Source organism: Taudactylus pleione, unplaced genomic scaffold, assembly GCF_031769625.1.
Source record: "Taudactylus pleione unplaced genomic scaffold, aTauple2 ptg000206l, whole genome shotgun sequence".
In the NCBI taxonomy this organism is placed as follows: domain Eukaryota; kingdom Metazoa; phylum Chordata; class Amphibia; order Anura; family Myobatrachidae; genus Taudactylus; species Taudactylus pleione.
This window is the reverse complement of record NW_028284608.1, coordinates 4,028,086-4,316,443: the sequence shown is the minus strand read 5'-3', so window position 1 is coordinate 4,316,443 and position 288,358 is coordinate 4,028,086. Positions and strand designations below refer to the sequence as shown.

Below are 288,358 nucleotides of genomic sequence, written 5' to 3'. Positions count from 1 at the left end.
TACTCTATGTATGACGCATATAATGGGTTACTGTGATTGCTGGTCCTGTATATGCTGGAATTATGCCACACAATATACTTTGTATGACGCATATTAAAGCTGGTTAAATGCTAATTCTACCCTCTTCATGGACTGGCTACACTCACTCTAAAATCAGGCCTTTGGAAACCCCCCTCTAGAATTCCTGCGTTTGCCACTGGAGAGAGTTAGGCCTATTTCACACTTGCCGGTTTTGCCTGGCCAGCAAAAGACGAGGCAGAAGCCGGCTGTTTTTTTTCCAGGCACTCAGTGCCTTTCACATGCAGCGGCTTTGAGACGTTTTTAATGGTTTATTTTTTCTGGGCATGCACAGCAGCAGGAAAAGCCTGCCGGTGAGTGTGAAAGGAAACATGGCTTCTGCTCAGTGGATATTCCCGGCTATAACACGGCGACCGTGCCGCGCCTGAGCCGTCTGGAGGAGCCACCTTCTTCCATGATTAATTCAATTTAACACCCCGCAAAAAACTTTGCCAGCCCGGCCAAAATCAGCTAGTGTGAAATAGCCCTTAGGGTCAGAATTAAATATCGTTTGTGCACAGCCTCCATTGTCCATATGAAATGTAGTGAAAAAGTTGACATTAGCATTTGGGTTTAGGATTAGAAGATAGTCAGATGTCAACATTGTGGCAGTGTTGACATGCTACAAGTAGACTGTGCATGTCGACATGATGAATATGGGTATGTCAAACATGTACTCTGTCGACATACAGTATATGTTGACATTATGCAGTCGGCTGTATGTCGGCATTCTAAACACCAACATAACGTATGTATCCCCCAACTGTGTCCCTATGTATGATGCTAAAACCTCATTCTCAAATATATGTTGCTATTATATTAGACAACTGCAAAAAAAGCAGCTTTTTCCCTAAATAAATGTATCAATACCCAGTCTCCAGCTTTCTGCAATCCTCCCTTATACACAGATCATTATACCAGAGTAACAAAGTCACAACAATCCCTTCCCAGGGGGTGAGATCACTGCTCCTATTGTCCTGTAGTATTCCCTGTATCTCTCTCATCCCTGAGCCAGCAGCAGCACCAGGGGATGGATCCCAGTCCCTGTCAGCCTATGGGAGCTCAGCTCTCATACACTGCGGCGCTACAGGCAGATGAGACCCGCCCGGGCATTGGCTGGGAGTGGGAAGCTGCGCTGGATGGATGCAGCAGGCAATGTTTTGCAGAGTCCCCCGTTATCTCCCCCTCTGGTCCCGGTGCACCGGATTCACCTGCCGCAAGGTACGTGCCCTGCATTGGCCGCCGTAGCATTGCTCCTATGTAACCATGTCACCCTGGGCATCCTCGGTGCAGCCCGCCTGCAGGTGGGCCCTCCCAATGCATCATCGGGTTATTGCAAGCCGGGATCTGTGCTGGCTGCAGCCATTGCATATAGCAGGCTAATGCGAGAGTCGTGATGTTGGGGGTACCGGGTGGTGACACTACTGGAGGGTGATATGATTGCAGGGGGGCAGATGGCTGAGACTGGGGGCTTCTGTGCAAAGAGGCCGGTGACTGGTGCTGATGCAGAGGGCTGTGTGTTATGTTTTTATAGTGAGGCAAGGAGATTATGCATGTATGTATGTGTGCTATACTATCTATCTATCTGTCTATCTATCTATGTCATATTTTATTATCTATCTATCAATCTATCTTATATCTATCCAATCATCCCTTTAATTTGGGACACATGAATTACACAGATTCTGTGGTTGGCGTGTGTGTGTATGTATATATATATATATATATATATATATATATATATATATATATAGCTTTACCTTTATTTAGAACATATGTTTTAGATAGACAGATAAGAGGATATATATATATATATATATATATATATATATATATAGATATAGATATTCATGTCTATCTATATATATATATCTGCTGTATATGTATTTCCATCTAAATGTGTGTGTAATTTGTATAAATATATACTTATATATATATGTCTTGATATTGTGTATATGTTGTGAATATATATATTCACACACATATACATATATATTTGTACATTTAAAATAAATTATATATATATATATATATATATATATATATATCCAAATAGTGTCCACACTGGGGTGTCACGCAATATGAGGATATGGAGACAGCAGCTACAGGGGTAGATGTACTAAGCCTTGGAGAGTGATAAGGTGACTGGTACTTTAATCTCTCTTCAATCAGCTCCTAGCTGTCATTTTTCAAACACAGCCTGTAACATGACAGTTAGGAGCTGATTGGCTGGTACTTTATCTTTCTCCACTTTATCACTCTCCAAGGATTAGTACATCTCCCCCCAGGTCCACAAAATATATCAAATAGCACGGGTCCACTCGCCAGTAATAGCAACAGAAAAAGTTGTCCCTATTGATGCATATAAGCTGTCATAAGACATCAACGTTTTGGTCCCCATTTGTTTTTACATCTATCTATCTATCTATCTATCTATCTATCTATCTATCTATCTATCTATCTATCTATCTATCTATCTATCTATCTATCTATCCATCTCCACAAATAACAGGAGCATTAGATATTTTACGAATTTTGCTGAAGATAAAACTGACGTGGGTTTGTTTTTGAAAAAAATAAAGTAAAAAATAATAATAAAAATAAAATAAATAAATATATATATATATATATATATATATATATATATACTGTAGTTTTGTTGCAGATTGCATAGAGATTATGCATGGTTTTAATTTTGATTTTGTGTGTGTGTATTTGGTTCTTGTAGGCTCTTCGAGATTTGGATTCGTCTTGGTCTCCACTTAGTATTGTTGGATACTGCTGCTATCTTCATGGACTTGCGTTGGAGAGCGCCTTCTGTCAGGCTAAACCAGCGCGATAGGGCACCTGGAGCATTTGAGTATTAAAAATGAATTTATCAGACAGAATGACGGATTTTGCAGATCAGACCCGATATGATTATGTGAACAGCACTTCCGTGTCTCACGTAGGCAATGGGACGTTTCGGGACATTCAGCAGATTATCCACACAGCCACACTGGTCACCTGCACGTTCCTCCTAATTATTATCTTTTGCCTGGGATCGTATGGGAATTTGGTGGTGTTTTTGTCCTTTTTTGATCCAGCTTTTAGGAAATTTAGGACGAACTTTGACTTTATGATCTTGAACCTGTCCTTCTGTGACCTCTTTATTTGTTGCATCTCTGCCCCCATGTTTGCTTTTGTCTTATTTTTTGACACCGGCAGTAATGTCCCCGACGCGTTTTGCTTCACATTTCATCTCACTAGCTCCGGATTTATTATTATGTCCTTAAAAACTGTAGCCGTGATCGCACTTCACCGGCTGCGGATGGTGCTCGGACAACAGCCCAATCGGACAGCTTCTTTCCCATGCACGTTAATGCTGACGGTTCTCCTGTGGACCACAAGCTTTACCCTTGCCACATTAGCCACGTTAAGGACACGGAAGTCTCGGATATGCCTTCCTATGTACAGCTTAATCAGCGGAGAGGGAAAAATCATCCTGTACTTGTATGTCATCGATTTCACCTTTTGCGTTGCTGTGGTGTCCGCTTCTTACATCATGATCGCTCAGGCATTGCGAAAAAACGCCCAGGTGAGAAAATGTCCGATCATTACAGTTGACACAACGAGGCCGCAACCTTTCATCGCCCCCGGAGTGGACGGTGTGCAGTGTGCTGTACCTGCTTTGTACAGGAACCAGAATTACAATAAGCTTCAGCACGTTCAGACGCATGCCTACACCAAAAAACTTAGCCAAATGCCGGTACCGGCCAGCAGGCTACAGCTCGTGTCCGCAGTCAACCTGTCCACTGCGAAAGATTCCAAAGCTGTAGTAACCTGTGTCGTTATTGTATTATCCGTCCTAATATGCTGTCTCCCACTAGGGATCTCTTTGGTCCAAGACGTCTTAACCAACAGCAGCAGTTTTATCCTGTACCAGTTTGAGCTTTGCGGGTTTACGCTGATCTTTTTAAAGTCTGGATTGAATCCATTTATCTACTCCCGTAACAGCGCCGGTCTGAGGAGGAGAGTGTTGTGGTGCATCCAGTACGTGGCCCTTGGATTTCTATGCTGCAAACAAAAAACCAGACTGCGCGCTATGGGGAAAGGTAGTCTGGAAGCCAACAGGAACAAGTCCTCTCACCATGAAACCAATTCCGCATATATGTTATCGCCGAAACCGCAGAAAAAGTTTGTGGACCAAGCCTGTGGCCCAAGCCATTCGAAAGACAGTGTCCTCAGCCCAAAAGGCTCTGGCGGACACCAGCATTATGCCCAGAGTAGTTCCACCCCAATTAATACCCGCATTGAACCCTACTATAGTATCTATAACAGCAGCCCCTCGCAGGAAATCAGCACACCCAATAGCCTACAACCCGTTAACTCCACGTTCGGCTTTGCCAAATCGTACATTGCCATGCATTACCATACCACTAATGACTTAATGCAGGAATGTGAGACCACCTCTGCCAAGCAAATACCCATGCCATCTGTCTGACAGCGAGACTGTAACATGTACCCTGTAAGCATTTCAAACGTATTATTAAACTTGCCATAAAGTTATAGGTTTACAATAGACAGTTCCACAAGCATTTGGACTCATGTACTAAAAAGAAAAAAAAAATATTTTTCATATAACTTTATTAAACAGTGTAACACTGCACATTACTGCACTGTTTTTTTTTGTACTTATATTTTCAACTGCTATTGTAACTTATTTTTTTGTCTTGTATACAGCATATACTGTAAATCTAATTACTATTATAAACTGGGAATTTTCTGTATTAATCAGGATTACATTAGTAGCATTATTCCAGATCCATTGTGATTCAGTTGGACAAGTACAGTATAAGGTGAAACTATATTCGAGGGGAAACTATTTTCAGTGTTTGATAGTTAAACTGGTTTAATAACCCGATTTTTATATGATGAAAATGTATTTTTGTATTGGCTGTGAAAAATGTGTTTAATTGTGAGCAAACATTTGGGAGAAACTGATTTGGTATAACGGTGAAGTATCCTGATTTTTTTATACAGTATGACATATTTGTAGAATGTAGTCATTTATTCTAAATAAAATTGCATCATTTTATTTTGCTCATGATTAAACAGATGAATGTTTAGATTTTTGGCATACATTTAGCGTTTACCAAACTCGGCCCTCAAAGCCCCCTGCAATCCAGGTTTTATGGATATCCATGATTGTGATGGTTTAATCCAGTGGCTCTCAAACTTGGTCCTCAGGACTCCACGCAGGTCACGTTTTCCAGGTTACCCAGCAGGTGCACAAGTGTATTAATTACTCACTGACACATTGTAAAAGATCCACAGATGGAACTAATTATTTCACTTGTGATTCTGTGAGGCGATCTGGAAAACATGCACTGTTTGGGGTCCTGAGGACCAAGTTTGAGAACCTGTGGTTTAATCAACAGGACTGAAGTAGTAATTAAGGGGTCTATTCATAGAACAGTGAAAAGTGCTATTTAGCTGAAAACGCGGCTTTTCACTGCTTTCGGCGATTCATAGAGGGGGTTACCGTGGAGAAGTGTATTCTTTCCCCAGCGACATCCCCGTTTCGTGTATGAATCGTATCACCATACTTTTGTATGGTGAGTGCAATTCATAAAGGAACAGAAAGCTCAGCTTTCCGTTCCTCTGCTGTGGTACAGATTCGCCATCTGAGGATAGCGTAATCTGTACCGCAAGCCGAACAGAGCAGGCAAGCTGCATATTTCCCTGCTGTCTGCCTGGCACCCAATGATGGCTCCGCCCCTTATCCCAGAGTCCATTGCAGCAGGTCTGACCTGACCTGCTGCTCTCGGACGCCAGCTCATGCGCAGTAAGACTACAGGCATATCGGGCTCCCGATATGTCTGTATTCTCACTGCGTCCAGGGATCGCGGAGGGGCCGGACAGCGCCCGAAGATGCTGGACAGGTAAGTGTACATGAATGGCTACTAAAGATCAATGTGGTGCGATATATAGTGATGCGATATATAGGGATATGCTAAAGATCGATGTGATGCGATATATAGTGATGCGATATTTAGGGATATACTAAAGATCGATGTGATGCGTTATATAGGGATATACTAAAGATCGATGTGATGCGATATCAAGTGATGCGATGTGTAGGGATATACTAAAGATCGATGTGATGCGATATGTAGTGATGCGATATATAGTGATTTTTATTGTGAGCCACTTCATGTTGTTTATGAACAGACCTGTAAGTCACCTGTGCTCAAGAATAGATATCCATAAAACCTTGACTGTTTTGGGGAATTTGAGTATCAAGTCTGGGAAACACTGCTGTAGATCATAGGAGACAGCTAAGAGGGTGCAATGGGTTCCCTAGCACCCCCAATGTTTGTGCTACTGCAACCACTAGCCATACAGTATATGTATATATATATATATATATATATATATATATATACACACACACACACACACACACACACAAACACACACAGCGTTTTTCAGTCATTTGAGAATGAGTAAACAGGGTACCCCAATAATGTTTTAAACATTGGCTCCTCTGATGGTGTCAGGCCCTCTGTGCTATGGGGAAAGCATTGCCAGAGAAGAATGTACTGATTCCTCCCAGACAGGCTCCATGCACTTCCCCACATCTAATTGTCCTGCGCTGAGCAGACGCAGGCCCGGTGTGTGCGGGTGCGCAGTAAAGTGACAGCAAAAAATCAGATGAAAAAACATTTTCTTATCGCTGCACTATGCGGTAATATGAGATCATAAATTCCCATGCTAAACACTGATATATGATACATAGGCCCCTCAGTGTTGCAGCTAATGAGGAATAAGGTTCATGTAAGAAATTTAGTGCAGGAATAAAGCAAAAAAAGTATAATCATTAGAAATAAACGTTTTATAGCTGGGGTTTGACCTACATGATAAAATAAAGATAGATATAGATGGATATATGAAATAAACTCTTCTTAACTCCAACCTAGGTCATCAATGCCATGACATGCGGAGTGCATGGATGTCTCACGGAGTAGATGTAATCCCAGACTCACGTTTTTTTTTTTTAATACTACAATCTCTATACAAAATAATAATAATTGTTGTGTCTATTTTTTATATAGATCATTCTTGTCACCTGTGAGAACAAACTTCATTTGTTCTAGTTATCATTGTTTTTTTCTCCAAACTGGCTGCTAATAATGATTTGAAGTTTGCTGCCATGTGATTACCATGTCTACCACAGTCACATGATAAATGGGGTTGGGTACGCTATTCACGGCAGTGGAATCCCGACGGAAATCCCGACGCTTGCAGGTAAGTATTCTTACTCTTCCCCTAACCCACCACTCCTGAAACCTAACCCTCCCCCTAGTGCCTACCCCAACCCTAATCGCATCCTTCGGGATTCTGGAGCTGGGATTGTGACTGCTGTTGGGATACCGGTGTCCGAGATTCTGCCCGTCGGCATTGTATGTGCCGGGATGGTGACTACATCCCAATAAATGCTGTAGTGAGACTCTTGGAACTTCCAAAACATTTTAGGAACATACTAAACACATGTAAATATTGAACTAAGGCAGCAAATTACTAGAGATTAGCAGATACTGACCAATTTCGTGGAACATAATAGTTGTTAGAGAATACTTTCTTACAACAAATTACTGACCAAATTCATGTACATACTAGATATTTGCCAATGCTGAAAAAGAAATCGAACATACTGACCAAACATACTAGAAATTAGTAGGCATTGACTGAATTTGGGAACATACTGAACTGAGGCGTATTGAGGAGGGTGCCCGTATGCTTTCCCTGTCCGGGGGCTCCCTCCTCTCTCCCCGGCGGCTGGCCGCACGCTGACCGCAGCAGTAAACTCTGGACACTAGTCTGTGCCCAGAGTCTACTGGTACATGCGCAGATCACCAGGAAAATGGTGCAGCCACCATTTTCCAGACGATTTCCCTACTGCACAGGAAAATAGCTGCGGTGGCCATTTTCCAGGTGTTTTGTTCAGTGCTACAGCCGACACGGGACTTCGGAGGGGTAAGAATTAAAAAATATGGGTGTGCAGTGTGGGCCCCCCCTGGACCGCACACCCTGCACCCATTATAAATACGCCCCTGATACTGAACAAATGTAGGAATGACTCGGAGTGATAAAGTGGAGAGTGATAAACCACCAGCCACTCAGCTCCCAACTGTCATGTTACAGGCTGTGTTTGAAAAATGACAGTTGGGAGCTGATTGGCTGGTGGTTTATCACTCTCCAGTTTATCACTTTTCAGAGCTTAGTACATCTGTCACTAAGGAGGAGATACATCCAGCCTTGGAGAGAGAGAAAAGCTGCACAAAGCAACCAATCATCTTCTACCTGTCACTGCATAGACTGGACTGTGCTAGATAAATCACAGTAGCCTCTCTCCAAGGCTTGATACATCTCTCTCTAAGGGGCCTATTCATCTACACTAAATAACGGTTTTAAGGACATTTTCCTTAATTACCGTTATTTTAGTATTCATTAACACAGGAGATATTACTGATATCTCTTGGTTAAGACCGCCTGCGTTCATTTCCACACTCCCCATACAGTACATTAGTATGGGGATGTAGAAATTAGGTAGCGTACAGCGGGCAGGGCTGTAGCTAGGGTAGTGCGGCCGGTGCGATTGCACAGGGCACCACAGGTCAGGGGGCGCTGTTTGGGCCTGTCAAATTTCTGTATATTATCATTCTCACTAGTAGTTTCCTCTTTTTTCATCCCCAGCATCTCCTGGCCTCCCCTATCTCTTCCCTGGCCCTTCCCCATAAGGCCATTCCCATATTTTGGGTGTATTATGTCCCTTTGAAAAATGAGGGGGGCGTCAATGCTCTTTCTGGCACAGGGCACCAAAAAGTCTAGTTACGGCTCTGACAGCGGGTTACACTTACCTGTTGTCAGCTGGGCTCCGGTTCACTCCGTCACTACTGGGCCAACCCAGCATCTACCAAGGCAGCGGCTACTGCAAGGGGTAGAAACTGAGGAAGCAGAGCCAGCTAAGGAACAATAGGAATGAAAGCTCTCACCTCTGATCTGTTGCGGACGTCACCTGTCTTGATTGCTAGTGCAGCAATGAACTGGGCCTTGACCTTTGCCCAGGCCGGCAACACCTCCTCAGCTGGGGAGTCTTCAGACATGCACTGACTGAGGGCCTTGGCCTCACAAGCTGCACATAGAGGATCTTGCTCCCTGATGTATCTAAGGAGCTTGGAAGAGTATTTTGAGCTAGTATAATGGACACGTTGTGCGATCCCCTGCTTGGTTCTCTTGTATATCCGAGCTATGTATGAGATAAATATCAAAGGATCCTAACACACAGGAAATGTGTTTTACATAGGAGATTGTATAATACAGAAACATCAGTAATACAATCCCTGAGGATGCAGCCTGCCTAAGAGCAGACTATGGGCCCGATTCAGCAAGGATCGCAATTTTACTTATACGCACGCAATGCAGTTGCTAATATCAGCGGTGATATGCAAATGTTTGCATTCGCAAAGCGATCTCAGCCTAACATAAAGACGCCCACTTCCCTTTACTCATATCCGTATACTTTGATAACATATCGATACAATCGGTAATATCGAGTAACATCGGACCCATACGCACAGTTAAGTCAGGTCAGACCTCAATCAGGAACTGCTAACTTCAGCGCACGCTATGAGGCCTCATGCTACATATGGTATTACAATGGCTAATTTATGCACGCCCCAGCAACGCCATCCCAATGCACTGGCACGCCTGCATTCGCCCGACCACTCCCCACTTCACCCCCCACAAACGCCACTTCCTGTCAATCACACTGCCATGGGTCTGCGTACACACTGCAATCTCATTCCCAATCACAGTGGCTAGTTCGCGCACTGCGATGCATACGCATGCGCAGATCACGAAAATCGAAGACGTGCGTCTTAGCACTTGCGATCCTTGCCTAACCAGGCCCTATGACCAGATTGTCAGCAACAACTTAGAACAAATCCCCCTGACTACAAATAATACTAATTCGCTTCCCCTGTAAGTAAAAAACTGAGATAAACCAAATATCCCTGTTGATAAAAATTGTAGGGATAGCTAACCCTGAAGCTTATAAAACTTCCCAAGCACTCTGGACGCTGTCCCAGATTCTAGTTGGCATGTGACGTCACTGCCCGGGAATATGTAGGATTATTCTGATATCAGGGACCTCCCCAGCCCACAGGGAAATGTGCCCAGGATGGCGGCTGTTATACAATTGGTGCCAAATGGAAAATAGGAGAACCGGCAGCCAGCAGAAATTCTGCACCCTCCGTAACTGCCCCCTGTCAGAACTGGAGCTTCTGTCTGCTGATCTCCATGCTATGCCTCCCGGCCGCCCAGCTTCATCCTATATCATGGTATACCTGTACCTCTGCTTCATCCTATATCATGGTATATCTGTACCTCTGCTTCATCCTATATCATGGTATACCTGTACCTCTGCTCCATCCTATATCATGGTATACGTGTACCTCTGCTCCATCCTATATCATGGTATACGTGTACCTCTGCTTCATCCTATATCATGGTATACGTGTACCTCTGCTTCATCCTATATCACGGTATATCTGTACCTCTGCTCCATCCTATATCATGGTATACCTGTACCTCTGCTCCATCCTGTATACGTGTACCTCTGCCCCATCCTACTGTATATCATGGAATACGTGTACCTCTGCTCCATTCTATATCATGGTATACGTGTACCTCTGCTCCATCCTATATCATGGTATACCTGTACCTCTGCTCCATCCTATATCATGGTAAACCTGTACCTCTGCTCCATCCTATATCATGGTATACCTGTACCTCTGCTCCATCCTATATCATGGTATACCTATATCTCTGCTCCATCCTATATCATGGTATACCTGTACCTCTGCTTCATCGTATATCATGGTATACCTGTACCTCTGCTCCATCCTATATCATGGTATACCTATATCTCTGCTCCATCCTATATCATGGTATACCTATATCTCTGCTCCATCCTATATCATGGTATACCTGTACCTCTGCTCCATCCTATATCATGGTATACGTGTACCTCTGCTCCATCCTATATCATGGTATACGTGTACCTCTGCTTCATCCTATATCACGGTATATCTGTACCTCTGCTCCATCCTATATCATGGCATACCTGTACCTCTGCTTCATCCTATATCACGGTATATCTGTACCTCTGCTCCATCCTATATCATGGCATACCTGTACCTCTGCTCCATCCTGTATACGTGTACCTCTGCTCCATCCTATATCATGGTATACGTGTACCTCTGCTTCATCCTATATCACGGTATATCTGTACCTCTGCTCCATCCTATATCATGGCATACCTGTACCTCTGCTCCATCCTATATCATGGTATACCTGTACCTCTGCTTCATCCTATATCATGGTATACCTGTACCTCTGTTCCATCCTATATCATGGTATACGTGTACCTCTGCTCCATCCTATATCATGGTATACGTGTACCTCTGCTCCATCCTATATCACGGTATACGTGTACCTCTGCTCCATCCTATATCACGGTATACGTGTACCTCTGCTCCATCCTATATCACGGTATACCTGTACCTCTGCTCCATCCTATATCACGGTATACGTGTACCTCTGCTCCATCCTATATCACGGTATACGTGTACCTCTGCTCCATCCTATATCACGGTATACGTGTACCTCTGCTTCATCCTATATCACGGTATACGTGTACCGCTGCTTCATCCTATATCACGGTATATCTGTACCTCTGCTCCATCCTATATCATGGCATACCTGTACCTCTGCTCCATCCTGTATACGTGTACTTCTGCTCCATCCTATATCATGGTATACGTGTACCTCTGCTTCATCCTATATCAAGGTATATCTGTACCTCTGCTCCATCCTATATCATGGCATACCTGTACCTCTGCTCCATCGTATATCATGGTATACCTGTACCTCTGCTTCATCCTATATCATGGTATACCTGTACCTCTGCTCCATCCTATATCATGGTATACGTGTACCTCTGCTCCATCCTATATCATGGTATACGTGTACCTCTGCTCCATCCTATACCATGGTATACGTGTACCTCTGCTCCATCCTATATCATGGTATACCTGTACCTCTGCTCCATCCTATATCATGGTATACCTGTACCTCTGCTCCATCCTATATCATGGTATACGTGTACCTCTGCTCCATCCTATATCATGGTATACGTGTACCTCTGCCCCATCCTACTGTATATCATGGAATACGTGTACCTCTGCTCCATCCTATATCATGGTATACCTGTACCTCTGCTCCATCCTATATCATGGTATACCTGTACCTCTGCTTCATCCTATATCATGGTATACCTGTACCTCTGCTCCATCCTATATCATGGTATACCTATATCTCTGCTCCATCCTATATCATGGTATACCTATATCTCTGCTCCATCCTATATCATGGTATACCTGTACCTCTGCTTCATCCTATATCATGGTATACCTGTACCTCTGCTCCATCCTATATCATGGTATACCTGTACCTCTGCTCCATCCTATATCATGGTATACCTGTACCTCTGCTTCATCCTATATCATGGTATATGTGTACCTCTGCCCCATCCTACTGTATATCATGGTATACATGTACCTCTGCTCCATCCTATATCATGGTATACCTGTACCTCTGCTTCATCCTATATTATGGTATATCTGTACCTCTGCTCCATCCTATATTATAGTATACGTGTACCTCTGCTCCATCCTATATCATGGTATAACTGTACCTCTGCTCCATCCTATATCATGGTGTACCTGTACCTCTGCTCCATCCTATATCATGGTATACCTGTACCTCTGCTTCATCCTATATCATGGTATACGTGTATCTCTGCTCCAACCTATAGCATGGTATACGTGTACCTCTGCTTCATTCTATATCATGGTATACGTGTACCTCTGCTCCATCCTATATCATGGCATACGTGTACCTCTGCTCCATCCTATATCATGGTATACCTGTACCTCTGCTTCATCCTATATCATGGTATACCTGTACATCTGCCCCATCCTATATCATGGTATACGTGTACCTCTGCCTCATCCTATATCATGGTATACCTGTACCTCTGCCCCATCCTATATCATGGTATACCTGTACCTCTGCTCCATCCTATATCATGGTATACCTGTACCTCTGCTCCATCTTATATTATGGTATACCTGTACCTCTGCTCCATCCTATATCATGGCATACCTGTACCTCTGCTCCATCCTATAGCATGGCATACCTGTACCTCTGCTCCATCCTATAGCATGGCATACCTGTACCTCTGCTCCATCCTATATCATGGCATACCTGTACCTCTGCTCCATCCTATATCATGGTATACCTGTACCTCTGCTCCATCCTATATCATGGTATACCTGTACCTCTGCTCCATCCTATATCATGGTATACGTGTACCTCTGCTCCATCCTATATCATGGTATACGTGTACCTCTGCTCCATCCTATATCATGGTATACGTGTACCTCTGCTCCATCCTATATCATGGTATACCTGTACCTCTGCTTCATCCTATATCATGGTATACCTGTACCTCTGCCCCATCCTATATCATGGTATACGTGTACCTCTGCCTCATCCTATATCATGGTATACCTGTACCTCTGCTCCATCCTATATCATGGTATATCTGTACCTCTGCTCCATCCTATATCATGGTATACCTGTACCTCTGCTCCATCCTATATCATGGTATACCTGTACCTCTGCTCCATCCTATATCATGGTATATCTGTACCTCTGCTCCATCATATATCATGGTATACCTGTACCTCTGCTCCATCCTATATCATGGCATACCTGTACCTCTGCTCCATCCTGTATCATGGTATACAGACAGCTGTGGTCTATCTTAGCAGACTGGATCACTAGCGCTCAGAGCCTACTCTGGGAGTGGAGTTTTGCTGCCCTTCCGGGACACTATTGCTATAAATACATGGGTCACATCAAACTTCTGTATTGTGCTGGAACTTGTCTACTGCTTTCATTACTGAATTTTGGAACCATACTAGAAAGGGTGTCATTCACTTTCTGCTTCTTTCTCATCACACTTTGACACAGTGATAGGTAATGATTACATTACGTAACAATTTCTACTGCAGGGTCCATATGGTATCCACAGGATACCTTGGGGTATAGGCGATGGCGGCAGACATCCAGGCACCACAGAGTTAAAATTTCAGCCTCCCAGGATGCACTGGGGACCCTCTCCTATACCCCGCCCCCGAGCCTCAGGCCACTCAGTTTTCGTCGGTGCCTGGCCGGACCAGTCACACCGTACAGAGGGGGTCTTTTCAAGGCCCCTGAAGATTTCTTCGCAGCTGTGGCTGCACAACTAGAGTGCTCCAGCATAGGACAGTCAGTATTGACGTCCATGCTGTCACTCCTACACCCCACCGGTACCAGAACGCCGGTACCGATCCGGGGATGCTGGTTGGTAGCTGGGGTCACAGCTAGCGGTGACCCCGGCTACCGGGACTGTGGCCAGACGCACGGGGGACAAGGTAAGCGGCGGGGTCCCGCGGTGGGCACCCGCCGGTAACACAGTCCTTTTTGGTCCCCAGGCAGGGGGCTCCCTGGGGACCGGCTGCGCGTGGGGCCAGGAACTGATCCTACCAGGCTCTGGTCTGTGTAGTTGATCGCAGTGCTTGTAATGCAGGATGTTATCTGTGCATTGTATGTGACTTAAATGCTAGCGCTGTTTGCCTGTACTTTGATTTCTGACTGTCAGCCTTTTTCCTATCCCTGTTCTTCTGCTACAGCCCTTGCAGTGCGGTGTTGCAGGGTGTGTATTACCTCACAGTAAACGTGTTTTTTCTGTGTGGGAGGTCACATACGCTCCATTCACACTCCTCATGTCTGAAAGTGAATGAGGATATCCTCTTCCAGCTATAATGTACTGATATCATGTGCAGTTAGCGGGGGGATATGTACACGCTGAGGGTTTATGGAGGGCATGTTGTATTATATATCACGCCCCATTTCTGTCACTGTGCCTGCACTGTGCCTGCCCCATAGGGGTTATCGCAGCGAGTGGTGGTCTCATCACATGCAGGGGTCCCTGGACAGTTGATGGTACCCCAGTGTATCCTGTTTTTCGCCACCCTAGGTCTTGCAGGAGCCTGTGTGGGTGAATGTATTGTCCAAATGGTATAGCACCTGATGGACGTTTTACAGGGGGAGTCACCATTTCGGCCTTCTAAACGGCCTTTCGGGTCTCAGACGGGTAAGGACATGACGTCTGATGACGGTGACATTATTGACTTTTTCAGACACGAGCCCCTTAGTGCAAAGGAGGCGTAGTCTGGGTCTAAAGTCTATATACCTGGCCTTATACGGGCAGTCCGTGCGGCTTTGGTTATTACATATCCCCCGTGGCTAAATCCAATTATGCCTTCTTTAAGAAAAAGGGTGTTGCCACTGTAATTCCTTTATCTGGTCAGGTGGATCATTTAGAGGAGGCGTGGAAAATCCAGGTAAGCGGTTCCAGCCTCAAAAAAGGTTGACCTTTTGCATACCCCTTGCGGATAATTATTTTTCCGAATGGGAGTTACCTTTACGGGTAGATTCTCATGTTACACGCCTAGTGAGGAGTGCTACGTTGCTCATGCCCTCCAGGTCCTCCTTGAAGGAGGTTACACATTGCAAGGTGCAAATATATCTAAAATCCAAATTATTCCCTTGCAGGAGGGGCTTCCAGGCCGGCTATGGCCGTGTGCTGGGGGGCCAGAGCCATGGAGCGCTGGGTAGGTAATTGGATCTCTGCACACTGACTCTCCAGCAGAGCAGGTGGATAGTGGCAAATTCTCAGAGACTTAGCCACGTTCATAATGAGACAGTCTTACATATAGCCTACTCCTTTCCAGAATCTCCTCGGCAGCAGTAGCGGCTCAGCAGCAGTAGTGGCTCGCCGCTCCCTGTGGTTGCGCTCTTGGAAAGCGGACGCAGATTCCATTTGGAATGCTTTGCCTTTTATGGGATAGGTCCTGTTTGGCCCTCATCTGGACACAATTGTGGCCCCGCAGGCAGCAGCTACGTCTGCGTGTCTGCCATCGGCTACAGTCCCATCGGGGTCTGGGGCTTCGTCTTTTCGGCCCTGTGAGGCCAGGGTAAGTCTAAAATATAGCTTTCCAAGACAGTCAGTAGCCAGGAAATCTGCTCAACCATACGAACAGGCTTGGAGTACAAGACGTCCTACTCCCAAGTTGGACTATAAGCCTTCAGCCTCGCGGGACGGGCCTCCTCTCGGGGGACCCCAGAGTTGGAGGCCGGCTTCTCCAGTTCGCCCAGTGCTGGTGTCTGACCTCCATGGCCACTGGGGTAAGAGAAGTATTTTCTTGATGGTATGTCCTCTCCTCCCGGTAACCGCCTCCCAGACGGTTTTTCGTTACAGGTCTTCTGTCAATTCAAGACAAGGCCCTGTAATTTTTAAGGGTGTTACACTCTATGCTCCAGGCAGGAGTTATAGTACCTGTTCCGTTGCCCCAAAGGGGAACGAGGTTTTACTCCATCTCTTTCTGGTACAGAAACCCCAGGGTCTTACCTGGACATCCTCAACCTCGAATCCTTCAACAAATTCTTAAGGGTTCCTCGGTTCAGGAGGGGGACCCTGCATTCCATCATTCAATGGAGCCGGGGAATTTTGTGGTGTCGTTGGATATATTCAGGGTGACTACCTGAATGTCCCTATTTTCTTAGACCACCAGTGTTTTTCCTCAGGTTTGCAGTGGTCGATATGCATTTCCAGTTTTACCAGGGTTATGACAGCCCACCTGCGGATGCAGGGGGTCCACTTGTTACCCAATCCAAGCGACCTCCTGGTGTTACCAGAGTCTCCAGAGATACTTCAGTGCCATCTGCAACGGACAATATCTGTGTTGCTACGTTAGGGCTGACTGATACACTGGAAATGGTCCTCTCTGATTCTTCACAGAGGATGCTCCATATCCCAACATCTGAGGATCTTTGTGATTGAGGAAAAGATCTCTGCATTACAGGCAAAGGTACGCAGTTGCCTGCAGAGTCGCCGAGTGTCTATTCACTCGGCAATGTGGTTCCTGGGTTCCAGGGTGTCGCTGTTCGACATAGTGGAGAGTACCCAGTGTCACTTTGAACCTCTAGAAAAATTGATCCTCTCCGGATGGAATGGGTTGCCCCATTGGATAAAGTCAATAGTGCTTTCCCCGGAGGTTTGTCTCTCTCTGGCCTGGTGGCTGCGGAAAGCTCACCTAAACAAGGGGCACCCCCTTTGGGATTGCGTACAGGGTACTTCTGATGACGGACGCCAGTATCCGTGGCTGGGAAGCAGTGACGGGTCCACACTTGTTCCAGGGCAGGTGGACTCCAGTAGTTTTTGCGCTTCCCATAAACATCTGAGAACTCGGAGCAGTATTCAAGGTTCTCCAGCATACAGGACAGGTCCTCCACGGAAATACCGTGCTGGTACAGTCTGACAACGCCATCATGATGGCTTATGTACACCACCTAGGAGGTTCCCGAAGTCGGGCGACACTAACAGTGGTGTCCCGAATTCTGGCTTGGTTGGAAGGCTATATCCCTGCCGTCATCGGCAGTGTTCATTCAGTAATCCTCAGATGGAAAGCAGGCTTTTCCAGCCGTCAGGACGTGCTTTCGGGGAAATGTCCTCTTCATCGGGAGGTGTTCAATCTTCTGGTGAACAAGTGGAGCCTTTCAGAGATGAGACTCTTATGGTAGATGTATGTTGGTCCAGTGGACCTTCCAAGTTGTGTACCTCGTCCCTCCTTTATCCCTTCTTCCTCCAATAATAGCAAGAAGGAGACGCGCTCCTGCTGATAGCTCGTGCGTGGATCAGACGGCACTATTACTCAGATCTTTGGAGTGTTTCAGTTACCACTCCGAAGCTGTTACCTCTATGACCGGACCTGTTGTCTCAGGATCCTGGCTGATACCCAGACCTGGGTTGTCTGTCCTTGACGGTGTGGCGGTGGAGACTGCCCTCTTAAGGTCTAGGAGCTTTTCCAGCTCTATAGTTAACAGGGCCTATGTCCATGCTAAGAGCTCGGAAGATTTTATCTGCAATAATTTACCATCAGGTATGGCATACTTTCTTTCAGTTGTGTCGCCCTACAGGCTATGCTCCTTGGGTATTCCGGATATCCAGAGTGTTGGCTTTCCTACAGGTGGTCTTAGATACCGGTCGTCGCCTTGCTTACCTGAAGGTGCAGGTTTCTGCCCTGTTGGTTTCATCGTAGGATTGCTACTCTTCATGATGTCTGCACCTTTGTGCAGAGTGTACATTATATTCAGCATCCCTTTGTTCCACCTGTGGCTCCTTGGGATTTGGCTGTGGTCTTTAGGGCTTTCTGAGGACCGCCATTTGATCCACTGGGCTCAGTGGATTTCAAATGGCTTATGGCTAGGAATGTATTCCTTCTGGCCATTGATTTGGCCGGTAGGATCTCAGAATGGGGGGCTGTGTCATGTAGACCTCCCTTTTTCTCATCTTTCCTAGGAACTGGGCAGTGCTTCGCACTTGCCCTGCTTTTTTACCTACGGTGGTGTCTAGTTTCCACATCAATGAGGAAATTATAGTACCTGCCTTTACTTCCCCAGTCCTTTCTGCTGGTGAGGCCTCTTTGGATGTGGTACGGGCTCTAAGAATTTACGTTGACCGTACCAGTCCGTTTAGGAAATCAGACTCTCGGTTTTGTCCTTTCTGGTTTCCATAAAAAGGGTCGGCAGTGCGCTAGCTTTGGCAGGATGGATTCACAAGTTTTCCTGTTCCATCCTCTATTAAAGCTCTTCCACTAGGTCTGTGGGTCCTTCGTGGGCAGTTCGACGTGGCGGTTCAGCGGTTATTGGCAGCCACGTGGTCATCTGTCCATATTTTTGTAAGGTATTATGTTTTTGATACCTTCGCCTCTCAGGATGCTTCCTTCAGGCGGCGGATTCTCCTTACAGCACAGGAGTGTCCCCACCCTTAAAGGATACTGCTTTGGGACATCCCCAAGGTATCCTGTGGATACCCTATGGACCCTGCAGTAGAAAATATGAGATATGGTAAGAACTTACCCTTGTTATCTCTATTTCTACGAAGTCCATAGGGTTCCACAGGACTCCCGCCCTGTCGCACCTGTACTGCAGATTGGCTTTGATCTGGTCACCGGTTTCTCCGTCTCCTTCTGGTGAGAATGTGATTCTTGTGTGTTCCAGACTGTCTTCTCTCTCTTTTTTGCTCCTGCTCCGGCCTATGGCTTGTTACGAAACTGAGTGGCTGAGGCTCGGGGGCGGGGTATAGGAGAGGGACCCCAGTGCATCCTGGGAGGCTGAAATTTTAACTCTGTGGTGCCTAGATGTCTGCCGCCATCGCCTATACCCCAAGGTATCCTGTGGAACCCTATGGACTTCGTAGAAATAGAGATAACAAGGGTAATTTCTTACCATATCTCATATTTTTTCTATTCTTTTTTCATATGTCCTTGTGTTTGAAGTGTTATTTCCTAATTGTCTATGCCCCAAGTGTATAGAAAATGTCAATTATTCCCCACACACAATGGTTTGTGACCTGGTCAGAGATATTTTGAAATGTGCTTATTCTCCAGGACATTTCTGATACATCAGTACGGTTGCAACACGGGGTCTGCAGAACAGTCCATCTCTGCAGGGCCGGTGCAAGGTTTCCCGGCACCCTAGGCCTGTGTCACTGTCAGCCTCCTGCCCCCCAGACTCCTGTGTCACTGTCAGCCGCCTGCCCCCCAGACTCCTGTGTCACTGTCAGCCTCCTGCCCCCCAGACTCCTGTGTCACTGTCAGCCGCCTGCCCCCCAGACTCCTGTGTCACTGTCAGCCGCCTGCCCCCCAGACTCCTGTGTCACTGTCAGCCGCCTGCCCCCCAGACTCCTGTGTCACTGTCAGCCGCCTGCCCCCCAGACTCCTGTATCACTGTCAGCTGCCTTCCCCCGAGACTCCTGTGTCACTGTCAGCTGCCTGCCCCCCAGACTCCTGTGTCACTGTCAGCCCCCCAGACTCCTGTGTCACTGTCAGCCCCCCAGACTCCTGTGTCACTGTCAGCTGCCTGCCCCCCAGACTCCTGTGTCACTGTCAGCCTGCCTGCCCCCCAGACTCCTGTGTCACTGACAGCTGCCTGCCCCCCAGACTCCTGTGTCACTGTCAGCCCCCCAGACTCCTGTGTTACTGTCAGCTGCCTGCCCCCAGACTCCTGTGTCACTGTCAGCTGCCTGCCCCCCAGACTCCTGTGTCACTGTCAGCTGCCTGCCCCCCAGACTCCTGTGTCACTGTCAGCTGCCTGCCCCCCAGACTCCTGTGTCACTGTCAGCCCCCAGACTCCTGTGTCACTGTCAGCTGCCCGCCCCCCAGACTCCTGTGTCACTGTCAGCTGCCCGCCCCCCAGACTCCTGTGTCACTGTCAGCTGCCCGCCCCCCAGACTCCTGTGTCACTGTCAGCTGCCCGCCCCCCAGACTCCTGTGTCACTGTCAGCTGCCCGCCCCCCAGACTCCTGTGTCACTGTCAGCTGCCTTCCCCAGACTCCTGTGTCACTGTCATCTGCCTTCCCCGGACTCCTGTGTCACTGTCATCTGCCTTCCCCGGACTCCTGTGTCACTGTCATCTGCCTTCCCCGGACTCCTGTGTCACTGTCATCTGCCCGCCCCCCAGACTCCTGTGTCACTGTCATCTGCCCGCCCCCCAGACTCCTGTGTCACTGTCAGCTGCCCGCCCCCCAGACTCCTGTGTCACTGTCAGCTGCCCGCCCCCAGACTCCTGTGTCACTGTCAGCTGCCCGCCCCCCAGACTCCTGTATCACTGTCAGCTGCCCGCCCCCCAGACTCCTGTGTCACTGTCAGCTGCCCACCCCCCAGACTCCTGTGTCACTGTCAGCTGCCTTCCCCGGACTCCTGTGTCACTGTCATCTGCCTGCCCCCAGACTCCTGTGTCACTGTCATCTGCCTGCCCCCCAGACTCCTGTGTCACTGTCAGCTGCCTGCCCCCCAGACTCCTGTGTCACTGTCAGCTGCCTGCCCCCAGACTCCTGTGTCACTGTCAGCTGCCTGCCCCCCAGACTCCTGTGTCACTGTCAGCTGCCTTCCCCCCAGACTCCTGTGTCACTGTCAGCTGCCTTCCCCCCAGACTCCTGTGTTACTGTCAGCTGCCTGCCCCCCAGACTCCTGTATCACTGTCAGCTGCCTTCCCCCCAGACTCCTGTGTTACTGTCAGCTGCCCGCCCCCCAGACTCCTGTGTCACTGTCAGCTGCCTTCCCCGGACTCCTGTGTCACTGTCATCTGCCTGCCCCCCAGACTCCTGTGTCACTGTCATCTGCCTGCCCCCCAGACTTCTGTGTCACTGTCAGCTGCCTGCTCCCCGGATTCCTGTGTCTTTGTCAGCTGCCTGCCCCCCAGACTCCTGTGTCACTGTCAGCTGCCTGCCCCCATACTCCTGTGTCACTGTCATCTGCCTGCCCCCCAGACTTCTGTGTCACTGTCAGCTGCCTGCCCCCCAGACTTCTGTGTCACTGTCAGCTGCCTGCCCCTCAGACTTCTGTGTTACTGTCAGCTAGCCAATTGGAGCTGTCAGTTAATAACTGGATGTAACTTTTAGAACTTTCTAGTAATATGAGGTCTATTTACAAAGCCTTGGATGGAGATAAAGTGAACTGAGATAAAGTACCAGCCAATCAGCTCCTAACTACCATATCACAGGCTGTGTTTGAAAAATTACAATTAGGTGCTGGTTGGCTGGTAGTTTATCTCCTTCCACTTTATTTCCATCCAAGACTTTGTAAATATACCCCTATAAACTACTCTGAAACAGTAGCTCTAGATAAGGATACAGCAGCCTTCAAGCTGTCTGAAGGAAAGGTCAAAGCCTGTGATTTTGTGGGACTACAGATTAAGATGATCTTGCAGTGCAAGGAATTCCCAAAGATGCTCGCTCAGAATGAGGAAGCTGCTTGGACCAGCTTTATCTCAGTGATTAAGGGCTTCACAAAGCCGAAAACTCTGTGGAGTTGGTTGGGACTTTGGTGAAGAACTTTGGCATAGTGGGGTGCAGGATTTCCTTCAAAGTCCATATTCTTGATGCTCATCTTTCAGGGAGAACGTGGGAGCGTACTGGCAGGAGCAAGGCGAGCGCTTCCATCAGGATATACTGGAGTTGGAACGCCGCTACCAAGGACAGTATAAAGATTACATGATGGGAGACTACATTTATGGGCTGATTTGTGAAAGTGATGTACTGTATAATCATAAATCTGGAAAAGCTACTCACTTCTAATTCTATTGTGATCATGTTTGTACAACTTTATATGTTCATTTTCATACATACGTTGATTTTTTATCTCACATTGTGTAAAATAAACTGCAAATTTGCCCTTTTCTCCTCTGGAATAGGTACCTTTCAAAATATAAAGTGTCCTGGTCACAAAAGCAAAGTTTGAGGGGAATAAATACCTTTTTTACGTACTTTTGAGACGTAAGCAATTAAGAAACAGCACTTACTACCCAAGGACAAAACATTTGTTACATAGTATTATTTTTCTAATTGTATTCTATTGTTACATTTATCTTAACACAACTGTGCTTACATTTCTGATGTGTTCAATTTCCCACTGGTAATATAAAGCAGTCTGTCATATAACTGCACGGACAGGGCACTGAGACATCACTAGGGGCTCTATTATTAACATTATTTTGACTAAAATAAAGTGAAAAAGGGTGTTTTCACACCCTTTTCACATTATTTTAGTATCACCTATAGTTATTACAGGGCAATTGGAGTAGAATTCGTAAAATTCTACTTCAACCCCTAAGTATCACTTATTTTTAGTGAAGCAGATCGCATTTCCCATAATTGTAATGGGAAATGTGATCCAACCAGAGTTACTAAAAATAAAATGTGAAAAAATATTGGGGAAAGCCCTGTGGTAATAACGCCACCTGGAGGTGGCGTTATCCAGGGTCTCCCCCGGTTACCGGACTCCTGCCCTGCTCTAACGGGGAGAGCAGAGCCGGGAGTTGGTCCCAGTAATCAGCTGTGTGGTCTAAACAGACCGCAAGCTGATTACTGTAAAAAAAATAGTAAAAAAAAAAAATTTGCTTACCTGACTCCAGGGACCGGTGATCGGGCCCCCGGTGATGACTCCCCTCCGGTCAGCTGGTCTCCCATAGTGCACTGCTGCCCGGTCATCAGGTGATCGGGCCCCAGTGCAGTATGGGAGATCACCTGACCGGAGGAATGGAGAACATCACCGGAGGCCCAGAACATGCAGGTAAGTGTAAGTAAGGGAGAGGGGGGTCGCGGGGGGAGGAAGGGGGGGTCGCGCGGGGGTCCGTGATCGTGGGGGCAGGGCTTAGTGCCGGGGGGGGTTTGGGGGGGGTAGCAGAGGCGACCGGTCTGTGCATGCGCGGGCACTTAATCACGGTATTTTTTGTGTAACTACCGTGATAAGGCTCCGAAGGGGATTTGCAGGGACAGAGGTTTATCGCAAGCTCTGTCCCTGTGATATTGCCTGAATTCGCAATGCGAATTCACTCGGTAATATCACACTACAATCTGCATTCAATATGCGGATTGTAGTAAATAGAGCCCTAGGAGATGACACAGGTCACAGTTGGTCATTAAACTGTGGATTTATTTTTCAAGTCATTATTCTCACTGGCACCAGATATTTAACATACATAAAAAAGAAAATAATATAGTCTGTACATAAATACCACCATCTTCCTACTGACTGCACTGTTGTAAAAGTCAAACTACATACTGACTAATGCTGGGCATACACTGCCAGATAAAAAGTCTGTCAGACCGACAGACATTTTATCCGGCAGCCTGCCAGCCGCAGATATCGCCGGCATACACTGTGAGAGAAATCTCACAGTGTATAGCCCGACATCCGCGCTCTGCCCCCGGGGAGGAGACATTTCCCTGTTCCTTCCGTAGGAAGGAACACAGGAAATGTCTGTCTGTCGGCTGCGCTGGGCATACACTGCCCGATGCGGCCGACAGTTTCCCGGGTAAATATCGCATCGGACGGGCATGCTGGACAATCCAGCATGCCCGACCGAGCAATATTTAACCCTCGGTCGCCCGCACACACGCTACAATTATTGTAGCGATCCGCCGATATCGGGCGGATCGTCCCGATAATTGCAGCGTGTACGGCCAGCATAAGGAACATGAAGCCGCAGTCCATGTCAAAACCATGTACAGTGCACAGATGGTACAGGGCAACAAGGACAAAGCCCTATAGATTTTTTTTTCTGGGGCACCCTAAAATACAGCTCCATCCTCTGGGGTCCCCAGTCTACTCTCAGAAAAAGCCTTTCTTCTGAACAGGCGCAGCTTTGGTGAAGCCATAGTCTGGACTGAGTAACCCTGAGTAACTACGCTGCCTAGACAGCAGAGTCGTGGCACAGGCAGCTGTAAGTCATACTTGCCGACTATCTAGCTGCCCCTTCCGGGAGGGAGCGGCCAGATCGGCATGACTGGGGAACGTGCCCAGCAAACGGGGGCGGAGCCACGCAATCATGTCATTTTGGCCCTGCCCCCGCTACACACTGCCGATATTACAGGCAGTGTGAAGCAGGGGGCGGGGCCAACATGACGCGATTCCACGTGAATCGCGTCACCGCCGTCCCCCGCTGCGGGGGCTTTACATGTAATTGCGAGGGGATAGGAGTGGTCGCCGGCAGCCAGGAGGATTGCCTGCCTTTCCGGGAGGACGGGGGCGGCACCCGATTTTCGGGAGGCTCCCGACCAAATCGGGAGGGTAGGCAAGTATGCTGTAATTATGGTAGGGTTCCTGCCTGTAGAGTCCAAAGGATGCTACAGGCAGCAGTGCCGCAGTGATACTGGCTGCAGGGTGCCAATCCAGGCACCGTGCAGCCAGAGCAGGGGCCCGTGGGGTGGCAATGGTGCTCTGTGTGGCTGCTCTGGTCGCACAGCCCAGTAGGACAGTGACACTGCATCTGAGAACACACTGACTTTGGCACACCCAGATATCGGGGGACAACGTGCCCCCATTTTCTGCAACATTCCCTGTTGCTGCCCCAAAATGCCTGTTGCCTGTCAATCAGGCTGCAGCTAACAGGGTACATTCTCACAGCGGCTCTGGCGCATGTGCAGTCCCGAAAACATCGGTCAGTTGTGACTGCATCCGGGGCTGAATCAGCCTTGTCCATCTTTTCCAAGCCTCCCCCATTTTGGAAAGTGGTGTGTCTAGTACACTGATAGCCAATCAGCGGCAGTAGATGAATATGCTGAACTTGTGGGAAGCAGTGACCTGTCCACTTGTGTGAATGATTGTTAGTGAGGACTGAGCTGTACCCCTGTGTAATGATGGGAGGAGGGAAATGGAGGAAAGTACTGTTGTACTAAGTGGCATAATAGGGACTCCATCTCCTACCTCACTCACGTTTTGAATTTGTTCCACAGGTCCTCGGGATCATACAAGTGCTGAGTCCTGCTATGCAGTCTGGATTTATTCTCTTTGGTTTTTCTGTAGGTTCCGGTTTGGTGATTTTCTTAATTCTATGGGGTATGTTTACTAAAGTGCTGGTTTTTAGAAGTGGAGATGTTGCCCATAGCAACCGATCAGATTCTACTTAACATTTAACTAGCACCTTCTAGAAGATAATAGCTAGAATCTGGTTGCCATGGACAACGTCTCCACTTCTAAACACCTGTAATTTAGTAAATATACCCATATGTGAGTAGTGTTCACCACCTTGTTATGTTTTATTCATGTTTTTTTTTAAATATGTTATTATGTTAGATCTTCCCTGTCATAAGAACGTTGTCCAGAGAAGGCCATTCCGTGATTGCTTGGTTACAGGGAGTGGTCAAAAGAACTACTGCCATCATAGTGAATGATCAGATCGTTCCCCGAGAGATCAGATCTTCTCAGAAGGGAAGATGCCACTCGGGACAGGCTGCCCTTCTCAATACATCAGAGTACTAAGCTCTTCTTGGCCATTCCGGGACAATAAGGATCACATGTACCCTTTCCATCATGACCTTCTTGAGAACACCAAGGAGCATTGGAAGTGTGAGTAGGGGAAGACATACATTAACAGAGCCCAGCACTATGCAAATGGTCTACAAATTGGGAAGAGGCTTCTCCAGAGACAAAGAAGCTAATCACATCGAACAAGTCCTATTACATACTGATGGCAGTAACAACCAAACACAATTGCATCAAAATCATTAACTGTGGCGAAACTTGGCAAATCTTGTATGACCACACAGAGAGAAGAGAAAATGCAGGTGCACACTCCTAATACTAAACACTGACAATCAGAACAATCATTATAAACTCTGCATTATTACAGAGCAAATTTGAGGTGCTTTGCATAATTATGGCCAAAACTATGGGCCCACTCATCACGTCCAGGTGACCTCATCATCAGGTGGGTCCCTAACACTAAGGTTCAAGTCCAGGGCAAGTGACCCCCCAGGCCAGTAAAGCCAACCCGCCCCAAGGCATCACACTAGTGAGAGGTTTAAATGTTAAAAGGTGTTAAATTAGTAAGAAGCAGCAGCTATGTGTTGAGATTGTTACATTGGTGAGAGGTAATTAAAGTGTAATTAAAAAACAAACAAAAAGGTGTTACATTTGGTTAAAAAAATACATTTTGGTGATATATTAAATGTTACGATGTGATGCCCCAAAGCAGCCAGGTCACACCAATTTGGCATAAAATCAGGGATTAGCTGACCGCACTGATTAAAATAGCACAGAGCGCCTGCTCCATAGAAGTGAATGGGACGCTACAGGGGACAGATCAAAGTCGAGCACCTGCTCGGTTTAAAGAAGGACGTCAGCTGGAGAGAGCAGACTGGCACAGTCAGGACCAGTAAGTGAAGCCAGAACTCCGGCAGTGTGTGACATATAGTTCTGAAAATACAGATTGTTTTCTTGGATGATGTTTAAGACAAATTTGTATTGATAATTTGATGTCTATTAGTTTCTGAAGAATTCCAGAGATTCTTGAAAAATGACATAAATCACCTAACCACCTGTGGATTAGCTGAAAGATTTGTTAAGACATTCAAAAAGATCATCAAGGCCAAGAGTATAAAGCACATTTTTCTACAACACAAAATTAGCTTTTTTTTTTTTTAATCAAAAGGTTAAACATGGTTCTATAGGGCAAACACCAATAATTATGTTTCTGAGGAGAAACATGAGTTTGGACTGCTGGAAACCAACTTTACATAAAGAATTCCTTCACAAGCAATTCATAATATACCAAGCACCAGATATTGGTCAGAAAGTTTTCCAAAAATGACAAATGGGAACCAGGAAACCTTGTTTCAAAGATCTGGGCCCCCATTTATTAATGATCGCTATTGCAATGCGATCTGGGCATGACATTACCACCCCCGATCACATTGCAATATGCGATCATAACGCCCGGATGTATCATCCGGCACACGTGTTCCGAAAGGAGCTCGTCCCTGTGATGTGTCCAGAGAGCACCCGGGGCTGCTGCACATGCACAGCTGGCATAGACGGGGAAGGTTCTGCCAGCTAATCATGCGCAGTGTAGACCATAGGTTACAGCAGCTAACGCCATCTTCAGATGCGGGGGCCAATATCCTGCACCGCATTCCGGATGTTGGTAAATCTGGCAGCATCGCATCCCCCCATAGAAAACTTTGGGGGATGCCGCTGCCTGCGAGAATGGAAGGATCACAGCAGGGGTCGGAGATATCTGCTTCAGTCCCTCTGTAATACATCCTTAATATTAAGGAAACAATGTTTGAGGTAAACCCCAGAAAATACCCGTTTTTTCCTCAAATATTCCATGAAAAAATTGCCCCCTGGTCCCTTAATGTAAACGGTCAATGTTGGAAGAGGCTTATAGCATCGTCATGTAGACCAAGGATCATACCTTCAAGGATCGCAGTGTGATTGACAGGAATGCACCATTTGGGGGAGAAAACGGAGAAATGGTCGGCAAAACACAGGCGGGTCGGTGAAGTTTTGGGGGTGAGTCACAGCAGGCGTCTGCGATCCTCTACATACATGAGATGGCTCCAGCGTCTCAGTCCAGGTGCCCATGCTGCATGACCATAGGGTTACTCACATGGTCGGTTATCGGAGAGAGGTCACGGGTAGAATCTAACCCATATGTGAGCAGTTAGGGTTAGCCACCATGAGGGGGGGTGGCACTAGAAGGGATGGCATCTATCCCGACAGTTAGGGACCAGGAGGGTTAGGGTGAAGATTAGGGCTGGAAAAAATAAAAATGCTTCGACCATTTTTTTTGTGTCAACCTTTTGTACAAGTCAACCTTCTTACATGTCAACATTTAGTGTGTGTCGACCTATTAACTGTCTAACATCTGGTGCCTATCTAGACACTGATGACCTTTTTACTGTCTATCTGTTAATCCACACCCCCTGGAGAACTGGTAAGAACGTTCCTTTCTGACATCGATACTACCCTTTTTTTTTCCCCCCAACTGTCTGGTTGCATGCAACAGTGACATAATATAACTTGCAAATTGTTACATGAAATATACTTTTCAAAGGAACAGATCTGCCTAACTATTACAAAGATTCTATTTTGATACTTTGTTACAGTGGTCTGTTAAGCCGGAGTATCTTGACACAGTTAAATATTCTTTTTAGACCAAGGTCGAGAGTTATAAAGTGTTTTGTCAATTTTCCTGTATTACTGCAGTTGATTTTATATATACTTATATTTATTTTTATTCAATTATAATTATTTTACTGAAGGTTCTGTGATCCATTAAGCCAGAGTATCCTGACACAGTTATATTTTCTTTTTAGACCAAGGTCGAGAGTTGTAAAGTTTTTTGTCAATTTTCCTGTATTACTGCAATTGATCTTATATTTATTTTTATAAAAGGTTTTATAATTATTTTACTGAAGGTTCTGTGATCCATTTAGTCATTTGCTACTTTAGGGCTGAATATTATTTAGTGCCGTCTCCTATCCCTTTTCCCTCACTTACAAACTCCACAGAAGTTTTTTCTCAGACAGCTGCTTAAATTTACAGCCCTCTCTTTCCGTGGTAAGCGGGCTTGTTCATTTGATTTATTAGCGCCTTACTCCTTTACCTGTTGATCGATTATCGGAGAACCTGCGTATGGGCTGCGAATGTATTTGCAGTTGCCATGCTTTTTGCGATCGCTCCAGTGGGCGTCTCAGTACCGTTAGAGGAGGGTGCTATTTAACATGCAATCACACCTTCACAGCATATGAAATTGCAGCTGCAATTGCAACACCGTACATTTCTGGATCAGGCCCTAAGTCCTTAATGTACAAGGGAGGGAGGTCACAAGCTCAAGAGTCAAATCAGTCATGGGGAGCTCAGGTGTTGAATCAATTTTAGAGCCAAATGTGATGTTAGTTGTACAGTCTCAGGTTGCTTCTACAGCGATGTTTATTCAGAAGGATGTAACATTGGAGACGAGTCGTTGCACTAGTCCAGTGGTTCTCAAACTTGGTCCTTAGAAACCCACACAGGTCACATATTCCAGGTCACCCAGCAGGTGCACAGGTGTAGTCATTACTCACTGACACATTTTTAAAGATCCACAGGTGGAGCTAGTTATTTCGCTTGTGATTATGTGAGGAGACCTGGAAAACATGCAGTTTGGGGTCCTGAGGACAGAGTTTGAGAACCTTTGCACTAGTCCATCAAGAATGGGTCTTCAACTGTGTTTCAGAGTCTACTAAAGGAAGGGACTGTGTCCCAGTTTCACAATCATTCTAAAAGGCAACTGAGACCTCCTCAGACTCAATTTATAGTCTGAATTATTGGAGGTAGTCATTAGAGGTGGGTTTTACTTACTTCTGTAATTGGTTTTGTATTAAACTTGTCTGATTTTAGAAGAGTGCATTAGATGCATTCTTTTTCTCTCCTTTTGTGAGAACTAGGAGGAATATATTGAGGCTTATACCTCTTTTCCACCAAAAACCCAGGTCCGACCTGGGTTTTTGGACATGGTTCCAACCCTGGTCAGACCCATTTACACTGCACCTTTGATCTGGGTTACTCCCATTTCAGCCCTGTTCACACTGAACTCAGGTCTGCCCTGCTAAACCTGTGAGGTCATAAAAAGCGGGAGGTGAATGCTCCACAACCACCAATCAGCTCATTTTAGGCATGATCCAGGTCAGATAACCCGGGTTGCACCGTTTACACTGCACCATTACCTGGGTCCAACCCTGGTAGCTACCTGGGTTGGATTGCAGGGTCACTTTACCCAGGTTATTTTTCAGGGACCCTTTTACACTGAGCTGCGACCCGGGTAGACCCAGCAAAAACCCAGGTTTTTGCTCTGGTGTAAAAGGGGTATATGTGAACATCCCAGTGAGATCCTGGCGGAAACATTGTATAATATTGATATGGCAAGTAAGCACAAAATCCATTTACCAACTTCATACATCAAGAAAGTGTCCTCATAATTGCTTTGGAATATTTGTGATGGGTTCAATTTAATTTTAATTTTATTCTACAAGTATCCATTTTTTGAAATGTAATAAAAAGTAGGTGATCACCAGACTTTTCTCATTAATAACTGAGTGAAAAGGACAGAAAAAGGGAGAAAGCTTCACTTGGTTAGATATTTTGTTTGTTTTACGTGTGAACAGTCAGTGTATGCCACAGGGATTTACAACTCCTCTATTAAATCAAGTTTTGGGTATACATAGTGATCACTAGGTGGCCTAATGCAACACTAATTGTATCCCTCCAATTTGTTTATAGACATTGGGGGAGATGCAAGAAGAGGATGTAAGTTCCAACTGCACTGTAACCAACGCTATTTGACACTTACATTGAACCTCATTATTTATGAAATCAGAGAACAGAGAAAACTCACTTTACTCTATGGTATTCTTCACACAACTATTTGCAATCAGAGGTTATTAAAAACCAGTAAGCGCACTTTTGTGGCTCATCAATTCACACATTGGCAGGATTACCTGCTGGTATATGTGCTAACCTGCGGCGACTGGACGGCCTTTGTGGGGGTCTCAGGCTGCACATGAGATCTCGCGATGTTTGCGAGGTGTGGCGCATGCGCAGTGGGGCTGGCCAGGCGGAAAGAAACAGCGCATCTGCACTAGGCTGATGGGCTCTGGGTCTCGCATGGATCGCTGGAAGGGGAAGTTTTCTCGCCCCTACTCCTGTGGCTGAAATGTTAATACATATTATTGCTTCCTGCTTCGCCTCGAGAAGGGGAGTTCATGTGCCCAAGTGCATTTTGTTTGTTTTATGTGTATATGCTGAAAAGTAGCCAGACACTCATTAGTGTGTAATTTCTCATACAAAGTGGTCTATGTACTAAGCTTTGGAGAGAGATAAAGAGGAGAGAAAGTATCAATCAGCTCCTGTAATTTTTCAAACAGCCTGTAAAGTGACAGTTGGGAGCTGATTGGTTGGTCCTTTAGCTCTTCACTTTCTCTCGCTCTCTCCAAGGCTTAGTACAAAGACCGCGAAGTCTGTAAAATGACAAGTTAGAAGCGGATTGGCTGGTACTTTATCTCTCCAAAGTTTGATACATCTCCCCCTCAGGCACTGAGCACAGGTTTAGTAGGTCTTGGGTGGATAATAGGGCATTGGGCGCTCGGTGCAGTAATCATGGAGATTGTGCCGACACCAGGAAGCGGCCTCAGAAGGCAGAGGTGATACTACCTTTTCCTTCAACTTTCAGCAACCGTATTAACTCAGTGAATGCAATATGAGGGCTTCAATGGCCATAAGGACCTGTAAGTAGCCTTTTTAAACCAACCTATAGAGATAATTAACCACTTACTTGGCGTGTCCACATGGGACGTGACCGCAGTCAGCTGAGCTTTTGCAGACAGGACTGCATCCCATATGACTGTTTGCTGCTGCGTCCCCTGGCATTTTCACAGGAGATGCTCCTTGGCAGTGATGTAGCGACTTCTGGCCGCAGACATCACTGCCAAATTTGTGACCCAGAATAAAGGTAAAGTTAAAATCTGCTGCAAAGAGCTATCACTGATCTCTGCAGTATGAGGGATCAGCATTGAGACTGTCAGTTCTCCCTGTGACGTGCTCTGCTGTACTCTGCAGTATGAGGGATCAGCATTGAGACTGTTAGTCCTCCCTGTGACCCGCTCTGCTGTACTCTGCAGTATGAGGGATCAGCATTGAGACTGTCAGTCCTCCCTGTGACCCGCTCTGCTGTACTCTGCATGAGTGGTGAAGGAGGTAAGTGAACTGAGGGGTGAAAGGTGGAGAGTCAGTTGTAAAACAGGGTGGAGGGTAATGCCCTGAGGGGTTTACAGCCACTGGGCAGTATTTTATTTACTGAGGGAGTTTGTGGTTACCTGGTGGGGGAGATTAATTTTCAATGGGGACCAATGAATATGGGTGGGGGGTTTGCCTCTGGGGAATCAGTTACCACAGGGGGTGGTTGGAGTAATGCCACAGAGATCAATTGCCACTGGGGGTGTGGGGTTCATTATTACAATGGGGACCTATGGACACATGGTGGGAGGGATATTTTGACATAATTAAATAAAAAAAAAAAAAAATTTGAAGTAAAAAACAAACAAAAAAAAACAAACAACAATTCGGAGATTTAGGGCCATATTCAATTTGAGGCGAAAAATCCGAGGTGGGACTTTTCGCCATCATCGCCGTTTTAGAAGGGGATAAAGTATTGGGCGCATGCCCGCTTATCCCCGTATTCAATTAGGATCCGGCGAAAACGGGACCCGGCGGAAAGGTAAGTTTTGAAAAGTCCTGTCAATTTTTGGGAAATCCTCCTGTACCCCCCTAAAGATGGTCTGACATGTGGGATCACTATGGGTACCACCGATTTGGTCTTCTGAAGGTAATTGGGGTTTTTAAATAGCCGCGGCAGGTGTATAAATGCGCCTGTGAAGAAGTGATGAAGAATAGCACTTAGCTTTATTTTTTTGCAAAAAAATAACGAGTCCCATCAAATCTGGGGTACATGAAAATGGGTGCAAGCATATTTTGAAGTCCCTAAATTGATTTTTGAAAATTCTTAAAAAAGAAATTCACCTGACGCTACCAGCCGCATTCTAGAAAACACCTGCCGGGATTGATTTCGCTAGTTTAGAAGTTTCTCCCCCAATATTTATTTTTATTTGTCCCCAAAATGAAAATACCTTTTTTTGGGGTGTCCTAAGGAACTTTTTAAAATGTTTTTGATACAGATTACTTTAAGGGGACATTACAAAAGCTGCAGGCTATGTTTTTTTTTGTATCTGCACCCTAAAACCCCAATTTAGCACTTTTCTTCACCACCTAAACAGTGTTAAAAAAAATGGGGATAAGTTTTCACCAAAGATTTTTCGCACCTGCAAAAAGTCTTTGTAATTGAATATGGGGATAAGTGGAACAGGCGAAAATTACGTAATCCGCGATGGTAAACCATCAATGTGTGAATTACATGTGGATGTAAAGAATAAGTTTCATAAGAATACAAAAAAAAAAGGAAAGACTGTTGTATTTAAAATCTGTATTATCCAATATATACACACATATGCACAAAATGTCATTTCTCCTTTGTACATCTGCTGACTAATTACAGGTCCCAGCAAAAACATTCAAGTCCATTTTGCATTTCAGGTAGGAATTGAGAGGAGTCCGTTTTCATCAGCTGTATCCAGGATCTTACATATTACTGGAGATTCCACCTAATGAGAGTAAGAAACCTGAGTCAACGTTTATTCATTTTGCATTACCAACAACAAGCAAAATGTATGGGTTTTGCCTATAAAACAGCCCTCACATTGTACAGGCTGGCCCTTCCGCCTGATGGACAAAAGGCCGTATGTGCGTATGTTGTACAGATGTTACAGCCATGACAATGAGATGGTTACTGTATGTAAATGGTATACCGTCACCTAGATAGACCTAAAAGGTAATTCCCAGAACACAGTGATTATGGAGCACTATTCCCCACAATATCCAGAACACGCCAAGTCATACCATATATACAATGGACTAGATTTGTAAGCCCTTATGAGCAGGCCCCTCCCTACCTTGTGTGGGCTCCTACTGGTCTACCTTGAATGTCCTGGTGACATGTTTTATGTACACTTGGGCCAATAGGCCCGCAGCCTGCCAGGTGTAAGCAGTGGGCACATTCCTGTGATGCAGACTTGAGATATGAAGCAGAAATCTGCCATGCTTTCATTCTGGAGAGGCCACAAACCACCACCACAGAGAGGAATTGAAGCACAGGGAAAACATAGGCATGCTTTAGTTGGCATGGGACACTAGTGGGCACTATAATAATGCTTTTATATTAGGCACAAGTAGAAGATATTTGGCATATAACTCTGGGCATGTTTACCATTATGATTGGTGTAGGATTGTGGTAGTTTTGTTAGCTATACTGAGCACAGGCAATATACAGTAGGTATGGGTGGTTATACTGAGCACAGGCAATATACAGTAGGTATGGGTGGTTATACTGACCACAGGGAGTATACAGTGGGCATGAGTGTTATAGTGACCACAGGGTGTATACAGTGGGCATGGGTGGTTATACCGAGCGCAGGCAATATACAGTGGGCATGGGTGGTTATACTGAGCACAGGCAGTATACAGTGGGCATGATGCTTTAATGCTGGGCACATGGCTGTGTATGATGTACATATAGGACTGTAACTGACATAAAAGTTCTAGTTGTGATCCTGAGACTTGATATGATGGTATGAGGACACCATGTTGTGGCCATTGGACTGGTGGGCAAGAGGTGAAGTACAGGACTGGCCATAGTGGGTAGGAGTTATTTATTCTTGGCACATGGCGTGTGTGCTGGGCATGACTTATTAATCCATGTATGACCAGCATTTTATAAATTATTCTATACAACCTATAAAGAGAGAGTTCTGATCATCAACCTGAGACGGAAACTGTATTGTAGTACTGACAATATCTGACCGAAATAGAGTAAGATATTTATTTCTTACACACACGCAGGCACACGAGTTTGCACTGCCAGGGTAGCATATGAGTCAGTCAGAGAAAACAGTAGTGCACGTGCCAGGTTAGTGCTAGTAAAAAACAGTAGTGCACGTGCCAGGTTAGTGCTAGTATAAAACAGTAGTGCACGTGCCAGGTTAGTGCTAGTATAAAACAGTAGTGCACGTGCCAGGTTAGTGCTAGTATAAAACAGTAGTGCACGTGCCAGGTTAGTGCTAGTATAAAACAGTAGTGCACGTGCCAGGTTAGTGCTAGTATAAAACAGTAGTGCACGTGCCAGGTTAGTGCTAGTATAAAACAGTAGTGCACGTGCCAGGTTAGTGCTAGTATAAAACAGTAGTGCACGTGCCAGGTTAGTGCTAGTATAAAACAGTAGTGCACGTGCCAGGTTAGTGCTAGTATAAAACAGTAGTGCACGTGCCAGGTTAGTGCTAGTATAAAACAGTAGTGCACGTGCCAGGTTAGTGCTAGTATAAAACAGTAGTGCACGTGCCAGGTTAGTGCTAGTATAAAACAGTAGTGCACGTGCCAGGTTAGTGCTAGTATAAAACAGTAGTATATGCCATTGGTTTACGCCCGCATAATGTGACAGCGTTCGTAGCGAACGCTAAAAAGTTACAATATCTAATTTGCATATCGTAACAAGGTACTGTATCATACATGTGTTGCAACAGTCTTATTAATAAATACTGAAGTCACATTTGCCACGTAAAATACAACTAAATATAAATGCAAAAAATAAAAGTACTAAATAAGTTCAAATAGTTAAAAACGGGATGTAGTGAATTTACCTCCGCACGGGATGGCGGCGGTCGAAATCCCAGCGCCGGAATCCCAATCCGCAGGCAGAACACCGGCGCGGGAATCCCGACATCAGTCGAGATGCCCGACGCCGGAATCCCGACAGCCAGCATCCTGAACGTAAGTATAGCAGGCCGGGTTAGCTATTAGCCGCGGGAGGGCTGGTGAGGTAGGGTTACATTTAACCATCACGTGGGGTGGGGGGGGTTATGGTTAGACACCACCTGGGGTGGGTGGGTTGGGTTTAGGCACTAACCAGGAGGGTTAAGGGTGTGAAGAGGAGGGTTGTATACTCACCTAGCCCCAGTTGGGATCCTGAGCATCGGGATGCCGCTGTCTGTGTTTTGATGGCCAGTCTCCCATACCCAACCCGTTAAAAAAACATGTTTTAAAAATCATAATGGGAATCTTTCCTGCCATGGACCAAATACAAATCAATTAAATCCAGGGAATGTACCACGGCAGCACCAATGCATTTAAATAGTATCAGTGGGAGCGGCCAAGACCCACAGCCAATCAGAAACAGCTGCGGGCATATTTTGTATGCATATGCAAATTGGCTCTGGTCGGCTGAGCCACATTAGCGTGTACACGCCCTCACTGTACTCTGCCTACGTGTGCATGTCCCCTCCATACTGTATGATCACAGGGGCGTAGCACTAAAAGCGGCTGAATCTGGATGCAGGAGACATGGTAAGAATTTGTTTTTGTGAATAGTATGAAATTCTTATTTTTACATCCAACTTTACATTATACTGTATAACGATTACTTCTCTTTTGCGTTATTAGCTGGGCTCTTACTCTTGTACGGTGGTTCTCATCTACAGTCCTCAAGTACCCCCAACAGGTCAGGTTTTTAGGATTTCTTTAATCATGCACATGTCGACAAAATATAGCACACCCAGTAGGGGGTCCCACCTGCTTCCACAGACAGACACGGTGTCTCGTGCACTCAACTTGCCGCTCAGTCCTGATTCTGTTTAATTCATCATAATCCCAAAAAATGACTGCAGCCAAAAGTCTTGCTAGCTCCCCTTAAGGATTTAGCTGCGGCATGTATCTTATACACAGTAATTCAACTAAAAACATGGGATCCTTGCAAATACAACTAGATTTGATTTACTGTCACGCAAGTCATAATGTCACAGATTAACTTCTTGCTTGATTGCTGAAAGTAAAAAAAATAAATCAATAAATAACATACAATATACTTACTCCGAGAATGTACTGGCAAGTTTGTGGCTCCAGCATATATACAGTTACAGCGTGCGGGGATTCGGACTCTTTGCACCTGACAGAGCACAGATCACACAGACACTTAGTTGCACATTTCCACACAAGCCGCAGAAAATTCAGTGCTGCAGGCACAGAGAATACTCACTTTAATTTCACAATGACCTGTCTGGGCTTATTTGTGAAATCGCAGAGATCTCCCCCGCCGTAGAAATGTGACACCATCCTGAAAGAAAGTTTGGTGGAAATTGTTATCTCTCACATGTGTCAGATACAACATGTGAGGATGAGTCCTGATCTACCTAACTGTGGAGGACAATGAAACTGACGCTTTGTGCTCTAGCAGGGCGTGGCGGGGCGGTGGGGAGGGGGGTATATCCTAAAGGGTGAATCTCATGTTCCTAATGTTGTCTTCCTCACAGTAATGAAGGAATCATCATAGTTGTCCCCACAATAACAAAATAACCTTTCCAGGCTACTCATTTCCCTCTAGCATCGTACTCCATGCTGCTCAGAGCTGTGCCCAGCAGGACAGCGAGAGTTCTGTACTTAAAAAAAAGAAACAGTTGTTTGAAACCGCCAGCTGTTAACAGCACTCAAGCCCTACAGTCTGTAAAGTGACAGGAGCTGATTGGTTGGTACTTTATCTCTCTCCGAGGCTTAGTACATAGTACTGAATCCCAGGATTTGGCAATGTCCAATGTGCCTTTCACCAATCCGCCAGACTCTTTTAAGCCCCAGCCCCATTCTGTATTTGCAGGTATCCAAGTCAACAGGGGGAGGGGCACTGACAACCTTTGTACCAAGTAGGTCTAGTTATCTGGAGATGTTAATGAGACCATTGGAGGCTTCAGGGGAACACACGAGATGCTCCAAAGGCAAATCAGAGGCTAGTAAGAGACAAGTATTAATGCTGCCTGGGGTGCTCCACCCAATGATTGATTTTACATGTAAGTGGAGTTCTTCGTTCTAGTTGTTGCACTACCAGCTACCAATTTTTTGTTTATTTAGGATTAGTCAGTCACAGCAAAGTAGTTCGCAGTTGGACTGGCCCCGGCCTCTCAGATGGACATTCTGAGACACCGTAGGGTTGCTCAGTCCACTGGTGCGACCAATATTCCCGATGTCGCATCTTTTGTACATATGTAGCGGATCTGAGGTGCTGGCGATGGGCGCCTCCATACACAAGAGAGTGGCTGAGTCATTAGCATATTTTCACAATTCCGAAAACACAGTTGCAAAGGTAACTGCATCCACCGCTGATTCAGGTCCCGGGGTACAACCATATAACTACCAAATTCTGACTTTACCTCAAGACGCTATTAGGTTCTTGGAGCTAAAATGAAAAAATATAAAATTTTGGCTCCTTGTAATTTTGGTAAATTGCTCAGGATTTAGCGGATGATAATGTGGGAGGATTTCGTATCCAGGTGGCTCCTAAAGCAAAGATGTGGTACATCCCTGGAATTTACTATTGTAGGTTATTTATTCATTATAAATAAATAGGTAACGTTATTTAGTGCAGGCTAGTAAAGTAGAAGTAAAGCTCTGCACATAATGTCAGTACTGTTAGACAGTGTTGTCTATCTCAGGTATGGGGGGCGGCTGAGGTTGGAGGTTACATAGGTCATTAGTGCAGACACTGCCCTGATGGCACAGACAGGAGAGGAAACACTTCTCCCGAGTGACCTAGTGATTAGTCTCCCATGGGCATAGTCATAGTCACCTGATTTGGATGTTATGAGCGCTGCACTTTCCTAGGCCTGGGTACAGACGACGATTACACTCTGCTGTGTGACACAACCCCAAGATAATAAAATGAGCGCTGTCGGCGAGTAAGATACAAAGTCACATAATAGGACGCTGACCATTACGCGACAATGACTTGCCTCACAGTTTGTACGCCGTCGTCCGGTGGATGGTACAACCTCGCCGCGTTTTTCTTAGCCCACTCCAAGTGCTGTTCTGGTTTCCAAACACCCACAACAAGGGTGGTTCTACCAGTGTCTTTATCCTATACATAAACAGTGAGTGTCAACCCAAAGAGATAGAGACAATGAAAACCCAACTCAGCAATTGAAGGACTCGGTACAGAAGTGTCCACATACATTTAGCCTCCTTGAGCGTTATACAGCCCTTCTAGTCACATCATGCCGTTGTGCGTCTCTGTAGCGCGGAGCGTCTTTTTGTGCGATTGTCCCTTAAAACAAGTCTTATTCGCAGCATGCCTATGTTGTGTGCAGATGTATCAGCATGCGAATTGAAACGTCACAGCCACTTACACTGTAATGTAGCATTTCTCATTCAGCCGCACACAGAATATAGGCATGCCGCATATCATTTTACTGCTCGTATGTTCAATGTCATAAAAAGACGCTAGGCGCTAGAGTCACGTGTTATGTGTAACGTACCTTGTGGCACACGGAAGATAGATGTATGTGGACACATTGGCATAAGGTCAGTAACAGGAAATCATGCAGCTCCTATCTACATATTATACAGAAGACAGAAGGTATTGACACTGATCTAAACGCAACCAAGTATGTTTTCTGGATTCAAATCTACCTTTCATCCAGTCATTATTGTACAGGTGACTATACTATGGGGTATATGCAATAGTCTGTAAGTTGCAGGCAACCGAAAGATTTTGATGATTCAGCTGCTATATTTAAAGTGGCATTTGTTAAAAAAAAAGGCAAAACCAACCTTGATAAAAAGTGCCGCTTTAACCAGAACAGCTAAATCACAGAAATCTCATGGCAGCCTGCAGCTCGCAGGCTATAACCCGTATATGTAAGGGATTTGCACCTTTAAAAACACATACACACACGTCTGCAGATGTGTTCTTAATAAACCAATTAACACCAGGAAAGCATGCATTATTGTACAATAATCTGAAAATACACATATACAAGTCTCTCCACACAATCAAAACGGTCACCTAACATTTGACTGAAGGGCTCCATCTAGTGGTAGTAAGGAAACCATGCACTTACCTCATGATATTGATGGACGTATTTTCCATAGCAAAATTCATACTTCCACCAGCCAACACCCTGCAATAGAGAGATATTTTTTATATAGGTCTAATTAGCAGTATACCGTTAAATTGGAGTCAATGTTATTATCCACACACTATAGGATCATATGTGCGTATATATGAGAGAGAAAGAGAAATTTATATGAGGAATAGGCACTGTGCTGCATTTTATATGGAGGTGTCTCTTTTTGATACATAAATCTTTTCCGCATGAACTGTGGATGTGCTGGCTCTGTTCTCCACACACACACACACTTCTTGTAGCATATGCTATTACCTGGAGGCTATTCATGGGTTCACCGTTTGATACATAGCACTCATACTGCCAACAAACGATATAGATCGTGACGTGCGTCGGCTCGTGTGTACCCCAGATATGTTGGTGAACGACATCATTCACTTATAGTGATGACTGCGCAGCCCGGCAGACGCAATATATCTCTCAGATATATATCGCGCGCATCTTCTGGTGTGTACGGGTGACCCACCAACTGACCTGTTACATTGGCCTCAGGAACCACAGGCATCACAACTGAGCGGGCAAATTAAATGCCCACCCAATTGTGATGTCTGGTCAGACATAATGAGCGGCAGATTGGCATATGTGTATGCTTACCATATTGGTCGCTCGGTGTGTGTGACGGTCGGCCGGCGGGTTGCTCAGGTGTGTACCCAGCATTATACTTTATGGCTACAAATACGATACGCAATGCATCTGCCCTTATTTGTCTAGCTGGAATGATTGGAGTAATTGTATCCACATGCGGTATACCATATATAGGTGTCTCCATATACCCATTTGTACACCTTTCTGCACTGACATTGGACTTTTGCACCACACAATGGCTGCTTCTCTTTAAGCCGTCAGCCTGTAAGTCTGTTTTTCCCTAATGAGCTTGTTTTGAATCAAGAACCTATTGGAGAGAAGCCCTGATGTATTTCTGACAGACGTTTGATAGTCATATGACTAATGACATGACTGCCCAGCAAATAAGTGATATATCAGTGTAGCCAGGCCACATGTGTATTACATGTGCGATAATACACAGCATCTGTCCTGATAGAACACATGTAGCACGCCATATTCTTTAAAACACCCTGACATTCTATACACTACAGCAAGATCTTACTTCACCCATGAGCTGGACCCTGTAATGGCTCATGTCATACGATACATCGAATAATTTCTCACCCCATGAAAACAGTATGACCCTGTGAGGAACTCTTTGATCAGCTGCTCATCCGTCAGCTTGGAAATGTGCGTGGTGCCCACAGTTACTTGCTGCTGAGATCCCACTGTCACCGGCTTGTGGATGGTGGAGAACTTGTCCTTCATAGACTGGCGCTCTTCCTGGAATTATAGGTTTCAGCAAAATCACGCTACATAGGTGCAGTAAGAGAACACAGGCCAGTATTTATAGCACTTACATAGAAACACAATTACGTTTCATTTTATTTTCTGTTGTTAATACACCTTTATGTATTGGGCACAACTGTCCAAACAGAATATCATATAACTGCCTTGGTTGGGGTGGTTTGGCCTTCCGGAGGTGCTTCACAACACAAAAAGCACAAGCCACAACACAAAAAGCACAAGCCACAATACAAAAAGTACAAGCGACAACACAAAAAGAAAACAAATAATCAAAATGTATTACGGTAGTTTTCGGCCATCAGATTTTAATTTACTTGCTTTCCCGGGCTCTTCTGCAACTTTCAATATGGGAAGTTGAGAATAGGCTCTAGTCCTGGTGCTACATACTTAAAAGTCCAATCAGAATGTTAATATAATATGACCCGAGTCTTTTGAAAACAGTCTACCAGTTAATCTATACTTACAATAAAGTTGTAATGTTTGTGTCTGCACATAGACATTTTTTTGGAGAGAAATGTACTCCTTGGGACTGTGCATGGACTATGGAGACAATTTTATTTTTTCTGAATTTTTGTTTGTCAGGTCTGTTTGTTTCGGCATCACGCAAAACTACGGGATTAGTTTGGATTGCGTTTTCAATATTGTATAGCTTAGTCACCTAGAAAGAAACTGAGGTATGTATTATCTCATTGTGACATCAGGGAAAGGAGCAATAAGGGAAAACCAGACGCTGGACATTCGGCGCCTGCAGTGTGCAGACTCAAGCCAAAAATGACTAGATGTATTTAAATATAATTTTTGAACTATGGAGAATTTGAGATTGTATATATTGTGGATATATATAGATCCACAATATATACACATATTGCACACACCACAGCGCAAAGTCAGTGTTCTACAGAGGAACCTAATTGAGGCACAGATTCTAACGGGAACAGACGCAGGTGGGTCTGTGTTCACATCACATATACCCCATATCCAACAATTTTCCTTTTCAAATGAAGCGCCTGCAGTTTCCGGTCAGCGTCTGCTTCGCTATGACCAACAACTAGTCGCAGGGACAAGCGCTCAGGGCTGCAGGCGTGGATCTCAGGTCCACCTGCTTCTCCCATGGGCAGCTTTATGTGGCTTGCTCACGAGTTAGTAGCCCCAAGCATCTTTTTGTGTTAATCCTCGAAGGGAAAACTGCAAATATTGTTTACTAAGATATTTGTGATCAATGTCTACAATATAAAATATACATCACAATATCAGATGCCAGTACTGTCTTTGTAAAATTAGTTCCGCAGAGGAGTAACAGACATCAACGTGAGCGAAGCTGCGGGCAAAGGCTAGTCCTTCAATGTCCATTTTGTTACATTAATCTCCTTGTTTTATATTGTTGCCATCATCACGTACATTTTTTTACAACATCTGGTAGGAGGTGAAGCCGACTATTGCATGTTTATTTTATCGGCCTCTGTTGGTGCCATTTTTCCATTCCCTCTTTATTCTGTTGGAACACAGCAGACTGTTGAAGACGAGGAGGAGATAGCTAAACACACATTGCAAATTGACCTAATATTTATTCTAAGTTGAATACAAAACGGGAGGGCCGATGGGTGTGCGAATTCACTCCTCTATGGTGACTGGATGATGGGGGAACGTTACCTCTGTGTGCATGTAACGCCTGGGTTTAATCAATTCAAATTCCCCATATACTACATTATAATGCTGTGTTTTCTATTGTTTCTTTATTCTCTGTGGAGGAGAACACAGAACATGAAACAAGAAGACTAATGCAACAAGAACGACGTATGGAAGGATTTACTGAAAACTGCCATAGTATATAACATTTGGTTGGACTATGATTATGTGGTGCCAGGAAAAGATAATTGTGTATTGTTGAGGCGTGGCAACACCTTGGAGGTAAAGGTACAGTCCTGGCAGCCTATTGGCACATTTTTGGAGGTATTTCCTTTCTGCATTGTTTAGTCTTGCATTCTCCAACAAATTTGCCTCCCTACCTCTGGAACTCTCTCCCTCTCCCTATCAGACTCTCCGCAAACTTCAAACAGGCTCTCAAGATCCATTTCTTTATCAAAGCCTTCCAGCTCTCATCCTAACCCACTGCTCGCCCACTGTCTCTCCCCTCTGTGTCATCCATGTCTGTCTGCCACTCCCCTTTAGAGGGTAAGCACTCACAAGCAGGGCCCTCTTCCCTAATGTGCTTTTCCTTCCCTTGCTTATACCAGTCTCCTCCCCACTGTCAACAGCACCAAACCTTTAGGTTGAGCCGCCCTGCTGCTTATTTGGGTATTAGGACTGTTGATGCAGCAATGGTTATGATAAGCCATGTTCATGGCCTGCAATGTTCTGTACTGCAAGTCACTTTTTCTTGTTCTGCTCATGCTGTGTCTGTACTTTGTAAGGCGCTGCGGACCCCTTGTGGCGCCATAGAAATAAAGCGTAATAATAACTGACTAACCAGAGTAATCTTACTTTCTATCATGTTTCTGTATGACGCGAAGCTGCTATCTGGACACAACCCCATATACAATGCAGGGAGATGTGCTGCGTTTCTCTCCAACAACAAATAAATATATTACATGTGTGTCTGGTGATATGAATAAGCCACTAAAAAGCACAGGACACTGGAAAGAAAAACCCATTGTATCTGTAATAAAACGTGCAGGAGGAAATGAAGCCGCTAATAAAATCAGAGTTGCCTGTAGGTGTAGAACCCGTCAGCACACTGATGGGGCCGGCTGAGCAGTACTTCAAACACAAGTGACAGTTTTATCTGTCCCTCCCCATCATGATTTAATGCCAGCGAGAGAGCGGGTACAATAGGTCGCTGCGTTGCCCTCCAATCACAGAGCTGCGTCCTGTCACACAACAGATATGCTGACAGCGTTACCTCTTTGTTTGGCTTAAATGGCGTCTGAATCATTTCTTTCTGCTTTTCCAGTTTCTCAAGACTTTGTGGCCTTAGAGGAGACCCCGGCATCGACTGGCAAAATATGTCATTTATAGGAGAGGTTTTAAACCTGTGTGAAAGAGGCATTAGATGACATTGTGCAATCTGACATATATGGTTGTAAAATCTGCTTTACTGTAAGGCCATGCTTCCCACCACTTACATGTTAAAATAATGGATGAAAAATACAAATTGGTATTAACAGACGGGAGTTTTCAAGGTAGAGACATACAATATAGGTAACATATCTTACTAGGTTTCCTGTAGGTTCTGAGTATCCTGACAGCCAGGCTAGGTATCATCACACTAAGGAGTATACCAATTACATTGCACCGATCTCTGGAGGTCATGCAGACCCGCTCGCTAAGATGTACACTCTCGCTGCTGCCGATGGTATGCATTGTGCGCATCGCAGTGCGCATACCTTTGTGAAAGTTCACAATGCGCTTGCTCGCTGTGCATAGACAGCCCAGCAGAATGAGTGACAGGGGAAGCAGTTTGTAGGTGGTAACAGGGGCTGGCCATTACAAATGGGGGAGTGGAGGTGCAAACAAAGGCGTGCCTGAGCATCTCAACGGCGTGTTAGAGGTGTGCATAATTATAAGACAGCATCATAGTACACGTCACCTGGCTTGTTTTTACACTGAAGTGCTCGCAGTGTTTGCGGCAGGGTATGGTTAACCTCAAGCACTGTGATCGCATCCGATGTACCGATGGTTGCATACACTTCCTGGACATGACGTGCACAAGTGGGTGTCTTAAGACAGGCTGGTGGGTGTCTGCATACACTATGTGATCGCTCTCTAAGAAATACTGGGTGTGCTAATGCATTGCTGTGCAACAGCACTGCCTAGGCAATTTGCATACACATCGTGCGAGCGATAGCATCTAGCGAGCGACTCTGAATCAGGCCCTGTGTGCACCGACACAAACAATGAGGTTTTCCATAGTGTGCGCTCACAGGTGCGAATTTACGCATCGCTGCGTATCTCTGGGAGGGGGTTATACGGAACTTGTCCGGATTGTTCTCTGTGAAATTGTGCGGTGCCAATGTGATCGCACAGAACTGCCCTGACTCGTGGGCCTGTCATAGGAGTATCATGAGCGTGTATTAAAAGCTAAGTGCGACGGAGTCATCCGTTTCCGACGGATCTCTTACGCCTTGCGTGGGGCTGATGCAATAATAATAACGGTTGCAGCAGCTGGTGTAAAATCAGTGGGTGGCAGAGCTTGCAGACACGTGAGGACCTCAACATAAGCCCTACGCAGTGACATGTGTGGTGGCTGGGCAGGCACTGGCTAAGATTTACAGATACATGTATGAACCAGAGGGTTCTTGTGGGCATTATACAAAGGTGCAGCATATAGTGCTGGAAATTTGGTGAGCTTTGCGGAAAAGGTAGACAGAGGAGGCAGTGCCTCACCTGCTATACACCTTTTACTCCAGGGTTTTGACTATAAAAATGATTCGAATAATACAAAAATTATATTTATAATATTTTCTTTAAATTTCTTATAATTTTTATAGTAAAAACTGTGGCGTATACCCAAGTATGACAGGGAAGGCTCTGCCTCACCTCACCACACATCATTGGCCCTATAGAACCTCGCATTAGCACAAGGCAGTAAATCTGGCTCCTGCGGCTGCTTCCCAGCGTGTTGGAGCTGAAAATTTAAAGCGGCAATTGCATCCAGTGTCTCGGCATATTTTAAAGTGAATGTTAGTGGCGCTTTAAATTTTCAGCTCAAACCCGCCACTTCGTAAATCCAGCCCTAGATGTGTTCTGAGAAAGAAACATCAGAATATGACCAGGTGATAATTAACAGCACTTTGGGCCCGATTCAGACCCGGACGCTTGATGCTGGAATGTAGTGTACAACAAGTTTGGCCAGTAAAACATATAAAAAATGATTAAACACAAACCATGTAGTGAAAACAGACTCACATCTAGTAAAACTCACCTGTATTTTGGATGACTACATAGCAGGGGTGTCAGTATAATAACTTCATATTCACACGTGATAATTTCAGCTACAGACAGGATCTCATGCTTGGCCTCGGGGTGGCATATATACATCACGGTGCTGGACCGGGGCTCATTCTGTTTCAAGCTGCACGGTGTTCCATTGCCCATTTCAACTGGATAGTATGGAGTCATCTGTCCTTCAATGTTTTTGGTGGGGATCTGGAAGCATAAAAAACATATATTTAGTGGGGATGATTTAAACTGTAACTTTCAGAAAGAAGAACTTGGCACTTTCTACATCCAACACTGGATGCTGCACAAGTAATCGGTCAGAATAACCCTGTAGCACAGGGATGGGGAACCTTCTGCCCGGGGCCTTATAAGGTCCTCGGAGTCATATGGTTTGGCCCTCGGAGCTTTTTCCTGCTAGTCTCATCTGGCTAGCAGGGTGTCTAGAATGGCACCTTGCAGCCAGAATCTATGCAGCAGTGCCACCTGGAGCATCCTTAGGACGATTCAGATGGTCACACCGCTGCCCTTAGAGCTACACGGAGCAATCTCAGGATACCCTGGGCATTGCTGTAATTACTGGCGATTGTGGCCCCGCCGCCTTGTGACATCACACGGAGGGGCGTGGCCTGCACCGGGCCCGCAAATAATGTTATCTATATCAAAATGGCCCTCGGCAAAAAAAAAAAAAATAGGTTCCCCACCCCTGCTGTAGAACAATGAGCAATCCTCTGCTCAAGTTCCAGGAACATAGACGATCCAGGCGTATATCGCTGGTGCCTCCGAGCACAGAGGGTGACTCATAGAACATTATTATATTGCATCACCGCACCTTTATACGTGCTGTAAAAAACAGAATGTGCTGGGAAGTATATCTGCTGTCATGCTGGAGTTATGACCAGCTCCCTCCCTTATGGGGAGATATAACAAACATTCTACAAGAGGACAAGTGACAACCACATTCTAACTATCATTTAGCTAGCACAGTCTATAAAATGATAGATCTAATCGGATTGGTTGCTATGGCCAACATCACCACTAGCCCTCTTTAGCAGTTAGCTCAATCTCCCACTTTGAGCACCAGCAGCTCTAAATGAGAAATTCAGATCATTGTTTTGGAGGCACTAGAAAGAAAGAGCATGCCCCCTAGTGGTAATGCTTTATTCCATTAAGCCAGTGGTGTTGAGCTCGGACCATCCAGCTGCAGTGGAACTACACATCCCAGCATGCATTGCCAGAGTTTTGCTCTTAGGGCATGCTAAAACTGTAGCAGGGCATGCTGGGATATGTAGTCCCGCAGCAGCTGGATGGCCACGAGTTTGACACCCCCTTGTTAAGCTAACACCACGTTATAGTGGGCCTGTTGCAGACACTGGGAGTAGCTAGGGGGGAAATCTTCTAAAGAGTGAAAGTGTGGACAAATGGAAAAATGACCCATAGCAACCAATCAGCTTCTTGCTAGCATTTATCAAGCACATTTTATAGGTTAAATCGGTAGAATCTGATTGAAGGTTTAATATATCTCCCCAATGTGCCTTAAAGTGGTCATCATGTATTGGTCAACAAATACATACTTAATATGAATACTAGTTTAACCGACAACATGGATGCCTCATGTAACATTTTCCTGTTTAAGCCATGAAATCCTGAATGAGCTGAACCTGAACCTCATTTCCAAAGGCTAGAAGCATAAAATGTCAATACAGAGAATAGGTGTAATTTCTTACATTTTCATGGCTTCCCAATTTCTCTCCTCCTTCCTGTTTCTCACCTGCTGGAGACAATTAGGAAAACTTGTTATAGGCAGCACAAGTTATTCAGTACAGTGCAATTTATTTACATGCACAGTGATATTTTTTAGTTTAAGGTGGAAATGCCCCACTGTGTACTATTGCCTTGTTACCCGCAGTGCTACTCAATGCACCAGAGTGCATGCATGGCTTTAGCAAGAAATAAGTCTCGGTCATGGAAAAACACATAAAATGTGGACCTTTAATGAAATCCCCACCGGACTAAGCATGTTTTCTGTTACTAGATCTCACAGCGCACAAACCTGCATCAGACGAGCTCTTTTTCATCATGTTTCCCAGATAATACTCTTGAAGGTTTGTTTGCTTAGAGATAAAACAAAAACATAGAACGTTCGAATTTTACCAAGTGACTTTGTATTTCCATCTGTGTTCTACAGTCAATTCAAATGTCCCTCTGTAACGTCGCAACCTAACAGTTTCCGGGACACACATTTTACCACTTCCAACGCTGACTGCTGTGCTATTTCCCAACAGAACTGAAAGCCAGTAATAGTGATGCAGCCGGGGGTGTAATATTTGGCCACAATACTTTCGACAATGCTGTACGTTAAATACGCCTTCCCTAAATCTTTATTCAGATCATTCTAGAAACGTTCAGATTGTGGGGACAGGACCGCATTGTGGAACAACAGAAATCATTTGCAATACGGCAATTCGGAAATTAATTCAGGTGTATGTCAGAAAGGGCCCTTCATATTCGGCCAAACTTCAAACTGACTTTTGGATTCAGAACATCCCTATAAAAGCTACTTACTGTCACCTAATCCATGGGTTACTCTCTCTGCAGTATATACTGCACGTTGGCAGGGGTTGGGTACAGGGTGCTGGCACTCGGAATCCCGGCGGTCAGAATCCAGACGCCGGCATCCCAATAGGATTAGGATACAGACACCTGTGGTCAGTATTCTAACCCTCCCCCTCTCCCCACCCCTCCCACTGCCTAAACCTAACCTCCCCCCAATGTGCCTAAAACTAACCTCCCACCTTCCCCCCAGAACCCTAATCTAACCCTCCTCCTAACCACAGTACTTACTGTCGGGAATCTACTTCGGCATTCTAAGCGCCGGCATTCAAACTGTCGGTATTATGACCACATCCCATTGGCAGGTCTCCCTCATTCACCAGTCTGACAAGCTGATTGAGATATATTCCCCATCTCACTCCCTTTCTGCTATACAGTATTGCTCTTCTCATTTAAATATAGTTTAATCTGCCATATGGGTTCTCATTGTTGAAAAGGGGTGAATAATTATGAGGGATAACTCAAGCAAATATCTTTACAAATGACTGGGATTAAACATGAACCTTACTGCAAAGCAAAAGAACAGTGAATTGTCCTCTTACTGTATATTAGTATTATTCGGTCTCTCCAGAACTCTCTACTAATCCGGAGATGTGTGAAGAAGGAACAGCTAACGTGGACCTACCTGTCCGGCTTCTTTCTCTTCATGATACTGCCGAATGTGCTTTCCATGACACACCTCATATGTCCAATACGACTCTATCTAAAATGGATATTTATTAAGGCATAATGAGTCTGAACGGCTATAACATTTTGTTTGACTTTGCACATACACCTAGAACTGGCAATGAGGAACCTCATCACAAACATGGCGACTATGCAGGAAACAAATGCTATGGACACTTCCTCACATCACTGACTCTTTAATGATGGAGGCACACTTAAGCGACCCAATGGCCAACAGGTCGTCCCCGCAGACCAAGCGACCGATTTGGTACGCATACACCATTACCACTCGGCTGCTTGACATATCTGGACAGACAACCCCACTGGACGGGCATTTAAAATTGCCCGCTCAGTTGTGATGTTATGAGGGGGGGGGGGGGGGGGCCCTGGCCACAAAACACTTTGCTATATCTGGTTACAGAATTAAGGCGGCATATGCCACCTCATATTGCATAATGAATTACTTATGCAAACTAGTGAATTAAATAAACCTCAGCAGCACAGCACATAACTGATTATCTAAGATTTAAGGGGGGGAGGGGGATTCAATTAGCAGCGTTACTTTATTGCCGGCTAATTAGTTCCTCTTGCTAATTCCATTAGCCCTGAAGACTCTGAATTTATCAGGGGGCGTGACTACGTCCCCCTTAGACAATGCAAAAAAAAAACAGATAACGTCCGTGCTGAGGGGGGGTCTCTGTGAGCCCCTCAGCCATGGGTGGTTGCAGGGGGGGGGGCCACGAACAGTGTGATCGCACCCCCACAGAGGAGAGTAGACTGCTGCTACTGCTCAACGCCAGCAGCCTCCCTCGTCCCACTTCAGCGCACAAAAAATTATCGTGGGTAACTGAATTCCCCCCTTAGTCTGAGACAATAAAGTCACATGGTTTATGGAAACATTATACAATGGCATACTGCAGTTAAATGCTAAAAAGGTAAATCAATAAAATGGTGTAAAGACATGAAAAAACCTAATAGGCAACCTAGAAGGAGAATGAATAATGCACCATAAGGGATGTTATCTCGTTACTTACACATTCAAATGGGCGTTTAAAAAATTCTCTCTCTCTTAAGGGCCCCATACATCAGGTGGCTGTTTCACCGATCCCCCAATCGGACCGGAACCGCCAGTCAGAAATGTCGACGGCGGTCATCGATCGCCTATCCGTCAGGGAATCTGTGAAATTCTTCGTGTTAAAAACCCCCAATTTGCTGATCACAATCATATTTTGATCATGATCGGCAAATCAGGGAAATCTAACATGTTGGATTTTACCGATGCCCATTCCCTGGCATCTGGGGATCGTGAATTGGTCTAATATATTGTATATGTATGGGGACCTTTAACTGGGCCACACACCTGATTAGCAGAGTCTTTTACACAGAATAATAAAACCTGCACCTGTACTCAGTCAGTGTTTTCAGCTCATTACTGCAAAGGTACCAATGTATGTACTTTACAGGATGGTTATATGGAAATGCTGCTACTCCTAGGAATCAGAATCAACTTTATTGGCCAAGTATACAAACATATACAAGGAATTTGACTCCGGTAATTACTGGCCAAGTACTCACTTAACACATAAACCATACATTCACAATATACAAAACCATGATTAATATACACAATAAAACCTTTTTAAATAGAACAATTTGCACAATGACGACCTGATATTTATAGTTAGTGAATTTAACAGCAAAATCGCTTGCGGAAAAAAAACATGAGATGTCTAGTGGTCTTGGTAAGACATGATCCATATCGCCTGCCCGACGGGAGCAGTTGAAACAGATCATGACCCCGGATGAGCTTAATCCGCCACAATATTACCAGACCGCTTCCTAACCCTAGACAAGTATAACTCCTGGATAGAAGGAAGTTTAGCTCCAATTATGGTATTGCAATGTCAGGTATTCTACCATTGCAAATACTTCCACATGTAAAGACCTAAATGGAAACAAAAAAAACAAGTACCCTATAGGAACAGCTGGTCTGCTTAAAGAGGGGCTCCAACAGTTCTGCTGGGGTTGGTCCTTTATATTCTCGCTCTTCGTCCTTTTGAAATAAAAAGAAGAAGTTTTACATTCACTTTCATGCATCATCACAGTAAGAATTTGTAATAAGTAATTATAATGTCTAACGGTTTTATCTGATGCTAGAAGCCTGTTGTACGTTGATATACGCCAACGTCTGTGTACACAGCTGCTGCTCCAAAATATGCAAATGTTGCAACCGCAAGGGGATGTATCAAGGCGCCTACCTGCGGCTTCGCAAAGCCAAGTGACTGCGTGCAGAGAAACAGCACTGGTCGCAGATCATCCGATAATTGGACTCCTGCGTAGCCATATGGTCGCGCAGAATGGCCGCATGTACTGAGGCGCCGGACCAGTGTTCTCTGTGTCCCGCCATGAAAACCGTTGCGACACGACTGCGTTTTTGCCGCCACTCCTCCATTGCCTCCTGCAAACAGAGCCCAACTGTCGATCGCCCTGCGTGAAAATAGTCGCTGCAAGCAACTCCGGCAATGGACTTTAAGGTATGCTCCTTTTTATACACAGTGATGCCAGCTGACACTGCTCTACACTCACCGAGCACACGCTCAAAGGGTCATTTAGGTTTGCACCCTTAAGCTGCATACACACCTAAAGATTTTCTGTCCAACCATCCAACTAGTTGACTGTTTGGAATGAAAATCTGGTAAGGTATGGGAGTAACTGATGATGGTTGTACCCAACCTAATGAGCGACAGGAACCGTACGTGGCAACAGCGGGTGAATCTCCTGGAGGATCCCCAGAAACTGCGGGCTCGACATCTCTGTAAAAGTTTTTTCTTTTTATAACCACATGATGGATAACACTATAAATTGCAGAAACTTTTGAAAAACAACATCTTTGACAAAGTAACAGCTAATTAGCGGTTTACCACGATTTAAGAGACTGTGAATTGTTTTTTATATTAAAATACGCCTCCTTCAAGCCACAAAGAGAATTATATTGTGTTGCTAAATCACTATCAGGCTGCTAAAAATAAATAAATCACCTAAGTGCAGCAATTGAATAAACTTACATGGGGTTGTTAACAATAACAAATATTGTGCTGCTTAAATCCTCTACATCAGACTAAACAGCGGAGGATAAGACTGTATCAGTTTATGTCCAAGGACAAAAAATATCAATTGCTACAAAACGACTTTCACAGTTGGATACTAAGTAAAATTTGCCTGCATATTTGTTATATGTATCAATCTGCGGTAAGCCTAAAATAGGCAATACTGGCATTGATTCAAGATAGGAGCTATTTGATTATGTGCATGATTTTAGGATAAATAAGGTGTTATATTAATGTGGATCTCATACAGTCCTATATATAAGTATTTTTTATGTGGTGTGTATATATTTTTACTGAGATTTATGTCAATAATTGGATTATAAATACTGCTGGCCAGCACTAGGTGTGTGTTCATTGAAAATTTATATAGACCATTTTTTGTGTGTACTTTTAGGAAGAGATTAATAAATATATACTAAGTATTGCTGTCTTCAGTGCTCTCTTTTCTTTATATATATATTTAGTCACATGTGAAAGTTAGGAGATTGTGAGTAGATCTCCCTTTTAGGGAGCTGCAGGTTCAGCAATCATTTTCTTCCTGATTTAAATAGTGTTTCAAATAAGACTTGCACCAGGTACACTTTGCTTCTTGTGTTTTGCAACTACGGCAACGGACTTTAAAGGTATGCGCCGTGCGACTCAGACGCATGCACAGATTGGAGATTATCGCTCAGCTGCGTAAACATCGGAATAGCGTACATCTCCGAATGAGGCCCTTCATTAGCAGTTGTTCAACAGAGGGAACAGTTAGGCCAATGTTTCACCCATTTCCACAGCCTACTGTAGGTCCTATTCATAGGTAGGGTATACAATTAGCAGCGGGGTTAAAAATCCCTGTGGCGCAGGGAATGGCTATTCAATTAAAAAGCCTTTATCACGCGTCCAATAATCGGGACTCGCGCAGAACATACCGATTCCTCGTAAAGAGAGGAGACTATGGCATTTTTCCCTGCGAGAGCCCGATCTGGTGTTTTTTCCGCGGCCTTTACCTCCATAAGCTGCAAGGTTCAGGCCAACTACGGGGACTCAAGCGCGGGGTAATCCCTGCTAATTGAATAGCTCCGCCGTGTAGCTAATTGACTTATTGGCGATGGAAAAAGGGGACATCTTTATATAGAAGTGACGTTCTGATTACAGGTAAATAATACAGTGTTCAGGATCAGACAGCAGAAATTATTCTTATTAGTATTTTGACAATAACATGTACACGCATAGGTTCTCTCCTGAAAATGGTAATAGTCTAAATTCATGGTGAAAATAAAAAGAAACATTGTAGAACTAATTCAAGGAAAAAAAATAAGTTACAACAATCCCTAATGTCTCCCTGTAACGGCAAAAGCACAGAAAAGCCAATTACTGTGACCATTACGGTACCTGATTCTCACTGGCGGTAAGTGGGAGCAGACACTTATATTTCTCTTTGTCTGCCGTCGTCATGATGATGTAGTTGTCCTCTCTGTACGGTATGCCTGTGGTCGGCTGCCAGAGAAATAAAACACAAAATCCCTTCTTACAATGCGCAGCTGGTTTTACATTACACAAATAAGCTGACTGTATCAATCGATGGTCCGTATTCAATTTGGAGCGAAAAGCCGGAATCGTCGAAAAAGCTTCGCCAATGACGTCATTTTGCCAGGCAAAAAAGTATCACCGTATTCAATTTGAAAGACTTTCCGCCTAGGCGGAAAGTCAATGCAAATGTAATAGGCGAAAAAGTTTCGCCTATGGATAGCAGGCAGAAAAAGTGCAGAATTGGGGTTAGGGGTGAAACACTGCGGGAACCCCCGTGCAGCCTTCAGACAGTCCCCCAAAGGTAAACAGAGTCAACAAAAAATTAAAAAACAGTTAAGAACACCCCCAAAAAATAACTTTGATTTTGGGGGCAAAAAAAAATAAAAAATTGGGGGGGGACAAAGTTAAAAACTAGCAAACTAGACTCTGGGGGGGTCCCCAAGTATGCCCCAGGTGTTTTTTCATTGCAGGTGCTAGCGGCAGGTGGATTTTTCACGATTTTTTAAACTTTACTTTAGCAACTTTAAAATATGCTGTCCCCCATTTACAAGTACCCCAAATTTGCTGGGATAAGTTATTTTCTGGAAAAAAACCTCCTGAATACTATTCTTCACCACTTATACAAAAATGCAATTTAGCAGCTATTGAGCCCATTTAAAAAAAACTCCAAATGCCTTCAGCAAGTCAAATCGGGGGGTACCATAGCTAACCCCCATGTCAGAGCATCTTTTGGGGGTTCTCAGGCTGATTTCCCCAAATCTGACAATACTTTCTGCTTGTTTCAGTTTCGCCGGATCCCGTTTTCGCCTACTTACAAATTGAATAAGGGGATACGTGGGGACGCGTGATACTTTTCTGCTTGCAGCACAAGCGAAAAATCCGGGAGGCCGGAAAAGTATCGCCGGTCCGCTCAAATTGAATACGGCTCTATATCTTTGCACACAGCGGGTAAAATAAGTATTGAACACAGACATTTTTTCTCAGTAAATATATGTGTGTAATGGGGCTATTGTAATGACATTTTCACCAAATGTCAGCAACAACCCATCCAATCCACACATGCAAAGAAATCAAACCATTTCATTACAAAGCGATGGCACCGTGCGAGGAGACAGGGGATCTGGATTTCTATTATCATGTAGTATTCAAGCCTTTGTGCGGTTTTTATTTTTTGCAGTGTGCTGGAGGGCAAACTATTTTTTCTTTTGTAGTCCAGATTTTCATGAAAGCAGCCATAGTACATACAAAAGCAACCATTTTGGGTGCACTACAATTGTACAGTGAAATACAAAGCACAGGGTACCTGCAGAATCATCTGTTCCGCAGATTGTTCATCCCATCCACAAACGTACCAGACGAGATGCACTACAAAAGGTTACACTGGGTGGGATGAGCATTACACGGAGGTGCGATTACATTTTGGAGATATACAAAATAAAAAAAAAAGGCAGCTACTGCCCCCGCTTCCGTGCGCCCTGCCCGCCCCAAATCCTGGCGGGAACACTACACACTACATAGATTACAATGGGAGGAATACATAGAATAATAAATACATGGAGATGCCATCACACTTTGGGGAGAAATAGTACAAAATGCAAAACACAAGCTAAAAAATATACACAGAATCATAGGATCCATGGATTGTTATCCCTCCCATGAAAGCTCCAGGCGAGGCAGCCATCTTAGGCGCGATACATAGGTTACAATGTACGGCGATACGAAACATTGAACTGACAGAGTAGCAAATGAAACATTACGAAACACAGGATGTCCATAGAAATTGCTTGATCCACGGATAAAAGAATAAATAAATAGAACAACTATAGTCCTACAACTTCCATTGTTCAAACACTTAATTAATAATTTTTTGATTAACATTTCTTATGTCTAAAAGAAATGTCCGGCATTACAAGTAGCCAGAGCCCGGAGAATGGGACGTTACCCCATTAGTTAGTAAAAAAACAAAACAAATGGCTGACAGAGAAAATTCCATTCATAAGACAAAAATGTTACTAAAAAAAAAAAGTGGGTTGTCTGGCAGCAGTCCCACTTTTTTTACGCACAGAGAGTTTGTGGGGACCATCTTATGGATGGAAGCAATTCCTCACTCCTGGACACTACTCTGGCATCTCCTCCCTGGTAAGGATTCCAAGTTTGGCCAGCCAAACAGAACGGATACAGCAGCCATTTTGGAACCAGTCAGCAGCAGCACATCCGTTTCCTGCGCCCGCTAATCTGCAGGGACACCAGTATAGAGTATGTGTCATTACTAGACTAAAGAAAATATCTGAAAAAAAGGATTGCTCGGATATTTTATACACTAACCTGCTAACAAGGCTGCTTTTCTATTTGACAGTTTGAGTGCTATTAACCATTGACATGCTCTTTGCTCACTGCATTAACCCTACCTCTACATATCAGGGAAGATACAGATTTTACGTAGAGAATTCTCCCTTGCAGAACCTGACGCGCCGACTTGGGCCACGTATAAAAGGAGAAAATACTTGAAATTAAACATTTAAAGTTAATTCCAACTCACAAAAAGAAAACCCCACGCTAAAAAAACCAAAAACTGAAAAATAAGTTGTTCCTGATGTATCCAACCTATTACACAACTAGTGTTCATTCTAGCACCCCACGCGGAATCCGTGGAGGGCAAATTTCCATTTTGAACTGCAACAATTTAGACATGATGCATCATTATAGCTACTGCAGCGATATGTTAAGCATAAAACTGCCCTTCAAAATTAATATATTCCCTCCTCATCGATTACGTGCAGGGTGCAAGAATGAACACTAACAACTATGAACTTGATCTGCCGATTAAAGTGTAAAACACCTCAAGTCACCGGGATGGTAACAGAGGTTATTCAATAAGGCAGCGATTCCCAACCTCGGTCCTCAAGGCACACTAGCAGTCCTGGTTTTAGTGATATCCATGCTAAAACACAGATGGTTAAATCAAAATAACTGAGGTACTAATTAACTCACCTGTGCTCAAGTATGGCTATCCATAAAGCCTGGACTGTTAGTGTGCCTTGAGGACTGTGGATGGGAACCCCTGCAATAAGGGTTCAGCAGTGTTGATAATGTCCAGTACAGCATTCTACTGCATCATACAACTTCACCTTTCCATCTACAGGACAATCCTGAGATGTACACAATTGTGTGCAATGGTTTGATTCAGACTTGGGTTTGCATACAAATCCGCTGGCAGGAGGTATACGCCTGCCCCATTCTGCGCATGTGCGGAACGAGTCCTGCAAAATCGCTCGCAGTGCCCCCTAAGCCGTAGACATGTGCCAGCGATGCTGCCTGGTTTACAAAACGGGGGGGGGGTGTGAGCCCCCAGTTTTGCAGGTGTGTCGAGGCCAGGGTCTGCTTCTTACGACACAGATTTCCTGGCCCCTGCTGCGCTATTCTGATGGTCATTCTGAGTAAGCTAAAGCTGGCCATCCACTATACAATTTTCTGTCAGATATCTGTCCAATCTGGCTGGTTGGGATGAAAACCCGGTAATGTATGAGAGCAAATGACAGTCGATCATATGGTTTTAAAAACACTGAAAAAAGGACAAAAAAAAAATTGTTCAAATTGGTAAAATTTGTGTGTTTTAACCAATTTGTCTGAACAGCCATTTTTGGCTATTTTCCAGTGTTTGTGAGCAAATTGTCATTCGCTCCCATACATTACCAGGTTTTCATTCCAACCAGCCAGATTGGACAGATATCGAACAGAAAATTGTATAGTGGATAGCCTGATTTAGGCTTACCCAAATGACCGATGGCTGCGACTATCGAGGCGGTGCTCCAGTGCTATAGCTTCGGACGCAGCACTCGGATCTGCTCATGTCAGCAGGTGGTGTCTTGTCCTCAGACGCCTCCTTACGCTTTAGCATATTTTTGACTCGAAAGATGCATGTCCATAGTCATGATATCTGCCATCCATATCTCATGATCCCCCTACTCAAAACAGCTCCCCACCACACCACACCTGCTTGCACACCCATCTGTTACCATTGTACCCTGGATTTCCTTACATAGATTATCACTATGTAAATTAAAATGTTAAGTGCCCAAGCCTTCCTTTTACAATGACTTGTCTTAAGCTGCATTGACAGATGCACATAAAACCTAAAGTTCACACATAACCAATGCATACATTTTACACCAAGCAAATACACAAAACAAACTTGTTTATGCACATGTGAAATAGCTCTAAGTGAACTTACTGACAAGAAGTAAAAAATCAAATACAAAAGGATACTGCCAGCAAGGTGTGCGCAATCCGTGAAATGTCAAATGTTTCCGATATACTGAGCCAGACACAGGTTCCAAGTCGATCGCCTTCTCTGCATGACATTGGTATAGCCTCCATACCAATATTACTGTAGCTGCTGGGCTCCAACAATTTCAGTATCACTTCCCTGACCATGCCTCTTCGTTCCCTCACTTCTGACTTTCACTCATCTTAGGTGACTTCCATATTCCTATTGATGGCCCACTGCCACTAAACTCCTGTTTCTCACATTATATTTTTGGTCTGACTCAATGGACCTCTTCACCCTCCCACGCTAGGCGAGCCTCTATTCGCCTGGTCTTTACTTACCACTGTGCTATCTGTGACTATACCAATTCCCCATTCCATTTCTCAGGCCATAATTTTCTTCCTTTAACCTATCCCTTCATTCTTCTCCACCTCTACCTCCCAAGGCTGCCCTCACCAAGGATAACCTTGAGGCAATTGAAACGTTTCCTTCTCCTCCCTCCTCGAGTCTGTTCTTTCCCCTATTGTCACCCTCTTCTTCCCGGACCCAGCCATTTTCCTGCACAAGCACCCTTACTTCTGCTATGGATGCTGTTGCTCCAGCTGTCACTATGCACCTTCACAGATATGCACAGTGACCTCAACCTTGGCATTCGAAATGCACCAGATACCTACTACAGAGTTTGTGAAAAGCCAACCACCACTGGAGAAAATTGTGCACCTTGGTGGGCTTCCTCTTCGTCAAATTCATGCCTATTCCTACTGTGCTGCCCTTACTTTCTCCAAACAGTGTTATCTGAAAACGCAAATCTCAGTAATCCAACCCTGTCATCTCTTTGTCAATTTCAACTCCTTCCAATGCCCCCTTCACTTTCTGCCACCGATTTTGCCACACACTTTACATCCAAAATTGAATAAATCTGCCAGCACATCACCTCCCACAAGGCCCTCCTTATGCCACCCTATCCTTCCCATCCAGCCCCTCCACATCTTATCCCTCCATCCTAACAATTCGGAGTTCCTTTTCCAGTTTCTGGAGATAAAGTCATGGTCCTTATCAGGTCCTCCCCACCTTCCCCCTTGATCCTAACATCCCCCCCCACCTCCTCTATTCCCTCCCTTGTTGCCATCTTGCCCATCTCTTCAACCATTCTCGCTAAACAGGCTCTGTCAACTTTGTGTTCAAACATGCTCTTGGCCTGATTCAGACCCGGTCGCAAGCACTGAGCGCTCGCAACCGCGTCGATGGTGGCCCAGAGCGCATGCGCACGACGGAGCCGGCTCTGTTGTGTGCATGCGCGAGACCCGGATAGTGACGGGCAAGCCGTCGCTCCGGGTCTCGTACCAAAGGGGGCGTGCTATTGATGTTGAGTGACAGCACGCCCCCTTTGGTGGGCGGGCCGGGGGAGTGGCTGCCCAAACTGAGGCGTTCCCATGTGAACGCCTCCGTTTGGGGGCAGCCCCACTGACATCACGAGTGATGTCAGTGGGAGAGATTTTGGCTCTGTTTGAGCCGAAATCTCTCTGGGGCTTGCGGCAACGAGACCCTACCACAAGGGTCTCGTCGCAAGCCGATGGTCGCGATGGTCTTGACCATCGCGACCATCTTCCTGGCCGCTCGCTATAGCTGTGGGTGGTCACCCACAGCTATACGAGCGGCCATGAGCTCTAAAAAAAAAAAAAAATAGCCCAACCCTGATTCATAGCGAGCGCTCTGTCAGAGCGTCCGGCTCTGAATCAGGGCCTCTGTCTCTTCCATCCTCAGAAAACCAACTCTTAACCTTAACACTCTCCAATTACTTCCCCATCTTTCTCCTCCCCTTTGCCTCCAAGATCATCAAGCAGATTGTCTATCACATTTCTTTCCTCCCACTTGCTGCTTGACCCATTTTAGTCTGGTTTATGTCCTCTCCACACTAAAAAAAAAACTGCCCGTACTAAAGTCAGTAATAACCTTGTCAAGCCAACGCCATGGGCTACTACTCTGCTTATTTTCTTTGACCAGTCTGCTGCGTATGACACCGTAGTCCACCCTATCCTTGTACAAATCCTTCAGTCTTCTGGTCTGTGTGACACAGGGCCTGATTCAGACGCGCTTGCAAGCGGGTCGATGTTGGCCCAGTGAGCATTTGCACAACGGAGCCGGCTCTCTGGGTCTCACACCAAAGGGGGCGTGCTGTCGATGGTGAGTGACAGCATGCCCCCTTTGGTGGGCGTGGCTGCCCAGATGGAGGCGTTCCCATGGGAACGCCTACCGTCTGGGGCCGGCCCCACTGACATCACAAGTGATGTCAGTAGGAGTGCTTCCGGCTCTGATAGAGCCGAAAGCACTCCAGGGTTGCGGCAACGAGACCCTACCACAAGGGTCTCGTCGCAAGCCCGATGGTCTTGACCATCGCGACCATCTTCCTGGCTGCTTGCTATAGCTGTGGGTGATCACCAACAGCTATACGAGCGGCCAGGAGGCCACTCTAAAAATTAAGGACGACCCTGATTCAGAACGAGCACTCTGTCAGAGCGTCCGGCTCTGAATCAGGGCCACAGGGCCTGATTCAGAGCCGGACGCAAGTGGCTGCGCGTTCGCTCCGAGCGATGTTTGCCCAACTGCGCATGCGTACGGATCGTAATACGCATGCGCGAACCAGTCAGTGCGGCCGAAAAACGTGTGCTCGCAAAATAGCGAATGCCTGCTATTTTGAGTGACAGAATGAGGCGTATGTGGGTGGTAACAGGGGAAGGTGTTTGAAAACGGGCAGTGGAGATCCGATCGCAGGCGTTGCTTAAAGGTCAAAACGGGCGTTTTATGGGTGTGCTTAATTAAAAAAACATCAGCGTCATTGACAATGTCACTGGGTTTTTTTTAAGCCAGAACTGCTCGCAAAATTGTGGTAGCAAAAACCAACCACAAGAATAGCGAGCAGCTCATACCCTGTTCGATGTACTCGATTAATCTAATAGTGGACATGACGTAGGATGCGAGCGGCCAGGGGGCGTAGTTTCCCAAAAAACGACCGCAAGTTTAGTTCGCTCGTTCAGACCCAGAGGCGTGAACAGACCGCAAACAGCGAACGGTTCATTTGAATAGCCACCCCTATTTTCGGGACGAGCGCGAGCGCTAATTGGGGTCCGGCTCTGAATCAGGCCCCACAGTCCTTTTCCTTGATGTACTTCTATCTCCAACAGCTTTTTTTCTCAGGCTCTTCACATGGCTCAACACCTCCCTCTCTTCCACCATCTGTTGGTGTCCCCTAATGTTCTGTACTTGGCCCCCTTTCTATTCTCCTTCAGTACTTCCCTCCCTAGGTGAGCTCATCAGCATACCGCTGGTTTGTCCCAGCACTGTCTTATACTTAACATGCCTAAGACTGATCTGATCTGCCTCCTTTAATTTCATTGTCCATCAACAATCTCACCATGTCATCTATCCCGCAAGTCCCCGGTCTTAGAGTTATATTTCACTATGACCTCTCCTTAATACCACACATTCAGTCCCTCTACAAGTCTTGTTGCTTCCTCCTTCGCAGATTTCCAGGATCAGACGCTTTCTCACCCTAGAAGCAACAAAGACCCTCATTCACGCACTGGTCATCTCTAGACTGGACTACTGCAACCTGCTCTTTTTTTTTTTGCCTCTCTTGCTCCTACCTCCCTCCAATTTGTCCTCAATACTTCCACTTGGCCCATCCTCCTCTACAAATGTCTCCCCCCTACAGCAGGCCCTTTCCATGCAGAATCCAATTTAAACTCCTCACACTCACCTATAAGCTTTCACCCAATCCACTCTCCCTATATTTCCGACCTCATCACCCTCCAAGACACCCACTTCGTTCAGCCAATGACTGCTGCCTCTCTTCAAAAGTGATTATCTCCTCCTACTCCCACCAGCAAGATTATGCCTATGTTGCTCGCGATTACTTAGCGTTCCTGTTAGGCTGTTTAAGCGCTAACAGCCTGTGGGTGCCATGCCCACCCATGGGCCGCAGTTCCCACGGGTGGGGAAAACTGGGCTGTAACGATTACTGACGGTGAAGAGATGCCGGGCGCATGCGCCAGGCATCTTTTCACAGAGAAGAGGGAGCTTGGGGGCAGCCCGGCTTGTCAGTAAATGCCGGGCACGCCCCCCAAGAGAAACTTAAAAGGGGGCGCATCTTAAAAACATGCCCCTTTTTTCATGGCCACGCCTCTTTTCAGACACCTACATGCCAGAGTGCCCTTTCTCTAGGTACGGGGCCCTGCCCGGTGCCGAACCTAGAGTGAACTTCAGGGTCTATAGGGCTCCAAAGGGGAGACAATGGGGATGTCCCAAAAGCAGTTGGTCAAGGGCGGGGACGCTCCTGAGCAGAGAGGAGAACCCGGCACCCGATGGAAGCATCCTGAGAGGCAAATGTATCAAAGGCATAAAACTTAAGAAAGGTGTGGACAGAAGACCACATGGCCGTCTTGCATAGCTTTTCAGCAGAAGCACCACGCTGGGCTGCCCACAGAGAGAGTAGAATATGCAGATGCTGTAGCCGGCACAGGAAGGCCAGTCTGCGTGTAAGCCTGTGAGATAGTCATGTAAATCCATCTGGACAGAGTCGGTTTGTTAGCTGGCCAGCCCCCCTTATGGAATCCATATAAAATGAAGAAGTCTGATTTACTGATGGAACTAGTATGGTCCATGTAGATCTAAAAAGCACGGACCACATCCAACAATGCCTCACCTGCCGAGAGGTCTGGTGATTGAAAGGCAGGAACCACAATTTCCTCATTAAGGTGGCAACGAGAAACCACCTTGGGAAGGAAGCCCGGACACATTCCAAGAACAGCTCTGTCCTGATGAAAGATTAAATAGGGGGAGCGACATGAAAGCGCCCCTAAATCTGATACCCTACGGGCAGATGCTATAGCCAGAAGAAATAGTCTTTGCACTGAGCCACTTGACATTCACTGATTGCAGGGGTTCGAATGGAGGTTCCTGAAGTGCGTGGACCACCACTGACAAATCCCACGGAGCCACAGGAGGTACAAAAGGCAGGTTGTATACGTAGAACACCTTGCAGGAAGGTGTGAACATCCGGTAGAGGTGCAATTCTGCACTGGAACCAGATGGACAGAGCAGAGACGTGTACTTTCAGAGATGCTAGATTGAGTCCTAGATCCAATCATGCCTGAAGTCAGTCAAGTATTCTAGAAACCTTAAAAAAAAACTTACTTGAGAGAGTCATAGTTTCTATGAGCACGCCATTGGAAATATGTATGCCATGTCCGGTGATAAATTCTGGCTGAGGCCAGTTTACATACTCTGAGCATGGTCTGGACCACAGAGCTAGAAAATGCCTTAGCCGTTAAGAGGGATATCTCAAGAGCCAAGCCGTTAAAGACAGATAGGGTAGGTCCGGATGTAAACATGGACCCCGAGACAACAGGTCTACTCATAGAGGAAGTTGAAGAGGAAAGTCTATGGAGAGACTTTGAAGATCGGAGTACCAATGTCGTCTGGGCCAAGCCGGAGCTATCAACAGGACTGTGCCCCCTTCCTGCTTGAACTTTCGAAGAACTCGAGGAAGCAGGGATATTGGAGGGAAGAGATACGCCAAATGGAAGGTCCACTTCACAGATAATGCGTCCAGGAAGGCCACGTTGGAGTCCCTTGTCCTGGCTCCATACATTGGAAGTTTGTGGTTGTGTCTTGAGGCCATGAGATCCACATCCGGTAGACACTATTTGTCCACCAGGAGCTGAAAGACTTTTGGATGTAGAGACCACTCTCCTGCATGCATGTCGTGATGGCTGAGGAATCCACTTCCCAATTGAGAATTCCTGGGATGAATATTGTGGAGCTGGCTGGGAGATGGCGTTCGGTCCATGTGATAATGTGGGACACTTCTGCCATTGCTGTCTGACTTCGAGTGCCTCCTTGGAGATTGAGATAGGCCACTGCCGTGGCATTGTCGGAGTGTACTTGTACTGGCCTGCCCTGAAGAATATCCTGAGCTAGAGTGAGAGCACTGAAGACGGCTCGTAGTTCCAGGACATTGATTGGTAAAACGGGCTCGACTGGAGTCCAGCAGCCCTGGAAGGAGTGCTGGCTGGTCACTGCAAACCACTCTTGGAGGCTTGCGTCCGTGGTGAGGAGAGCCCAGTCCAGGATCCAAAAGGGACAACCCTTGTCTAAATGGGATGTCTGTAGCCACCAGGCTAGAGACAGGCGAACCTCCGGGGGGAGGCCCATAGTCTGGGATCTGAGAAGATGGGGCAGCCCGTTCCACATGGAGAGTATCAGGTGTTGTAGGTGCTTGGAGTGAAACTGAGCAAACTCCACCATGTCGAAGGTGGACACCATGGATCCCAAGGTCTGCATTGCAGAGTGAATTGACACTAGGCGACTGCGGTGCGCACTCAGTGCTGTATTATTGAGATCTTGTCTGCTGTTAGGAAGATTCTCTGAACATGAGAGTCCAGAAGTGCTCCCAAATGTACCATTCTTTGGGAAGGTGTGAGGGAAGATTTTTTTTTCCAGTTGATCAGCCAACCATGTGTTTGAAGAAAAACAATGGTTACCTGCAGATGGCGGTGAAGAATCTCTGGGGAGCTGGCCAACAGCACTGTCTCATGCTGCTGCTCAGTAAAATAAATAGAAACAAAATAAAACATAAAAGTAAGCTTGGGCTGCTTATAGCAGCCCCACTATTAAAATGGTGACCCAGCTCCTGCCGGACACCAACGAAAACTGAGTTGCCCTCAGGCTGTAGGCGGGGTATAGGGGGAAGGACCGTAGCATCCTGGGATTGAAAAACTTTGCTGTTGGTGTCCGGACCTCCAGGTCCCACCTACACCCCATTGTCTCCCCTGTGTAGGGATGTCCATCAGTGGTGTGTCCATCGATGGGCCCATCGGTGATTACCATCCATGGCACACAAACTATCTATGGAGAACCCTCGATGGCTTGCACCCCCTCGATGGTCACGTCTGCTGCGGGCCAATAAAAAAAATTGTGTATGTGTTTATACTTGGCAATAAAGGTGATTCTGATGGCAGAGAACCATTGGTTCTCTGCCATCGATGGCAAAACTGGTTAACATTGGCCAACTATCGATGTTTTGTAAACATTGATGGCCACCCCTTCTCTGTGGAGCTCTATGGACCCTGAAGAAATAATGTCTGTCCCCAAGACTTTCAGTGACAACCCCAGCCTGTGTCTCCTGTATATCAGTGACACTTACATGACCATGCCAGTGCCTCCTGTGTATTGCTGACACCTCCTTTACCATGCCAGTGCCTCCTGTGTATCACTGACACCTACATGACCATGCCAGTGCCTCCTGTGTATCACTGACACCTACATGACCATGCCAGTGTCGTCTATGTATCACTGACACCAACATGACCATGCCAGTGTCGCCTGTGTATCGCTGACACCTACATGACCATGCCAGTGCCTCCTGTGTATCGCTGACACCTACATGACCATGCCAGTGCCTCCTGTGTATCGCTGACACCTACATGACCATGCCAGTGCCTCCTGGGTATCGCTGACACCTACCTGACCATGCCAGTGCCTCCTGTGTATCACTGACACCTACATGAGCATGCCAGTTCCTCCTGTGTATCACTGACACCTACATTACCATGCCAGTGTGAGTATCAGTGACCCCCTGTCCCATGCTATCCCCGATCCCGGGTGACTGACCAGAGAGAAGTCCGGCCCGGGCCAGTTGAGTCGGAAGGGAATGTCATCACTGAGAGCCGGCAGGGTTCTCCCGCCGCAGCACACCCCGTACAGGACAGTGAGGACCGGGAGGGAAGCGCGCACAGCCGCCAGTTCTCCCCTGTGCATCCTCTACTCCTCCCGGTGCAGCGGCAGCACAGCCTCCCTACTGTTCCACACAGCGCTGCACACACAGCCAATCACACAGCTGCACAGCGCGCACACACAGAGAGCAGCCAGCCAGTCACATCGCGGCACAGCGCACACACAGACTGTAGCAGACCAATCGCATCGCATTATAGCGTACAGACTGGAGGAAGTTGGGGCCACATCACTTCCGGGTGTAGTGAAGCCGGCTGGGGAATGCGACAGGTCAGCACATCCGGGTATAGAGCAGCTGGTGAATGGATGCAGTGCGCATGCGCACCAGTCTTTACGGCGTAGAGTGAATGACTGCGGGGCAGCCAAACATCTCCGGCAGTGCTCGGCTCACTCCCCAGAGTGATAAAAACGGGGAATGTCGGGAGGTATTCCTAACAGTTGGGGTTTTAAGAATATCCTTGCTTGTGCACAGATGGTATAATCAAACTGATTGAGGTACTAATTAAAAGTCACCTGTGCTTAAGCATGGCTATCTTTGAAATCTGGATTGTTAGGGTGCCGAGTTTGGGAACCACTGAATTAAGAGCCCCATACATGAGGCGTCCGTTTCACCAATTCATTGTGGCCCGGTCGTGACCAATCTGATGCCCTAGTTAAGAATCTGGCTGGTTCCCTTCACCCCTGCAATGTGTTGACCCAAGGTGGGGGCATGGCCTCAACAAATGGGCAAGGCCTCATGACAGCAGGTGACTGGGGAAGCAAAGGTGTCATGCTGGGTACACACTAGACGATATGTCGCCCGATGCGGCGGATTGAGCCGACATATCGTCCACATCGGCCAATGTGTACCTGCTATGTCGTTAGACGATGCACGCTCCTGTGTCTCGTCAGCGGCATCCTCCAACAGACCTGCATGCAGGTCCGTCGGATGATATAGTGAGCGGGGGCCGAATGCAGCATGGCTCCCACTGCCGCTGCCTGCATTAGCAAGTGTCTATGCCAGGGGTTCCCAACCACGGTCCTCAAGGCACACTAACAGTTCAGGTTTTAGGGATAGCCATACTTGAGCACAAGTGACTTAATTAGTACCTCAGTTTATTTGATTTAACCATCTGTGTACAATCTTGGATATCACTAAAATCAGGACTGTTGGTGTGCCTTGAGGACCGATGTTAGGAATCACTGGTCTATGCACTTGCCAATGCTAGCATCCCCGCCACTAACGAGGTCATACACACTAGACATCGTCTAGTGCACAGGTTCTCAAACTCGGTCCTCGGGACCCTAAACAGTGCATGTTTTCCATGTCTCCTCATAGAATCACAAGTGAAATAATTTTCTCCACCTGTGGCTCTTTTAAAATGTGTCAGTAATGAACACACCTGTGCACCTGCTGGGTGACCTGGAAAACATGGACTGTGTGGGGGTCCTGAGGACCGAGTTTGAGAACCACTGGTCTAGTGTGTACCTGTCTTTACTAGGGGTGAGCGGGTTCGGTTTTACTCGGTTTTACCCGGATCTTTTTATTGGCTGTCGCCGAACATGTGTTTTGGATAGCGAATTAAATCGAGCCAAAGTTGCGGTAAAGTGGCGATAAGAACCGAGTAAAACCGAACCCGCTCACCCCTAGTCTTTACCCATCAAATTGCTCCCCCTTGTTTTTCTAGCCATCAAATCTCTCTCCCTTGTGTGTCCAGCCATCAAATCTCTCCCCCTTGTGTGTCTCCAGTCATCAAATCTCTCCCCATTGTGTGTCCCCAGCCATCAAATCTCTCCCCATTGTGTGTCCCCAGCCATCAAATCTCTCCCCATTGTGTGTCCCCAGCCATCAAATCTCTCCCCCTTATGTGTCTCCAGCCATCATATCTCTCCCCCTTGTGTGTCTCCAGTCATCAAATCTCTCCCCATTGTGTGTCCCCAGCCATCAAATCTCTCCCCCTTGTGTCCCCAGCCATCAAATCTCTCCCCTTTGTGTCCCCAGCCATCAAATCTCTCCCCCTTGTGTCTCCAGTCATCAAATCACTCCCCTTTGTGTCCCCAGCCATCAAATCTCTCTTCCTTGTGTGCCCCCAGCCATCAAATCTCTCCCCATTGTGTGTCTCCAGTCATCAAATCTCTCCCCCTTGTGTGTCTCCAGTCATCATATCTCTCCCCCTTGTGTCTCCAGTCATCAAATCTCTCCCCTTGTGTCTCCAGTCATCAAATCTCTCCCCCTTGTGTGTCTCCAGCCATCAAATCTCTCCCCCTTGTGTGTCCCCAGCCATCAAATCTCTCCCCCTTGTGTGTCTCCAGCCATCAAATCTCTCCCCCTTGTGTGTCTCCAGTCATCAAATCTCTCCCCCTTGTGTCTCCAGTCATCAAATCTCTCCCCCTTGTGTGTCTCCAGCCATCAAATCTCTCCCCCTTGTGTGTCCCCAGCCATCAAATCTCTCCCCCTTGTGTGTCTCCAGTCATCAAATCTCTCCCCCTTCTGTGTCTCCAGTCATCAAATCTCTCCCCCTTGTGTGTCCCCAGCCATGAAATCTCTCCCCCTTGTGTGTCTCCAGTCATCAAATCACTCCCCCTTGTATGTCTCCAGTCATCAAATCTCTCCCCCTTGTGTGTCTCCAGCCACCAAATCTCTCCCCCTTGTGTCTCCAGCCACCAAATCTCTCCCCCTTGTGTGTCTCCAGCCACCAAATCACTCCCCCTTGTGTGTCCCCAGTCATATCTCTCCCCCTTGTGTGTCTCCAGCCATCAGATCTCTCCCCCTTGTGTGTCCCCAGCCACCAAATCTCTCCCCCTTGTGTGTCTCCAGCCACCAAATCACTCCCCCTTGTGTGTCCCCAGTCATATCTCTCCCCCTTGTGTGTCTCCAGCCATCAGATCTCTCCCCCTTGTGTGTCTCCAGCCATCATATCTCTCCCCCTTGTGTGTCTCCACCCATCAAATCTCTCCCCCTTGTATGTCTCCAGCCATCAAATCTCTCCCCCTTGTGTGTCTCCAGTCATCAAATCTCTCCCCCTTGTGTGACCCCAGCCATCGAATCTCTCCCCCTTGTGTCTCCAGCTATCAAATCTCTCCCCCTTGTGTGTCTCCAGTCATCAAATCTCTCCCCCTTGTGTGTCTCCAGCCATCGTATCTCTCCCCCTTGTGTGTCTCCAGCCACCAAATCTCTCCCCCTTGTGTCTCCAGTCATCATATCTCTCCCCCTTGTGTCTCCAGCCATCATATCTCTCCCCCTTGTGTCTCCAGCCATCATATCTCTCCCCCTTGTGTGTCTCCAGCCATCATATCTCTCCCCCTTGTGTGTCTCCAGCCACCAAATCTCTCCCCCTTGTCTCCATTCATCATATCTCTCCCCCTTGTGTCTCCAGCCATCAAATCTCTCCCCCTTGTGTCTCCAGCCATCAAATCTCTCCCCCTTGTGTCTCCAGCCATCATATCTCTCCCCCTTGTGTGTCTCCAGCCACCAAATCTCTCCCCCTTGTGTCTCCAGTCATCATATCTCTCCCCCTTGTGTGTCTCCAGCCATCAAATCTCTCCCCCTTGTGTCTCCAGCCATCAAATCTCTCCCCCTTGTGTGTCTCCAGCCATCATATCTCTCCCCCTTGTGTGTCTCCAGCCATCATATCTCTCCCCCTTGTGTGTCTCCAGCCACCAAATCTCTCCCCTTGTGTCTCCAGCCACCAAATCTCTCCCCCTTGTGTCTCCAGTCATCATATCTCTCCCCCTTGTATGTCTCCAGCCATCAAATCTCTCCCCCTTGTGTGTCTCCAGTCATCAAATCTCTCCCCCTTGTGTGTCCCCAGCCACCAAATCTCTCCCCCTTGTGTGTCCCCAGCCATCGAATCTCTCCCCCTTGTGTGTCTCCAGCTATCAAATCTCTCCCCCTTGTGTGTCTCCAGTCATCAAATCTCTCCCCCTTGTGTGTCTCCAGCCATCATATCTCTCCCCCTTGTGTGTCTCCAGCCATCATATCTCTCCCCCTTGTGTGTCTCCAGCCATCATATCTCTCCCCCTTGTGTCTCCAGTCATCATATCTCTCCCCCTTGTGCGTCTTCAGCCATCAAATCTCTCCCTCTTGTGTCTCCAGCCATCAAATCTCTCCCCCTTGTGTGTCTCCAGCCATCGAATCTCTCCCCCTTGTGTGTCTCCAGCCATCAAATCTCTCCCCCTTGTGTGTCTCCAGCCATCAAATCTCTCCCTCCTTGTGTGTCTGTAAGTCAATGTCCTCTTTCCCCTCCCTGACATGTAATATTTTGCTTAAACATCTCGGCAGCTCATGTAGATTATTGCCTGCAGCCCAACACCAAGAAATGTTTCTAAATAGCTTTCATAGGTCATGCTTTACACTTCATAGACAATATTTGTCGGGAATTACATAATCACATAATTGTACACGTTCAAAAATTGATTCAGACAAAGAATCTCTGTAAACAAATGACACCGTTCTAAGTGCCGAAACTTATCAGTCCATGTATTAAAATTGACATGCACTCCATTATTGTCGCATTGCTGCTTCCCCCCCCTATTTTTTTATGGTAATAATGTGTGTTATGTTAACTATATCCTATGTAATTATTTCTGGTACCACACTGTTTGGAGCACTGGACGGTGTCTGCTGCTTTTTATTTTTGGTGTAAACCAATGGGTGGGCAAACTCTGAAAAGCTATGCTCTTCCGGACGTCTGGATGAGTAGGCAAATCTCTGGGGGCCTCCCGCCCGGGACATCAAAACTTCAGTGAAGTGGGCGGTCCTGGTGGCCAATGACACTATTCCTGCTGAATCATGACGTTATGGCCCTGCCCCCAATTCACAATGGAGGTAATAGCGGCATTGTGTATTGGGGGCGGGTCCACAAAGACGCATTTGCTCTGCCACACCCCAAGCGCCGCCCATTATGCCGTACCACTCACGAAGGGTGTAGCCAGAAAATCGGCAAGGATGGTCATACATATCAAGTTCATTTATACAATTCCTGCACCTGTTAATAGTTCAGCCTTGTATAGGACAGATAGATATCTATGTGGAAGGTCCACTGTTCAACTGAAAAAACATTGCTGTACTACAGTAGTTGTAATAAAAAAAGGTAGGTTGTTAATAAGTACAAGACTGTGTTAATGGCAAGAGAGTGGCTTCATCAGTAGACTGAGCACTCGAAAAGCAGTGCCCAGAATATAAAACGTTGTCAGGACCTATGAGGGTAATTGGGCCCCCTGATTAGATTCCCACCACAGCCCTGAGCGGAGTTTGTATGTTCTCCACGGCTAGCATGGGGTTCCCCCCCAATGTACTCTGGTTTCCTCCCACAATCCAATTTATCTAGTGTTAATCAACTATGTTAAGTATATTTAGTTCATTCTTGTACCCAATGGGCTCAATTCTATTAGCTGCCAGTTTGTTTCATGAAACTCATACATCGCATTAATGCGGGCACCCGAGAAATGCAACATCCAATTCGAAATGCCAATTCGTGGGACTCACGCCGAGGGTTTGCGACTTTTCTACAAAGTGCAACCTGGGATAAGTGCATGAAAAAGTGGGGAAACCATCCTGGACCCCACAAAAGTGACAAATGAGATGGCAGGACCATATAGAAGGCTGTTAGTGGTCATAAGGAAAGTATTGGAGGTTCTTAAAAGGTGTCAAATTAATGCTTTTTGCACTTTTTATTGGTTGCAAGATGATACCAAGTGTTTCTCAGCAAATTTAAGTCTTACCAGCATTTTGGGGTACAGAAAAATGTCCGTATAGTAATTTTTCAGTGTTTTTATACACTTTTGAAAAAAGTTGGAACACATACTTTTACTTCTCATCTTTGAGTTAAAAAAAAAAAAAAACCTCTCCCATCAATACAACACCCCCACCTAACTGTCCCCACATCATCTACACCCCCACCTACCTGTCCCCACATCATCTACACCTTCACCTACCCTGTCCCCACATCATTTACACCTCCACCTACCTGTCCCCACATAATCTACACCCCCACCTACCTGTCCCCACATAATCTACACCCCCACCTACCTGTCCCCACATAATCTACACCTCCACCTACCCTGTCCACACATCATTTACACCCCCACCTACCTGTCCCCACATCTTTTACACCTCCACCTACCTGTCCCCACATCATTTACACCTCCATCTACATATCCCGCATCATTTACACCTTCACCTACCTATCCCGCATCATTTACACCTCCACCTACCCTGTCCCATCATTTACACCTCCACCTACCTATCCCGCATCATTTACACCTCCACCTACCTGTCCCATCATTTACACCCCCACCTACCTGTTCCCACGTCATTTACACCTCCACCTACCCTATCCACACATCATTTACACCCCCACCTACCTGTTCCCACGTCATTTACACCTCCATCTGCCTGTCCTACTTCACTTAACCAATTATTGAGCTTTTTAGAGAATAACACCTAAAAACTGACATGTATTTATTGGCCAAATTATGCTATTTAAACCCCTCCAAGTGGGTGATTATTCATTAGGAGGAGTGTACCAGAGGTCCTGCAATTGTGAGTTTGAAATTGAATTACAAATGTAATTTGCAGGCTTCGCCTGGAGAACGGCTCGCAGGACCCAACTCACACCTATCAGGATTGAGCCCAATGAATCCTATTAATGTTGATATATGGGTTGGGTACGGGATCCAGTGACAGTCAGAATCCCGACCCAAGTAGGTTAAGTGTCCAAACTCTAACCCTCCCCCTAACCATAACCCACCTTTCCAGCAGCCTAACCCTCCCTCTAGTGCCTAACCCTTATCGTGGGGTGTCTGGCGCCAGCATCCGACCGCCGGGATCGTAACTACATCCGAATTATATTTATAAACTTTACCTTTTATTAAAACACAGTGTGGTGTAAAGAAGCCACAAATTACTTACATTCTACCTGCTCACATCTTATAATATCAAAAGTAGGGATAGGCCAACTCACAGCTAACACATCCATTGGACACACAAAACCCTCAGAAGCAACCTCAGCGCGCCATAGATTCACCACAAATATATATTTTTATTTCCAAAATAAAATAACCTAAATCAGAGAATCAAGGGCAAATATAGCTCTCCATTAAATAAAAGTTTATTATACTAAAATAATTAACGGACATTTGAGAACAGAGATTATTGCAGTGACTGAATTGCTATAGCAGAGGTATTAATGCAAGAATGTGCTTTGTGTTGCCCACATATTATATCTTGTAAACTCCTTGTTGCCAGTATTACGTCTCCTTCCTCCCACGAGGAATGAAGCGCGTTTATTTACCGACAAATAAATATAAGCTTATATCAACAGACAATGAAAGTGAATTGAAACGTAGTCCCAAGCATAGGTTCTGAGGTAAAAAGGTTACCACACAGTCACTGGAACTGCGGAAGCTGAAAGTAAAGGTCCATTAATGACTTCCGAGAAACGTGGGAGAGACTTCAGACCTTTTCCTCCAATAAGGGCAATAACCCCTAAACCGCACTAGTATCAGACTGGAGGATTGGGAAAATAAATGGGTAATTCTTGTGCTTTGCTAATAAAGCAAACATCTCATGTTCTGTTAGAACATGAAGACTTTCCAATAGACTTGCTGGTTTTGTAAAGTGTATTTTGATAGACTAAACTCCTGTTATAGCCATCGTTGTCATTTACAAAGGGAATTTCATCCCCAATTCATATGGACGCAGCATAGTCCTGTGTGATAGTCGAGAGACTATTTACCTAATCTTAAACCTTCCCCCTATGCATAGGTATATTACATCGCTGTACACACTACACAATCCCCTGTGACGACACAATATATGGTTACATGCTTAATGTAACTACACCGCGTCATCCGTCCCATCTGATGTGCAGCACGAGATGCAATTACACAATTCATCAAACAATGATTTGGGTGGAATTGAGGGTACATACTATACGATGGTCGTTGCGATCCATCCTAGATCGCAAGATTAACCAACCTATCATATAGCGTGTACCCAGCTTAAGGCTTCCCACTTTAATGCTCAATTTGACCTAATTTAGACCAAAAATTTGGATGAAACCATCCCTTCTGGCAGCCTCCCTTGACTACACAAGATGGAGGAGAAGGATTGAATTCTGTATGAATTTTACACTCAAATCAGAAAATGCAGCTTGCCATGCGTCTACAGACATTACCTGTTTGTACTAATGGGATCTGGGTAGACCTATTCACTTGCCCCATGATCAGATCAGTATCAGACATGCCCATGAGAGTAGAAGTTACATGACAGCTTTCAGCCTTTGGACCTCATTCAGAGTCGGTCGCAAGCGCTGAGCGCTCGCAACCGGCTCGATGTTTATCCCCTGGGCACGCGCAGCGGCTGCATTGCGCGTGCGCAAGCGCCGGAGCGAGAGAGAAACTCTCTCGCTCCAGAGCTCACTACAAAAGGGCCGGCTGTCGATGTTGATCGACAGCTCGGCCCGTTTTGTAGGCGGGGTGGTTTCACGAAAGGAGGCGTTCCTGACGGAACGCTTGCCGTTTTGTAGGTGGCCGCACTGACATCATCAGTGATGTCAGTGGGGAGCTTCCTGCTCGAACAGAGCAGGAAGCTCCCTGGGGCTTGCGGATGCCGAGACCCAACCTTAGGGTCTCGTTGCAAGCCCCGATGGTCTTGACCATCGTGACCATCCATCACTCTGGTCGGTCGCTAAGCTGTGGGTGGTAACCCACAGCTTAGCTAGCGACCAGGGCGCCGCACTAAAAAAAAAAAAAGCGGCCGCCCTCATTCAGAGAGAGCGATCGCTTCTTGCGACCGCCTCTGAATGAGGGCCTCTGTGTGTTGCCAGCTTCCAACGGTCAGAACTCCAGGGAATATATTTACTACAGTGCGGGTTTTTAGAAGTGGAGTTGTTCTCCACAGCAACCAGATTCTAGCTGTCTTTTAGAAAGTCCTAGATAAATGATAAGTAGAATCTGTTTGGTTGCTATGGGTAAAAACTCCACTTCTAAAAACCCGCACTTTAGTAAATATACTCCAAGGCCTTAATTCCACCTGAGCGCGGAGCACCCTGGATGCAGTTAGTGGCAGGGCAGACCAATCTAAGGCTAGCAAAAGTCATTATTGAGGTTTCATGTAATGTACATTGTAACAAACATTTTTTCCTTTTAAAAATTCCTTCAGGTCTCTAAATCTCTCCACAGGCAGCCACCATCTCTCGCTGATGGGATGCCAGTGACAGGGACAAGGGATTTCAGCAAAGCAGAAGAAGAAAAAAAAAAAAAAAAAGACAGTGTAAAGGATAAATAACATTATGAAATGTGGAAAGAGAAACATTTCAATGATAGTCAAAATTTTATCTCAATGCACAATGGTATGCGAGTATGTGTTACAAGGACCAGATCTACTGGATTTTCTGTTGAACCAGCGAAGAGAATTTGCTTGGCATGATAAATGTTCTCAAGTTATGCTACAGCTCACTTTATATTTCTTCAAGTTGCTTTATCGTACAGTAGTAGGATTTGTGCAAAATAGGACCATTCTGTGCCGTACTCAGGGCTTGATTCAGAGCAGCTCGTAAGCGGCTGCTCATTCGCTCCGAGTGATGTTCGCACATCTGCGCATGCGTATGGGTTGTAGTACGCATGCGCGAACCAGTCAGTGCGGTCGAAAATAGTGTGCTCGCAAAATAGCGAATGCCTGCTAATTTGAGTGACAGAATGAGGCGTTTGTGGGTGGTAACAGGAGAAGATGCTTGAAAACGGGGAGTGGAGATCCGAACGCAGGCGTGCCAAACGGTCAAAACGGGCATTTTAAGGGTGTACATAATTAACAAAGCAGCGTCATTGACCACGTCACTTGGTTGTCTTTTAGCCTGAACTGCTCGCATTATTGCGGTAGGAAAATCCAACCACAAGCACTGCGAGCAGTTCATACGCCTTTCGATGTACTCGATTAATCAAATAAATAGCGGAGATGACGTATGATGCGAGCGGCCAGGGGGCGTTTTTTCCAAAATAGTGAGCGCATGTTTCGTTCGCTCGTTCAGACATAGAGGCGTCAACAGACCGCAAAAGAGCGAGCGCTTAATTTAAATAGACAGCCCCTTTTTCTGAACGAGCGTCCGCAAATAGCGTCCAGCTCTGAATCAGGCCCTCAATTCGTACTTGCCGGATCAGCAAGCACTGAAGATAAAATATACTCCACCTTTTAAAGTGTGGCCTCAATAAATACCATGTTTTAAAAGCTTCGAGGGTTTTAAAACTCGAAAGAAAGCGCTAAACATTTGCATATAAAATTTAAATAAATTTCAATAACTCCTTTAGCTAAGCATAAATAAAAGCTAGACCCTATTGTACACATCTCCCATGTCTACGGATGAAAGTTTGTGGCAATGGCACATATAGCGTCTGAAATTATATACAATTTATATTTTGGTATCTCTCTAGACGTTCCCTCACTAACTTTTCTAAAGAAAAAAGATGCTCGTCTGCATCTTCCGGTACGAGGTTCCTGAGTGAGTTGGCGAGTTCAAACAGGTATTCCGTATTTTTCCCACTGGGCCCGACGGCATTAAAAATCTGTTCTGCGATGTCTTCTAGAGGAGCGGGGCCGAGGTAGTTGGGATTATCACACGTTCCGATATACAGAAGCACGTTGAATGGTTTTATTGAAGGATCTTTCGGGTAAAAGACAACGGTAGTAGTCCGGTAGCCCCCTTTCTCTCGGAAATCGAGGTAGGCTTTCACTTCTTCCTCCTTTCCCTCTGGGAGCCTATAGGCAACGCCCCATACGCAGCCCTGTTGAGATATAAATCAATTATTTTTGAACACGTTAACAAAAAATACTTGCATGGCTTCTCATGGTGCAGCCATATGGCAACTTTCTCGTGGCACAGTGATTGGCATAATGTTCTTGCAGCCCTGTGTATAAGATGCAATCGTGGAACTTTTCGTGTGGCAAAGTGTTGGCACTGCAGCCTTACAGCAAAAGAGCGCTGAGCTTAATGCCCACTAAGGTTGTTGTCTGCAAGACGGTACTATGCAATCACGGACTTGCTTTGAGTTAACAAAACAGGATAATAACAGACAGACATAGAGGTAAGAGGGCCCTGCTCACAAGCTTACAATCTATAGGGAAATAGGCATTGATACACAAGGATAGGTGCTATATATATATTGCAATTTGGTCCGGCCAGAAGGCAGAGCTTCTTGGTGGGCTGCATGATCCAGTCACACAGGAATGTTGGCCAAATGTCAGGGGTATGTGAAGGAAAGACAATATGTGAGGTTATGTGTGGACTGTGGAAGCTATGAAGGTTATGTGGTCAGTTCTGGAATCTGATAAGCTTGTCTGAAGAGGTGAGTTTTCAGGGAACGCTTGAAGGATTGAAGACTAGAGGTAAGTCTTATTGTGCGTGGTAAGGCATTCCATAGAGTGGGTGCAGCCCGAAGAAAGTCATGTAACCGTAAATGGGAGCAAGTAACGCGCGGGGATGAGAGACGCAGATCTTGTGCTGAGCGGAGAGGTCGGGTTGGGAGATATTTTGAGATGAGTGAAGAGATGTATGTTGGTGTAATTCGGTTAATGGCCTTATGTGTAAGTAACAGTATTTTGTGCCTTCCTTATGAATAGAACAATAATATTACTGGTTAATTGTACTTAGTTAAAAAGGTTGCTAGTTACTTTATACCAGTGGTGTAAACAATTTTCAGAACATTTAGTGTTATTTTAAGTGAGCGAGCTATAGATTTATTTAGTGCATTTAAATTTTGCTGTGGACAACATATGTGTAGTTTGTCATTACCTTTACAAGGAATTAAAACTTTTTTCTTTTTTTAAAGATAAAATTATAACAAATAAAGAGTACTTATATTAATTGACATGACTTAAAAGAGTCCTGCTGGGTCTTTATTAAAATTGTAGTTAAACTTGTTGTGCACTTACTGTATCTGGCGATGGGGAACCCTTGCTTCTCTGCTGTGGTGTGGTGTGGAGAACAGGAAGAGAAAAAAAAAAAGTGCTGCCGAAGAGGGAGTGCTGAAGCAATAGTGGACTTCCTACATCCCACTACAATCAAACACTGGACCTGCGAGAACATCCATCACACACACCACCACCACCACCCCAATCCACCTGGGGTACCACATAGGGATTTGCAGAGAGTTGCAGTTTGAAAAGAAGATCAGTGTGCCACAGCAGACGGATAGAAGATGATTGCGTGCTTCAGAACATTGGAAAAGTTTGCAGCCATGTCCTTATGGAACCCACCTTTGTTTCTCTACCACCCTCAAGACAAGAGTATTTTCACCCTTTAAGGATTACTTGGTAGCCACTAATCCTTTCCTACCCCCGCCTTTGCTACCTTTTTATTGCCACGCTACAAGTAGTGTTTAGATTGTACAGATGTGTCCTGCTACATCTTTGGTGAATACGCAGCAAATCGTGCTACGTATGGCGCGAGACGTGCACCCGCTAGCAGAGCGCATTCGCAACTCCATAGGATTGCATGTGCGATCGCAGTGCGCACCATAGGGTACGCTGCTGTGGGTAATTGGAATGGCGCGATGTGTGCGCACGTTTGTAGCGCGATGTAACAGGACACATCTGTATGTTTTATGTATGCTTTGCAGGTTATATGTATTTTATGAATGATTGTATTTACAGTATGTCTTCATTAGAGTTTTAACCATTTGAAATCAAACAGGGTTACTAGATAACGGAAAGCATCTGAAAATTTGAACGAGGACATTGGAAAAGGTAGGTTTCAGGTAACTGTTATTTGCACTGAAACACAATAACATGCGCCGGGTATATTTATGTGGTATTTATGACTGTAAAGCAAAAAAACAAAACAAAAAAAAAAAAAAAAAAAGAAAGAGAATAACACAAAATTAAAAACAAGATACTGCATAAACCATAGCCCTGACAATTGAGGCTTAATATCTGAATAAACATACAAACAGACTGGACATAGGAGGGGGGGGGGGGGAACGGTGCGATAAGGACAACTTTAATGAACTGTAAAGTGCACAGAAAGTGACAGAACAATCAGTGAAACAACAATTAAACGGGGCTGCATGTGAATTTGTTTATCTGCTAGGCAGATTGTGACAGTATTACATTCTGTCTGCCTTTATCTGGGTGACTGGGCTACATACAATATCCAATAGTTCAGTAATGAGCCTGTACCCCAGCATGCATCCATACAACAAGTTGCCTGCTATTTAGTTTAGACCAGCGATTGTTAAAAAGCTGCACATACATCACAAACCCCAGGTCTGTATGGATCACGGAAACAATATCAAACGTTTCTCTCTTAACTGTGCAAGAAATATTTACCTCTGGATCCTCGACCAGTGTGACCACTCTTCCGGGCTATTAAATATAAAACAAAAATGTAAAGGTTATTGGAGTACACCAGATGATCAACAGCATGGTAAATATGCATTTGTTATCTACATACAACTGGAGGGAGCCAAAGTGTGGGCTGAACAAATAGTCATGACAATACAAAGAGCCACTGAAATATGGGATAATGTTGTCATGGGATCGGTATGACATACCACCGGACATAAGCCTGTGGATGCAATACCGACGCCAAAAGGCAGAAGACTGAAGATCCCGACAGGGAAAGTATTTTAACTATCCCTAACCCTCTCCCCCCTCTAACCCTCCCTTAGGGGTGCCTAACCCAACCCCCCCCCCTCCCCCTAAACCTAACCCTCCCGGGGGGATGCCTGTCCCTAACTCCCCCTTTCCTTGGCCTAACCCTAACCTCCCCCCAGGGGTGCCTAAACCTAACCCTCCTGGAGGGATGCCTTTCCCTAACCCCCCTTTCCCTGGCCTAACCCTAAGTCCCCACAGGAGCCCCTAAACCTAACCGTCCCCCCACGCGCGGCTATACGCTCCAGACACCCGGCTTACCTTTGTTCGGTATGCACAGTTGGACTTAGTACCTGATTTAGAGATGGTTTGCATAAATCTCAGACTGTTGGGGGTCTGTGCACGCACAGGACCTGTTCTGCACATGTGCATGTGGGATTGGGGGCGGACACAAGGGCCATTCTACAAAATGGTAGCCTGTCTCCCCCGTTTTGTAGGCATGCCGAGCCCAGGGTCTGTTGTCGGACTTATAAACTTTTTGGACCTGGCTGTCCAGTTCTGATGGCCAGTCTAAGTAGGTTTCAGCTTAAGCAGCCTGGCCAAAAGCAGCAACCATATCGTCCATCTGTAATATCGTCCATCTGAATCAGGCCCTTAATTATTACCTCAGACAGTTTGATTATACCATCTGTGTACAAACATGGATATTTTTAAAACCTGGACTGTTAGGGTGCCTTGAGGACCAAGTTTGGGAAACCCTGGGGCATTACAGGTTGAGTTTCCCATATCCAAATATTCCAAAATATGGAATTTTTTGAGCATGACTAAGATTGTGAAACCTTGCTTTTTGATGGTCCAATGTACACAAACTTTGTTTAAAGCACAAAATGACTACAAATATTGTATTCAATTACCTGCAGGCTGTGTGTATAAGGTGTATATGAAACATAAATGCATTCTGTGTTTAGATTTGGGTCCCATTCCCGAGATATTTCATTATGGTATGCAAATATTCCAAAATACGGAATATTCCGATATCCAAAATACCCCTGGTCCAAAGCATTTTGGGTATGGGAGACTCAACCTGTATCCGGTTTCTCCAGAAAAATTGATGTAAGCCCTGTTTACTGACGCAAAATTAAAGTTTTCCCATTTTTTACGGTTCCCATTTCATTTATGTGAAAAATTATTCTTTAATTTCAAACACGCCCAATTCCCGGTAAGCGTCTGCTTTGACATGACAATAAATAAAGCACAGTGAAAGACACTTAATGTGGCTGGAGTTGACCCAAGTGGAAACGGTTTTGTTCATAGACAACTTTACGTGGCCCATTTGCGCGTCACGTCAAAGCTAAATCTTTTCATGTTGATGTCAGAAGGAAAAACTAATGTCGTCAACAAGGAAATCTTATAATAATAATAATAACAATAACAACAACAAATAATTGGAGTGATCAAACATGCCCTATTCTACGTAACCTATACTAGGTAATACATCTCCCAATAGCCGTATATTCGCTTAGGTGCAGGTCCTGATGGAACACATTTACAAGAACACATCTTTCCTAAACAAGTTGCACTCTGAAAAGAGCGATACGTCCAACTCTGTACCGACTGAAATATTTTTATTTTCTGTATTAAAAAAAACAAATTTCCAAACATAGGACCTGATTCAGATCCGGTCGCTAGATGCGGCCGCTCGCTCCCAGCGTATGCAAATTCAGCTAAGTGATGTCTAAGCAAGCGATCGCACGGCAAGGCATAAGCATGCCCACTATGTATTGTCGTGTGATCACTTTGTGTTTACAGATGCCCACCCAGCCTGTCTTTAGCCGCCCACTAGCGAACGTCATCTCCAGAAAGTATATACAACCATCGGTACATCGGGAACCATCGGATCAGACCGCAGCGCTTGCGGTTGACTGTACCCCACCGCAAGCACTGTGAGCACTTCAGTATACAATTCAACTAGGTGACGTGTACTATGACGCTGCCTGTTAATTATGCACGAGACTGTGAAACGGCGTTGAAACACTCAGGCACGCCTGCGTTCGCAACTCCACTCCCCCGTTACTACTGCCCTGCCCCTGTTACCACCCACAAACGGCCTCTCCTGTCACTCATTCCACTGGTCTGTCTTTGCTGGGCGAGCGAGCGCTTCCCTACCGCTCGGATTAGTTCGCGCACTGCGATGTATGCGCAATTGCATAACATCGGCCGCGTACGAGCGAGCGGCTGCTTGCGAGAGGGTCTGAATCAGGCCCATATTCTAATTGAAGCCATTAAGTCTGACTGTGTTTTTCAAATTCTAAAATGCATGAAAAATTATGCATCTAACTTAATGTGCTACAATAGTGCAGGATAAGCAGGCAACCAGCCTTAGCATTTAGCTACATATTGGATGGGATCTTCCATACTGTAGGTTTGCTGGCGATAGTATAAGATGCCTCCTATATAACTTAGCAGCGCTTGTGTGGGTGAAACTTGTATGAATTATGTTTTATAAATAGAGTGTGTAATTATGACTATGCAAAATTATTATAATCTAAAGAGGATGTGATTGTATAAAAGGTTAAAAAAAACCTCCCCCACAAAAACCCAGCTTCAAAAGAAAAACTAAAAAACACAAACATATTGTAACATTCATTAAGAGATTAACATTTGACACACGTGTTGCTGGTAGCTTCTGTGATCTATTGTTTGCGCATAGCACTTCTATCAGTGATGCTCAGTCAGGTCAGGGGAAGCATCGGTGACACACATGGTGTTTTAGCTGGGGAGCCTGGGGGTCGTATAACTTATAGCAAACTGCCGAAATAACTACTGCTTGGAAGTACTAAAATATAGGCTTTGGGACATACGGAACATAAACAAACAAACAAAAAAAAAGCCAAGGTCAATCGTGCAACACTTTGCTCAATTCACACTGCATTGTCGTGTGAAATAACCATAAAGCTGGGTACACATTAAACTTGCAAATGATGCAATATCGTCATCGATTTCCCCTAAACTCCCGGACTAACGATATAGAGCATACACACTGTGCATTTTACCAACAAACAAATGATATATTATATACATCGTTTGCTCGCCAAAACACATTAGGACCATCTTAAAGATTTCTGCTAAATTTAAATAGGGGGCTGTACTATGAGACACAGATGCATGCATACATCAGTGAGATCCGTGCATGCATCTGTGTAAAAGCTTGTAAAGTGTTCAAATAAAAAAAATGACGTGGGGGGTCCCCCCCTCCTTAAAAGCAGAATAAGCCCTGAACTTTTCAGAGCCAGTCCTGGTTTTCTATTACGACAAACAAAAGACATAGGGGTCCCCCAGACCTGGTTTTCTATTACGGCGAACAAAAGACATAGGGGTCCCCTGTATTTAGCACAGCCAGCACTGAGCTCAGCGAGCAGGTCCTGGTTGTGAAAATACAGGGGACAAAATGAGTAGAGGTCCCCTGTATTTCCCATAACCAGCAGCGGAATTTTTTTTACTGATAAGCATTGTAGACTTTATATGTTGGAACATTGGTTCCAGCGCATATTTATGTAATTATATTCTACACTGGACAATATGAACGATTTGTCGTTCCGATGCGTTGGAATCGGGCAAATCGTTAAAAGATATCGTCTAGTGTGTAGGGGCCTTTAGACTGAAACCTGACAGAAAGGATTATATTATCTTTTCTCTCTTTTAGCACACTACCCACTCTTTCTCCTCCTCTCGCACCCCCTCTTACACCTAAGTCCTGGGTCTGATCCGTGATTTGGGACATGCTTCCAAACTGGGTCAGACCCGGGACAAAACCCTTTCATGCTCATATACACTGCCCCTTAACCCGGATCCTTCCTGGGAACACCCTGGAAGCTACCCATGTTGGATTCCCGGGTCACTGGACTCAAGTTTTTCTTTATTTTGCCCCTTTTACTAAAAGCCCCAACCCAGGTCGACCCAGCAGTAACCAGAGTAGAAGCAGCAGTGTTATACCCCTTTTCCACTTGCTCCATTAGTGCCGGGTCAGGCCTCCTGTCTATAAGGGGTCTCAGCCAGGTTGCGACCTGGTCCACAGATATAAAAGAGGTATTACTCTCGCTCTTCTCTCTCTCTCATCTGCACTTGATTTTATTATAGAACCTTAGCATTACCTCTTCATCTCTACAATTGTACTGTTTGGGACGTCTTCACCTTCTATCCTCTACAAAATGTTTTTATTTCTCTATGTGGCCTGTGTGTTATGCAGAAACCTTATGGGGGGGCGACTCAATTCAGTGCGATGTTGAATAGTGCCAGGAATGAGTTCCCAGGGCTAATCAATTGGCCGCGTTTTTAAGCCAGACTAGAGGATTTCCGCTCGCACCCTTCTGAGGTGTGAACAGAAATCTGTCTAAATTAGTGCGGCAATACTGGTTTTGGGCTTAGCGTGTGTCTGCTAACAGCATTGTAGACGGCACTTTAGTCGGAGAAAGCAGGTTACCGCGACTAAACACCAGGCAATAGGCGCCCCCGACTTGAGTGCAGGGCGCGATGGGGACAAGTGAATAGCTCCGGGAACCTGTTCCTGGTGCTTTTCGACATCCCACTGAATTGAATCACCCCCTATGTGACATCACTGACTCTAGTGAGAGGGGTCAGAGTTCAGACCGACTCATTATATTCCTGTGTGATAACTTTTTATAATTCTTATTATGTACTGAGACCATGTGACTGGGGAGGCCACTGGAGAACACTGAGCTCAGTCATGTTTATAGGGCTAGCTTGAAAAAGACATGTGCTTTGTGACGTGGTGCATTATCTTGCTGAAAGTCATCATTAGAAGATGGATAGTCTCTGATCATAAAGAGAAGCACATGGACAGTAACAATACTCAGGTAGTTTGTGGCATTTATATATTAAGTGGCGGATTGTGTACCGAGAAAACATTCTCCATACCGCTATACCACAACCAGCCAGAATTAATGCCACAAGGCAGAATGGATCCATGGACTCATATTGTTTATGCCAAATTCTGACCCTACCATCTGTATGTGGCAGCAGAAATGTGTATTCGTCAGACCAGACATTTTTGTCCGACCTTCAACCATCCAGTTTGGATGTTCTATGCCCACTGTGGCTTCCCGTTCTTAGCCAACAGGAGTGGTACCCGGTGTAATGGTTACTTGTCTTGTCCGTTTGAACCAGTGTGGACAGTCTCCTCTGACCTCTCATTGACCAGGCGTTTTTGCCTATGGAACTGTGTATCATTCTCTGTGAAAACTCTAGAATGGAAACTCTGGCCTGAGAATTACAGCTTCTGAGATACAACTTCTGAGATACTAAACCCACCTCGTCTGGCACCAGCAAGCATTCCACAGTCAAATTAATAGCTACACCAACAACTGAACCTCTTGACCATGTCTGCATGCTTTTATGGATTGAGTTGCTTCCACTTGACTGCAGCAAGCGTGCCGAATAAAGTGGCCGCTGAATCAGTACATACAATGAAGGCAGTCATTAAGTGGTACAGTACGGACAGACCACTGTATGAATGTATCAAATAAATTCACTAGGAACCAGTGCATTGGCTGTTGGCTCAGCTTACAAAACTTCTCCCTTCAGTTGGTGAACAAGACTGGAAAATAATAATAAAAAAAAAAAAAAAAGTAATGTGCTAAACAAACAAATAAGGAGTTTTATAACCATCATAAAAACACAAAAACTCACTATAGTTCAGTGAGGCCAGGAATTAAATCACTGGCAAGGTTGTAAATGCAGATTAGATTGCATTGTAATCTATATTTAATGGGACAATATAAACATACGTATTTCTGGATGTTAAATATGTTTAGGTACAAGAAAAAAAGGATGTTTCTCTCTGTGATAACATGTGCCTATTTCCGTGTATAAATCAGTGTTAACTAAACGGAAGGAGACTTGTGTTCTGTCACGGAGGGAGCTGGACACGTTTTCCATATTTAATATTTAATGGGGGCAGGCAAATTGCTGCGAATTTCAATTGAGTTTGGCCTTCACTCAACATTGCTACTGCAAGTACTAGGCTATGCCAGCCAGGGCCGGAGGCACTATAGCAGGGAGACCTGCAGCAAGAGGGTTCCCCAACCATTGTGTACAACTAGACCAAGGCCAGTCAGCATGGGACTGTGGGCCTGATTCAGACCCGCTCGTAAGCGTCTGCACGCTCGCTCTGAGCGAAGGTCGCACAACTGCGCATGCGTATGGTTCGCAATGCGCATGAGCAAACCAGTCATTGTGGTCGGAAATCGTGCGCTCATAAAACAGCGAGGGGCTGCTATTTTGAGTGACAGGATGTGCCGTTTGTGGGTGGTAACGGGGGAAGGTGCTTGAAAATGGGGGAGTGGTTGTGCGAACGCAGGCGTGCCTAACGGTCAAAAGGGCGTTTAATGGGAGTGCATAATTAGCAAAGGAGCGTCATAGATCACGTCACTTGGTTGTCTTTTAGCCTGAACTGCTCGCAGTGATTACGGGAAGTAATTCCTACCTCAAGCGCTGCGAGCAGTTGAGACGCCGTTCGATGTTCCCGATTAATCTAATAAAAACAGGAGATGACGTGATTTGCGAACGGCAAAGGGGCGTCTTGAAAAAATAGCGAACGCATTTAGCGGACGCTCGCACAGACATAGAGGCGTCCTCACACCGCAAAGAGCAAGTGCTCAATTTAAATATCCGGCCCCTTTTTGAAAGCGAGCGGCCGCAAATAACGTCCGGGTCTTATTCAGGCCCTGTATTCCCTTGGGAGAGTGGGCCAGTTCTTCCCACACACTTTAGCAGTGGGTATACGGTAATAAGTTGTTTAATATAATAACGTTGATTTTTTTTTTTTGGGTGAACTACAGGTCCCAGCCATGGCATGCTTGCACTTGGAGAAACTGGCATCCAGGGCCTGCTGGTACCAACATGCAGTCCACATGTAACAAAAAAAACAAAACAAAACAACTCAACGTGAAACAGTATTTTTATTAAACAAAAACTCCCGACAGAACCTTCATTTATGCTTTTCTTAAGCTGGGTACACACCAGACGATAAATTGGGCGATTTGACGATATTAGATGAATTGGAACGACAAACTGTCCATTGTCCAGTGTGTACGCACTATTGTGCGCTGTGTATGTGGGGTGTATGTGCTTTTCAAGACTTAAAATTGTATTTAAAAAAAAAAAAAAAAAAAAAAAAAGAGTAAAAAGAAAATTTCTTCACCTCATCATGGAAATTGCAAGTGGTTGTGGACCATAATATAAGCTTAGAAATCACAGTTAAGAGTTGGTTAGAACATGGGAAGAAATATTCCAACTTTAACCATATGAGAAGAGTCATTGCTGGTCTCATTATGACCAAGGGCTACCTATCCTAACGGAACGCCAATAATGAGGTCACCATGTTTTTCAGGATACACAGAGGGGGTTGGGTATGAAATCCCAAAAGACCGAAAGCAGCATCCCGATGCGGAGAATCCCGACAGGGAGAAGCAAGTACCCTATCCTTCCCTCCTTAACCCCCAGCTGTAACTCTCCTGTTCTGCACCCTAACCCTCTCTACCCCACACCTTAACCCGTTAGTGCCTAAACCTAACCCCCCCTCCTCCCCTTAGTGCCTAACCCCCTCCTGCGCCCATCTGCATGCCGGCTGTCGGGATCCCGGCGTCAGCAACTCCCCTCCTGTCAGGATTCTGGCGCCGGCATCTTGTCCCCGGTTCGGGATACCAGCGCCGGGATTTCGTCACCCGGCATGCCAATGGTCTCATGATTCTGGATACATGTGTCCAAAGATACTACAGTACTTTAGAAATTTACTTTAAATCAGACAACTGGCCATACAAACTTGGCAAATCTCAGTCTAAAAATTACGCTGAAACCAAACCTTTGAGTCATAGCGCGGTATTAAATTGTCTTAGCGCGCCCGATCTCCCATCTAAAGTGACAGGAGATCGCAGGGCACTATTCAATTGATACCCATTTTCACGTTGATCACGCCCATAGAGGTCGGGATTAGTTGCGTACATGGCTAGCCCCCACCAAAGTGCTGGGTGCGATCGCAAAAAGTGCTGTTTGGGCGCTAAACAGGCCGGTACGAGCTGAAATGGTGCACCGGCAGCTGATCGCGCCATACAGGAGCAACAATTGAATAGCTCCTGTTGGGAGCGTAAAGGGGCGAAACAATTGAATGTGGCCCAAAGTGTTCCCACCAGGCTGTTTAAGTTTAAGTGCCCCGCTTGATTTTAAAGTGGCAAAATGTGCTCTATCCTTATAGCGGCACCCTGCTACAGCAGCCTGCCCTGTGCTGTTCCCATCCATGGGCCGCAATGCAGGGGGTAATAGATGCTGCGGTTACCGAACGAACGCCGCAGGGTGATAAGATGCAATATGCGCATGCCATCTATTCACAGAGAGGGGAGAGCTTGGGGGAAGCCCAGCACCTCTGTAAGTGCCCCCAAGAGTGTCAAATTGGGGACGTGTCAAGAGGACAAACCTCCCCCTCCCCCCGGTCAGCCATGTCCCCATTTTGGTGAAGCCCTGCCCATAACTGAAAGCCCTGCCCGCTGTCTGGAATGAAGACTTATGCTGCCCATCCACTAGCAGACCTCAAAACGACTGCACGATTAGGACATTGTAATCGTGCAGCCGTTTGTCAGTCTGTGCTGTGTCTTCACTGAACGAGCAGTGTAGGCACATCAATCATCTGCAAACATGCTAAACCTGACGTTATCTTCAGGTTGTCCAGCATGTTCGCCCGATGATAGATGTCTAAGCAACCAGCGGGAGCGCGCATCGCTGGTCATATTAGACATTATTGCAAACAATTGAATGATAACGATATTGTTATCGTTCAATCGCTCACTTTAATCTTCTAGTGGATGGCCACCTTAAGTCAATTCTATCTAGATCTGGATGTGTATATTCCATTGCTCGTTAAAAGGACAATGCTACCTTTAGTGAATTAAATATGGCCTCCAACGTACAGCATATAGCCCCTTTGTTACACGAAGCATGCCCCAGATCTCAGCGCAAGGAGGACTAAAGACTGTCTACAGTGTTCTCATTCTGCCTGTATTTATTGTCCATCAGAGCAACCGCCTGCTTACATTCATTCTACACAGATCTCTAATAACGTTGCTCAAAGGCATCACACGGTCGGCTTAATGGCTAGCATTGCTGCCTCACAGTACTGAGGTTCTGGGTTCGATTCCCACCAAGTCTCTGTGTGGAGTTTGTATGTTGTTACTGTGTTTCCTGTGTGCGCTCTGGTTTCCACCAACAATCCAAAAACATACTGATAGGTTAAATGGCTTCTGGCAAAATAATTATCCTGCGTGTACATGTGTGTATGTGTGGTAGGGAATATAGATTGTAAGCTTCATGAGGCAGGAACCGATTTGAATGGGTAAATATTCATTGTAAAGCGCTGTTGAATGTGTGTGCACTATATAAATGACTGGTAATACATAATAAATATCAGGGACAAGAGACAGTCATTTCATGTCTTCATGTAGTGTAACTGCGCGTCCGACTTGTATGCGGCTCTGTGTTGGCCCAAGATTTAGTGGAATAAAGCAAACACAAAAAGGTTTAAAATACACAAATGAAGATTTGCGATAGCCAATCCAGTAGACTTAGGGTCTCATTCAGAAGCGCTCGCAAGCGGGTCGATGTTTCCTAAATGCGCACGATGGAGGCGCCTAAATAACGACGGGGTAGCCGTCGTTATGGGTCTCGCACCAAAGGGGGCGTGCTGTCGATAGTGATTGACAGCACGCTCCCTTTGGTGGGCGTGCCGGGGGGCGTGGCTGCCCAGACGGAGGCGTTCCCATGGGAACGCCTACCGTCTGGGTCCGGCCCCACTGACATCACTAGTGATGTCAGTGGGAGTGATTTTGGCTCTGATAAGAGCCAAAATCACTCCAGGGCTTGCGGCAACGAGACCCTACCCACAAGGGTCTCGTCGCAAGCCCGATGGTCGCGATGGTCTTGACCATCGCGACCATCATCATGGACGCACGCATAAGCTGTGGGTGGTAACCCACAGCTATGCGAGCGTCCAAGAGGCCGCCTCGCAAAAAAAAAAAAAAAACACGCCCTGATTCAGAGCGTCCGGCTCTGAATCAGGCCCTTAGTGTGTGATTACAATAAATTTTTTGCATTGATAAGAATCTATACTCCCACAATATTACTGCAGCTATCCAAATGATCAGTGGTTATCTGATGACGTGGAAAACAACTAGTATATAGAGAATAAGAACATAGCGCAAAAATATTGTGGAAATGTGAGCTACTACACGTATTGGTTCAAACTTATACATTTGTTTAAAAAAAATTTGAGTCATGACATATTAGAACATGCCTCTATCATGTAAGGAGATTCTGGTTTCCTCTGGTCTTTCATACTTCATTATTACCATCCCATTGGACAAATAAGTTGGACACTTCAACAAAGGAGTACAACATTCACCCCAAGCGGGACGGCACGAAGCTGCTGGAATTTATCATCTCACTACAACTTCTCCCCATCAGCGGGACTGCGCAGAGGCCCTGATTCAGAGCCGGACGCTCTGACAGAGCGTTCGCTCTGAATCAGGGCCGGGAAGATGGTCACAATGGTCAAGGCCATCGCGATCATTGGGCTTGCAACGAGACCCTTCTGGTAGGGTCTCTTTGCCGCAAGCCCCAGAGAGATTTCGGCTCTAACAAAGCCGAAATCTCTCCCACTGACATCACTCGTGATGTCAGTGTGGCCGCCCCCAAATGGAGGCATTCACATGGGAACGCCTCCGTTTGGGAAGCCACTCCCCTGGCCCACCCACCAAAGGGGGCATGCTGTCACTCAACATTGACAGCACTCCCCCTTTGGTACGAGACCCGAAGCAGCGGCTTGCTCGTCGCTATCCGGGCCTCGCGCATGCGCACGACGGAGCCCGCTCCGTCGTGCTCATGCGCTGTGGGCCACCATAGACCCGGTTGCGAGCTCTAAGCGCGTGCAACCGGGTCTGAATCAGGCCCAGAGTTACAGGGATTTACCACAATCTAAGGACCGCTACTTATGGATGGTATGGATATTTAATTTTGGACAGAGTTATTTATTTAGACCTGCAGGACAGGTCCATTACCAATACCAGGGACATAACCTATGGGATTTATCATGCTCCTTACACATATATTCCTTTTATTGCTCTGAATTTATTCAGTATTTTTATTCACATGTTCTAATATGTCAGGACTCAAATTTTTTTTAAATACATTTATAAGTTTGAACCATTACGTGTAGTAGCTCACATTTCCACAATACTTTTGCGCTGTTCTTATTCTATATATACAAAAAGGTTTAACCTGACATTATGTAGAAGATTTATCACTTTGCACTTGATAAGTATCATATACCTACATGAGAGCTGGTGGCCAACCACTAAGGCAAAGACTTAATGCGTCATACCAATACAACGATGGGGGATCTACATACATGCCCAACACTGTTGAGTTTTAAGTCTGCCAAGGGGGAGCCGGATCGCATGAACCTTTGGGATGTCAGGGGATTTCCCCTGTTTATTTCAGACTCAAAAAGTTATTCATAGGTGTAGGGAACATAGCGGGGTTGAGGGGAGGAGGTTAGGGACCACGGGGGGGGGGGGAGGTTTAAGCACGTAGGGGGGAGACTTAGGTTTAGGCACTGACGGGGAGGGTTAGGGTGCGGGGTAGGGAGGGTTAGGCTACAAAAAGGAAGGGTTAGGGGGAAGGTAAGTATACTTAACTGACCCCTTTTGGGATACCAACCAACGGGATGCCGCTGTCGGTATTCTGACAGGAGGCATCCCAACAGCCGCCATTACATACCCATTCCCTAATGGAAGATTTGGTTCTCTCCTGTGCTGCACAAAGTATCTCTCCATTAGGGAATTCAGAATTAAAAATTGAGGAAAGCACTCACATTTGGACTCCCCTGGTAGACCATAGATAAATGAGGGACACTAAGCATATTGAATATTGGCTTATACTGAGCTCATATGTTACTTAAGCAAATAACATCAAAGTATGGCCGGTGTCATGTACAAAATGCTGGGCTGCATATTAGCTCACTGTCACTCGCCTGATGACCCCCTGCCAAACTCGCTCACAAAGATCCAGAAATTCAGCACCCTACTCGGATATAAGCCTAATGTGGACCAAAGTAAAATTCTGGACTTAGGGCCTGATTCACTAACGATCATAACTGCAAATGTAATAGCGATTACGCACGCGGTTCAACTACGATAGTATGCTAATCCATTGCGATCGCTATGCTGCCGCAGCAGCACTACATAAGGACGCCCACTTTACCTTACACACATCAGTAATGTTTAGCAAGACTGTGAAAGCATCAGTACAATTGAGTACCATTGCAGCCTCACACACACTTGCACAAGGTCAGACTTTACTCAGAAATTACTAACCTCATCGCACGCTATGAGTCCTCAAGCTGAGTACGTCATGCACTCCCCTGCAACGGCGTTCAACGCACTGGCACGCCTGCGTTTCCCCGACCAGCCCCCGTCACCACCCACAAACGGCATTTCCTGTCAATGTCTCTGCGATGGTTTGCCTAGTCACTGCGATCACAGTCCTGATTGCAGTGGCAGGTTTGCGCACTGTGATGCATGCGCAGCACGCCACAATCGGCCGATTGCTTGCGTAATTGCAGTTGCGATCGGTAATGAATTAGGCCCTTAAACTTCACCAAAACCTATCAACACCATACTTCAATGTAAGTGCCAAGCCTCAGGTACTTCGATACATGGGCACTACACCAAATTTTTGTAACCAATTACACCACAATGTTTTATTAAATTCAAGCAGGACTTAAGGCATTGGTGTAAGGTATTCATATTAGAGACTGGGTGAAACATCTCTGGTAAGAAGAACTTACTCACCTGCCCTCTTTAGTAGTTTTTAACCTTACCAGCTAAGGTCCTTGAGCATTATTTAGACAAATTTCATGACCTGCTCACTGGTTTTGTGTGTGGGGTCAGGAAACAGAAATAAATCAGCCTCCCACATCCTTCACACATGTAATAGCGGCCTGGACCTCAAGAAGTACTACCTGGTCACTCAACTTGTGCAGATCATCTGAGTGGGCATCACCACAGGAAAAGTAAGATAAGGTTAGGCGGAGAGTTAGGGTTAGGAAACTTACCTACTTGCAGCTGTTGGTATTCTGACCACCAAGATCCCATACCCAACCATTCTCCAGGCTAGATTCCAGATTGAGTAAGTTCATTGTCACTTTATATAGTAACCTTAATGCCCCTACCTATTATGGGATGTACATGAATCAATTAGAAGGAATTTGAAGACATTTTCAAGATCAGGATTTAAGAGAATGCCTTCAAACACTATTTTCGGTAGCACATTGTACCCAATAAGATCCACACCTTCTCTCCTGTCTTCTCTAATTTGTGCTTGAGGAACTGCACACAAGCTGCATCCTCCCGACAAATGTGATGGTGTGGTCATACACCAGCCCCTCATTCACGCAATAAAGGGTATTTTAATTTCTAACTTCCCAGAATACTTCTGGATTCCTTTATTAGTCCCAAAAACATGCAAGTAAATGTATCCACCACATGTCATTTAGCAGGTCTGAAGAGACCACCACAGAGCAGGATATAAGTTGAAGTAATTCCTTTAGGGCCTGATTCAGAGCCGCTCGCTATTTGCGGTCGTTCGTTTAAAAAAAAAGGGGTGGCTATTCAAATGAACCGTTCGCACTTTGCGGTCTGTTCACGCCTCTAAGTCTGAACGAGCGAGCAAAACTTGCGTTCGAAATTTTGAAAAATACGTCCCCTGGCCGCTCGCATCATACGTCATGTCCGCTATTTATTAGATTAATCGAGTACATCGACCAGCGTATGAACTGCTCGCTATTCTTGTGGTTGGTTTTTTCAACCTCTATTTTGCGAGTAGTTCTGACTAAAAAAAACCCAAGTGACGTGGTCGCTGACGCTGCTATATTAATTATGCACACCCATAAAACGCCCGTTTTGACCTTTAAGCACGCCTGCGTTCTGAATTCCACTCCCCGTTTTCAAGCACCCTCCCCTGTTACCACCCACATACGCCTCCTACTGTCACTCCAAATAGCAGGCATTCGCTATTTTGCAAACAAACGAGTTTCGGCCGCACTGACTGGTTTGCGCATGCGTAATACAATCCGTACGCATGCGCAGTTGTGCGAACATCGCTCAGTGCGAACGAGCGGCCGCTTACGAGCGGCTCTGAATCAGGCCCTTAGAACGGAAGTCATTGATGCTAATGACTAAAATGAGGACTTTGTAAACATGGCACACTGGTAGGACCTAAGTAATGTACTTGGTGCGTTTTGTCAACAGATGAAGTTTCCACAAAGAAACGCGTCACGAAATGCTACTTTGAAACTTTCACTGGACCGCTATTTAGAAAATCATCAGCTTCGTAATGAGTAATAAATGTTTCCCCATTTTGCAATTCTTTTCTTACAGAAATGGGGTCACACTGTACCTATTAACACGTGGAAGTTTGGAATGCGAAGGGGTATGGGATAAAAACTTAATTTAACTTGTGCAGTTGTGTGCAAATTAATGCATAAGTCATATCACATGATTTACCCTATTAGTTTAAATGCAATTTATGTTTTTTTTTTTGTTCTTTAAATGGAAATATCTATAAAAAAAAAAAAAAAAAACACCCTAGAACAAATCTGTGCTCAAAATTCAAAACTAAGGGGCATATACAGTTAGCCGCAGGGTTTATGTGGTAATCCATGGGTTACTACGCATTGAATGAGGGTTTACCACACAGATAAAATGCAGAATAACTGAATAGCTCTGGTCATGGAACCTGGCATTTAATCCAGCGCCTAATTGGATATGCCTCTCAGACGATAAATATTATGCCACCATGCTTTTTTTGGGGACTAGGAAACTCAAGTCCATTTTGTTTGCACAGTAGTCAAAGTGCTTATTTTTTTATCAGTTCGTGTGACATTTGGCATTTAACGATGTAAATATCCTGCAATAGGACAACATCTTTTGAATTATTTCCTCAAACTTATTTTCTGCACAGACGGTGTCATGGTTAGCATTACTGCCTCACAGCACTGAGGTCATGGGTTCGATTCCCACCATGGCCCTACCTGTGCGGAGTTTGTATATTCTTCCTGTGCTTGCGTGGGTTTCCTCCGGGTGCTCCGGTTTCCTCCCACACTCCAAAAATATACTGGTAGGTTAATTGGCTCCCAACAAAAATTAACCCTAGTGTGTATGTGTGTGTGCATGTGATAGGGAACATAGAGTGTAAGCTCCACTGGGGCAGGGACTGATGTGAGTGGCCAAATAGTCTCTGTAAAGCGCTGCGGAATATGTGTGCGCTACTTAAATAACTGGTAATAAATAAATAAAATAAATAAATTTTCTAGCATTCAAAGAAAGGCAAACCCGTTCAACATCCAGGGGAACAGTTAAGGCACACATCCACTAGACGATTAAATTGAGTGATGGAACGAGATCTTTAGAAAATCGTTTGCAGATTGTTTAAAAAATGTGTAAACCGACCAGCTATGCGCGCTCCCGGTGGTCGTTTAGACATCTATCATCGTACAAATATGTTGTACAACCTGACAATATCGTCAGGTTCAACGGGTTTGCAGATTATTGATGTGCCTGCACTGAACGACTGCTCATTCAGTGCAGGCTCATCATAGACTGATAAACTACTGCACGATTACAATGTCGTCTAGTGGATGCGTGCCTTTAATATCACTGTATAATTTAGTTCCACTTTAAAAAGAATTCCACCTAAAACTAACAGTGTAGTTTTGTAAGGAGGTCATAGCACAAAGTTATACATCAGTGGTGCTACCCAGAAGAACAGCCAAGCACTGCAAAGACCCCACGACATCAACTGTCTGTGCAACCCAAGGAAACGATAGCAGAAAATAGGAGCTCAATAACCTTTTCATTTTAGCTTTTCTGAAAGTGCCATTCCTCCGAAAATGAAAGATACTGTGTAGGGATGAATGAGAGGAGTGCAGAGAAGTGGCATTCGGTTATCCTACATATTTCATCTAATTACATCTGAAAAACGTTAGCCTTTAATATATTAGTACGGGATGCAGTATTGATGTCGACAATGACTCTGTAGACACTGGAGAGCCAGCGCCGGGATAGTTAAAATGTTACTTACAGATGTGTCTTCACACATTTAGCCGCAATAACGCTACGCAGCGCGACTTTCCTGGCGTGAGTGAGCCGCCAGGTCCCGTGCTACTTTGCTAGCGTCAGGGATATTTTTTAGCCAAAAAATACGTCTAAGAGGCATATTCAATTCCAGGCGAAAAGTCCCGTAGTTTTCGGCCACATCGCTGGTTTTCAATGTGAAAAAGTATTGCGCGCTTGCCTGCTTATCCCCGTATTCAATTAGAAATTGGCGAAAACGGGACCCGGCGAAACTAACAGGCGAAAAGTGCTGTCAGATTTGGGGAAATCAGCCTGACACCCCCCAAAAGATACACTGACATTGGGGGTCACTCTAGATGCCCCTGAATAGCCCTGCTGAAGGTATTTGGGGGACTTAAATGCTCTCAATAGCTTGTATTTAGTGTCTTTGCATAAGTGCAGAAGAATAGCATTTAGCTGTTTTTTTGTTGAAAATAAGTAGTCCCAGCAAATTTGGGGAACCTGAAAATGGGTGCAAGCATAGTTTTAGGTTGTTAAAGTGAAGTTTTAAAAATCCACCTGCCGCAAGCACCTGCTAACGTTAAAACACCTAGGGCATACTTGGGGACCCCCTTGGAGTTCATTTTCGCTAGTTTTTAAGTTTGTCCCTCAACTTTGGACTTTTTCGCCCCCAAAATTAAAGTACTTTTTTGGGGTGATCTAAATAATTTTTTAGACTTTTTTTTTCATGCAGTTTACCTTTGGGGGGACCAAGGGTGTAGAGGGGTTCCCGCAGCTTTGCACCCCAAAACAAAAAAAAGCACTTTTTTTTACACCTATTCAGAGGCAAAACTTTTTCGCAGGTCCCATTGCATTGAGTTTCCGAACAGTCAAAAAGTCTTCGCGTTTGAAAACGAATGGAAACTTTTCACAAGGCGAAATGACGTCACTCGCGATACTTTTCAGCAGAAACAGACTTTTCGCACCTAATTGAAAACAGTCCCAAGTCGCAATGCGATGCGACTAGGACGCACCAGCACATGGCGCATATATATTTGTGTGCACCGGAGTCTGTATAAGAACCACAACAGAACTTGGAATGAGAAAAGCTGCGGACGCTACATTGTAGCACTTAGTATATATACTGTAGATTCAGAGGGGGCTATTCAAATGTTCTTCCGGCTGCTTATTTTTTTTTTTTACGACGCCAGACAGAGCAATTCAATTGTTGCTCTATCAGGGCGCGATAGCCGCCGGCGCCGGCATTTCTGCACACACTCAGGAGGGTGCGGGCAGAAATGTGTGTAAACTGGGGTGGGGGATTAGGGATGTTTGGGCAGTATGATCTGGAGGGGGGGGGGCAGAGGTGAGGGGGAATCAGGTAGATGTAAGTTGAGGCATTGTGAGAGGGAACACTGTGGGCTGTCACACAGCTGAGTGGTGGCAGTGTGTAAGGGGCTGTGAGGGGGCAGTTTGATCTCAAGGGGGGACTGTAACCTGTGAGTATGGTCAGTAAGCTGTGAGTGGGGTCAGTGTAAGGAGGGCAGAGTGAGAGGTGAGGAGCAATGTGAGCTGTTAAGGGGACAGTGTAAGTGGTGAGAGGGGCACTGAGCTATGAGGGGGGAGCATTGAGATGTGAGTGGAACATTGTGAGGGGCAGCAGTACGGGTTGTGAGGGGGAACATACATAGCTATGAGTGGGGGCAGTATGAAGGGGCAATAACCCGGGAGGGGGAGGGGCAGTGAGCTACGAGTGGGGACAGGGTGAGGAGGGCAGTAAGCTGTGATGGGGGGCCGGTGAGCTGTGCGTGGAGTCAGTGTAAGGGCAGTGTGAAGAGGAGCAGGGCTGTAGCTAGAGTAGTGCGGCCGGTCAGGGCACCACAGGTCAGGGGGCGCTGTTTGGGCCTGTCAAATTTCTGTTTATTATCATTCTCACTTATAGATTCCTCTTACTTCATCCCCAGCATCTCCTGGCCTCTCCTATCTCTTCCCTGGCCCTTCCCCTTGAGGCCTTTCCCTTTTTTTGGGTGCATTATGTCCCTTTGAAAAATGAGGGGGGCGCCAATGCTCTTTCTGGCACAGGGCACCAAAAAGTCTAGTTACGGCTCTGAAGAGGAACAAGGTGAGCCGCTAGAGGTGACAGTATGAGCAGTGCGATCTGCGAGAGGGGGACAGTGCGATCTGCGAGAGGGGGACAGTGCGATCTGCGAGAGGGGGACAGTGTAATCTGCGAGAGGGGGACAGTGTAATCTGCGAGAGGGGGACAGTGTAATCTGCGAGAGGGGGACAGTGTAATCTGCGAGAGGGGGACAGTGTAATCTGCGAGAGGGGGACAGTGTAATCTGCGAGAGGGGGACAGTGTAATCTGCGAGAGGGGGACAGTGTAATCTGCGAGAGGGGGACAGTGTAATCTGCGAGAGGGGGACAGTGTAATCTGCGAGAGGGGGACAGTGTAATCTGCGAGAGGGGGACAGTGTAATCTGCGAGAGGGGGACAGTGTAATCTGCGAGAGGGGGACAGTGTAATCTGCGAGAGGGGGACAGTGTAATCTGCGAGAGGGGGACAGTGTAATCTGCGAGAGGGGGACAGTGTAATCTGCGAGAGGGGGACAGTGTAATCTGCGAGAGGGGGACAGTGTAATCTGCGAGAGGGGGACAGTGTAATCTGCGAGAGGGGGACAGTGTAATCTGCGAGAGGGGGACAGTGTAATCTGCGAGAGGGGGACAGTGTAATCTGCGAGAGGGGGACGTGTGATCTGCGAGAGGGGGACGTGTGATCTGCGAGAGGGGGACGTGTGATCTGCGAGAGGGGGACGTGTGATCTGCGAGAGGGGGACGTGTGATCTGCGAGAGGGGGACGTGTGATCTGCGAGAGGGGGACGTGTGATCTGCGAGAGGGGGACGTGTGATCTGCGAGAGGGGGACGTGTGATCTGCGAGAGGGGGACGTGTGATCTGCGAGAGGGGGACGTGTGATCTGCGAGAGGGGGACGTGTGATCTGCGAGAGGGGGACGTGTGATCTGCGAGAGGGGGACGTGTGATCTGCGAGAGGGGGACGTGTGATCTGCGAGAGGGGGACGTGTGATCTGCGAGAGGGGGACGTGTGATCTGCGAGAGGGGGACGTGTGATCTGCGAGAGGGGGACGTGTGATCTGCGAGAGGGGGACGTGTGATCTGCGAGAGGGGGACGTGTGATCTGCGAGAGGGGGACGTGTGATCTGCGAGAGGGGGACGTGTGATCTGCGAGAGGGGGACGTGTGATCTGCGAGAGGGGGACGTGTGATCTGCGAGAGGGGGACGTGTGATCTGCGAGAGGGGGACGTGTGATCTGCGAGAGGTGCTACCCACAAGTGCACAAAAGCAGGCTGCATGGAAATGATCTATTAAAATAAAATAATATAAAAGTGTAGCTTTACATAAGATGTTCCTGCACAGTATGCTGTAAATTTATTTTAAACATTCACTATCATGTTCCTCTTATTGATGCATATACACACACGATAAATTTTGTACCGATATTTTTTTGCCAGTTGTGATAAACTGCTAGATTTAAAGCTGCATCATTTTAAAAGGCAAAACCAGGCTGGTAATGCCATGTAAATGATTGCTTCTTTAAAACTAGCAGATAAACTTCAGGAATCCTGTCATGTACAATTAGTACGCAGTTTGCTCTAGTTTCTAAAGAGCCCAGTCTGGCTGGTCTGGTTCTGCATCAAAGGGTGATACTCATACAGACAGGATGTGCATAGCAAAAGTGACTCACCCGGTTCTTATATATTTTGGTAAACAAGTCAAAGTGCGTACACCCTACCTAGATTATATTTTCAACAATAATATGAGACATGGTAAGAACTTACCTTTGTTATCTCTATTTCTACGAAGTCCATAGGGTTCCACAGGATACCTTGGGGTATAGGTGATGACGTCAGGCATCGGGCACCATAGAGTTAAAGTTTTCAGCCTCCCAGCATGCACTAGGGTCCCCCTCCTATACCCCGCCCCTGAGCCAAGGCATCTCAGTTACGTACCAAGCCATAGGCCGGAAGAGGAGAAGAGAGAGAAAAAAGATCTGGACACACACAAGAATCAAATTCTCACCAGAGGGAGACGGAAAAACCGGTGACCAGAGCAAAGCCCATCTGCAGCACAGGTGCGACAGGGCCGGAGTCCTGTGGAACCCTATGGACTTCATAGAAATAGAGATAACAAAGTTCTTACCATATCTCATTTTCTACATCAGGGTCCATAGGGTATCCACAGGATACCTTGGGGATGTCCCAAAGCAGTATCCTTTAAGGGTGGGGACGCTCCTGTGCTGAAAGGGGAATCCGCCGCCCGAAGGAAGCATCCTGAGAGGCAAAGGTGTCAAACGCGTAATACCTCACAAAGGTGTGGACCGAGGACCAAGTGGCAGCCTTGCAGATCTGGACTGCAGAGGCACCACGTCGAGCAGCCCACGAAGGACCCACAGACCTAGTGGAATGAGCCCTGACAGAGGAAGGAACCGGAAGGCCTTCATGAAGATAAGCTTCTGAAATGGCCATACGAATCCAGCCTGCCAAAGTCTGCTTTGAAGCAGGCCACCCCTTTTTACGGAAGCCATAGAGGACAAACAAGGCGTCCGACTTCCTAAACGAAGAAGTGCGGTCAACATAAATCCTTAAGGCCCGCACAACATCCAAAGTGGCCTCACCCACTGAAAGATCAGGTGAGTTAAAAGCCGGCACAACGATTTCCTCGTTGATGTGAAAACTGGAAACAACTTTAGGAAGGAAACCAGGACGAGTGCGCAGCACCGCCCTGTTCCTATGAAAAATCAGAAAAGGGGGTCTACAGGAGAGAGCCCCCTAAGTCAGAAACACGTCTGGCCGAAGCTATGGCCAGAAGGAAAATAGTTTTAGCTGTCAGCCATTTGAGGTCCACTGAGCCCAGTGGTTCAAACGGCGGTCCCTGGAGAGCCCTCAGGACCACAGCTAAATCCCAAGGCGCCACCGGTGGATCAAAAGGTGGCTGAATTCTGAGAACACCTTGCATAAAGGTGCGCACATCAGGCATTGCAGCAATCCTACAATGGAACCAGACGGACAGGGCAGACAACTACACCTTCAGAGACGCAAGGCGAAGCCCATGGTCCTGTCCTGCCTGTAGGAAAGCTAATACTCTAGACCAGTGGTTCTCAAACTCGGTCCTCAGGACCCCACACAGTTCACGTTTTGCAGGTCATCCAGCTGGTGCACAGGTGTAATCATTACTCAATGACACATTTCAAAAGGTACACAGGTGGAGATAATTATTTCACTTGATTCAGTGTGGAGACATGGAAAACATGCACTGTTTGGGGTCCTGAGGACCGAGTTTGAGAACCTGTGCTCTAGACAGACGGAACTCCCGAGGAGCATAACCTCTCGGCCGACACCACTGGAAGAACGTATGCCACACACGATTGTATATCCTTGCAGAGGATGGTTTCCGAGCCCTTAGCATGGTTTGCACTACAGAGCTGGAAAACCCCCTGGACCTTAACATGGCCGTCTCAACAGCCACGCTGTCAAAGAGTCAGGTCCGGGTGACGAGAATGACCCTGTGACAGGAGGTCCGGACGTAACGGCAACCGCAGAGGAATGTCCACGGACAGTCCCTGGAGGTCTGAGAACCAGTGCCTCCGGAGCCACGCGGGAGCTATCAACAGGAGCGTCCCTCCTTCCTGTTTGAATTTCCAGATTACCCGTGGAAGGGAAAACGGAGGAAACAGATAAGCAAACCGGAACGTCCACCGGACGGACAGAGCATCCACCAGAGACGCCTTTTCGTCTCTTGTGCGAGACCCGTACACCGGCAACTTGTTGTTGTGCTGTGACACCATGAGGTCGATCTCTGGAAGACCCCACCAGCAGTTGAAAGACGTCCTGGTGCAGAGACCATTCCCCCGGATGAACGTCCTGGCGACTGAGAAAATCCACCTCCCAGTTTAGAACTCCCGGGATGAAGACTGCTGACATGGCCGGGAGATTGCGCTCCGCCAAACCAGGATTCGGGACACCTCTACGAGAGCCGCCCGACTTCGGGTTCCTCCTTGCCGATTAGTGTAGGCCACGGTGGTAGCGTTGTCCGACTGGACCTGCACTGGGTGACCCTGGAGAACCCGATGTGCCTGCTGGAGAGCATAGAACACCGCGCGGAGCTCCAAGATGTTTATTGGAAGCTCTGTTTCCGCCCGAGTCCACCTGCCCTGGAACAAGTGAGGACCCGTGACTGCTCCCCAGCCCCGAAGACTGGCGTCTGTTGTCAACAGGAACCAATTCGCCACCAGAACGGACGACCCTTGTTGAGATGGGCTGTCTGCAACCACCAGGCTAGGGACAGGCGAACCTCCGGAGTGAGCACCATCGTCTGGGATTTTAGACTCTGAGGCAGTCCATTCCATTTGGACAGGATCAATTGCTGCAGAGGTCTGGAGTGAAAGTGGGCATATTCCACCATGTCGAATACCGACACCATGGAGCCCAGTAACCTCATCGCCGAGTGCAGAGACACCCTGCGATTCTGCAGACAACGGCGCACCCTCAACTGCAAGGCAGAGATCTTTTCCCCCGTCACAAAGATCTTTTGCTGTCTGGAGTCCAATAAGGCTCCAAGGTGCAGAATCCGCTGAGACGGAATCAGAGTGGACTTCTGCCAGTTTATCAACCAGCCGTGCCGTTACAGTACCGCAATGGTCAGGTCCAAGTGACGTAGAAGAAGCTCTGGAGATCCTGCCACCAACAGAAGGTCGTCCAAGTACGGTAACATGCGGACTCCCTGCAGCCGCAGGGAAGCCGCCATGACCACCATCACTTTGGTGAAAACACGTGGAGCTGTCGCCAGCCCAAAAGGTAACGCCCGGAACTGAAAGTGGTCGTTGCGGATTGCAAACCTGAGGAACTGTTGATGGCGTAAAAGAATAGGAACATGCAGGTAAGCGTCCTGTATGTCCAACGACACCATGTAATCCCCAGGTTCCAGCGCCAGAATGATGGACTGCAGGGTCTCCATCCGAAACCTCGGCACCCGCAAAGACTTGTTGAGTGCTTTGAGGTTGAGGATCGGACGAAACAACCCATTGGGTTTCTGCACCAAAAACAGATTGGAATAGAAACCCTGGCGCTTCTGGGAGAATGGAACAGGCACTATAACTCCAGCCTGGAGCATAGTGTGCAACACTTTCCGCAGTTCCAAGGCTTTGTTCCGGTCTGATGGAAGACCCGTGGTGAAGAATCGAGACGGGGGCCTGTGCCGAAAGGAGAGGGCGTACCCGTGAGAAACCACCTCGAGAACCCAAGTGTCTGTCGTGGTAACCGACCAACACTGGGCTAACTGCAGCAGGCGGCCTCCCACTTTGGGATCCCCCAAAGGGAGGCCCGGACCGTCAGGCCGCAGGCTTGTCATCTGGCTTAGGGGCCGGACGTCTGGTACTCCAGGCCTGCTTCCGGGACTTGGCCGATTTTTTGGGGCCAGCCTGTCGGGGAAAGGACTGTGCTTTAGGCCTACCCTGGGCCCTATACCGATGTACCTGAACTGGAAGGAACTGCAGCAGACGGGAGACATGCAGATTTGGCTGCCGCCAGCGTGGCTACAATTTTGACCAGGTCCGGACCAAATAGAACCTCTCCATTTAAAGGCAAAACTTCGAAGCCCTTTTTGGAATCAGCGTCCGCCTTCCAAGATCGCAACCATAAGGTGCGACGAGCAGCTACAGCTGCCGAAGAAATCCGAGACGCCAGGGTATTGATATCCAAGGCCGCTTCATTGATATAAGTGGCAGAGTCCCGGAGATTGCCTATCAACTCGGTCTGCTCAGCCGAACAGTCGGAATCGAAAGACGCCTCCAAAGTATCAGCTCAGCGCTCCATAGCTCTGGCTACCCAACAAATGGCCATAGCCGACCTAGCTGCCCCCCCTGCAAGAGAATAAACGGACTTTAGGCAGATCTCCACCTTACGGTCCGTAGCATCCTTAAGGGAAGACATGGAGGGCATGGACAACGTGGCACTACGGACTAGGCGTGTCACATGAGAATCCACCTGTGGAGGGGATTCCTACTTAGAAAAATAATTATCCGCAAACGGATAAGCCACCGCCAAACGTCTCTGCGGCTGATACCGTTTGCCAGGCTGTTTCCACGCTTCCTCTAAATGGTCCACTAACTGACCCGAAAGAGGAAACACTGTGGCGTCACCCTTAATATCCTTAAAAAAGGCATATTTAGATTTGGACACCAGAGGATCTTCATCCTCAATCACTAAAGCTGTGCGGACTGCCCGAATAAGTCCAGGAATATATACCTTGGACCTAGCGTCCGACTCTTTAGTACGGAGAGGTTCCTGGTCCGAAAGATCCAGAATCTCCCCATCATCAGACGTCACGTCGTCATCCTCATAAGGAGCAGACAGCGACGCCACCGGCCGCTTATATGGCCGTAACACAAACTCCCCTTGTAACACGTCCGACAAGTGCTGTACAGAACTTGTCAGCGAATTAACCCACGCAGGCTCCTGAGAGACCTGGGGAGGGGAAATAGGGAGACTGTGGGGTACCATCATTTGCCTCGGGAAACCCTGCATGGGTGACGACACCACTGACTGCTGGGACAATCCCATCTGTGAGAACGCAGGCTGCGGAGCTAACTGGCCTACCAAGGTTGTAAGCGCTTTGGCGAAACAAGCCCAGAGCGGCTCCTGTACCAGTGCCGTGACAGTAATTGGCCGCGCCAATAAATAACGCTGCCAACATAGCCCCTCCGCTATTGGTACCTTACACGTAGTACACAGAAGCTGGAGAGGAAAGTCACTCTCAGACATGATTAAGTATGTGACCCCTCTCACAGATACTTGTTAGTATAGTGTGAGACCACCCTGCAAGCACCGCAAGGGCTTTAGCAGAAAGATCAGGGACAGTGAAATGGCTGACAGAAGAAATTGAAAGTACAGGCAGCAGCGCTAGCAGAAGTCACATACAATGCAAAGAAAATAAATTCCTGCACTATCAGCGCTGATACTCAGCTACTCAGACACGGAGCCTGGTAGGACACAGAGCTGCATACACAGACCTGACCAAGCGGAGGAGAGGTATGCCGGGGGACCCAGACCGCGATGCCTCCGTTTCAAGCTTCCAGCAGCGTTCACCATGCGTTGAGAAAGATGGCCACCGAGGAGCATAGAGGAGGCTGGCCTGGGGGAGGAGCGCTGCCACAGGGCCAGTCAGCGTGTGCAGAGAGGGCTGTGTGCAGCGGGGGAGGCGCCGGCTGTGAGACAGGGAGGGCACGCTCCCCTGGCATGCATTTAACCCCTGGGACGCCGCAGCGCTACCGCTCTGCCGCGGTCCGCTGTCCCAGGGGGGTAGTGGAAGTGCAGGTTAGAACCTGGCTCCACGCTGCAGCCAGTCCCCAGGGAGCCCCCTGCCTGGGGACTCTGGACCATGTTCAGCAGGGTCCCACCGCGGGACCCCGCTGCTTACCTTGTTGTCTCCCTGAGATCCGGCCATGGTCCCAAACATCTGGGATCACCGCTAGCTGTGACCCCAGATGCTTACCAGCATCCCCGGATCGGTACCGGCGTTCTGGTACCGGCGGGGGTGTAGGGAAGACAGCATGGACATCAGTACTGACTGTCCATGCTGTACTTCCAGATGTACAGCCACAGCTGCATTGTAGAAAACTTCAGGGGCTCTTCTTAGCCCCCCTCTAACAGGTGCATCCGACTCCGGCCGGGCACCAAACGAAACTAAGATGCCTTGGCTCGGGGGCGGGGTATAGGAGGGGGACCCCAGTGCATCCTGGGAGGCTGAAAACTTTAACTCTATGGTGCCCGATGCCTGACGTCATCACCTATACCCCAAGGTACCCTGTGGATACCCTATGGACCCTGATGTAGAAATTGCCGGTACGACACATCATTACGACAATAGTTATCGTCCAGTGTGTACACACTATATCGTTAACGATATCCCCAGTCGTCTGTACTTGCAGCACATTCCAGGAATATAGCTAGCGATGCCATGCTGCATCCTCGCCGTCGTTCCCGGCATCGACAAGTGTGTATGCACTTACCGATGTCGTCACCCCCGCCGGTTATGGCGCGTCCAACATCGCTGGGTACACTCATTGTTTAGTGTGACCCCAGCATTAGTGTGGGTTTATATAAACAGACTGAAAGAGTGTATTGGGGAAATAGGGGCGGTAATATGAAGCTGTGCCTAGGGCACCTACCAACCTCACACCGGACCTGGGTGCACAGGCTCATGTGATATCATGTTGTCACACAGGTAATGCTAGGGGGGGGGGGGCATGGTGGAGCTTGCGGAATCCCCTGCAAGGTAGAACTGGGTGGCGGGATGCCGTCAGTGTAGCAAACCTGCCACCTCCCTTCGCTTTGCGCCCTGTGCGGTGGCATACCTGGAGACCGTCGATGATCAACCATTTGATGTATGATCAACCATTTGATGTCCATCATTTGGCTATCCCTATGTGCTCACTGCGTTGACCTTTCATGTTGTCTACCCTCAGGTCAGGAGGCCAATGCTGGCCATTGGTACCCAACAGGAAGAGCCAGGGCCAGGATGCCTGTGAGACAGCAAAAGTGACCCAAGCCCCGTGACCCTGCTCCCTATGGACCTAAACACACACACAGATAATGGCCCTCACCTGGCCCGGGACCCCCCGGTGGTCAGTGCTCCCCTGCCAGAATCTCCGACTGTAGCACGTGATGTAGCCCACCAGCTTCTCCTCGTAGGGGAAGTCCACCTTCCAGATGAGGGAGCCGTAGCCAAACACCCACATGATCCCAGCACAGCTGCAGCGCTGCAGGTTTGTATGCCGGCCGCTAGGGGGCCGCAGTGCGCAGCCGCTTCCTCGAAATCTCACCTGTCACGGGGCTCCGCCCTACCACAGCCACTGACAGCCGGTCGGCCGCAAAGCATCGCGGGAATTGTAGTCCAACGTCACCGGCATCTGCGCGCGCCCCCGAAGCTGGACTACAAAATTTTCAACCAACTTTATTCAGCAAAAACAAATCGCCCAGACTCAGAACAGAGCTGCTGCTTGTTGCGTCCGGAGTCCGGACTCTAGATCCGATGAGCCGGGGTTTCCGGACAGCGGCATGATACAGGTGACGTCATACAGTTCCCCCGCAGCATGTGTTCCCCAACGGCCATGGGGACCCTGGGGCACCAGAATGGGAATGTTCTCTGTCAGTGGAGCTGGGGGAACTGACATGGAGCATAGACAGAGTCACACCTGCCTAAATCTAACCGGGATGGAGGGTGGTGGTGATGGCATGATATCCAATGCTCATTGGTCATGCAATCTCTGGGAGGAATATGGAAGCCTGTTCTAGGAATGGCTAGTGGTGACCATGCCGTCATCGCAACCTGGCTCGCCATGGCATGTAGCAATCACTAGGAAACTAGCGAGAGATGTTGCGCATGCGCTGTGCGGTGGATATCAACCTCAGGGTGACCACGTAGGGAATGAACCTTGGAATGGCTGTTGGAAACCAGCATGCGATGGCAGCAACCATTTCCAACAAGTCTGCCATCGGTTTCCAATCATCCCTCTGCGGGAGAACGTCTTGAAATTCACGAGTCTCCCAGTATACATTCAGTGCACTACATCAAGTAACCCTAGCTGGGTCTATTCAACATGAAGGCCCTATAGAATAATCCAATGGTTCTCGAACGCCGTCCTCAGGACCCAAAACAGATCATGTTTTTCCCAGATCGCCCAGCTGTAGTCATTACTCACGCACACATTTTAAAAGAGCCACAATTATTTCACTTGTGATTCCGTGAGAAGACTTGGAAAACATGAACTGTTTGGGGTACAGAGGACTGAGTTGAGAACCTATGGCATAAACCAAGATGATGCCTAGGGCGCTGGTGGATAGCAAAGCCTAAAACGGGTTGGGTATGAGATCCCAATGGTCGGGATGCCGCAGGGCAGAATACCGACAGCGGCATACCGACAGAATCCCGACACCCATAAGGAAAGAAGGTAAGCCTAACCCTCCCGGGTACCTAAACCTAACCTCCCCCCTAGTGCCTAAACCTAACCTCCCCGCACCCTAAATCTAACCCCCTAGTGTCTAAACCTCCCCCTAACGCCCGATACTTACCTTCGGGATGCCGGCGGTCGGTATTCTAGAGCCAGAATCCTGACGCTGTCGAGATTTTGGCGCCGGTATTTAGCCCGCACACCAGGATGCTGACTACATCCCCCTAAAACACATAAGGAGTGACATAAAGTCACTCATCCAGTATCTTTAATGCACTTGCTGACAGAGCTGATAGGGGTATATGTATTCTTGGGTAGCTCTAGGAATGTAATGGGCAATCTAATATATTGTGATCAGTATCCACTAGACCAGTGGTCTCCAACGTTAATTGAGGTGTGAGCTACTTTAGAAAATTGAAACCTGAAGAGCTAGTAAAATTGTAGAAAAAAAAATATCTGGCTAATAACCGAACAATTGAAGGTAATTTAATGAGAAAAAAAAGTTTCATAGAAAATAACAATGCATTTATTACAGTGATGTTGTAGTTTGTAAATAAAAAGTAATGTTGTAGTTTGTAAATAAAATGTAAGCACAGGCACAATTCACTGTTAATTACCGGCTCCATGGAGGTACGTGCAGTAGAGGAGCAAAATATATAGGCAGGGCTGCTGTGTGATTTTTTCCAGCACGGCTGGGCGGGAGTCACTCGCTCCGCCATAGCGTAGACGCTGTGGGTAGAACCACGGGGAAGCAAGTCAAGTGATTGCTGTAGAGGCTGTGGCAATCACCTGACTTTATTCCCTGTGGCTCCACCCATGGTGTCGATGCCACCGGGGAGCACATGTCAGAGGTCACTTCCTACTAGTTTACTCGGCAGTACTGCAACTACGTGAGCTACCAAAATTAAGACCGCGAGCTACAGGTTGGAGACCACTGCACTAGACTATATATTGAACAACGTCGCTCATCGCCCGAACCTACTGTCCAACCTGACGATATCATCGTTAAGGACATTGAGCACACCACTGCCGGGGACACACTACACGATATCGCTCATGGAGTGAATCGCGCAGTGGAAATGCGCCATTATTGTTTGCTGGCCTCCAATATTCAGATCATCACATATACTTAAATTTTGCAATAAAATGAGCCCCAAAGCAACCCTAACATCACTTACTCCATAATACTTCCACCCTCCCTTGCTCCAATATCCCCATCCTTGCCACAAAATACCCCCATGTGTACTCCAAACCATTCATTAGGAAGTGCCAATAACCACTTAAAACCAAATAGTTCATATTTTTCTTTTTAATAATAGTCTAAGAATTGATTACCTTCAGTCTGGAGCCTACAGAGGATGTAGGGAGGCAATGTAGTGCAGATTACACGGCACTCGCTCATCTGAGTGGGATGTAGTTATGTGTCACAAACCTGACAGCAGAATGCCAGCTAGAGATTTATGATAGGTGTCAAAATACCGACGCCTATCATAATTCTGACGCCGGAATCCAGGACGACGCGTGCCCGAACGATGCAAGCCCGCGGGACTCCCGTCCTGTTAGCCGTGTGTGTGTGTGGGGGGGGGGTTTAGGGCAGTTAGCGTTAGGTTTTTTATGGGGGGGGGTGGGTTAGGGTTGGGCACCCCCCGGGAGGGTTAGGTTTAGGGAGCAGTAAGGGGGGTTTAGGCACCCCCAGGGGGAGGTTAGGGTTAGGCACCACTAAGGTAGGGTTGGGGACGGGGGCAGGGGAGGTTAGCATACTTACCTGCCTCTGTTGGGATTTTCATCCTGTCGGGCAGCCGCTGTCGGGATTCCGAACAGGTGGCTAAACAGCTGCCGGCATTTCAATCGCTTTCCATCTGAGTATGTGTCTTATGTTGTGTGATCCTGTACAGTATGGTGCAGAGCAGGGCTCAGGATGCAGAAGCCATGTGCTTCATTCAGTCTTGTTGTCTGCTTAATGGCATAAAACTTTTCGCTGCAGGTAAGGGCTTTATGGCCCACTTATCACCCACCACTGCTTTAGGACAATGTAACCATGAGGATCAATTAACTATGAATGTTAGCTCAACCCTTCAGTCTTGAACTGAAATTAAAGTGAAACGCTTTTAAAAAGTATGGGTTCTGATGGGATCAGATATAGGCAAAAATAAAAGTGGAGGCTGCAGTCATTATGATTGTTGTTATCCCTGGCCCTGCTCTTGGGTATAATTCAACCAATCCAAACAGTGTATATCTGCAAAGAGTGTCCACTAGCCTAGGGATGAACCTCGGTAGCCCGGCATGGAATGGTTGCCGGGCTTCCGACATCAAATCTAATAATGTGATGACTAGTAGCCATCGATGGTTATACTGTGTGCATGCGCAGGAACATTCAGTGCTTTACGCATGCTCACATAAGTTGAGCTGTGGACACCACTTCCAGGTGTCCGCGGCTGCATTCAAGGCTGACAACCATTGGATGGGCATCAAAAAGTTGCATCTGTTGGTTAGCAAAAATCGAATACCCGCAATTCTGTTTAAAAAGTATTTCCATCGGGTTGGGAACATCATTCGTCGCTAATCATCGGTTTCCGATGTCCATCCTTACACGTGCCTGCATCCCTTCTGTAAGATAAGCACCTCCTCCTTAACATGGAACCTGTAGCAGAGGGATGAAAGAGAAAGGTGTACATTGTCCATTTTTTCATATATAGTATTCAGATTAGTAATATACACTTTGATTAATATTAATGCAGATAGTGAAATTTCTCGGTCTTGAATTTCTGAAACTTCTGGTAAAACAAAAGAATAATTGGGAATAGGGTCCTATAACTATTTAATATTATTTAGGGCCTATTCATTTTTGGGGGCTTACCCCTCCGGGAGCCCTGCACTTCTCACACAAGCTTTAGCTTCTTGGCTTATTTCATCTCCTAAGGAGCTGTTCATACTACATAGATCAGCATTTTACAAACGTTGATATATAAATGATGGGTAGTGTTCATTCTAGCACCCTGCACTTGGCACAACCTGGGTTCATTCTAGCACCCTGCACCTGTCACAACCGCTCTGTTCTGGTGCTTCTAGCACACTCAGGTCTGTATCTCAGTAGTTTGCTGCATCAGCAGGGTGTGCTAGAAGCACCAGAGCAGAGAGCGACACCCCAGGCAGGAAAGGGGAACTGCACGGATTGTGACAGGTGCAGGGTGCTAGAATGAACACTAATGGGCATTGCATGATGTTTAAGAACAAAGCTACTAAGCACATTTTTTTTTTGTCCAGTTATAAAAGAAGTGCTTATGTCATATAAAACTCTCATTGGATGAAGCTGAGAAGGGCTATCAGAAAACCCATAATAAATCCAGGACACCCATCTGGCATGTCGTTAATAATTGCCGCCTTTTTTCCTTTGAAGTATAATATGCGATGCATTACAGTATTTTGCTTTTGATGGAATACGCAGTTTAGCATTTTTGGTGCTATCATTTGTGTTTGTGTGTGCACATTGTTGAGTTAAGTAAATACCTGTTTACAAAAGGTCCTTTATATGAAGAATTGCAAGACACATGATTTAAAAAGAGTGCATATAAAGGACTCAACCAAAAAAGAAAAGTGAAACCACACTAGCTTACTTTGTATAGCATATACAGTATACTATAAAGATTTAGCACCAGCCAGTCATCTTACATTGACGTTTTACTTCTCCTTTTATGTTTATATAAAGTACTTATGCCTGCAAAATAACAACAACCATAATCTGAATACTTATCTGCACAGACATCAGCTCTTTGTACATACAGTATGCCTGGTTCTCATTGATTAAAGTAGCATTACCACCTACTCCAACAAACGGTTTACGTCCCCCATTTTAAAATGGCTGCAGAGGGGTTGTGTTAGTGCCAACCCAATACTGCAATTTCCCTGGATGTGGCATCTGATTGGTCTTCCACCTGGCGCTCCCATGTGCAGTATTGTGCAGGCTGGATTCTTGGCTGCGGTTGGGAGATGATATGTGAGTGCACCCAGAAAAATGATTGCATGTTGCAGCCCCAATAGACTTTGATGAACGGTGCCCAGGCTAAGGTGACATTAGAGGGCTGAGTGTAGCTGAGCCAGGCATTATAGGGCCGAGGCGGGTTGTTAGTTTATTAGGGGATTGCTAAGCAGTAGTGACAGAGGGAAAATGGTAACTAAGGGCCTGATTCAGAGCCGGACGCAATTAGCGCTCGCTCGTCCAGAAAATAGGGGTGACTATTCAAATCAACCGTGCGCTCTTTGCGGTCTGTTCACGCCTCTAGGTCTGAACGAGCGAACCAAACTTGCGGTCGTTTTTAAAAAAAAATCTGAATCAGGCCCTAAGAGCATGAATAGATTATTAGTAAACTGGTGAATGACAGAAATGAGCATATATTGGCTGTGTGGTAAGTAGCAGGGGTTGAAGATGAGGTCACATAATGCATCAAAAATATAGATACATTGTGATACAGCAGTTGTAGGTAGCATGACTTGCAAACGGTTCAGTAGGGAGTGTCCAGGGCAAGCGGTGTACAGAAGCAAGTGCATGAGGTAAAGGGTAAAGGTGCCCACACATAGCGATGTGCTCACGATCCAACATCGTGCACGATTTACCTTGAAAACTCTCCTTGGCAGCTCTGCACATGATTTGGTGTTTGCAGCGTCCAATCTTCAAACAATCTATCGTGCAGCCAGACATTTCTCCAGTGCATTTGTATCCCATATTGTCAGATCTGCCCTACAGCACAGCAGATCTGACGATGTGATGTACGACTAGCGGAGACGCGCCTCGTTTTCATGAGTGGGGACTCACGATTTTCTCAAGATTTGGCAATATTTTACATGATCTGTCGTTCCAATGCGTCGGAATCGGCCAGATCATGTAAAATAGCGCTATGTGTGTGGGCACCTTAAGGGCTATTTCACACACGCCGGTTTTCACCGTCTGGCAAAAATCAGGGCGGTTTTTTGCCATGTGTAATAATTAATTATGGAAATGGATGGGTCCTTTCAGACGGCAAGGCGCTGTGTTACAGCCATGAATGTCCACCGACAAGGACGGCTGCCGTGCCGTGTCCACGCCGTCCCTGCAAGGCACTGGAGTATATGTTACAATGTTTCCTTACACACACGCCGGCTTTTCTGAGCTGCTGCTGTGGCTTCTACGCATGCCCAATACATTTTAGGAACAAAAAAACAACATTAAAAACGGCTGATAGCCGTTGTACTGTATGTGAAAGGCACTATTGCCGGAAAAAAAATGTCCGGCTTCTGCCTGGTGTTTTGCTGGCCGGTCAAAACCGGCAGGTGTGAAATAATCCCTAACAGGAACTCACAGGAGATTGTTGGACGTTGTCCTGCTGTAGCAGTGTTTTCAGGTACAGGGGCTGATTCTGTCTTGGGAGCAAAACAAAACAAAAAAAACAAGTAGTTTTGTATCTGGAACAAACCATATTACAATGCAAGGGGTGCAAAAACAATTAATTGGTTTTGCATGCAGGACAAATACTGCCTGCATTTCCATGCCACCCGCAGATGCTGGACACCACTGTGCACAATTTACATCTGCCCCACCTGCAGTGCAGCACGGTTTTTTTTTTTTTGTTTGCTCCCAGCTCAATCAGCCCCACAGTGTTCACCTCCTTTTAAATTTCTTTTTTAACTCCTGTGTAAAGGCACCATACATTTGCAATGGAATGAGGCGATTTGGTGATGATTGTCCCAATAAATTGCCAATGTACGTGCTTCCCCAATTGACGATTGCAATCAAAAAGTGATCGTAACCGCCAAATCAGGCTGTCCAACAAGTTACAGTAGATTTCACAGATCAACTGGGTCTGTAGATTGCTAGAGTATGGTAACGATCAGTCAATCTTCCAACTGTTACTAATAAAATTATGTTCCTTTCAAGATTGCCAGATCTGTCAGCACAGACGGTGTAATGGTTAGCGTTACTGCCTCACAGCACTGAGGTCGTGTGTTCAATTTCCACCACGGCCCTAACTGTGTGGAGTTTGTATATTCTCCCTGTGCTTGCGTGGGTTTCCTCCGGGTGCTCTGGTTTCCTCCCACACTCCAAAAATATACTGGTAGGCTAATTGGCTCCCAGCAAAAATTAACCATAGTGTGTGTGAGCGTGTGTTAGGGAATATAGATTGTAAGCTCCACTGGGGCAGGGACTGATGTGAATGTGAGTACCAAAATATTCTCTCTGTAAAGCGCTGCGGAATATGTGTGCGCTATATAAATAACTGGTAATAATAATAATAATAATAATCTGTCTTTCCAGAAAATGATCTTCAAATCACTGAAAGAGATCTGTAATGTACGGGTGGAGATTGCTACAGTGATTGTGAAATCAGGGGCATATCTATAATGGGTGCAGGGTTTGTGGGGTACACAGGCCCCTGGGTCCAGGAGGGCCCTGCACCCATAGTATTACTTACACTCCGGAGTACCGCGTTGGCGCGGGGGTCCGGCGCTGTAAAAATGACTGGAAAATGGTCGCTGCGGCCATTTTCCTGTCGTTTGCACATGCGCAGTACAGGGAAAATGGCCGCCGTGGCCATTTTCCCGGTGACCTGCGCATACTCTATAGACTCTGGGCGCACTCTAGTGCCCAGAGTCTATAACTCCGGCGCTGGCCACGCACAGCTCAGTGCGCTGCCGGATGGAGACGAGGGGGCCCGTGTCAGACTGCACACAGGCCCCCTCCTCCCTAGAAACGCCCCTGTGTGAAATCGTTCAATCTGGCAACAAATCGTCAAATTGTTCAATTGGGGTTTTCTGATTTGCTTATGTATGTATGTATGTATGTATGTACAGTCAGGTCCATAAATATTGGGACATTGACAGAATTTTCATATTTTGGCCTCTATTCACCACCACAATGGCTTTGAAATGAAACAAACAAGATGTGATTTAACTGCAGACTTTCAGATTTAATTTGAGGGTAATTACATCCAAATCAGGTGAACGGTGTAGGAATTACAACGGTTTCTATATGTGCCTCCCACTTTTTAAGGGGCGAAAAGTAATGGGACAAACTAAACAATCCTAAATCTAACTTTCACTTTTTAATACTTTGTTGCAAATCCTTTGCAGGCAATTACAGCCTGAAGTCTGGAATGCATAGACATCACCAGACACTGGGTTTCATCCCTGGTGATGCTCTGCCAGGCCTCTACTGCAAATGTCTTCAGTTCCTGCTTGTTCTTGGGGCATTTTCCCTTCAGTTTTGTCTTCATCAAGTGAAATGCATGCTCAATCGGATTCAGGTCAGGGGATTGACTTGGCCATTGCATAACATTCCACTTTTTAGCCTTAAAAAACTCTTTGGTTGCTTTTGCAGTATGCTTCGGGTCATTGTCCATCTGCACTGTGAAGCGCTGTCCAATGAGTTCTGAAGCATTTGACTGAATATGAGCATATAATATTGCCCGAAACACTTCAGAATTCATTCAGCTGCTTTTGTCAGCAGTCACATCATCAATAAATACAAGGGAACCAGTTCCATTGGCAGCCATACATGCCCACACCATGACACTACCACCACCATGCTTCACTGATGAGGTGGTATGTTTTGGATCATGAGCAGTTCCTTTCCTTCTCTTCTCTTCCCATCACTCTGGTACAAGTTGATCTTTGTCTCATCTGTCAATAGGATGTTGTTCCAGAACTGTAATGGCTTTTTTAGATATTGTTTGGCAAACTCTAATCTGGTCTTCCTGTTTTTGTAGCTCACCAATGGTTTGCATCTTGTGGTGAACCCTCTATATTCACTCTTGTGAAGTCTTCTCTTGATTGTTGACTTTGACACATATACATCTACCTCCTGGAGAGTGTTCTTGATTTGGCCAACTGTTGTGAAGGGGTTTTTCTTCACCAGGGAAATAATTCTTTTGTCATCCACCACAGTTGTTTTCCATGGTCTTCCGGGTATTTTGGTGTTGCTGAGCTCTCCGGTGCGTTCTTTCTTTTTAAGAATGTTCCAAACAGTTGATTTGGCCACACCTAATGTTTTTGCTATCTCTCTGATGGGTTTGTTTTGATTTTTCAGCCTAATGATGGCTTGCTTCACTGATAGTGACAGCTCTTTGGATCTCATATTGAGAGTTGACAGCAACTGATTCCAAATGCAAATGTCACACCTAGAATCAACTCCAGACCTTTTACCTGCTTAATTGATAATGAAATAACAAGGGAATAGCCCACACCTGTCCATGAAATAGCTTTTGAGTTGATAGTCCCATTACTTTTGGCCCCTTAAAAAGTGGGAGGTACATATTGAAACTGTTGTAATTCCTACACCGTTCACCTGATTTGGATGTATTTACCCTCAAATTAAATCTGAAAGTCTGCAGTTAAAGCACATCTTGTTTGTTTCATTTCAAAGCCATTGTGGTGGTGAATAGAGGCCAAAATCTGAAAATTCTGTCAATTTCCCAATATTTATGGACCTGACTATGTATGTATGTATGTATGTATGTACTTTTTTATTTAAAAAAAGTGCTAGTGCCAATCATGTATTTATTAATACTTAGTGCTAGTACCAATCATATATTAATACTTAGTGCTAGTACCAATCATATATTAATACTTAGTGCTAGTACCAATCATAATAATACTTAGTGCTAGTGCCAATTATATTTTATCTTTTGTTACTGTTTAGGCCATAGCAATATGAGGGCACTTTTGATTGTGGCACAAATAAACTGCATTGAATGCTATCCGTATATTGTTATCTACACCTCAATAATGCTATAATCCGATTTGTAAGTGAGGGATCAGAAAGAAGGGAATAATCAGAAGTGTAATCCATGAGATTGTTTCTAATTCGTGGCACAGTCTAGTGGAGGGGCAGTGACTACTGCACTTGCCCGCTGTCTCAGTGTCATCCTGGACTCCTCTCTCTCCTTCACTCTCCACATATTACTGCTTAGGTGTCCTGAACATCTCCATGATCTGGCCCTTCCTCACCCCTAATGATACCAAAACGCTCCTCCGTGTGCTCCTTGGCCTCCCCTTCACTCACCTCTCACTCTGGCTGAATATCAGTGATGTTGGCAGTAGCGCCTATGATCTGAACAGGGATAATGTTTGCCCGAGTCCTAGAGGGAAGCCAAATGGTGGGAACGCGGCAGAGGTTGATTGAGGAGTGTAGTCTGTTCTGCTTTTACCACCCAATATAGCTGCGATGTGATTAGCTGGCGGCGGTAAAGGGAGTTTAGATCAGAGGTTCTCAAACTCGGTCCTCAGGACCCCACACAGGTCACGTTTTCCAGGTCCCCCAGCAGGTGCACAGGTGTACTCATTACTCACTGACACATTTTAAAAGATCCACAGGTGGAGCTAATTATATCGAATAGTGATTCTGTGAGTAGACCTGGAAAACATGCACTGTTTGAGAACCTGTGGTTTAGATGATGACACTTTGATCACTAGCAGAGAAGAATTGAATGTCTATGGTCATGGAGAAGGGAAAATAGTACTGTGCAATCCATTAGCTTTTATTGGAGTTTCTACATTTTGCATAGAACTCTACTGACATGAATGGGCAATAGAAATACAAAGCAATGGAAAAATAAAATGGTACAAAATTGGTTAAACCATTCACGTAAACCCCTATTGAGTTGTACATACTGTACCACTTAAAACTTTTTAAGTCCATTGTCATGCTTTGAACACACTATGGGGCATATTCAATTAGACGTGAATAGTCCCGTACTTTTCGCATGCCGGACTTTTCGCTGTCAACGCTGGTTTTGCATGCGAAAAAGTATCACGCTCGTCTCCCCTTATCCCCGTATTCAATTAGAATTCGGTGAAAACGAGACCCGGCAAAACGCAAACAAGCGAAAAGTGCTGTCAGATTTGGGGAAATCAGCCTGACACCCCCCAAAAGATCCACTGACATTGGGGATCACTATAGATACCCCCAAATAGACCTGCTGAAGGTTTTTGGGGTACTTAAATGCTCTCAATAGCTTTTTGCAGAAGTGAAGAATATCATTTAGCAGGGTTTTTTCTTGCAGAAAATGAGTAGTCCCAGCAAATTTGGGGTACATGAAAATGGGTGCTAGCATATTTTAAAGTTGCTAAAGTGCAGTTTTAAAAAACTTTAAAAAATCCACCCGCAAACTTAAAAACACCTGGGGCATACTTGGGGACCCCCCTGGAGTCTATTTCACTAGTTTTTAAATTTGTTCCCCAACTTTGGACTTTTTCGCCCCCAAAATTAAATTACTTTTTTGGGGTGATCTAAAGTATTTTTTTAACTTTTTTTGACGCAGTTTACCTTTGGGGGACTGTCCCAAGGGTGCAGGGTTTTTTTTCCAAAGTTTGCAGCCCAAAACCCCAATTCTGCACTTTTTTTTAGACACATATTCATAGGCAAAACTTTTTCGCCGGTTCCACTGCATTGTGTTTCCGCACCGGTGAAAAGTCTCCGGAATTGAATACGGAGGAAACTTTTCGCATGGCGAAATGACGTCACTCGCGATACTTAATCGCTGAAAACCTCTTTTCGCCGCTAATTGAATACGGCCCTAAAATGGAAGCAGCAGCAACATTATCTGATAAACAGCAGCTTGCTTCCACCAAGCAACAAAGTAGATGCAAGTATGAATGCATGTAGTTATGGACACAGAATAGAATGGGTTTCATTTCTACATGCATTGCATTTCCGTTAAAAATTGCTCTACTGACAGCAGGTAGAGGGGCAATCACTGGACCACCAGGTCCTCTGTGATTTGGCTCTCAGTGCCTCAGTGCAGCTGTCTATGGCCCTCATTCAGAGTCTCTCGGAAGATGCGATCGCTCGCTTGCAAAAAGGGGCCAGGTATGCAAATCAAGCGATCGCTCTTTGCGCTGTAAGGACACCCTCTATGTCTTAGTGAGCGACGGCAGTTAGCGTATGCTGGACTATAAAACCTCCCACCTGTCACTCGCAGCACACGTCATCTCCGGGAAGTGTCTGATTAATCGTGAACATCAAGGGCCATCGCAGCTGCTCGCAGCGCTTGGGGTTGACCTAACCTACCCCAAGCACTGCGAGCAGTTCAGGCTAAAGAACAACCAAGTGACATGTGCAACGACGCTACTTTGCTAATTATGCACACCCATTAAACGCCGTTTGACGGTCAGACACGCCTGCGTTCGCACAACCACTCCCCCGTCCACAAGCACCTTCCCCTGTTACCACCCACAAACGGCGCTATCTGTCACTCAAAGCAGCGACTTGATAGTGGCTTGTGAGCTAGCAAAATCAGATTGCAACGAATTACTTGCGCACGCGCACTGCGAGTTATATGCATGCGCAGATGTGCGATTATCGCTCCGAGCGAGCGTGCCCTAGCGAGAGACTCTGAATGAGGTCCTATGTACTGTGCCGTTAGGTAATACTTGGGCAGGTAAGGTTATCACAATATATTCTAGCCTAGCGTTAGGCAATATGTGACCCTCCTGCAGTTGTAACACTTAGGGGGTCATTCAGACCCGTTCGCGAGCAAAGGACGCTCGCAAACGGTCGATGTTGCCCCACTGCGCATGCGCACGACGGAGGGAGCTCCGTCGTGCGCTTGCGCGAGACCCGGACTGCGACAGCCAAGCTGTCGCTCCGGGTCTCGCACCAAAGGGGGCGTGCTGTCGATGTTGATTGACAGCACGCCCCCTTTGGTGGACGTGCCGGGGGCGTGCCTGCCAGACGGAGGCGTTCCCATGGGAACGCCTACCATCTGAAGCCGGCCCCACTGACATCACTAGTGATGTCAGTGGGAGTGATTTTGGCTCTGATAGAGCCAAAATCACTCCAGGGCTTGCGGCAGCGAGACCCTACCGCAGGGTCTCCGTCGCAAGCCCGATGGTCAAGACTATCGCAACCATCATCATGGACGTTCGCTATAGCTGTGGGTGGTAACCCACAGCTATGTGAGCGTCCATGAGGACGCTCCAAAAAAAGGTAGGAGGGCCCTGATTCAGAGCGAGTGCTCTGGTCAGAGCTTTCAGCTCTGAATCAGGACCTTAGTCCCAGCATATCCTGTCAGTGGCCATGCAGAGATGTGTAGTGTAACATCGGACTATAAACGATAGGTTTCCTAAGCCTGTTTTTAGGGTATTCATTAAAGCAATGGTATTCCATTATCCTCTCCTCAGGGCACCACACTGATTACAAGGTACAACAGAATCGCACTTAAAGCGAAAATCATTGCATTAACCAAGAAGAATGTACATAATTTTGGGATGGTTTAATAAATCCAAGCTCCTTTTTGAGATGAAACAAAAACACAATACTGCAAATTTACTACAGTGAGAGTATATAGAAGTGGAGATGTTGCCCATGTCTGACAGATTCAGACTCACTGTGTTTATATTATTCAGTGCACAAAATGGCTGCTCCCATCGTATGCATGTGATGTGTACCCTGCACTGTAAATTTTCCTCATTGATTGGGACATGTATTTCTCAGGTCAATGTAAAAATCACTTCCCTCCATACAAATAAGCTCCCCTAGTTCATCAAACAAGGAGAAACTGACAGCAGTTTCTCCAAATCCCCCATGTCCCTTCCTATTTCCACCTATTACAGGTTATTGTTAGGAGCAGATAATAGTTAACCGGCTCTTCTGCTTTTACATTTTTGGTTATTGGATTTCTGTCTTGTGCACAGGTGGAAATGGATTTCTCAGAGGCGTTTACTGATAGATGCTCTTCTGTCGGACATGCATCTCGGAGAGGTGATATAAAATCCTTGAGGAAACTAATTAAAAAAGGATGCAGCGTGGATGTGGCCGATAACCGAGGATGGATGCCAATTCATGAGGCAGCGTTTTCTAACTCGGCTCAGTGTTTACAGCTCTTAATTAGTTCAGGTATAGAAATTATTAAAGGCCTGTTGATAATTATATATTTTTTTTTGTGTACACTTCTGAGAGTTTTTATATTGTTCTCTTTGTGGGTGCGTTTTAATTCAACATTATTTTCCTGACTTTACATACTCTCTCTCATTCTCTCTCTCATTCTAAGATTGCATTGTTGCTTTGAAGCATTGAATACTTTTTTGTATAGTTTGCTGCATGTGTTAAAGGCATCAAGGATATTTTATATTTACCTCTTTCATTAAATCCCCCCAATGGCACAGAGACGGGACATTTAGCAAGCCGCCACTAAACATAGGGCCCGATTCCTAGATTTACGCCATTATATCGCAACTGTGATCTCTTATGGATCGCCATTACGAAAATATTCTAATGTCTTTCAAGATTTAACAGGGCACAGGGACGCCCACTGCTGACTCCTCTTATCCGCCCGACAACGTGCATCAGTGTAAATATCGGGAAAATTGCCACTGATCGGGCTGCCACGCAGCTCCTGAGTGAAGCCTGACCTGTCTCAAACACAGCGTCCCTCCTGTCACGCTGAGAGCTCTCATGCTGCGAAGGAGAGCGCAGTGGCTAATTTATGTATGCCATGAAGCAGTGTTTAAACGGTGATACGCCTGCGTTTTCTAGCTACCCCCCCTTACCACCGTCACTACCTGTCAATCACTTTGTAAGTGAATCGTCTGTGCGAGCGTAATCACAAACCAATGGCTGCTCTTGCGCAGTACGGCTTTCACTCATGCGTAATGGCTAAGAAAAATCGCAGAATCGGGTCCACAGTGTTGCCAGGATCTTGCCTGGTGACCGACATAGCAGCGGGATCAGACACAGAGGTGACTGGTGGATGTCTTTGGACCATGTTAAGTAACCTGGAGGTTGCAGAGTAAGAAAGTGCTATTACTGAGAGCGTCTTAAGATAAATATTTAACTTGAAGAAGTTTCAAATATAAGCAAGATCATGTGATTGCGAAACATCATAAAAAAAAAAAGACCACAAAAAAGATATAAATAGTGTTTTGGAGGCTGAATCGCCAAGCTGCCGGCGATATGCGTCGTATTATAAACCTACACATCACCTGCATTCCAGAATGTTTTTTACAACTTTTTTTTTTTTCAACTAAATAGAAAAACGACCCCGTAGGATTCCCTCCTTCATTTTAAACCAGTAACAGCATGAAAAGATGAAGTGATGCACACTGGCGCTGCCCAGTAAGCCCAAGGAGGGTGTCAACCTCCTAAAAGTGACATAGTACAGTAGAAATAAGGATGCAGCGCTATTAAGGGTTAACTAGTATTAAAAATAAAATATATTATATTACCAATAAAAATATATAGATATCCAGTAAATATAATGGTGTGGCTGATAAGAGTAATAATACAACATTTATTAAATAAAAAGCAATAAAATGTTCCACATAAAAGATCAATATATATATATAAAAAAAAAAAAAGTAAATTAGCAAACATTGAAATGTGCATAGCGATAAACTAGTGCAAAACAGTGAATTCAGTGCTGGTTTGTACCCCCATAAATGAGCTGCTAAAGTCCCAGCAATATAAGGTTTAGATTCCCGTCCAGTCCTTGGATTTTGAGGTTCAAACCAGTATTTAAGCAAGATGATTTGCGGTGTTTTTGGCCGTGGACCCGTGGCTGGAGAGATGGAAGATGGCCGGTGTGTCTGGGCAAAACGCAGCCTTTGGAGTCCAGAGGAGTCACAGGGTTACTAAAGTGTGGGATTTTAGAAGTGGAGATGTGTATAGCAACCAATCAGATTCTACTTCATATTTATCTAGCACCTTCAAGAATATAATAGCTAGAATCTGATTGGTTGCTATAGGCAACATCTCCACTTTTTAAAACACACTTTAATAAATATACCCCACAGAAGCGTTTTTAAAAAGAAAGTAGCTGCTTATCATTTTTCGCTGTGGCAATTTTCCCCCAGCTTCTACAGAAGCATTATCACCTATGGGAAATTCAGCGGCTGTAGACTGTAAGCTGGTGCAGGGACTGATGTCAATGACTCTGTATGGTGCTGTGGAACATGTCTGCTATGTACATAACTGGTAATAAATAATTGCTGACACTTTATGTTTGCAGAAAAGACATGTATTACTAGATTGCCTTATTACTTTGAATATTTGCTTTTATTCAGTTTCTTTCCATTCGGTGCTTCCGCTTATACTGACATCATTGCTTTCTGCCACATATTTTCTCATATCCTATATTTTAAGCTTTTTTTTCCCTCTTTCTCAATGACATCCCAGTAAAGCAGAGGTGTACAGCTTAAAGCTGGCCATACACGCTACAATTATCGGGGCGATCTGCCCGATATCTGCGGATCGCCCCGATAATTGTAGCATGTGTGCTGGCGACTGAGTGTTAAATATTGCTCGGTCGGGCATGCTGGATTGTCCAGCATGCCCGTCCGATACGATATTTATGGGGTAAACTGTTGGCCGCATCTGGCAGTGTATGCCCAGCCGGTGGCCGACAGACACACATTTCCTGTGTTCCTTCCCATTGAAGGAACAGGGTAATGTCTCCACCCCCAGGGGCGGAGCGCAGATGTCGGGCTAATACACTGTGAGTAATCTCACCGTGTATGCCGCGGCTGGCAGGCTGCCAGATAAAATGTCTGTCAGGCATTTTATCTGGACGTGTATGCCCAGCTCTAGGACCATGGGCAGATGTCGGTTACTGTCCTTAATGAACACATCAAAAGTACTTCTAATAACAATAATAATATTTATATTGTGCCTTTCTCTCAATAGGACACACAGCGGGGATCTTTGGCACACTCAGGTGGTATTCTAGATCATTCACATCAGTCCCTGCCCAATTGGAGATTGGATAATATTTCAGGCCTGGCCAACCTGTGGCTCTACAGCGGTTGTGAAACTACAGGTTCTAGCCTTCCCTCCCACCAATCAGCTGGTAAAGCATGCTGGGACTTGTAGTTTCACAACAGCTGCGGAGCCACAGGTTGGCCAGGGCCTGTTCTATATTGTCAGAAGACAATTATTCTACCAGTGTGTTTTTTAACATTGTGGGAGGAAATTAGTGTACCTGGAGAAAACGTATACAAACTCCACACAGATAGGGCCGTCGTGGTAATCAAACCCAAGACCCCCTGTGAGGCAGCAATACTAGCCACTGTTCCTTTGTGGTCTGGTCCACTCCCGCTGTAAACCTTCCACAAGCTGTCACTGGCATTCCTTCCCCAGAGTCCTATAGCTAACACATTATACTGCATCCATCTCTATATAGTCCATTAAACAAACACAAAGGCAAAATGAGAATAGGGTTAGAGTGCCTGTAATCTAAAAATACGCACACTAGCGCGTGACTGCTCCTATCTGAGAGATTCAGGATCAGCGTCTGGAGAAGTGAGATTTCCAGACATCACCGCATGCAGGAGGAGAGTGTGAGACAGATAAGTCCTGAGCAGTTAATCATTGTGATATTGTCACATAAAGTGTTACTTCGTTATTGCTATTATCTGAAAGCACACTCGGCTGCACTGTTAGACTGCAATTATACTTTCCAACACTTTTCAGCTGTATCTCGCTGGTGCTCAGCAAACATTTCATTGTCTTGGCCAAGCCAAGTGCCTCTCTGATACTGTTCTCTCCATGCTTAAAGATACCTTTCTGCTATTCTTATGAAGTTGTTAGTAGATGCTACTGTACATTGTTGGAAAGTGTTCTTGTGTTCGCTGTACATTTATATTGACACCTTACTAATAGTATGTTTTCCCACTCCCAACAGCCAGGTCCAGGTCATACGTAAAATCAAAAACATTTGAAGGTGAATCTGCTCTGCATCTGGCTGCTAAATCTGGCAGCGCTCGCTGCGCCGAGATTCTACTGCGAGCCGGCGCCAATCCCAACGAGGTCACCAACGACCTAACAACGCCGCTATTCTTAGGTAAGGAATTTGAGAACATAGGATTTAAAAAATTTTAATAAAGAAAGTGTTAAATAATCAGTATACCAGAATGAGAAATCTATAAGGTTTTGTCAATAAGGGGTAATCTGTGCACCTAGCACATAGGGTCCATGTACTGTATGAGTAGAAATATAAAGCAGATATATTCTGTAACAGTATGTCTGATTCATTTATAGAACTCCTCTTTGTTCAAATCTGGTGCCAAATGCACTCGGGGACATTTATGCTGGCCACACACATAGCAATATTTTACCCGATCTGGCCGATTCCGACACATTGGAACGACAGATCATGTAAAATATGCTAAATCCTGAGGAAATCGTGAGTCCCCACTCATGATCACGATGCGATGCGCGTCCCCGCTGGTCGCACATCACATCGTCAGATCTGCCAATCTAGGACACGATGCAGTGTAAAAAGTCTGACTGCAGGAGAGATCGTAAGAAGATTGGACACCATATTGTGTGGAGATCGTGGGCAGAGCTGCCGGGAGAGTTTCAAGGGAAATCGTACACATCGGCTCATCGTGTGCAGATCGCAATGTGTGTGGCAACCTTTAGGCAATCAAAGTATTTAGAGCTATTTTTTTTTTGTTAAATTGAGATAATGAAGGTAAAATCTGATTAGATGCTATGGGTAGTACCAGATAACCAGTACAATAGTTTTAACAAGTACAGATTTGTCCTCATTCATCTTTGGTGCAGGCGCGCCAAGCAGCCCCACTCGGCGCGCCCGGTCCCGTGAGACTCTGCTAGCAGTGGGCGTCTCGTTTTGTGTCTTTATTTGGCGAAAATGTGTATAAGTCGCGATGCGTCGTGCCTAGGACACACCAGGAGACTGTGTACTGATTGATTTGTATGTCTGTGTGCGACTGAGGCCCTGATTCAGAGCCGGACGCTCTGACAGAGCGCTGGCTCTGAATCAGGGCCGGCCTTCTTACTATTTGGAGCGGCCTCCTGGCCGCTCGCATAGCTGTGGGTGACCACCCACAGCTATAGCGAGCGGCCAAAATGATGGTCGCGATAGTCAAGACCATCGCGACCATCGGGCTTGCGACGAGACCCTTGCGGTAGGGTCTCGCTGCTGCAAGCCCTGGAGTGCTTTTGGCTCTATCAGAGCTCCGTGTCTGTTGCTCCTATTGTGCACAGTACATCCGGCTTCACAGTCTCCTGTAAGTCTACAGTAAGAAGTTATGAGAAATAGGCAAAAAGAACGTTTGTCTACGAAATGGTGTTCTTTGCAGGTATACTTGGTAACACCCTATACCAGGGGTATCCTCCAGCTGCTGTGGAACTACATATCCCAGCATGCCCTGCAACAGTTTTTGCATGCCCTAATAACACAGCAAAAAAGACCAATAGTGAGTGTTATATGCAGATGCCGTTACCTGGGCTCAGAAGTGGGTAACATACAGATTTCTCTTTCTCCGAGCAGTTTCCTTCCTGTATCACAGCTCCTCTGCCTCGTAAGTGCCCCCGGGGCAGAGGACCTCAGTGCTAGAAGCCGCCTGGCCGTTAGAATAGATCAGGTTCTCTGTTACAGAATTAGTTCCTGCACAATGAGTGAGGTCTATGCTGGGAAATCGGAGCCCTGAACTAAGCACACAGCGTTAATAAACTATTTTATTCCACTCAAATTAAGCCAATCAATTTCTGTTTCTCATGTTTTGCTTTATTAAACTTGCAGCTTTCTTTATGCCCTAACCGTTCTATCCTAAATCAATACTTTCAAAATGTATTAATGACTACTGATGATGCATTAGAATCTATATATAAACAGTGTTGGTAATTTGTGTTCTGTTCATCAGCTCTACTTTCATATCCCGTAAGGCTTAGTAACCGTAAATACGCCAGGCTTCAAGGTATTTTATTTTGCACAGATGAGCGATTTTTGTCTGTCGTAACGTTTGCTCGTAACATGACGCTCTTTTGCGGGTTTACAAAAGTGGAGATGTTGCCCATAGCAACCAATGAGATTCTACTTATCATTTATCTAGTACCGTCTAAATGGGCAAACTCCACTTTTGTAAACCCGGCACTTTAGTAAATATACCCCTTACTCTCCAGTTTGGTCTGTGCAAATGCTCTGCACAACTGTTTGTTGGCCAGAATGGTAATCTACATGGCAGAGAGCAAATGTGTATCCAGATATGGGATTTCCTGCTGCCCAACTCAGGACAGATCCTCTACCTGACGTCACATTTATTTATTCCCCCCAGTTATATCCTATTTGGCTCCTCTGTCCTCCTACCGCTAGTCATGCTGTTAGATTTGGGTTTAGATCCAGTTTGCCACCACTAATCCATTCTTTCATATTAGATTAAAGGTATTTATTATTAGTGATTACTGTTTAGTAGTTTATAAAGGAGTGATAGAGTTGAGCAGTGGTAGCTTAGGCCATGTTGTCGGATATTATCACCCAGCGGCAGCAAATATTAAATACTGCAAAAAAACACTGGGAATAAAAGCAAAGCCCTGTGGTCGTCAATGTGTTAGTGATAATGGCGGTATAGGACTCTGACAATTCCAGTGGCCAATATCCAGGATCCAGTTCGGTTCAGTGAGTTATGATCTAATCAACTAAGTTCCGAGACTTTTGCACTCTCTAGGCTTCATTTACCAAGCAGTGACTTTTGTAAGATGCTGCTTCCCGGCATGCCATGCATTACACTGACTGCGGGTGCTGTTTTATATTTTCACCTGCAACCCACCGGGAAGCAGCGGCTTACAAGAGCCCTCTGTGTGTCGTTTATATCTACTTTATTTCTACATGTCTGTGAACTGTGGAATAACATTATGATACAGAGGGACTATGATACAGAGGGACTATGGGCCTGATTCAGAGCCGCTCGTAAGCGGCCGCTCGTTCGTTGCGAGCGGTGTTTGCCCAACTGCGCATGCGTACGGATCATAATACGCATGCGCGAACCAGTCAGTGCGGCCGAAAATCGTTTGTTCGCTAAATAGCGAATGCCTGCTAATATGAGTGACAGAAGGAGGTGTATGTGGGTGGTAACAGGGGAAGGTGCTTGTAAACAGGGAGTGGAGATCCGAACGCTTAAAGGTCAAAACGGGCGTTTTATGGGTATGCATAATTAATACAGCAGCGTCATTGACCACGTCACTGGGTTATTTTATAGTCAGAACTGCTCGCAAGATTGTGGTAGGAAAAACCAACCACAAGAATAGCGAGCAGTTCATACCCTGGTCGATGTACTCGATTAATCTAATAAATAGCGGACATGACGTAGGATGCGAGCGACCAGGGGGCGTAGTTATCCAAAAAACGACCGCAAGTTTTGTTTGCTCGTTCAGACATAGAGGCGTGAACAGACCGCAAAGAGCGAACGGTTCATTTGAATAGCCACCCCCTTTTCCTGAACGACCGTCCGCAAATTGCATCCGGCTCTGAATCAGGCCCTATATATCCTATAACTGATGCCTCTGAGAGTTGCTCGGGATCCAGTCAAGATGCCGGCGGATGGGATGCCAGACGCCTGATTCCCGACGCCCGTCAGAATCCCGAAGGGATCAAGATACCGACGTCGGCGTCCCGAGCGCTGGCATCCTGAAGGTAAATATGCGAGTTACGGTTAGCGTTAGGTTTAGGGACCTGCCAGGGTGGGTTAGGGACCGACCGGGGACGGTTAGAGTTGGCTGTGGGGAGGAGGGGTTAGGGTTAGCACCACTGGGCTGGGGGGAGGGGGTTAGGGTTAGGCACCGTCCGGGGGAGGGTTAGGTTTTGGGTGCAGGAAGGGGGAGTCAGGTTTCGGCACCACTGGGGGGGAGGTTAGGTTTGGGTACCATCAGGGGAGGGTTAGTTGAGGGGAGGGGGAAGGTTAGGCTACTTACCGGCCCCTGTCGGGATTTGCAACATCGGGACATCCCGTCCGCCAGTAAATCTTACCGATTCCAGCTGCTCATCGTTTAATTTTTCAATAATGTCCATGTATTGAGATTTTCTTATATTTACTTTCATTTGTGTATGATTGTATAATTGTATCTAGTCTGACATCAGTCAGTTCTTATTTTATGTTGGTCAAATTAAACCGTTCTTTTTATCCGCGTTTCTGTTCTGATACCTGTTTTTTTTTCAGCTCTACACCTAATTCCTTCCATTTGTGATGTGACCCTGTGAGAGATGACTTGAATGAGTTGGATACTATACAGTGCAGACTATTAAGCACTGTAATAACATGTCATGTGTCAAACGCTGCAGAAAGGTCAGCAAGGATTAGAATGGAACACTAACCCTTCTCTGTAGCCACCAGTATGGGAATCCGTGCTGTTTCCGTACAATGGGGGTGATTCAGCAAGGATCGCAATTGCAAAGCTGCAGGCAGGCTATAGATATATGATGTATGTAGGCAGGCTATAGATAAATGATGTATGCAGGCAGGCTATAGATAAATGATGTATGCAGGCAGGCTATAGATAAATGATGTATGCAGGCAGGCAGCTTTGCAATTCCGTCTTTGCTATTTTGCAAATGCAGCAGGAGGTGTATGACACCCCCTGTTGCATTTGCGATACCAGCACTGCGATGAAGGTCGCAAACTGGGATCACCTTCGCGACCATCGGTGGTTGATGGTCGCCTCAGCTTACTCAGCCTGGCCGGCTTGCCAGGCCAGGACACTGCGTTGGTCGACGCAGGCCCTGGCCTTGCCACTCCGGGAAAACGGGGCATACACGCCCCCGTTTCCGGGAATGCCGGCCGACCCTGTCCCTTAAATGCTTCTGCTTGTCAATCACAGAATGGGTCCTGCACACGCACAGATTCACGATAATCGGGAATCTGCAATCAGCATGCACTGCTGAATTAGCCCCAGTGTTTCCTAAGAACCGCACACTAGAATGTTACCTTGCCCAAAAAGGAGAGGTTAGAGCCTGTTTTACAGTTTGCCAGATTATCTGGATCCAGCGATTTACTTTCCTTTTGTTAATGGTCCATGAGTATTCCTGTTTCCAGAAGCACTGTACAATCTTATGCATTACCAGTCTGAATTGGCCGAGGAGAATTAATAGTGAGGCTGTCAGGCTTTGGTCTAGGTCACTGGTTGTTGGGCAGAGTCTTTAGTTGACTTTACGATTTCATCTGTTAGCAGCTGACCTCGGGCTGCGGATCTCATAGTCGCCCTGTTAGAACTTTGGACCTGATTCAGACCCGCTCGCTAGCAAGCGGCCGCTCGTTGCAGACGATGTTCGCTAATGTGCGCATGCGTGTAGTTCGCAGTGCGCGTGCGCAAACTAGTACGAGCGATCGGAATGTGCTCGTTCGCCCTGCAAAGACAGCCCAGTGGAATGAGTGACAGGAGAGGCCGTTTGTGGGTGGTAACAGGGGCAGGACAGTAGTAACGGGGGAGTGGAGTTGCAGATGCAGGCGTGCCAGAGTTTTTCAACGCCATTTCAGGGGCGTGCATAATTAACAGGCAGCGTCATAATACACGTCACCTGGTTGAATTTTACACTGAAGTGCTCGCAGTGCTTGCGGTAGGGCACAGTCAACCGCAAGCGTTGCGGTCAGATCTGATGGAACCCGATGAACCGATGGTAGTATATACTTCCTGGAGATAACGTATGCTAGTGGGCGGCTAAAGACAGGCTGGTGGGCTTCTGGAAACACAAAGTGATCGCTCACCAAGACATAGTGGGCGTGCTTATGCCTAGCTGTGCGAGCGCCTGCCTTGACGTCACTTACATGAATATACATACGCTGGGAGCAAGCGGCCGCATCTAGCGAGCGGGGCTGAATCAGGCCCTTTGTCCACAAAGTAAACTGCAAACTCCTCTTATTTTTACCTAGTGCAGCTGAGCTGATCTGTTAATCAGAATCTTATGTAAAGATAACATTTTCTTGCAAAACTAGAATGGCATTGCGATAGCCTGGTAACAGCATCCACTTCAATGCACAAAGGGCCTGATTCAGAGCCGGACGCAATTAGCGCTCACTTGTCCAGAAAATAGGGGTGGCTATTCAAATCAACCGTTCGCTCTTTGCGGTCTGTTCACGCCTCTAGGTCTGAACGAGCGAACAAAACTTGCAGTCGTTTTTTAAAAAAATACGCCCCCTGGCCGCTCTCATCCTACGTCATGTCCGCTATTTTAGATTAATCGAGTACATCGACCAGGGTATGAACTGCTCGCTATTCTTGAGGTTGGTTTTTGCTACCACAATTTTGCGAGCAGTTCTGGCTATAAAATAACCCAGTGACGTGGTCAATGACGCTGCTGTTTTAATTATGCACACCCATAAAACGCCCGTTTTGACCTTTAAGCACGCCTGCGTTCGGATCTCCACTCCCCGTTTTCAAGCACCTTCCCCCGTTACCCCCCACATACGCCTCATCCTGTCACTCAAATTATCAGGCATTCGCTATTTTGCGAGTACATGAATTTTGACTGCACTGACATGTTCGCGCATGCATATAACGATCCGTACGCATGCGCAGTTGGGCAAACATCGCTCGGAGCGAACGAGCGGCCGCTTACGAGCGGCTCTGAATCAGGCCCAAAGTCCTCTCCCTGAAACTGATTTAAATTCCTTGACCAGGGGCAGGAAGTCTATTTTTTTGCTTGAGAAAGAAATTGGGGAGCTGCTGGCCAGCTTGGGCAGTTCCTTGCTCAACCAGATGTTGCTGGCTGCATTCCCCACATAGGTCACTACTTAAATAATTATTAATGGCGCTTGTTCTAGTATTAAAGTAACTTGTTCCTGCAAGCTGCAGGAGGAATACAGGCACCCAGCCTGCATGTGGATATTGGCCCTGATTCAGAGCCGGACGCTCTGACCAGAGCGCTCGCTCTGAATCTGGGCCCACCTCCATAATTATGGAGCGTCCTCCTGGACGCTCGTATAGCTGTGGGTCACCACCCACAGCATATACAAGCGTGCAGGTTGATGGTCGCGATGGTCTTGACCATCGCCACTGCGAGCCGAAGCCTGCGGTTGAGTTTCTCAACCGCAAGGCCCGGAGTGATTTTGGCTCTATCAGAGCCAAAATCACTCCCACTGACATCACTAGTGATGTCAGTGGGGCCGGCTTCTGACGGTAGGCGTTCCCTTGGGAACGCCCCCGTCTGGGAGGCACGCCCACCAAAGGGGGCGTGCTATCAATCAACATCGACAGCACGCCCCCTTTGATCAGACACAACGAGCGAAGGAAAGTCCTTCGCTCGTCGCGTCTCGCGCATGCGCACGACGGAGCTCCCTCCGTCGTGCGCATGCGCAGTGCACACCATCGACCCACTTGCGAGCGGACAGCCGCTCGCTAGTGGGTCTGAATCAGGCCCACTGACGTTTGAACAGACGCCAAGTCTGGTCAAAGGGGGACAATGTTTTCTTGCCCATGGGCAATTTATTGTTATTTTTTGCATTTTTTTGTGGGGAAATCCTTTAATTAACTGACTTGATGCTGTTTTGGAATGAAATTAGTTTTTCCAGGCTGAAAATCTGTATAAGACATGTTTTTAAGTAGTTTTTCACTGTAGCTGAGCTCCTGCCTCTCACTCTGCAGGAGACACACCACACAGAGCCCTGACATCCCGGACACATCACGACTTGATACATAGTTGCAATGTTTTAAAGCTCAAGGTGTTTGACACATTCTATTTTAATAAGCTTATTTAGTATTTTTAATATTGCTTGGACTATTAAACCATGTTGTATTACGCAGTTTGGGAAGTGTGAATGATTTCTAAAAAGGCAAAGAAAGAGCCAGCAATACAGCAACCCACGGTACAGTACATCTGTCTCCTGTTTTGTGTCTCTAGTGTAGCCTCCTGTAATGTAATTGCTAAGCGCCAGGTTCTGCCGATCTCTTGGAGCAAATCTTTCATTAAAAAAAAAATGCTTTTCTATTGTGTGCAGTTACAAAGAATCTGCAGGAGCTCTCCCCGGACCTAAAATCAGCTAAACCCTAAGCAGCACTTACATTTTAAAGATAGCCGCAATATTCCTCAGCACAAATGGCCAACAGCTGCAATCGTCCATCCATATTGCAATAGTGGTATAAAAATGAATTACCATTACAGAGTCGATGAGCTGGTAAAGCCACGCAGTACTTTTAAAAGCGGGTGACCTTTTTACGGGCTTGTAGAGTCTTGCTCACAAAACACAAATCTACATTATTGATAGTAGCATCTCTGCCATGTTCTGCGTTCTCTCTGTGGCTTCGCTGATGCTGGTATACAACTATAAATTTCCTGAGCTGGCTGTAATTTTAGTATTGTCTGTACCTTCATCTTTCTATTACTGCACCATTTGTAACAATAACATAAAAGTCTAGTGATAAATATGCTGTCAAAGCTTACGTTCTCTGGTCTGTCTTAGAACCCAATGCATTCCGCTGTAATAGATACGGAAGATGTGCAGATGTCGTTTCTTTGTTTATTTACTGAACTTTTCCCTGCTTGTCCTTTTGATAAGTTGGTATGTGAAATATGTTTGAGAGTTTCAATCCATGCAGAAGTACTCTAAAGCAATGGCTCACGCCGATTTGGGTATGGGATGCCGGCGCTCGGGATCCTGGCAGTCATAATCCTGACGCCGGCATCCCCATGGGGCTAGAATACAGACACTTGTCGGTCAGTATCCTAACCCTCTCCCTACCCCTAACCCTCCCTCCCCAGTGCCTAAACCTACACTACCCCCTAGTACCTAAACCTATCCTCCCCCTCCTTGCACCCTGAACCTAACCCTCCCCCGTTAGTGCATAACCCTAACCTTCCCCCTAGTAACTAACCTTAACCCTCCCGCTAACACCAGTACTTCCCGTCGGGATTCCCGGCGCTGACATTCCGTCTGTATTTTGACCGGATCCCCTCACACAACAACTAGATCTAAACAAAATATTTGACTTAGCTTCCAGTATATGAAAGTGTCATACCATCACTGCATAAAGTAAGATCAGCTGCAGATGAGCTCCCGTGTCAGTCTTAAGATCCTGCTTAAACTGGGATCACTGCACGTCTGGGTTCTCCCAAATAGAGTCTTAGGTGAAGTACTGAGATATAGGGGGGGGGGGGAGGGGGTTTTGTTGTACTTTCTGGCACCATCATTTTATGTTAAATGTGGTCAGTTATCACTGCAGGCTTGAGCAGGGGAGGTGTGCAGAGCAGTGAAGGGGGCCTCCATGTTACTGTATCCATTCAACTGTGACCATTTTATGGACTAGTATAGTGTGTATAACAGTTGTATAACACAGAGCTGTGCTCCTCACTCAGTCCTGTCACTTTTTTGGGGGGGGCGGTGGTCTGGCTCCTACACTTTCATCCTGGCTCCTAGATTTTAGAAAAATTTGTCCAGCCCTGGTATAATTCCTAGTTTGTCAGTGCTGCCTGATTCATTGTCAGAACACAGGATTTCGTCTTTGTAGTGTTAGTGAGCCTTGTACAGGTGATCCGAAGCAAAGTTCTGAAGGTTTCCGAACATTTTCTGATCTTCCTAAACTTCCCCTTGGTCCTTGATTGCTCATAGGCCTATTCCATGTCCATTAGTTACCATTGTCTAGCTTAATACACACATTTTTGATTTGGGCTCTTCATCTGAATTTTTTGTGTGCCAGTTGAGCATAGTAACTAGCTTCTACCAGTCATTTTATAGACTGTACTTCATTAGTGTTAACTCTAGGCCGGACGTAGAGAAAGGGCACATCTGCACGCGCCGAAAGGGGGCATGTCTTTAAGACGCGTCCCCTTTTCGTCACTGTTGGGGGTGTGCCCAGCACTTACGGACATGCCGGGTTGCCCCCAAGCGCTTCTATCAGTGTGAATGGAGACTGGGCGCATGTGTCCGGCATCCTTTCACCGAAAGTAACCGATACACCGCAGTTTTCCCCACCCGCGGGACACTGCGACCCATGGGCTGTTTCAGCGGGCTAGTAAAACAGCCTAATGAGAAGGTATGTAGTTAGGAAGCCGACGGCCGAAATGCCGACCGCCGGCTTCCTGACTGTCAAATCCCGACAAGGGACTAATGATAGGCGTCGAAATCTCGACGCCTATCATTATCCCTATGTCGGGATCCCGACTCTCAGCATACCGAACGAAGGTAAGTAGGGCGGAGGGGGCGGACAGCCTTGGGGGGGGAGGCTTAGGTTACGGGATCCTGGTGGGGACTTGGGGCTAGGCACCCCCCGTGAGGGTTAGGGTCAGGCTAGGGGAAAGGGGGGCGGGTTAAGGGTTAGGAACCCCCAGGGGGGAGGTTAGGGTTAGGCACCCCCCCCCCCGGGAGGATTAGGTTTAGGGAGCGGGGAGGGGGGGTTAGGTTTAGGCACTTACGGGGGGGGGGGTTAGGGTTAGGCACTAGGGGGGGAGGTTGGGGTTAGGCACCCCTAAATGAGGGTTAGGGGTCGAGAGGGTTAGGGATAGTAGAAATACTACCCTGTCAGGATCTTCTAGTGCCGATCTTCCGTCGCCGGGATTTGAACCGCCGTACTTGGGTCCGGCGGTAACTCATACCGATGCCAGTGGGAATGCTACTTGATAAATGCTAGCTAGAAGCTATTTGTCACAACTTCTTCACTTGTCCACTCTTTAGAAGCTTTGATAAATCTCCCCATAACTTTGTGTGGATGAGAAGTAATCAGAAAAGGACAACTCTCAGAAGAAGTCTTGTTTGATCCCCTTTTCTTGAAATTTTTACTTCTTAAGATCAACAATATGGTGACATGTATGGCAATCAAAGTGGGTCAATCCAGTACTACATAGATGCCAATATATTTAAGGTGGTTTTTGAACATATGAGAGTTTTTCCCTCAGTGAGGATGCATCAAACAAGTGTGTGTCTGTTATTAAGGTTTTCTAAATGTATTTTTGAAATTGAACAAATACATACAGGAACCTCAACCACTGACCCCCAACTTAAGCAGGAGCTAGACAGGAGCCAGGAGCTATGCAGTTACTGTTACATCATTGTTCGTTATTAACCTGTGTTTCTACGGCAGAATTGTTGAATAGTAAAGATTCTCCCCCCCCCTTCCCACTTCATGCAGCTGCCGCTCCTCCCATATCTTTGGCGCAGTGTCCTGGTAGGATGTTGTACACGTAAAATAGCTGAACCACTTGTGTAACTGTGACATGTCTGACCCTGTGTATGAATTAGCCAATCCACATGGAGCCCTTCCTGCTCACCACATCTGCAAGTCTGATTGTCACTGGGGCCTATTTAACAAAATTGACGGTGTAGCCCTGAAAATGAACATTCCTTATTGATGCATATCACAGTGATTTGGAAAGAGACATTTGCTGGTGTCGATGAGTAACACCAGCCCTCTCACTTTACTTGGACCCAGACACGTAATCGCACACGTGCAAGGCAAAATAGTGGCGTTGTGTATCGGGAAGGGGTTCTGCCCATGAGGGGAGGGATCAGAATATTCCTCAGCGCTAGTTATTTCAATATATATTGATCATCGATTTAAAAAACAAATTCAGAAAGGTCAAATAAAAATGACTGTGTAAACCTTATCTGGAAAATATATGAAAGAGCTTATTTATTACAAATCATATAACAGCCAAACAATAATTTATTTTTTTTTAGTTGCCAAGGATATTTGAACGAATTTAGGGAATTTTGGGGTTGCTGAATTAAAAAAATGAACAGCGTTTTTTTTTTTCTAATTGGCTCTAGTTCTTTAGATAATGAATTCCCTCAAATAATAGGGAGCTTAGCCACAACGTGTGCGTATGGAAATCTGTCAGAATATTGTAGAAGGTGAGACACACGAATATCCTAGTTGTTCACTCTCATCATGGACGCTCGCTATAGCTGTGGGTGGCAACCCACAGCTATGAGACCGTCCATGAGGACGCTCCAAAAAAAGGTAGGAGGGCCCTGATTCAGTGCCAGCGCTCTGGTCAGAGCATTCAGCTCTGAATCAGGCCCTAAGTACGGCGGTTCAAATCCTGGCGCCGGAAGATCGGCACTAGAAGATCATGACAGGGTAGTATTTCTACTATCCCTAACCCTCTCCTCCCCTAACCCTCATTTAGGGGTGCCTAACCCTAACCTTCCCCCCCGTAAGTGCCTAAACCTAACCCCCCCCCCCCGCTCCCTTAACCTAATCCTCCCGGGGGGAGGTGTGGGGGGGGTGCCATTCTAGAATATTCCCTCTCCGTATATTTGTGATCAGTCACCCAACCAGTAGCTAGTTGACCATTGTCTGTTGTGTTTTTCTTGTTTCATTTCCATGTATCTCATAAATTAAAGCCAGTCTAGCAAAACCGGTGTCGTATTTGGAATCGGCAAAGTTACCCCAAAATTTCTCTAATATGATTGGTCATAAAATGAGCATTGATAAGTGTAATCAGTCAAATTTGGACATGAAAATGTTTTTAAAAGATTTTAAAAAACCCACCCCTAGAATCACTGGTGATGGGAGGGTTAGTACGTTGGAATACACTCCGATACTTAGTTAATGGCAAACATTACTCTCCAAGTCCGTGAGGCAGTTGGTGCAGCAGTGAGGCATACATAGTTCCAATGAGCCCACATAAAGAAAACATGAACTGTTAGTTGTCCTTTAGGACTGGTTAGGCCACCCGTGACCAGTCTATAAAGACAATCAGATAGAACTGTATTCACTTCCGCAAGGAGATGAGAAGGTTTGGCTTAATTGATTAAGTGAGCTGCCCATTTTAATCCTTTCCAGTCAAAAGTGATGTCATGAGGGCTCCAGCTGATTCTCATTTCCTGGAGAGATGGAGATGAAGGGACGAGATGGTTGGACACAGATTTCAGTACCGCAATATCCCAGTCAATGATGAGACCCTCCATGACTATATACTGTAATAGAATACTGCTCACACAAGTCTATGGCATGTGATTTGCAGGTGTCTGTACAAATCGGGAAAGCCTGTTGCCTTGGTGTTATCCTCAACTACATCAGCATCAGTCCACATGTGCACTCTTATCGCCACCTCCTTCCATTTTCAGAGTACTCCCCTTTTCTCTTTCAGGATGTTACCAAACATTATTCTTTTACTACCTCCTACCTTGACCGCTGCATCCTTCTACTATCTTGCCTTGCCCCAACTGTGTTTCCCCACAAAAGTGAATCCTAAGTACCACAGGGAGAGTGATTCTCTCTGGTGCACCACTCCCTACATCGGCTCCCTACGCTCCACATCTGCTGCACCACTCTGCAAGTCCCTACATTGGCTCCCTATGCTCCACATCTGCTGCACCACTCTGCAATTCCCTACATTGGCTTCCTATTACCCTCAGAATTGAATTCCAGCTCCTCACTCTTGCCTTCAACACACAACAACTGGTCCCCTTCATATATCTCTATCCTTATCCCAAGATATACCCCCTTCAGCCCTCATCCATCTTTCTCTAACCTATGCTTCTACATGTCTCTGGTAACCACCTGACACTCCCACCTATTGAGCTCCCTAGCCCCCCTTGCCAAACATTCCTCCAACCTTTTAAACTTAGAAGTACTCACTCCAATCCTTTCTTCACTATTGCCCTACACTCACCTGATACCACTCCATCATGTACCATCTCCATTTCAACTCTGAGCTCAGCATTGCTTCTCTCTCTCTCTCTCTCTCTCTCGATTGTAAACTCTGACACACAGTGCCCTCTCCATCCTATATCTGACATAAATTGCTGCGCTGCTGCAGTCTACAGGAAGCGCGCAGCTGAGTCTTTATAGATGCCTGCTGAAATCATTTGATTCGAGTCACCAGACCATCAATCTACCTGTCCCATTTCTTCAAATGCTAGGGTCACCACAGTTTAAGAACCACTAGATTTGGGTGAAACTTGGAGGTGAACTGGAAAGAATTGAGGAGGGAGGACAGCGGATATGTGTTAAGAGTGAGAGGGCGGCTTGTAGGTCTTGATGAACAGGCGTGTTTTCAGGCCACATTTAAAGCACTGCAGGCTGGTAGATATTTTGAAATAATTGGGGAGAGCATAGCAGGGGAGGGGATAAGTGTAGGATGCGGAAATGGGAGGAAGTAATCAGCAAAAGAAATGCAGATTCATTGAGAATAGATTTAAGAGAAGATAGGTGAGAAAGAGAGAGACCAGAAAGTAAGATGTGACAGTAGTCCAAGCAGGAGATGATGAGGGTGTCAGTAAGAGTTTTGGTAGCCTCCAGGGTCAGGAAGTGTCTGATCCTGGAGATATTGCGGAGGTGAAACCAGCAGGATGAGATATCAAGATTGTTGGGTGAAGAAGAGAAAGAGAGAGTAGTCAAGGATGACACCAATTACTCTCCTGGCCCACCTGATTTGTGGAGTAGGAGAACGGATAGTGGGCCTGATTCAGAGATGTACGTTCATTCGACGATGAACTCACATCCCTGATGGTTAGGGAGCTGATGATGTTACCTAGTAAGGTGGTATAGAGAGAGAAGATAATTTGATCAAGGACACAACCTTGGGGAACACCAATGAGATGAGGAGGTTGAGTTGGAGCTAGAGAGAGAGAAGGGGCTGTTGAGTAGCAGATATCCATGAGAAGACCATGGAGCTCAAATGAGCAGAGGCTTTGAAGGAGAAGATATTCAACTGAATCAAAGACAGCTGATCGGTCAAGAAGGATGAGAATGGAAAAATGACCATTAGACTTATGCCGGTTATCGTCCACATCTTCCAGTGGGCCTGATTCACTACGGATTGCTATTGCGATCGTGGCTGCAATTACGCACACAGATCTGCTGTGAAAATATGCTAGTGAATGCTAATTTGTTGTTTCTGGTAAGCGCTCTCTAGATTCAGGGTTGTTGTTTATCAGCTGCTGGACCTACATAGGGTAGCCCTTCCCTATTACTAATTGGCACAATAAAAAAGAGGTTGGTTGGTCCGCGCTAATGATTGTGAGATATGCACAATATTATAAACATTGGGGGAATGAATTGTTAATTAGGATAATAAAATGAATGAATCCCACACATGTGTTTTAATCTACTATTTATTCTATTTGATCAGTGAATGGTTGGTATAGAAGTCACAATGCTCTTATCCCATTCATAAACCAGGCGGTGTCTAGTAAATAAACAATGTCTAATGCTGGATTCTTTATGTAAAAGAGCTTAGTCAGTAACCTGAACGGTAAAATTTAACTGTGTAATAAACGTACCCCAACCGGGTACACGTTGGGGACTGTTAGTTCCCTGATCGGGAGTGATGTTAATTGGATGGCTAGGTGGATGTTACTGCTGCTAGCAGATAGAGATATGCCTTGGGGGCTGTGTCTGGTGGAGCGGCGTCCCTTGTCCGTCAGGTGCACAACTTACCCGATGGAGCGCTCACCTCCTGGTGAGCGGTAGAGTCGTCTTCTGTCTTCAGCGTCTTAGCGGGCGTCCGTCTGCCTGTTAGCGCTCTGGGGTCTCTAGTCACCGGTCTGTCACGTTCCTTCCAAGGAGCCACGTTCTCGTGAGATCATGCGGTCCCTTGGTGTTCACGTGTCTAGAGCCGGTCGCTCGACTCGCAGGGGCGAGGAAACTTTCTGATAGCTGGATTTAGGTTCTTGTATATGTAGTTAGGTGTGCTCCGACGCGTATCGGCCGTTCGGCCTTCCTCAGGGAGTTAAACTCCAATAGGTATTAATGCGTGTACGGGTGCTGAGAGTGGGCATCTCAGTCTTCGCATTCAGACCATGGATGTACACAAGGGAGGGGCTTTGTAGCAGCCTTTGCATAAAGTCGCTGACAGGTGTCCACCAATTTACGAGGTCGCTTCTGTATCCACCTATGGCCATGTGCCGCTTATATTCATAAAATGCCTCCTGTGCCGTTAGTTTACCTCCACTATTTATCTGCTCGCAGCCTAATGGTAATTTACGTTGTTTTCTCTGTGGGCGATGTGTTGGTAGAGAAGTCACGGCCGTCACAGATGAAGCCATGCAATACAGTCCATGCTCTAATTATAAGGTTCCATTGCTTGGATTTTGCCAGGTGTTTGTCGCATACTGAAGATCTTTGTTCTTGTTAAATGAGCATCTAGTGAACACCTATTATTAGAGATGCGTTACCTTAACATTTGTGTCATTAATGAAATTGTATTTTCTAAAGGAGTATCAGCTGAGCAAGGTTGCTAAGTGACTACCCACATTATGTAGTCGAAATATCTTCTCACTTACAAATAGTTGGGGGCAATCCAGGGCTCTAATACTTTCACAAACTTTATCTCTACCTTATTTATTATCTGTGTTAATCTTCGTTATGGATTCGATTTTATTTGAGCATTTTTATTTTCAGTTAAAAGTAAATGATAGAGTTTTATATAATCTATTGGCAGTAACAGTCAGTTGAAGGTTTATTATCTTAGAGTGAGGTGTAATGCTGGAAAACCTCTAGGTGAGGATAAACCATGCAGGAGGAAGGTGCAGACACAAAGGGGCTGATTCAGTTTGCTGCAGTACTTGCCACGCGGATACAGCTCTGCTCGGAGCTATACAGTTACTGCCCGCATGGTAGCCCCAAGGGTGCACTTAACGCAGATTTTTACATGCAGCCTCCAGAGCAGCAAGGAAAGAAAATCTGCGTTAAGTGCACCCTCTGGGGCTAATAGCACGGAGTAATTCTATAGCTCTGTGCATGGAACCCGGGAGCTATGAGTTAACGCGCATTCGCCGCTCGTGTACATTGGTAAATAATTTAATAGCTCCAGGCATTAAAACCAGGAGCCGAAGCCACGTGGTAAGTCCTGCAGCTAATTGAATCTGCCCCAGTTCTCTAAACCAGTGCTTCTCAGACTCTTTCCTCAAGATGCACTAACAGCCCAGGTTTTTTAAGGATCTCCTTACTTGAGTACAGACGGTTAAAGCAAAAGGACTGCGATACTAATTAAGTCACCTATGCCCAAGTTGGATGTCCCTAAAACCTGGACTGGTAGAGTGTCTTGAGGTTGGAGTTTGGGAAGCACTTCTCTGAACCCTTTGATAATAATTTTTTAGCTTTGGAGCAAATAAGCATGCATACTCAGGCGGTGTCACAGCACTAGGGGTTTGTTTTTTGGGGTGAGCTGTTTAGGCTGGAGTGTGAATGAAACTGAGTGGCTGAACAATGCTGTTCCTCATTCAGGTTACTAGTAGCAGTAGAAGACTGATGCTGCAGAATGGTATTGAAAACAGGTGCAGGCTATCCGGATAGCCCGAGGCTGTAGCAGAATGTGTGATATTTAGAGGCAGACTACCATACACTGGAACTGGGTGCCAGGAGAACACCTGAGACAGACTGCAATGTAATAAGTTGTGAATTAATACTGGAGCAAATTTTCGGGACAGCTTTGGTGCTGAATGCTGTGAAGCAATGCTGGAGCAGGTTTTCCGTATAGCACTGGAGCAGGAGGCTGTGAAGTAATACTGGAGCAGGTTTTCTCGATCACACTAGCAGAATGCTGTGAAGCAATATTGGAGTAGGTTGTCTGGATAGCACTGGAACAGAATGCTGTGAAGCAATACTGCAGCAGGTTTTTTGGATAGCATTGGAGCAGAATGCTGTGAAGTAATACTGGAGCAGATATCGAATCAGGGACCAGGATACTTATTCTCAGAGGGAGATGTTGTACTGGCAATGTGCTGTCAGCAGTTACTTGTTTAAACAGGGCATCACAGTAAGGTGACAACACTGTCCCCCGATGTGACAAGAAGTATATACTGTACATTAGTAATACTTTCTTATTATATCTAAGTATGCCAGTGTCCTTATTAATGTTATGTGTAAATATGCTAACAAACAAAATCCAGATCTCTCCTAAAAAAATTATATAACACTTTTTTTTTACTTTGCAAAAAATGTTTTTCAGGCAACCGATTTAATGCCATTTTCCACGATGAAGTTGCAGGGGAACAGTACTAGATCCAAGCTTTAGCCAGCCAGACTTTTCATGGGCCCACATGTAAATGATATTGTTTCTTAAACCTTGCTTTCATTAAATCCCCCTCCTCCTTGTCAGACTACAACTGAGGTACCACAATTAGCTCCTCCTCCTAAGTAGCTAAATGTCTGTTTTTTTTTTTGCATTGTCATTCGTTTATGAATTAGGACTTAATGTAATTTTAAATGTGTGAGAGACATCTGGTGAGTGCTGGAATAACTGAGAGGAAAGTGGCTTTGCTGGCGTTATTATCTTGCACAAAACCAGACTCTCCACTAGGTGTCACTGTAACCAAGTGCCTGAGCCAGTGAGGGGAAAAAAAATAAAATAAGTCTCACCATTTTATAATCGAATGATCCAAAACTGAGCACTTTAAAAGGAAGAATAATAAATGAATTGGATGGAAAATGTAAATAGAGCCTAATTTCATTTCATTTTTATATTCACCGTGTTCACATTCGTTAATGGATTTCTGCATTTCGACATTTCTTTGTGCCTCAAATTTCCTATTTCATTTTGTGTATACCAAAGCAGCACTCCTCTATTAGTGCATTGACACTCTCCGCAGACTCGCTGTTTATTCATCTAATCGCCATAGACTAGCAAATTGTTTCATATCAATTATGATCCTGCAACTATTATTACTAATTATTGATAGCTGTTATTTTGTTTCAGCACCACCAGGTGGCGCTGCAGTGAAGCGTCAAGTGCAGTTAAAAAATACATAAAAATATTTATTGTTCCATCATCCGTTAAAGCTCATAAACCAATAAATTGGAGATGTAATATAACAAGTGAGTTTGTGCCTTTTCTGCGTATGTTCTTTAATGAGTAAATTAATTTTCAGCTTTTTCCTTTCCCCTTATGAAAGCCTCGTTCTCTATTTTTAAATTGTATCTGAAATTGATTGTGTGGAGCTGTTAACAATGCATTGTCTCTCCCACTCTATTCTAGCAAGTATAAATGCAGTTCTTAGTGTCTGCAGCTTCACGCCATCACCTTTCCCTATGATACAAATCTAAATTTATTCTGTTTAAGCAGTTGACGAGAGAGAAAATGTATCTTAGTATAAGACGGCAATAAACAGTTTAAAGCCCTACATGGCAGTCGACAGGCTGTATGTGTATCAATGTACATAATGTATGACTTTATATATAGAATGGTGTTTCCAACGTGCATTTTGCAGAAGATTTGGTTCTTGAAAGAGTTTTGTTAATTAAGGAGCTGAAATGACTTGTCCTCAGGGTGACGCTTGGAATGACATTTAACATGTGCCCTAGTGCTTTGATTTAAAAGCTCTTTACACAGGCGGACTGTTCGGCAGCTATCATGGAGAGGTCTGAGATAGGAGTTGCAGGTAGCAGAATTAAATGTACACATGAAGCCACCTGATTCTCTAGTATTTATTATATAAATGATTATTGCTGTGCTATCAGAAACAATCATTTGGATCATGTTTAGTTTTAAAACGTCTTGCTATTTTGCCTGAAGGGCATGCAAAGACTGGCAGACGTTAAAGGACATCTATGATGAAAATAAGAAACTATCAAGGTTATAAAGAGAAATGAAGTATTAAATAGTTGTTTTGTCTCTGTTTAGATTTATGCAGGACATCAAAGGAAATATAAATAATAAAATAAAAGATCATTGGGGCAGTGCGGTGGCACAGTGGTTAGCACTGCTGCTTCACTGCATTGAGGCCGTGAGTTCCTGACAAGGGCCTAGCTGTGTGGAGTTTTTATGTTCTCCCTGTGCTTGCATTTGTTTTCCTGTTTTCCACGACAAGTTCCGTTGTGCTTCATTTACAGACTCAGGTCCGTATTCAATTTGAGGCGAAAAGTCCAGACTTTTCGACCTGCTGGATTTTTCGCCTCCTTCGCCTGTTTTCCAGGCGGTAAAGTATCGCGCGCGTGCCCGATTATCCCCGTATTCAATTCCTATGGACGCGAAAAGGGGACCCGGCGAAACTTGAAGCGGTGAAAAATCCTTGGCCCCCCCTAAAAGATGTCCAGACATGAGGAATCACTATGGGTACACCCGTTTTTACCTGCTGAAGGGAAGTCGTTTTTTTCAATAGCCGCGACAGGTGCTTAAATGCGCCTGTGAAGAAGTGATGAAGAATAGCAAAATAACTATGCCCATTTAATTTGGGGTACATGAAAATGGGTGCAAGCATATTTTTAAGTCCCTAAATTGATTTTTAAAAACTATCCAAAAATGCACCTGCCGCTATTACCTGCAATGAAGAAAACACCTGCCGCATACTTTGGAACCCCTCTGGAATCTATTTTGCTACTTTAGTATTTGGTTCCCCATTTTTATTTTATTTTTTTAGCCCCAAAATTCAAATCAATTTTTTGGGGTGTCCCGGTTTTTTTAAAAACTTTTTTTGACACACATTGTTTTTAGGGGGCATTCCCAGGGATGCAGGCTTTTTATTTTAAGCCTGCACCCCTAAACCCCAATTCAGCACTTTTTTACGCCGGCTAAAGGCTGGAGAAAACTTATCCCTGTGTTTTTACAAAGACTTTTCACACCAGCGAAAAGTCTTTGTATTTGAATACGGGTGTAATTACAATAGGCGAAAATGACGTCATCGGTGATAAATTATCGCCGATAACAGGTTTTCGCCTGGAATTGAATACGGGCCTCAGTTGCAAACAGATATACAAGTGTCGCATATCATAGTGATAGGAAATTACTTTTCTGGTATGATAAGAGGTGTTTGCTAATCGGGACAGGGAGTATGATGGGAGCCTGTCCCGATGGAGAGGTGGGTAGTAATATTATAGCTATCGATATCACTTAACTGCCGGCTAGGGCACTGCGCATGGAGGCTACCAGGAAGGGATTGGAAGATCCCTCTCTGGTGATGTTCTCCCCATAGGCACATAGCTGCGTACTCCATTGGCATTAAGCTGCATACACCAGGTACGATCTGTACCACCAGCGACTTGATAGATATCTTTCAGTGAAGTCGTCCTGCCACATCTCTGCACAGGCAAAGTTGACGATATTGTGCAAGTTGGCCTGCATGTACGGGCAATTATAGATGTCGTTATTGTTCATGTAGGAACGACAATCCTTGGTCGTTCATTGCATAAAAATTAACAATATAGTTATCGTTCATAGATATCATACCGTGTGTATGCAGCTTTAGCTAACGGGCTCAAACTCTGAAGAGCCGAAAGGAAACAAGGACATGGCTGAATAATCTGTATCGAAAAATGGGACAGGCGCTACAGGGAAACCTCAAAGCCGCAGCTTGTCAACTGTTCTGGCTGCAGGATTTAAAATGACAATATTATTAGATGCAAAATATGCCTGGTTGTACATTTAATACAGTTGCTGTTTTTAAATCTTGCTTTGCGTAAAGCATTTGGTTATGTGGTTTTGGTGAATGACCAAACGTTACACAGTGTAAATGAGCCCAGATTTTGCACTACATGTCTGGTGATACCCCTAAGCCCGAGCCTTGACTGTTTTTAGTATATTCTTGGTGTACTTTTAAAGTCATGTCCTTTTTATAAGAAGATAAGGGTAGACACGTGGTCAAGCAGTTTACTAAAATGTTTCTCCAAAGTAGATTATGCCCCAAAACATTGTCTTGTCTGATGCAAGTGGTCTTCAGGCAACTACTGGAAGTCTCTCAGTTGTGCAGTTTAATCTTAAGTGAAAGGAAACGTTGAGTATGTTGGTTCGAACAGAACAAACCTGGGATGAGCTGCTCCCTTTTCAGGTTGAGGTTCCCCAGGCTCCACCTGACTTTCCACCATTTGAGCTGTTAGATGGCAGAAGGCATCAGGGTGTTTCTTTACCTTTTTCTGAGATAGGTGGAGTATGTTTTGCAGTGTGGCTTGAACGTGTGCACCAGACACAGTTCTATAACCATAGCGCCCGCTCTTGTGTCTTTCCCCTGGAGATAATGTCCCTTTGCTCTTACCCGAACAGGAGCGGAAGCTGTTGGCTAATGGCAGTGGCCTTTTGAAGGCCACATAACATTAAGAAAGTAGACTATGGCAGGGCTCGACTATTTTTTGTAAAATCTAGGAGCCAGCTTAAAAGTTTAGGAGCCAGGCCATCGTCCATTACCAAAATATTAGAAAACTTGTATAAACCACCACACATGCCCCTCAACCTCTCCACATACCATCAGACCATAACACATGCCTCTTCAATGGTCATCAGATTCTGCCACATGCCCATACCTGCCCCCAATTCAAAATATGTTATGCAGTGGGGCCCAAATGCACATTATGCCACATATTAGGACTGAAATGCACATTATGCCACACAGTAGTGCCCAAATGCACATGATTCCACACAGTAGTGCCCAAATGCACATGATTCCACACAGTAGGACCCAAATGCACATTATGACACACAGTAGTGCCCAAATGCACATGATTCCACACAGTAGTGCCCAAATGCACATTATTCCACACAGTAGGACCCAAATGCACATTATGCCACACAGTAGTGCCCAAATGCACATGATTCCACACAGTAGTGCCCAAATGCACATGATTCCACACAGTAGTGCCCAAATGCACATGATTCCACACAATAGGACCCAAATGTACATTATGACACACAATAGGACCCAAATACATATTGTGCCACACACTAGGATCCACATTCTCATTATTCTACAGTAAGTTCCAAATGCACATTAATATAATAATAAAAAATTGCATTTGCACAGAAGTATATGACCCAGGAGAAAGGTGCAGAAGTCCTATTAAGTAAATTAAAGTGGAGTGAGGGTCGCTTCTCTTTGTGTTTTGCTCAGCTGCTGCAGCTATACACATTATAGTCCACAAAATGGCCCCTCACCTAGCCACGCCACTGCTCTGCACAGCTCCACCCGCCCCCCTCCCCCTTATAACAGACTACATTAATTAAAATAAAAAAGTCAGAAAGTAATACACCCGGACAAACCACTCCCCACGGCCACACCACAGCTCGGCTACCCCCAGGTACACTGTGTCCCCCCCCCAACCCCGCCCCCAAAGTCACACCATGGCTCTGCTACACCCAAACAAACCACCCTCCACAGCCACACCACTGCTCTGCAGCCTCAGGCAAATCACCCCCCCCCCCCGCCTGCGGCCACACCACTGCACAGCTACCACCGGACAAACCACTCCCCGCAGCACTGCTCGGCTACCTCTAACAACTCCCTGCAGCCACGCCACTCCTCGGCTAAACCCCTGCCCGCGCACCCATGTCGCTGCTCGGCTACCCCTTCTGAAGCCCCCAGTCCCGGTCACTAGAAGATCCTCTTAGCGGTGAGATCTATACAGCCGGAGTTTAGAGAAGGAAGACTCAGCTCAGCAGAATCGGCATCATTCACTGCATGCACTCTGCAAGTGTCTGTCCGCCACATTACAGTCACACTCCCGAATATACGCTGGGGCTGACAAGGATCGCTTCCTCCCACCTTGAATAATCTTGTCGCCATGGCGACCTGGCCCCCATGGGATTTGTCGAGCCCTGGACTATGGGCATGATTCAGAGATGTACGCAATATCGATATTTACGCACATCGAGCGATTGTTTGCTATTGCGCATGAGTGTAAACTGCACTGCGATTACACTCGTCCAGAGGAACCATTCGCAAAGTGAGTGACAGGTAACTAGCGACCAGGGGTGGTAATGGGGGCACTGGGGGGGGTTATCAGAAAAACGGAGGCGTGTTTGTCCGTTTGGCGTGCATAAATTAGTCATTGCGATTTCCTTCACAGCATGAGAGTTCTCAGCGTGCCAGATGAGCTGCAGTGTTTGCGGCTGGTCAGCCCTGACTTCCATGCTGCGTGACTGGCCGATGTATGTCCATGTTACCGATGTTTACACTGTTGCGCATCATCAGACGTATATGAGAAGGCAGCAGCGGGCGTCCCTGTGCTCTGCTGTACTTTGGAAAGGCATTAGCCTATTTAGCAGCTGCGATCCGTAAGAGAATGCAGCTGCGTCCGTCTCTGACCCAATGTGGTTTTGCAAAAGAAAAAAAGAACGTTGAGCACATTCTACAGAAATTTCACTTAGCGCAAACACATGAGTAAAAGGACCACAATCATGTAATAAACCATAAATGAGGAATAATAATAATAATGAGGCAATAAAAATAAATAGTTCACCCCACTGGGTTAAAATGTATTCTTCGGTCCTTCTAGATGGTTAAGTTGCATACACACACACAATGATTTTGTTACCAATGATTTTATGAATGATTTTCTGTCAGATTATCTGTCCGATTTTTTAAAGTGTAATGAAAGGTTTTTTTTGAACTACAAACGATTTTTGCATATTCCCTTAATGAGAATCGTTCAGTTTGTCAGTCTGACTGAACTACAAACGTGAACGCGCATGAACGATAATCGTTCATCGTTTTAACACAGAAAGTGAACGATTTTTACAACGATTGAACGATAAACGATAATCGTTCAAAAAATCGTGTGTGTGTATGCACCTTTAGAAATGGATAAAGATCAACTTGTGTTGTGATGGAATATAAGCCCTCTTTTCTAATTCCGTATTTAAGTATCTATATGTGGACAAAGAGGGAAAGACAGGGGCCCAAGATAGTGAAATACCGCAACTTTAATTAAACAATCAAAAAAATAGATACATCAAATATATATCATATATGTCTGACCCAACACAAATCATGTGAATCCACCACTGGTAAGTAAATCAATAAATATCAGTGAGGGCACATTATCCACTGCACGGTATGATGAATGATTACGATGTTGTAATCATACACCCGTGTAGTGGATAGGCACCTGAATTATATCACACTGTTGCCCAATCTTTTGCTGCTCTAAAAGGGCAGGACTCTACTGTCCCTTCATACAATGTGAGAAAAATAAACCAAATTAATAATGCACAATGAAGAACTAGTTTGGAATATCTATATTAATATAGAAAGAACGTTGTGTCTGTCTGTTTGTTCCAAGTTGGCCCAAAAACGACTGAACCGATTTTCATGAAAGCTGCATCATTCTGTAGTGGAAACTCCTAAAAATAACCTGCACTTTGTATCATATCCATCCGTCAAGTTAAATCTGAGCAATAACAAAAACAAAAATGTATTGATATCATCTAGAGATTGGTGTGACACCATGCGTGTGGCCGGTAAGGGGTGGGGGCAGAGGTGCTTTCGCCTGCGGTCACTTGAAAAGTATAGGCTATGTAGCAGTGTGTCCACAGGGTACACAGTGTGAGTGAAGGCATTGGTGTGAGTGGGGGGTGAAAGTGCTGCTGCTATCAGTCTGCATAGCGCTGCTGGTCACGGGGGACACTCCCGTGACAGGGCCCCTATGCAAAGCAATACAGCTAGAACACTTAAATGTTGGCAGAAGGTATTTTATGTGGTCGCCGCCGCGGGCGACAGTTAGTATTATATTAAAATAATGTATCCAACTAAAACATTCAGAAAATCATTAATACAAATAAACATTTGATAAGATGAAAAATTCGAAAGGCAAGTACATGAGTACGTTAGCCCACAAACAGGATCAGGCAAAATTATCTAATTCATTCTGGAACTCTGGCAGGTCCCTAATTCAAAGTCTCAGTATATAATGGACACTTATCCTGCCAGTATGCAGTAAATTGCAGAACCGTGATCATCCCTCCTTTCTTTGGCAGATAATGCCCAAAATCACAATTAATAACGTGATACTGTAACTGTAACTTATCCATGCTTTGTGAACACATCGCACTTTATATATTTATATATCTTTTTATTGAACACCTTCATTTATTAATTAGCTAGTCTTTTAGATTGGTGAATGGGAGTTTTCAGTAGAGCCAGAAACTGCGTCTATTCACTTCCTGTTATTAATCCGCGGACTGATTACTCTGCGCAACGGTGAAAATGTTTCCGGCGTGAAAATAATTATTTCTAATTGATTTCAGCATGCGAAGAACGAATGTAACATTTTAAACTCTGTCAGCTCTTGGTTCCAAGATATAGCCCATTTATGATGGGCTATATCCATCCTCTGTGCATGCATCTATCCTCCATGCGCTACAAGTCACGTTACACATAACGCGTGAGCGCCATGCGAGTCTGTAGCACACAGCTACTTTTCATGCAACTTTCTCCATTAGAATGTGTCTTAATTGCAAAGTAATGCCAATAGGACGCACCAGCAGCTTCAGCTCATTAGAATGATACGCGCATATTATTTTGCATGCAGATACACCCGCAGTCGCACACAGAATTTGATTTATGAATAAGACACATTTTAAAGGAACAAGTTGCACGAAAAGATGCTAGACACGAAAATAGGCTAGACGCATCTGTACTAGGGAATTTTGGCGTCTAGAGAATATATAGGTTGGCAAACCTGAGTACAGGAATACGGAGTCATTACAGGCCATGCAATCATTGTAGGATATGCACTAATTACAGGCCATGCAGTCATTGTAGCATATGCACTAATTAAAGGCCATGCAGTCATTGTAGGCCATGCAGTCATTGTAGGCCATGCAGTCATTGTAGGCCATGCAGTCATTGTAGGCCATGCAGTCATTGTAGGCCATGCAGTCATTACAGGCCATGCAGTCACTGTAGGCCATGCAGTCATTACGTGCCATGCAGCCAGGGTAGGCCATGCACTCATTGTAGGCAGTCATTACAGGCCATGCAGTCATTACAGGCCATGCAGTCGCTGTAGGCCATGCAGTCATTATGTGCCATGCAGCCAGGGTAGGCCATGCAGCCAGGGTAGGCCATGCACTCATTGTAGGCAGTCATTACAGGCCATGCAGTCGCTGTAGGCCATGCAGTCATTATGTGCCATGCAGCCAGGGTAGGCCATGCAGCCAGGGTAGGCCATGCAGCCAGGGTAGGCCATGCAGCCATTGTAGGCCATGCAGCCATTGTAGGCCATGCAGCCATTGTAGGCCATGCAGCCATTGTAGGCCATGCAGTCATTGTAGGCCATGCAGTCGTTGTAGGCCATGCAGTCGCTGTAGGCCATGCAGTCGCTGTAGGCCATGCAGCCATTGTAGGCCATGCAGTCAGTGTAGGCCACGCAGTCAGTGTAGGCCACGCAGTCATTGTAGGCCACGCAGTCTGTCACGGCTGCCGACACTTGAGACTCTTGGAGGGAGGCAGGCCTACTAGGCACAATAAACTTTGGCAAAAGTAGTCTATCTTTATGTACTGAATTAGTCGCAGTACACCCCCTTTTTGGGTGGTCTCCGAACACCCACCAAGTTTTAAAGGGAATTTAGCAAGAAAATTACGTATCAATTTAGGAGCATGGACATCAGAATCGTTAATCCAAGATCTCTCTTTCGGGCCGTAACCCTTCCAGTCTACAAGATATTGCAATTGATTTTGATGCTTATGTGAATCCACAATCTTATCGATCTCAAACTCCAGACCTCGAGCAGTTGTTATGGGAGGTACTTTAGGCAAGATGTCATGAAATCAATTAAGAATCAATGGTCTAAGCAAAGAGACATGAAAGGAGTTAGCTACATGCATGGTTGGAGGTAACTGTAACTTACATGCCACTGGGTTGTTTTTTATAATACGAAAAGGACCAATATACCGGGGAGCAAACTTCATGGTAGGTACCTTAAGTCGCAGATTTCTAGTAGACAACAAGACACGATCCCCAGCAGAATATTTAGGAACAGCCGAAAGTTTTCTATCAGCAACGGTTTTATAATTATGAGAGGCTTTCCTAAGACACTTATGTACCTGTCTCCAAATTCCAGAAAAATATTGGAGGGTAGCTTTAGCTGCTGGGACGTCCACAGTAGGAATTGACTGAAGCTCAGGAATTCGAGGATGTCGACCAGTATTGGCAAAAAAAGGACTTACATCTGTAGCAGACGAATAATGAAAGTTATGAGCAAACTCAGCCCAAGGCAAAAAATCCATCCAATCATCTTGGGAGGAAGAAATGTACATTCTTAAGAAGGTCTCCAAATCTTGGTTCACTCTTTCAGTTTGTCTATTTGACTGAGGATGATATGCAGAAGAAAACTGTAATTTAATTTGCAATGATGAACATAAAGCCCACCAAAACCGAGCAACAAACTGGACACCCCGATCAGACACTATTTCAGAAGTAAGTCCATGAAGACGAAATATCTCTTTGATAAATATTTGTGCTAATTTGGGGGCTGATGGAATTCGAGCCAAAGGACAAAAATGAACCATCTTGGTAAAACGATCCACCACTACCAAAATAACTGTACAAACCCTAGACTCTGTAATAAAATCCATGGAAAGATGGGTCCATGGCTGGGTGGGAATAGGTAGTGGATGGAGAGTCCATCTGGAGACTGCCGGGAGGACTTATGTTGTACACACTTAGAACAAGAACGTATAAACTCTTAGACATCTTTTTTCATGGAAGACCACCAATAGGAACTTTGCAAAAAAAAGTACATTTTACGAACCCCTGGATGTCCAGAGAAACAAGAATTATGAGCCCAGGAAAGAAGTTTACCTCGTAACTCAGGTGCCACAAATATCTTCCCAGGAGGAGGATCAGGAGAGATGGAAATTGAAGAAAAGGCTAGAGCGTTTATTATAAGGTAATTTTGATCCTCATTTTGCTCTTTCTCTTCCAACATTGAGCGTGAGAGAGCATCTGCCTTTTTATTCAAAGAACCTGGACGATACCTGAGGATAAAATCAAAACGAGAAAGAAGAGTGCCCAATGAGCTTGTCGTGGGTTCAGACAATGGGCAGTCTTCAAATACAACAAATTTTTATGGTCTGTAAAAATAGTAACAGGATGTTTTGCGCCTTCTAATAAATAAATATCTCCACTCCTCCAAAGCTAACGTAATAGCTAACAATTCTTGGTCCCCGATGGAATAATTACTCTCAGCACTAGAAAACTTTCGTGAAAAGAATCCACAAGACACTGTTCTCCCATATGCAGCCACTTGAGACAAAATAGCCCCAACTCCATAAGTGGAAGCATCCACTTCTAGCATAAATGGTTTCTCAACAACAGGTTGAACTAGAATGGGGGCCGCAGAAAATGCATCTTTGAGAGTCTGAAAGGCATTCAATTCCTCTGGGGACCATACTTTGGGATTAGCCCCTTTTTTCGTCATAGCAGTAATTGGGGCTACAATCGTTGAAAATGCTTTGATAAACTTTCTGTAATAATTGGCAAAGCCTAAAAATCTCTGAATAGACTTTAATGAAGTGGGCAAAACCCAATCTTGAATAGCCTTTAACTTCTCAGGGTCCATCTGAAGCTCAGAACCGAAGATGATATACCCCAAAAAGGGTATAACTGGAACTTCAAAAACACACTTGGAGATCTTACCATAAAACTTATTAACTCAAAGATGACTTAATACCTCTTTAACATGGGTACGATGATCAGAAAGATTCCTGGAAAAAATCAAAATATCATCAAGATAAACAATAACAAACTGGTAAAGTATGTCTTGGAAAATTTCATTCACAAACTCCTGGAACACCACAGGAGCATTACATAAACCAAAAAGGCATGATGAGGTTCTCATAATGACCATCTCGCGTATTAAATGTGGTTTTCTACTCATCACCCTCTTTAACTCTGATCAAGTTTAGTAAATAGTTGAGAACCCTTAACTCTATCAAACAGTTCTGTAATGAGAGGTAAAGGATATTTATTTTCTACCGTAATCTCATTTAGACCTCTAAAGTCGATACATGGACGAAGACCGCCATCTTTTTTCTTTACAAAAAAGAAGCCAGCTCCAGCGGGAGATGAAGAAGGCCTGATGAACCCCTTTCGTAAGTTATCTCGCACATACTCCAACATGGCTTGAGTCTCAGGAACAGAGAGAGGGTATACTCGACCTTTAGGTGGCATTTTACCAGGGATAAGTTCAATAGGACAATCCCAGGGACGATGTGGTGAGAGTTAGTCTGCCGTCTCATCAGCAAATTCATGATAAGGCTGTGGGAGAGAAGGTGGAACATTTACTTTCACTTCAGCCAATCGTACCACAGGAATCAAACAATTTAATTTGCATTTGGGACTCCAAGAAAGAATTTGAGAACAAGTCCAATCAATATGAGGGTTATGAAGAGTTAACCATGGTAAACCAAGAACTATATCATATATGGAAATAGGCAATACCAAAAACTCTAAACTTTCTTCATGCAAAGCTCCTACCCTCAACTTCACAGACTTTGTTTGATGCGTAACATATCCATTAGAAATTCTAGTCCCATTTACTGCAGAAAGGGAAAACGAACGGATTAATTTGACAACAGGAATTTTCAACTTTTGAACCAAAGATAATGAAATAAAATTGCCAGCTGCTCCAGAATCTAGCAATGCAGAAAACTCTTAACACGAAGAACCAAAGTCAGGAATGCTCACAGAAATTAAACAATCTTTTTTGGGGGGAACTTTAGAAAGTACCCCTAGTTTGACTACCCCTCCATCAACTAGGGGCGACCGTTTCCCGGCCTTATTGAACATTTAGCCAAAAAAATTTAGAGTACGGAGCGGGGTTGAGCCCTGTGGTGTGGCTAGAGTACGGAGCGGGGTTGAGCCCTGTGGCATGGCTAGAGAACGGAGCGGGGTTGAGCCCCGTGATGCGGAGAAAATTGTAGCAGGGTTGAGCCCTGTGGTGTGGCTAGGGTTCGGAGCGGGGTTGAGCCCCGTGATGTGGAGGAGACACTGTAACGGTGCAGTTGACAACTGTAACAAGGATGAGTTCAATATCCATAGGAACGAAAAGACAACAGGTAAAGTGCAGCAAAATGATGAAAGCACAATGATGGAGCAAAAGCAATACTTAGACAATAGGAATGCTGGGCTCTGTAGTGCAGCGGATAACTGGCATCAGAAGTTCATCTGGAATGTAACAACGTCCACAGCAATCCACAGGCATAGCGGGGATCTGGCAGCAGTCCAAGAAAAGACCTGAAAGCAACGTTGCACAGACACTGAGACACAGTTAGTAACAGGCTTTATACTAGAGGTCTGTGATCCATAGGAAGTTTCAGAACATGTGACCCAGATGGAATCAGGTTTGAAATAATGAGGAATCTAGGAATCCCACAAACTGACGACACCTGGGAAACAGATGATCAGTTTAACACTCTATCCCCTGAATGAGAAGCATGCCAGCAAGCAGGATAGCTCCTCCAATGACCACAATGGAACTTTGGCAAAGTAGTCTATCTTTATGTACTGAAATAGTCGCAGTCCTGACACAGTCATTACAGGCCATGCTGTCATTACAGGCCATGCTGTCATTACAGGCCATGCAGTCATTACAGGCCATGCAGTCATTACAGGCCATGCAGTCATTACAGGCCATGCAGTCATTACAGGCCATGCAGTCATTACATGCCACACAGTCATTGTATGCCACACAGTCATTACAGGCCATGCAGTCATTGTAGGCCATGCCATCAATACAGGCCATGCAGTCGTTGTAGGCCATGCAGTCATTACAGGTCATGCAGTCATTACAGGTCATGCAGTCATTACAGGCCATGCAGTCATTACAGGCCATGCAGTCATTGTAGGCCATGCCGTCATTACAGGCCATGCAGTCATTGTAGGCCATGGAAAAAAGTGTCCATCACAGTCCTCTGGTTGATTGAAGCAAAATTATTCTGCCCCCTTTACACACCAAACTCTGACTTATGAACAACTTTGCAAAAGTGATGAACAAAGATGGAGACACTTTCATGTACCTGAGAGGAAAATGTCCATCTCTGAGTAATGGTAAAGTTCAGGAAGGATCTCTCTTTATCCGCTAATATGTCTACTTCTTAAGGATGAAAACTTCAACCGAGTCCTCCAGGTTATTGAGATAGCGACTTGGGGAGCCTATAAAGGTGCTGTGCAGGGCTTCTTGGGTTACAGAAGAGCTGGAAACTATGTTGAGATCGTGAACAACCTTCTAGAAAAGTATCAATTAGGCTGGAACTTGTCACTTAGAATCCACTTTCCCTACTCTCACCTGACTTCTCCCCTGACAACTGCAGTACTGTGAGTGCTGAGCATGGTGAGCGATCCCACCAGGACATGTCAGCAATGGAAGGAAGGTATCAGGGTGGGCGGAACGCGTGTGCTTGCTGACTACTGATGGAGAGTGACAAGAGATGCCCCAGAAGAGAAGTGTAAGTGACGAGTACAGAGAAAGCGCTCTCATGAATAGGCCACTCTCTGAGTTTGTACTTTCAGTGGCCGTATGTTTTGTTTTGTGTTCTTATTTCCGTTTTATTAAATTGAAACAAATTTTATTTATGTTGTATCCAGAAAATACCAGATTATTTTAAAATTGCTTTTCGCTTATATTGGTGAAGTAAACATATTAAAAGTATCTTTGTTGTACAGTGTTATTGAGTAGAAACGCGTAAGCTCGGATCAGGTGTGGAAACCATGCAACTGCGCATTTTGCTTTTTGAATCCTCTATATAAGAGGCTAACGCTGCTCCTCACCTCGGGGGAAATTCAAGTGTGTTGCGCGCTGGCGGCCACTAGATGGCGCCCGATGGAGCAATTCAATTGTTGCTCCGTTCGGACTCGTACAGCCGCCGACGCTGACATTTCTACTCCCAGCTCCCCGAACTGGCGAACAGAAATGATCAACAAGTAACCCGTTTCAGTGGTCAAACAGGACTTTTCGCATACGTGACAATATTCAGGCTAACGCTGCTCATCTCTTTGGGGGGAATTCAAATTTGTTGCTCGTAGAGATGGGTGCCCGACGGAGCAATTCAATTGTTGCTCCGTTCAGGCGCGCACCATCGGCAGCACTAACGTTTCGACTCGCAGCCCTTCCGAGCACAAGTGACCGAAAAATGACCCCTTTCCGCACTCAAATGGGACTTTTCGCAGTCGCGACAATGTCCCGTCATTTTAACGGGCGACTAACTAGTATATAGTATAGTGGTGTAATTTAACTTACGCTGTGTGGAGGAAATAATGCTTCTGCAGTGCTAACTGACTCCGGGTTCTGGTTAAGGAACTTGACACTGAGGATCTCTGCCATACTGTTCCCAGCAGCGTTCTCTGAGATAGCTGTGTGCTCATAAAGGATTTATTAAACTTCAGCTACAGTTTTCACAACTTTTAGACATCTGGAATTAATTGTGATTTGTGTATATTATGTTTCAAAGAAAGGAGGGACTATCACACTTCCACAATTTGCGCAATGAATGGCTAAGTACCAGTAAGTGTAGGAGTTCTGATAAACAACAATCAGTGCTCTTATAACTCATTAAAAATTTAGTAACGTAATGGTAATGTGATCAAATAACAGTAAGGTAATGTGCGAGTTCAAAAAATATATAGCAAGAATGAACTATACCAATACCCGAACTCTCAGTCCCTTTCCAGTGCATGTGTGTGTATATCTATATATATATATATAATGGGATGTAGTCGGCGTGCGGGATGTCGATGGTCTGAATACCGGCGCCGAAATCCCGACAGATCGGGATCCCGGCACCAGTATCCCGACCGCCGGCATCCTGAAAGTAAGTCTCTGGGTTAGTGGGAGGTTAGGGTTAGGTAGCAGGGTTAAGCATTAGGGAGAGGGTTAGGGTTAGGCACCGGGTAGGAAGGATTAGGATGCGGGGAGGGGGAGGATAGTTTTTAGGCATTAGGGGAAAGGTTAGGTTTAGACACCGGGGAGGGGGTGTTAGGTTTAGGGTGTGGGGAGGGGGAGTTTAGGTTTAGACACTAGGGGGGAGGTTAGGGTTAGTCTCTGGGTAGGGAGGGTTAGGGGTTAGAAAAATACTTACCTGGCTTTGCTATGGGTGTTGGGATTCTGGGCCTAATTCAGACCCGCTCGCGAGCGCTGTGCGCTCGCAAGCGGGTCTATGTTGCCCAAGTGCGCATGCGCACGAGGGAGCCGGCTCCGTCGTGCCCATGCGCGAGACCCGAATAACGATGGCCAAGCTGTCGTTATGGGTCTCGCACCAAAGGGGGTGTGCTGTCGATGGTGATTGACAGCACGCCCCCTTTGGTGGGCGTGCCGGGGGCGTGGCTGCCCAGACGGAGGCATTCCCATGGGAACGCCTACCGTCTGGGGCCGGCCCCACTGACATCACTAGTGATGTCAGTGGGAGTGCTTTTGGCTCTACTAGAGCTAAAAGCACTCCAGGGCTTGCGGCAGCGAGACCCTACCGCAAGGGTCTCGTTGCAAGCCCGATGGTCGTGATGGTCTTGACCATCGCGACCATCATTTTGGCCACTCGCTATAGCTGTGGGTGGTCACCCACAGCTATGCGAGCGGCCAGGAGGCCGCTCCAAAAAGGAGGAGGGACGGCTCTGACCAGCGCCATCCCAACAGCTGAGATTTCATACCCAACCCATATTTAATATTTCAGAACAATGTTCATCCTTAAATAAACCACCGGTATAGTGTTAATACAACCACGGAATAATCAGAACTAATAAAGCAAGCAGTGCACAAAGCTGAAATGTATTCCGACTCTTATTGATAATGCCGCCGATTCATTCATAAAGTGTCCCGAGCATATGAAAGATCCAGTGCGCAGACTCTGTAAGCAGTTATCCAGGAAGTAATTAAAACTCTCAACACATCTATATACCTCATGTGTTTCTCCGCTGGCGATTGCTGTTCCATTAGAGGAAGTGTATGCTCAAACTTTGACTTGAATTAGAGACCACTTAAAGTGCCAGAATTACTGAATTGATTTTGCATTATCATGTTTGGGAATTCATTTTACCATTATATTGCTGTGATTGGTTTCACCACATACATATGAACTAATATTATTTTATTTTTAATTTTATATTTTTAATTTATTTGTACTACAAAGTATTATGTTTTCCTTTGATGCATTGTTGATTTTAATATATCTTCTAAGTTAGATCTTTAGAGGTCCTTTTTTATGTATTTTATGTGGTTTTGCAGCCTAACAACAGAAGAGGAAAATTAATATTGCACTTCAACTTCTGGAAGACCTGGATGGGGCTGAAAGCTTTATTATTACATCCACTTATGAGTAATAATGATTTTGTTCTTCAGGTTAGTGGAGATTCAGTGTCAGTGCCCAGGGTCTCTTGTGAGCTTTCCCTTACCTCTGAGCAGAAGATGTATTTAAAGGGATGTAGTTAAAAAAAAGGGTGGACGGGATTCCGGCCACCGATATACCGACGCCGGATTCCCAACCGTCTGCAAAATGCTGACGCTGCTATCCCAAATGAGATCAGGATAACAGGATATCAGCATCCCGACCGCCACAATGCCAAATGTCCGGACGCCGAGTAAGTGTCACTGATCCTGGGTATAGGGGGGTTAGGTTTAGGCACCCCCAGGTGGAGATTACGGTTAGGCATCCCCTGGGGAGGGGTGGGTTAGGGTTAGGCACCCCCCTGGGAGGATTAGGTTTAGGGTGCAGGAAGGGGGGGTTAGGGTTAGGCACCACTAAGGGAGGGTTAGGGTACTTACTGACCTGTCGGGGTCTTCATGCATCGGGATGCTGCTGTCTGGATTTGACCCGGCGGCTACTGAGCCACCGGTATTTCATACCAAACCCGTATTAAATGCTGTGGAATTTTCAGATGTGTATTCAGACACTTCATCTAAGCTGTTACTGTACAGCTTTGATATCAGGATGCTGGCAGGTCTCATTGGGACCGATTCAATTAGCGATGTACAACTGCACACATATTTGTCCATTACGGTACCCTGAATATTGCAACTTGCAATATTGCTGTCCACGATGTTCGGGAATGGTACATCCCAGCTAAGCTGCTAATTGACTTGCAACCATTGGGCCTGATTCAGCACGGATCGCAGCTGCAATTACGTACGCACTGAACTTGCGAAAATATGCTAATGTCTGCCACTGCACAGCCTGCATAGAGACACCCACTGCTGCTTTCTCACATCCGTAAGACCTCGCAGTCCTGCGTATACATCGGTAACATCTGACCCTCAAGCACAATTACAGCAGTCCTGACCTGTCTCAGAAATTACAACTCTCGTCCCACGCAGTGAGTACTCAATCTGCGTAAGCGTTGCAGTGGCTAATTTATACACACCCATACAACAGGGTTCAAACGGACAGGCACGCCTGCGTTTCTCCAACCACTCCCCCGCATCCACCCCCAAACGTTGATGTCCCGTCGGCCGATCTGCATACGCGTTTACAATTGCGATCTATGCTGAATCAGGCATTGTCTTCTAAGGACCTTACGGGATGGTGGGAGGAAGTCATTGTAGAGTTCATGAGAAAATGGTCTAGTATCATTTTGCTTATCTCAAAGCCAGGCAGAAGAAATCAATTTTAAGTGGACTTTCGCAATGTGAGCTATGTTCCACATTAGATGTCTACAACATGCCTTGAGAGAACAAGCTCCTCCACATCTCAGGTATTCCCCATAGATTCCTACACTGGATCTCACAAAGTGATATTGGCGGATCAAGACGACCAAACTTGTGAAGAAATGTGCGAGGACTCCAATACTTTCCTCACACTGGACGAGTGTCAATGCCCTTTAGAAGGCCTAGTACACTAAGTGTAAAGTTGTTTAATAAAAAGCTTGTGATCCTTTTGGTTTCTCCCTCTAGAGTGTTTCTTCTGGTTTTTACTGGAGACAGATAGAGTCCTCATGTGAAGACCAGTATTAAATGAAAATGCCCCTCGCCTTTAGAGTAATAGAAAGAAGGCATTCGTATGCTAGTACTATAGAGTGTGAATTTCAAATGAGACTGAGTAAGGATCATGGCTTTGATGAGCCTGTGTTTGATACATCCCCAGAAACAATGTATAGATAGTGGAGAGATGTAATTCTATTAATTATTCCTCTGTTAATAGGATATGGAAAAGGGACCCAAAAATAGTATTTTATCTTTTTAATACTTTTGAAAACGTATAAATGCAAATCTATATAACGAATCAGAAAAAAAACAGAAACTCCCATCTGGGGGTCTAAAGACCAAATCAGCCCATCAAGCTCAGTTTCTTCATATGTTAATGCCCCAGATTAGGAATTCACTTGACAGGGGTAGACAGTCTTCTCCTGTAAGCACTAGAGTGCCTATAAGCTCTCCTCACTGACATATTTTGAGTGTTTCAGTGAGCTACTTAGTGAAGTACAACAACTTTTGTGTTTATATGTGTGTGTATATATATATATATATATATATAACAGTGATGAGATCAGGGTAGGGGTGCCCTCTCCTGGGGTAGACGGGCACTTACAAACACATAGCAGCCAGGAAACAGCACACCAGTCCAGGGTTTCTGTGAAATTAGCCGAAGCTAGTTTATTGTGCAGAAAAAGAAAAACATGAAAATTAATCCTAACCAATCTGGGCTCTAACTAAACACAGAGGTTCTCTCTCTCATGAGCGGTAGGACCTAGTGCCCCTACCACAAACATAGGCATATGTACAGTACTCACGGTAATTAAATCACATTGTCTTAACAGGCCTGCTGCCTCTTTCCCTAGGTAGTGAGACACTGAGTAAAAACCCTGACACACCTTTATCAGCCTCTTACAGGTGCAAGTACTAATTAGCCTGTTCTCAGACTGAAGACCTGAAATGGGTCTAATGGATAGAGCCCGCCCTCACTTTCCATCCATAACCCCAGGAACCCTTATACAGCTTTTACTAAAGCCCAAACATCTATCAAGTCTGTTTTGCAATCTCAGACATTTTGCTGGGGTGTTAATACATATAGGTCAGAAACCTGGAACAAATATATCTCCCGTGTTTAACCTTACCAGTGCTTTTGTCACAATGCACACACACGACTGTAGGAAGCCATGGGACGGGGTGTGGCCTAATCACAGGAGGTGTGGCTAGGCCCCCTTGGGAAAAAAATATATTTTCTTACTAGCACGCAACGCCCCCAAGCCGGTGCAAATCCAGGATTGGCGCTATCAGTCTGATCACTTCTCCCCCCACAGGCAGAAGAGAGGAGACTGCTTCTGCTCAGCTGCAGCAGTGAGCAGTCTCCCACTGCCGCACAAAGCACAGCAGCATGTGCTGGGCTGCTGACCGGTAAGAGAGTTTGGGGGTGGTGTAAGGCCCGGTAATTAGTACCCTCTCCCCTCCCCTCGCGGCGCCCCTGCACACACACAAAAGCAACTGTGTATAAGACAGATGTAAACTTGCAGTGTTACAATCTTTCTTTTTATCAAATGTATTGTGTCTAATTTGATTTAAAAAAAAATAAAAAATTAATTCTAAAAAAAGCAGAGCAACATCAATGATTTACAAACAAACACAGAGATGTCGGTGGAAGCAGAACAGTTATGTAAATGGAGAAAGAACCACTCCTACTTTACCCCACGCATGTTTCCACTTCTACCTTATGTATCATATTTCCCCATACATTGTAAGCTTGTTTGCGCATGACTACCATTACTTAAAGTTATCTTTCACATCATTGTATGTAGTTTGTATGCAGTATTATTCCATTAATAAAAAGCACTGTGTAAAATGTTAAAGTTGCAGTAAATGAGACCACACTTGGCAGTGTTAATGGATTTTAGGCCAACAAGTAACTGAACCGTCTGAACGGTGCGATGATGTTGATTGCACTCTTATTAGTAGAGATGTGTGAAGTAAATGGGTTTAAGGGTAAGATGTATCAGAGGCACAAGTTACCGGAATTCGTTATTAAAGTTTTAGGCTAATTGGGGAGGCAATTGAGCAGCCAGAACACAGGGGCCGCTAGGTAGGGAAGTTGGTATAATGACATTAATGAGGGTGACCTTGTTACCACTTCGCTTCTCAAATATTCAACTTTAAGAATTATGGGTAAACATTCGAAAATGGAGTGAGATGTGGATGGAAGAGATGGATTGGTGCATACCTGTAAAATATGATAAACTATTTACAGCAATATAGAGACTTGTGGTACCTACATTAATTTTAAATAGAAAGTGAGAGAGATGAAATATGACACACACACAGATGGATGAATGAATACATGCTGTACACCTAAGTCTTCCGGCCAAAGGCTCAGACTATGTATGTCACTTCCCAGGCACCCTTGCAGTAGAAGTAGGTACCAGCAAATGCAATATCCACGAGAGCAGAGTTCCACAAACTCACCCATTACAGTCCAAGTTTTAAGGATATCCATGCTTGGGCACAGGTGTCTTAATTAGTACCTCAGTCAATTTGATTTAACCATTTGGACTTCAAGCAAGGGTATCCTGAAAACCTGGACTGTAATGGCAGAGTTTGGGAACCTCTGCAGTACAGAGATTTCACAAGAATTTGTGGCTGATCCGCTTATATAGACATGGAAATCATACATTAGATGGCAGCATTAGCCTACCCAGGCATTCGGTATGGGATCCCGGCTGCCGCATGACCGGCAGTTCGATTCCCGGCTGCGGCAACCCGACAAAAGAGCAGAGCCCGGCGGCGGAAGCCCGACAGCGCTGGAAATCCTGATCGTCCCTACGGTAAGTATAAACTAATCTAACCAACCCCCCTAACCCTAACCCTCCTTAGGTGTGCCTAACCCTAACCTCCCCCCCAAGTGCCTAACCCTAACTCCCCCTTCCCCGCTGCCTAAATATATTTCCCCCGGGGGGGGGTGCCTAACCCTCCCTCCCCCTAGCCTAACCCTCTTGGGGGAGTGCCTAACCCTAATTCCCCCCGGGTGCCCTAAACCTAACCCTCCCCCCACCGCGGCTGTCCGCTTGTGGCGCCCGGCATCCCTTCTATCGGGATGCCGGGGCCACCCATCTCCCGGCGTCGGCAAAATGACAGGCGTCTAGATTTTAGACGCCTGTTATTTAACCCTAGGCGGGATAGAGGATTCGGGAAGCCGGCGATCGGGATTGCGGCCGCCGGCTTCTTAAACGTATCCCCTACCCAAGCCTACAATGCGTTGTCATTATGTATATTAATGGAGCAAGATTGCATATATCTTCTATTGTAATGTTTGTTTTACGCAAGGTCAGAACCTTTCTTGAAAATACTCATACAAAATATCCCAAACAATAGTTGTTTTAATTGCGTCCTGTCTTGGTAAGCAAGGTCTTGTCTTGTGTAAGCTTTTCTCTGGAAAGAGGACAGAATACAACGTGTAATAGGAAAATAACGTTTGTACAATACAGGTATAAAATAAACATTTCTTATAACAAGGCCTTCACCTATCTGTGTTAAAACATAATAGATCCAGTAGAGCTTTGCCTTATGTGTGTATGTCTGGAATAAGAAATATAGCTGTGATAGACAAGGTGAATGTAAACCACTTCTGTGACTCACAGAAAACAAGGAAGTGAAGAAATGAGATTTTGTGTGATTGTCAGGTGTTGTAGAAGTCACTATCCACTGAGTCATCCTCTGAGCAGTGTCCATGGATTGTTGGAGTGGAATCCAGATTATATTCGATCATCGGCAGAGAGCAATGCTAGCAAGCGATGGCTTATCGTTCATTACTTATATTATTATTACGAGAGATCTTAGAGACCTAGATGAAAGATATTATGATGGTGACAGAGTTGAAACGTACATATTTGTTGTGGATTCTGAAGCAATTCTAACAAAAAACATTTCTGCGAAAATATGATCTGTTTCAGCTAATGCAAGTTTATACCAATACTGGATGCTGTCTCCAGAGCTGCCATTGGTTTGTATTCTCTACCACTGTCTCTGTCTGTCACTCTCTCTCTTTCCTTCTCTCTCTCTCCTCAGTGCTCACCCCCTACTCTTTTTCTCCTCCTAGGGATACATTGACTAAAGTGCGGGTTTATAGAAGTGGAGATGTTGCCCATAGCAACCAATCAGATTCTACTTATTTATCCAGCACCTTCTAGAAGATGATAGCTAGAATCTGATTAGTTGCTATTGGCAACAACTACACTTCTTAAAACCCGCTCTTTGGTAAATATACCCCTTAGGGCCTGATTCAGCGCTCATCGCAGCTTCACAATTATTAGCACATGATTTTATTATATAGACTATCCTTAGCATTACAGTTTTTGTCAACTTTATTATTGTACTGTTTAAAACATCCTCTCCTTTTATCATCTGCAGAGGGTTTTTATATGGCCTTTTTCCATTCATTATTGTTAAACAATTTTGGTTGTGGTTATAGTTTTATAATGTTGTTATTGGGTGAATATCAGGAGTGTCTGTGTTGTCCTCATGCAGTGGCGTGTGATGAGTATGCATTGAGATCACAGGAGTTTTCGGACACTGGGCCTGATTCAGAGCCGGATGCTCTGACCAGAGTGCTCGCGAGCGGGTCTGAATGACCCCCACTGTCTGTATGAGTTATGCTAGAACTCTCTGGGAGTGACATCACTGACACTGGTAGGAGGAGGTCAGAGTTCTTCTGGTTATTGAAGTAAGGGGATTGTCTGTCCATAGGAGTGTTTAAACTGATGGAGTTGATGTCGAAAAGAATGAAGTTTTAACTTTTAATCTGTCTCTAGATGACAGGTTACATCCCTTTGTAAAGCACTACAGAAGCCTTGTGGTATCATATAAATAAAAGATAATAGTAATACAGAAAGCACTATTTTGTACAGGTTGACTCTCCCATATCCAAAATGCTTGGGACCAGGGGTATTTTGGATAACGGAATATTCTGTATTTTGGAATAATTGCATATCATAATGAAATATCTTGGGAATGGGACCCCAATATACACACAGAATGCATTTATGTGTTACATACATCTTATACACATGCCTTGAGCCACCACTGTATACAGCCGCCATCATGACTACATCCTGCATAAAGAATAGTGTCCATATTCCAGTTATTATCTTCATCCGTCAGCTCTACCCTCACTCGCTCACACTGTAAGAATGTGTATACACAGGTGCTGTGCTCTCGTGTGCAGTCACAGGGGGAGAGAGACACAAAAATCATCTTCCAGCCCTTATAATTGGTCATTGAGAAAAATACACATATGATATCCGAAACGATCGTAAAATCAGAATTTGAACTGTATATGCGCTTTCCTATTTATACCAGTTGTATTGGATAAATATACAAAGAAAAACATTTATCCAGTATACAGTTCTCACTTCTTTTACAACTATCATACTGCACATGAAAGTGTTTTCTTTTCCAGCACCATTTGTGAAGGAATAGAGGAACATTCATATGTAAACTCCCGTGCTTTAATCGCTATTGCAGCAATGTATATAAATCGTGTCCTTGTCCTGCACTGTAATGTACTGTAAGTTACTTCTTTCTTGTTCACTTATTAGTTCTATGTACTATGTAAGGCGCTGCGGAACACTTGTGGCGCCATAGAAATAAAGGATAATAATAAAGAACTCCAGTTAGGACACGGCTAATTAACCAACATTTTGCATAAAGCAGCATTGCAACCGCTTTACCAAATGCATTATTTTCAGCCAATTACTGGGTGTTACCCAATAATGCTCATCATTCTGGAAATGTGACTAGCACAGGAAATGCCAGCACATCTCAGCTGGAAATGTGACCAGCACAGGAAATGCCAGCACATCTCAGCTGGAAATGTGACCAGCACAGGAAATGCCAGCACGTCTCAGCTGGAAATGTGACCAGCACAGGAAATGCCAGCACATCTCAGCTGGAAATGTAACCAGCACAGGAAATGCCAGCACATCTCAGCTGGAAATGTGACCAGCACAGGAAATGCCAGCACATCTCAGCTGGAAATGTGACCAGCACAGGAAATGCCAGCACATCTCAGCTGGAAATGTGACCAGCACAGGAAATGCCAGCACATCTCAGCTGGAAATGTGACCAGCACAGGAAATGCCAGCACATCTCAGCTGGAAATGTAACCAGCACAGGAAATGCCAGCACATCTCAGCCGGAAATGTGACCAGCAGAGGAAATGCCAGCACATCTCAGCTGGAAATGTGACCAGCACAGGAAATGCCAGCACATCTCAGCCGGAAATGTGACCAGCAGAGGAAATGCCAGCACATCTCAGCTGGAAATGTAACCAGCACAGGAAATACCAGCACATCTCAGCTGGAAATGTAACCAGCACAGGAAATGCCAGCACATCTCAGCCGGAAACGTGACCAGCACAGGAAATGCCAGCACATCTCAGCCGGAAATGTAACCAGCACAGGAAATGCCAGCACATCTCAGCCGGAAATGTGACCAGCACAGGAAATGCCAGCACATCTCAGCCGGAAATGTGACCAGCACAGGAAATGCCAGCACATCTCAGCTGGAAATGTGACCAGCACAGGAAATGCCAGCACGTCTCAGCTGGAAATGTGACATACATGTCCCATATCAATCACACCTCAACATACATGTCCCTCATCATTTTACCTATTTTTATGTTTTCAGAGAATTTTTTGGCCATATTTTCATATAAAAGAAAAACTCTAAATACACTATTATTCATTGGGAGGGGTCCCAGGTGTAAAATAAGGAATCTCTACATTTCACCTAGTCTGGGGCTGCAAACTAAAATCCGTGTTTACTCCCATTGAGACCCATATTAACTTAACATGCCTCTCTAATTGAATAGCAAAAAGTTGCGGTTGCAGGATTTTAACCCGCATTAAGCAGTTTTTGGCCAGCGCCTCCCTCCCTCCCCCTTGTGATTACCTGGCGGGTGCTTCTCCCTGCAGTCACCGGGACCTTCAGCTCCCACCCCTTTCTAGGGATAGCCATCGATAGTTAAACATCGATTGTTTACTATCGATGGCCGATGGTAGAGAGCCAATGGTTCTCCGCCAACGATGTATGACTGTAAGCTGATGTTTTTTTTGGGCATATACAGCAGCTTCCTTACTGCCCGCGATAGTATTGATTTATCGATACTTAATTGATTTGACATATTGGGGGGAAAAAATGATTTTTGTTTTTCTGAAGAAAGTTAATGCAGAGTATACTAGGGACAGCCATCAACCATCAATGGTCTATAACCATCGATGGCGTGTGCCTGATGGCAAACACTGATGCCGCCCCATCAATGGCAGCACCAGATGTTATCAAAACCTCGGTGTTGCAGGCCCGATGGATGTGCTTTGCACATGCACAAAACCCAACAATCAATGGCTGCATCATCGATGGTTTTCTAATTATGGTTCAAAACCATCGGTCATTGATGGTACACCAATTGATGGCTAGCACTACCTTATACCATACAAAATTGCTAATCGTGTTGGATAAGTTTTAAATACACGTTCTTGACCCATTTTAATCATGAAAAAACCTGACAATTTCTGAGCTGTTTTTGGAAAATATTTTTGTCAGTTAAGTGGTTAATAACATAATTGTGTGGCAATAACTCCTGGTATATAATTACCTGCATCTGCTCGGCACTGAGAGGGTGAGGCATTCCAATGAGTACCGGGGTGCCTGTGTGCGGTCAGCCTCTATGTGTGGAACATCTGGCCTACTCTCTGAAGAGTGTACGGACTTTGGGCCTGATTCAGAGTTGGGAATAGAGAGGGTCATTCAGACCCGCTCGCGAGCGCAGGACGCTCGCAAGCGGGTCGATGTTGCCCCACTGCGCATGCCCATGACGGAGGGAGCTCCGTCGTGCGCATGCGCGAGACCCGGATAGCGACGGGCTCTCCGTCGCTCCGGGTCTCGAACCAAAGGGGGCGTGCTGTCGATGTTGATTGACAGCACGCCCCCTTTGGCGGGCGTGCCGGGGGCGTGGCTGCCAGACGGCCCCACTGACATCACTAGTGATGTCAGTGGGAGTGATTTTGGCTCTGATAGAGCCAAAATCACTCCAGGGCTTGCGGCAGCGAGACCCTACCGCAGGGTCTCCGTCGCAAGCCCGATGTACTTGACCATCGCGACCATCATCATGGATGCTCGCATAAGCTGTGCGTTCGGCTCTGAATCAGGCCCACAGGTAAGATAGAGAAAGTAACTGTGCATCTTGGTAATACCATGCTGAATTGCAGGTGGGGCCGATGTAACATGTGCAGAGAGAGTTAGATTTGGGAGAGGTGTGTCCAAACTGAAATCTAAATTGCAGTGTAAAAATAAAGCTGTCAAGCACTTGTGGGCTACATGCAAAAGCAGCCAGTAATTACCCCACATGCAAAAAAAAGCATGTATTTGCACACCCCTTGCATTGCAACATGGTTTGTGCAGGCGCACAGTTACTTGCTATATTTTACTCTATTCCCAAGTATCATACTGACAGTTTGAAAAGGTAGTGATCACTCCGCACAGAAAGTAATAATAATGTACAACATATGTTAAACCAACATTAACTAATATTCAATACAAATGTAATTACTTACTCAGTTTCTTGGTGCTCCCCAGAGCCAGAAAATCATGTAAACAAACAATGAGAAAGAAGGCTCTTTTGCTGGGGCACTCTTATGTAAATAATTGTATTAAAATATAACTTTTAATATTATCATTAAGAAAATATATCACTAGAAGATATCTTGGAAGACAAATTCAGAATCACACACAGAACATACATAGAAAAAGTTCGGCGAAAATATTATTAATTAATCAATAGAGAACAAAAGTTCTCATGCAGGGTACCCCTCACATTAAATAAATATCTATAACATTAATGCTCTAATTAGCAATATTTAAGGGTACCGCAGTCTGTGTGTTTGTCTGCAAAGCATATGTGCAGGCAAACACCAGACGTGTATGAAGGGTGTACGTGATAGCTATCAATTGGTGGCTAGTGGGTTATCATCTGAGATCACAATTATAAATCACTACCCATAAAGGAAGAGACAATAGGTTCAAGTATATAACCTCAGAAGGATATAATGGAGTGTATCACTATCACGGCATATGAAACACAAGTCAGGTATGCAGTAGATATTTCATATGAATACAATTTTTACCAAGAAGTTACTTGGGCATCCACAATACCACACAGTTCGTACAAAACAGTAATAACACTATATGTATATACACAAATGTATCTGTAGTAGCTAAATAGAAAATGTATCACTGGTCGTGTAGTTCGAAATCCACCTGTCTTTTGGCATGCAGAATTGCCTCGCTTCAGAATATATTTTAAACAGTCACTATTCATTTATCCCAGCATAAAGCACGGGTTTCATATTATAAGGTGAGACACTGATTTTTTATAATATCTCTTTTATCACATATTATATATGATGAATCTTTTTTATTTGTCTATTTTGTATCTTCGTATGTTACATAATTTTTGTAGTATACAGGACCCTTCCAATATGGGTACCCCCCTTTTTTTAACATTACCATTGTCTACTTATGAATATTTTCTGGATCTTGAGCAGGCGACTAACACAGGAGGAGGATGACAAACACCCTGCAATGCAAATAGCAACAGAGCCAAGTCACCCATCGGTCAGCGGCTCTCTCCTTTTCTTGATTCTCAGCCATTACATGCACGGCCCAATTGCTCACTTCTCATCAATGCCCTTTGGGTTATATGATCAGAGGCAGCATGGGTCTCCGCCCCTGAGTTGGTTGATCTATTTCTACATCTGATCTCCATCACGAGTACTCTCATTATAGACTTTCAGGGAAGGCTCCTGCAATGGTTTCTCATCAGGACCCTTCTTGCTGATACAATGTAACAGCAGATACTCAGCTCACTTATTCCTATCCCTGCAAGGCAGAAGGGGTACGCTCACATGTCATTCTATGTTTTACATGATGACATGCAGTAGCTATAATCCTTTGCGGTATATGCAAGGATTTATACGTTTTCTTTCCTTTATGTTAATTTTTCTGTGTGATACTATATAGTTACCCTCCTTGAGCTACGATATATTTGTTCTCTACCCTGCATACATGGGACCTCATTCAGAGTCGGTCATTGCGGCCGCACGGTCGTAAGGGAAAAGGGGCCGCATATGCAAATGATGCAAGTTGCGTCCTTAAGATCGGATCGTTAGCTGGCCGACCAAGGGGAGGATGCGGCCGTAAGACAAAAAATACGCCCCCTTCTCGTACGCATTACACGTCATCTCCGGCCATATAAGGATTAATCGAGACCATTGGTAACCATCGGAACTGGTCGTAGAGCTTAAGGTTGACCATACCCTTTCTTAAGCACTACGATCAGGTCAGTGTACAAACCACCCATGTCACGTGTGCCATGACACTACTTTGTTAATTATGCACTCCCATAAAACTCAGTTCGCATAATTAGGCACGCCTGCGTTCGGATCTCCACTCCCCCGTTTTCAAGCACCTTCCCCTGTTACCACCCACAAACGCCTCATTCTGTTCGCAGCAGCTAGTTTGCACACGCACATTGCGAACTTTACGCTTTCGCAGTTTAGCGAACATCCTTGGCGTACGACTGTGCGGCCGCAACGACCGACCCTGAATGAGGACCATAATACCCACATATGCATGCAGACTATCATGCTGGGTTTTGGATATGACTACTCACTTTATCAGAGTAGATCACAAGTGTTTCTTCAGAACTTTCTTTTTCTTTAGGTATACACATATGTACAGAATATCATCATCACCTATTTTTTTTATATGAGTCATGTTATATAAATGATTTGACTACCTTATTTATTATAATCATGTACTTCTTGTCGATTGTAAGATATATGTATTTGATAATTTTTCTTATTATAGGACAGTGCACTATGTGTTATATATAAGATATAGGACTTTTATATAAATATCAGACATATATGAAGAGTCAATCTGCACCCATAAGGGTTAATATCCTGTATTCTATGAGGTTAATTCTCTCATCAGGCCAACATCTATATGGATCTGTAAAATATAGCGGTATCCCAGTGGGCAGTAGAAAGGATAAAACATAGGGTATAGGAGGATTTTTATCCTCCCTATGTTTTTTATCCTATTCTCTATAAGGATTTTGCTGAGATCATATATCTCTTAGTATTACATGACAGGATAAGTAAGGGTTAATCCCATCACCATCTGTTGTAGCCAGAAACTGTAGTATACCTTCATTGGCCACTGGCATACATGTGACCTGACGGGGATCACTGTTTACATGGATGACTCAAAGTGAGCGACGTGACCGAGCCAACCAATAGGCGACGGTCTTTCAGTGTGTATACCATGTGACCCAATAGACAACGGCCTTTGATAACACATGTGACCGGGAATAATACCCGGAAGCATGCATTTAAACGGAGAGCAGTGGCTCTCTTTGTATGTGTGGGTGAACAAGCCCTATAGGCGAAACGCGCGTCCCCGAGTGGCACAGCAGCGGTACCAGATGGATCTAGTCTGGCGGGTGCACATGCCGATCAGCTCTCCCTCCATGTCCGTCTAGGAAGGATATAATTGTCATGTTGGTGGGATCTTAAACTTGCCCGTATATATCTTTTCTAACATGCCTTATGCCAGTGCTTTGTACAGATGACTATGTAAACACAACAACATTTCTGGCTGTAATGACAATGGTGGTTTTGGCTGTTATATGTATCTATGATCCCAGATGATTTGCATATTTGATAGCTATCTTTATGATATTACACTGTACAAGTGAATATGATAACTACATTTGTCTATGACAATTTATGGTTTGCTTATCTGACTGTGGTGCTTTATGCTGGGATAAATGAATAGTGACTGTGGTCCCGCAGCACTGTTTAAAATATATTCTGAAGCGAGGCAATTCTGCCAAAAGACAGTTGGATTTTGAGCTAAACGACCAGTGATACATTTTCTATTTAGCTACTACAGATACATTTGTGTATATACATATGGTGTTATTACTATTTTGTACTAACTGTGTGGTATTGTGGATGCCCAAGTAACTTCTTGGTAAGAATTGTATTCATATGAAATACCTACTGCATACCTGACTTGTGTTTCATATGCCGTGATAGTGATACACTCCATTATATCCTGCTGAGGTTATATCCTTGAACCTATTAGCTCTTCCTTTATGGGTAGTGATTTATAATTGTGATCTCAGATGATAACCCACTAGCCACCAATTGATAGCTATCACGTACACCCTTCATACAGTCTGGTGTTTGCCTGCACATATACTTTGCAGACAAACACACAGACTGCGGTACCCTTAAATATTGCTAATTAGAGCATTAATGTTATAGATATTTATTTCATGTGAGGGGTACCCTGCATGAGAACTTTTGTTCTCTATTGATTAATTAATAATAATTTCGCCAAACTTTTTCTATGTATGTTCTGTGTGTGTTTTGTTAATATGTCTATGTGGAATATATATTTTATGTGATTCTGAATTTGTCTTCCAAGATATCTTCTAGTGATATATATTTTCTTAATGATTATATTAAAAGTTATATTTTAATACAATTATTTACATAAGAGTGCCCCAGCAAAAGGGCCTTCTTTCTCATTGTTTGTCTACATCATACTGACAGTGTCATCACACTCCCCTTGAGCCAGGTATGTTACATGCAGTTGTGGTGAAATACTGTAGGTGTAGCATAATCTGGATGGAGCACCGTCACCACTGGCCGGGGGGGTTTGTTATACTTATATCAAGCAGGACATTTATATATCAGTAGCGTTCCCGCTAGGCTGTTTTAGCGGGGCGCGACGCCCTGCCCTCCCCTGTCGGCAGCGCTTGGGGGCTGCCCGGCGTGTCCATAAGTGCCGGCCACGCCCCCAAGAGTGACGAAAAGGGGACGCGTCTTATAGACACGCCCCCTTTTCAATGGCCACGCCCCCTTTCGGAGGAGCGCACGGAAGTGCCCTCTCTAGCTCTGACGCCCTGCCTGCCACTGGAGCTAGAGTGAACACTATATTAGAATGGAATTTATATTCAGCCTTTGATGCCTCTATGTGGAGAATTACCGATTGCCTTTTTGTGGAGAATTCCCGATTGCCTTTGTCAGTCCAATGTACTGTAAGTGCCACAAGCCTTAGGTATTCCATGGTGCGGGGCCTTGGTTTTTGGTTTTGTATTATGTGTCTTCGATAACACAGGAAAAATGAGTGTGATTCTGCTGATTATGTCACTGCTTTATCCCTGCCTTGTGGCGCCAAACAGCCCATCTTGGCGTCCCAGGTCCCGTGTGACCCTGCTTGCGCCGAGTGTCTTCTTCCCCCGAAAATGCATCTTAGTCGCAATGTGATGCGACTAGGAAAAGAATGAACATATTCCTCGTGATATAGATCCTTAATAATCATGGCACTCCCTCAATTATTATTACATAAACCCCTTGGTTTCAATACTTAGGGCTTTATTTACGAAGCAGCAACTTTTTTAAAACGGCACCCGCAGTCATCGTACAGCACCCCGGATGCCATTTCACATTGTCACCTGCAGCCCGCCGGGAGCTTCGTAATTAAAGCCCTTAGAGGTTGTTTGGGCAATTGGGTTTTGTAGTGGAAGCAGCAGAACAAGATAAACATTGGCCTTTCATCAGTGCAATTTACCTTTCTTATTTAATCCATAAATTATTATTTATTCTAAAGTTTTCATGCAAGATTGTGTCATTCATTCTTATAGCAATTGTAAAAGAATAATCCATTTGACAGTATTTACAAATCTTTGTTTTCTTTTCTTTGAACCTGCACTGTGCTAATACGTCTGTATTCTAGAATATGATTGTATGAATATGAGGGTGTAGAAAAATCTCATTTATTGGCTATACGGCTCATATAAGCACTTTAGCTGTAACCTGGGAAGAGGCTTTCCCTGAGTTAACTGTGAATAATGTAAACCCCTGCCGGTATCACCTCACTGCTAAGGTTGCGGATTTGTAGGAATAATTACATGGGATATAAAACTGTATTAATTCAGCTAAAATATAGATTATTACACTTATGGCCTGATTCCTCACGTATCGCAACTGCAACATCGTACGTAGATTGGCCGATGGTGCGTACTGCGCATGCGTATGAGTTAGCTTTGCGATCACCTACGCAGATAAGAATCCTTCGCAGAGTGAGCGACAGGCTGTGAGCGTTTGGGAGTGGTGACGGGGGAGCGGCTGTTTTTTTCCAATGGTTAAAAAGCAGCGAAGATATAGGTAGCGTTCCAGCTAGGCTGTTTTAGCGGGGCGCGTCGCCCTTCCCTCCTTCTGGGGGGCAAAAAGCACCCTGCCCTCACAGCCTGCAGGTGCCGTCTTCACCCGCGGGTCGCAGTGTCCTGCGGGTGGGGAAATGTGCGGTGACCCGGTCACCGCCGGAGAGTAGACGCCGGGCGCATGCGCAGGGCATCTATTCTCCCTGTCGGCAGCGCTTGGGGGCTGCCCGGCGTGTCCGTAAGTGCCTGGCACGCCCCCAAGAGTGACGAAAAGGGGACGCGTCTTATAGACACACCCCCATTTCAATGGCCACGCCCCCTTTATGGGCGCGCGCCTTCGGTGCCCGCACGGAAGTGCCCTCTCTAGCTCCGGCGCCCTGCCTGCCACCGGAGCTAGAGAGAACACTATATAGGTGTGATTAAACAATTAGACACAGGTTAAAAAATTTACCTGACTGTCCATGTAATTACAACTCTCATAGTTAATCTCCACTGGCGTCAGAAGGGGGGTGCGGGCCGCACCCGGGTGTCACCAGTTGAGGGGTGACACCAAAGTGCTGGCTCCCCCTCAGTGACAGGAGCCGGGTGCTGCATTATGTGCAGCACTCGGCTCCTAGCACAGTGACAGAGCCGGCACTTCACACAGGATGGTCCCCGGGGGCAGCCTGCACCTCTGGCACCCCCTGTGTGTCAATAAAGGGTGGTTCGGGCTGCACCCTTGAGGCCACGCCCAATACTGAGAAGCCACGCCCCATTATTTACGCCGCACAAGCTCCCTTCCGCTGCCCGCACCGGCTGCAAAGAGTTAGGGACGCCACTGGGGGTCCCTCAGTGACCTGGGAAATTATTTGCGGGTAATATTGTCCCCCTATATGTAATAAAGATAAAATAACAGTACCTGTGTGCTTATAGACACAGTGATCTACTTTCCCCATTATACCTAGGCATTGAACTGGGGATGAGTGTCCCTGTACTGTATATTGTTGGCATAGTGAAGGAACAATATATCTGTGTGTGCTGTCAGCGCTGGTCCTTGGTTGCACCCTGATACAATGCAGAGTAGGGTGTTGGCACAGAGCCCCAGCCAATGAGAGGATAGTTTAGTATAGAGAAAGGTACCAGATACAGTAGCGAGGTAGTGTTCCCAGTATGGATGGGGTCCCTGGTGCAGGGGTCCTCCGTGCACACAGAGGCTCCCCTGTGAGTGGTGACCAACGCGCGTTTCGCCAGTGCCTTTGTCAAGGAAGCTCATCATGCCGTAGGTGTGCTGGATGTAAATAGTATCAGCTAATCACCCATTGGTTGCCTGCCTAGATTGACAGCGTCGGCCGCCATTGCGGTGTTATATAGGTAGGGCCAGTTATGTGGATCCTGCACCATCCTTTTTGCTCTTACATTGCACCAGTGTAATTTACCATGATAAATGAAAACACAAGTATTGGTGGCATCATAGTGGGAGCGGAGCTTCCTATGGTTCATCAAGAAACGATTTTACTCTTTAATTTCCATCATGCTGCAGCCGTAGTCTGTTACCCTTTTCGATTGCTTTGAAGTTTTTAGCGTTCCTTTCTACAACAGCTTTTATCAGTGTATAGAGTGCGTTTCGTCTCAGCATTACAGAGAGTTCAATGCTCCGCAAGAGTTCTGGACAACTTTAATACATAAAGAGAATTTGGAATAAATAGATGCAATTCACAACACTCCCCTGTAATTGTAACAATTAGTGGCCAAATGTTATTTTTTTAAGACCAATGTACTCCATATTTCATTATATTACTGCTTTTATGAACTGATCTGGCTCTTTATTTACTCAGTATTGTCCATGGTGCTGCAGTTCTGTGTGCAGCAAATGGCGTTCACACTGGTAGGTTAATTGGCTTCCCCAAAAAATTAACTCTAGTGTGTATGTGTGTGAGCATGTGGAATATAGGCCCTCATTCAGAGCCGCTCGCTATTTGCGGTCGTTTGTTCTAAAACAAGGGCTGGCTATTAAAATGAACCATTCGCTAATTGCGGTCTGTTCACGCCTCTAAGTCTGAACGAGCGAGCAAAACTTGCGGTTGTAATTTTGAAAAGTACGCCCCCTGGCCGCTCGCACCATACATCATGTCCGCTATTTATTAGATTAATCGAGTACATCGAACAGTGTATGAACTGCTCGCTATTCTTGTGGCTGTTTTTTTCAACCGCTATTTTGCGAGCAGTTCTGAGTAAAAAAAAACCAAGTGACGTGGTCAATGACGCTGCTGTATTAATTATGCACTCCCTTAAAACGCCCGTTTTGACCTTAAACCACGCCTGCGTTCGAATTCCACACCCCCGTTTTCAAGCACCTTCCCCTGTTACCACCCACATACGCCTCCTTCTGTCACTCAAAATAGCAGGCATTCGCTATATAGCGAACAAACGATTTTCGGCCGCACTGACTGGTTCGCGCATGCGTATTAAAATCCGTACGCATGCGCAGATGTGCGAACATCGGTCAGAACGAACGAGCGGCCGCTTACGAGCGGCTCTGAATCAGGGCCATAGATTGTAAGCTCCACTGGGGCAGGGACTGATGTGAATGGCCAGATATTCTCTGTAAAGTGCTGCGGAATATGTGTGCGCTATATAAATAACTGGTAATAAACAAATAAATGTTTTATTGCTTTTGTTAATGATCTAAGCAATTTTCCATGGGACATTTTTCATTCGTAGAAACCCCAAATAAGTCCGTGATTGGCAGTCTGCTGCAGTTTGGGGGCGGCGATGGACTCCGTTTCCAGAAACGGAGGCGTGTTGCCGCCATTGGGGGGGGGGGGGGTAGGGAAGTGGCCAGGATCTCCGTTGGCTGACGGATATTTCCTGGCCTCTTCCTCACAGCTGCGACGGCCGGCTGCGTTACCCCATGGGTCACCTTAGCCGGGCAATGGTCCGCAGAGTATCCGATGCTGCATTGGACAACGCAGCTCGGATACGTAACGCAGCAGGAGGCGTGATGCATTACCATATCCGCATGGACGGAATCTCTGAGCTGCTTGCGAGCATCTTAGCAATTCCGTCTGAAGCTGAATCAGGCCCATAGTCTCCTACGCTTAGGCCAAACGGCCATGTTTGTGACGTAACAAGGCAGCCTGCTAGTTAAATAGTATATAGTGACTTCACTGAGACCAGGTATAAAAGGGTTGGGTACGGGATGCCAGCGCTCAGGATCGCGGCGGAGAGAATCCTGATGCCGGCATCCCGACCAGGTTAGAATGCCGACTCCCCCAGGTAAGTAAGCCCAAACCTAACCCTCCCTCCCCGGTGCCTAAATGTAACCTCCCAACGTAGTGCCTAAACCTGACCCCTCCTCCCACGCAGCCTAATCCTCCCCCTAGTGCCTAGCCCCTTACCCTAACTCTCTCCCCCTAAACCCAGCACTTACCTCCGGGTTTCCAGCAGTTGGGATTCCGGCGTCGGCATTCTGAACCGTATCCCGGTGTAAAGTGCCTCATACCTCAGTGATATCACTTATACCTAGCAAATCGTCTCCGCAGTGTATAGGTTACAGGTAAAGTTTTAGTCTTAAAAAAAGCCAATTTTCAGTACAGGAATTAGCATTCACTCCATCCAAAATTAATAATATATATTTTATAATTTGGAATTATGTGATATAAATAAAAGTATAAAGTGTCACTTACCTGTGCCCCACTGACCCGGCGAGCCGCCTAATGCCTGTAACGGCCTGAGCCGGACGTGCTCGAGACGAACATTAAAAAACAAAAAATCACCTGCAGCATTATCAGGTGTCAGTGTCTCTCATTGTTTAGCATAATTCCTATGAACAATACATTTTAGTTTTTCTTGTGGGTGGACCTACATAGGATAAATGAAGAACGAAGGTCCTTCCATATAGTATTATTAAATATAAAGAAATATATATATTTATTATTGTGTTAAATAATACAATATTTATTTTTTTGTTTTGTACTCCAGCTGTAGAGTGTGGACATGGGGATGTTGTCCAGCTGCTGCTGAAATTTAAAGCAAACATTAATGGGCCACATTCCTGCTCAGGATGGAATCCCTTACATCAAGCCTCACTTATGGTAAGCCAAGTGCTTATACTGTATGTATCACTGGCTAGACAAGCAAGCTGGAATGGTGTAAATGAAAAAACAGAGGACCTGATTCAGAGCCGCTCGCTCTGAATCAGGGCGTGTGCTTTTTTTTTTTTTGCAGCCTCTTGGCCGCTCGCATAGCTGTGGGTTACGACGAGACCCTTGCAGTAGGGTCTCGTTGCCGTAAGCCCCAGTGGACTTTCTGCACTATTAGACATCACTAGTGATGTCAGTAGGGCCGCCCGCAAATGGCAGGCGTTCGCATGGGAACGCCTCCGTTTGTGAAGCCACACCCCTGCCATGCCTACAAAATGGGGCGAGCTGTCGATCAACATCGACAGCCGCCCCTTTTGTAGTGAGTCCTGGAGTGAGTGCTTTTTGTGCTCGCTCCGGGGCTCGCATGCGCACTGGGCCACCATCGACCCGCTGAAACAGGCGGGTCTGAAACAGGCCTAGAGACCGGTATCCTATTAGCCACTGCTTATAACCGCCGACGGGGCTATCCAATTAGCCTCGAAAGCCGGCACTTATTGGAGATTGCGTTTCACCTGCCTCAGGCAAAACAAAGTCCCCGAAATCAGGCCCGTTTTTGTGTCTGTGATCGCGAAAACACACAGGTTTCATGGACCCTGTTTGTTTTCTCACGAAAACGAGTCATGTTAAGCCCTTTTTTTTTTTCTGTGAGAAAAATGTTCGCGGCTAATAGGGTATTGGCCAGATAGAGAGAAAATGGGTGGAGATAAAGTACTAACCAATCAGCTCCTAACTGTTATTTTACAGGCTGTGGGCCTGATTCAGAGCTGCTCGCAAAAAGCGAGCGCTCGCTCTGAATCAGGTCGGGGGCTTGTTTTTTAAGTTGCGGCTTCCTGGCCGCTCGCATAGCTGTGGGTGATGTCAGTAGGGCCGCCCACAAACGGCAGGAACGCCTCCGTTTGCCCAGCCTCCCAGCCTTCCAAACGGGTCGAGCTGTCGATCAGCATCGACAGCTGCCCCTTTTGGATGCGAGCACCGGAGCGAGTGCTTTTTGCGCAGTGTGCACTGGCCCACCATTGACCCGCTTGCGAGCCGGTCTGGATCAGGCCCTGTGTTTGGAAATTGACAGAAGCTGATTGGTTGGTACTTTCTCTCTCTCCAAGGTTTGATACATCTCCCCCTATGTTATACCCACCAGAGCAGTGGTTCTCAAACTCTGTCCTCAGGACCCCACACAGGTCATGTTTTCCAGGTCACCCAGCAGGTGCACAGGTGTATTCATTACTCACTGACACATTCATCTTGGCCCCGTCCCCGCTTTACAATGCCGGTAATCTTGCCATTGTCTAGTGGGGGCAGGGCCCAGATGATGCGTTTGCGTCACGTTGCTCCAACACCGCCCACATCAGCTGCTCCACGCCCCCCCCCCCCACAGTGCCGACCTGGCTTCTCCCTCTGGAGGCTGCAGCCCAAAGCTCGGCAAGTATGATCTGAGGGTGAACGTGCCTAATTATTTTAGGTTACTGGGTTATTTCTTAAATTGAAGTTTATTTTTAGGTGTTTCTTCATAGCGAGAGGAAGGTGGAGGTCCAGCACCTCAATTTTGTTACATTAATTTTATTCCTCAAATAAAAGCCATATCAGTTTATTGGTTGAGTAGAAAAGCCTTAGAGGTTTAGATATAGTGAGTCGTCCGCTCACTACTTGTGTTCGCTACCATCTGATGACATGTTCCAGTTTGAATTGATTAATAGCTAATCTGTGTAATAATTATCGATGGTCTGTCTCATCTCTGTCATGTGCTCCCCCAATGGCTCCCCATGCTGCAAAGCAGGGGCAGGACAAGTTTGCGGCCAGGGAGAGCGGAGGTGAGAGGGGGACAGTGTGATTGAGCAAAGGAGAGAGGGTAACCCTGTAGCCTCGGCCACAATACCTAGCAACCTGACAAATGATGGGTCAGAAATACTATTAGTTCAGTTATAATGGTGCAGATTAGAGGTTACAAGGGGCAATTATATTGAATTCTGCTAGGTATGGCGAGCCAATGAGGTAGGGAATGACATTCGCAGAGTCTGTTAGTGATGAATGTGTTATAATGAAAAGATCCTGTATAAGAATTTCATGGTCAAGCTGACAATATACAATGAATGCATTATAAATGGCCATTATATTTTATTGAATGTTTTAGCATTGAAAGCTAAGTACAAGGCTTTGCATTTATGTTGTGTGAATGATGTGAATCAGGTCTATTGTGCATCTAATACTTTCCAGCACCTCAACAATCATGTGAGTTATACCATATAATGTGCAAATTACTGGCAATGGTACTGCCCCAGATAACACAAATTGAAGGACCACCACCTTCAGAAAATACAGCCATGGCCAAAGGTTTTGAGAATGACACAAGTATTGGTTTGCACAGAGTTTGCTGCTTCAGTGTTTTTAGACCTTTTTGTCAGATGTTACTATGGTATACTGACGTAAAATTACAAGCATTTCATAGGTGTCAAAGGCTTTTATTGACAACTACATTAAGTTTATGCAGAGAGTCAATATTTGCAGTGTTGACCCTTCTTTTTCAAGACCTCTGCAATTCGCCCTGGCATGCTGTCAATCAAATTCTGGGCCACATACTGACTGATGGCCGCCCATTTTTGCCTAATCAATGCTTCGAGTTTGTCAGAATTTGTGGGTTTTTGTTTGTCCACCCGCCTCTTGAGGATTGACCACAAGTTCTCAATGGGATTAAGGTCTTTTGGGTTTCCTGGCCATGGACCCAAAATTTCAATGTTTTGTCCCTTAGTTATCACTTTTACCTTAGGGCAAGGTGCTCCATCATGCTGGAAAAGGCATTGTTCGTCACCAAACTGTTCTTGGATGATTGGGAGAAGTTGCTCTTGGAGGATGTTTTGGTACCATTCTTTATTCATGGCTGTGTTGTTAGGCAAAATTGTGAGTGAGTCCACTGACTCACTGGCTGAGAAGCAGCCCAACACATGAATGGTCTCAGGATGCTTTACGGTTGACTATTGAGTCTCCCATATCCAAAATGCTTGGGACCAGGGGTATTTTGGATATCATATTTTTCCGTATTTTGGAATATTTGCATACCATAATGAGATATCTTGGGGATGGGACCCAAGTTTACACACAGAATGCATTTATGTTTTATATACACCAGATACACAGTGCCTGAAGGTAATTTTATAAGGTGTCACTATTTTTTGTGCTCAAAAAATTCTGTATTTTGGAATATTGCGTATTTCGGAATATTTAGATATGGGAGACTCAACCTGTACCACATATGTCTACAAAGGTGACATTTCACAAACCATCATCCACAAACAATCGAGAATTACCACTGACGATATGAATGATATATGTGCTGCCAGGCGGCCTAATCAAATCAAGAGACCACAGTAATGTTTTATCGTTTTTCAGTTATCGTTCATGTCCATACATTAAAAAATTATCGTTCACAACAGTCGTTAATTGGCCTGATTTGTTGGATTATCATTCAGTATATGGCCAGTGTAACAGAATAGCTGGATATGATGACACGTGTGGGTCAAATCTTTCAGGGCCTCTTACATGCAAGTTGCTATTTAAAAGAGCTAATAGTGACATTAACAGATAATGTATGTTGTAAGGTTATAAATATAAAATTCATATACTTTGACAGAACTTGCAAATGTTTGACTTGTATACTTGTTGTGTATTTTAAGTCTTATGGAGCGTACACACGGTCAGACTTGTCAGATTTGTCAGATGAACGACTGAACGATTGAACGATTTGAACGATTTTACCAAAGTTTTGAACGATTGAACGATTTTTGACTGCATTAAAATGAATGGAATCGTCCAAGTCTGACTGCAAACCCATCAGATGTCAGATATCGTTATCTGACAAACGGGAACGCGCATCGTTGATCGTCCATCGTTCAGGCATGTCAGATATGAACGATTTTCCTTCAGATATGAACGACTGAGCGATTTTTAAATCGTTATCGTTCATATCTGAAGGAAAAATCTGATCGTGTGTATGCACCATTAAGCTGCATACACACACAACGATTTTGTTACCAACGATTTTTATGAACGATTTTTCTGTCAGATTTTTTGTCAGATTTTTTAAAGTGTAATGAACGATTTTTATGAACTACAAACGATTTTTGCATATTCCCTTAATGAAAATCGTTCAGTTGACAAGTCTGACTGAACTACAAACTACAAACGTGAACGCGCATGAACGATAATCGTTCATCATTTGACTCAGAAAGTGAACGATTTTTTCAAACGATTATCGTTAAACAATATCGTTTAACGATTATTGATCAAAAAATCGTTGTGTGTGTATGCAGCTTAAGCTTTTATGGTATTTAATGTAATTTCCCACGTGTATTTGTGATTACTTTTAATGCCGCTTTACGTTTAATCTAATTTAATGGCCCTGTGTTCCCAGGAACGTACCGACCTCATACAATTGCTTTTTGAAAATGGAGTGGACAAGGAGTGCAAAGATGATTTTGGCATTACACCTTTATTTATTGCAGCACAGTACGGAAAGTATGAGAGCTTAAGCATGCTATCTCGTGGTGAGTACAGTGTGTAAAGAACTTGGAACATTGTGACGTCAGTGATTCCTCCTATAAGGTTTTATCTTATACTATATTTAGAAGTGAAATATCTTAATTAACACATCTTTTTTTTTTTTGTTCGATTTTTCTTTAAAAAAGGGTTGGTGTTAGCTCTGTAAATGAGTTTTGGTTATGTTGTGCCTTAGATCATTTAATGTTCTTTTAAAGATGCATTATCGTCAACTTTGTGTTAAATTAATTTATTTGTAAACATTAGGGGGTATATTTACTAAAGGTAGAGTTTTTAGAAATGGAGCTGTTGCCCATAGCAACCAATCAGATTCTAGCTATTATCTTCTAGATGGTGCTAGATAAATGTTAAGTAGAATCTGATTGGTTGCTATGGGCAATACAGTACTGTATATCCACTTCTAAAAACTCTCACATTAGTAAATATACCCCTAGCAATGAATGAGGACATAGGCCCTCATTCAGAGCCGTACGCTCTGAGCAGAGCGCACGCTCTGAATCAGGGCTGCCCTCCATAAAAATGGAGCGTCCTCCTGGACGCTCATATAGCTGTGGGTCACCACCCACAGCCTATACGAGCGTGCAGTTTGATGGCCGCGATGGTCGTGACCATCGCGACCATCGAAACTGCGAGCCGGAGCCTGCGGTTGAGTTTTTCAACCGCAAGCCCCGGAGTGATTTTGGCTCTTTGATCAGACACAACGAGCGAAGGAAAGTCCTTCGCTCGTCGCGTCTGGCGCATGCGCACGACGGAGCTCCCTCCGTCGTGCGCATGCTCAGTGCAGACCATCGACCCACTTGCGAGCGGACAGCCGCTTGCGAGTGGGTCTGAATCAGGTCCCTAGTTGTCATTGTTGTGTGGAAAACATTTTGCAGAGCTTTTACTATTTTATTTTGAGCTGCTGTTGTTATCACTAGCTTTTCTCCCACGGTCTTTGTGCTGCACTAAAAATAAGACCATATATACTGTGATCTCATTAATTAGCTTATTGTGTTTTTTGTGTCCCGTTTAAATTCAGCTAAGCTACTGCCGGTCTCTCATGTTGCAGCAGGATTAGATCACTGTGTACTGTGCCCACACCATACTTGCCAGAACGGCTGAAAAGCTCCCGAAAATTGGGTAACACTCCTGGCCACCCGGAAAAGTGGGCAAGTCTCCTGCACACCCCCGCCAGCCGCGTCCATCATGTTACAGAACACAAGCAGGCGGTCCAGAGGGGATAGGGAATTACGTCATTTGCGCTGAATCGCATCATAGTAGCCCCGTCCCCCCGCTATACAATGCCTGTTTTCTCGGCACTGTATATGAGAGGACGGGGCCACGTTGACGCAATCGTGCCACCACACCCTTTGCACAGTCCACCTTTGCAATTGCCACTCCACCTCTGTGCCAACCTGGCTGCCCAAAGTCGGCAAGTATAACCCACACAGAGGGCTTGATTCAGAGGTGCACACAGTTGCAGCTGTCAGTGCGTATGATTGCGGAGTCTCTTCTGCGATAATATGCCAATGATAATTTCAGCCTTCCCCTAGTGTACTAACGTGCACCTGAATGTGCAAACACTGAAATGCCAACTTTCAGCGTCCCAGGACACTGTAACACCGCCAGTAATTCCCACCATCAGTGCACCATCAACATTTACACCAGCCCAATGTTAGGTGCAGTTTCTCCGTCTGAACGTGGCCTGTGTGGCTGCGGCTCTGTGTCTGAGAAGGCAGACGCTTTCACTTACACGCCCGCAACACTCTCATAACACCCCCACATGACGGATTTTTTTGCGTTCGCTTCAGTTCACTTCACAGTCAACACCCAGGAACACCCATCTTTTACCCTTGCCATTTCTGGGACCTCTGAATCAGACCCAGAGCGTTAAATTGCACAGATCTTACCAGCTAGCCCTGCTAGCCCACGCACTTTAAATTGGCTGCACTTGCAAACAGAGTAAATAAGGGTTGTCAACTTCATGCCTGTGCCAGCAAGAGCCAATAAGTGACCAATCAAAATGTATAATTCCTTGTGGTCTACTTCTGAGCTTCTTGTGTCACTGGTAACTCACTTCTGTCCAGGCCAAACCTCTTATCTGTATTACAGACCTTTGTAAAAATAAGATATGTTCTGGGTCCAATGCTAATAAAAATGTCAGACAGTAGAGTGTATTTAGTTTGCCAGAGAGCTGGGAGGCACCGTGTATCCTTGGAGAGTCACATGTTGAACATCCCTGACATCGTAGAAGGAGCCATTTTAGGATTTTCCACAAATATTTATGAGAGTGCCTCTTGTCAATTTAACTAATGATATAAAGGCACGGAGTACCCTGGTGATGTGACTAGATAAAGGCAAATTGAATGAAAGCGTTCCTCACAAAGTGCCTCATTGACATCAGTGGTTTGTTGTGAATTTTAGTCTGATGGACATTGGTTAAGTCCACAAAATGTCTGCCTCCCACATACGTATACTGTAGGTGACAAAAGCCCTTTCAAATGTCTAAGTGTAGTGTGGTGCAGAAACAGTATAGCGTTGCCTCTTTTTGCACAGTTTACCTCAGCAGCATTAGAAATAGCTTATTCACTTGTAGTTTAGTTACCTCTTTCAATACTTCTGCCATCTTCTGCAAGCTACAGTATGTCCCATACCTCCTTTATAACAGATTAGCTTAGTATAGCATTAATCCTATGTATTAACATGTATGAGAAGTTTCCTTAGCCTATCATAACTCCTTACAACTACTCCCCAGTATGAATATTTCAGGTTCCGTCATGCATTATGTATGTACCTCTTCTTCCCCACAAATGGCTTGCTTGTTTTCACAGCTGCGAGCTGCTTGCTGACATTTATATTTTATGGCTCACATTAAACACCTAAATAACTGTAGACATCGTATTTAAAGTTTCTTTATTTTTGTTTTAATGTGGACAAGAAAATATCCACCATTTTTTTTTTGTTGTTGTCTATCTAGATGGATCCGTCATTCAGTTGTGTATGTGCTGCACACCATATTGTGCACTCATTCAGGGCCATTCATTACATTATCATACAAAACAAAGAAAGGGAAATGGACGTTTGTTAGTAGTGTTCATTTTATGTTTCTGCAGGTGTCCACTGTCCACTTAAATGGGTTGGGTACGGGATGTCGGCACTTGGGATCCCGGCGGTCAGAATCCCGATGCCAGCATCCTGACAGGGTTAGGATACCGACGCTTGTTGGTCAGTATTCTAACCCTCCCCCTCTCCCTAACCTAACCCTCCCTCCCTGGTGCTTGAACCTAACCTCCCCCTCACCGCTCCCTAAACCTAACCATCCCCTTTTAGTCTCTAACCCTTCCCTTAGTGCTTAACTCTAACCCACCCCCTAACCCCGCTACTTATCTTCGGGATTCCGGTGGTCAGGATGCTGGTGTCGGTATTCCGGTGCCAGCATTCTGACTGCCAGAATCCCCACGATCGGGATATTGACCACATCCCGCATAAATATATGGACAGAAAGTATATATATAATATACACAGTATTTATTTATGGTTGGGATTCAAGTCGGGCAGCCCGACAGGAGGACATCCCGACGCTGGCTGGTACGTACCCTAACCCTCCCTTAGAGGTGCCTAACCCTAAGTCCCCCCGGGGGTCCCTAAAGCTAACCCCGCCTTCCCGCACTCTAAACTTAACCCTCCCGGGGGAAGGGCCGCTAACCCTAACCTCCCCCTAGTGGCTCCTAACCCCCCGCCCCCTTCCCCTAGCTTAACCCGTAACCTTCCCCGGGGGTGCCTAACCCGAAGTCTCCCCGGGGGTCCCTAGACTCAACCCCCCCCATCCCCAGGCTAAGTAGTATACTTACCCTGTTCTTGATGATCGGGATGGCGGGTGTGGGGCTTCCGGCGTCGGGATTAAGATAGGCGTCGGTATTTAGACGCCTATTTTAGGTCACGTGTCGGGAATGTAAAGTCTGGATTTAGACCAGCGGCACCTGGTGTTTTGCATCTTTTGAAGCGGCCATTGGTGCCAAAAATAATAGTTATCTGCTACCCAGCTGTTACTTGTCTATATTACTAAAGAAGCCCTCCAACATGGCCCCACACGGAAAGCATCTCAGCAGAATTTGGTTCCCGGTCAGCAGTATGTCTGGCTTCATGAGTGATAGTATTCTAGTTCCCTTCACAGCATTATGGTGTGGTCATGGGAAGCAGAAGACAAGGGTGCCAGCAACTTTTGTGTCTATTTAATAGTGAAAATGAGGCCAGCAGTCACCACATTAACTCCAGGTGTGGTCTTTATTGGAAGGCACCCAGACTGGTCTCCTCCTTTGTGTCCCTAGCAATGCCCTGCAATGTATGCCTCACTGCCTGTCCTCCCAGGACAGAGCTCCTCATAGTCATCTCCCAGAACCACACAACTAAAAACAATGGGAGCGCTAGTAAACGGCTGCTGGCTTAATATTATGTTTATTGCACATAATACAATTAAAACCTTTTAAAACATTCAGAAGATACACAGATGGAGAATACTCAATAGGGCTTACAGCCACACTTTAAAGCACGGATCCGGCTCAAAATATAATTAAAAAAAAAAAAATCAAATATTTAAAAAGTCTATTCCACGGTTATGTCTAGAAAATACACTTGTAATTGTGTTAATTGAGCAACGGTCTTGTTAGTAGGAGTATATGTAGCAAAGCATAAGGTATAAGTATTCAGTCGCAGTTAGCAGGCATATGTGGTGCACACAGCAGGCACATCAACCCCAAGTGCCCAGCAACCATCTTATTCAGCCAGCAGCACGGAGTTTCCTCCCCCTGATTCTGGGGTAGAGGCCAGGATTACTATACTCACCACCATTAAATAATCACTAGGAGTAAACGGATGGTAATGTACGAAGTACAAATACTCACATATATTGCAGTAACAGTACCATTTACCTGCATACTATAAGCCAGGGGTGGGGAACCTTTTTTCTGCCGTGGACCATTTTGACATGTATAACGTTATTCGGGGGCCTGGTGCAGGTCACGCCTCCTCTGCATTACATCACACGGGGGCGGGACCACAATCTCCACTGATTACAGCAATGCCCGGAGCATTCTGGGGATGCTCCAAGGAGCTGTAAGGGCAGCGGCGTGACAGTCTGAAGCATCCTAAGGACGCTCCAGGCGGCACTGCTGCATAGGTTCTGGCTGCAGGGTGCCATTCTAGGCACCATGCTAGCCAGATGAGGTTACCAGAAAAAAGCTCAAAGGGCCAGACCAAATCATTCCGAGGGCCTTATAAGGCCCCTGGGCAGGAGGTTCCCCATCTCTGCTATAAGCTGTTCCACTTATATGCTAACTGGCTGTGACTGAACAGTACTAACCTGCATACTAACTGGCTGTGACCGGATACTATCACTAACCGGCATACTAACTGGCTGTGACCGGATACTATCACTAACCTGCATACTAACTGGCTGTCACCGGATACTATCACTAACCTGCATACTAACTGGCTGTGACCGGATACTATCACTAACCTGCATACTAACTGGCTGTGACCGCATACTATCACTAACCGTCATACTAACTGGCTGTGACCACATACTATCACTAACCGTCATACTAACTGGCTGTGACCGCATACTATCACTAACCTGCATACTAACTGCTGTGACCGGATACTATCACTAACCTGCATACTAACTGGATGTGACCGGATACTATCTCTAACCTGCATACTAACTGGATGTGACCGGATACTATCACTAACCGGCATATTAACTGGCTGTGACCGGATACTATCACTAACCTGCATACTAATTGGCTGTGACCGGATACTATCACTAACCTGCATACTAACTGGCTGTGACCGGATACTATCACTAACCTGCATACTAACTGGCTGTCACCGGATACTATCACTAACCTCCATACTAACTGGCTGTGACCAGATACTATCACTAACCTGCATACTAACTGGCTGTGACCGGATACTATCACTAACCGGCATACTAACTGGCTGTGACCGGATACTATCACTAACCGGCATACTAACTGGCTGTGACCGGATACTATCACTAACCTGCATACTAACTGGCTGTGACCGGATACTATCACTAACCTGCATACTAACTGGCTGTGACCGGATACTATCACTAACCTGCATACTAACTGGATGTGACAGGATACTATCACTAACCTGCATACTAACTGGCTGTGACAGGATACTATCACTAACCTGCATACTAACTGGCTGTGACCGCATACTATCACTAACCGTCATACTAACTGGCTGTGACCACATACTATCACTAACCGTCATACTAACTGGCTGTGACCGCATACTATCACTAACCTGCATACTAACTGCTGTGACCGGATACTATCACTAACCTGCATACTAACTGGCTGTGACCGGATACTATCACTAACCTGCATACTAACTGGATGTGACCGGATACTATCACTAACCTGCATACTAACTGGCTGTGACCGCATACTATCACTAACCGTCATACTAACTGGCTGTGACCGGATACTATCACTAACCGTCATACTAACTGGCTGTGACCGCATACTATCACTAACCTGCATACTAACTGCTGTGACCGGATACTATCACTAACCTGCATACTAACTGGCTGTGACCGGATACTATCACTAACTTTTTCTAACATATGCCTGCTAGCTGCGACTGAATATTTATACCTTATGCTTTGCTACATATACTCCTACTAACAAGACCGGTGCTCAATTAACACAATTACAAGTGTATTTTCTAGACATAACCGTGGAATAGACTTTTTAAATATTTGATTTGTTGTTTTTTTATTCTATTTTGAGCCGGATCCGTGCTTTACAGTGTGGCTGTAAGCCTTATTGAATATTCTCCATCTGTGTATCTTTTGAATGTTTTAAAAGGTTTTAATTGTATTATGTGAAATAAATTCTATTTCTCAACCCAGCAGCCGTTTAGTAGCGCTCCCATTGTTTTTAGTTGTGTGGTTTTCCTTTTTTTTGGGTGGATCTCCAGACCCACCTATGTGGGGGCAGCTGTAGTGGCTTTATATTTATTGGTGACAAGATTGTTCAATAGCGGCCGCTATATTCTTCTATCTCCCAGAACTCGCTCTCTCCTGGCCGTTCTAACCAATGAAACCTCTCAATAAGCCAACAGCGCTACCTCGCTAGGTCTCTGAGTGCTTCCTTGGGTGACACATAACCCTGAGTGAGCTGACCACAGAATCCCTCTATGTAGCACTAAACTTCCTGGCATTTTCTTAATATAGAGGTAAATAAATGTAGGTAGATGTTCCTTCTAAAAGGGAATATGTGCCAATATATCACTGCCTGTCCTTGTTTGGCTGTGCGTTATGAAGTCATAGCATATTAACACAGCATTTATTTTTCCCCATATTTTATTCAGCCAGAAGAGTCTTAAAGTCACTGTTTATTATGTGACACATTTGTTTATTGTGATGCTGATTAACTGTTCCAATGGCTTGTCTTGTAACCTATTGATAAGACCTAGCTGCAGAGGGTGTCTGGCTTGTTAGATGGCGTCGTTCCCAGGACAGCAATCCATGTAGCGTTGTTTATGCAGATGATGTCTCTTGAGGTTTCGCAGCTGCTGTACACTTGTGACAGAGTAGCATTAATATCCGCACGGCGATGACTGCATGCGAGGGGAGCTAGTGTGTTCTCAAACCGACTCCTGGGTCTCTGTCATGTCAGCGCTATACATCATTCATGGGTAGACAGTCCGAGGGATTGAATTTTCAACAAAGATTTTTGTGTGCGTCTGGAGAGAATGAAATGTGATGATAAACTCTCTTTAAAACGTATTTATAGACCTATGAAGCTTATCAAACAGTTATTTACTTATTATTGCTATCTGTATGCAATGATAGACAATAGTTTTATGGGATGTTGTTGGCATCCCGCACATTGAATGCCGGCGCTCACAATTTCCGGCGCCGGAATCCCGACGGCTGCGATCTTGACTGTAAGTGTTAAGGTTAGGTTTAGGGTTAGGGTGCGGGAGGGGAGGGTTAGGCTTAGGCTGTGGGGGGGGGGGTTAGGGTTTGGCTTCGGGAAGTTAGGGTTAGGCTGTTGGAGGGAAGAATTAGGGTTAGGCTGTGGTGGAGGGAAGAGTTAGGGTTAGGCTGTGGTGGGGGAGGGCTAGGCTGTTGGGGGGAAGAGTTAGGGTTAGGCTGTGGTGGGAGAGGGTTAGCGTTAGGCTGTTGGGGAGGAAGGGTTAGGTTTAGGCTGTGGTGGGGGGAGGGTTAGGGTTAGGCTGTGGGGGGGTTTGGGTAAGGCCTCGGAAGGGGAGGGTTAGGCTGTGGGGGGGGGGGGGGGGTTAGGCTGCCGGAGGGGAGGGTTAGGTTTAGGCTATTGGGGGGGAAGGGTTAGGTTTAGAGAGGCTGTGGTGGGGGAGAGTTAGGGTTAGGCTGTGGGGGGGAAGGGTTTGGGTTAGTCTGTGGGGGGGAGGGTTATGCTGTGGGGAGAGGAGGGCTAGGCTGCAGGAGGTTAGGGTTAGGCTGCGGGAAAGGTGGGTTAGGGGAAGAGTTAAATTACTTACCTGCAAGCACCTGGATTTCAACCTTCGGGATTCTGGCGCCGGGATAAAGAACCCAACCCATTTTTATTGCTTAATTTTTATTCCTGTAATCCAGGGTTCATGGAAGACTGCAGCTCAGAACATTAGCATATCCTATATTTTCTCATATACAATGTATATAGACAATACCACGTTACCAGGATGGAATTGGTATGAATTACTGCCGGACACAAGTCCGGCGGTTCAAATCCCGACAGTGGCTGGCCGACATGGCTGAAAATCCTTATCGTCCTAAAGGTAAGTATTAACCTAACCCCCCCCCCTTTAACCCTAACCCTCCTTAGGGGTACCTAACCTTCCCCCCAGTGCCTAAACCAACCCCCCCCCCTTCCCCGCCGCCTAAACCTAAGTCCCCCCTGGGGGTGCCTAACCCTAACCCCCCCTTCCCGTAGCCTAACCTCCCTGGGGGTGCCTAACCCTAAGTCCTCCCCGGGAGCCCTAAACTTAACCCCCCCGCGCGGCTGTCTGCAGCGGCGCCCGGCATCCCTTCGACCGGGATGCCGGTCTACCGGCATTGGTAAAATGACAGGCGCCTAGATTTAGACGCCTGTCATTTAACCCTCGCCGGGATAAAGCAGTCGGGAAGCTGGCCGTTGGGATTAAGGGCCTGATTCAGAGCGCTCGTTCTGAATCAGTGCCCTCCTAACTTAAAATGGAGCGGCCTCCTGGCCGCTCGCATAGCTGTGGGTGACCACCCACAGCATATACGAGCGGCCAAAAAGATGGTCGCGATGGTCAAGACCATCGCGACCATCGGGCTTGCGACGAGACCCTTGTAGTAGGGTCTCGTTGCCGCAAGCCCTGGAGTGATTTTGGCTCTATCAGAGCCAAAATCACTCCCACTGACATCACTAGTGATGTCAGTGGGGCCGAACTCAGACGGTAGGCATTCCCATGGGAACGCCTCCGTCTGGTAACCACGCCCCCGGCACGCCCACTAAAGGGGGCGTGCTGTCAGTCACCATCGACAGCACGCCCCCTTTAGTGCGAGACCCATAACGTCGGCTTGGCCGCCGTTATTCGGGTCTCGCGCATGCGCATGACGGAGCTCCCTCTGTCGTGCGCATGCGCATTGGGGGAACATCGACCCGCTTACGAGCGTCCTGCACTCGCGAGCGGGTCTGAATGACCCCCTAAGTCCGCCGGCTTCCCAACTGCATACCTACCAGGTCAGGGGATGGTTCCTGGCTTGGAACTATTTGCTTCTATGACCCACTTATTTATATTTATTATCTTTTGTAAATAAGTAAAAGCACATTAAGGGTCTGGTTAAAATCAAAAAAAGGTTATCTGCGCTCAGTCAGTATTAGAGAGCTGCTCAATAAATGATAGTTAACTGAAAGGGATAGATTGAAGTGCAAAATCGTTATTTTGGGGTGCAAAGTGGGGAAACAACTAAGAACCCTTGGGACAGCCCCCCAAAGGGCAATTCAGCAAAAAATAAAAAAAATACCTCAGAACACCCCAAAAAAGTACTTTCGTTTTGGAGGCAAAAACGTTAAAAGTGGTGGGACAAGCATAAAAACTAGCGAAATAGACTTGTTGGGGGTCTGCAAGACTGGGTCAGGTGTTTTTAGGATTGCAGGTGCAAGTTCATTTTAGAGACATAAAAATATGCTAGCACCCATTTTCAAGTACCCCAAATTTGAGTGGAGTAACTTATTTTCACCAAAAAATACTGCTTTATGCCATTATTCACCACTTTAATAAAGATGCTAATAGGAAGCAATTTAAATGTCTTAAGTACCCCAAACACTTTTATTAGGGCTATTAGTACACATCTACATTCATTCCCTATGTTAGTGCATCTTTTTTGACGGTACAGACTGATTTCCCCAATTCAGACAGTACTTTCCGCTTGTACCGCATTCGCAGCTTTCCGTTTTCGCCTGTTTAGGAATTGAATAGGGCAAAAAACGGGGAAGCGCACGGAAAGTTTTCGCCTCTGAAGGAGCCGGAAAGTCGGACAGGTGAAACTTTTCCGGCTTTTTGCCTCTAATTGAATACGGGCCTATGTCTGAATTCTTACGGGAACTACAGTCTTGAAAATAACTTCTCATGGGAACATCACTCACACTAGTTTTGGCTTTGTTTTACAACTGGATGTTCAAAGAATAAGACACAGTGAGCCTCATTTAGAGATGTATGCACGCCAGATTGTGTGCGTACATCTCTGACGTTAGAAGACCGGCGCGTGAGCAGAATCTGTACTGTGCATTCGCCAGTCTTTTACTGCGAGATCTCTTGCAGTTCCCCAAAGCCGCTGCCTAATTGTGAGGCTTCAGCCATTTGGGTGCAGAGAGTGGGTGGAGACGCGTTCCTGGAATTGGGGGTGTCGACCCCAGTTTTTTGGTAGTACTGGGGCCAGGGTTTTCATCTTTAGACAAAGACTTCCTGACACTGCCGGAGCAGTTCCGTTGTCCATTCTGAGTAAGCTGAAGCTTACTCAGATGAGCGATTACTGTGGCTTTGCGACCGATGACAGAGATGGAGATTCGTTGCTGAGTCTCCAGACTCCTGCTCCATTACCACATGTTAGCACCGCTGCTGCGTCCATTCCGACTCAAGCCCAATGGTGGAAGTCAGTTCTGCCCAACTGCATGAAGTCGCAATGGTAGACGTGGGCTTACATAATAAGCAATGGACTCCATCACAAAGCACAGTTTGTGCAGATATCTTGATGGTGGGATCTGGACTCTCTGAAAGCTCCGCAGTGCCCAGTAATCACAAGATCTATATACGCTGTTTCTTGAGCAGAGGCTCTGTCAGGCTTTTATGTATGTATTGAGAAGTTCCACACACAAAGTATACGGTTTGTACATGAAAGGATATTGACTTAACACAGACTGCTTTTATGAGAGTGATTCATGCATACACTCTATTATCCCTGCATGCAAAATGTGGTTAAAATGTAACCATAAGGAAGCTAAATTGCTTTGAATCTTCTCCATGCTGAGGCCATGTTTGCCATTGCTGGGAAAAGCTCCCATTTTTCAAAACCAGCTGGCCTGTGTAATTAACAATTGGGCATAACACGGAGGGCATGCCGCCCCACGCTTCAGCCAAACCTCGCACTCTAGAAACACTCTGGCAACTTGTGCGCGCTGAACACTCGCAGTCTTTTTCTGTTGACACAAGAAATTGCTATGTATTTTATCGATCAGCATTACTAAAACTGCCTGGCCGCCACCCAAGTGTACACCGTTACTCCCGGGCTGAAAGCAAACATAGATCAAACTGAGTACACGAATGAGAGACGGGAGGCGAGTCCAGAGATTAAGGGGCTTATTTCCTAACTGTTGTATTTGCATACAAATTGATTATACAAATTAAAACGCCATATTTACATTTGTCTGATATTAATGAGGTGTCTTCTGTGATTCTGTGATGAAATAAAATCCTTGAAAGGTGGATAATGGGATTTACACTGCCTGAAGTGGTCAATTATTTACTTTTATAAAGTTTATGAAGCTCTTTGAAAACATAATTTAAAAATGTTCATGATTGTGAGGAAAACCAAAAACGGTTTTTATGATGTTCTAGGCATAATAATGGATTGCGTCCTCCCTGCAGCATGTAAATGGTATATTCTTCATCCTGGTATACCAGCCTATGTGTATGGAAAGCCACAGATATAGCTAATAGAATATATTGATGGAAGCATACTGTATGTATTTTTTTTTTCATTTTAAATGAAATTATTATGTAAGCAGTTGGTTAGAGATGGGGATGACAGTAGTTAGCGAAAGTTTAGTAAACGTATGTGATCTCTCCAACGTTCTAGCTTTAATAAATAGCAAAATTACTCTTTTGCTGCTCATACAGTAAAGATGCATTTTTCTTCTGTTTGTCCCCCCTCAGGCAAAAACGATTAAATAGAAATCATATTGAGCCCCAGTGGTCCCATTGCTGATGTGTTTTGCTGTTTACTATTATTTCTTATTATTATTAATCTAAACAGTCTAAAACATAACATAATATAAAAATGTAGTTGATGCTCAAAAGAAAGTAAGAGTCATAAAACACATCTGTAATAATCCTTTAAATGTTATATGTACATAGTAGCTGAAGTACCTGGCATTGCCTGGGTTTTAATCTTCAAGTTATTAAGTTAGGCATCCCAGATTAAGTTAGGCATCCCAGACCAGTTGCCACCCTGGTTTTCATCTAAATCCATCCAGTGGAAAAGCCAGAACAGGCTCATGGGTTAAAGTTCTGCCCAGTGTATACCAACTGGAGGTCAGACCTGAACCTATTCTTCAAGTTATTAATTTAGGTATCCCAGGCCAATTGCCACCCTCTGTAAAGTTTTCACCCAAATCCATCTAGTGGAAGGCCCAGAACAGGCTCCCCGGATTAAGGTTCTGCCCCGCGTACACCAACAGGAGGTCTGACCGGGACCTCAACCCCCTAGTACATCTCCTGGAATCCAATGTTACCACTCTGTGAAGTATTCGTCCAAATCCATTCAGGGGAAGGCTCAGAACAGGCTCCCCAGGTCAAACTTCTGCCCAGCGTACACCAACGGGAGGTCCGATCGGGACCCTAAACCCCCTAAAATCTTGGTAGGATCCATCTGGACCACTTTGCGTTGGTTTCATCTCAATCAGTGCATGAGTGTCCGAATGCATGACCAAACAGACAAGCAAAGAGACCAATTAATTGTATATGTAAGATGTGGAGCAAAATAAATTGCTTTACTCCAGACTTTGCTTGCAAACTTGATTACTGTACGAACATATCAGGCAGAGGTTAAAAGTCCTGTGTGCTATGTTTTATATTGTCCTATGCTCAACTGCTGAAATATTAACTCTTTGGTGGAATACATTCAGTATGTAACACATACGTGCTGTCAGTATTTGGATAAACATAAAGAGATCTTATTTTGTCACTGTCAGGCATCACTAGTAATTAAAGATGACTTTTGTTCACCATTGCAGCCAATGTAAGGGGTACTTAATCCATGCCAGAGTGACAAAGATTAGGTACTTCACTTAAGAAGTCTTCATACACTGTACTGGTACTGTACCTGAGCTCTCCATTATGCAGCAATCACAGAATCTTCTCAGAAAGAACGCAATGTAAAGGACCGACAGCGTTCCTACCAGCCATTTACAGAATTAAATGCATAGTTAATCTGAAAAGTTAACAATACCAAAACGTTTTAATAAAAGATTAAAAATGAAATACTAGAAAAAATGTCACCAACATTTACTCCTGTATGCTAAGGATCAATGAACATTATTTTTAAATATAAGATTATCATAAGTCATATATATGCCTACATAGAAGCATAAAGCTTTTGTGACTTCTAATACAAAGTAGGAGGGAATCAGTATGAATTATCGCCAGACCTAAACCCGGCAAATTAAATGCCGACGCCAGAAGGCCAGCACATGAAGGTCCCGACTGAGTAAGACCCCTAACCCTCCCCTCTCCCCCCTAACCTCCATTAGGGGTGCCCAACCCTAACCTCCCCCCCAGGGTTGCCTAAACCTAGCCCCCCCCTCCCTGCATCCTAAACCAAAACCTCCCGGCTGGGTGCCTAAAGCTAACCTCCCCCCGGTTGTGTCTGATGGTAACCCCCCCTTCCCCTGGCCTAACCCTTCGGGTGGGGTTACTAACGCTAAGTCCCGCCGGGTCCCCAAACCTAGCCCCCCCCCCCCCCCGCGGCTATCAGCTCCAGGCACCCGGCTTACCTACGTTCGGTATGCCGGGTGTCAGGATTTCGGCGTGAGGCGTCGGTATTTAGACGCCTATCATTAGTCCCATGCCGAGTAGGAGATGCCTTTTCCAAGAAACAAACTGGATGGGCCCTTTGAGAGCGTGCGTCTCACTCCTTTCTTCCTTACTCTACTCTTTAGAGAATGTACAAACTCCACACTTATAGTGCAGTTGTCAGGAATTTAACTAATGACCTCAGTGCTGTGAGGCAGTGATGCTAAACATTACACCCACCTATTAAATCGTTCAATTATATGTTCCAGGGAAAAATCGAGTGTACTTGCACTATATTCTTGGAAGGCAGTTGTACGTTTGTAAATGTGCAATTCGACCTAGGCATTGAATGAATGCGGCTGACGTATGTACTATAGGCCCTTACAGTGGCAAAGTAGGCAGCGTTTCCTACGTGGTTTCCTTCATGATTCTGGAAATGCACCCATTCACATTTAGCACTTCTCAGAGCCCCAAATATTTGAATGCAAGCAGCATAATTCAGTCTCTGTAGGCTCGCATTAGCTTCTCCTGATGCAGACTTGCTGCTGAAAATCCTTTCAATCATACTTGTAGCCCTGCCTGCCCACATATGCTGCACTTGCTGTGGGTCCGCTTAGATCATCCATCATTTATCAGGAGATTAAAAAGAGCTGATTTCTTCACATTGAAATGCTACGGCGCACATACCATATTGTGCTTGAATATTCCTAAACACTTGTTTATTGTATACCTGTAACTTACACACACACATATACGTTTGTGTGCGCATTGCCGGGGTTTGAAGACTAGACCCTGAAGTACACCTGCAGCCTTAATTTTTATTTACATTGTCCTCACCTATAACCTGGATAACTATGCAAATTAGGAGTAAATGACAGCGCAGGCAGGCTAATTCTTATACCATTTGTAGTGGAGTATACAGAATCCGGAGCAGACTGCCTTCAGGGGGGGAATGCCGGGACTGGAGTCCCGTTCTCGGACAGGAGGGTGCCCACCTGCAGTGGCACTGTGTGGCTACTAATGATACTGGATCAGAACCTCTATACACACCTTCCTATACCTTCTAATGTCCTGCCTATACCTTCTAATGTCCTGCCTATACCTTCTAAGGATGACGCTAATTTGCGTACGCAGTCATACCATAAATAAAGACTTAGACGTGGAATCTGTGGTTCCAAAGCACAAAGTGATATTCAGGTAAAAGTTCAGACAGTTACACGCAATTTATCAAGACACAATTTAGGCGCAAAAGGAAATTATACAGACCGCAAGTACAGTATACGTACGCAGGCGCTTCCGGACCCAGAGATAGGCATCAGCAAGAGACCCCTTGTCATTCAGCATTCAGCACGAAGACTCAGAACCAGTGTTCGTGCACTCATATTTATACCCCCCCAGAATATACAGGACAATAGGGAAGTCTGTTGCTGATATCATTGGTTCTCAGGGGCGAAGCATCTGTTACAGCACATTTAACAGGCTGGTTCAAACAGACTCTCCCTGCCTCTAACAGCTGGGGGTCTTCCTCTTCACGCCTCTCGTAGCATCCTAACAGTTGTTTCTGAAATACACATTTTGTTGCTTGTAGGCTCTGTGATCCATAACTCGGGAATGCATGATGCGATCTTCCCACCGATAACACCGGAATACTGTAAAAAGGATACGCATCAGTACAACTCCAAACATGACTTGTTTAGCATGTATAATACCTTAGTTATCAAATATCTTTATTTCTCAGCATTTAAACTAACTGAACCAACTTAAATCATATACTTTAGAGCTTATTGAACCTTATGTGTGAATATGTAATGTGTGGGTATTCAGGGTTTGAAATAAGGACGCTAGTTAACTTGGGGCAGATGCGTGCGCATATAGCTAATAAAACAGCGGTTTCATACAAAGTCCTATGCATTCACTAATATGCGACTAGTTAACAGCGCAATGTGTGTATTAATGTGCGTATGGGTTATGATGAGAAATGCAATCGCATGGTGCTATTAGTATTATCGCCACATGTACTAAAATGTGAGTTTATCTAAAATGGCACTTAGACGGCCATTTGCAAAATGGCGTCCTGCGATCTCATTTTCAAGATGGCGTCTTGCGGCCATTCGCAAGATGGCGTCGCCGCGATTAAATCTTAAACTGAACTTGTCTCAGCCAATTATTCAGCTTCGACACTGCGATCAGTCTCCCCTGCTGTTTTTAATCTTTTTATGCTAAGCTTAGCCAGGATCAGAGATTGTGGATTGATTATGCTGTCCGCCACAGTCTGAATGCATTGAGTGCTGAGCTGCTCATGAGCCTGCCAGGCACTCTGCTAAGACTCCGGGGCGGCTGCTGTAAGATGAGACAGTGAGTGAAATGCTAATAATGCATACTGTTTAATGTAAAAGTTTATCACGCAAACACAGAGGGCTGACTAACTACATATTTAATATATGCGGCTGTTGGAAAAGTGATATAACACAGCACTTTGGAAGAGATGAGAGTGACACTGTGTGTATGAAGCCAGCCCCTTAGGCCCAATACCTGTGTAATTTAAGACTGTCCCAGTTTTATGGGATTGTGTTGCCCTGACGAAGTTCAAACCTAGGCAAAAACCTAATCCTGGTCGAACTACACCACCATGCCAAATTTGGTAGAGCTAGGTACAAAACTCTGGTAAAAGGGCAAACAGACAAACACACACGCTTTGCTGCTGATTTTTATATATATATATATATATATATAATATGTGTGTGTGTATGTATGTGTGTGGTGTATATATGTATACTAGCTGATGAACACGGTTTCACCCTGGTAGACCTTAGAGATTTACTGTTTCCATTTAACCACTCCAGTAACAATCATTCTCCTCTATAATAATGCATCCCCTCCCTCACTGCTATAGTAAGACACTACCTTCTCTCACCTGTGTACTTACACATTCCACTCCCTCACCTCTGTAGTAACACATTCTCCTCGCTCACCTCTGTAGTAACACATTCCCTCGCCCTTGTTGTAAGACATTCAACATTCCCCTCCCTCACCTTTGCAGTAACACATTCCCTTCCCTCAACTCTATAGTACACATACTCCTCTCTCATCTGGGTAGTAAAGGACGACGGATTGGCCGTTTGGCCATTCCGCCGTCCTATCTGACGATTGGTAAGTCCGTAGTTGGCCCGATGTGTCGTGCCCGACGTCACAACTGAGCAGGCATTTACATGTGCCCACCCTGTTGTGATGTCAGTCACTTGCAGCAAGTGTGCAGGCAGTTGGCTGACTGCCCATACACACAGCACGATAAGCCAATATATCAGCCATTGGCTAAGCTGCACAGCCGATGCAATATTTCTGTGAACGACATTGTTCACAGACATATCGTCTATACACACTGGCCGACGCACTTCTTATATATCGGCTTGTGTAGACCCAGCATAACACATTCCCTTCCCTCACCTCTTTAGTAACACATTCCCCTCTCACTGCTGTTGTAGGAGAGCCACACCAACTGCCAGCGGCAATTAGGGTGGCAGTTGATGTGGCTCACCTATGTGAATATTGGACTTTGCTGCAGCCATGTTGAGTCAGTCAGACAGTACATTGCACAGGGGGAGGAAATATTTTATCCCTTTTCACCCCTTTAGAAGTCGAATTTTGAAAAAACTCTTCTAAGTGGCTGTCCTTATGTGGTGCTGAGTTTGCATTGCAATCGCAGTGGTGTGGCTTGCTATCACAGTTGAACTGCGTCTGTACGCAGTGTTGCGATTCGTAGTGCATCAGGCCCTTTACCTCTCACTGCTTTATGGACTATATGGACTAGCATGTGCTGGTATAGTTAGGTTCTCAGGAAACATTCGGCCTGATTCAGACCCGGACGATATTTGCGGACGGCCGTTCCAAAAAAGGGGCCGGCTATTTAAATTGAGCGCTCGCTCTTTGCGGTTTGTTGACGCCTCTATGTCTGAGCGAGCGAACGAAAAATGTGCTCGCTATTTTGTAAAGACGCCCCTTTGCCTTCGCATCACACGTCATCTCCGGTATTTATTAGATTAATCGGGAAAATCTAAAGGCATCAGAACTGCTCGCAGTGGTTGTGGTAGGATTTTCCTACCGCAATCACTGCGAGCAGTTCAGGCTAAAAGACAACCAAGTGACGTGGTCGATGACGCTCCTTTACTAATTATGCACTCCCATTAAACGCCCTTTTGACCGTTAGGCACGCCTGCGTTCGGATCTCCACTCCCCCGTTTTCAAGCACCTTCCACTGTTACCACCCACAAACGGTACATTCTGTCAATCAAATTAGCAGCCCCTCGCTGTTTTGCGAGCGCACGATATCCGACCGCAATGACTGGTTTGCGCATTACGACCCATACGCATGCGCAGTTGTGCGAACATCGCTCAGAGCGAACGAGCTGCTCTGAATCAGGCCCATAGACTGTTACCCCTGCAGGAGCTCCCCTACAATCTCATGTTTTAAAGCACTTTTATAAAGAGAAAAATAACACCCTACAAATTTGGATTCTATGATGAGGCTGCTGTTTGGGACGCTGCTAATGTCACAAATGCTAATACTGCGCATCCCTCCGCGCTGCATGCAGCATGACACGGTACTTCTTCTGCAAGGGTATACTGTACGCTTCGAGTTTGTGCCAGTTACTGAGTAAAAACTAAAGTAAATCTGCTTTTAAGTGAATATAAAAATTAACGTCACCATATGCTGACCGCGTCTGCCTCATTAAAATGGCAGTATTTGCTCATGAAGCTAATTTTTTTTCGGAAAGATTTGCAAACAGCTTTCTATTAAAAGCTCTATAATGTGTCAGGTGCTGATGTCAACTGCCAAGCCAAGGACAAGGCGACTCCATTATTCATCGCGGCTCAGGAAGGCCACGAGAAATGTGCAGAGCTGTTACTGTCTCAGGGAGCCCATCCAAACCTCTACTGCAATGACGACGGCTGGCAATTGCCAATACACGCAGCTGCGCAAATGGGCCGAAGCAAGTAAGTCGTCTGATATTTGGGCTTTAATTAAAGAGTTTAGTAATCACATAAGGTCATTAGAAATTGATCGTTTCCTGTAAAATTGTAATTTCTAGTCCATTCCGACGAAATATATTTTTTAACAGATCGGAAGCGTTCAGGGTGCAGTAACGAGCGCACGTGTTGTAAGAAGCTAATAGGTATTTAATGATGGAAGGATTTTGATATTTTTTTCCATGTTTTTGGCAGGGAGAGGTACGAAATCCATTTAGGTAGTGCAGATGAGCTAGTAAAATTGGGGAAATGAGCAGGGAATGAAATGAAGGGCTTTCATCAAGATGCCATTTTTAGTATTATGCGTAAAATGAAATGGATATCTATTTATTTAATTAAAAAAATATATACTACATTTATATTTTAGGGATGGTGCACTGAAATCATAGAACGGCGCTGTCCTGGCATACAGATGTGTCCTCATACCCCTAGACTCAATACGCCATGCGGCGCGAGACGCCTGGTGCAAGGGAGGCGCGCTGAGCGGTATGGCGTTTTTTTTTTGCTCGAAAGTGCGTCTCCGTTATAATCGGATGGGACAAAACCGCTTCACGAGACTGCACTGATTCATTTCAGATGCAACACTTGTATATTTGCGCGCGGTGAGTCTAAATCTGTATACGAAACACAACGGAACTTGGCGTGAAAGAAAGCCGCAGCCGCTGTATCGTGCCGCTTCGTATACAGAATCAGACTCAGACCTGGCGCGCCGAGAAGGGATGTTTGGTGAGTTTACAGCAACAGTGTATAAGACACATCTGTAGTTTTCAGTTATAGGCATTCATAGCAACAGTTACACCTGTAGGCTATAAAATACTATACTAACCCAGGGACATTTATTCTCCACTATTCGGTCAATTTCATGTCACCCCAACAATTCATAGGGAGAGGAGTATGGCGCCCCCTAACCCTTCTCTTAGCACTATATTTTTAGTTTCTTTTTGGAAGTCCAAATGCAATTGAATATAAGATTAAATAAACTATACTCTGTACAGTAACGCCAACCTACTACCCTTCACCTTGGCATCACTAGATACTAGCAAACGATTGGCCACATGAATGCTGGTTCAGATCACAAGATGGCTGCTTCCACCCTGTTTAGACAAAGGCCCTGATTCAGAGCCGGATGCTCTGACAGAGTGCTCGCTCTGAATCAGGGCCGTCCCTCCTTCATTTTGGAGCGGCCTCCTGGCCGCTTGCATAGCTGTGGGTCACCACCCACAGCTATAGTGAGCGGCCAAAATGATGGTCGCGATGGTCAAGACCATCGCGACCATCGGGCTTGCGACGAGACCCTTGTGGTAGGGTCTCGCTCGCCGCAAGCCCAGGAGTGCTTTTGGCTCTATCAGAGCCAAAAGCACTCCCACTGACATCACTAGTGATGTCAGTGGGGCTGGACCCAGACGGTAGGCGTTCCCACGGGAACGCCTCCGTCTGGGCAGCCACGCCCCCGGCACGCCCTCCAAAGGGGGCGTGCTGTCAATCACCATCGACAGCACGCCCCCTTTGGTGCGAGACCCTTAACGATGGCTTGGCTGTCGTTATTCGGGTCTCGCGCATGCGCACGACGGAGCCTCCTCCGTCGTGCGCATGCGCACTTGGGCACCATCGACCCGCTTGCGAGCGCTCAGCGCTCGCGAGCGGGTCTGAATCAGGCCCAAAGTGCACTGTGTGCTCTTTTAAGTCTAACACAAACTTTTCTGGAACATTACATCACACTGAAACGAGGTGTGGAATACCTGCAGTGAAAAGGATAGTAATATGTGCAAATGTAATGTTCTCATCCTTAGCGTGTTACTAGGCATGAGAATTGCTATACTACTTCATTGTTTTCTATAGCTATTATTAACATGCCATTCCTACTTTTGTGCAAATACACCCGGCCTGTGTAGATAAGTGCATGTGCACTAGTGGTGCAAATGCTTACACCCTCCGATGAGAGAAGAGAGGCGGACTAACGCCAACCTTTGCCACATACTGATTAGTACTGCTCCTACTTTTGGACATATATGCATAAACATAATAAATTGGGTGGGGAGGGCACAGAGGGTTCTTTTTTCCATTGGAATGAGCAGAATTTGTGCATCATCTTACAGGATGTATTATGTATCTTCTAGCTGCACCTCTGTCTAACAAGCAGACTCATATGTGCACTTCAGCCAGTGCAATAACAGAAAGTTTAACAACACAAAAAGCACACACCAGTGACAGTACGGACGTCCCCTCACTCTCCTTTTTAATACTGACCATTATTTTAGGACAAAGTGTAAAGGTTTATGTTAATAAAGGGGGCTACCCTAAACTGATTATAGGTTGGACTTTGAAGTGATGCCCACCTATGTGCATTTTCAGTTAACGCACCTCCAGAGGGTACAAGCAGAAATTAGCATTAAATGCTGCCTTGGGGTTGCTCGTGGGTCTGTAATTGAATAATTCTGGGCACTTTACCCAAGAAGAGAGACCATGACACAACCCGCAGGTACAGATGTGTCCTCCTACATCTGTCCTCAATACACCACACAGCGCGGCTTGCCTGGCGTGAGTGATCCGCGGGGTCCTGTGCAACTCTGCTAGTGCCGGGCGTTTTTGTTGCCAAATGGGTCCGTGTGCCCCTGGCAAAGTAAGGGACTGGCGCCCCCTATTGGCATTTAGTAAACAGACACCATGGTGGCTGTACAGGCAGTGATCGTTCCCTCGTCGTCCAGCACTGATGCTTCTGACTGAAAGATCAGCAGCTGCACAGACTTTTGACAGACTGAACTGGCCGTGGATGGCACTGCCAGCCAGCGGCACCCCCTCACCAGCCGGCACCCCTGGCGAGTGTCATCCTGGCTAATAGGAAGATACGCCGCTGCTAAGTTGCAATTTTATGCGACTATGACACACCAGAAGACTGTGCTGATTAATTTGATATGAGACACGTGTATATCTGTGTGCACCTCAGTCCATAAAAACAAATTGGCGTGGAAAAAAGCCATGGCCACTGCATCATAGCACTTTGTATGCTGATTCGGAGACTAAGGGGTCTATTTACTAAGCAGTGTTATGAAACAGTGAAAAGTGATAAGGTGCCAGCCAATCAGCTCCCAACTGTCATTTTTCGAACACAGCCTGTGAGATGACAGTTGGTAGCAGATTGGCTGGCACCTTATCACAGAATTATCACTTTTCACTCTGTCTCATAACACTGCTTAGTAACTAGATCCCTAAGTCGCTCACAGATATACAAGTTTTGCATATCAAATTAAGCAGCACAGTCTCCTGGTGCGTCCTAGTCACATCTACAATTCTACTACATACGGCCGGCACTAGCAGAGTCTTACAGAACCTGGCGCACCAAGAGGGGCTATTTGACGCGACTGCAGCAAAGATGTGCGAGGACACGTGTAATTGAATTCCGCCCCATAGAATTGTTACTGATAGCTGTTATTGCTGTGTAATGCTCGGCTGTTGAATATGTATTTTCAGGATTCTGGGCATGCTTACGGCAGTCACAGATCGTGTGTGCGACACCGGGAAAGATCAAGTGAGCCCCGTGTATTCTGCCGTCTATGGCGGACAAGTGGAGTGCCTGGAGATGCTACTAGCCGCAGGGTATAGCACAGAAGCCCAGGAATGTCCGCTCTTCGGATGTAAAACACCCATGTGCATGGCTATTCAAAGAGGGTATGACCATTCTAAATTGTCTGTATTTTCATTGGATGCTGCCATTTTTCTGCAAAGTCCGTCACCCCTCTTACCCGCTGCCCTTGTTGGAAGATCTATATAAACTGCAATAGACTTTTTCCAGGCTCCTGTTATATGTTAATGGATAGTCGCTTTTACCTTTTTTATGTTTATTTCCACCTTAAATGAAGCATAAATTACTAGTAATAAACATTTCTGCACTCACATCTCTTCAATTCAATGGCGATAACTTTTCTCGCACCTTGTTATAGGGCTAAGTATACATGATTAGCTTTTAGCAATAGCAGAGGACACAGAACATGTACAGGCCATTAAAACTAAAATGTACAGTAGGTGAAAAGCTGCCAGTGATATTGACAAACACATTTGTAAAGGTTTTAGGAGCTTACTAATGGTCTTTATTTGAAACACAGCTGTCAACATTGGAGAAAATGTTATTTTATTATGTGCACCAACATGTCACAAATGGCGCTGTCAGCCAAACAAACTGATAATGGAGAATATATATATATTGGTATATAGCAGGCTAAATTGTATTCACGTGGTTGTTCATGAAGTCATTATGTCGGCACTTGAATTATCGAAATGTCAATGGTGAAAATGTCGACATGGACATAATGTTGACATGGTTGAGTGTTGACAGCCACAATGTTAACTGTTTAGGTTTAGGTAGGGTTAGGGCTCTAACACTAAAATTGCTATGTCGACATTACGACCATGTAGTCACAAACTACTACTGCGTTGGCTGATGACCTCACATGCGAGCCAGTGAGTGCTTCACCGAATTATATAGCTGCAGTAGCCCCGCATTGGCAGAACAGGTTATCCAATGAACCCATGAAAATTTGTTCTGGGATGTGTAGTAGGTCGTAGTCAGACCAGGAAGCTGGGATTATGATCTATAATGGAAAATGAAGAGGTTTCATATGCACTACGTAGAATGGGGCAAGTGCACTGTAAAGTTACATACATCCCCGTATATGGGCAAATATACACTTCGGGAGCATTTACGGGCGATTTGCGTTCAACTATGCATCAACCCATATTGTGATGTCATTAACGGGGCAGCACTACTTAAAATTATCCTCTGTCAGCTGTAAAGTTCTAGAACAATATGCACTTTTAACTGAAAACAAGAATGTATTTTTTTTTTTTTTTTTACAGCGAACGCAATCAGCAATACACTCACTGGGTCTCAAAAGTGATAAATGATCTACCTAAATATTCCTCTGGGAAGCCTGACTGTTGAGCAGACTTGTAAAACATAATTGCATTCAACTTCCTACTCTTTTCAATAGCAGTTATCAACTCTTCCCGTCTTTGGAACCTGACATGATGCTATAATTGAATGAAAGCAATACTAAATTGAGACTTTTTATTTTTTGCAACTACTGCACCAGATTGTCTGAGGCTGGAATTTCTTACGTAAATGACCTAGTCACATCCCTCTTGACTCCTCCCACACTCCTGGGCTCTTTCCCGCACAAGAGGCACTCCGTCCCAGGGATACTGCTCCTCTCCCCCCTCCTAACAGAGGCTGGACAGCCATATTCATAGTGCCTGCAGTTTCAGCTTGTCTTTGGAGAGTGCAGGCTCCTGGTCTCCCTTTGTTTCTTGCCCTCAGTGGTCAGCTCCTTCCTTCCCTCTTGGGGTGGTTTGTTGAGCACATATTGCCACAGCAGGTGGCCCCTTCAGCTGCCCCACTAGTCAGGACCTGCTTGGATTTCTTTGCTATCCCAGGTAATATTACAGGTTGTTGTTAGGCTTTCAGCTCCTGGGTCCGCTTCCCCTGCTGGTGTACCTTCAGGTGTGGCTCTAGAGCCTCCTTGGATGCAGCCCTTTCCGCATTTAGTTCAAGGTTTAGCGTAGGTGTCAGAATCTTTTAAGCAGAGGCTGGACAGGGAGCGTACTTCTAAAGCCGCACATCCACTAGGCGACTAGGGAAAGACAATACGATTACAACATCATAATCAAGCCGTCGTTCCCCATCCCCTGCAGTGCCTACACTGAACGAAATTGTCATTCAGTGCATGCACCCTCCCTCATCCCCGAACATGCCCAATCTGTCGTTATCGGTAGATTGACCGGCATGTTCGGGCGATGATTGATGTCGGAAACGACCAGCGGGAGCGCGCATCGCTGGTCGTTTCCGACATTATAGTTAATGATTAATGAGCGATTGCATGATTATGTTGTAGTAATCGTGCAATCGCTCATTAATATCGCCTAGTGGATGTGCGCCTTAAGCGTAGGCCCTCTAAAATGGACAGTACCACACCCCTGTCTGATATCAATTCAGGCTCTGATGTTTCCTCAGACCATGAGGAAAACGAAAAAGGATGGGGAACCGGCCCCTATGTCCAGTGCTCCAGTATTTAAGCGTCAAAAGAAGGCAGTTTCAGAATTCCCTTCTTCAGCGCAGCTTGAGTACCTTTTGGCGGATGCTTGGTAAAAGGCGCTCCCAGGTTTCTAAGCGCATTATTTCCTTTATCCTCTGCCCGCTGCTGATCGGGCTAAATAGGAGTCTCCTCCAGTCGATGCACATGTTGACCACATACCACCCTTCTTCCTAACACGGCATCCCTTGAGGATCCAACTGATAGGAAGTTGGAAACTTTTCTTAAGTCTATTTGCTCTAATGCAGGTGTGGTAGCTCATCCGGGCCTCGCATCAGCCTGGGCTAATAAGGCCATAGGCCGCTGAGCTGCCGCCCTGGAAGATTACCTCACTTTAGGTACCCACAGGAATTCGCTTTTGTCTCACATAGAGCATATACATGAGGCACCTTCTTATCTTGGGGATGCGGCTATAGACACAGGTAAACTAACCTCCAAGGTTTCGGCCTCTTCAGTATCAGCTAGAAGAGCCCTCTGGCTTTGTTCCTGGCCGGAGGATTCCAACTCTAAGAAGGCTCTTGGAGTTCTCACATTTTCGGGGGATGTTCTCTTTGGTTCCGGAACTGGATGAAATAGTGGCTACAGTGGTGTCATCTAAGACAGCCTTTCTACCTTCCAGGGCAGCCCCTAGGTCGCGATCTTCTAATTTCCGCTCCTTTTGTCCGCATAGTAATGCCAAAGGCTTGTCGTTCTCCAGGTCTCAGGGATCCTCTGCTAAAAGTTCTAGGCCAGCAGGTAAGCAACCCTGGACTACCAGACGCGCAGCTGCTAAGCCAGCCGACAAGTTTGCTGCATGACGGGGTGGGCCTCCACCTGGGGGTCACCAGCATGGGAGGCCGGCTTCATGTTTCCGAAATTTGGATGGCGACCACGCAGGACGCTTGGGAGCATCCTCCAACCCAGTTTTTTTCCACAGGTCTTCCTTTTGATTGGGAGAAGGCAGAAGCCTTGAGGGAGTCTATTTGCAATATACTGGCCTCCAGTCTGGCTTCTAAACCAGTCCGTTTATGGTCTGGAAGCTGAACGGGTCTTTCAGACCGATTTTCAACCTGAGGTCTCTCAACAGGTATTTGAGGACTCCCAAGTTCTGAATGGAATCTCTTCGGTCCATTATTCTAGCCATGGAGCCGGGGGACTTCTTGGCCTCCTTAGATATCCAGGATGCCTATTTGCATGTTCCGTCACCAGCGATTCCTCAGATTTGCGGTCCAGGAGGATCATTTCCAGTTTCTGGCTTTGCCATTTGGACTTTCCACGGCTCATCGTGTCTTCACAAACGTCATGGCAGCTCATCTGATAAGGAATATTTCTCTATCTGGATTACTTGCTTTTCCTGGCCCAGTCTCCAGAGGTTCTCAGGGAGCATGTCCCGGTCACGGTGGATCTTCAGCAGACTGGGGTCAGTGGTTGGCTCAGGAGAGCCAAATTCTGATCAACATTCTGGAACTCCGTGCGGTTTACAGAGCTCTTTGTCGGGCTTTGCCCATTCCAGGTACAGTCCGACAATGTGACGGCTGTCGCCCACATAAACCATCAAGGCGGCACTCGCAGTCGCACCGCGATGAGGGAGGTCAGTCGCATTCAGAGACATCTTCCATCCCTGTCGGCAGTTTACATTCCCAGAGTGCAAACTTGAGAAGCCATCAGTACATTCATTTGGGTGAATGGGCCCTACATCCGGACGTCTTTCAACTCCTGGTTCTTCGCTGGGGCTTGCTGGACATCGACATGATGGTGCCTCAACACAATCACGAGGTTCCGAGGTATTGTTCACGCACCAAAGATCTGGGTGCCTTTCCGTTGGACGCGTTGGCAGTTCAACGGACCTTCCCGCTCCTGTATATCTTCCCTAGAATCTCTCTGATTCTGCGGATTCTCCGCAAATTAAAGTTGGCGGCGATCCTAGTGGCTCAGGATTGGCCACGAAGGGCATGGTACACAGATATTCAGGACCTCTCTCTGTCGACATGCTCCTCTGCGTCTTCCATTGCAGCCAGATCTTCTATCTCAGGGCCCATGCTTTCATCCGGATCTGGCCCGTCTCGCTTTTACGAGGTGGCTCTTGAGACATCCGTCTTAGAGCTAAGGAATTTTCCAGGTCAGTCATTAACACTATGCTCAATGCCCATAAGCTATCTTCAGCTAGAATTTACCATCGGGTTTGGAGGACTTACTTTGATTGGTGTTCGGCTAAGAATCTTAGCCTCAGGTTATTCCGACTCTCTCTCGAGTTCTCTTCTTTTTAAAGGCGGGGCTGGATTTAGGACTCCGCCTTGCTTCACTAAAAGTGCAGGTGTCAGCACTTGTTACCTGATGTTCTGACTTTTCTTCAGGGTGTCCTCCACATACAGCCTCCTTTTGTACCGCCGGTGGCTCCTTGGAATTTATCTCTGGTTCTTAGGGCCCTTCAGTCTTCGCCTTTTGAGCCTTTATACACGGTGGACATTTGTTGGCTTACCTGGAAGAGTGTCTTCCTTCTTGCCATAGCTTCTGCCCGGCAGGTGTTGGAGTTGAGTGCATTTTTCTGTCGCTCCCCGTTTCTAATCTTACACCAGAACAGAGGTGTCCAGTGAATGTGACTAGGCTACCTTCCTAAATTTGTTACCAGGTTCCACATCAATGAAGCGATTGTGGTTCCTTCTTTCCGGTTCTGAATTCTTCAATGGAGGAGGCCTTTTTGGATGTCGTGCCTGCTCTCCGGACTTATGTGAATAGGACAAAGGACTTGCGTAAGACAGATGCTCTCTTTGTCCTGTATGACTTTAACAAACTGGGCTGGTCGTCTACTTAGCAGTTGCTGGCCAGATGGACCCGTATGACTATTTGTCACGCTTACGCTGCAGCGGATTTTCCAGTACCGTCCGTGGTGACGGCTCATTCAACCCGGTCGATGAGTACTTCATGGGAAGTGTGACATGGTGCTTCTGCGGAGCAGCTATGTAAGGCGGCCATGTGATCCTCTGCCAGTACGTTTCTGTAGTTCTATTCCTTTGACACCTTCGCCTCCCCTGATGCGTCTTTTGGGCAAAGAGTTCTCGTCGCAGCCCAGGAGCGTCCCCTCCCTTAGGGAAGTAGCTTTGGGACGTCCTAGCGTAGATACTGTGGACCTCATTCAGACCTGGTCGCAAGCTCTGAGCGTTCGCAACCGGCTCGATGTTTAGGCCCTGCGCACGCACAGCGGCTGCACTGCGCGTGCACAAGCCCCGGAGCGAGAGAGAAATTCTCTTGCTCCGGAGCTCACTACAGAAGGGGGGGGCTGTTGATGGTGATCGACAGCTCGACCCATTTTGTAGGCGAGGCGGGGGATTGGTTTCACAAACGGAGGCGTTTTGTGGGCGGCCGCACTGACATCAGCAGTGATGTCAGTGGGGAGCTTCCTGCTCGATCAGAGCAGGAAGCTCCCTGGGGCTTGCAGTTGCCGAGACCCAACCTTAGGGTCTCGTCGCAAGCCCCGATGGTCGCGATGGTCTTGACCATCAACCTGGTCGGTCGCTAAAGCTGTGGGTGGTAACCCACAGCTTAGCTAGCGACCAGGAGGCCGCACTTGAAATGACAAGCGCCCACCCCCATTCAGAGCGAGCGCTCGCTTCCTACAACCGCCTCTGAATGAGGGCCAGTGTCCCTTAGGAGGAAGAAGAAAAGGAAATTTATGTGCTTACCTGTTAAATTCTTTTTATGTTCGATTCCATAGGGAACTCAGGGTTCCCACCCTGACGCACCTGGCTTGCGGGGCTTTGCTCTGCTTCCGGTTCTTCTGTTCACATCTCTTGTGTGTTTGGACCTTTGTGCGTGTTCCTTCTCCTCCTTCTCGCTCCTTGCGTTAGGCTTGTTAACTTAACTGAGGTGCCTTTGCTTGGTGGCGGGGTATAGGGGGAGGAGGGAGCCTGGGCTGCGTTGGGCAAGTTTAACTATGTGGTGCCCAGACTCCAACCCACCAACCTATACCCAGCATAGATCCTGTGTACCCTATGGAATCGAAGATTTAACAGGTAAGCACATAAATCACCTTTTTTTACGTGATGGTTTACACTTTTTAATAGCGTGACAGCAGCTTAGCGTTGCTTCTTTTGTGCTGGCTGTTATAAATAGGGACAACGTCAGCAAATCGTCCGTGTTGGAGGAAATAGAGTTCTGAGGAGAGCCCCGTGTTTGTGTTGTTTGTTTATCAGTCTGCGCTTTAGAATGTTTGTTGTTTTCAGCAATAGTTAATGTAGGCACTCTAATTCCAGTTCTCATTACTACGTATTATTTTAGCTGGGTGAGATTTATGAAAGAGGGACAAAAAAACGTTTCGACTAAATAAATCTACCCTACGTAAAAGAGCAGACTTTAAGCAAGCACAGTAGAGAGATCTCCCTCTCTAATGATAGCATTTGCATTATAGCTATTCCTATTACAGTTAATGTTTCCGTGGTCGGACTGTGGATGATTTTAAATTGCTTGAGGCAGGAGCTGATGCAAGTCCTTGGTTGCCCATGTGAACACGTACACCAGGATAATAGCCAGCGTGTTCTCTGGCAGGTCCCTTTATAAATTATGCATGAGGTTTGCAATGAAGCACTGCTTTAAGGTTTATTGTATAGCGTTTTACAGTGTATCAATTGGAGCATGTCTCCCAAAATCCCTGTACATCATTAGCTTGGTTTGTTTGGTGTACAGCAAATGACTTAATAAACATAGATAAGTACGGGGTTTCTTCTGTTATTTGTTGTTTGAATGCCTTGTTGTTTTTTAATCATTTGTCATCGTGCTGCCTGAAAAAGAATGTTGAATGTTTTTCTTGCTGTTTTTGTTGATGTTTTTGATTTTAATTAACTGAAGTTGTCAAGTCTCTACTTTTTCACATTTATGGTGCTATTTTTTTTTTTCTTGTTAAATGACTCTTATTAATAACCCACATTAGGGTAGGTCTTCTTAGAGTAGTTTTAAACTGGAGCAATCCAACTAGTTTAGGTCTCATTTTGTTCAATACCTGTCATTGTTCTTGTTTGTTGTTTTGCCATTAGATATGATTGCTGCATTTTATCGACTGCTAGTGGCCGGTTTTCTTTGCAGAGTTTTGTTATTTAGGGCAGAACAGTGTGAGTGGAATAACAAACACTGTAGTTAGACTGCGAGCTGGAATTTATTGTTATTCTACGTGAGTTCTTTGAGTCTGTGTTTAACTGAAATTCGTCGCAAGTGGCTAAATCTTAATGGCTGGTTGTGACCCTTAATATATTTTCATGGGTGGATTTGGGTGAAGTTTATGTCTGTGGGTAATGCTGATTATTTTAAGACTGAATCATTTAATTTAATTTTACATGTTTCTTAGCAGTGATCCTTAAAAGTCTGTCTTGATGTCTGCGGCCATACCTCAATAAGATGGGGGAACGTAAGAACCTTGGAGGCAGGATCAGAACTAGAACTTACTGTACCACATATGCAAACTGAGAAGTTCCATCCACATGCAAGTCTAGATTACTTCTCATTTCTTCAGTCACCAAGTTACACCATCTCAAAACCATACCCAAAATAGCAATGCACTAATTATATATATATATCCACAAATTGTCCATGAGAAAATTATATTTCTGAAATAGTATTATTAGTTAATTTGTAGATTTCTATTGAAGTAACCCATGTTTACGTGTCATTTGCTGTGTGAATACATATCTGCCATTAACGTAATTGGAATGTACTGTATTATAAATGTTCAATCACACTTCCTACCAGTTATCATGACCATAAACAAATAACTTTATCATATATTGCCCATAGCAACCAATCGGGTCCCACCTATTATTTTATACTGTACCTGACAAATGCAACCTCAAAGCCGATTGGTTGCGATGGGCAACTTCTTCACTGCTTGATACATAAACCCCCTAGAATGCTTACACCGGGGATATTCAACGTGCAACCCTGTAGCTGTTGTGGAACTACACATCCCAGCAAACCCTGCCACAGTTTCAGCATGCCCTAATAGCAAAACTGTGGCAGGGCATGCTGGGATTTGTAATTCCATAGTGGCTGGAGGGCCACTTGTGGAATACCCCTGGCATGCATGATTTTATATACAGGTAATGTACTTTTAATACAGTTCAAGAGATAGGATAACATATTACACCACTAAACCACCGTAACCACTCTGAATTAACTCTTTGTGTTAGACATGTGCATTCAGAGGCATACCAAGTCACATTCATTTGGTAGTTTGACCAACTTAGTAAAATTCACAAGTAGACTGCAGTAGGCATAGGGATGTGAGCTGGGAGCAATACTACAAGGCTGGGACCAGAGCTGACTGGAGGTGGGGGTTTACAGAGACTGAACCTCAAGAGAACTGCTTGTGGCACAAGGATAATACCGAGTTGGGGACCGTCACTACTGTATGTACTGTAGTTTGCTTATTCAGGAGCAGGTACTGTATATTAACAGACGGTGGGCACAGACAGGAGCAGGTATCAGGTGTGATATAAGGCATAGTCTAGGAAAGTGGCGTATCTATAATGCTTGCAGGGTATACGTGCACATGGGTCCAGGGGGCCCACACCACACATCCTGCACCCATGTACTTACCTCTCCAGAGTCCCACAGCGACAGCACTGCACAAATCACCAGCACCAGAATCTACTCTCTTGTGCTGCCATCTACAGAGGTAGGGCCCAGACGAAGACTTCACATGGGCCATCTCCTCTCTTAATACACCCCTGGTCCAGGATCTGATATACAGTACTTGCAGGCACGATGAGCCACAGGAAGGGTTAAACAATAAACATATCGTAATACATAGACCCCCGGATGCACACTGAGGCAGAGCAACGGTTAAGCATTAAATGCAGTCTAATACATATCGTAGTACATGTGTTTGGACGCGGAGCAGCGATACAGGAAAGTTAAGCAGAAGCGCAGTCACTAAGCAGCAGGGTCAGTACCTGGAGATACAGCTGGGAATGGTGCACAGGAGCTAGACTCCTGGGGGTAGACTTTCTAAAGCTTGTACAATTGAAAAGAGTTGGTTTTGCCCATAGCATCAATCAGATAGTGCCTATCATTTTCTAGGATGCAATAAAGAAATGATAGGCATTATCTGATTGGTTGCTATTGGCAACACCACCACTTTTCATTTTTAGAAGCTTTAGTAAATCTACCCCCTAATAACCTAGCAAGGTTTAGAAAAGGGCTTCTTTTTAACCCCTGGATAGGTGGAGAACCAAAGGTACAAATAGACACCAGCTGCTGTACAAGCGCTAATTGTATCTGTGGATGGCAAGAATCAGGCCTGGTGAGTAACTCTTTATCTTAGTTCTTTGGCAGCGGCAATAAAATGTTGCTAACCAAAGCGCTGGACCAGGCGATTAATGTAGCCAGCGTGCACTGAATATGGATGACCACATGATGCCACTGTCTGGACCAGACGCCTGACAAAACATAGCAGATTTCCTAGACGTGGCACTGACAATCCTGTATAGAGTACATACTGTATTTTATGCTTCTTGGGCATGTCTAATCTACAGCATACTAGCCAACTCTCCCTGATTGTCAGGGAGACTCCCTGAAATAGCAGCAATCTCCCTGACTCCCTGAAGAGTCCAGCAATCTCCCTGATTGCACCTTACCCCCATTATAAAGCTGTTATAAATATAAAAAAAAATTGTATAATTTCCCTGCATTGGGTATAAGGCACAATGGGGGGAGATGTACGAAGCCCAGAAGCGGTATCAGCGCACGTTATGTGCGCTGATACCGCTTCTCCCCGATGAATGATCGGGGGTCTGGGCGGTAAATGCCCCTGTCATTATCGGCGCTGCTATCTACAAGATAGCAGCGCCGACGGCAGGGCTATGTATGAACGGTCATAACGTATGACCGTTCGGCCGGCTGTAGCTCATACATCTCATCGGTAGTGCTTCCTGCTTCGCCTCGGTAAAGAGGCGAAGCGGGAAGCGTTATAGCGGCACGGTAAGTGCCGCTATAATACATCTACCCCAATGACCCCTATGGCTACAGGCATTTTCTTATCAGTGTTTTTTCATCAACAAGTAGATTTTACTAACTGCTTTGGGGCATTTACATTTGGATGAAAGTCCATTTTATGACACTTTACCGCCGTGCTCATAGGTGCTGCTTTCACAATCACCCCAAAATGCTTTTTCAAAAGTAGGCAAGTATGCTCCACAGTTACAGATGTGTCCACATACATCTTACCTCCGTGCGCTACAGGTCGCGTTACACATAACACTTGAGCCCTGTGTGATTTGGTAACGCCGAGCTTCATTTTGTGCGACTTTTTACCTTCAAATGCTGTTTTCTTGTTTTGCTCATTTGTTTATGTACTTTGTAAGGCTCTGCGAAACCCTTGTGGCACCATAAATATAAAGGATAATTATAATAATAGCAATCACTAAAGCAGAATTAGCTCAGCATTCCAATATATATCGCAGTATAGCAATTCCTTATGTCACATTATAGTAATCACTATAGCAGCATTAGCTCAGCATTCCCATATATCGCAGTATAGCAATTCCTTATGTCACATTATAGTAATCACTATAGCAGCATTAGCTCAGCATTCCCATATATCGCAGTATAGCAATTCCTTATGTCACATTATAGTAATCACTATAGCAGCATTAGCTCAGCATTCCCATATATCGCAGTATAGCAATTCCTTATGTTACATTATAGTAATCACTATAGCAGCATTAGCTCAGCATTCCCATATATCGCAGTATAGCAATTCCTTATGTCACATTATAGTAATCACTATAGCAGCATTAGCTCAGCATTCCCATATATCGCAGTATAGCAATTCCTTATGTCACATTATAGTAATCACTATAGCAGCATTAGCTCAGCATTCCCATATATCGCAGTATAGCAATTCCTTATGTCACATTATAGTAATCACTATAGCAGCATTAGCTCAGCATTCCCATATATCGCAGTATAGCAATTCCTTATGTTACATTATAGTAATCACTATAGCAGCATTAGCTCAGCATTCCCATATATCGCAGTATAGCAATTCCTTATGTTACATTATAGTAATCACTATAGCAGCATTAGCTCAGCATTCCCATATATCGCAGTATAGCAATTCCTTATGTCACATTATAGTAATCACTATAGCAGCATTAGCTCAGCATTCCCATATATCGCAGTATAGCAATTCCTTATGTCACATTATAGTAATCACTATAGCAGCATTAGCTCAGCATTCCCATATATCGCAGTATAGCAATTCCTTATGTCACATTATAGTAATCACTATAGCAGCATTAGCTCAGCATTCCCATATATCGCAGTATAGCAATTCCTTATGTCACATTATAGTAATCACTATAGCAGCATTAGCTCAGCATTCCCATATATCGCAGTATAGCAATTCCTTATGTTACATTATAGTAATCACTATAGCAGCATTAGCTCAGCATTCCCATATATCGCAGTATAGCAATTCCTTATGTTACATTATAGTAATCACTATAGCAGCATTAGCTCAGCATTCCCATATATCGCAGTATAGCAATTCCTTATGTCACATTATAGTAATCACTATAGCAGCATTAGCTCAGCATTCCCATATATCGCAGTATAGCAATTCCTTATGTCACATTATAGTAATCACTATAGCAGCATTAGCTCAGCATTCCCATATATCGCAGTATAGCAATTCCTTATGTCACATTATAGTAATCACTATAGCAGCATTAGCTCAGCATTCCCATATATCGCAGTATAGCAATTCCTTATGTCACATTATAGTAATCACTATAGCAGCATTAGCTCAGCATTCCCATATATCGCAGTATAGCAATTCCTTATGTTACATTATAGTAATCACTATAGCAGCATTAGCTCAGCATTCCCATATATCGCAGTATAGCAATTCCTTATGTCACATTATAGTAATCACTATAGCAGCATTAGCTCAGCATTCCCATATATCGCAGTATAGCAATTCCTTATGTCACATTATAGTAATCACTATAGCAGCATTAGCTCAGCATTCCCATATATCGCAGTATAGCAATTCCTTATGTCACATTATAGTAATCACTATAGCAGCATTAGCTCAGCATTCCCATATATCGCAGTATAGCAATTCCTTATGTTACATTATAGTAATCACTATAGCAGCATTAGCTCAGCATTCCCATATATCGCAGTATAGCAATTCCTTATGTTACATTATAGTAATCACTATAGCAGCATTAGCTCAGCATTCCCATATATCGCAGTATAGCAATTCCTTATGTCACATTATAGTAATCACTATAGCAGCATTAGCTCAGCATTCCCATATATCGCAGTATAGCAATTCCTTATGTCACATTATAGTAATCACTATAGCAGCATTAGCTCAGCATTCCCATATATCGCAGTATAGCAATTCCTTATGTCACATTATAGTAATCACTATAGCAGCATTAGCTCAGCATTCCCATATATCGCAGTATAGCAATTCCTTATGTCACATTATAGTAATCACTATAGCAGCATTAGCTCAGCAATCTCATACAGTATATTTCACTCTTAATATCTTAATAATAATAATCATTCCTTTCCCAGAATCCTATAGTATTCCTATTTCCTTATCCTACACTCTTAATTGCATGCCTGTGGAATATTCATTGTTTACTGTGCTGATTAGGAGAGGAAAAAGGGGAGGGGAGTGAGACATTTGGTACTGTCCAGGTCAGTGGGCCTGATTCAGAGCCGCTCGTAAGCGGGCGCTCGAACGCTCTAATCGATGTTCGCACAACTGCGCATGCGTATGGGTCGTAATGCGCATGCGCAAACCAGTCATTGCGGTCGGAAATCGTGCGCTCGCAAAACAGCGAGTAGCTGCTATTTTGATTGACAGAATGTACCGTTTGTGGGTGGTAACAGGGGAAGGTGTTTGAAAACGGGGGAGTGGAGATCCGAACGCAGGCGTGCTTAACGGTCAAAAGGGCGTTTAATGGGAGTGCATAATTAGTAAAGGAGCGTCATCGACCACGTCACTTGGTTGTCTTTTAGCCTGAACTGCTCGCAGTGATTGCGGTAGGAAAATCCTACCACAACCACTGCGAGCAGTTCTGACACCTTTCGATGTTCCCGATTAATCTAATAAATACCGGAGATGACGTGTGATGCGAACGGCAAAGGGGCGTCTTTACAAAATAGCAAGCGCATTTTTCATTCGCTCACTCAGACATAGAGGCGTCAACAAACCGCAATGAGCGAGCGCTCAATTTAAATAGCCGGCCCCTTTTTTGGAACGACCGTCCGCAAATAGCGTCCGGCTCTGAATCAGGCCCAGTGTTCCATGAGAAAAAGTCTGAAAGACACAAAGTTGATTATTTTTCTTCAAGTGTGGGCAGAGTCTATGTACAGCAAATAATGACTCTCATTATACGGCATCTGTTCACCGTGTGGGGAAAGCTTGGGGGAAGCCCAGCACCTCCGTAAGTGATGGACACGACCCCAAGTGTGACAAATTGGAGGCGTGTCACAAGGACACCCTCTCTTCGTCCATGCCGCCTTTTCAGGACCACGTGCTCCTTTGGCGCGCCCAGAGACTCCCTGCCAGCACTCTCAGCCCTGCCCGCAGTCTAGCAGGAACACTAAGCTCCTAACTGTAATTTTTCAAACACACCTTGTAAAGTGACAGGAGTTGATTGGTTGGTACTTTATCACTCTCCACTATATGTCTCTCCAAGGCTTAGTGACTAGACCTCTCTGTCTGCTTGCCCATTCTCTGGCTACTGGATCACTGAGAACTGACTTCACTCCCAATTATGGCTCTTGCTAGCTTCAGCAAGTTGAAATGCCCATGTTCCAGTTATCTATCCTACCAGTCTAAGGTGTGATATTTACAAATGTGTCCTTATACATCTTGCCTAGCGTGAGTGACTCGCCTGGTCCCATGCAACTCTGCTGGCGTCGGGCGTCTTTTTTTTTACCGAAAATGCAACTAGGAAGCACCAGCAGACTGTGCTGATTGATTTGTGACACTTGCGTATCTGTGAGCACCTTTGTATATGAACCGCATCCGAACTTGGCAAGAAAAAAGCTGCCGCCGCTACATTGTAGCACTTTGTATACAGATTCAGAGACTCGGTTGCACTCAGATAAACGAGTGTCGCATATCATATAATCAGCACAGTTTGCTGTGCGACTTGCATGCATTTTCGGCAAAAAAAAATGCAAAAAGGACGCCCAGGGCTAGCAAAATCTCATGGGACCTGGCTCCCCAAGACGGGCTTTTTGGTGCGACTGCAGCAAAAACGTGTAAGTTCACAACTGTATAGTAGTTTTGGTACATATGCTGTGTACTTATGCTATGGTATACCGCTGTGTACTTTACTCATGCTCTGGTACCCTGTTACTGTGAAATGTTTTCATGTACAGCACAGTGTATAATTTGAATAGTGCATATGTAGGTGGAGATTTATTTCCAAGAGAGACTTAAATAGACCAGATTACTAGGCAGTTAGTCCGCAGAGATACCATCTAGTATTAGAGAATATGTATATTTGTGTCAAACTTTTGAAATGGAAGCCACATGTTTGAAAATAGTCCTGTCTATTATAATGTCTTCAGTATAATGGTATAAACACATGATCTACACGGGCGGGATGTAATTTAAATCCCGGCTGTTGGGCAGTCAGTATCCCGGTGCCACCATCTCATCCGCCGGCATCCTGATGGTAAGTTCTGGGTTTGGGAGAGGGTTAGGGTTAAGCACTAGGGGGAGGATTAGGCACTAGGGAGGGAGGGGTAGGGTTAAGTTGCGGGGGGGTTAGATTTAGGCTGCAGGGGGAGGGTGGATTAGGTTTAGGGGTAGGAGTAGAGTTAGGATACTTACCGACAGGTGTCGGTATCCTAACCCTGTCGGGATGTCGGCGTCTGGATCCTGATCGCAGAGATCCCGAGCGCCGAAATCCCATACCCAACCCATACCTGCAGATGTCAGTGTGGATCATGCAATTATATCTTGTAAGTCATCCCAAGCTCTGAACTGCAGAGGTCTGGCCCTCAATTGACATTGGCAGTCATGGAATATGTTGAGTTTCAGCAGCAGTAACTATGAATACTTAAATAATCTGTACTGCATATATAAATAAATGTTTCATCAAGTTTTGAAATGTTCCCATTTGTTTCAGACACACAGAAATGGCTCCACTTCTCCTGAAATATGGATTCAGGCTGTCAAGTTTATGTTTGCAGAATTGTTTAGAATACAACAATTTTCCCTTATTTCGTTACTTTCTAAACCAACACTGCCCATTGCCCTCTGGAGACGAAGTAAATGCATTTAAACAACAGTTATCTAAAAGCAATCAGAAGGAATGGCTGCCTTACTTGCTACTGGCAGGACTGGATCCCACTATTTTATTGGATGCTTCATGGTGAGAAGTTTTATATCTTATTCTTTGCTCTGATCTGATTTAGACATTTGCATTTTATCTTGTGGAATATTTTCTTGTGCAATTAACATTTGTCCTAATATCTCAGGCATGCGTGCATATTACATAATGCATACATAAATGTATGTAATTAATAGGAGCAGTACACTTACAGGAAAAAACATAATAAGATTAAATATTTAATTAATTTCTACTTCAGGGTCCATAGGGTATCCACAGGATACCTTGGGGTATAGGTGTGACGTCAGTCGCTGGGCACCATAGAGTTAAGCTTTTCAGCCTCCCAGGATGCACTAGGGTCCCCCTCATATACCCCGCCCCCGAGCCAAGGCACCTCAGTTTAGTTTGGTGCCCGGCCGGAGTCGGGTGCACCTGTCGGAGTGGGGGCTAGAAGAGCCCCTGAAGCTTTCTTCAGTGCAGCTGTGGCTGCACATCTGGATATACAACATGGACAGTCAATCCTGACGTCCATGCTGTCTTCCCTACACCCCCGCCGGTACCAGAACGCCGGTACCGATCCGGGGATGCTGGTGAGCATCTGGGGTCACAGCTAGCGGTGACCCCAGATGTTCCAGACCATGGCCGGATCCAAGGGGGACAAAGGTAAGCAGCGGGGTCCCGCAGTGGGTCCCCGCTGGTCACATGGTGCTAAGTCCCCAGGCAGGGGGCTCCCTGGGGACTGACTGCAGCGTGGAGCCAGGCGACCAACCTGCGCTTTCCACTACCCCCTGGGACAGCGGACCGCAGCAGAGCGGTAGCGCTGCAGCGTCCCAGGGGTTAAATGCATGCCAGGGGAGCGCGCCTTCCCTGTCTCACAGCCGGCGCCTCCCCCGCTGCACACAGCCCTCTCTGCATGCTGCCGACTGGTCCTGTGGCAGCGCTCCTCCCCCAGGCCAGCCTCCTCTCTGCTCCTCGGCGGCCATCTTCTCCAGAACGCATGGTGAACGCTGCTGGAAGTGCTGGACGGAAGCATCGTGGTCTGGGTCCCCCCGCATACCTCTCCTCCGCTGTGGTCAGGTCTGTGTATGCAGCGCTGTGTCCTACCAGGCCCTGTGTCTGCGTAGTTGAGTGATTAGCGCTGTTAGTGCAGGAATTGATTTTCTTTGCATTGTATGTGACTGTGCTAGCGCTGCTGCCTGTAACTTTTCTCTAAACTGTCAGCTTTATTACTGTCCCTGTTCTTTCTGCTAAGCCCTTGCGGTGCGGTGCGGTGCTGCAGGGTGGTCTCTCGCCTATTTAAGTTATAATTGGTGAGAGGGGTCACATACTTTGTACCATCATGTCCGAAAGTGATTTTCCCCTCCGGCTACAGTGTACTACGTGTAAAGTACCGTTAGCGGAGGGGGAGGGTAGCGCGGAGGGCCTTTGCCGGCAGTGTTTGTCCATGGCGCGGCCTCTTACGGTTACAGCACCGGTACAGGAGCCGCCCTGGGCTTGTTTCGCTCAGGCGCTTACAGCCTTAGTGGGCCAGTTAGCTCCGCAGCCCGCGTTTACACCGATGGGTTTATCCCAGCAGTCAGTGGTGTCGTCACCCATGCAGGGTTTCCCACGACAATTGGTGGTACCCCACAGTCTCCCTATTTCCCCGCTCCCGGTTTCTCAGGAGCCAGCGTGGGTTAACTCCCTGACGAGTTCTGTATAGCACTTGTCGGATGTGTTGCAAGGGGAGTCTGTGATGCGGCCGCATAAACGGCCGGTGGCGTCTCTGTCGGCTCCTTATGAGGATGACGAGGGGACGTCTGATGATGGGAAGATTCTGGATCCTTACGATCAGGAACCTCTCCATACTAAGGACGCTGATGCTAAGTCCAAAGTATATATTCCTGGACTTATTCGGGCGGTCCGCACAGCCTTGGTGATTGAGGACGAAGTTCCCCCAGCGGCTAAATCTAAGTATGCCTTTTTTAAAGATGTGAAGGGCGATGCCACAGTCTTTCCTCTTTCGGGTCAGTTGGTGGATCATTTAGAGGATGCGTGGAAACAGCCTGGCAAAAGATACCAGCCGCAGAGACGCCTGGCAGTGGCTTATCCGTTCGCGGATAATTATTTTGCAAAGTGGGAATCCCCTCCACAGGTGGATTCTCACGTGACCCATCTTGTCCGTAGTGCCACATTGCCGATGCCATCTATGTCCTCCCTTAAGGATGCTACGGACCGCAAGGTGGAGATCTGCCTGAAGTCCGCTTATTGCCTTGCGGGGGGGTAGCACGGCCGGCTATGGCCATTTGCTGGGTTGCCAGAGCGATGGAGCGCTGGGCGGATTCATTAGCGGCTTCTTTTGATTCCGACTGTCCGGCCGAACAGGCGGAGTTGATTGGTAATCTCCGTGATTCGGCCACTTATATCAACGAGGTGGCCCTAGACATTAGTACTCTGGTGTCTAGAATTTCTTCAGCAGCGGTGGCTGCTCGTCGCACCTTGTGGCTGCGATCCTGGAAGGCGGACGCAGATTCCAAAAAGGGTCTGGAGGCGTTGCCGTTTACCGGAGAAGTTCTCTTCGCTCCGGATCTGGATAAGATTGTGGCCACGCTGGCGGCAGCCAAATCGGCTTGTCTCCCGTCGGCCGCTGCTCCTTCTGGTTCTGGACCATCGTCCTTTCGGTCATCTAGGGCCCAGGGCAGGCCCAAACCACAGTCGTTTCCTCGACAGGCTGGCCCTAAGAAATCGGCCAAGCCCCGGAAGCAGGCATGGAGTACCAGACATCCGGCCCCCAAGCCAGATGACAAGCCTGCGGCCTGACGGTCCGGGCCTCCCTTTGGGGGATCCCAGGGTGGGAGGCCGCCTGCTGCAGTTCGCCCAGTGTTGGTCGGCCACTACGACAGACACTTGGGTTCTGGAGGTGGTCTCCCACGGGTACGCCCTCTCCTTCCGGCACAGACCCCCGGCTCGATTCTTCACCATGGGTCTACCATCAGACCGGAACAAGGCTACGGAGCTGCGGAAGGTATTGCACACTATGCTCCAGGCTGGAGTTATAGTGCCTGTTCCATTCTCCCAGAGGGGCCAGGGTTTCTATTCAAATCTATTTTTGGTACAGAAACCCAATGGGTCGTATCGTCCGATTCTCAACCTCAAAGCACTCAACAAGTCTTTGCGGGTTCCGAAGTTTCGGATGGAGACCCTACGGTCCATCATTCTGGCGTTGGAACCTGGGGACTACATGGTGTCATTGGACATACAGGACGCTTACCTGCATGTCCCTATTCTTTTGCGCCATCAACAGTTCCTCAGGTTTGCAATCCGCAGCGACCACTTCCAGTTTCGGGCGTTACCTTTTGGCCTGGCGACAGCACCACGTGTTTTCACCAAGGTGATGGCGGTCATGGCGGCTTCTCTGCGGCTGCAGGGAGTCCGCATGTTGCCGTACTTGGATGACCTGTTATTGGTGGCAGGATCTCCAGAGCTCCTGTTACGCCACTTGGACCTGACCATTGCACTGCTGCAACGGCACGGCTGGCTAATCAACTGGCAGAAGTCCACTCTAATCCCGTCTCGGAGGATTCTGCATCTTGGAGCCTTATTGGACTCGGGACAGCAAAGGATCTTCGTGACGGAGGACAAGATCTCTGCTTTACAGTCAAGGGTGCGCAGTTGTCTGCACAGCCGCCGGGTGTCCCTACACTCGGCGATGAGGTTACTGGGCTCCATGGTGTCGGTGTTCGACATGGTGGAATACGCCCAGTTTCACTCCAGACCTCTACAGCACCTGATCCTGTCCAAGTGGAACCTCCTGCCTCAGTCTCTGAAGTCCCAGACGATTGTGATCACCCTGGAGGTTCGCCTGTCCCTTGCGTGGTGGTTACAGACGACCCACCTCAACAAGGGACGTCCGTTCTGGGTTCCAAATTGGGTCCTGTTGACAACGGACGCCAGTCTTCGGGGCTGGGGAGCAGTTTCGGGTCCACACTTGTTCCAGGGCAGGTGGACGCCGACAGAAGCGGAGCTTCCAATAAATATCTTGGAACTCCGTGCGGTCTTCAATGCTCTCCAGCAGGCACAGCGGTTTCTCCAGGGTCACCCGGTGCAGGTCCAGTCGGACAACGCTACCACCGTGGCCTACATAAACAGGCAAGGAGGAACTCACAGTCGGGCGGCTCTCATAGAGGTCTCTCGGATCCTGGTTTGGGCGGAGCGCAATCTTCCGGCCATATCAGCGGTCTTCATCCCGGGAGTGCTAAATTGGGAGGCGGACTTTCTAAGTCGCCAGGACGTTCATCTGGGGGAATGGTCCCTGCACCCGGACGTTTTTCAACTGCTGATGGACAGGTGGGGTCTTCCAGAGATTGACCTCATGGCGTCCCGGCACAACAACAAGTTGCCGGTGTACGGGTCTCGCACAAGAGACAAAGGGGCGTCTCTGGTGGATGCTCTGTCCGTCCGGTGGACGTTCCGGTTCGCATACCTGTTCCCTCCGGTCTCCCTTCTTCCACGGGTAATCCGGAAATTCAAACAGGAAGAAGGGACGCTCCTGTTGATAGCTCCCGCGTGACCCAGACGGCACTGGTTCTCAGACCTTCAGGGTCTGTCCATGGACAGTCCTCTGCGGTTGCCGCTACGACCGGACCTTCTGTCTCAGGGTCCTTGTCTTCACCCGGACCTGACTCGGCTGTCTTTGACGGCATGGCTGTTGAGACGGCCATGCTGAGGTCCCGGGGGTTTTCCAGTTCTGTGGTGCGTACCATGTTGCGAGCTCGGAAACCGTCTTCCGCGAGGATATACCATCGCGTGTGGCATACGTTCTTCCAGTGGTGTCGACCGAGAGGTTATGCACCGCGGGAATTTCGTCTGTCTCGGATTCTCGCCTTCCTGCAAGCGGGACTAGATCATGGGCTTCGCCTTGCTTCTTTGAAGGTACAGGTTTCGGCCCTATCTGTCTGGTTTCACCGTAGGATTGCTACAATCCCGGATGTGTGCACCTTTATGCAAGGTGTTCTCCACATTCAGCCGCCCTTTGTTCCACCTGTGGCGCCTTGGGATTTGGCTGTGGTCCTGAGGGCTCTCCAAGGACCGCCGTTTGAACCACTGGGCTCAGTGGATCTTAAATGGCTAACAGCTAAGACTGTTTTCCTTCTGGCCATTGCTTCGGCCAGACGTGTTTCTGAGTTAGGGGCTCTTTCTTGTAGACCCCCTTTCTTGGTTTTTCATGGGAACAAGGCAGTGCTCCGCACTCGGTCCGAGTTTCTTCCCAAAGTTGTTTCCCAGTTTCATGTTAACGAGGAAATCGTTGTTCCGGCCTTTAACTCACCGAGTCTTTCCGTGGGTGAGGCCTCTTTGGATGTTGTGCGGGCCTTAAGGACTTATGTTGACCGCACTTCTTCGTTTAGGAAGTCGGACGCTTTGTTTGTCCTCTATGGCTTCCGTAAAAAGGGTTGGCCTGCTTCAAAGCAAACTTTGGCAGCCTGGATCCGTATGGCTATTTCTGAAGCTTATCTTCATGAAGGCCTACCGGTCCCTCCTTCTCTGCAGGCTCATTCCACTAGGTCTGTGGGTCCTTCGTGGGCAGCTCGACGTGGTGCCTCGGCAGTTCAGATCTGCAAGGCTGCTACGTGGTCCTCTGTCCATACCTTCGTGAGGTATTACAGGTTTGACACCTTTGCCTCTCAGGATGCTTCCTTCGGGCGGCGGATTCTCCTTTCTGCACAGGAGCGTCCCCACCCTTAAAGGATACTGCTTTGGGACATCCCCAAGGTATCCTGTGGATACCCTATGGACCCTGAAGTAGAAAATATGAGATATGGTAAGAACTTACCCTTGTTATCTCTATTTCTACGAAGTCCATAGGGTTCCACAGGACTCCCGCCCTGTCGCACCTGTGCTGCAGATGGGCTTTGCTCTGGTCACCGGTTTTCCGTCTCCCTCTGGTGAGAATGTGATTCTTGTGTGTGTCCAGATCTTTTTTCTCTCTCTTCCTTCTCCTCCTCCGGCCTATGGCTTGATAACTAACTGAGGTGCCTTGGCTCGGGGGCGGGGTATAGGAGGGGGACCCTAGTGCATCCTGGGAGGCTGAAAAGCTTAACTCTATGGTGCCCAGCGACTGACGTCACACCTATACCCCAAGGTATCCTGTGGAACCCTATGGACTTCGTAGAAATAGAGATAACAAGGGTAAGTTCTTACCATATCTCATATTATTTCACTGTCTGCAGATTGCCATAAACATGGAAACGAAAAATAAAGCACTGTCCTTTAAATGCATATTTGGTAACATTTTAATATATGTAATGTCAAACAACACTACTGGGCTGGTCAATTTACATGCATCAAGTATGGTACTGTTTAGGGAAACCATGGTGTTTTACGCTACCCATCATGTTTATTGGCCTTCATTATAATGTCATTTATTGCACTTCATACAGATGTAATGCTGCAATGGTGCCAAACAGCCCTTCTCTCTGCCAGGTCCCATGCTACTTGGCTTGTGCCAAGCATCTTTTTTACTCAAATGTGCGTCTCATGCTGCATACACACGGTACGATCTGTACCACCAGCGACTTGAAAGATATCTGTCAGTGAAGTCATCCTGCCACATCTCTGAACAGGCAAAGTTGACGATATCGTCCAAGTTGGCCTGCATTTTACGGACGATGAAAGATATCTTTATCGTCCATGGGGGAACGCACATCGTTGGTCATTGTCAGGTTGGTAACTCTAAAAAAGTGAACGATATGAAAGAGTACGATATGAACAATATTGTTATTGTTCATGAAAGTCGTTCCGTGTGTACGCACCATTAGGCCCGTATTCAATTATCCACGAAAATCTGAGATCGGCGAAAAGCGCAATGTTTTCGCCTGCTTACTCAATGCGCGCATCCGCTTTTCGCCCTACTCAATTGTAAAACAGGCGAAAACGCATATGGCCGAATGCAGCGAATAGCGGAACTGGCTAAAAGGGTCAGTTAATTGGGGGGGAAATCATTCTGTACCCCCAATACAGCCTAACTCACCCTGGGAATCAATATAGAAGTGTATTATTAGCCATGATAAAAGTAAGTCTGGATCATATTCAAAGTGCTGTTATATGTATATAATTGCTGTAGTTAAATTGGGGGTACATGTAAATGGGTACTAGTATATTTTGGGGTTTGTAAAGTGCAGAATAAATCAATGTTAAAAATACACCTACTGCAGCCTCCTGCAGTCCTAAAAACACCTGTCCCATCCATAGAGCACCCCAAAATACCTATCCCATCCATACAGCACCCAAAATACCTATCCCATCCATACAGTCCCCCAAAATACCTATCCCATCCATACAGCACCCCAAAATACCTATCCCATCCATACAGTCCCCCAAAATACCTATCCCAGTACTTTAGCTACATTTTCAAACACTTTGCATTTTCACCCCCAAAATGACATGACATTGCTTTTATAGGGGGTGTTCAGAATTTCTTTTAATTTTGCCTAATTAGTCATTGGGGGGGGGGGGTACTGAAGCAAGTCCCCACTTTTTTACTAAGGAATAGGGATTTTGCATTTCTTTTCTCCTGCCTTTTAGTGGAGAAACTTTTTCGCCTGTTCTTGCCTATGATGTTTTCGCCTTGGCGAAAACGTCCTGGAATTGAATAGGGCGATACTTCGGTAAACAGGCGAAAACCGCGCATCGACAAAATCTTTTTGCCTCTAATTCATTACGGGCCTTAGTCACAATGCGATGCAATAATACCGTTTAACGATACTGCACTGTCATTCTATATGCCTCGCTATTATATCTGTGTGCCACTGGCAATCTGTATATGAAGTGCTACGATGCAGCGGCCGCGGCTTTGTTTCACACAAAATTCCATCGTTCTTATTCTGCGACTTTGTACATCTTTAAAACTAATTTCTGTGTGGTAAAAGTCGCAGTCCAGCGCCACTGGTACAGACCAAGTGCTGTTCCGCTGCTTCTGCAGTGTGAATAAGACACAAATCTAAGGATAAAGTCGCTATGCTACACTGCTCGGCACGCCTCACGCCACACGGTGTAATGAGGCTAGATGTATGAGGGCACATATGTAGACTCTTTGGCTGCAAATAAAGTTATTCACAAGTGATGCTAATATATGTATAAATGGTGACTTCGGATGGCATCTCTTCGTTGTTCATTAGTGTACATTAGGAAAAGTTGTGTATCATGAATATTACACCCCCTTATTATTTTGGGTGTTAGACATAGCCTTGGATTTCCAATGCCTTTAGCCCTGTCTCTTATATGGTCTCATCAGTAGACTTCTAATAATCTTATCGCTTACTGCAGGGAACTCAAGTGCTCTGGCATGTGAAGGAATTTGTGTTATGTACCATAGTTGTGTCATGTGTCATGTACCATAGTCTCTGTTCATTGCCAACGGGACCAGGAATATTTATTGAGCAAAATAATGTCTGTCACTTACTCAGTGTTTTTAAGTCACAAATAACATCCCCACTGGTTACTCCGCATCATTTGTGAGAAGGGATGTGGGGGGTGCAGGCACTGATGGCACCAGGGGCACCCATTGTGTTTTCACCCTGATTGGTGGAAAGGGGTTTGTGCAATTGGGATCGGTTTGATACCACGTGCTGACTGAGTTGCTGTAACTAGTGCAGTACAAGCTTTTACATTTACTATAGCATCTAATAGCTGCAGCAGATCAATGTACACTGCTGGGTGACGGAGTGGGCAAGCAAAGCTATAGTTCCAGAGCGACTCCCACCATCCCCCACTACAAACTTTGAATTCTCCTGGAGGGCCCTCTGCAGTTTTCAACATTAGTGATGACCTGGGGACCAGCACTGATGCCCCCACTGGACACAGTAACAAAGACCACGCACTTTCCTGAGTGCCATGGTAAGTACCACTTCTGTGTGGTGAAGGGAGACATTGGAAGCCGCAGCCTTGGTACCTCAGTGATGAAGTCGGGTTAGGTCAGGTGGAGGCAGCCTTAGCAATGGTTGCCCCACACTAGTCACTACACTGGGGGTTTCTGCTCTGCTCATTGCCTCTGGCTGCAGTAAAGCACTCCAGCTTGGGTGGCATTGCCTAGGAGATTTGTTTGTTTTTTTGCACTTTATTCTGCTTGGTTATGTGTCTGTCCTTATACTGTGTTCACTGTCTTTTGTGTACTTTGTACAGTACATGTCCTTTTCCCCCTATTTTCTATTATGATTGATAAAGGGAGTGGTTGCAGATCTCAGGCTGGCCGGGCTTCATCTGTGACTTTCTTGTAAAGTTTCCATGTGGACAGTCTGGTGTTGATGCTTTGTGCGCAGCTTGCAATGGGGACAGTAACCAGTCACACATGTCTGCAATGGTTACCACTGACCTGTCAGAACCAGCCCATAAAGAGCGTTGCGACACACTGTACTTCATGGTCATCATATGTTGTATGGACATCGCATTCAGATCTGGACAGAGAGAGCCACATTAGCGCCTTACATCAGCTGTCAGGGAGGAACTACAAATCTCCTTTTCAATGAGGGAATCCAGCATGAGAATGTTTTGAGCAGAAATAAATCTGCCAGTGAAATCGGCAGTATAGGTTACAGGAGATGGACTACTGTGTGCAGGCCTGTATTTCATCCCTTAGAGTGGTCTCTGTCGATATGGTGGCATCAAGATTGAATCCGCAGGTGTTTCTTGTAGCCGCCACGACGTTGCTATAGCATTTTAATCTGGTAAATGTTGCTGCCTGTTGTGATACATCCGCAATAGTTAAAACAAGACGTGTACAGGTACTGCTTATAGCACCAGATTGGTCAACATTATCGTGGTACATTGACATTCTAAGGATGTCTCTGGGTCCATTGTGGCGTCTTCCTTGAAGGCGGGATCGTTTTACCATCAGCGCTTAGCACGACTCTCTGTAACAATGTGGGTGTTAGAGCCATGATCCTGAAGAAATGTGGTTCTCTATCAGTGCGATGGAAGCCATACTCCCTGAAATAGTAGCAATCTCCCTGACTCCCCGAAGAGGATCATTTCCCTGCATTGGTTATAAGGAACAATGTTCCCTATGGCTACATGCATTTTATGATAAGTATCAGTGTGTTTTCATCAACAATTAGATCTTACTAACAGCTTTGGAACTCATTTACATTTGGATGTAAGTCAGGTTTATGACACGCCCCTCAGCTGTACAGTACACGCCCACTTTACAGCCGAGCTCATAGGTGCTGCTTTCACAATCTCCCTGAAATGCTTTGTCAAAAGTATGGACATTGGTAGGCCCGAAAACTATGTTGCCAGGGCATTTAAAACCAGATCAGCGGATGGTCTTGTGATTCTATATGATGCTTGCAAAAGATTGTGATCTGCATCCAGATGATTGCTACATGGTTCATGGCTGCTCTAAGAGAGCCTGTTCCTTACAATGTAAAGGCCCATTCTATCAGATCTGTGAGCACCTCTTGGGCGGTGAGACACAATGCTGAGCAGCTGTCGGGCAGACACATGGTCTTCAGTCCATAATTTTACAGAATGTTACAGGTCCCATATGTTTGTGGCTAAGAACAGCAGATTTATATTTAAGGTAGTGTGCACTGGAACTCTGTGAGCGTATACTCCCATTTGGGCAACTTGGGTTATCTCCAGGGTCACCCACTGAGAATATAGACAAAGCAGGATATTTATTCTTACACTAAATCATTTCCCTTGAATCCATTGGGGACTCTAATCCGTTTGGAAAATGATCTCTTCCAAAAATAAAATCCATCATTTGTGACCTCTCCCCAACACTTTACCGGCTAAAACGACTCTTATTTTGTTCAGAACTCTTCATTAATGGTCTCTTTGTTTGGAAGCGCTAATATTATATTATATTATAGCAATTACTGGACAGTCTTTTTTATTTTAAATTAATTATTTTTGTTTATTTATTTTAAACCCTTTGAGAATTGTAGAAACAGATTTACTAGAATATTGGTGAGCGTCAACAAACTTATTATTTATTGGTAGAGTTCAGTAGTGGCCAAAAGGTAGAATAAAAAAAACCTTAAATTTAGCAAAAAACAGATTTCCTATATTATCTATTACTATCTATTTATTGTCAGGCATGGACTCTGTTGGCTATGTAAATATAAAATCAGATTGTATGTGTTTGTTATGCATGCTTTAACACTTTCTTTATAATTATGCCAACACCTGTATGCGAAAGCATAATAAATACATTAAAATCCAGACATAAGTTTAGTATAACTTTTATTGTGTTACATATATAAATAAAATTTAATATAACTTGAAATATAATGTACTCTGTATGATTAAGGAATTTGCCCCTGTCACCACTGGAAAAGGCATGACAAGCTTGTACTACAGATGTGTCCTTATACACTATTGCTGCAGTCGCGTCATACAGCCCTTCTTGGTGGGAGAGGTTCTGTGCGAGGGATACTTTCATTATCCCGACACTGGGGATGCTGGAGCTTAGAATACCGGCGCCGGAATCCCGACATCTGTCATAAACCCGGCTCCGGCATCCCGAAGGTTAATAGCGGGGTTAGGGGAAGGGTTAGCGGTTAGGGTTAGGCACTATGGGGAGGGTTATGGTTAGGTTTAGGGTGCGGGGAGGGGGGAGTTTAGGGTTAGGGTAGGGAGAAGGGGAGGGTTAGGAAACCTAAGGACAGGTGTCGGTATCCTAACCTTGTTGGGATGCCGGCGTCTAGATTGTGACCGTCGGGATCCCGAGCGCAGGCATCCCGGTCCCACCCCCTGTGCGACTCTGCTTGGGCCAAGTGTCTTTTTCGCCCCGAAAATGTATCTTAGTCTCATTCGGATGCGACAAACCACTGCACGAGACTGCTGCATAAAATGAATGTGAAGTGCAACACTTGTATATATGCGTGTGCCTGAATCTATATGAAGTGCCACGATGCAGCAGCCGCAGCTTTTTTCCCACGTTACGTTCCGTTGTGCTTCGTATACAGATTCAGTCGCACACACATATACAGTACCAGTGTCGCATATCAAATGAATCAGTGCAGACTGGCGAAGCGGTTTGCGGCTAAGACTCATTTTCGGATGACAAAGACGCTTGCTGCAAGCCGTCACACGGAACCTGGCGGCTATCTCGCGCCAGGTGTCTCGCGCTGCATGGCGTATATAGTTTTCTACAAGGTTACACATACACGATCATTATATCATGTGACGTTGATGGTATGTTCAGACGAGTGCAGCTCATGTTGAACAGCCCATGGATTCCCTCCCGCGTTTTGTATACGCAGCCATAAACTTTTAACAAATACATAGCCCCTGTCTTCATCTAAATTATATGTAGGCATGCAGCTTGTAAAAATGTTTTGCCAGAGAAAGGAGTTTAGCGAAATGGCCTGATAGCGGGGATAAATCTTTTAAAACGTTTAATGCTGTGTATTTTTCATAAAAGCATAATATTAATAAACAGTTCACCACTGTAATATTTTAAGCACTGCATTTAATAAATGCAGCTCAACAATCACAAAAACACCGTACCAGCTAGCAGTGACATGGCATTTACTTTTGATTGTTCTCATTATTTTCAAGCGTGACAAAATACACACACGCGGAAATTAGAGAGTTTGATGTTAGAAAGATTTACTTGGTGAAATAATTGCCTGTCACAATACAGTCTGCAAATTGGATATTCTGAAGAGCTTAAGACAGGCATAATATATAAAATACTTGCAAGTCAGCCAAAGTGGCTGCAAAAATAGAATCCCCCAAAACAAACTGAAAGTGTTTTCAATAGAATAAGAAATGTTTACTAATTAAACTTGCTATAGTACCGTAATTCGGCTGTGCTGCAGTGCAGTATTGGGCTCTAAAGCGATCATTTCTGATTTATAGTAAATAGTTCAGAGTTAGAAACATTTTAGTTTAAACAAGCAGAAGTAAATAGCATAAATAAAAAAAAGATGCAATTCCATATATTGCATATATTTTAAAAGTGTCTGCTCCATGACGATATGTTTAAAGCATGACATACCAGGGGTTAATTAACGTGGTGGCACTCCAGCTGCTGTGGAACTAGACATACCAGCAGGCACAGCCACTGTTTGTTTTGTTAGGGCATGGTAAAACGGTGCTGGGGTGTGTAATTTTGCAGCATCTGGAGTGCCACTCTTAGCCTATCCCATGATATACATTAAATATTTCATCATGCTGTAGAGACACCAGTCACCATCATCAAAACTGGTGTATCTACTGGTGCCCTCCTCCTCCCAGGCTGGGGCGATAACACAATAACAGTGAAACCCTATAAACGCCAGCACACACAAGCAGTTTATGGCTGACAGGGCTTGCTTGGGATCTAGTAGTGCCATGGTTAAATATACTTATTCTTCTACATTTCAACCATTTATCGCGCCAACACTAACCAGCTGTGGTGTTTGGGAGGAGCCCTAGTACTTCAGTGTACACTTAACTGGCACAGTCACATGATGGCAGCCAGCTGGGCGTTCTCTGACATGGTTGCATCCCATGCCACTGTGCCAATCCATTGCCAATGGGGGATGTGAGATAATGTTACAATGCGGGCCTACAGACAACACCTAGAAATATTTTTTCTTTTTTCATTAAATGATTTAAATACTCTTTTTTTTTTTTTTTTTTAAATGTTTTTAACGTTACGGAAAAATATAACAATTTTTGAGGGCCTTTTTGTAAAGAATAAATAAATTGTCAGTTAAGTTAAGTTTTTACTAAGGGAGGGGGGTTCAGGGAATTCTGCCCCGTGCTGAACAAGTTAGTTCTATTTGACATTATGACTGGGGACCCTATACCAGGGCGGTAACTGGGCACAAATGCACCATGTGCCGGCCAGCAGAACTGGTAAGTGCAGCACTGACTAGTCGTCCTGAGGACGCCTGGTCAGCAGCACAGACTGCAGTGTGCCCGTCTGGAGCGTCCACATGACTCTCCGCTCCACACTGCACAAGCGATCTTGGCTGCAGGGTGCCGTTCCTGACACCCTGCTGGCCAGAAGTAATGACCGTGGGGCTACGACTGTGCAGCCCACAGAGTCCTTGCGCTGTGTGCATCAGCACCAGTCGCACACCCCTAGTTACAGCCCTGTACTATGGGTTTCCTTGCTTATAGTGCTGCCAGCCCAGCCTGTTATGGCCTTATGCTAGTGACAATTTTTTTGGAGGTGGGAACTCCACACATTGGCTTCCCCAAAATGACCAAGAGCAGCTTGTGCTTGTGCTGGTAGCACTTTTGGGTGGGAGACTGGCATGCTGTTTTCTGTCTTTCTTTTTTATTATTAGTATTTTATTTATTTGTCTTTTAAAACCAGTAAGATCCATGTTGGTCATCATTAGTGGATATCTTGCACCAGGGGTCGAACACCTGTAACAGATATGCCTCCTGGCATGCGTATTAATGACATTGCGTATGGGAATTTCAGCTTAATACTGTCAATACATCATTCTCTCTTGTGTACCTGACACTTCATTTATTTGCAGTTATTGCTGACACTGTTAATCTGAACTTCTACACTATAATTTGTTTGCCAGACATGGATCTACTGCTGTGTTTCTGAGTTGGACATATGAGATACATGCGTATCAACAGTCCCAATTCTGCAGAATTGTTACGTGTACATTCATGACGTAAAACGCGTCAAGCTCCTATTGTTTCCAAGTGAACCCAATCCTGCAGTTGTATTACCATATTTTGTACCTAAAAGCAAATGTCAGGTTACATACTGTAGCTTTTTTGTAAATTGTTGGAGTCCTAACACATACGTGCAAAAATTGTAAAGTACTAAAAGAAATCCCAACATTCAGATTAACAGCTATGTCGGTCAGTATCCTAGTCCTCCCCCTCTTCCTCTCCCTAACCTCCCCCCTAGTGCCTAAACCTAACCTCCCCCGCACCCTAAACCTAACTCTTTCCCTTTAGTGCCTAACCCTAACCCTCCCCCTAACCCCAGTAATTACCATTGGGATGCCGGCGTTGACATCCCGACTGACAGTATTCTGACCTCATCGTCCACAAAATCATATATGCTGAAGTTCTACATTTCAGCATTCAAGGGGCATTACTGAATTTTTACCTGCCTTGATGATATTACTGACAGTGTTTACTAAAATGCTACAAAGTAGTAGCACTATGTTTTCCAAACCCACCAGCTCTTCATGAAGTGCTTTCCAAAATGTGTTGTTATGGTGTATTTATAAACATTAAGAATTGATGATGATCAGCACATTGTGCTTTAGTGATTCTTTACCTATTGAATTGGGACTACGATGTGGGACAGAGGAGCTCCTTGATATCCACTACATGGCCAAAAATATGTGGACACCATTATATCACACTAATGTGCTTATTGAACTTCTCAATCCGAAACTATGGGCATTAATGGCATTAATATGGAATTGGCCCCCTTTTTGCTGTTATTAGAGTTTCCACTCTTCTGGGAAGGCTTTCCACTAGACTTTGGAACATGCCTTTGTGAATTCGTATCCATTCAGCCGCAAGAGCAATAGAGTTTGGGCACATATTTTGGGTGATAAAGCCTGGGTCACTGTCAGCGCTCACATTCATCCTAAATCTGTGTGTTGGGATTGAGGGTAGGGCTCTGTGTAGGCCAGTCACATTTTTCTTGCTGAAATAGGAAAGGGCCATCCCTAAACTGTTGCCACAATGTTGGGAGCGCACTATTCTTTAGAACATCATTTTATGCTGTAGTTTTCACATTTCCCTTCAATGGAAATAAGATTCCCAGGCTAACCCATTGAAAACAGCCCCAGACCATTATTCCTCCTCCACCAAACTATAGTGTGCAGAAAGCGTTCTTCCTCAGATACCCCAAACATAGATTTATCAGCCTGACTGCCAGATGATTCGTCACTCCAAGGAATGCGTTTCCACTGCTCCATTGACCAATGGCTTTGCACCACTCCAACAGACATTTGGCATTGCACATGTTGAGACTTGTGGAAGCCATGGAAACTGAATCCATGAAGCCCATGAGGAATAGTTCTTGTGCTACAATTGCTTGCAGATTCTATTTGGAGCTTGGTTGTAACTGTTGCACCTGAGGACAGACATGGCAGTCCCAAACTTGTGTAGTCTAAGGATGTGGCAGAGGTTGAGCCTCCTCCAATACTTTATGGGACTAGTTTGGGTGGAATAAACAGTCTCGATGTGTTCTCATCTTCATGACTTATTTCTGAAATCTCATAGGAGAAAATCATGAAAGTTGAACTTCAGGACCGAGCGTTCCATCATTGCAGCACATTTTACTGGAGGAACCACAAAGCTGAAGACCTAAGTGCTTATTCCATTTCTATGGGTCAATTCAAACACTGGAAAGTGGTTCTTCAAACACTTGTGGACACATTGGATGCAGAATGGATAAAAATGTTATTGCTGTTTGAGCCTAAGGAGTATATTTGTCAATTTGGGGGTATAGTAAATATTATATATGACTGTTTATCACAACCATATACAATCTTTTATTGACACACTATACCAGAAAAGAAAGTTCATGGGTCATCTAAGCACAGGGCCGTAACTAGGAGACTATTAGTGGTGCATTTGTGCAGCACCTTGAGAACAGCACCTGCACGTGGCTTGCAGGGAGTACGGTCCGGGGCCCTTGGACCCATGGGCCGGGGTACATTGCACACCTTGCACCCATTATAAATAGGTCTGTGGCTCAGGAACTGCAGCAGTTATTTAATCTTTAAGTTTGCTGATGTGCAAATAAAAACTTAGGATGAAGTATTTGTCTTTTGTTGTTGACATTGGGAAGTTTTGCTCTTATTTAACAGCCATCGAGAATGTTTATCCTGAAGGTGAACTGTAAATGAAAAATGCACCAACTAGAGGCATACAGCAGGTGCCCAAATCCCAAAATATACACAATCATGAATAGATATAAGATTTTACATAATAACAGGGCGCCAGTATGAAGCAAGCTGCAAGAACACTCTAAATACCCAAGATTATATGCATTATATACTTAACAAATGCAAAGTGTACTGTGCAACTCACCGATATTAAGCGTTTGCTGATCTAAATAAGGAAACACATTCTAAGTTGCTTTATGGTTTAGCTTCCCTAGGGGTTTAATTTACATTTTATTTTCGTTAGTTTTTTGTTTTATTTCCCTCTCCATTGTACTTGTGCGAGCTGCTGCAGTTCTTTCAGCGGTTTCTCGACAAACAACAGATTAATATTATTTTATTGGCCAACTGCAGAAAGTAATTAGAGCTCAGTGATCTATAGACATATTCAGTGCAAATAGAGTAGACAAATAAACTTGCTAATAGACCTGGAGTAGATGGTGGGAGATAGGAGCTGTGCTATATATAGCTGAACAAGCATCAGAAGGCATAAAGGATTAACAGCCCAGGCATCATCTGGAGCAAAATTTCCCCCGAGTCTGTAATATTACTTTCTAGATCATAAGGAAAGCTACACTGAGCAGCCCCCTCCGCTGATTCACAGGGCACGTCACAGCCCCCACCACTCTGGGCTCGCTTTAGCAAAGAGAAAGAAAATACTCAATTTCATAGAATGTGAAAATCTACCTGATTATATACAGTAGTGAGATTTGTTCATACAATTAAAATGAAATGGTTTAATTTGTTGTGTAAAACTATATACTGTAAAGTTTGTCACATTCATAGCAATCCCAACCGAAATGGAATTGGCTTTGTTTATTTTCCTAACTATTCAAGTACTATTATCAGGGAGGATCCTGGTGTTAGTGACCCCTTGTGGTGCAGTCACCTTAATACCACATATTAAATTGTAATGAACTGTATCTGCAATACTATTGTAATGAACTGTATCTGCAATGCTATGGGAGACCTCACACAGATCAAGTGCCGAAGGCAACTTTATTATAATATAACAATTGTAATGCGCTTACAAACATAACAAAGAGAGAGCAGAAGTAGGGTCCATCCTTTTTAATAGTTTCCTCCAAGTAGGTGAGCTGGAGAATACTCCTCTATACTTGTCAGATTGTACAAAGGGTTAATGGGTACACCCAGATACTGTAGTTCCATTTACGAAAATGTGAAATAGATGTAAATGTATTATAAAAACCGGCATAAATACATGTGAAGGAGTGTTACATGTATCAGTACAATTGGTTTTACACTTTCTTAACTGCACAGCACCATAATAGTGACTTAGTGAGCACATCTCAGTCTGTTTGCTCACTGAGCCATATCTCCCATTTGCACCTCTCTATACCTAGAGAGGTGGTGGAGAACGAGCAGGCTGACCCAACCCAAGTGGTCATCAGCACGAACTTTGCATTAGCTGATAAAAAAGAAAAAAAAATAGGAGGGTCATGTTAGTAAAATCTGGGTGGAGGAAGACATAAAAGTAAAATCTATTATGTAGGAGGTAGTGCAGCTTTAAGACAAGCTGTCTTTTTAAATAATATTCTGTTTCAGCATATGAGTTGAGATAAAAGCGCAGGAAAAGTTGTAAGTTGGAGCTATGTGTGCCCTAGGTTCCTGGCTTCTGTCTGGTGGACAGAAACTAATTGGCTACATTGATTGTCTGCGTGAGAGGCTGATATAAGGTGTTTCAGTTGCTAGTCTCAGTCTCTCACTACCTGGGGAACAGGCAGCAGGCCTGTTGAAATACACTGTGATTACTGGCTGTGAGTACTGTGGTAACACTGTTTTGTGAGAGGGACATTAGTACCCACCACTCTGAAAGAGAGAATCATTTTGTTTAGATAGAGCCGGTCAGGCTAGGCTTTTCTTTTATGTTTTATCTTTATGCTGCAAATAAAACTAGCTGCAGTTACTTGTACCAAGGCCCTGCACTGGTGTGCAACTTACTAGATGCTGTGTAAGAGTGCACCGTGTATTCCAGGAGACTGCATCCTTACCTCTGATCTTGTCACATAGTTCACAATAAAAGTACAAATGTTAAATACATTTGCAAGACACTATGGCCCGTATTCAATTTGGAGCGAAAAGTCAGTTGCCGGACTTTTTGCCATCATCGCGGGTTTTGGGTGCGAAAAAGTATCACGCTCGTCCCCGCTTATCCCCGTATTCAATTACAAAGTGGCGAAAACGGGACCCGGCGAAACTGAAATTGGGGAAAAGGTCTGTCAGTTTTGGGGAAATCAGCCTGACACCTCCCAACATATGCTCTGACATGGGGGTTCAGTATGGGTACCCCTGATTAGCCCTGCTGAAGGTATTTGGGGTCTTTGAATGGTCTCAATAGGCGCTATTTAGCGTCTTTCAGCAAGTGGTGAAGAATAACATTTTGCAACTTTTTTGGGGGAAAATAAGTATTCCCATCAAATTTGGGGTACATGAAAATGGGTGCAAGCATATTTTGAAGTTCCTAAAGTCAAGCATTAAATAGTGCCAAAAACGCACCTTCAAGCAAGCGCCTGCAATCAAAAATACACCTCCCCAATACTACCAGACACCCCCAAAAGCTATTTCGATAGTTTTTGAATTTGTACCTCCATTTTTTTTTTTCCGCCCATTTTTTTCAAAGTGATTTTTTGGGGTGTCCTTTGTGTTTTTTTGTGTTTTTTTACTCAATCAGCGTCAAGAGGGGTGTAAAATGGTTTTAAGGGGGGTTCCCACAATTTTGCACTCCAAAACCCCGATTCTGCACTTTTTTTCTGCCGGTTATTCATAGGCGAAACTTTTTCGCCTATTACATTGCATTGCGTTATGGGATAAATGAAATTGGCGAAAATGATGTCATCGGCGAAAAAGTATCGGCGAAACGGACTTTTCGCTCCAAATTGAATACGGCCCTATGTGTAAATACAATCCAGATATGCACAAAGGGCAGGGTATTGGCCGATTGGAACAATGCCCACATCCTGTTAATGTCCATTTAGGATTTAACACGTACTACTACTAAACAGAAAAAGCACGTATTTTCCAAACACTTGAGAAAAGCAGAGTTGTGCCAGTTTTTGCATCCACAGTGTGTTTCATTAGAGCTTGTTTTCCTTTGTGTTGTGCAGGATCCGTTCTGTAAATGATGACATTCTTAATTTGACTCTGGAGTTCAGTAATTGGAAGAGGCTCTCTGCAGATGTGGAGATGATCCTGTCCACCCACTCAGAACATTTCACCTGGATTCCGAAGAAGCATTTCTGTAAGCAAACAACTGTCATATAAATTCTCTATACCTCAGTTTATAGCGATTAGAGGGGGAAACAGCTCTTCAGGGCATTTACTGAAAGCTAGAACAGCACAGAATGAAATTAGATGTGTGAACTGCAAAAATAGAAACTTTCATTTTCTCCAAATAAAAACAATATTTCGCTGCATAGATGAATAAAGTGGAAATGTTTTCAGGTGTGCTGCTGTGGTAACCTAAGATGACTTGGGTTTAGGGTTGTAGTCTATATGCTGAATCATCCGTGTTCCATACATAAAGCCTTATGCAACAGTCTGCAATTTATGATCACGATTTGCTTGGTACATGACCTAAATAAATGTTTCTCTTTTCATTAAAAAAGCGATTGCATTACACCAACTTGACGGCCGGCAGGGGCGTTGAAACGATCTTATGTTTTTTTGGTAATAGAATTATCATAATGACCATCCCTCCAACTTCGGCAAACAACAAGATATGTTCCTATGCGCTCCAAAGGGAGTTACTATTATAGAATATTACAAACGTCCATAAACAATAGAGTCCATAAAACTTCGTAATGTCACTGCTATGGTGGTAATTCTCCTTCTTATTTTACATGCAACTACGTAAAGAGGAGCCACTTCTAAGGAATATATAAGAAAATAACTGGAGTAAAAGACCTACGGTGACTTATAATTCATAATTCTTTCACATTTTGGATACACATACTTTTACAGGTGGATATTTTGGCCACCCATACTCATCAGTGGATTGTTTTGAACAGTGACATTACAAAGTTTTATGGACTCTATTGTTTATGGATGTTTGTAATATTCTATAATAGTAACTCCCATTTGGAGCGCATAGGAACATTTCTTGTTGTTTGCCGATTTTGGGGTGATCTGTGATAATCACCATAGTTCCACTGCTGCACCATTTAACTTGGATCGCATTTGTTTAAATCTTTTTGTTTGCATCCTTCCAACTTACCTGTTGCTGGGCCACCGAAGCCCCTACCGGGTGGATGATGAAACGCGACCGGTAGCTACAGCTGAGCTGTGTCTGTGTCATGATGCAATCCCACAGCCTCTGGTTCCATGGTCGTCCAGGAGTCCCAGCAGCCCACAATGAGACTCTGCTTATCGCTGACGCTGCCCTCTGATTGGGTGGAGGCTGCTGCTGCTCACGCCCTTCTTCAGGAGCTCGGGGCTGCAGGCATTGGAAGCTGCAGAGCACACAGGGGATCTGGAGGAACTGCTGTCAGAGCCCCAGTCCCCTTCTGTCCTCGGCTACTTCACCAGTCTCCCTGGAGCCTTCCAGCACCAGGTAGACTGGTGAAGTAGCCGAGGAAAGCAGGGGGACGGGGTGCCCCCTTGTGTCCGCCCGTTTCGACGCCTTTGCTGGTCAATGGGGGGGGGCTGTTTAATTGCTGGCCGGGGTGGGGAGTGCCTGTATTTCCGTACACACTCTGTATACCACAACGAAGACATTTGTTTTTTGTGCGTTCTGGGCTACTTTTCACAAGAACATAGGTGCTGTTCAGGTGGATCGCATTTAACGGGCGCAAATAGCGAGATTTGCAGTCTTCGCATGCGCAGAAGTGAATTGACACATTTTTGCATATTTCTGGCCGATTCTAAATCGGATGGATCTCGGCCAGGACCTCTCTCTGTATGGATGAGGTGTGTCAGGGCGTGGACTGGGTATCAGCAGTGCGACGCACGGAACTGTTCTGTCTTGTCGGATTTTTGTGGGCATGTACCGTAACTAGAGTTCCGTGCGTACCTGGAAGGGAGGACAGATCTCTTGAACCTAGCAATGGGGCTGATGCACGGGCCGATGTTGATGGTTGCGGCTGTGGACGGGAAATCAGCGGTGGCGCGGTTTACAGCTTGAAGCCACACAGATGCTCACATTAGCCCTGTGGAACCAATAGCATAAGGTAGTAAATCAGGCTTCAGCAGCATCGCACAAAACCAGCCGCTGTGCATCTAACAAAGGAATTAGGGCCTGATTCAGAGCCGCTCGCTCTGAATCAGGACGGCCGCATGTTTTTTTAAAACATGCCTCCTGGCCGCTCGCTAAGCTGTGGGTGACCACCCACAGCTTTTGCAAGCGGCCAAGTGATGGTCGCGACCATCGGGCTTGCGACGAGACCCTTGTGGTAGGGTCTCGTCTGCCGCAAGCCCCAGTGAGCTTCCGGCTCTAATAGAGCCGGAAACTCACTACTGACATCACTGGTGATGTCAGTAGGGCCGCCCACAAACGGCAGGCGTTCCTTCAGGAACGCCTCCATTTGTCCAGCCACCCCCCCCCTCCCTGCCTACAAAACGGGGCAAGGTGTTGATCAACATCGACAGCCGCTCCGTTTGGGGCTTGCGCACACGCCGTGCGTGCACTGCCCGGCCAATCGACCCGCTTGCGAGCGGGTCTGAATCAAGCCCTTAGCCCCATAGCTGTTATTCAATGGGAGCCTGTGATGACCATGCTCCTTGTGAATTGGTATTGATGCAATCCTGGGAACATCGGTTCACCACACAAAACTGTTTTCTTGCTAAAGATGTGTCCTTATACATCTTTGCTGCTTTCGCGTTTAAAAGCCCCTCTCGGCGCACCAGGTTCCGTCAGACTCTACTAGCACCGGACGTCTTTTTTCCATCTTTTTTCCCAGAAAATATGACTAAGTCGCAGTGTGATGAGACAGGACACACCAGGAGACTGTGCTGATTCATTTGATATGCAACACTTGTATATCTGTGCGCGACTGAGTCTCTGAATCTGTATACAGAGTGCTAGCAGAATAGCACAGGACCCGGCAGCTCACTCACAAGTCGCGCTGCGCGGCGTATTGAGGCTAAATGTACGAGGACACATTTGTATGTGTGCAGACGATTCGCTCCCTTTAAGACGGAAACTTCTGCTAAACAACCTTGAAAGTTTTTCCAAACTGCTCAGGTTAAAACTAGGATGGAAAGAAACTATTGTTGCTTTATGTATTTTATTTTACTGTCCATCTCCGACAGACTTTATAAATGATTTTCAATGTTTCCTGTCCAGTACATAAAGTTAGTGAGGAGTTGTAGCTTGTTTAACAAGCCTGAGAACCATAAACCCCTGGCTGCTATCAGGTCACACTGTGACTGCCGAGTTTAACACTGTGTAATACCTGCAACAGTCTCATCACGACTTTATAAAATGTGTTCAGATTGTAATAATGAAGAAGAAAAAAAACATTGAAGTCTAGAAAGAAAAAGGATAATCCTGATGTAAAATATGCATTGAAGAGATGATGGATCTAGCAAACGCCTGTGTAGCCTGGTAGCAGTGTCATGCAAGGATAAAGGTGAATACAGAGAGATGCTTTGTCTGGCGCCTTCTCAACCACAAACGTTGAAGATAATTGAAAGTAGCAGCATCCAGGATCCGGCATCCTTGGTGTTTACAATACAAATGTTAATGGGTGCAGTCAAATCCCACATTGGCAGTTTAATAAATTAATTTAGATGATACCACAACCAATATTATTTATGTTATGTTTCATTGCTTTACATCTGATTTCTCACACTCGCTTTAGATTTTATACTGCAATATATACAGATGTGTCCTTACAGATCTGTACTGCAGTTGTGCCAAAAAGCCCATCTTGGTGCGACAGGTCCCGTGAGACACTGCTAGTGCCGGGTGTCTTTTTGCATTTTTTAAGTCGCAATGCAATGTCACTAGGACGCAAGAGCAGACTGTGTAGATTAGTTTGATAGGTGACACTACTATATCTGAGTGCGACTGAGTATCTGAATCTGTATACAAAGTGCTAAAATGTAGAGGCCGCAGCTTGTTTCGTTCCAAGTTCCGTTGTGCTTCATACACAGACACAGGTGCTCACGGAAGACACCCGGTGCTAGCACAGTCTCATGGGACCTGGCGCACCCAGAGGGGCTTTTTGGTGCACAAAAAAAAGACGTCCAACGCTAGCAGAGATGCACAGGCAAGTGGCGCTGCATGGCGTATTGAAGCTAGATGTATGAGGACACATCTGTATATATTGGTTGTAAGAATAACTTAATTCACCATTGCTTAAATTGTTCTACTCCATCAGGCAATATGGGATGTAGTAATTATGTAGGCAATAACCATGTCAGCATTCAGAATGTCGACATTAGGTTTAGTTTGCAGGATGGGAGGATTAGACACTATGAGGAGGTTAGGGTTATGTTACAGGTGGTGGGGGGGAGGCGAGGGCAAATCACTGGAGGAAGTGTGTAGGGGTTAGAGATAGAGGGTCTGTACTTTCCAGAACGCCGCTCCGTCATATGACTGCGCCGGAAGTGACACTCACATGGCTACCAGGACCTGGAAGGAGCCACTGCAGCCTTCGGGAGCAGGTACGTCACCACTGGGCTACCAGGGATGATATATCAAAATTCTAACATGTCGACATTTCATCAGTGTCTACATGATGAACATTTTGACCATAGCGACATGTCAGCATATCATACCACACCAACATAACATACTACACCGGAATATCATACCACACCAATGCAACTACAGTATATTGATATTTTTATGTATTTCTGCAACATTTACTATATTTCCTGAGATTAGTTTCAATGTAGCTTACCTATCCTATTGGATACAGCACAGTTTAGCTCTACTCACTGTACTCAATATAACGTGTCTACACAGTTTTGTGTTGTGTCCAAGGGAAATTATTATTTAAAGGAACAACTGGATGCTAGCAAATGTGACCTATATTTGGCCATAAATCCTTCACGCTAACATTGCTCAGACAAGACCTCCTGTCACTCACATGCTAGTGACGCATCAGCCAATGGACACCCTTCCTGCCCTATTTGACACAACTGAGTGACCCGCCTTTGTACCACCACTAGACTGCCACCTTCTTTTGGCATGTCGCCCCTTGGGACACCACAGAACACCCACCCCTATGGTACGCAGGATTAGTTCCCTGGGTAAAATAATTCTTTGGACTATCTAGGCTGGTGATAGTAGATCTATACCACCTCACCGTCAAGAGTAATTCAGCGGCTGGAGGGCTGATGCCAATTTAATCCGCTACTTGGGCCATCACACCTCAGGGGTGTAAGGCAAGAGAAGCGTGGCAGAGGTTGGTGTAGCGAGACACCTGTCAGGAATCTGCCTGAGAACGTCAGTTACTCAACGCAGTGCCAGCTTCCCCTGATCAGCCGTGTGGTCCGACGCCAGGTGCAGCGGTGGGTAGCACTCTAAGTATTCTCCTGAGGGACTTCCACGTGATTCTCCATTGTGGAGTTCCCGCGGCTACAGTCATGGGCGCAGCCATGTTGCCTTTCTCACCTGACTGGACTTTCCTCCAATGGAAGCCTTACTGTCACTCAGCTGACTCTTTCCTCCAATGACCAGCTACCTTAGGGTATAAAGCAAGACTCCGGGAACAGGAATTCACCTGAACAACTTCTTTACTTCCAGTTGCTGCTTGCACCGGATCGCTGTACCAGGCTCCACGCTGTGTATATCTCCAATGCAATCTCATCGATCTCGGCTGATATTCTCAGGTGTGCTTTCATCAATCTCATCTGATATTCTCTAGTGATACTTAACTCTCTACTGATACTCTCCAGTGACATTCAACATAGGCCCCTACCAATATTCTCCAGTGATATTCAACAATGGTCCCTACTGATATTCTCCAGTGACATTCAAAATCGGTCCCTACCAATATTCTAAAGTAATACCCAACTTCAGTTGTCCGATAATCTCCAGTGAAAACCAATATCGCTTGCTACCGATATTCTCCAGTGACATCCTACATTGGTTCCTATCTACTATCTCCAGTGATACCATATTAATCTCTTCCACGATATTGGGTCTACATTCTAGCCACCTAGTTGCCATCCATCTTCCCCTGTCCTTTGCTAGTTTCTGGGTACCTAACCAGGGGGCCGCGACCTGCTCATTGGGCGCTATGAAAACCATATCCTAAGGGGGGGGGGTCACTGGTGAAGACCACCAGTGAGTTAGACCCCGTGCCTCTGGTCAGGTCTCGCCAACACCCGGAAGTAGCCGATGAGGAGGTCCTATATTCTTCTTCCTCATCTGCTGCTGTCTCACCTAGTTACCCCGACTACCAGTCCTCCGACTGAAGATCTCAAGGTCCAGGTGTTACGATTCCCACACGGTGATAGGATCGCTACGAGGACTAGTGGAATTATGCTGCAGAGAGATGGTACAAACAGCGACAGTTCATTATGGTCTGAGGAGTGTCTCGGGACTATATAGCAGCTGGGTCAACCGACAAATAGTGACTGGACAGTGACTATAGCTGCCAGGCAGAAGTACCAGGACTGTGGTATGCAGGATACAAGACAAGACAGGCAAGATTGGACTGAAAAGGACAAGACAGTAAAAACTGGACAAACAAGGACAAGACAGGCAAAACAGGACTAGAGGGCTGAGGTGCAACTTGAGACAGGACGGTGCAGCCTTAAGGGCTTTGGTGCGACTTGAGACAGGACTTTAAGGCAGTGGTATGACTTGAGACCGGACGGTACAGCCTTGAGGGCTGAGGTACAACTTGAGACCGGACTTGAAGACAGAAGTGACTTGAACTGGACAATGCGGACTTGAGGCCCATGGCGTGATTGGAACCAGGTGATACGGGCGAGGTGCATCTGGAACAATACAGGAAACAGGTGAACTTGACACGGCAGGAATATAGCCTGGAAGCAGCAAGAATGAGAACACTGCAGACAGACTCTGGTGGACACAAAAAATACACAGCTTAGCAGGACTGAGGTATGAAGCTGCTACAGGCAGCAGCAAGGTATGATGCACGGGTGCTGGAGAACAAAGATATGTATTGGACACTGGGGAAATTACTCCATAAACAGGAACTGTGGTACAAGGCGAAACTGGCTAAGACTCAGTCTTCTAAGCCTAGACAAAAATACTCGCAGGACGACAGACAGTATAACCGGCCTGGAGTGCAGGGCTGGCTGTAACTTATGAGATGCAGGATCCAATCAGAGCCATTCCCTGCACAGAGCTTTTCCTAATGACAGGCTAGTGTGCACCTGAGCTGCACACAGACAGATGATGATTAGTGAGCACCTGAGACAAAACACACAGACAGACAGGAATGACAGGCTATGAGCTAAACACAGACAAGACAGGATTCCAGCTACCTGCAACAGTCGGAACAAGGACAGGACATGATGCAGTGTCCCAGTCGCAACTATGGCTGGGACCTGCCACCAAGATTATCCGATACCCGCGGATCCTAACACCAGGTTGTGACAACACCCACCAAATGGAGAGCAAGGCAGGAGGAAAGTAGAGAGAGGTATAGTAGGGTGGCACAGAATGGGGTGGAAGAGAGTTACGGAGCAGGGAATGGAGAGACTTTGGGAGTAGGAAGGTTTATTACCTGGCAGTGTTATAATGACTAATTATGTGAAAATCACAAAAGTAAATAACAAAACGATAAAGCACTGGATTAATTAGACTATACAGCAGATCCTATACAAACCATTAGAATAGAAGTTGCACGAAGGTGGAATAACTGCATTTATATTAGGGGTGAGCGGGTTCGGATTTCTGAAATCCGAACCCCCCCGAGCCCCCCCGATCCGAGTCCGATCCGAGTCAGGCTCGACTTTTCCCGCCTGACTCGGATTCTGAAATCGAGGCAAAACGTCATCTTCCCGCCTTCCGAGTCTCGCGGGTTTTGGATCCTATATAAGGTACCCACGTCGGCGCCATTTTCTCACTCGGCTGTGGACAGTGAAGAGGGAGGGTGGGAGTTAGGGCTGTGTAGTGTAGTGTAGTGTAGTGCTGCTGTTGTCCACTACTTCAAAGTCCATAGGGGCTGGCTGTGTTGTGCTGTGCTGCTGTTGTTAATAGGGGCTGTGTCCACTACTTCAAAGTCCATAGGGGCTGGCTGGACTGTGTTGTGCAGTCAGTTCTCCATAGGGGCTGTGTCCACTCCAAAGTCCTGTGCAGTGTCCCAGTCCTAAAGAGGTGCTGTAGTGTTGTCCAGGGGGTGCTCTGTCCATCAGGGGTGCTCCCCCCAAGTGCTAAAAATATAATATATTTTCTGTGTTTGTGAATTGTGTGTGCAGTAGCCGCACGTGCATCAACAAAGTAGTGCCAAGCGTGCGCCTGTGTCATAAGTAAAGGGCCGGCTGGCTTGACCGTTAAAGGGTGCTGTAACCCCCGAAAGTACACTCCAGTCCAAACCAAAAAAAAATTATTTTCTGTGTTTGTGAATTGTGTGCGCAGTAGCCGCACGTGCATCAACAAAGTAGTGCCAAGCGTGCGCCTGTGTCATAAGTAAAGGGCCGGCTGGCTTGACCGTTAAGGGTGCTGTAACCCCCGAAAGTACACTCCAGTCCAAACCAAAAAAAAAATTATTTTCTGTGTTTGTGAATTGTGTGCGCAGTAGCCGCACGTGCATCAACAAAGTAGTGCCAAGCGTGCGCCTGTGTCATAAGTAAAGGGCCGGCTGGCTTGACCGTTAAGGGTGCTGTAACCCCCGAAAGTACACTCCAGTCCAAACCAAAAAAAAAATTATTTTCTGTGTTTGTGAATTGTGTGCGCAGTAGCCGCACGTGCATCAACACAGTAGTGCCAAGCGTGCGCCTGTGTCATAAGTAAAGGGCCGGCTGGCTTGACCGTTAAGGGTGCTGTAACCCCCGAAAGTACACTCCAGTCCAAACCAAAAAAAAATTATTTTCTGTGTTTGTGAATTGTGTGCGCAGTAGCCGCACGTGCATCAACAAAGTAGTGCCAAGCGTGCGCCTGTGTCATAAGTAAAGGGCCGGCTGGCTTGACCGTTAAGGGTGCTGTAACCCCCGAAAGTACACTCCAGTCCAAACCAAAAAAAAAATTATTTTCTGTGTTTGTGAATTGTGTGCGCAGTAGCCGCACGTGCATCAACAAAGTAGTGCCAAGCGTGCGCCTGTGTCATAAGTAAAGGGCCGGCTATCTTGACCGTTAAGGGTGCTGTAACCCCCGAAAGTACACTCCAGTCCAAACCAAAAAAAAAATTATTTTCTGTGTTTGTGAATTGTGTGCGCAGTAGCCGCACGTGCATCAACAAAGTAGTGCCAAGCGTGCGCCTGTGTCATAAGTAAAGGGCCGGCTGGCTTGACCGTTAAGGGTGCTGTAACCCCCGAAAGTACACTCCAGTCCAAACCAAAAAAAAAATTATTTTCTGTGTTTGTGAATTGTGTGCGCAGTAGCCGCACGTGCATCAACACAGTAGTGCCAAGCGTGCGCCTGTGTCATAAGTAAAGGGCCGGCTGGCTTGACCGTTAAGGGTGCTGTAACCCCCGAAAGTACACTCCAGTCCAAACCAAAAAAAAATTATTTTCTGTGTTTGTGAATTGTGTGCGCAGTAGCCGCACGTGCATCAACAAAGTAGTGCCAAGCGTGCGCCTGTGTCATAAGTAAAGGGCCGGCTGGCTTGACCGTTAAGGGTGCTGTAACCCCCGAAAGTACACTCCAGTCCAAACCAAAAAAAAAATTATTTTCTGTGTTTGTGAATTGTGTGCGCAGTAGCCGCACGTGCATCAACAAAGTAGTGCCAAGCGTGCGCCTGTGTCATAAGTAAAGGGCCGGCTATCTTGACCGTTAAGGGTGCTGTAACCCCCGAAAGTACACTCCAGTCCAAACCAAAAAAAAAATTATTTTCTGTGTTTGTGAATTGTGTGCGCAGTAGCCGCACGTGCATCAACAAAGTAGTGCCAAGCGTGCGCCTGTGTCATAAGTAAAGGGCCGGCTGGCTTGACCGTTAAAGGGTGCTGTAACCCACAAAGTACACTCCAGTCCAAACCAAAAAAAAAATTATTTTCTGTGTTTGTGAATTGTGTGCGCAGTAGCCGCACGTGCATCAACAAAGTAGTGCCAAGCGTGCGCCTGTGTCATAAGTAAAGGGCCGGCTGGCTTGACCGTTAAAGGGTGCTGTAACCCACAAAGTACACTCCAGTCCAAACCCAAAAAAAAATTATTTTCTGTGTTTAGCCGCACGTATATATCAAATCGATATAACATAAATGGAGGACCAAACTTTCTCCGATAAAAATAAAATAGAGAAAGATCAAGAACCACTTCCTCCTAGTGCTGAAGCTGCTGCCACTAGTCATGACATAGACGATAACATGCCATCAACGTCGTCTGCCAAGGCCGATGCCCAATGTCATAGTAGAGGGCACATACAATCCCAAATGGCAAAGTTCAGGAAAATGACCTTGAAAAAGACATTTAAATCAGCTGAAGAGAAACGTAAACTTGCCAATATGCCATTTACGACACGGAGTGGCAAGGAACGGCTAAGGTCGATCCCTAGTATGTTCATGACTAGTGGTTCAGCTTCACATGACGATGGAAGCCCTCCTCCCACTAAAAAAATCAAAAGAGTTAAGCTGGCAAAAGCACAGCGAAGAACTGTGCTTTCTAAGAAGATATCACAAATCCCCAAGGAGAGTCCAAGTGTGGTGGTGGTTGCGATGCCTGACCTTCCCAGCACTGGACGGGAAGAGGTGGCTCTTTCCACCATTTGCACGCCCCCTGCAAGTGCTGAAAGGAGCACCCACAGTCCACTTGCTGATATGCAAATTGAAGATGTCACTGTTGAAGTACAACAGGATGAGGATACTGGTGTAGCTGGCGCTGAGGAGGAAGTTGGCGAGGAGGATTCTGATGGTGATGTGGTTTGTTTAAATCAGGCTCCGGGGGAGACAGTTGTTGTCCGTGGGATGAAAAAGCCCATCACGGTCATGCCTGGGCAGAAGACCAAACATTCCACCTCTTTGGTCTGGCAATATTTCTATCCAAATCCGGACAACAACTGTCTTGCCATATGTACCATATGTAAAGGTGAAATAAGTAGGGGTAGGGACGTCAACCACCTAGGAACATCCTCCCTTATACGGCACCTGCAGCGCGTTCATAAAAAGTTACTGTCAAATTCAGAAACTTTGGCTAAGACCGTAAGCAGTCCAGGGACACCTAAATCCCGTTGTCCTGTTGTATCCAAGCGCCTGCAAACCACACCATCAACTCCCTCCTCGTCAATTTCCTCCTTAGTTAGGATCGGAAGTAGTCCTGCAGGCCATGTCACTGGCATGACTGACTCTCCTATCCGGGATTCCTCCGGAGGATCCTGCATTGCTACGCCTACTGCTGCCGCTGCTGCTGTTGCTGCTGCTGGGAGTCGTTCATCATCCCAGAGAGGAAGTAGGAACACCACTACTTTTACTAAACAATTGACCCTCCAACAGTCCTTAGCGAGGAGGATGAAGTACGACAGCAGTCATCCTGAAGCAAAACGTATAACTGAGGCCTTGACTGCTATGTTGGTGTTAGACGTGCGTCCGGTATCCGCCATTAGTGCAGTGGGATTTAGACAATTGATGGAGGTAGTGTGTCCCCGGTTCCAAATCCCGTCTAGATTCCACTTCACTAGGCAGGCGATACCGAGACTGTACAGAAACGTCAGAAAAAGTGTCCTCAGTGTCCTGAAAAATGCCGTTGTACACAATGTCCACTTAACCACGGACATGTGGACAAGTGGAACAGGGCAGACTAAGGACTATATGACTGTGACAGCCCACTGGGTAGATGCATCACCTTACGCAGCAACAGCAGCAGCGTCACCAGTAGCAGCATCTCAGAAATGCCAGCTCGTTACAAGGCAGGCTACGCTGTGTATCACCGGTTTCAGTAAGAGGCACACCGCCGACAACCTCTTAGAGAAACTGAGGGAAATCATCGCCCAGTGGCTTACCCCACTTAGACTCTCCTGGGGATTTGTGATATCTGACAACGCCACCAATATTGTGCGGGCATTACATCTGGGCAAATTCCAGCACGTCCCATGTTTTGCTCACACAATAAACTTGGTGGTGCAGAATTTTCTGAAAAGCGACAGGGGCGTGCAGGAGACGCTTTGGGTGGCCCGAAAAATTTCTGGCCACTTTCGCCATTCAGCGACTGCGTGCCGAAGACTGGAGCGCCAGCAAACACTCTTGAACCTGCCCCGCCATCACCTGAAGCAAGAGGTTGTGACGCGGTGGAACTCAACCCTCTATATGCTTCAGAGGATGTAGGAGCAGCAAAAGGCCATACAAGCCTATACATCCACCTATGACATAGGCAAAGGAGGGGGTATGCACCTGACTCAAGCGCAGTGGAGAATGATTTCCGTGTTGTGCAAGGTTCTCCAGCCCTTCGAACTTGCCACACGTGAAGTCAGTTCAGACACTGCCAGCTTGAGTCAGGTCATTCCCCTCATCAGGCTTTTGCAGAAGCAGCTGGAGAAAGTGAAGGAGGAGCTAAGACGGAGCGATTCCGCTCGGCATGTGGGACTTGTGGATGAAGCCCTTCATTCGCTTTGCCAGGATTCCAGGGTGGTTAATCTGTTGAAATCAGACCACTACGTTTTGGCCACCGTGCTCGATCCTAGGTTTAAAGCCTATGTGGTGTCTCTCTTTCCGGCCGACACAAGCCTGCAGAGGTGCAAAGACCTGCTGGTGAACACACTGTCAGCTGAAGCGGAACGTGACACGTCAACGGCTCCTTCTTCATTTTCTCCTGCAACTGGGGCTGCCAGGAAAAAACTTAGGTATCCTAAGCAACCCGCCGGCGGTGATGCAGGGCAGGCAGGACCAAGTTTGGACATCTGGTCCGGACTGAAGGACCTGGCAACAATTTCTGACATGTCTACTGTCACTGCATATGATACTGTCACCATTGACAGAATGGTGGAGGATTACATCGGTGACAGCATCCAAGTAGGCATGGCAGACAGTCCATACCTGTACTGGCAGGAAAAAGAGGCAATTTGGAGGCCCCTGTACAAACTGGCTCTATTTTACCTGAGTTGCCCCCCCCTCCAGTGTGTACTCCGAAAGAGTGTTTAGTGCAGCCGGGAACCTTGTCAGCGAAAGGCGTAGGAGGTTGCTTCCACAGAATGTGGAGAAGATGATGTTCATCAAAATGAATTATCAGCTCTTCCAGGGAGACCAGCCTCCAGAAGGTACAGAGGGACCTGTGGTGGTGGATTCAAGTGGGGACGAGTTAATACTTTGTGAGGATGAGGATGTACACACTGAAGAGGGTGAGGAATCGGTGGATGAGGAGGATGAGGATGACATCTTGCCTCCATAGAGCCAGTTTGTGCAGGGACACATTAATTGCCAGCTTGTTTTGTGGGGGCCCAAACGAACCAATCATTTCAGCCACAGTTGTGTGGCAGACCCTGGCGCTGAAATGATTGGTTTGTTAAAGTGTGCATGTCCTGTTTATACAACATAAGGGTGGGTGGGAGGGCCCAAGGACAATTCCATCTTGCACCTCTTTTTTTTCTTTGCATTATGTACAGTTTGGGGCCTAGTTTTTCAAACTGCCATCCTGTCTGCCACTGCAGTTTCACGCCTAGATGGGTCACGTGTTTGTGCCGCCCACTCGTGTCGCTTAGCATAGTCATCCAGCTACCTCGGTGCAACGTTTTGGACATAAAAACACTATTGTGAGGTGTGAGGTGTTCAGAATAGACTGGAAATGAGTGGAAATTAAGGTTATTGAGGTTAATAATAGCATAGGAGCAGAAAAACCTACAAATTCTGTGATTTTAGCTGTTTTTATGCTTTTTTAAAAAAAAATACAGATCCAAAACACAAAACCCAGAACCCAAAACACGGAAGGGTGGTTTTGGCAAAACCAATCCAGATCCAAAACACGAAGAAAGATCCAGATCCAAAACCAAAACACAAAACACGAAAAGTGGCCGGTGCACACCCCTAATTTATATTATTATAACTTTCTATTAGCAAATTGTAAATTATGGTCTTTAGAATATGTATGCAAAATTCTGCATTAAAATATACCACTACAAATACAGTTTTATATAAATAAAATCTATAGAGCACTGGATTTGTATGTTGTCTTTTAATGAATGCCTAATTCAATTCATGATTTTTAAATGGTGATATAATATTTAGTTTCAGTTTGTTATGTGCGAGGAGTTATATTGGCTTCTGGTTGGTAGATAAGTTTCCCAACTCCCCGCTCAAATAGTCTTGTAGGTTCTTAACTTATGTACAGTATGTCTTTGTGTGCAGGTCTGGAAATCATTTAACCTTTAAAAGGGAGATGAAAAAACATGGATCATGGAGATACAGGGAGTAGTGTGTGCATGTGATTATCAGCCTCTCGTGTAGCCCACACGGCGTCGCAAGAGTCGGAATGCTGTTGAGTGAACTAAGGAGGAGCTGTATCAAACCTTCCAAAGAGGACAAATAGAGAAGTTTCCCATAGCAGCTTCAAGTTATCATTTATCAAGTACATTCTATAAAATGATGGCTATAAGCTGATTGGTTGCTATGGGCAACTTCACCTTTCCGCTTTAGAAAGTTTGATACGTCTCCCCCATAAGTTCACTGCATTAGTAAAATGCAATAGTCAAGCTTAACACCCTGACATTAAACTGCATGAAATTTGTGATGGAGTATTTCCTTCCTCCAATGCACCCATCAAAAAAGAACATTTTGTTTATTTTTTTTCGCCTATGCAGCATCCATGCCAACGCTGATGCACCTCTGTCGGCTTAATATACGCTCCCTTCTGAACACGGGACGTTTACGATCCAGCAGCTGCATGTCCCAGCTCCCCCTTCCGGTCTGCCTACAAGAATATCTCCAGTATTCCGAGGTGCTGGGTCTCTATGGCATTGCCAGCAAAGATGATTCTCATGAGGATAAACTGGAAAATATCCCTCAAGCAAGTGAATGATTGAAATCCGTATATCACTGTGACTGGACATTTATACCCTGCTCTAGGTGGATTTCAGTATTAAATACTGCTTGTAAATATACTTTTTTTTTTTTAAAAGAAGCCTAGAAGATGTGTTTGTAATAAACGTATATGGATATGTGACGCTGTGCTGCAGGAAACGGAAAGCATCCATGTAAATAAAGATCATTGTTGTTTGTAATTTGATTTGTTCTTTCTAGAACATTTGTTTATTTTTTTAGCATATTTGTTTTATTAAAATTGACATGTACTTTTCAGACTTGCATGTTCATTCAGAGATATTTGATTATGGTGTTAGAGATCTTGGGATCTGCAGGCAGATTTTGTTGTTTTAAGTGATCTTTCAATATGAAAAATGTGCTGGGCATCAAAGTATGATTTATTTATTTATGTAATAATTTAACCATCCTTCAAGTTGGGCCGTAATGCTGCCCGCTTCTAGCTAGGGTGGGGAGGGGGGAATGTATCTCCAGCAAAGGGAAAGCTGACAAAGTGAATTGCTGTCTCAAGCAGTACAGGAGAAAAATTAGTTTCAATTAAAATGTATGTATCTCTGTTTAACTCCTTGGCTACGGAGCCCTTTTTGGACTGGTCACTTTGCAACATCAATGTCAGCAATTACTTATGCAGCACACACACACACACACAAATTATACATTGTTGTTTTTTGGGTTTTCTTTGGAAGATGCTGAATATCCAGAAGATAACATTAGTTCGCCTATTCGTCACACTGCAAAAACAATCTACCCAAAATGGGCAAAAAAGTGTTTGGAGGTATTTTTATTAGTAGTTTTTATTATTATTACAAGAAAGTGAACTGAAATCAATATTTGGGTTTTTTTGTATCCACCACCAAGAAAGACTTTGCGGTTCTTGCTTTTGACATAAATCCACCTTTCCAAAACAGCAAAAAATGGGAATCTACATATAGATTTTCAGTAATAAATATCTGCCCTTTTTTTTTTATGTGTTCGAATGAAGTGCATAAAATGTATAGAAATAATGGTAGCATGGGTGTATTTATAATAGGTGCATCTGAGTCCAGGAGGGTGCACACCGCACACCCTGCATCCATGCATTATACTTACCTCTCTGGAGTTCAGCGCCGTCCTTGCAGAAATCAATGGGAAATTTTGCAGTTGCACAGTGAAAGAGTGTCATCTGGAGGATGCACACGGGCCCCCCTCCTCTCTTAAACCTCCCCTGTATGGTAACCCCACAAGGCATACAATTTAGAAAATTAGACAGTCTAACGCATTAAAATTGGGGGACCCCTCTATTTATTAGACGCCGTATGGCTAAGTTACAGATTCAAATAATAATATCTGATGGGGCACAAACAAGCAGCCTAAACAATGATCGTATCAAAAATGTCACCACATTTTAACATTCACAAACAAAAGATATGACAAAATAAAGACGTTTTTATCATAAAGGGATTACCTTATAGACAATGAATGTCCATTCAGAAATGAGTCCTTGTACAGTATCTGGAGATGATCTTCCTTATATTCTCATCTCTTGGTGGGTTCTTCCATAGTCTCATCTCTTGGTGGGTTCTTCCATAGTCTCATCTCTTGGTGGGTTCTTCCATAGTCTCATCTCTTGGTGGTTTCTTCCATACTCTCATCTCTTGGTGGGTTCTTTCAGATCTAACTGACCATCATTCAATCACCTACTGCTGTTTTTAAACATCTGCACGGGGTGATTAATTCGTTTTGAAATACTGCACCATAATCGTTTCTTCTCTCCACATATTGATGAGAATATAAGGAAGATAATCTCCAGATACAAGGACTGCTTTCTGGAATAACTTCCATTGTCCATAAGGAAAGTAATCCCTTTATGATACTGTATATAAGCACCTTTACTGCGTCATATGTTTTGTTTATTCGATACGTTATGGATTCACCGCCTCTCCTCTTCAATGGCTGAGACCTATACCCACAAAGTACTGTGTTGAAACTAACTTTAAGAGCCTTCGACCACAGATGGTAGTTGCTAGAAAACAATTTTAACTAGAACTCTTACAGGTCTATCAAAAATATAAATTAAAATAACTGTGAGGGCGACAGGTAATGGCATTTTCTTGGAGGACTATTTCTGGTGGAGAGATACAGATGTGCATATTCGCATTGCAGACACAGCAAAGACCACTGAAAGGGCCTGATTCATCTCAGTGGTTGAGGGGTCTACATCTGGGCAGGACCCGTTCTGCATATGTGAAGAATGAATCCTGCGATCTTGCTCACAGATCCCCCAGCCGCAACTTGATTGACATGCTGCGGCGTTTGGGGAGCGGTGCTGGAGGCATGCGTGGTCACCACTCCTGGAAACAAGCTTTTTGCCCCCGTTTTCCCGCAGGGACGAGGCCAGGGTATGCAGTGAACGCAGGACCTGGAGTGACTAGAGGGGCTGTTTGGCATGACTGAAGCCACAATGTATGAGAGATGCCATCAGATAAGAGTAGCTGGGGACAGCAAAGGAATTTGTTTACATACAACAGTATCTTAAGATATAGGTCCTGTGTGAAATAACTAATTTAATAACTACAGTATATCAGGGTATTTTTTAATAATAGACCATTTTGAGGTTAACTTTGCGTGAAGTTACTGTTGATTATTATTGGGATCTTCTATTAAAGCGTCATTGAATAGTTAAGCATGCTCAACAGGGAACATGAGATAATATTTTCAGCGGAAAGTGAGATTGTGCCAGTTTTCTGATTAATTCATCATCTGCTGATCTTGTATTGATAGAAAGCTACATTGTTCTATCTATTTTGATTGTGTTTATAGGATCTCTGAAAAGGGCAAATTTGATTGACAGGCACTTGTGATTTTTAATGCTCCCAACAGAACAAAGGAAACAAAAGAACAAAAATAAACAAAGCTTTCTCTCCAAGTTACCTTACTGTATCAGAAAAGTAGTTTCATCGCGACAGTACTTCATAGGGCATGCCCCATTTGCTCTCACAAGATGGTGCTAGTGTGTGTAAAGGAATGTTTTTTAAAAATAAATCATAAATTTTTTTTTTTTTATGTCCATATACATTTTTAGATTTCTATGGGCATAGATTATCTTAATCACCATTATGTTTTCACTGCCAGCAGAAATCCCTGTTCTATAGACAAGTTACTCGTCACTGCATGTTCCATGAAAAGCCTAAGGAACTTGGGGGCCTTGGAGAGAGATAAAGTGAACGAGGATAAAGTACCATCTAATTAGCTTCTAACTGTCACTTTACAGGCTGTGTTTTAAAAATAACAGGAGCTGATTGGTTGGTACTTTAACTCCATCCACTTTATCTCTCTCCATGGCTTAGTACATAAACCCCTGGAACCCCAGAACATGAGTAGACTTTTGCTCTCCACATACTGGAACACATACTTATGGTAATGTACTAAGTAGGGAAGCCAAGCCCACCACATTTTTGTAGTCCTGGGATATGTCATTGAAAAAACCTGAATCCCAGGATTGAAGTGTACAAAGATATCCTTGCTTCCCACTTTCCTTCTCCCTCGTCCTCCCTGATATTCCTCCCCCCGCCACCCCCAGCAGTGGTCAGAATTCAGATGGGGTTTCTTTTGTCGGCAGGCACATTGTCTGATAACAGCCCTCTGCCATGCTCAGCTGTAGTAAAAGAAGAGGAGTCCTTTGATGCAGCTGCTCTCAGTCACTGATTTTCTGGGAGAGTGCAGCACAGTGATGACGTCACCGCACAGTGTGCTTCCAGAGCAACTGCATCATAGGACTCTATCTATTCTACAGGCAGCTGGGAGAGCCTGAGAAGACTATAATTAGACCGGAACCAAGAAGGCAAGTATTATCTTACAGCACCCAGTCCAATCAACAGTGTGTTTTGAATCCTGTTATATCTGGGATTTAATTATTATAATTATTATAATTTTGGGACTCAAAAACATCCAGGATTCCAGTATGGGCTACTAAGTAGCAATGGGCCTGATTAAGAAGTGGCAGAATTAAATTATTATATTCTGCGCATGCGTCCCAATAGCTACCGCTGGGGGGGACTGAATGGAGAAACATGCAATTCTGATGGGTGCTCCGATGGTGGTCAGCGGTGGGCGTGTCAGTTTCAGGGACTGCTTTGGAAGACGCAGTTCGATGGTGGGATTATTTGCTCACAGCACCAGATTAGAGCCGCACCCATTGGGTGTCTCAGTAGGAAGCCCAGCGGCTGCAGCATTAGTATAAATTTGCAGTAGTGACTACTATAGTAACTCATTCCACCTTTGAATGAAGCCCAATGTTGCAGAGTTTAGCTTCAGCATTAATCATTGCAAGAAGGGCAGCTATTAATATTTGGCTAACAGTCTTAACTTGCAAATTCATTGTTATGATACACCTGAGCAATTGCATAAAACCTCTAGAACCATACTACAGAGGTCTCCTTCCTATAACAATCGCCCTTTTCTCATACAGAGACGCTCCCACCGGTTCTGATTTGCCGCCAGGTCTTCAACTCAGGAAAGTAGAGGTTTATACAGTTATCAGGTGATCACTGGGTTAATGCTGGATTAGCAGAATAACATGTGAATACAATGAGACTGTATAATAGACTAGTGGTTTTAGATAATAACAACAGGAGCTGTAACACGATAGCTTGATAATGATACTTGCAAACAAATGACACTTTTCTAATATTAAGTAAGGTGATATTTAACAACAAGTGATGCAGGAAGCAGGAGTCCATGGCTCAAACTGGATAGCACACAGATTCAGGATACCAGCAGTACTAGCCAAACAAATCAGCATGCTTACACCAAAGCATGAAGCTATACCTGAAGAGGTGAAGGCCTGGCTCCCTTTTAACTAGGGATGTGCAGGCTCGGTTCCGTTCTGATTTTTTTAACACACACAGAGCAATAACATCAATTAAGACCAACCCCCTGCAATCGAAATAAGTTACAGGTATGATGCTGCACATAGGAGAGCAACTAGTGAGAATCGCAGCAATTAAACACCAGCTGCAGGTATTCCTGCGCAGTCTTTGATCACATACACTGACATCCCAATCTCAGCAATGACCGGGACCAGCATGCACAGTGGTTACTGCTGCTGGTGTTCATACCTCCTAGCAACCAGCAGGAACTGAGGAGGTAGTGAAACTCCACGCTGTCCACTGCAACTCCTAACATTCACAAAAAAACAAGGCTTGTCGTTTTCAGGACAGTGACATTTCAATTCTCATTTTATTGCAACCAGAAAATATTGGAATGGTAAGAAAGTATTCAGTTCTCCTGTTTCAGATGGTCTTCATATTATGTATCCTTAGGACAAGGAAGAAAAGGGACGGAGCAAGCTAATCTTCAGTGACTAGACAGGACACTCCCTCTGAGAAATGGAGAGAAAAATTATTTTATTTTTGGGTACTATAAAGGGACTTACCACTGGTGTCTGGAGAAAACTCTGCTCATATTTTTCTGGTAGATCTCAGGGAGGTGCTGCATTCAAAAAAGTCAAATGGAACAACGGGGCTAGACAGCTTTATATGAGGAAATAGGGAGCTATCAGATTCAGGGAAAATAAAACATAGGTCTAATACCGTCCAAGTATAATAGAGCTGGGGTGGAACTTTGGCTTTATAAAAGTGCCGGTTCCTGTGGGTGAGGTGATAGATGCAGACCAAATGCTGGCTAATCTAAAATAGCTAGTAATAATCAAGGGAGTATTGAATCTTCGTTTGAGCATTGCCATCCTGACAAATGTTAAGATTGTTTCACGTTATGATCATCCTTTTGAAGGTGTTAGATTCACACTTTATTATATGATCCTGTACACAAGTGACTCCAAATTGTTGGTACATTTCTTAGTTCTTCTTTTGTGGGTAGATTCATAATATATGCTTTGTCAGTGAAGCCTGAGGACAATAAATCAGAAGGGATCTTGAGACATCTAGTTTTCAGGTTCCATGCCAATATAAGATTGTAGAATGGCCAATTATTATACTACTTCTCTGTTACTTTAATATTGTTATGACTCTGCCATTGTATTGGTTGTCGCCTGCAGTACCTCTGTGCTACCAGAGGTGCTGCTGTGATCGGACATTCTCTCCTCTCATGTATTGTAGGAGTATATCTGGTGTCTCCTGCAATCACCTGCACCTGTGTCACTGTTATATATATATATATCTCACCTGGCACATTGCTGATCATTATTGCAGTTTCCCGTTTTGTCATGTGAGAAGGTTGCTGGTCCTTTTCATGCTCCCTGGATTTATCAAGTCATGTTTTCAGTCATGTTTGTAGCTTGAGAAAGAGGGTATGCTTCATGTCATTACTGACTCACTGTGCCTGAGCCTGTCATTATTATTTGTCTGTTTACTGCATCCCTGTTTCTGCCTACTTCACTGTTCTGGACTTTGTTTAAAAAACCAGTGTACCTAAGTGCCTGTCTTTCCTAGAGGACTCTGCAGCTCCCCCAAATTCCAGTTTGTCTACCATAATCCTGGTACATCTCGGTAAGCTTACATCCAGCTCCTCAGTCTGTCTGCAATATTCAGTATCTGCTAATCAAGTATTACACACTCATGAATAACTGCTTGTCAAGTGCTTATTTATATGCCAGTGTTTCTGCATACCCAGCCACAGTTTGTCCCCATTATCAATTGCCTGCTATCCAGCCATACCCAAAGTTGGATTATTTCTTCTGATTCTGTGTGTCCTGCAATAAACACCTTTAATGTATCCATACATCCAGTGACATTGTGTTTCTGGTACACTCCAGGGGTTTATCCATAACGGAATGATCAGCCTAAACAAGCCAGGTAATGCTTAAGAGTCTATTGCTTTGGATTCTCTAATTAAGCTCTTTGTTGCAGAACTCCCTAGTATTCAGTCATGTCATTCTTCCCTGTGGAAATGTTTCACTAAACTCCTTGCAAACGGACATCATACTGCTGCGCGCTCAGATAACACAGATTCTAACTTTTTTTGCCTGAATTTTTAAGGAAATTTCTGCATTCCTCCAAGTTGATTTTCCTTCCAGTGCAACTGCAGTTCCTGAAAATCTGGCAGTAAACTGTATTCATGCACCCCAAAAGGGGTCTACTAGCTACACAATTCGCAGAGGGTTTTCGCTCCATGTGTGTTACAAGTTGCGGGCATGACTTGTCTCCCTCTAGCAGTTTACCTTCTCCTGACGCTGTTGTTCCTGTTCCATCAGTTGCTAGGCGATCTGCACGTCACAGGAGGGCACGGGTTTTCCACAGCACGGTGTGATTGGTTCCTTCACCTATTTGTGCACGCTGGCATTTTGCAGCCTCGCGGACTATATCGTTCCTTTTGGTTCCCTCAGGTCTGCTGCATGGTCAGAATTCTGTGCTCTCTTGCTACATTGTGCCCTGGTTCTCCAGCAGTATTGCCTAGCCACTGTCTATCGGCTTCCCAGCCACACCAGCAGCTTCTGTGCTGCCACCCCAGCCACTGCATCGGCTTCCCAGCCATACAAGCAGCTTCCGTGCTGCCACTGGCTCACCAGCCACTGCATCGGCTTCCCAGCTGCACCAGCAGCTTCCGTGCTGCCACCAGCTCACAAATCACTGCATCGGCTTCTCAGCCGCACCAGCAGCTTCCGTGCTGCCATGGGCTCTCAAAGCCGCATCTCAAGTACATCAACTTGTGTACCGGCTCCCAAGCCGCACCATCGGCTCTCAAAGCCGCATCTCAAGTACACCAACTTGTGTACTGGCACCCAAGGCGCACCATCGGCACCTCAGCTGCATCATCCGCTCCGTAAGCCACAACATCTAATACTGACTCCTACCAGCTCAAATCCACACCATCGGCACCTTAGCCGCACTATCAGCTCTCAAAGCCGCACCATCAATTCACTCATTTTTGCTACCGGCCCAAAGTCGCATCGTCTGCTCTCAAAGCCAAACCTTCCTGCACATCGGCACTCAGGTCGCACCACTGTCTCTCCAGCCACACCATCGGGTCTCTAGTTGCCTCGTTGACACTTCCTCACCACTGGATCTCATCACCACTGGATCTCATCAAACACCCGCATAAGCCATTACTACCCCGAGTATTAAGTCCAGGTGGCCACCTAAGTGCCGGTGAATGTCTTTAGTACTAAGGGAACAATGGGTTGCTGTTAGTGGCGGAAGACCTCGCTAGGCCGTGTTCTAGCGGGCTTACTCGGAGAAGTCTTTCCGATTCGTAACATTATAGTCGGCCTAATAGAAACGGAGCTAATATGGAATGGGCAGAATCCGGCCTAGGTGCTTGCTGCACAAATCCAAGTGCTTTTCCACAAGGTCCAAGAGCTGAGCTTGAGGAGGTCCAAGCTCCTGCTGCTCCTGTCCACCTCAAAGAGCCTAAAATGAACTTGCCTGACCAATTTTCTGGGGATCGCCGGCAGTTCCTCAACTTGCGCGAAAGTTGCAAGCTGTATTTCTGGCTACATCCTCTCTCCTCAGGGACAGAATCGCAACGAGTAGGACTGGTTATTTCCCTTCTCCAAGGGGATTCACAGACTTGGGCCTTCGTGTTGCCCGCAGCCCATGCCGCTGTCAGGGTTCGGCCTAGGATCGGCAGTTACTCACCCCAGCACCGGCTTCCCCTGACTTCTCGTGTGGTCAGCCGTCAGGTGCGGCAGCGAGTGACACGCTGAGGATTTTGCCTTAGGTGCTCTTGGACTTTCATGTGTGGCTTACCGTCATGGGCGCCGCCATGTTAGTCTTTCTCACCTAACTATTCTTTCAACCAGTGGTAGCGTAGTCTCGGTCAGCTAACGCTGATCTCCAATGAACTGCTACCTTAGGGTATATAACTGGGCTCTGGACACCAGTAAGTTGAGTGTGCAACATCGTCACTACTGGTTCATGCTTGTTGTCATTCTGTTCTAGGTTCCTGTTCCTCACTCTTGAGTTATTGCCAAATATCTCGATACCACCCTCCGGTGCATCTGGATTCGCACGTTGTGTACTCGGTACACACAACTGAGTACAACTACTGAACCATCCTAAGGTGCATCTGGACTTGCACCTTGTGTACTCAGTACACACAACTGAGTAAAACTACCGAACCATCCTTTGGTGCATCTAGATTCGCACGTTGTGTACTCGGTACACACAACTGGGTACAATTACCAAACTATCCACCGGTGCGTCTGGATTCACATGTTGTGTACCCAGTACACACAACTTTGGAACCACTCTCCAGTGCATCTGGATTCGCACATCGTGTACTCTGTATACACCAACCAAGTTCAACCACTGAATCACCTTCTGTACCAACGGTGCACCAGTATCCACACTCTGCAGTCAGCGCAACCACCACCCTCCTCCAGTGTCAGCAGAGGGTATTGGTATGAAATACCGCCGGCCACATGGCCGGCTGTTCGATTCCCGGCAGCGGCGGCCCGACATCAGCAGAGATCCCGGCAGCGGAAGCCCAACAGCGCTGGAAATCCCGATCGTGGATAGGTAAGTATTGTCTAGCCTAACCTAACCCTCCTTAGGGGTGCCACACCCTAACCTCCGCCCAAGTGCCTAACCCTAACCACCCCCTTCCCCGCTGCCTAAACCTAAGCCAGCCCCCGGGGTGCCTAACCCTAAGTCCCCCCCGGGGTGCCTAACCCTCCCTCCCCCTAGCCTAACCCTCCCGGGGGCGTGCCTTCCTGCTGGAGGCATTCCCAAGGGAACGCCTACCGTCAGAAGCCGGCCCACTGACATCACTAGTGATGTCAGTGGGAGTGATTTTGGCTCTGATAGAGCCAAAATCACTCCGGGCCTTGCGGTTGAAAACCTCAACCGCAGGCTCCGGCTCGCAGTTTCGATGGTCACGACCATCGCGGCCATCAAACTACACGCTCGTATAGGCTGTGGGTGGTGACCCACAGCTATACGAGCGTCCAGGAGGACGCTCCATTTTTATGGAGGGCGGCCCTCATTCAGAGCGTGCGCTCTGCTCAGAGCATACGGCTCTGAATGAGGGCCAAAGATGTTTGCGAATTTGCCCTGGCATGTGAGATCTGTGCTTGAAACAAAACACCTTGGACAGCCCCTTCTGGCCTGTTGCTGCCTCTCTCCATACCTAAAAGACCTTGGACACACCTAGCTATGGACTTTGTCATTGACCTCTCAGTTTCTGCCCAAAACTCCGTCATCTGGACTGTGGTGGACTGCTTTAGCAAGATGGCACATTTCATCCCATTGACCAAGCTACCCTCTGCTAATGAGCTTTCAGCATATCTTTCGCCTGCATAGTCTGCTGGAGGATATAGTGTCAGATCGAGGAACATAATTTGTGGCACAATTTTGGAGAGCCTTTTCGTCATCCTTGGGCATTTGCCTCAGTCTTTCCTCAGGGTATTATCTGCAGTCCAGCATACTAACTAGTCCCTGGAGCAGTATCTACACTGTTGTGTTTCCAAATGCCATAATGACTGGGTTTCTCATCTGCCGCTGGCTGAATTTGCCTTTATCAACTTGTGCCATTCAGCTTCTTCAAGCCGCACCATCACCTCTCAAAGCTGCATCTCAAGTACACCAACTTGTGTACCTGCTCCCAAGCCACACCATTGGCTTTCAAAGCCGCATCTCAAGTACACCAACTTGTGTACCGGCCCCCAAGCCACACCATTGGCTCTCAAAGCCGCATCTCAAGTACACCAACTTGTGTACCTGCCTCCAAGCCACACCATTGGCTCTCAAAGCTGCATCTCAAGTACACCAACTTGTGTACCTGCCTCCAAGCCACACCATTGGCTCTCAAAGCTGCATCTCAAGTACACCAACTTGTGTACCGGCTCCCAAGCTGCACTATCGGCACCTTAGCCGCATCATTGGCTCCCAAAGCCACAACACAAATCACTGCATCTGCTTCCCAGCCGCACCAGCAGCTTCCGTGCTGCCACCGGCTCCCAAGCCACTCCATCGGCTCTCCAAGCCGCATCTCAAGTACACCAACTTGTGTACCGGCTCCCAAGCCACACCATTGACTCTCAAAGCCGTATCTCAAGTACACCAACTTGTGTACCGGCTACCAAGCCACAACATTGGTTCTCAAAGCCGTATCTCAAGTACACCAACTTGTGTACCTGCTCCCAAGCCACAACATTGGTTCTCAAAGCCGTATCTCAAGTACACCAACTTGTGTACCGGCTCCCAAGCTGCAACATTGGCACCTCAGCCGCATCATCGGCTCCCAAAGCCACAACATCTAATTCTTACTCCTACTACCGGCTCAAAGCCGCACTATCGGCACCTTAGCCACACTATCGGCTCTCAAAGCCTCACCATCAATTCACTTATTTCTGCTACCGGCTCAAAGCCGCACCATCGGCTCCTAAACCTCATTGTCTGCTCCCAAAGCCACTGGATCCCATCAGACACCTGCGTAAGCCACTACTACCCCGAGTATTAAGTCCAGGCAGCCACCTAAGTACTGGTGAATGTCTTTAGTACTAAGGGAACAACGGGTGGCTGTTAGTGGCGAAAGACCTCGCTAGGCCAGGTTCTAGGGGGCTTACTTGGATTAGTCTTTGGGATTTGTAACAATGTGTTACTGCAACCCCTAATGTTTTTCAACCAGACACTGAGAATATCAAGGGTTCAAGTGGTCCTCATGCTCCTCTTACTGAATCAGAGTGAGCTTTTCAGAGATTTAATCAATTGTGTTTATATTGTGCCAGTCCTGAACACTTTCCGTGCTCCTGTCCTTTAAACATGCCCAATATTGGAGGAGGTTTTGTGTGTTCTGTCCTTGAAAAGGGATTCATGGCCACCTGTTCCCACCAGGGGGACATCATGCCCAGCCAGTCCCAGCAGGGAGACTTCATGTCCAGCTGGTCCCATCAGGGGGACTTCATTCCCAGCCGGTCCCACAAGGTGGAACTCTATGTCTTGTGGTCCCAAGGAGAGACTTTGTCTTGCTGGTCCCAAGGAGTAACTTCATGGCTTGCCTGCTGGTCTCAAGGAAGGACTGTTTGTTAATTTAACCAGAGCTTTTCAGCCAGAGATGCCTCACAGAGCTTTTCAGTCAGAGATGCCTCACGAATCTGCTGAGACAGAGATGCCATACAATTCCGTATATTTTGCCAGTGCCGCAGACTCAGGAGAGGTCGCCAGTGCCGCAGACCCAGAAGGAGAGGTCACCAGTGCTGCAAATCCAGGATGAGTCTCTATTACGTCCTAGCTCAGGAGGGGTCTCCAAGTATCTTGCCCCAAGAGGGGGCTTCAAGTATCCTGCCAGTTCCTGTAAAGCACTAAACTTGTCAGTTGTCTCACATTATTGCACTGGCCACTGGGCCTAAAGATGTTATTGCGCCGGGCTCTGGGTCTGAGGACACTATTGCCCTGGCTTCTGGGCCTGAGGATATTATTGCCTTCGCCTCCGGGTCTGAGGATTTTTGCCCTTGGCATGAGGAGAGTGCTGCTGTGTCAGCCACCAGTCCGAATGTTGCTTTGTTTTTCAGGTCACTCAAGGCTTGTGGTTCGCCAGAGGTCCGAGACATGCCACATATGCCTGCTTTGCCTGTCGTGCCACAGATGCCTGTTGAGTCCCAGATGCCTGCCTTGCCTGTGAAGCCACTGATGCCTGATGTGCCACAGATGCCTGTCTTGCCTGAGGTGCAGCTGATGCCCGAGGGGTCACTTATTTCTGCCATGCTCGAGGGATCACCGAGTTCTGCATACACGAGGGGTCACAGAGTTCTGCCATGATCGAGAGGGGTCATCGAGTTCTGCTGTGCCTGAGATGCCACAGATTCCTGTTCCACCTGAGGTGCCTGCTTTGCCAGAGGTCCAAGGGATGTCTCCTGCCAGTCCAGTGCCTCCTATGTTTGTCCATCCCAGAGGTGACTGTCGAGTATTTTACACTTGTGACTAACTGCTTGTCAAGTGCTTATTTATATGTCAAGTGTTTCTGCATATCCAGCCACAGTTTGTCTCCATTATTAATTGCCTGCTACCCAGTCACACCCAAAATTGGATTACTTCTGCTGATTATGTGTGTCCTGCAATCAACACCTTTAATTTATCCATACATTCCGTGACATTGTGTTTCTGGTACACTCCAGGGGTTATCCCTAACAGTAATACTAAAATCCGTGCATGGCTACAGTTCTTCTAAGTGAACCAAAGCATTTTGTCCATGAGTCAGTCTTCTTCGGGGATAATCCTAAAGTAGTCTGGTTGACGTTCTTCAACACCAGGTTGCATTACAGTACTTTGGACCATTACTTTATATTCAGTGCTAATATGGATCCTATGGGCAACACCACATTTTGGAGCACTCTTTCATATAAATGAATGCATACTAGTTTTTAAAATATTATGTACAGCACCTGATGGTAAGCAAAGTAGATATGACATAAAAAATGGAACAGTTTGATGACACAATTGAATTTCACTATCATTAAATGTGATAAAAATTACTACCTATTTCATTTTTATTGCACATTTTCTTGTGTTTATTCATATTTCAAAACTTTTTTTTTTAATAAATTGTGAGGGTTTTAGAAAAACTACCAAGAACCCACATTATGGCTGGCAAAGCAACGTCCAAATAGTCATACATAACCCTATTCACACACAAGACTAGTGCAGTTCAGATATGTACATTCTCTTAAATGGGAGCTTTTCCCATGCCAAAATACCTGCTCATGTATCATCCTTGTCTCTCTCCAGTGATACTCTTCTAGTTCTGTGAAATGACAATGCGTTTACAGATTGTAGCATAGCCGAGCATATTCTTGGCTCATCGTTTAATGAGAATTAATATAATTTCCAACTTCTGCTAAGCAGCTTTTGGATTCCAATGCCCCAAGCCATCTGTGTAGTCAAGTAACCGTATACACCCTCCCTTTACAATTGTAAACATTACCTGTACACATTTAATGCAAAACACCTGTTGTACAAAACTCTGGCGCTATGTATGCATTAGTGGTAAACCGGATGATTGAGAACAAAACTGTAAACAATAGTAAAACACAGCGACAACATTTTATTTCTGAAAGTTTTACGTAAAAAATAAAAATATATAAATCTGATTTTCACATTCACATTTTTTTTTGTCCTATTGCTGTTTTGCTAATACACAGTTCAGTACCTCGTTACAAGCAACAGAAACAGGTGTTAATTGAGGTTGGGAATATGAGACCCATGAATAGCATCTGTTTATGCCCCTCTGACTGGTTAATACTTATCATAACATTTAATTCACTGGTTTAGTATATGGATGACAAAGTCTATTATGAGTCATTAGAAGTGTTTATAACCATCTCTCTTGCAGCAAGATGGTTTTGGTAGAACATCAGTCCATCTGGTAACCAAAGATAACACACGGTAGTAAAATATAATAGCCAAGGTTAATATGCAAGAGTTTGATATAACGTTAATGGCAAGATTTTATTTTAGAGCCGTAGGACCGTCTGCTTCCCTAAATTCACTACCGGTGAAGATTTAAATTGTTTTCTTTATTTTGCTAATCTTTAGAACAATTATTTACGTGTAATGATTATTTACAAGACATACTCTTATTAGAACTTTGATTCCTCTCTAAGTAAGATTGAATGAACGTGGCAGAATTTCAGCACCATATTAGGGACAGCCAGCCAAATAATGACAACAGGACAAATCAACAGGTTTATTTAAAACAAAGTGAAAGGTGCACAGGGCCTGATTGAGACCCGGACGCTAAGCCGCGGATGCACGTTATGGGCAATTATCGCACGTTTGCGTATGCATCAAAATACGCATGTGCGAACCAGTCACTGCATCCGGGAATCGTGCACTCGTAGTTCACAGACTGGACACTATATTGAGTGGCAGCGCCTTTTGTGGTGCTGCGACCGCAGGTGTGTCTGGCCGTCAAAACGGCGTCTTATGGGTGTGTATAATTAGCAAAGAAGCGTAATTTTGCACGTCACTTGGTTGTATTTCAGCCTGCAGTGATCACAGTGCTTGCGGTGGGGTTGGGTCGACCTCAAGGACTGCGAGCAATTCCGATGGCTCTCGATGGTCATGATTAATCATACACTTCCTGGAGATGACGTATGTTAAGAAAGAAAAGTGTCTTTAGACTGGCATGTGCTCACTCTGTCGTCACTCTCTAAGACATAGAGGGCGTCCATAAGCCAGATAGTGCGATCGCGGAATTTGCATAACCGGCCCCTTTTAGCTGTGAGAGAGCGCGGCTTAGCGTCCGGGTCTGAATCGACCCCACAGTTCAAAATAAATATGACAAGACAATAGAAGATAAACAATCCTAAAGAGCTCACAAGACTAAATCCCCCCCCAAAAATACTTTTCTTTCTGATTTCCCTTTGAGCAACCACACTTGGGATGGCTATTGATCCTCATAACTATACTGTGCTATTGTATTTTTGCAGTCTTCAATTCCTAATCTGCAAAAGCCCTAAAGATAATTTGCATCTCAAACTAAAATTTCAGATTACACAAGAGCAGTTTTACAATAAGCTTCATCTCACAGGAAATACAAGATCAGAAGAGAGCTTTAGTAAACAAGACAAATCATACATATTTTAATATCTAAAGACCTAAAAACAATTCACAATATGGAAAAAAAAAAGTATAACGCAATTAAAGGCTGGTGCGTTTCATCTGAATGCTTCAAAATAAATGAATGTGCGTTATTAATATTCAGTAAGAATGATGTTTATAAATGCGGTGTGACTAGTAAATGGATGACATTTTTCAAATGGCTTTTTGATAATGAATGGATTCATTCTGCTCTTAACGTGCGTACACACTGGGCGATAAAGTGGACGACTGAACGATATCATTATCGTTCTTTCGTCCACTTTATCGTCCATTTTGAAGCCCAAAAAGATGAACGATAACGACGACGCGCGTTCCAGCGGGTCGTTCGTCATCACCGTTCATCGGGCTGACATGCAGGCCAACCTGACGATGTCGTCAGGTTGCTGCATGTCAGGGAATGGGGGAGAGAGCCCGGCGCTGAACGATATCGTTAATGATATCGTTCAGCGGCTGTGCTCAATGTCATGAACGACATTGAGCACACCCTGCCGGGGACACACTAGACGATATCGCTCAGGGAGCATATCGTCTAGTGTGTATGCACCTTTACAGAGGCAGTAGCCTGTAAATGTATTATATACCAGACAAAGGACAGGCAGAGATGGTATATGTGTCAACGTTTCAGCGATCCAACGCTTTTAACAAGACATATGTATGTCTTGATAAAAGCGTTGGATCGCTGAAACGTTGACACATACAGATATGACAACAAGACAATGGTGATGCGCTAATAAACAAATAAATAATATACTACGTAGTTCCCGAAAATGGCAGAAAAAATTGATCAAGTCACCACCTACATCCAGTCACCACCTATATCCAGAAAGTATTCACAACACTTCACTTTTTCCACATTTAATGTTACAGCCTTATTCCAAAATGGAATAAATTCATTTTTTCCCTCAAAATTCTACACACAATACCCCATAATGACAACGTTTAAAATTTTTTTTAGCGATTCTTGCGAATTTAAAAAAAAAAAAACAATTAAGAAATCACAAGTACATAAGTGTTCACAACCTTTGCTCAATTCTTTGTTGATGCACCTTTGGCAGAAATTACAGCCTCAAGTCTTTTTGAATATGATGCCACAAACTTGGCACACCTATCTTTGGGCAGTTTCACCCATTCCTCTTTGCAGCACCTCTCAAGCTCCATCAGGTTGGATGGGATGCGTCGGTGCAAAGCCATTTTCAGATCTCTCCAGAGATTTTCAATTGGATTCAAGTCTGGGCTCTGGCTGGGCCACTCAAAGACATTCACAGAGTTGTCCTGAAGCCACTCATTTGATATCTTGGCTGTGTGTTTAAGGTCGTTGTCCTGCTGAAAGATGAATTGTCGCCCCAGTCTGAGGTCAAGAGCACTCTGGAGCAGGTTTTCATCCAGGATGTCTCTGTACATTGCTGCAATTATCTTTCCCTCTATCCTGACTAGTCTCCCAGTTCCTGGCGCTGAAAAACATCCCCACAACATGATACTGCCACCACCATGCTTCACTGTAGGGATGGTATTGGCCTGGTGATGAGCGGTGCCTGGTTTGCTCCAAACATAACACCTGGCAATCACGCCAATTAGTTCAATCTTTGTCTCATCAGACAGAGAGTCCTTCAGGTGCATTTTGGCAAACTCAAGGTGGGCTGTCATGTGCTTTTTACTTTTGGGTCCAGTCTGACCACTCCAATATACAGGCCTGATTGGTGGATTGCTGCAGAGATGGTTGTCCTTCTGGAATGGTCTCTCTCCACAGAGGAATGCTGTAACTCTGACAGAGTGGCCATCAGGTTCTTGGTCACCTCCCTGACTAGGGTCCTTCTTCCCCGATCGTTCAGTTTAGACAGCCGGCCAACTCCAGGAAGAGTCCTGGTGGTTCTGAATTTCTTTCATTTACAGATGATGGAGGCCACTGTGCTCATTGGGACCTTCAAAGCAGCAGATATTTTTCTGTACCCTTCCCCAGATTTATGCCTCGAGATAATCCTGTCTTGGAGGTCTACAGACGATTCCTTGGACTTCATGCTTGGCTTGTGCTCTGACATGCACTGTCAAGTGTGGGACCTTATATAGACAGGTGTATGCATTTCAAAATCATGTCCAATCAACTGAATTTACCACAGGTGGACCCCAATTAAGCTTTAGGAACATCTCAAGGATGATCAGTGGAAACAGGATGCACCTGAGCTCAATTTTGCGCTTCATGGCAAAGGCCGTGAATACTTATGTACATGTGATTTCTTAGTATTTTTTTTATTAAATTTGCAAAAATTTCAAAAAACCTTTTTAAATATTGTCATTATGGGGTATTGTGTGTAGAATTTTGAGGACAAAAATTAATTTATTCCATTTTGGAATAAGGTTGTAACATAACAAAATGTGGAAAAAGTGAAGCGCTGTGAATAATTTCTGGATGCACTGTATATAATATTAATAATCTTTATAAAAATGGAATATGTCAGTACATATAATCACATTTACACTTATAAATAATCACGTTTATCCAATATAGAAAGACTCAAATGCACTCCTGAGAATTGAAATATATCAAATATACTGCCTCTAATAGAAATTAATCACTGGATCTTTGATGCTTGGAGCAGTCTCTTGTCAAATTAATGACATGTGGAAAATCCAATAATAAATATATGTAGCTCTTTCTGTATGATATAAGTGCGCACACTGTTATCCCAGTCTCTCACTACATTGATACCTAGTTGCAGAGTTCCATGAACAATCCGTTGAGTTTGGAAGGACACCTCCTATGAAGCACGCTCACGGTGGGCACTCCTGCTAAGTAGTGGGATCCGGTCGGTGTTTCACGTGTGCAGCTGATAACCAAGGGAGTTTCCAATGCACAATCCCAAGCAAAGTGAGCTGTTCTGAGTCACAACCGTTTGTATATATGTGCTGATGGAGCTTCCAGCCTGTGCAAGCCCCGGAGCGACAGAGAAACTCTCTCGCTCCAGAGCTCGCTACCAAAGGGGCGGCTATCGATGTTGATCGACAGCTCGCCCCGTTTGGTAGGCGTGCCGGGGGGGTGGTTTCCAAAACGGAGGCGTTCCTTAATGAACGCCTACCGTTTTATGGGCGGCCACACTGACATCATCAGTGATGCCAGTGGGGAGCTCCCTGCTCCATCAGAGCAGAAAGCTCCCTGAGTGCCCAGATCCAACCTTAGGGTCTGGTCATAAGCCCCGATGGTCGCGATGGTGTTCACCATTGCGACCATCAACCTTGTCGGTCGTTAAGCTGTGGGTGGTAACCCACAGCTTAGCGATCGACAAGGAGGCGGTCGATCAGGATACAAGCGGCCGCCCTGATTCAGTGCGACCACTTGCAAATAACGACCACCTCTGAATGAGGTCCTCAGTTTATTAGGCTTCCACAGAAAAAGATCCCAGTTTCAGTAGCGTGGCAGCAAAGCTACTGTAATATATAATCAGTGCCAGTGAGACGCACGCCTGCGAGCGGATACCCGCACTGTCTACATGGCCACGCCTCCATAGGATTGCATGGTGCGATTGCAGTGCGCGTCTCAGAGTACTGTAGCATATGCAGGTGCTGGGAATCACATGGCGTGATGTGTGCGCACTATGTGGCGCAATCAGCCACAATGTAACTGGACGCATCTGTATGCCGGCTCATATACCGGCTCTGCCTGTCTTTTGTTTGAAGTGATTTATGGACCTGGAGTGACATCCATTCTACTACAAATATTGATATCTTTAGGAGAGGCACCCAGGCAAGCTGCTTCAGTTTTACATGAGTGCCGGACCTTGTGGCATTGTAATATGTATCTATATGTATAGATAGAAATCTGTACTCACATCTTCATAATGCAGTCAAATAATGGGGTGCTCCCCACCGGAACAGATTCCTGGTCCAGATAGATATAGCAGATAACACAAAGGGGCACTCACCAGAGCAGGTATCGGCAAAGGATAATTTTTAATGCTTACATATCCAAGTTCATGTCGACATTTCGGTCGAGACTGACCTTTATTAAGACAAGCAACTAAGTACCAAAGTAACAGTTTCAGCAAAGCAATCAGAAGAACAGCATTTATATGTAAAGACAATAGACCGGCACTCCATAAATAAATACACACAATAGCTTTAGAATCCAAAATATTCCAACAATTGGCCGAAATAGCCCCGATTTTTGTCGCCGTTGGGTGGCAATCTTAAACAAATGTTACCTAGACCTAATGATATTGGTGGTAGAAGAGTCTACCAGAATTCTAGTTGAAACACGTAAAAAGGTAACTGATATGGAAAAAGCCTCTAAACAACTTCTAGTGAGTGATACCAGTGAGAACTGGTTGGAGAAGCTCTCAATGAAAATTGATAATTATCGAAAAGAATTGGTCAGATATAAAAAGAACCAATTAGTCACTGTAAATAGGTATTATGAAGAACAAACAGTTTATCCCTGGGCAACGGGACGCTTCTCTATTAAAAGGAAGACCATGTTCCAAAGAAGTCCTAGAAGACACCTTAGAGATACCGATGAATCTATGGTGAATAGCTCCTCCTTTAGTGAGAATGAGGCCTCTTCAAGTACATCCACTCAGAGACCCCCTTTAGGGACCATCACCCGTGCTAGGGGCTTACGAGGAGAAGATTTCGGACCAAAACAAGGCGCGGTAAACAAGGCAAGAGGGAGAGGAAAGCGCTAGTCTCCAATAATAACTCATCAATCTGTCCTCCCATACCCTTGATGATGATGAACTCGTTATGTTAAATAAAGGACTCTCATTTGTCCCTACCCCACTGTATTTAAGGAATTGGATTGGAAGATTGATATGTGGCGACATCACAGAAACCTGAAACTGAGGGAACATTTCAATAATCAGCCAGTTAATTTAGATGTAGTTGCTCCCAACCATCTGTTGAGATCAAAATCTAATTTTGACCCACAAAGTCATAAATCATCGATTAAATGTTACACTAGGATGCTTGAATCCACTTTTGTAGATAAATGCATAAAGACACCGAGAGGGAGATCAAATCTTACTGGAAAGGAATTTGCAGCACTTTTGAGACTTAGTAAAGAGGATTCCATAATCATACATCCTGCTGATAAAGGAGATGTAATTGTACTCCAAGATCGATTACAATACAACGCTGAGATCTACTGCCAGCTAGCGGAACCTAAGGTATATCGCAAACTAAGTGGAGATCCAACTGCTGAATTCAAACATGAAATTGATTCCTTTCTCATGAAGGCACATCAGGACAATATCATTGACAAAACTACTGTACATACAAAGCACTTATAGTCGAGTTTCCGGTTACTCCCATATTATACACACTGCCTAAGGTGCATAAAAATCTAGACTGTCCTCCCGGAAGGCAGATTATATCAGCACGAGATTCCCTATATAACAACATTGCTCGATATTTGGGTGTCTTCCTCCAACCAGCTGTATAAGCGGAAGCCACATAAGTTAAGGATACCACGACTTTACTTTTGAAGTTCTGTAAAAGTACATGTCGTCTTGCCAATATATGCCAGTCCGCATGGACACTTAATCATATAGATAACAAAGTGTGATGTACAGCTAAGGACATGCTTTATGGCAAGCTTCGTTCCGGAGTGTGGATGAGTAATATCAGGGCCAATATCCAGATACCGACATTGGCAAGACGACATGTACTTTTAGAGAACGTGCTCCCCAACATCAATTGGTGATCCGGCTGGCTTTGGAGGGCAAGGATATCGATCAGCCCGTTGCTAAACATTTTAAAGTTGCCAGACATTCATTGGCCATGTTGCGATATAAGCTTATTGACCAGGTTCCACCTTTCGTAAGTGGTGGAGACAGAAATCGCTTACTACAGCAATTGGTAAGCAAAATGGATATTTGAATGTAATACTGTTGCCCCGGCTGGGCTTAATGAGAGTCCCTTCTTGGGTTGTTCCTTATGAATTGTAGTCACTGTTTTTCTTCCCTGCTATACGTAGCGATGGTGCTACAGTATGTGGAATTTATTATGCTGTATAGGTATGTGTATGGTGACCACTGCATTATTGTTGTTTTATATGTTTGATGCATTGCCAGATATTCTGCTTAAATAGCCGGTCCTTCTCTTGAGAATTATCATAACCATGTTTGATTAGCATTATTTGTATTCGGTTTGTACTTGCTATGAGATGTGATGGGCAAGCTCAATAACTAGCCAGATTTCTACCGATCATGAACTTATTATGTTTATAGCGTATATTGTATTTTTTAGCGTATGCTGTATGTCTGTGTCTGTGGACACAGGTATGTGATTTATGTACCGTTTTGCCACGGCCACTGTATTTGGTGATGGTTATGTGCACAGGTTGCTATGGTTACCGGGCCTCCCCCTTCTCTGACGCGGGCGGGACAATTACCTGATGGTGTCTGTTAATGCCGTGGAGTGCCGCCCTTACATCGCATATATATATATATATATTTATATATATATACATACTAGGGATGTGCAGGCTCGGTTCTACTCGGTTCAGTTCGGTTCTTTTTACCGGATCTTATTGGGTTTCAGCTGTCACGAGTTTTGGATAGCCAATAAGATTCGGTAAAAAGAACCGAACAGAACCGAGTAGAACCGAGCCTGCACATCCCTAATACATACACTTTTATTTTTCTCCATGCCTGGCTACAGTATTCATTGATAGATATGGTTCCTTTTGGATGGGCCTCATCTCTAATTAAACGTAGGTTTAAGGATGCTGCACAGATGGGTCAACCTTTACACTCGAGATGCCATTTGCCTTCTATACATACAGTATGAAACCAAATCTGAGTGCTTAATTACTGTAGGTGTAGAGTGGTCTCCAGTGTTTATGGTACCCATACTAAATGCATGACCCTTCCTCATTATTTTCCATTACATAAATTAGGTAAGGTCCCGTTCATTTTGGTGGATCTCCTTGGCATAATTTGAGTTAAGAAAGTCTGCAAAAAAAAAGAAGCTTATATTAATTTGAGGAATTAACCAACTAAGGCCCGTATTCAATTTGAAGCGTTAAATCCAGATCCGCGTTAAGTTACCGCCGATGACGTCATTATTACCTGTCTTGGTTTTACCACGTATTCAATTTGAAAGACTTTCTGCCTAGGCGGAAAGTCGATGCAATGTAAAAGGTGGTAAAGTATCGCCTATGAATGGCAGGCGGAAAAAGTGCAAAATTGGGGTTTTGGAGTGCAACGTTTCGGGAACCCCCGTGCAGCCTTCAGACAGTCCCTCAAAGGTAATCTGTGTCTAAAAAATGTAAAAAAAAACTTAAGGACACCCCAAAAATGTACTTTGAAAAAGGGGGCAAAAAAAAAATGTTGGGGTACAAGGTTAAAAACTAGCGAACTTGACCCTGGGGGGGTCCCCAAGTATGCCCCAGGTGTTTCTTTGATTGCAGGTGTTTGCAGCAGGTTGATTTTTCATGATTTTTTCAAGTTCACTTTTTCAACTTTAAATATGCTGACCCCCATTTTCATGTACCCCAAATTTGCTGGGATAACTTATTTTCTGGAAAACATGCTCCTAAATACTATTCTGCATCAGGTATAGAAAAACGCTATTTAGCAGCTATTGAGCCCATTTAAAAACACCAAATACCTTCTGCAAGCCAAATCGGGGGGTACCATAGTGACCCCCATGTCCGAGCATCATTTGGGGGGGTGACAGTCTGATTTCCCCAAAAATGACAGTACTTTCCGCTTGTTACAGTATCGCCGGGTGCCGTTTACGCGTACTTTCAAATTGAATACGGGGTAAAGCATGCACGTGCGCGATACTTTAACGCCTACAAAACAGGCAAAGTCGTAGTTAAGTCCGGGCCCCGTTAACTTAACGCGGCTCGGCTCAAATTGAATACCTCTCTTAGAGGGTTTACATTATATTTAGAGGTTACATTGGTTTGCTTGTGTTTGTACAGTTATTACTTACTGTCTGAACAAATAAAAGTTCGGACATGTTCACGTAATATGCACCCCTTGTGGATCACAAAAAAAGAGCCATTTATTTGGCGGCTGGGGCTTAAATCCTGGTGCTTGTCATTAAGGAATTTTAGGGTAGAATCAGGTATCTAGGATTTTATCAATTACTTACTGTGTTCATACATTAAATTAGATATGTTTCTGTAATTTAATGTATGAAAACCGTAAAGTAATTGCTAAAATCTTAGGTACCTGATTCTACCCTAAAATTCCTTAATGATACAATCTATTGGGGGCAATTCATATAGAGGAAGACTTGTGTGTAGTTAAATGGTCCATGCAGAATACTATGTCTGCCGAGATTGAGCTTAGTCATAGAATGTCTATTTGTAGTATAGATCATTATAGCAATGTTGACGCGGACTCCAGAGCTTAACGTATGACAACAGCAAAACTGTTTATGTATCACTATCACATTTGGCCACATTAATTTAAATTCTTAAAGTTTCCCAAAAACTTTTATAGTGTTTATCTGATCTTCTTTCATGTTTATGTTCCTGCGTATTTGTATTTCAGCTTTAGGAACTTGTCCCGTACACTCTTATTTCCCTGCATAGAACAGGCACTGAGTGTTTAAGCACCGAGTTCTCATCGCACCAGAACGCCCCACAGATGCTGGAGGCAGCAGTACTGTACTGTATCTGTTATTTGCAGGAAAAATACAATGGAGAAGCTACAAGTTCTAAAGTTAAAATTCATAAAGTGCATTTATGGCATTCGTCTAATGGGTTTCAGGACTTTGAGGGGTATTTAATATGAAAGGTTAACTTCCCTGGCGAAGTTAACGTTTCATATCGGAGTTTTTTTCTGCGTTAAAGTATGGTGCGCGCTCCCGCTTATCCCCATATTCAAAATAAGATTAACGAAAACGGGAAACTCCGAAGTTGGATTTGCGTAAAGTTACGAATTTTTCCTTAAAATAATTGTAAGACCCCCCTAAAGTTGTAAAAACATGGGGGAACACTATGGGTACCCCCGTTTTAGCCTTTAATTGAAAGTCGGGGATTTAAATAGCCGCAGCAGGTGTTTTTTTCCCGACATTGAAGAAGTGATGTAGAAGAGCACTTAGGTTATTTTTTTCATTTTTTCAAGTGGTCCCATCAAATTTGGGGTACATGAAAATGGGTACTAGCATATTTTGGTGTCCCTAAAGTAATTTTTTTAAAATTCTGCATTTGTGCACCTGCCGCTATAATTCTATTCTAGAAAACACCTGCCGCATACTTGCAGAATAGCCCTGAACCTATTTCCCTATTGTTTAACAATTTTTTCCCATTTTTTTTTTTTTGCACCCCAATTTTTTAAATGATTTTTTGGGGTGTCCCTATTTTTTTTTAAACTTTTTTGACAGTTCTTTTTTAAATGTCAATCTCAGGGGTGCAGGCTATTTTTTTTAAGCCTGCACCCCTAAACCCCAATTCTGCACTTTTTTTCGACACCTATTCAATGCTGAAAAGTTATCACCGTTTTTTATCAAAGACTTTTCAAAACTGCGATAAGTCTTTGAAATTGAATACGGTGTAAAACTCAAACAAGTGATATTAACGCAAAAACGTTAAAAAGTGCGATATTAACGCAAAAAACGATGTTATCGCACCCATATTGAATACCCCTATTTATTTCAAATGATCGAAGGATTTTTGTAAAAATTTGTTTCATGGACCTTTTTATTAAAATTTCTTGAAATTGTAATTTCCGCCACTTATGAACCAGTTATATTTTGCGTGCTTAAGGACCCCCTTTGTGCAATTCAACATTATGAGCATCTTCCAGTTCTCGTATTTTCTAAAGTGTTACTAGTTGGGCAAATCATTCCTAAGTTACCTATAATAATTGCTGCCACTGCAGGTTGCTTACCCCCAGACAACCAGCAGTTTCACTTATTCCACATAAGTAGGATCTCTAGCACCCTATAGATTGCAATTAAGGTCAGGACGGGGTTTTCATTAACCTCATGTCCTTATACAGAACATTTTCTAGCATTGTTATCCTGCCATAAAGTAGAATATGGTGGCATTACCCTATACAATGCATCTTCTCTCTCTGAACAATTAGTTTTCATAATTTGAAGAACATTTTGCAGTTTCAAACAAGTTGTTTTTATTCAACTATTAAGGCTAAATAAACACATTTACCAATACAGCACTGTGTCTGAGCTTTAATTTAGGCTAAATAGCAAAGTCAGGTCATCCCCACCCACTTTCCACCCTTCCTGCTACCTGTTGGATAGGAGAATAATGAGCAACATTGTTAATCCATAATAAAATGTAAAAAAGTGCCACCTGTTATAATAAAAACTTAATTTTGTGCATTATAATCAAAAATAAATAAAATTGGTGACAGAAAGTTAAAATAATGTATTACTGTAGTGCCCTGTTTTGTAATATATATAGTCATACAGTTAGTTGGCACACACATAATTAAAACAACCAGAAGTGACACCATAAAGGCCATACTAATATAAAAGTGCATATAAGGCTTTTCTCCTGGTATATTCAGCCAGCCCCTAGTGGTATAATGGTGCTGAAGTCACTGTAGAGACATAAAGAGAGAAGCAAAGAGGATACACCAGTTGCATACTGTGGCCCCCAAGAGTCTAAATGAATACAATCATCTTAATATTTTTTTTAGTGAACCATGGCTCTTCAGATGGATGGATTTGTGATGTCACTTCTGGTCACATGATCGGGGCAGTGTCTGGCTTGATTGCTCTATGGTATACAAGGGAGGTTAGCGCACAGTGGTGTATGTTCTGTCCTGTCTTTGGTGAGGCTCGTTTCCTGAAGGTCACAGATGGTGACTGAAACGTCGACTCTGCACTGATATATTTTCTACAAGAATAAATTGCTCCTTCTAAAAAGTCCCTGCTGGGTGCTCTCTGCTTTCTTTACGTTTGGAATATGTATACTCTATATTGTCAAAATAATTACTACAAAAATACTTACCTTCATACTTACCTGTACCCTCATTCCTGTGTTGATCCAAAGTAGCTTGTTTGGAAATTAAAATGAGTAGCTGGCACATATATGATTCCATCTCCAGATACATGATGGCGACTCAAACCAGACATCACAATTTGAACAAAGAGGAATGTCAAACCTTGAGAGCGATTGGTGATTACTGAGACATGGTGATCTGCCCCGCCGATAAGGGGGGTGGCATCGTGATCCAGAATCTCGTTGATTACAAAGATGAAATTTACCGCCAATTGGTGGATACCAACACTTATCAAAGGCTCATGACTGATCCAACTTCTGAGTTCAAACAGGAACTGGACGATCTACTTAACACTGACAGACAGGAAGATTTGATCACAGAACAACTGCAAAAGGCACTCAAACAAAGCCATCCAGTGGTTCCTATTTTGCTTACAGTACTTAAAATCCACAAATGCCTTAATAATTAGCCGGGGCGTCCGATCATCACGGCCAGAAACTCCATTTACCAGCCGGGGGCACAGCTCTTGGACAGCATTTTGCAGCCTCTGATCACTAATCAACCGACGTTCATCAAAGACATGACCAGCTTCCACTTATTGCTTGAGAAGATTGATAACATCCCTGACAATACCATCATCTGTGTAATGACACACAGTCTTTACACCAGCATTCCACACAGCGAAGGTTTGGAAGCAATGAAACAATTTTTACACACTACTAAGATGTTGTCCCTTAACCACCAATTGTTCCTCCACCTCCTCGAACTTACACTAACCAGGAATTATTTCCTTTTTGATGGCAAGTTCTTCTTACAGAAGAACGGTTATGCCATGGGAAGTAACGTGGCACCTTCTTATGCCAATGTGTACATGTTCAGAGAAGAACATATGATGTTCTTTTCTGATCCTGACATCACCAGACACATTGTAGCATTTGCGTGCTACATTGACGTCCTGTTCATGCTCTGGTCTGGTGGAGTAGATACATTTTTTAACTTGATGGAGAATTTGAATTCTAGAGATTCTCCAATTAAGTTCACCTTCCAATACAGTTCACATACTCTGAACTAATTAGATGTCCAAGTCTATCACCAATGGAACCATCTGGATCAGAGTTTACTCTAAGCCAACTGACAAGAACACCCTTCTGAAAGCCAACAGCCACCATCCGGAAGCCCTTAAGAAAGGACTACGGAAGTCTCAGATAATTAGGGTGGCAAGAATCACCAACAACAGATCATTATTGACACAGGAATTGGACGTTGTTATGGACAAGTTTTTCCAGAGAGGTTACAATCCCTCTCTATTACATAAACAGAAACTTGAAGATTTGGCCATGTCCAGGGAGTCTCTACTCCATCCCAGACAGAGAAACACCAAAGAGCTAATCCCATGGTAGAGCCAATACTCCACTTCCAGTGGAGTTATCCAGAGAGCGACCACAGCCCTCTGGCCTATTGTCTCTACTGATAAAAGCTTACCGTGCTTCAAGAACAGAAGACCCATGGTGTGCTTCACCAGGGGCAGGAGCATAAGGGATTGGGTAGTTCACACCGATATTACTAATTTCTTCACCATCAAGGATCCACCTTCCTTTTCTACATTCTTGTCCAAACCCCCGGCGTTTTACAAATGCCTCAGTTGTACCACTGGTTGTAACATGACCGTTGGCACTACATTTAAACACCCACATTCAGACCGCATATACAACATTAAACATGTCATGACATGTATGTCTACTTTCATAGTATACCTGATAACATATCCCTGCGGTCTCAATTATGTAGGCAAGACCACGGGAACTATGAGGGAACGCATGGACATCCACAGGTCGGCCATTAAAGTGGCTGTGTCCGGTAAACCATCGGACCAACCTGCGGCCAGGCATTTTGCCAATAAAAAGCATTCCCTCTCCATGTGAAGACATATGGCCATCGACCATATCTCTAAACCCCGAAGGGGTAGAGATAGAGCAGGAGTCCTCCTGCAGAAGGAGGCCTGGTGGATCTTCCACCTTATCACCATTAGCCCAAATGGCCTCAACGAGAAGATGACATGGAGGGTATTTAATTAGCTTATCAGCATTCCCACATATACTTTATTCAGGCACCAGTCTATATATTCAACTATACCAATTGAACATCCTCCTTTTAGGGGAGGTTGAGTACGCACACATATTTCATCCCATATTCCCTGATCCTGCATGTAAGAAACGTTCATATTATCCCCGCTATTAGTGAGTATCTCTATCACCCCGTAGTGCTCCATGGACTTATTCTATAGGAATATTTTCATTACTATCTAGCTTGAGAACAGCACATTTAGCTGCGCTGCTGTTTTGATTTATGACTATTTTTTGCAGTAATGTTATGATGCATTGTCATTTTAAAGTCACTTTTTTCCTATATTGTCACATGTCTCCTTCTGCATTTCCATTTCCTTGTTCCCTGTTTTATTTTGTTATTGCACACTTTGGTGTTTTTCTCTTTCTATCTATTCCTTCTCTAGGTTCTAGTTAGCATCTTCCTGTATTTTGTCGGCAGAACAACTAAGCCGTGTCTGACTGGGCGTCCTGGTTGTTATGACTACCAGAAGACCCCGGCGTCTTGACGTCATCTTTGCGGGACGGGGCGATCACGCCGCATGTCCCGGACAGTGTCCAGCCACGCGCACAAGGCGGGGGTTCTCCTTATTTAAGGTAAGACTTTTTCACATTCTCTTTATACACCTTGACAAAGGGACTTGTTTGCCCTGAAACGTTGGTTGTCCAGTTATGTGAATAATCACAGTAAAAATCTTCAAACCCATTTGGAAGACTCTGAGTGCCGCTGCTTTTTGCTCTCCATTGATCTGTTTTTCCAGAGGGCACCGGAGCAGGTCACCACAATTCCACAGAGTACCGGTCTTTTATTACCACTTTTTTATATATATATATATATATATATATATATATATATACACACAGCGGGTAAAATAAGTATTGAACACATCAACATTTTTCTCAGTAAATATATGTGTAATGGGGCTATTGTAATGAAATTTTCACCAAATATCAGCAACAACCCATGCAGTCCACACATGCAAAGAAATCAGACCATAGATGTCCATAAATTAAGTTATGTGTAATAGTGTGAAATGACACAGGGAAAAAGTATTGAACACGCTTTCTGAAATTTATTTAATACTTTGTACAAAAGCATTTGTTGGTAATGACAGCTTCAAGATGCCTCCTGTATGGAGAAACTAGTCACATGCATTGCTCAGGTGTGATTTTGCCCATTCTTCCACACAAACAGTCTTCAACTCTTGAAGGTTCCATAGGCCTCTTCTATTAACTCTGATCTTTAGATCTTTACAGAGATTTTCAATTGGATTCAAGTCAGGTGATTGGCTGGGCCATTCTAGCAGCTTTATTCTTTCTCTGAAACCAATTGACAGTGTCCTTGGCTGTGTGTTTGTGATCATTGTCTTGCTGAAATGTCCACCCTCATTTTCATCTTCAGTATCCTGGTAGCTGGCTGCAGAGTGTCTTGGTACATTTTTCCATTCATCCTTCCTTCAAATATGAAGTATGCCAGTACCGTATGAAAAGAAAACTGAAATCTAGTTGGTGCAAAAACAACAACTAGCTCCTTGCGCTAATAAAACAGGTGTGTAAATAAAACAATAGACCAGTACCACCTGGTCTCAATAAAGTCACCCACAAAAAACTACAACTTAGGACTGCGCTATAAAATATCTCATATATCGCTTGTTTGAAATGAAACAATGATCAAGGCTCCTCTAAATATAAAATACAAATATATTCACAACCTACAATA

At 45.3% G+C, this 288,358-nt stretch overlaps 4 protein-coding genes across 5 annotated transcripts; 2 read left to right on the top strand and 2 right to left on the bottom strand.

Moving 5' to 3' along the window:
* The first annotated feature begins 1,178 nt into the window (after positions 1–1,178).
* GPR75 (G protein-coupled receptor 75) lies at positions 1,179–5,049 on the top strand. Its single transcript, XM_088478067.1, has 2 exons — positions 1,179–1,278; positions 2,786–5,049. The coding sequence occupies exon 2, from the start codon at positions 2,927–2,929 to the stop codon at positions 4,538–4,540; it is 1,614 nt and encodes a 537-aa protein (XP_088334193.1). The 5' UTR covers positions 1,179–1,278; positions 2,786–2,926; the 3' UTR covers positions 4,541–5,049.
* A 28,572-nt stretch (positions 5,050–33,621) lies between these two features.
* ERLEC1 (endoplasmic reticulum lectin 1) lies at positions 33,622–66,647 on the bottom strand. 2 transcript variants are annotated; one of them, XM_088477996.1, is made up of 14 exons: positions 66,332–66,647; positions 54,256–54,360; positions 51,747–51,827; positions 49,734–49,811; positions 48,549–48,609; positions 48,223–48,269; positions 46,482–46,705; positions 44,460–44,589; positions 41,378–41,536; positions 40,142–40,201; positions 39,035–39,159; positions 37,294–37,371; positions 37,128–37,203; positions 33,622–33,814 (listed from the first exon to the last, which is right to left on the bottom strand). In XM_088477996.1, exons 1-14 carry the CDS (start codon positions 66,476–66,478, stop codon positions 33,743–33,745), a joined length of 1,443 nt encoding a protein of 480 aa, XP_088334122.1. In that variant the 5' UTR covers positions 66,479–66,647; the 3' UTR covers positions 33,622–33,742. The 2 variants fall into 2 exon arrangements, with proteins under 2 accessions (XP_088334122.1, XP_088334123.1); XM_088477997.1 differs by having other exon boundaries at positions 48,223–48,266.
* Positions 66,648–73,499: 6,852 nt separating this feature from the next.
* CHAC2 (ChaC glutathione specific gamma-glutamylcyclotransferase 2) lies at positions 73,500–107,031 on the bottom strand. Its single transcript, XM_088478066.1, has 3 exons — positions 106,871–107,031; positions 79,755–79,790; positions 73,500–77,212 (listed from the first exon to the last, which is right to left on the bottom strand). Exons 1-3 carry the CDS (start codon positions 107,003–107,005, stop codon positions 76,829–76,831), a joined length of 555 nt encoding a protein of 184 aa, XP_088334192.1. The 5' UTR covers positions 107,006–107,031; the 3' UTR covers positions 73,500–76,828.
* A 207-nt stretch (positions 107,032–107,238) lies between these two features.
* On the top strand, positions 107,239–258,342 carry ASB3 (ankyrin repeat and SOCS box containing 3). The gene is made up of 10 exons (XM_088477995.1): positions 107,239–107,333; positions 120,881–121,082; positions 124,864–125,022; positions 179,726–179,838; positions 184,286–184,418; positions 203,541–203,718; positions 207,220–207,417; positions 222,971–223,216; positions 243,153–243,286; positions 257,847–258,342. Exons 1-10 carry the CDS (start codon positions 107,325–107,327, stop codon positions 258,062–258,064), a joined length of 1,590 nt encoding a protein of 529 aa, XP_088334121.1. The 5' UTR covers positions 107,239–107,324; the 3' UTR covers positions 258,065–258,342.
* The last annotated feature ends 30,016 nt before the right edge of the window (positions 258,343–288,358 follow it).

Coding starts and splice junctions, on each gene's coding strand:
- GPR75 (XM_088478067.1), top strand. CDS start 2,927: ATGAATTTATCAGACAGAATGACGGATTTTGCAGATCAGACCCGATAT.
- ASB3 (XM_088477995.1), top strand. Junction 121,083..124,863: donor ACAGCTCTTAATTAGTTCAG/GTATAGAAATTA, acceptor CACTCCCAACAG/CCAGGTCCAGGTCATACGTA. Junction 179,839..184,285: donor TACATCAAGCCTCACTTATG/GTAAGCCAAGTG, acceptor CTGTGTTCCCAG/GAACGTACCGACCTCATACA.
- ERLEC1 (XM_088477996.1), bottom strand. CDS start 66,478: ATGCACAGGGGAGAACTGGCGGCTGTGCGCGCTTCCCTCCCGGTCCTC. Junction 48,610..49,733: donor AAGAGAAAGAAGCCGGACAG/GTAGGTCCACGT, acceptor TTTATCTCTAAG/CAAACAAACCTTCAAGAGTA. Junction 41,537..44,459: donor CATTTAAGCCAAACAAAGAG/GTAACGCTGTCA, acceptor CTATAATTCCAG/GAAGAGCGCCAGTCTATGAA.
- CHAC2 (XM_088478066.1), bottom strand. CDS start 107,005: ATGTGGGTGTTTGGCTACGGCTCCCTCATCTGGAAGGTGGACTTCCCC. Junction 79,791..106,870: donor ACCGGGGGGTCCCGGGCCAG/GTGAGGGCCATT, acceptor TATATTTAATAG/CCCGGAAGAGTGGTCACACT. Junction 77,213..79,754: donor CACTGGTCGAGGATCCAGAG/GTAAATATTTCT, acceptor ATATCTCAACAG/GGCTGCGTATGGGGCGTTGC.